The 264033-nt window shown below is 39.2% G+C and overlaps 1 protein-coding gene across 4 annotated transcripts; it reads right to left on the minus strand.

The window, feature by feature from the left end:
* Positions 1-14206: 14206 nt before the first annotated feature.
* On the minus strand, positions 14207-140113 carry LOC128614866 (uncharacterized). Of its 4 annotated transcripts, XM_053636514.1 has the most exons (6): positions 139699-140113; positions 117840-117961; positions 112643-112690; positions 30673-30878; positions 28158-28268; positions 14705-14774 (listed from the first exon to the last, which is right to left on the minus strand). In XM_053636514.1, the coding sequence occupies exons 1-5, from the start codon at positions 139775-139777 to the stop codon at positions 28184-28186; spliced, it is 540 nt and encodes a 179-aa protein (XP_053492489.1). In that variant the 5' UTR covers positions 139778-140113; the 3' UTR covers positions 14705-14774; positions 28158-28183. The 4 variants fall into 4 exon arrangements, with proteins under 4 accessions (XP_053492487.1, XP_053492490.1, XP_053492489.1 ...); XM_053636512.1 differs by lacking the exon at positions 28158-28268 and having other exon boundaries at positions 14207-14774; XM_053636513.1 differs by lacking the exon at positions 14705-14774 and having other exon boundaries at positions 26292-28268.
* Positions 140114-264033: the final 123920 nt, after the last annotated feature.

Raw genomic sequence — 264033 nt, forward strand, 5'->3', positions numbered from 1 at the left:
TCCGCCATGCCCTAGATGTGAAAAACACTGTCAAATGTGTGAAAGAAACTCTCCAAAGATTAATTTGAAGTGCTCACTGAATTGTGATTCCTTTAATTAATTACTGAGTTAACTGCTCTGTTAAAACATTCCTGGTGGATTTGAGCAACTTGCAAGTTTTTTTTTTTTTTTTTCCTGAGAACAAAAGAATTACACATCTCTCCTGACTTTCACACAACTCTAAATTTGCCGGTGTCGGCACACAATTGCTCATGTCAGGTGAAATTTGTCTCACTAGAACACTGTGTTACTTGGAGATGATTTCTGTGTTTGGGCGCGACAACCTGACAGAAAATCGTTGACATTTCTGGAATAGTAATGATGGAAGTGGAATTAAGTGTGCACGTTGAAAGCTACATCATGCTACTAGGAGGTACTTTTAACATATAAATTGCTGTTCGTCCATTCACTCACTTGGAGCAAATCCATCAACGCTGGCTGCAAAATGACACGGGGTTCATGAGGCACCTGAGACACCACTATTTACAATCATCATCTGTTTTTTTTTTTTTTGTTGTTGTTTTTTTTTTTTAAAGAATTCGTCTAGCAGATGCACTTTTCCTACACTGACACTGGCCATGACGGCTTCAGCACTGATATAACAGCACACCTGAAATGTCTTTAGTCGACACGAGTGTAAAAGTGTTTCTTTGCTGGCCTACACCCTCCATGTTTCACTGTCAGTGGGAATTCAGGGAAAGGAGCTGCAGGAACAAAGACACCTCACTTCAGCTAATGTGTTTCGAAAGGTCAGGTGAGGTCCATGCTGGAGAGACATTTAGCTTCAGTCCTTCACACGCACACATTTTTTGTTTTACACCGAAGCTTTTGGTCTTCTTTTGAAAACACAAAAATTATGTTTAAACATGACATCCTTGCTATACTTCACAGGAAATTAGCTGAATAGCATTAGTTGAAATGCTCCTCCTTGAATTCCGAAGCTTAGTGAAAAATCAATATCGACATTGCTTTGCCGTATAAGTAAAAGTTTTACTTTGCATGATGTGTGCATTCTAAAATGGCACCTTTGCTACTGTCTTTATCTTAATCTCTTAGCCATTCTTGGAAATTGAACTTATCCTTACAAAGTCATAATATAGCACTGTTTAATGCTAAAAGCCTTTTTTCTCTGTATACAGTAAATAGGTTCTATTTGTCTGATCACTGTCTCTGTGATAAACCTAATATACATTAGGACAAGTATGGGTTCCCTTCTAATACATGCTGGAGTAGCACGCCAAACAAAAAAAAAACCCATAACATATAGGCTTATATAAAAGGCTAATGCAAAAAAAAAACCAAAAAAAAAAAAACCAAAAAAAAAAAAACCATAAAAAAAACCCAAAACAATAACATATCTGCAATTTACTTGTAACTAGTAGTCAGTAAAATACAACACTGAGAGAATAAAAGAAGACGGTATAATGTTATGGGAAAATAATCAACAGCGGGGTGGTGTGATGTGGCCCGAAGTGAAGTGGAGGTACTGTTACCACCCTGGTAACACATCCTGAAGTGTTTTATTAAACTTCTACCACTGTGACATGTCTGTATTATAAATTCTTTATTCTAATAATTTGAGATACTGGATTTTTGATATCCATGAGCTGTAAGCTGTAACCATCAAGATTAAAACAAAAAAAGTCTTGAAGTATTTCGCTTTATGTGTAATGAATCTAGAATATATGAAAGTTCCAGTTTTTGAATTAAATTATGGACATTTTTTTTTTCCACGATATTCGAATTTTCGGAGATGCACCCGTATACAGCAATTTGCCAGCAATTTTTAAAAACAAGTTTAAATATTTTTTTTATGTTTTAGTTCTGTTTAATGTTGTGTTACATACTAATCAGCCATAACTTTAAAACTACTGACATGTGTAATGAATAACATTTATATCTCATTACAACAGCACCTTCCAAGGGGTGGGATATATTAGGCAGCAGGTGACAATCAGTATTTGAAGTTGATGTGTTGGAAGCAGGAAAAATGGGCAAGCGTAAGGATATGAGCGACTTTGACAAGGGTCAAATTGTGATGGCTAGATAACTGAGTCAGAGCATCTTCAAAATCGCAGGTGTTGTGAATTGTTCCCATTATGCAATGGTTAGTATTTACCAAAAGTGATCCAAGGAAGGACAACCAGTTAACCAGTGACAGGGTACCCAAGCTTCACTGCTGCATGTCGGGAGTGAAGGCTAACCCATCTGGCCTGTCAGAAGAGCTACGGTAGCACAGATTGCTGAAAAGTTTAATGCTGGTTATGATAGAAAGGTGCTTGATGCGTGTTGATGCATACGGGGCTGCGTAGCTGCGTAGCTGCAGACGGTTCAGAGTGCCCATGCTGACCCCTATCCACCACTGAAAGTGCCTATAATGGGAATGTGAGCATCAGGACTGGACCATGAAGCAATGGAAGGAGTGGCCTGATCTGATAAATAATGTTTTCTTTTACATCATGTGGATGGCCAGTTTCTCAATGTTCTGCTGGGAGACCTTGGGTCCTGGCATTCATGTGGATGTTACTCTGACACGTACTACCTACCTAAACATTGTTGTAGACTAAGTATACCCCATATCCCTTCATGGCAGCGGTATTCCCTAATGGCAGTGTCCTCTTTCAGCAGGATAATGTGCCCTGCCTCTCTACAAAAATTGTTCAGGAACGGTTTGAGCAACATGACAAAGTGTTCAAGGTGTTGACTCGGCCTCCTAATTCCCCAGATCTCAGTCCGATCGAGCATCTGTGGGATGTACTGGACAAACAAGTCAGATCCATGGAGGCTCCACCTCGCAACTTACAGGACTTAAAGGATCTTTGGCTAATGTCTTGGTGCCAGATACCACAGCACACCTTCAGAGCTCTTGTGGAGTCCATGTCTCGACGGGTCAGAGCTGTTTTGGTGGCACAAGGGGAACCTACACAGTATTAGGGAGGTGGTTTTAATGTTATGGCTGATCATTGTGTATATAATGTAGTAGGAGCTGTAAACACTCATTCCCTCACCAGTCTATATTCTTTATCTTAAAATGAGACAAAAAATAAATGTAGCTTGTCATATCACCAAGAATATGGGAATCACAATACAAAAAAATTCAGCTGTACCTCTCACTGTTAAAAAGTGAGGAATCTGGAGACTCCTTCTAAAAATACTATATAAATGTCTCCTCACTGAAAACTTACACATTTTTTAAAATCACTTTACATACCGTGTCCACCATACAAGTCCCTGTGCAAGCTGTTACTGTAGAAACAATAACCTATTAGAACAAGTGCATTAATATAAACTTTGCAGTCAGCACTAATGTCAGAGCTGCTGTTACAGAAAGTTAATCAGCAATCAGAACTGAGCACTCAACAGAGCCGTGGTATAATCTGTGGTTAAATGACCCAAGTTGTGTCTCTGGAAGACAAAAAAGGACAGTTAACTACACGAGAAAAAAAAAAAAAAAAAAAGCCACACACCCGCATACTGATACACAGACTGTTTAAAATGGAAGAGAGGACACACATGAGGACAGGCATCTTATTACCAGCTCAGTGCTCTTCCACAGCCCAGCCTTTCTGTCTTGCATGATGTACGTAACACTTTGGTATCTTCTCCCAGCAGAGCTCCGATTGTTCTGATATTTTATGAACATGTCCTCAATCATAAATCATGAGTGGAAGCTCCAGCCGGTTCTCGCTCCACCACGTATCACCACATCAGATTACAGGTGAAAGACGAAGCTGAAGAAGAGGTCACTTACGCATGACTCACACACAAATATGTTACACTTATTTGGCTCTACAAAATGGCTGAATTTGAACTTTCGGCTTTGGATTTTGATCAAACTGGACGATCGAGACATCGAGAGGACAGACAGTGAAGGACTCGGTGCATCATCAGGTCGTCCTGTCCAATCGTCTTAAATGAGCTCTTTATTATTTTACACCTTCCTGTTATGTCTAAGCAAGCACTGTGTTGCTATTACATGATTACTCAGGTAAACTCAAAGCCCAGATCATGCGGATCGCAGCAGCAGGACGGTGTTTCTGTCTCGGCTTTATTTAGCAGCCGGAGTTTGACAGGTGATCAGGTGAGTCGGCCCTTAAGTAGTCCAACATGGTTTTACGTCATGACAAATCAGTACAGCGCGCCAGACTGTCAGCTTGTATCTCAAAGACCTCTGATACTATGCATAATTTCCTAAAATCAAGGTCAGACACATGTCTCTTTCAGTGTAGCAGCAGTGCTGCTGTGTCACTGTGTATCAGGGAGCCTTATACAGGCTAAGCATAATGTATTTAATCAAACCACAGTGGTCTTTACGGCAACATGTTGTTCGGATATTTGCACGTCACCTAGTAACACTCTGTATTTGGCAGGAGAATGGTTACTAATGATCTTTCAGCTTGTTGAACACGAATATATTTGAGCCAGGAGTAAACTGGTATTAATATAATAATATCTGGTGGTACTAAAAAACATAAATGGCATGGGTGATTTTTTTTGCTATTATTTATTGCTGACCATAGCTTGTGTAGCAGACTGAGTGTTCCTAAAAGTTATAACTTGTAAATAAATATATACAGATATATGCTGTCATTTTTTTTTAATCACCCTACCTTTTATTTATTTATTTATTTATTTATTTATTTATTTATTTATTTATTATTTTTTTGGTTTGGTGCACTGCAGTACCTTTTTGTTTGAGCCGCTATGCTAATTAGGTTGAGTTACTGTTAACACCCTGAAGTTCATTATTTTCCCAATAATAGCATGTCCTGAAACATTTTATTCCTGTTATACCAAAATAATTTTGGTATACAATATAACATTCTTTTTACTCATTTAGAGTTAAGTTTAATGCTGTGGTATGTTTAGTTCTTGTTATCACTTATGCTATAACAGCTACACAGCTGTTCCCTCAACAGACTCTTTTTTTTTTTCTCTCTTGAAGTTTTATAAGACAAAAAAAAAAATTGCAGCTTGTCATTTTACAGCAACAGACACTTTGCAGTTTTGGAAAACAAAGTAAAGTTATATTCACACATACAGCGGTTTTATCACTGAAAGACACCAGTCACTGTATTATGAAGCTACCAGTAGGCGCTCCCACTACTGCTTTCCATAGTAACATCTATCAACTAGCATTCCACTTTGGGCAACAAACCAGTTTTTTTGCTGTTAAAATGAAATTTTGGAGGGAGAGTGTTTGTATACAAAATTCACCAGTGTATATATATGCTTCGTATACTACGAGATGAAGGATAAGCACGGTGTGCTTATATGTGTGCCACGAAACAATTCAGACCCGTCGGAAGCATGGATCATGGATCACATGCGCTCTACTGTCTTCACCCCCGTAGGTAGTCGCCGCACCAAGTTGCTCCAAATGTGCATAAACTTAGACTTTTCTCAACTTTGTCATGCCTGTGGACACGCCCACACCTAGTCTCCTGTCGCTTTGCTGCTTTGATGTATGTGTGAACGTACCTTTACAGCTTTGCATCTGGATGTTATTCATGCTGGTGACCCCTTTGAAAAATGCCTAATAAATGTTTCCTCACCAGAAATGTCATCATATTAGTGACTACACACAAAAATCCATCTACGTGGAGTGTCCACCAAGTCCCTGTGTAAGCCATTACTATAGAAATGATAACGTATAAGAGTGCGTGCATTATTTTAAACCTTGCTCCTGGAAGCATTATCAGAGCTGCTGTTATAGGAGGTTAATGAACAGCTTCTGACCAGTCAGATTCGAGAATTCAACAGTGTTGTGGTATAAACCGTATTCAAACACAAGAAATTCCATATGTTCCAAAACTTTTTTACTGGCAAATATAGATTTACAGAAGAGCGTGAACCTCAGTGCACTCATGCCAGTTATCGCTGTTATTGGTTTGGCAAACATTCTCTGATATCATAGAAAACATTTAATAAGAGGTAACCTATGTTCTAAATTAACAAATGATCATGCTCAAGCTAATCGTGCCGATGCATTTTCATGAACAAGTTTTCATATAACACACTTCTGCTTTGGATCAAAACTGCTCCGATGATATTTAAAATGGTAAAGCCAAAATAAACAGCTAGCTCTTTCCCGTGTTTCTGTATTATAATCATCTGTTTTAGTTGGAACTTGAGTTTGGCTATATATAGAGTCTAGACTGATGTCATATTAATACCTGTGGCATTAACAGCATGATGTGAGTTTAATCATTTAGGACACATTGCTCAGAGCAATCTATGTATGCGTAAATGGGCTTCTTTGTAAGGCAAGAAAATATATCTAAATATCTTGCATTTTAGAGGAATTCCATCAAGCATAAATAGAGGATAATAAACATGACTACCATGGCAAAGAAGTCCCTTGTAAGTGCACTTAGTACATAAAACTATACTAATGTGCTTCACAGATTTTTACAGAAATACACTTTTGCCCTTCAACAGATTTTGCTGAACACACTAGTAAGTAGTAACTAATAAGATGAGTCACACAGATGTACTGTGACTAATCACATAATTCATATGGGATCTTTACATGTCATATGCCATGTTTCACATGTAGACATTTGAAATACAGTGCATGTGTTTTTAGTTTTCCATGTGTAACATTTTTTCTTCAATTATATTCACATGTTTAGTTTTCACATTTTTGTCCAAAGTGTCTGTAGTGTATGAACGGGTGTGTGAATGTGTATGTGATTGTGCCCTGCGATGGACTGGCACCCCATCCAGGGTGTCCCTTGCCTTGTGCCCGACGGCTCCCTGAGGTTCCCCACACACCATGAAGGATAAGTGGTATAGAAGCTGAATGGAAGTTTTCACATGTAGGACACGTTAAGTTTTCACATGTAAGTGCTTTTATTGCTCACATATTATTCACATGATGTAGTAACTCGCATTATTTTTTAGTGGCATATTATTATTATGAACTGACTATTATAGTGTAATAGTTTATTATATGTATATAATATATGTAGTATGTATAGTAATATTATTGTGTCATATGATTAACACATTTCCTGTTTCTAATATTGACCTTCATAGTTTCTTAACATTTAACATCAGATCACACATTATACCACATACTGTACATGTCTATATTTCATATTACACCATACTGAAAGCTTTTCTATATTCAGCCTAAATGATGTCAGGGATTAGTTCATCCATGTGCTCAGATCTCACTGCTGAGTTACAGATCAAAAGTCCCCCATGGTACAGAGTACTGGACATTTGGCACGGACGCCTGTACTGCTAGATCTGCTGTAGTGCTTCAAAGCCATGTACTGTTCCACCTGCAGGTAAATCACAGCATGATGCTTTTACCTGGAGAATGAGACATCTGTTTATCTCCTGGGACACCTGAACACTTTACACTGTCCTATTATCACTGTAACATATGAAATGACCTGATATGTTCTCTTTATTTGTCTATAATATTTAAGTATTTACAGCAGGCATTTAACCAAAGAGTATTTATGTTTTTATTGAAGCAAAAAAAGGTTATTCAACCCCATCACCCATGTGAAAAACTAATTGCCCCCTTAAACTAAAAATCTGGTTGTGCCACCTTTAGCAGCAACAACGGCAACCAAGTGCTTCCGATAACTGGAGATCAGGCTTTCACAGTGCTGTGGTGGAATTTTGGCCTAGTCGTCTTTACAGAACTGTTTTAGTTCAGCCACATTGGAGGGTTTTCGAGTATGAACTGTCAAGGTCAAGGTCCTGCCACAGCATCTCGAATTGGTTCAAGTCTGGACTTTGACTACGCCACCACAAAACTTTAAATTAGCTTTTTTTGAGCCATTCTGAGGTGGACTTACTCCTGTGCTTATGATCATTGTCTTGCTGCATAATCCAGTTGTGATTGAGTTTCAACTTACGGACTGAAGACCAGACATTCTCCTTTAGGAGAATTCATGTTTCCCTCAATTATTGCAAGTTGCCCAGGCCCTGAAGCAGCAAAGTATCCTCATGCCATCACACTCCTCCACCATGCTTGACCGTAGGTATGAGGTTCTTTTTGTGGAATTCAGTGTTTGGTTTATGCCAGAAGTAATGGGACCCCTGTCTTCCAAACAGTTCCACTCTCGACTCATCAGTCCACAGAACATTCTCCCAAAAGGTTTGAGGATCATCAAGGTGTGTTTTGGCAAAATTCAGACGAGTCTTAATGTTCTTCTGGGGTAGCAGTGGTTTTCACGTCGCTATGCTTCCATGGATGCCATTTTTGCCCAGTGTCTTTCTGATAGTGGAGTCATGAACTGTGACCTTTATTGATGCAAGAGAGGCCTGTAGATCGTTTTATGCTGTTCTTGGCTCTTTTGTAACTTGCTGGATGAGTAGTTGCTGTTCTCTTGGAGGAGTTTTGGAAGGTCAGCCACTTCTGGGAAGGTTCACTACAGTGCTGAGTTTTTCCATTTGGAGATAATGACTCTCACTGTGGTTCTTTGGAGTCCCAGAGCCTTTGAAATAGCTTTGTAACCCCTTCCCAGAGCTTCCAAGAGCTTAATGTTCAACAGGTAATGTTCCCATCAAACCTCAAAATGGGGGAATAAATGTGATCTCAGTGACTTTGGTGGTATGGATATTGGTGCCAGATGGTGCCAGTCTTTCTCCTTGGATTTGTACACACAACAGTCTCTAAAGTTTACACAGAGTGGTGCAGAAAACAAACAAACAAAAAAACATCCAAATGAATCACAGTACTCCAGGAAGAGATGCCTTGTTGATTAGGGAAGCCAGAATCTTCCTAGCGAGACAGGAAGGCTAAGGAAACTCAAATAACCGCTCTTTACAATCGTGGTGAGCAGAAAAGCAGCTCAGGATGCACAACACGTCAGACCTTAAGAAACATGACCACATTGGATTCCATTCCTATCAGCCAAGAACAGGAGAATGAGGCTACAGTGACAACTGCCTAGTTTCAGTGAATCTGCAGCACTGAAAAACAAAATTGTTAAAAAATAAATAATAATAATAATTACATTTTAAAAAAGCGTTTTCTTCAGATTCGTGCCTTGCTTCTCCTTCACTGAACATTGTGAAACATATATAATATTTCTATAAAATAACTAATAACAAACTAACTAGTGTAATCGAAAACTTTAGATTTCAAATAGAACTTGAAAATATTTTAAATGAAATTGAAATGAAAAAAAAAATATCTAAAATTGACACTGACCAAGAGACTGGCAGAAGTGCGTGAGAGCTTCTAAGTCACACATCATGCATTCTGAGTACTGAGAACACGGCCACGTCTGCTCAATAGTCTACTGATATTCTGTAGAGTTTACTGTAGCTGCAGTTCCCGTTGGCCATGAGTAATGTGACATGAAGAGTGCAAAACTTTGGAGCGAACAGTTCAGCATGAATAAGAGCCTTGTTAAGTTCAAGTTAGGTGTGTCATTAAGTCATACCTGAAGTAAGAGTATAAAAAGGCACTGGAGTTCCTCATCTTACTCCACGAAAGCTAATAGTATTTTAAGTAGTGTGGCATAATGACTTACATCAGTACAGCATAATTAGGTCATATTTGTGGGGGAAAAAAATGGCCAAACCTAGTGTGTTTATTAAAGGTAGAATACCCTGTAAAGGCTCATTCACAATGCAGTGTGATGGTTTTTTTTTTAGTGTCATTATCCATTCCCGTATTTTACTTCGTCTTTCTTTATCACAGTGTACCATTATATCACTGTAATGAGGAAGCATGACACATGCAATGAAATTGAGAGAGAGAGAGTGTGTGTGTGTGTGTGGGGGGGGGGGGGGGGGGGGATTGGAGAGGACAGAAACAAGAGCTGTTCTGTTTCTTGTGAGATTGCCATCTGTGGGTTAACAGCTAGTTATGATGTCTGTGTCGGTCTACGCCAAAGCAGATTACTTATCTGAACTGCCGTTAAGCGATGAGAGCATTTTTGTTTCGTTTCCAGGAAGGAAGTCGAGAGTCTGGTCTTCATGTAAATTGAAAAGCACTTTGGCCACATGATCAGTTTACCTCATCAGTAATGGAGTGGAATGGCAAGGTGGGCCACTCTACAGAGAGAAGACACCTACTTAAAGACAAACAGGTTGAATGATACATGTTCAGCTTTTAATTGTACACTCTGGTATAATGAATTACACCGTTGTTACATGGTTTCTACACACTGTGCTCGTCAAGAAATCCGAGACAAACTGCAAATCGTTTACCACCACCACCTGCCCCTACCTCACCTAGTCCCAGCTGAAATAGCACATGAGAAACACACTTTCCTTCTCTAACAAAACACCCTCAATGAGTCTTTACCCGATCATAGAGATGCCATCCACCTTTCTTTTTTTTTTTACTCTGGAGCCTGGAGGTTGACTTACCTCCTGTTTTCCAAATGGAAATTTAACAAACTTAACTTGGCTTAATATAGTATTCAAATGGCCCTTAGAATAGCAGTGGGGATTCAACCAAGAGCTAATGGTTAAGAGAAGTCAAGGAAGGCATTTTAAAATAGCATTGGAATGCAGCTTTGGTCTTTGCAGCTATATCTGAATGTACTGATTATCTCAAAGTGAACTCACATTCCTGATACTAAATTAAAGACCAAATCTATCCAAATTGATCAAGAAGTCAACTTCAGAAAAAGACCCCACACCACAAGGATGATTCTGCATGACTTGGCACAAGTCTTCTATTAGTGCCGTGGCTGCAGTTCGGGCATGTGACCTTTTTGGGTGGCATTTGTGCCAGCGCCATGTCGGCGGGCATGGACGTCAGCAAGGCCACAGTCTGCTGTGCCATGTGGAGGCCCAGATGTATCAGGCGGAATAATCCACACTCACACACTCATAAAAGTGCCCATCTGGCCCCATGTGCACACACTAAGCCTAAAGAACACACAGTCCATGCTGGCATGGACTCACCAGAGACTCACACTCTATAGCAGGAGACTCTTCCTTTTCCTCTGATGCTCACTGCTGCTGTTTTTGTTGTGGCATTACCCAACCTCAGTGGCCAATTGGCACTTGATCCACACCCACACACACGCACTCACCATGGAAAGACAGTGAGCCACAGTGCAGGATATCATAGAGGTCTGGCACAGGAGGAAGCCCACTGAGACAGGAAGTGCCACTGAGATACCAAATAAAAAGGATCCATTTATATCGCAGCTGCTGTGAGTGCACACAGATAAAGTCAAGGGCTCGCTGACTGCCCTCGGGCCACTCTCCCTGCCCTCTTATCGTTCTGCTGAAGGATGGTATTACTCGAGTCCGAAATGAAACAAAACACAAAGAAATATATCCTCTGCCCTCTTTTAGCCATGTGCCAATTAACCAACTGACTTAGCTTTCTGATATATAAACCTCTCCATGCACGGCCATTTACTTAACAGTGTTTGATAAATAGTTTAACTCAATTTCATGCATGACCATGTTCCAGTTGCTGTGAAGCAGAAAAAAAAGCGCCATGCAATATAAAATAATACTTTATTTCTCAATATCACAGTCAAATGAGAGTGGTATCCCCAACAAATACCGGGTAAGCAATATAAAAGTGAAAACATATGACTTTACAACTTACACCATATATTTTACTGCCAATAGCCGAAAATTGAATTTCCACTGCTGCCAATAACAGAAAATTAAATTTACATGACCGCATTCATGGAGAAGTATAATCACTGTTTTTAAAAGAAAAGCAAAATTTGAAACCGACCCTAAACAGCATGCTGCATATTATTTTACATTAGTTAATGTAGGAATGTAACAAGATATTAAGCGTATGAAGACTGTTTCTCAATAAACAAAAACAGTTCTTTATAAAGTGGCACGGAACTGTGGAATTATTAATATCATAATGAGAAACAACACAACACTTGGTTTACTATCATTCTTAACAAATGTAATTAAGAGTAAAGGTCAAGTCTCACTGAGCGTAGTTCAGAAGCGAATCACATCTGCTGAAAAATAACTGCATATGTCTTGTTGTTTTTTTTTTTTCTTATGCAGAGTCTATTTTTTAAATTGTGCACGTAAGTGATAGATGACTGTATTCCTGTACTATTCCTCTATAGTAGTAGCAGATGCTAATCACACAGTAACTGTGGGACCTGACTGATAAAGTCCTTTTTGGGGCTTGACTGAATGTAAGAGATGTGTGCTAGAACAGGCAGATAGGAGCAAGTGATCGTAGAGGACGCTTAGAAAAAGTAAAAATGCGTTTTTAAAAGATTGTTTGTGTTTTTAAAATTTATTTTATAATTAAAACAAACAAACAAACAAACAAACAAAGAAAAAACCAACAACAACAATGTAATGAGCTGCTTGATGGTGCAGTGGGGAGTGTTGCAGCCTCACAGCTCCAGGGTCCCCGGTTTCAATCCTAAACTCAGGTTACTGTCTGTGCTATGTTTCTGTGCATGTTCTCCCTGGGTCAGCATGGGTTTAGTCCCATAACTCCCCAAAACATGCCAGTCGGTTGACTGTTTAAGGTGAATTGCCCCTGGGTGTGAATGTGTGCGTGTGTACGTTGCCCTGTGATGGACCGGCGTCCCATCCGAGGTGTATTCCTGCCTCATGCTCAGTGCTCCCAGGTTCCACCACAACCCGAATCAGGCTGAAGTGGTTACTGACGGTGAGAAAACTAATGTAATAAAAATATACAAAATGTTTTCTTGCAAAAAGAGACTGAATGTGTTAGCTTGCCAATGTGCCAGTTCAGGGAATGTGGTGTGACCATAGATTACTAGGTCCATGAGATTACACCCCCACCCCCCTTTTTGCAAAGGAATTCAGACTAATTCCTCTGCATGCACAGTTTCCTCGGTTTGTAACCTGCCTGTAATATTTTCTAATGAACACAAACACTATTTCTGAAAACATAAGAACTTTAAACCATAGAGACCTTGAATAAATCATGAATGAATGAACAAATAAAAAATAGAGTAATCAGCAAACCTGTACAAACCAGATTTGTGTTCACTGTTATTTAAAACGTTGCCACTCGTTTTGCCTTAGATAGATATTTGGCTTCTGAATCAACAACCCCTGAATACACAGTACAATAAAATATCTTTTATAATTGTAGTATACTAACCAGTGCTGATAGCTTTTGCACATCTGTCTTTTTTTTTTTTTTTTTTTAAATGTATTTTTCGAACACCAAATCTGCCGCAAATTATTGTTCGCATTTAAAGTAAGGGGGGGTTTAAAGTTAGGTTATTTATTAATTTATTTATTTATTTTTAAAAGTAATGGGGTTTTTACTGAATGATACTGAAACCTTACTATCACTCTTTGTACCACAAACTTCATATCTGAGCACTCACTCCCTCGTGCATGAGAGTAAATAGACTGCAGGATGCCAGTCTATATCAATATCAGTCAATATTACACAATCAGGTCAGTATCCATCCATCCATCCAGTTTCTATACCGCTTATCCTACTGTGTCACGGGGAAACCTGGAGCTTATCCCAGGGAGTATAGGGCACAAGGCGGGGTACACCCTGGACAGGGTGCCAATCCATCGCAGGGCACACTCACATAGACATTCACACACCTATTCATACACTACGGACACTTTGGACACGCCAATCAGTCTACCATGCATGTCTTTGGACTGGGGGAGGAAACCGGAGTACCCGGAGGAAACCCCCGCAGCACGGGGAGAACATGCAAACTCCACTCACACAGGGCTGTGGCGGGAATCGACCCCCCGACCCTGGAGGTGTGAGGCGAACGTGCTAACCGCTAGGCCACTGTGCGCCTCAGGTCATTATCTCTCGAGCAAAAACAAAATCGCAAGAAATGTAAATTAATGTAAAATTTACTGATAATCAAAGATTGCAGAGTTGTCAGAAAAGACAGCTATTGTGTCTTGTCATTAAACTTTAAGGAATTAAAGTGGTCAGTATCATGATCAGTGGGGAACTGGACGAACACCTGCTCATGCCACGCCTTACACTTATGTGACAAGTCTGGACGGAGTTCTCAGTAACTCTTTTAAATGTGACAAGTGCAATCAACAAATACAACATTTGAACCTAACACATGCAACTTTTTATAAACATACATGCTGCCCTCAACTACAAAGGCAAGGAGTGATTCACCACATGCTTCTTACCAGTGAGAATACATCAGACTCGTTTGATCAAGCAATAATAACTCATTAAGAAAGAGCTTGCTAAGCCAAATCAGGTGTGCTTCTGGTTGGAATGAAATTCTGGACCAACACCAGCCATGTTTGGATAGCATCTGACTTTGGCTTTAACCCAATTCAAGTGCAACAAGAGAGGAAATAGGCAAACATCAAAGCCAGAAGCGTCTTATATCCTTCCACACAACAGATATTGAAGCAATGTTAACAACACATATGCTACACTTTGAATGGTTAAAGTCAGCGTAAGGGTCAAGTGAAATTCAACAAAATTGTTCTCAATCATTATTCACATTCCTTTGAATTCCATGTGAGACCGGGTAAGTGATGCCCGGCTGCTTGCGCCAGGTTGCTACTGCTGACAAGCAGCCATCAGGGCAGCAGGCAGACACACCATCCTGTCCAGAAGTTAAATGAATCACTGCGAGTCAATCTGCTTCGCCTTTTCCACCACAAGGCTGCTTTTCCACTGCCAGAGGACATCTGCCTTGTGGTTCTGACCTCTGACCCCAGCCTCCTGCTCCTCCTCTAGGTTCCGAGGTTGAAGATTGAAGGATGCCCGCTGTGCTTTCCGGAAATATTTGGTGACATAGCAGAATAAGAGCCTTAGAAGAGAGAGAGAGAGAGAGAGAGAGAGAGAAAAAACTTAAGTCACAAATAAAGTGGATAGGATGAAAGGAAACTTGTGGGCATGTAAGGGTTTTATTGCAGTGTTCAATACAAGCAAGAAAAAAAATACGTTTCTTTATATAGTTATGCTTTCTTTCTATAAGGCTCCATGTAGAACGCTCTAGAGATTAAATAAGAAATGTATTTCCTCAAACACAGCATGGAGCATTTGATCTCTGGATGGAGATCCGAGCTGGCCAATCTAAGAGCGCTTTTCCTAGATGAGCAGATCCGTTTGAAATATCACACAAACTGTCACCCTGACACATTTAATTGGTTAAATAATTAAGGAAAATGGAAGGTGTTTGAGATAAAAAAAATAAAAAGAAAGGTAGCAAATTGAATGCGAATCTGATTGAAACACTTTTAAGGTGAGGTGTTCATTTATGAGGTGATATTAAAGTGTAAACTTTGAACCTTTTGAACTTTTCCAATGCAAAGGCAAACACATGGAGAAAAAAAATGCTTTGTGGGAAATTAGTGCACGCATACATGGAAGTGTCAATCATACTTAAATCATGTATATATCAAAGATTAAAAAGAAAACAAAAACTTATCTTGTATTTGTATTTTAATTAATTAATTAATTAATTGGGTTTTTTTTGTTGTTTGTTTTTAACGGCCTCTGGGATTACCGCAGATATAATATATGTGATTATCACAAATTGACATATTTCTCTGTACTGGGAAAAGAATGATAATAACTTCACTGTAAAAAAAAAAAAAAAAAAAAAAAAAAAATGCTGTAAATTTTTACTTCAACTTAATTAACCCAAGTATCAATTAATAAGAACCACCCTAAAAGAGGAATCTTCAACTGAAATTTTTAATTATGTAATATCTTCGAGCCAGTTCACTGTCTTACGCTCAGCTGGTCAGTGCACTAGTAAGGTCATGTACAGAATTGCCATGTCATCAGTTATAGTGACACGAGTCACCTTGGTGTCTCATGAGGGCCTCCATATCTAAGTATTTTTCACTGAGAGATTCATTACAACAGTCATTCACTCCGGCAATCAAGAACATCTCGGTTTTGGAGAGCCAGGCCACTACAGGTTGCCAGGCAACCTGAAACAAAGAAACAGAGATGTAGAGATGGAGGGGTGCCATTTGGATGTGATCGTTCTTAGGTTACAGTTCAATCTGAGCACTCTGATGAAGCGTTTACCCCCAGCAGGACAGACACTGATGGGGAAAGAACACCATGGCACCTTATTGAACAATGACTGTCCAGCGGATGTTCTCGGTCATAGAGGTGCAGGGACTTGTGACAATTGATTCTCACTTGATTAAGTAAGAAATTTTCTGATAGTACTGAAGAGTGATTAGCAGGCACATGGTCTCACTGCTATATATAGACATCTAGGGTCAAAAGTATTCTTTCCTGCTTTTGGAATGTGTTTTTCTGTTTATGTTTCTGATAATAAAGGCCCTATAAAAATGCATTAAAGACTTCCTACTGATTCTAGACAATAACAGCAAGACAAAATGACAAACAGCTAATGCCAGAGCAAGAGGGCATTTAATTCGAAATACAAAATCATCTGTCCTTCAGAAGAGGATATCATTAAACAGAACTTTCTCACATTTCTGATCAAAAGTGTTTGCCGAAGTGAACAGACAATATAATTGGAATCACAGACCAAATCAGGCAATGTTCTGAAGTTATTTTTAAGCTGTTATTTGCAGCTATCTGGTCTGATCGTGCAGTTCTGTAATGAAGGTCTGCAGGGACAAAGCAGAACTCCATTTGTGCTGAATTGAAAAACACATTTTGTGTTCTTAACGGTAACCAAGCTGTCAGCAGATAAGGAAGTTCACAGTATCGTCTCGCTGGTAATCCATCTTGCCATCTCACCATCGCTCCCGTTGTATTTTCTTTCCAAACAGCTTGAAAATATGGCTTGGGGCCTTTGCCCAAATGTCACTCCCAATGATTTCTCCAAATGTTTCTGCCATAAAAGAAATGACAACTAAAATGGACACCCGGAACAGTGGGATATGTTGTGTTAAAAGCCAAATTAGGAATGCGTTTGTTGTAAGAAATCCCAAGTAAACCACTGTTCAGGTTTAATCATTTTCATTGGACCACAGTTGTGTTCAATCAGTGTTGAGCTGCCATTGTTCAATGCCTCATGCTGTAAATTTGTATGCAATTCTCTGTGTTTCTCTATACAGTTAATTTACTAGTGTGAAAATATATAGGCAATGTACAGGACAGGATTATTTGAGGTTAAAACGGTGAGGACTCACTGGACGATCAATATGTTTCCAAGCTTAATATGACACAAGCATGTATTTCTTTTGTTTATAAGCATAACTCCTGCAGGCCTGAACTGGATTCGCTTTGACAGAAAACCTTGTGCATGCAGCAATTCTTCTCTAGGGAAGTCGCTCTGGATCTGTTGTGTTGTGACCTCACTCAAGCAAGATGCTTGTTGACTGCTTGTTTTTTTTTTCCCTACGTGTCATACAGATTTGAGTCGTTTACAACGGGTTGCTCAGCCTTCATATCCTGCACTGTTTACACAAACTCAAGTAGCATTATCAAACAGCAACTGAGATGGCACGGTAAACTTGATGTGGCAGATCGTCCAAGATTGGAAAGCATAGAATAAGAGAAGCCTGGCTCCCTGACGAAAGCAGACAGAAAACTGCCACAGGACGTTCATTGTGCATAACCAGCAAGTCCAGTGACATTTGTCAGGGTCGAGCTCTCTTCCCAACTGCCATCATCAGTGTTTCATCGCTCTTTTCATCCCCTCCTCCTTTTTTCCTCACTGTCACAGTGAGTCGAGACTCACAAAGAAGAGCTCTCAAACCCCACACCCACCCACTTTCCCTCCCCTTCCCAACTGAGAAGCATTCCAGTGCACATTGTCATTGCCTAGAGCCTGGAATATCTCATTATGCCGCATGAGATTTATTAAAATAGATTATGGAAATGTTAATTAACTCATTAATTACATTATTTAAGCAGCAGTGACAGATAAGGCGGTGAGCATTATTGGGGGGGGGGGGGGTGTGTAAATGAAACAGGAGGATGGCATTGATGTCGAGTGTGTGCATGCAGTGTGGTCTAGTCTGTATGTTGTTGTAAAAGAGCTGATTGCTGATGAGATGCACTAATAACAGGCCAGTCAAGCTTCTCCATTGGAACCTGGAAGCATGCTGCCCTCTATATGTCTTCATTCTCACACTAGGAAAAAACAGACCCTAAGTATTAACTGATGAAGAGTAAATTTCTGCAAATGGTATTAGCGACAACAACAAAAACTTGAGAAGCAAAAAATTCACACAGTCAGTCTATTCTGGTCATTCCATAAGTGAAAACACTTAAACGGTGGGGTCAGTGAGACTTTTTGTACAATATATATATATGTGTGTGTGTGTGTGTGTGTGTGTGTGTGTGTGTGTGTGTGTGTGTAGAAAACATTTTTTGTATTTGTAGCTGCTACAGGTACTGTAAAAGGGAGATAGACATGAATATTGTGGACCAATCAGTACAGGGTGGCATCTATACTTGCATATTAATCATCTTTATGAATTATGGATTCAATCGGGATTCTTAGCTTCATAACTACGTATCCTCTCTGATAGGGAGACATTTTATAGGGCTCCATAAAGAACCTTTTAAAGGTTCCATCTGTAGTGTGAAGAAGTGGGAGGCAGGATAGGAGTACAAAAACTCAACATGAGCTTTATTTAGGCGAATCGAAGAATCATTGTCAAAAGCAAGAACAAGAGTCACACCACAGGCAAACGGCAACAAACTAAAACGATCCACGATTGTAAGACAAGGGTCAAGATCCAGGATACAGTATGCTATACAGTACATATATATATATATATATATATATATATATATATATATATATATATATATATATATATATATATATATATATATAAACAAAGGCAGTAAGGAATCACAAATTAGACTTTGCAAAAAGACAAAGAAACAGAGAAAAAGAAACACACTAGTCAATGAGCTAACACAAAACAGGTAAAGACAACTGGGTAACACATCAATGACAACACAGGGGCACAGATGGGACTAGAACAGAAACAAAGGCACATTGTAACCAAAAGCACATGACACGAACCCAACACAAAACAAAAAAGCAAACGCAAGAAGGATAATTTGTGACACCATCTTATGGAACAAATTGAAGAACACTTGCTGTGGAAGGCTGAAAGAACATCATTCAACCTAACTGATTTGTCTGGGTTCAGAAAACAGGCCATGGCACATTACAGTTAGTTAGAGGTCAAAATCTTTAATTGCTCTTATCTGTTAGGAACAAGGTGTGTTCTAACAGCAGAGTTTCTAACAGAATGATCACAAGCCCTAAGGAAAGTCTGACTCTTGGTTATTCAGTGATAACAAGACAACAGCGACGCTAAACACAAGTTTAAAGACCAAAACATGTGGCAGTGTTGGAGATAAAGCAGATTTTGCTAGCACATGCACACTATAAAGAAAATAGGGACATCCTACTTGTCAGGAAGGGGAAGAAAAGATACCGGTAGCATTCTACAAACAGTTGGAATGAGTGGAATAACTTTTTAATACACAATTTTAATATCCCCTGCCTGGAGACAAAAGCTGTGCTCTATTGTATTTCCCTCAATTAATAACCTGCTACAACAAATTAATAGGCATCTCTGCTTCCTAAAAGAAACTGAATAAGAATACACAGCATGGAAAGGTCAGGAGGAAGGCTGTTTTCGTGTTTTCTCTTAAATGCTTGTCTGCGAGCACTTTTCCAAAGGTTAAGATGTCATAAGCACGGAAGGATGCTGTGCTAAGGAAGAGGGGTGGTGCGTGTGTGTCACAGTGATTGAGACACACTGTGACAACGGGCAGTAGGACACTGGAATGCTGGCATGGCTTCTACGTGGCACACACACACACACACACACACACACACACACACACACACACAGAGGAGATACTACTGCAAAGACCACATTGCTAACTAGGAAATCCTATTAGGCAGGGAGAATTTTACCATGACTTGGTGAGTAAATGATTAAATGTATTGGCTGAACAAATTTTTTAACCGCAGTTTGCAGAATAGTTTGGATTTATAAGCAACCAACTGACTGTATAAAATTGTTCAGAATGAACACAGAGCATATCTGATCTGCAGTCCAGTCCACATCAGATGTTGCTCATAATAATAAAGTACAGTATATAAGTATTAGGGATATAACCTTGTTCAAATACATTGTTGTTGTTGTTGTTTTTTTGTTTTTTTTTTATAAAAAAAAGCTTGCCATAAAGGCTAATAGCGAATCTGCCTAGAGGTGTGGATCGAGACTAGAATTCCAAAGGATGCAACAAAAACACTGTGCGAGCAGGAGGTTTTTTTACTTTCATGCATTCAATCAGTCAACTTCAGTTGAGACCAATTATGAGTGAGAGTTATGTAGTTGAGATTGAGGAACTGTCAAAGCCAGAATTCATAGAACATGCTGACAGTACTGACATTTCAACCACTGGGTTTCTCAGCGGTTTCCAGTTTTTCTGGGGGATTAATGGTAGGGTTCATATTTAATAATTTAAAAAAAATAACTTCCAGTTTAGGCCACACCCACTTCTATTACTGTCATGAAAAGAACAAATTAAACAATGTGTCTGCCCAAACAGAAATACAGACTAGCTCAGTGTGTGAAAACAGACACTCATGAGGTATATTATATATGCTGAAAGAAAAATTAAATGGTGATACATATCAAATGTATTTATTTTTTATCGACCCACCTGTATATTGACACCAAAATGCAAAACTACTCATCCTTTGTTTTCTACTAGCTCATAATACCCATATTCATGGACTCAAAACATAAAACACACCTAAGTTGCCACAAAGGTAACCATAAATTGTTATTGCTGAGTGAATTTTATTCGCTTTGGTCTGACCGCTGCTTTAACTGAAAAAGCAGAAAAACATATATATATATATAAAAACTTGTAAATGCTATAATTACACCAAAAATTTTGGCACATATGGTCAGAAACCTTTAGGAGGCTTGGGGGTCCCAAAACTTTAGAGGAACAATTTATGACACAAAAACAAAAACTTAGATTAACACTAGCATACCAGCCTAATTATGACCTAATTTGACCTAGGTCTTTCTCAGGCCCCATGCCACATTAGGTTCATTGGTAATCAACCTTGAACTGACTTAGGGGGTTTAGACCCAACCAGAATTACGATTAAACAGAGATCTCTTCACCCGGTGGAGTAAAAGGCAGGTGAATACAGGCTGTAATGGTGTGGTAAGTTAAAGTTGAGTAAAAAGCTAACATTTTGCAGCTAGCTATTTTGTTTTGGGTTTTTTTTTTTTTTTCAGCTGTGAGTGACATTTTCTCCATTTTGTTTTTCTTTTTTTTTCTTTTCCAGAAGGAAAAGACCACATTCTGCTCTCTTGTTTACAATTGGCTCTATTTTCCAAGGTTCCTAAATCCTCATTGTTAAAATTCATCTGAAGGAACCTAAATGAAAAGCTAAATGAACTATTACTTCAAGTAGAGTTTTCACATTCCCATGTCTTTAACCAAGTTTTTTTTTTTTTTTTTAGTCGGGCAAATTAATTTTCATTCAGAGCCAAAACCAGTCACTTTCAAAACAGCACATACATTTGCAGTCACATAGAGACATCAGCTAGTCCCAGTGTTCACATGGGCATGAAGAATAGACGAAAACATACATACATACATATATATATATATATATAAAAACAAAACTTGCATGTAAAAAAACTCCCTTGCTATTAATTAGGAGAGGTGAAATAAGCTTTTCGTACACACTACGATGGCTGTTAATTTGCATCAAGTGTCTCTGGGGAACAATGCATTGGTAGCACTTACTGCACTCCATCAGACAAATACAGCGCAAACAGAACTGTATCCTTCATAGTTGATTCTAATTAGTTGTGCAGCTGAACTGTAATGTTGTACCAGCAACACGGGCGCCGTCCATGGGAGGGTATTGGGTCATTCACCCCCCAGGAAACTAAAGTTGGGTGTTGGCAATCGAAGTAAATAAAAGCTGCACATGGCACAATAATCCAAAAAACATTCAATGTTCAATTAAGTCTTTGAAATAAATTCACTATCATCCCAAATATTTCTATAAAAAAAACAATCTTTTAGCAATCATTTTAAAACATTCCGCAATAATTCTCATTTCTATATCCACACGTATGGTGTTTAAACAGAATAATTAATTAAGAGTGCGAGGGTTCCAGATCTGAGTGAACATAACAGTGTTAGTGAAAGTGCTTGTTAACAGAGAGCTTGAGGTATTGAGAGCGCACGAAGCTATTTGGAAGCGTGAAGCAGTGAATCAGGAGTGCAGAGAAACCTCTGCGTGTGAGTATATGTCCGTTCTGTGTGCTCAGCAACGACACACACTCACACTCTGCCCATGAGTCAAGATCAATTTTGAGACTTTGGGGGAGGAAATAAGACAAATGTTCCCACTGTTTAACCAATCTCCTTTCATCCAAAAACAAACACTGACCTCATTCAGTGTAAACTTCGCAAAATCAGTCTTTATACATGTTGCTTGTTTAATATAATTTAAGGCCTACTCTGCTCCAGTTATATGATGCTTTGTTATTATCATCAACAATCGAATCAACAATTTTGGATCAACAATTTTGGTATTTAATTGATAGTTTAAAGTGTTTTTTTTTTTTTTTTTATAAAAAAAAAATAGTGATCCTGTGGTCCAATATACAGTACTACTGCACCTCGCTTTGATAGCAGCATCTCTTCATTGAACACAATATGTATTGTTAGTGGTAGGCTGTTGAGGCAATGTTTAGCTCAAGTCTGCGTCCATGACCAGAAATAACCCAGCAACAATGCTGTGCCTGATACACTCATACCAGCATCACACACACACACAGTACCATGTCAGTGTAACTGCTGCGCTGGTCAGCAGTGTTCCTACAGTGATCCCTTTTTATTGATGTATAGAGTACGTAGAGTTGGCTGACAAACTGTGCACAGTAACCGACGTCAACACTGTGTCCAGTGAGTGTAGTTATTCTACAATGCCTACCTATAATAACTTCTTCTCAAATATGGTCAATACAGTATCTATTCATAAATCATATGGGAAATACTGTATATAAATCCTCACGACCTTATGATCCATATTTTAAATCACTCCTATATAAAAAGGAACAATATTTTGGTATATTGTAAGATGCATATTTTTTACAGTACATTCTCAAGATAATATACACTACAGTATATTCTAAAAGGAACACTTCAGTTATTTTAGTTTTAGATTTTGCTTCTCTGAAATGTTGTTATGCTTTATCTTTTTCATGATCAACACAACAAATCAAAGGATAGAAGTAATTATATAATAGTCATTAATTATCATAGATTTTTGCATTAGGGATTCCCGAATCACTAATCAATCAGACGCCGGGTGTGGGTTGAAGTTAAGGCATTACAGGAAGTCCTTTAACGCATGAGCATGTCTTCTTTGTAGGAGAGCACATCAAATTAACCAAAATAATATTGTATTAATTTGACTACTCATAATAGTATGAATGGGTGTGTGTGAGTGTGTATGTGAGTGTGCCCGGCGATGGATTGGCACCCTGTCCAGGGTGTACCCCGGTCTTGTGCCCGATGCTCCCTGGGATAGGCTCCAGGTTCCCCGTGATGCTGAAAAGGAGTAAGTGGTAGAAGATGGATGGATGGATGGATGGACTACTCATATTAGTGAAATAATACCGATATTCTACATCCTGCAAACATTATGGATTCGTGACCTTGATTAAACACATTAAGTTGTGTGCACAATAATAAACAATTATTTATTTATTATTAATAATAAATAAATGCAAAATAATAGCATGTGCTGGATCAAGTGCTATTTTAAAACCCCTTTTTTGCAAGGTTTTACTCTTTACAAATCTGGCAACCTCAGGGGCGTGAACTACATAAAGGTTAGTTGAATACTATGAATGAGAAACTTAAGTATCTGTGTAACCCAACTCTGAATACTTTTTGTGCAAGTATCGATTAACTTTTAATTTCAACTTAAGTCATAAATTTTTCAAAATGTCCCAAGGTGATTTCGGACCTACCGTGAGATTTGTTACTGGTTTAGGGTTAAATTTGTCCTAAAAATTTGGGCTAAGAAATAGATACTAATGGGGATCTGGTAATCAGAGCCAACAAACTTACATACATTGTGGCCTGAACACTGCTAAGAGTATATGCTGTTTCAGAATGGACAAAATGTCTTATTTCATTTCCTGTCTGCTTTCTTTCTTTCTTTCTTTTTTTTTTGTCTTATGAATTATTTTAAATAAGCCTAGCGCTATACAGTACTGATGATTCAGAAGGCCTCATTAAAGACACTGGTCTTTGGCTGAAAACCGCAGAGTTAAATCAGACCTCCTTCAGGTCTTCTGCACTAAAACTGCAAAGCATGCTGGACACTTTTTGAGCACATTCTGAACAGCCTTAGTACACTACTTGGCCTGAAAAATATGGTAGACAATTGCAGAATGAAGTCACTTCTAAACTGAGTCTGAATTGTAATGTGCTTTAACACACGCACACATTTTTTTTGCCCCTTGAGGCAGATCTGTATACAGATTTACAAGTCCTCCTTGACCACAGCATTGTGCAAGCATTTCTCTGCAGCTATTTAACATGTTGTTTAAACATAAACCAATTTCCTGCCGTAAAATTACAGCTCACTAATGTGAGCATGATGAGAGCTGGAACAACAGCAGATTAGCAGCGCAGCCATGATATTAATTACCAGCTCATAAGGTACATTCTTTACCCAAAGAAAAAGATTAGGAGCATTTTGCCTTGATTATAAACAGCCCCCGTGTTTGTTTTCTCATAAACAATGAAGCAAGTTGAGAGCAGTGGAGAAAGTTTAAAAAATATATATATATATATATATATATATATATAGTGTACATGTCAAATTTTAATTTCCCCTGTTAGCAGGGAAGGACACCCCGAGGTGATTTCGTATTTGTATCACTGTTTCCGTAAAGATCAGCTTTCACATTGAATTTGCTGAACGGCTAGGGGAAGTCAAGCAACATTCTGTTTCCATCATGAACATGGCGAACAGTTGATCATGTTTACGCTAAGAATTTAATGCATTATTTACAAGTCGGAGGCTAATAAAAGCCGGCTGCTCATTTGCTAATGATGCAGAGCACCCGGAGCGTTATTCCAATTACTTATATTGCAAAAGACTCAAAACTAACAAGAGAGGTAGTGTGTGTGTGTGTGTGTGTGTGTGTGTGTGTACCTAATTTTCGGTTTCATTGAAATGATTCAGAGATTACTTCATTTCTGTACACAGATAAGGGTTTCTGTGGAACACTAAACTGCATAATAGAATCTGTAACTCTGAGTTTGTCATTATACAAGGCCACCCTGAACTTGCACATACGCACTGAAACTAAGAATCAGGAGAAGTCAATTTTCTGCAGGACTATCTACCAACATCTTAATTCAAATCATTATACATAGCGAGAGTAATTTGGTGTTAGAAATGAATGCATTCATGGATCCATTCTCAGAGGAACCAACAGACCAGATAATTTCTTCAGATCAACTGTTGACAGGAAAAATCAACCAATACTGCATATTACACTTCTGCTGCTCACATACTGACTTCTATTAAAAAATACTTTTATTAAAATTATATATATATATATATATATATATATATATATATATATATATATATATATATATATACACGCCACAATTTGGCCCTTGTCAAAATCACCAAGATCCATATGCTTGCCCATTTTTCCTGCTTCCAGCACATCAACTTTGAGAACTGCCTGTTTATACACAATACAGTTTTTATTTATTTATTTTATTGAAGCAAAAAAGTGTGGGAAAAACTAATTGTCACTTTAAACATAAAATCTGATTGTGCCACCTTTAGCAGCAGTAACTGCAACCAAACACTTCCAATAACTGGAGATCACTTTCACCTACTTCTAGGACTATGATTTACTCCTATGCTTTGGATCATTGTCTTGCTGCATAATCCAGTTGCGCTTGAGTTTCAACTTACGGATTGAAGACCGGACATTCTCCTTTAGGATTTTACGGTAGAGAGCAGAATTCATGTTTCCCTCAATTATTGCAAGTTGCCCAGGCCCTGAAGCAGCAAAGCATCCCCACATCATCACACTTCCTCCACCATGCTTGACCGTAGGTACGATGTTCTTTTTGTGGAATTTACACCAGATATATAACGGGACCCCTGTCTTCCAAACAGTTCCACTTTTGACTCATCAATCCACAGAACATTCTCCCAAAAGGTTTGAGGATCATCAAGGTGTGTTTTGGCAAAATTCAGACGAGCCTTAATGTTCTTCTGGGTTAGCAGTGGTTTTCACCTCGCCACTTTTCCACGGATGCCATTTTTGCCCAGTGTCTTTCTGATAGTGGAGTCATGAACAGTGACCTTTATTGATGAAAGAGAGGCCTGTAGGTCCTTTAATGTTGTCCTTGGCTCTTTTGTAACTTTTGTGACTTCCTGGATGACAAGTTGCTGTGCTCTTGGAGGAATGTTGGAAAGTCGGCCACTTCTGGGAGGTTCACTACTGTGCTGAGTTTTTCCATTTGGAGATAACGGCTCTCACTGTGGTTCTTTGGAGTCCCAGAGCCTTTGAAATAGCTTTGTAACCCTTCCCAGACTGATGTATTTCAATCACCTTCTTCCTCATCATTTCTGGAATTTATTTAAACTTTGGCGTAGTGTGTTACTGGGTAAGACCTTTTATCCAACTTCATGCTGTTGAAAAAGTTCTATTTAAGTGTAGATTTGATTGAACAGGGTTTGCAGTAATCAGGCCTGGTTGTGTCTAGTCCAGCTGAACCCCATTATGAACGCAGTTTCATAGATTTGGGTAATTAGTAACTATGGGGGCAAATACATTTTCACACAGGCTTAGTCGGTATTGGATAACTATTTTGCTTCAATAAATAACATCATTTACAAACTGAATTTTTTGTTTACTCACGTTGCCTTTGTTTTTATCTCAGATATTGTTTACATTTTTTAAACAATTTATTATGAGATATACACAAAAACACAAGCAATCAGGATATGGTCAAACACTTTCACAGCACTTGACTGATATTGCTATTGATGAATATTTTGCAATGGTCTATAATACATGATAAATGTTTGCAATCATTCTACAATAGTGCCAGTTCCACTTCAATCTATCTCATTTCTGACTATTAGTGGTAACTCACAACCCAATTTTTGGTGATTCGAGCCCTCTTTCCACCAGAAAGGAAACCTCTGAGCCTTGTATAAGACCTGCCACACTCATGAGAACTTCTATCTTACTCAGAGCATTGAGCCAGTTAACTGCCTAATATGGGAATCTTAATATAGCTCTTGTCCCCTCATTACCTCAGCACAATTCTCATTAAACAGGGTGTCCATGCATGGCCACATGGGAAAAGTATTAGAGGAGACATATTTTACTTTTTTTCCCCCTACAGTGTAATACAATTCCTTGTGCTCTTTAAAACACATCTGTGAAGTGAGCAGATAAACCCACCTTAATTCAACCTTTTACAGTTTGTCGTACACTGTTCTTTCCTGTACTGGTAATACGTTTTTGGAGTGTTGGTTTTGTGTGGTTGAACACCTTTGGGATGAAGTGGACACTAATTATGCACCAGACCTTCTCGCCCAACATCAGTGCCCGACCTCAGTAATGCTCTTGGGGCTGAATGGGCACAAATACCAACATCTAGTGGAAAGCCATCCCAAAGAGTGGAGGTTTAACAGCAAAGTGGGGACTAAATCTGGAATGGGATGTTCTACAAGTACATATGGGTGTGATTAGTCAGGTGTCTATATACTTTTGGCCATAGAGTGTATACAGACTATATCGCATATGTGGTCTAGCAAGAAAACAGCAGTTTCATTTATTATGTTCCCTCTAATTTCCCTCTGGCTGCCTAGTGATTTCAGATGTATATTTGATTATCTGATATCGAGCTCTGCTGGACCTTTGCTCCACACCTCAGACCTCATAATATCCTGTAACCAGCATGCTCGCCTTAATGATGACATCTCAATCATGTAGTATGTTAAATGCCTATTTCAAATGCCACATTATGCTGGGAAATGCAGAAAGAAATTGTTATGCATGAAAATGGTGCCGCAGAATCGCAGGGGTTGAAATAGGGGAAAAAATAAAGGGAGATCAATGCAGCTTTTAATTTTACCCCTCATTGATCATGTCAATAGCGCACATACCTTTCACAAGTGGCAGAAATAGAGACTCATATTTCTGGTGGCGATGTGGCTGTAATGACTTGTCTGTGAGTGTGACGTGTATTCCTGGAAGGAAAATTAATGTCTGTTCCCCTTTGGAGAAAGAAGTATTGCATAAATATGAAGCAAAGACATTTGATGCTTTTGAAATCATAATCATACACACACTCACAGACACCCCCCACCCCAGCTCTCTCTCTCTCTCTCTCTCTCTCTCTCTCTCTCTCACACACACACACACACACACGGTCTGCAGGGTGTGTATTTCAAAGTGCTTTCATTTCCTTGTGGTTGGCTCATTGCTTTGGTGATTACAATGGCGAAAGCAGCTAGGTAAACTGAGCCTTTGAGAGGAGAGGGTGTTTATTGAAATCTAATGAAATTTAGCTCAACTTAATCAAACTCTAGCAAATACTTCACGCAGCAGGGGTCTGTAATGAATACAGCACACAAACACACACACACACACACACACACACACATGGTCAAGAAATTCTGGAAAAACATTTTGTAATACTGTGTAAAAAGCCTAGTCACAGGCGCACGCGCACACACACACACACACACACACACACACACACACACACACAAACACAAGTCATTCTGGAAAAACATTTTGTAATACTGTGTAAAAAGCCTAGTCACATGCACACGTGCACACACACGCGCGTACACACACACACACACACACACACACACACACACACACATACACACACACACAAGACATTCTGGAAAAACATTTTGTAATACTGTGTAAAAAGCCTAGTCACATGCACACGCGCACACAAACACACACACACACACACACACACACACACACACACACAAACACACATAAAATCTTATGCCTTATGTGATATTAATGCTATGCCTACACCAACATCTAACCCTCACCTTAACCTCAGCAAACAAAAGGACACATTTTGGCTCTAATAATATAATTTGGTTTTTGTTTTGTTTTGAAATTAAAATAACAGTTTTGATAAAAAAAAAAAAGCAGTTTTCTTGTCCTTACAAGGTCAAAACTGTCCTCCTGCAGACAACTCTGACAGGCTGACTTACAGGTCAACCAATCACAAACTTGACAATGTGACATCATTACAACAGTTTATCTAACATAAGCTAGCGTCTGGTTATTGGATTTAATTAGACGATCTAGCAATTTACCAAGTTATAACTAGCTAACTAGTGAACTTGGGTAATGGTTTTAATCACGCAATATACAGTAATAATTTATGTCACATTATCTAGCTTGCTACCAAACCTGGCATCTGGTTTTATTTGCACAAAAAGTTATAGGTTTATATTGGTCATTCTGTAAACACTGGTTTAGGGTGTTCGTTATTTGGCTTATTATTTAACCATATATAATTAGGACAAGTGTTAGTTTCTTTATGGCACATTAATGCTGAAGTTTGCCGTTTGTTTGTGTTAACTAATGCATTAAATGTCACTTAGGGCATACTCACACTAGGCCTAGTTGCCTTGTACTGTGCCCAAGCATGATTGCCCCCCAGTTTTGTCATGCAATATTCGGTGCAGAAAAAATAAAAATAAATTCTATGAGCAATTCTATGACTGGTTGCGTGATGAAAGCAGAGCTACATGCAGACGTAGACATCCCAGCTATATAACTCAACCCATACCTCTATATTAATCAGACAAAGCATGGATTCTGATTAGAAGAGCTTATATAAGAGGCTAAATCTCTCTCTCTCTCTCTCTCTCATGGAGCAGTGTGGTGGAGGTTTGTGGGTGGTGTGATTCACATGGTTTATTGTCATCTCCGCAATTAGACAGCCACAGATGTGCATACCTTCTGGCAACCACGAAGCCCCCAACCACCAAATTAATTTTAGCCTCCCCCCTCCCTCTGTCCCAAACAGGTTTAGCGGGGAAGAAGGCTTCTTTCTCACCCTGGGGCGTAACCCCCATTTAGGTGTTTTGCTGTAAGAGAGACACAGTCGGTTTCTTGCTATTAAACAGGCCTCTTTTTTTTGCACATTGTGTAGCTGTCATGTCCCATTTTGCACATTTAGCTTTATGTGTAGGATTCAGTAATGCTCATTAATTAGCTTATAAACAGAACTCTTGCACATTTGTACATTTTGCACTCATATCACACCAACAGGAATGCAGTGAATATTCACAGCTCTAGCTTTGCTTCATGTATATTTTTTATATTTGTTTTGACTGTGAATTGTATTCATGTCTACTCATCGAAATTTTATGCTATATTAAAGTAAAGAACAAACAAACAAAACATTATGCATAGAGGTGTGTACTGTGTATCAGTAAAGTGATGCAATTCAGTTCAACTCAATTCAATTCAACTGGACTTTTTGTAATTAATATATATATATATATATATATATATATTCATCTTGAACAGCATGTCCGGATTTCCTGCTTTCTTTACTCGCCGTTGTTCAGATCTGAGCTCCACAGTGGATCTCGCGATGGCTACAGTCATGTACGAGTCATCGACACTCACCTGAGCAGCAGGATTTCAGAGAGGATGCCAAAGCAGATGGCAGCCATGTTGAAGAGAATATGTGGAGGAGGGTTATCGAAAGCTGTCAGCAGGCGGTACACAGTGTAGGGAATCAGGGCCACCAACACCACCGCTAACACCACCACGGGCCACACACGCCACTGAGACACCGCGGTCTGCCATGGCGCTACTCTCTTCTGCTGGTACTGAGGAAAAGACAGAGTGAGAACAGAGAGGGTTAACACCGAGGGTCTCACTGCACCAAACTTATGTTTTAACATAGACTTGTTTAAACATAAACTGAACTTCTACAGCTCTAATACAGCTCAGAATAACTGGGCTAGTTAACATGGCATGTCTTTCAAAAATAAAACGATATAAATATACGGTTAGATTCTTGAGATTATTTGCTGTTAACAAATGTCTTATTGTGTATTATTTTAGACTTTTATAAGCAAGCACAGCAGCAGCACCAACGATCATAAGAAAAATGTTACGAAGAGGTAAGGCTAGGGCTGATTTCTTTCTAGCCCAGATTGTAGATTAATGCATCCTAGTTGTATCAGGTGATTACATAGAGTGAAACATTCCCTAGATTTAGACATTAACCCTCTTACCCCTAAGTTCCCACAGTATTATGTCCCATAACCCTATATTCCCCAGAGAAACAGCATGCCAACTCTGAGTTCCTGGGCCAAAATCAACAGTTTAATTTGAACATTTTTAGGCCTTGAAACAACTTATAATAATGTATTTGTGTAATATTACTTTGAAAATGAAGCAGTTCAGTGTTTTTACTAAACTTAGAGCACAATTCTTAACTAGAGAAATTACGAAAAAATGCTCGCTAAAATCCTTCTACTCATTTAGAAGTACCATACGAGCATCAGCGTGGCCAATGGCTTTGAATAAATTCAAGTAAATAATAAATAAATAAATAAATAAATGCATTTTAGCGCAAAAGTCAAGTTTCTGGTGATAATCAGACCAGCAGGTAGTGTTTTCACGAATGCACAGAGATGGTCCCGTCATGACTCCAGACCCCTGCAGTGTCAGTCACACTGGTTGATGCTGAAGATGAAGATGGATCAGGGTCTGAATCAGGAGAGTTTGCGTCTCTATCAGTTTCGGTTTCGGTTTCAACATGGCCTGAACTTTCACTGCTGTCACTATCTAGAATCCTCGCTCTCGCCTGTGTGACTGTGTAAGTTTTCTCTTTTTTCACCTGTACCTGTGTTCACTGTAGGTGTAACTTTAGCTGGAACACGATTAGCTTTTCGCTTTGGCATTTTTAGTTCACTTCTACTATTACGCCAATATTCACGCTTGGATCTTCATCGTAATGCCGGCGTAATAACGTAATCACGCCGTGACGTCATCAACCTTCCGGGTCAAAAAATAATAATTAAATAAGTAAGGAATCGTAGCAGAGTAATGCCGGTACACCGGCCTTACGGGGATAACGTTTACACTGTAAAGCCGCTATATCGGCCTTACGGGGATTTGGCATAGACGACCAAGCCGGTATATCGTCCTTACGGGAATAGATCACAGACGGGAAAGCCGGTTTTTCGGCCATACAGGGTAAAAGGGTTAAGGGGCGGCTCTAAATTTTTTTGTATATAGCAGCCACTATGGTTACTTTCCTCTGTACCTGCCATAAAATGCTATAGTAAACAAAGCACACATCACAGATCATTCCAAAGCGTTACACTTAATGTAATGGTAAATGGTATGTCATGTCACAGAGGGGAACACAGATGCAAGTGCAGACTTTTATTTTGAACTGTGCAAAATTAACAGCGGTGAATGAATGAAAAAACAACAAAACAAACAGACTATGGTCAAAAAAATACGGTAGGCAAAACAATGCGCAGACACTACATGAACAACAACAGAAGCTAGACAAAGACATACAGAAAAGTTAGAACATAAATAGTGTTACTAATTAAGGTGAAACAGGACACAGGTGTGCATAAACAATGGGACATGTGATGTAGTCATGTGACATGCAGTGGCTGATGGGTACTGTAGATCGATACCACTTAGGCGCTAATCTGACATGCTAAAGTATATTAAAAAAAAAATTCATTGATATGTTTCACTACAAAATTGCTGTTAATTATTGCAAAACAACAAATAAACAAACAAACAAACAAACAAAACCCCCCATCACATATCAGATTAAAAGTACACATGCATTTATCAGGATGTTTTTAGGACATGGAACGAAACTGGAGAACCTGGAGGAAACCCACATGGACATGGAGAACATGTGAATACAAGATATGAGTAATTGTAAACAATGTAAAGCAAACGTGTATTTATATATATATATATATATATATATATATATATATATATATATATATATATATATATATATATAATGTTTATTTATTAATTTATTTATCTATAATTCAATCATGATTAAACTAACAGACAGACCTTGCACTAGCCGTAGTTAACTCAATATCACAGATGAAACATTGCTTGTTTGTTAGTTCTGATTGGTCGGTGACGGTGAAACGTGTCACTCTATCTGATAAAGGTTTAGTCTTTGGTTATTTTAGGCTTTATATTAGTACTGAAAACCAAAGGCTAGTATTTTGCCATTACCTGGATGGTCTGATTAATGCAAATTCATAAACTTCTATAGATCCCAGCTAGCATGAAATGTTGTCGGTGCTTAACGGTAGGCTGTATGATGTGGTTATCAGTCATAACTTTTCTTATCATTTCATTTATGCAACGTTCAATGAAACTGCTTTCATTTCTTTAACATTCCTATAAATTTTGACTGCAAGATGTTTCGAAAGCCATTAAGTTTTAAGTTGTTCTCTAATAAGAAGTCCTGGACAGAAGCTACATCTCTAACCTGAGTTTCAAATATCGCTTTTTTTCATTCTTAGACCAAGTCATTAGGGCTTTTGTTTGAAAGAAAAAATGAACAAAGGCCCATTTGTGAGGTCCAACAACTCCTCTGATGAGAGCAGCTTCACACCTGTTCTTTTAAACGTCTCTCTCTCTCTCTCTCTCTCTCTCTCTCTCTTTCTCTCTCTCTTCCTCCCTTCAGGCGTAGAGTGCTCTGTTGTTACAACACATACAGGTCTCCACTTAACATCAGCTCTAGCACCAGAGGGGATTATAAAAGCAGGGCAGGTTAGGCAGGTCTGTAGGTGTGTTTGTAGTGTATGTCTGTGTGTGTGTGTGTGTGTGCGCGCGTGCATGAGCACATGTGGGAGGGTGGATGAGGCTGAGTGTGTTCCTAATCAGTCCTCCCCTAAGGTGTTTTGTTTCTGATATATCTGACTGAACTTACAGGTCAACAGTTTATTGCAAAAATAGAAGGAAGAGGTTATTTAAATGTGTAGACAGAAATGTGGCTCAGGTTATATTATGCTTCATGCTTCAGACCTGCAATAAGAGCTACGAGTTAACACAGTGCTTATAGAGATGAGCTGTTTAGTCTGCATTTTTCTTTCTATGCAGGGTGTTAAGACCTGTGGCTGAATAGGAAATAGAAAACGCAGCCTACGAAGTTGTGGCATGATATTTGAACATCTTTTAATTAGCGCCTGGGCTTCATGTACAAATGCACAGTGCATCGCCCTCTTCAGAATCACTATTCATTAATTAGATTCTTTGTGGCGACTGCCATCAAGCCATCCACGATGTTTAAGGTTACATCAAACCGCAGTAAGTGGCTTCCTGATAGCAGACCACATCTGTCTTCATTACTCAGACTGCTGTCAGGCTTTGCTCTTCAGCCAGAGAGAGAGAGAAAGAGAAAAGGGCTGATAGGACCCAACTCAGACACTCTCTAAACTTTTGCCTGCTTTTATTTCCACAATAAAGCTTATTAATTGTCAGAGGCACCTACTTATGGATGATGTTCTTCATTGTACCTTGAAAAAAAAAATCAAAAAAAAAAAAATCATATACATTTCATATCAACCCTAAGTAGGTACAATATTGTCTGTAAAAACCTAGTCAACGACCAGTGCACATGTATACAATGTGCAAAGTATTAATAGCAGCTACACCGACGTTCTTTTGTTTATATTTTGTAAGGAGGATAATTATTTCTTTATAGGTCCCTGGTGGTCCAGTGGCTAAGGATCCCACGGACTGGGTTCGATTCCTGGGCAGGGAACTGACTCAGCTACTGGGTTGCAAGCCTGGATAACCAAGCCTGGATAAAATGGGAGAGTTGCGTCAGGAAGGGCTGTGCCAAATCAAATATGCGGACCAATGATCTGCTGTAGCGACCCCTAACTGGAGCCGCCAAAAGAAGAAGAACAATAATTATTTCTTGAAGTGGTTTAAGATCACCAGGACAACTCACTGGAATACAATGTAAAGGCACTGGATTACTGTATATAAACAAGAGGGATCCAGCTACTTGAGGGATCCTCAAGTAAACGCTTGCCTTAATGGGAACAATGTGGCCACATGTGAAAAATAACTATTGTTGTGAGAAAATCACATCTGAAAAATGGAACATATTGCCCTATATGTATATGAATGATTCACATGTAAAAACGGCACGTGCAAGTAAAAGCACATGGCTTGCATGGGAGAAATGAAATGTGTGAAAGTAAATGAATATGAATGAATAAATTGTGTAAAAATCACATGTGAAAATAAATGAATAATATGTCAAATAAAATAATAATAATAAAAATAATAATAATAATAATAATAACACAGGTGCTACATATGAAATTACCACTACAAAATAACAGGAAGATTCTACAAATAAAATAAATAAATAAATAAATAACTTAATGGCTGCAAAAAAGAATCCCTTCTTGTTCGAAGGCCTTGTCGTTTAAACCTGAAGCTCTTTAGCATTTAGAACACATCTACAACTGACTTGACTTACTACAATTACCAAAAGCCTTCCCACATTGGTGCCACATGTCTTTGAGTGTGTACTCACGAAGGCTTCTGTGTGTCCACACAGCAAGGGGCACACAGTTGTCCTCTACAGCATTTCAGAAATCCACACATCAAAACAGAACAAACATAAGCTGTCAGGATGATCCCTGGTCTCCAGCCCTGTCCTGAAAACCCACTCGTACTTCCTGAATGGTTTTCTCTGTCTCTGATTGGTTCCTTGGCACTATGTTTGTCTACACCAACCCCCATTCCTCATCCAAACAAGCTCCCTTCAACTCAGTGCAGACACTAAATACTCTGTACATCAGGGTTGCCCTCCCACATCCCTTGTGAGATACTTTTGAGGGCCAACATTGGCATTTATTCAGTCAAGCAGCCAGGAGATGGGCTAGTAGATGAGAGTTCACCTAAGAATAGCCTCTCATGAACACGGCACGTCCAGTTTTAAGTGCTGTATAGGTAAAAGGGTTTAGTTTGCAGAGTAAGTGAGATTTAATGACAACCCAAGCCTCTGATTTCAATGGACTCAGTGTTTTGGGTACATTTCAAGAAAATATTTACACACTAGCAATGGGGCCTCTTAAAAGAATATGGGGGCTCTTTGGACCATTACGCTCAGTAATCCCTATTATCTAGAGTTCTGATTTGGGTGATTTTCATCTCCCCACTCTACTGGAATTCTAAAAGCAAGCCCGAATTCAATCCCTCCGTATCACAGTCCATTCCCTAGGCTGGAGTACTTATAGGTTTTCTGCTTGTGTAGACTTGTCTTGATTGGCTTCTTAAATGCATGGTTGTTCAAGACTCTCGGTGAGAGGTTTTTTTTTTTTCTTCATGAGTCGTGCATATTCCTCAGGAATCCTCTCTGAGAGTGCTAGTGGTCCTACGAGGATACTTCTAGCCAAAGAAAACACATTTTAAAAACAGATGGAGCTTGATACTTATCGTGCAGTAATTAGATACACATTGGCCCCTTTTGTCCTCTTTATGGACTCTTATGGACCAGGGGTCAAAGATCACCGACATTAGTATCTTGAAAAGAAAAGAGAAGGAGGTGTGCAAGTGGAGCCCACTGATTTCTTTCCCCATAATGTATCATCAGAGGTTTGAACCGTCAGTAGCAGTAACATATGGGGCCAGCATTAGTGTCATTCATGCCCATGGTATAATATAACTAATGCCGGCCATAGAGTTCAGCATACTCGGAGATAATCAGATATTAAAGAGAACAGATCATAAACGAGATTATTTTTGCTTCAATTTAGCACAACTGGCTGACTTAATGAACGCCTTTCAGTTTGCTTCAGCAACACTGAACTGAATTGCAAATAAATAAATAAATAGCTAGATAAATAAATATATAAATAGAACCGCACAATCGCGAGCGTCTCTGAGCTTATCCGACCAATTTCCGCTGTTGTCTCCTAGCTGAATAGACACAAGCGCAAAAGATATTGCTTTGTTAAAAGTAACATACTTTTCCATCTCACTAGATAATGGCCTCGATTCCCAAGGTAAAAGCTCTGGAGGACAGACGTGTTGTCGAACAATGTCGCTCTGTCTTCTGATGGAAAACGCTAAAGGAGGAGACAAGCAGGGAGAGGAAGATAAGGATGTGAAGAGGAGGTCAGTCTCCAAGTCTTAAATAATCAGGGGAGAGATAACAGGGCTGGTTAAAAGTTTTTTTAATGGCCATGTGCTGAATAGAAGCACTGCTGTTAGCCTTCTCTCCCCAGTCCTTCAACAGGCCCCTGTGTGTCTGCTATATTTATATTTAAAAATGACAGCCCTACAGAGGCCAAGGCGACTCTGCTCGGGTTAAACGCATCACAAAGAGGGTCACCACATATACTCAGGAAATCTAATTATCTTGTTAGACTCAGCTACATTATTGAGACAAGAAGGAGGGTTATTTTTTTTACTTATTTTTCTTGTTCTCTGAAAACGAAAGCAGTCTTGAATGAGCGTTTGGAATATCGAAGACAAAAGTGATTTAATAAATAAGATCCCATAATAGTCTGTTTTCGTCAAGTGAGTCAAAGGTGTTACAGCGAGGAGATTAGTGAAGTGGCTCTGGGTGAACTTGTTTGCTCCCAGGCAGCAAAACAACACGAAAGGCAGCAAGAAAGCTAGGGTTGTGTGGTGGAACAAAACAAAATATGACCAGGGATAACATTACAAAACTCCAAAACCTCCAACGTAAGTATAACACTTAACAGTCAAAGAAGGCAACAGCGAATAATAAGATGCAAAATATACTTTCGGTAATTGAAGGCACCACAGAGTTCCATAGAGAGGTCAGAGAACCCAATTAATCGCTCTGTTTGTGTGATATATGATAAATTCACAACAACTATAAACAGCATTAAATTACCTCTCTTAATGAGCAATGGTTAAACATCAGCTTCAGATGCATGACCCCATTACATTTTTTCACGTTTGTCAAAGTCATATTGTGAATGACTAAAAAAAATAAATAATAATTCCAACAGGAGCCTGTTTACGTTTTTTTTTGTTTTTTTTTTAAAGTCGAACTTGATCAGGAAATATGCATTAAAATCTTGTGATAAGGAACCAGACCAGGAAAACACCACCTAACAACTGCTGCAATATATTAACTAATGGTTAACAGTTGCAGACAGCAATGTGTTTATCACTACCTAATGTTTTATGAATATGACCTTTAGGGGCCTCTCCAATCAATCAGTATGCTGGCAAGAGGTCTGTTGGGATTATTTAAACCCCAAGATCCAAGAAGTAGGACACTGTGTACACCGGTGCAATCATTATTAATGAGCATTTGCATAGCCCAAATACATTTTCTAGTTTTGTTTTTTTGGGGGTTTTTGTGACTATTTTTTTCAGATGTACTTTTCATCTGATGGCTGAGGCACACATGTATTATAAATTCTTTTCCAAATTTATCCCAATGTGTACGCAGAAACGTTCACTGGAGCACACATGCAGTTACACTTTCTTTTATACACACTTAGACTCAAACTGTCCACAAGTAGGCCTTGGATAAGATTAGGAGAGGTGGAGAAATTACAAGAATGTAATGTTTTTCTCTGTGGATCCCACAACTGCTGATTAAATCTACAAGTTTATCTTTAACAAGTGGAGCCTGAATGACATTCATGGGAAACAGGGGGAAAAAGCCACTTGTTAAAAGAGAGTCAAAAGTAAAGGCAAAACTGTCCTGGTGTAGAAGGATGATGTGTTTAGCAAGAAATTTGGAGCTAAAAAAAAAAACGGAATGCGTTTTTTCTCGTTCCTCTGCCCCGTTTTGCATAAATGTGGCTGCGTTGGCGTGGGAGGTCTAAGCAGATGCTGCTGTAAGCATAGCATTAGCATAGTCTGACATGACCAAAGAAAAGGCCTGAAGAATTCATGTCTTTTACAGAGAGAGACATTGGTTAAGGGGGAGGTTTTATCAAGAAAAGGAAGATGAAACCATTAAACGTGAACAAAGAAGCGGTACAGGGTAAATAAATGAATTTGTCCTTTGATAAAGCATATAATCATACAGTCAGGGTGGCAGGGTGATGCATCAGGTAGTGTTGTTGCCTCACAGTTCCAGGCTTCCCGGTTTAACTTGAGCTCGGGTTACGTGTTCTCCCTATGTCCATGTGTGTTTCCTCCAAGTTCTCTGATTTCGTCTCACTTCCCAAACACATACCGGTAGGCAGCCATAGTAAATTTCCTCTATGTGTGAATGTGTGTTTGTTCACACCCAGTGTTCCTGCGATAGGATCCAGATCCCACCCTGAAGATGAATAAATTATATACATATATATATATATATATATATACAGTTTGTAAAGATGCTACTTTTGGGGTAAGTGGGATTGGGTTCAGAGCTACTCCCTTTACTCCATTTCCTGTAGATCTTCTTGTGTTCTTATTTTCCCATGTTTTTGTTTTTTTGGTCGAAAGACAGTTCTGAGCAATTGCCTCCCATAATGAGCCACGGTTCGTTAGTCAACTTAATTTATAATTGAATCGGATGGATGTGGCTCCGTGCAACTCCAAAGTCTCCAAGGGCTGAGGGGGTGTTTGTAGCATTTCATTAACAACCAAGGCCTTCAGAAATACACTACTGCATAGCTTGGGAGCTTTCTGTAAAACACATCTAAAAACTGTGCTCTAAAATAAAACAGCAATAAAATTAATTTAACAGGGCACGCCTTACCACTCCACACACTCCACATTCGCTGACCTCCTCCCTTTTTGTGATGTGAAAAAATGTCCCAGAAATTGCCCATAAAAACTAATTGAGTTAAATATATCCTGAAAGAGTACAATGTTTATTTTAAAAAAGGGAGGTTTTACAGCCCAATTGCTAATCTGAGAGCATTTATTTAGCCTCTGCATTGCTGCTATTTGGAGTGTTTGGTCAGAATGAGACACAGGGGCTCGACTTTTTGTGTTGCGCTGTGTTTGCAGACAGGCAGGCTAAAGTTCCTGTTGCCCGAGAGGAGAGTCCATTAACTAATAGAGATTAAAAGCCTGATGCCTTTCGCCCCCTCCTTCGGATTATGCTTCCAGACTGCGCAGGCTGATTGATGAGAACCAACAGGCTGACTGAAATCTACTCTTTCATTAAGGCCTCCTTCGCTCTGTCTGTTCATCCTTCGTTCCGTCCTCCTTACTCTGGGTCTGTCACAGTAGGGGAGAAGGAGGTAAACACACCGAGAGGTCTGGAGAAGATAAGTGGAGGCACTTTAGCATGAGCCGCACAAGTGGACGCCGTGTGCTTTTGCTTCCTGAAGTTATTTAGACCGGCGCTACCCTTTTAGTATTACATATTCGTGGAAGTTGAATTCTACCAGGTAGCAATTTTATTTCCCTGATAATGGAGGTTGATAAAGCTTCATGTGGCTTCTCTTTAAGAGCGAGCTGCAGGCTAGAGAAGAACTCTGGGAGTATAGAGTTTATGAGGTAGATGCCAGTATAGCGGTCACATTATAATACTTCAGCTTGGGGTGTGATTGTGTGCGTTGGGTCAATCCCAGGTGGATAAGCGCGTCCTGACAAGGCAATCAGGAACAGAGCAATCCAGAGTCCGTGTGGCCTCGGCACTCTCGTCCCTCACTCTGATGAGCTTTTGACAAATGGGGGTGCGACCGAAATTGGTTTTGTATGAGCACGTCCACATCTGCCTCTTAGCAGGATTATTGCCACCTGTCTTCATTGGCTACACAGAGTCCATCTATTCATCTGCCTCTAGCTTCGAGCATGTGCTGCTTCAGGGACTTTCATTCTCTCACTTTCATTTTCAACACACTTCGAACCCAATCCGGGTCAACAGTGCTACCCCAAACAAATCTGCTCAGCACATATCCACCAAATGTCAGCCTGCAGCAGAGACAGGAGGCGAACGGCGTATTGCAAACCCCTCTTCTGTTCCCTGTGCCTTTTAAATTAACGACAGATAGCGCTCGGCAATCGAGTGAACCTCCGTAATCGGATAAGTTACTCAATTCAGATAATGAAAGCTGGGAGACCCTTTGTCCTGGGCATGGCAATATCTCTCGTGATCAATCACAAAGCGGCTAGGCGTCTCGAAAATTCTCTCCTGTCTGTCTGATCATTAATACAGCAATAAAAGAGAAAATGTTAAGCCTGGGAAGCAGGAGATGTGATCAATAGGCAGATTGTTTGAGTGTGTCACATTTACAAAAGGAAATGCTAGGAGTGCTGGGTTTCAGATGGTAATTATACTCTCTAAGTATTATTAGCACTTAGTGGCTGAGTGCAAAAGCAAAGTGCACAGCTGTAAGTAGACACTAAACACAAATTGGTTTGTGATAATCAACTGACCCTAACACTAAACCTCTATAAGTAGAAAAAAAAATGGCAAAAAAAAAATCCTCATGTACTGAACGGGAGGATGCTGCTCTCGCTCAAGGTCGATGTGAAACTCATATCAGTCACAGATGTAAATGTGGGGCTTTTTTAATTAAAAAGGAATGCCCTCGCAACAAATGGCACAGGACAGATCCATCAGATGCAAAATTAATTAATACATGTCAATGAGGGATGTTTGGCACCCACTGAGCTTATCAAGAGTGCAGAGCTGTTACACAACCTTCAGCTGTGGTAAAAAAATAACAGGCTGCTAACAGTGAGATGAGAGGCAAGGAGTGAGTGAGTGTGTGAGTGTCGTAGGCGTAGGTTGCCTTTGGTCAGTGCACCAGCTGCCCACACACAAACTGTTTTATTCAGTCTATTTTCCTGACTGTTCTTCCTGAAACCATCACTCTGTAATTTCTCATGTTAGCCAAGATCTCAGTCGTGAAAATGAATGACATTTACTGTCATTGGATAACAAGTGCTAACAAGTTAGACAAAGATCCATTTACACCTACAACCAGTTGCACCAACTGAAAATCCTATCACAGTCGACGTTGAACCTAATTTGCCGCTACGTTCAAGTTTACAAACTCACTGGTTGCACCAAGTGACCGTCACAATATAGCCATGAGTTACAACTTAAAATCTATACCTATCCCAACTAGTAGTTGCAATGTTTACCAAAAATAAACAATTCGGTTATCCTGTTCAAAGTTAACAATGCTGCCAGAATGGATAAAAAAAAAAAAAAACCCAAAATAACATTTACAACAAGAAATCCATTTAGTTCTCTTTATATTTTGTAGGAGGATTTCTGCATGTGGATATCAAACATGGATATTCATGTGGATGTCATCAAATTGAGATATTGCCAAGGTATTATACAACACAAAATATTTTAAAAGTTGACCACAAATGTAATATTACCCTGTTGTTCATCGTGTTCAAATGCAGATTAGGTTTGCAGACATTAGTTATTTTTCATGATTTATATTTGTTACTTAAATGACTAAATTTGTTGCGTGACACCTCCAACTGCAGAACAGAACAAGCACATATTTGTGTATAAATCACAAATACAAGAAATGGATGTATTGATTCGCTACTTTTTTATTTATTTATTGTAAATCACAATCCTTTTTGATTTTGTTCATTTATCTAGGGTTAAAATATGAAGTCAAAAAGACAGGTATTAACCGCTTCTCACTTGTCTCGACTCATCTCAATCGTGTACGTTGTCTTTTGTGTTTATGTCGGATAGTGTTATCGATTAGTTGCCGATGTGCAAGAAAGTTTTGATCTCTGCACCTGGAATTCTATACCGTACTAGTTTTAAACTAACTAATCTCGACATGTGGTTTAAAACTGATTTTTATACTCTGAGTCGCGTTCAAACATGCCTTCAGCTGGTGAAGCTGGCCCCTGGTCTTTACATGTGCTTTCAATGCATCTTTGCTGATCACTTTGCAATCTCATTTCATGATTAGAAATGGTTGCCAAATATTCTAAAGGCAAGATGATATCACTTCAAACACACTGCGAACATTCTTAGACTAATACCAAATATCAATATCAAATATCAAATTCAATATGAAAATCCAAATGAATCATATTCCGGATTAAACTATTTTGTAAATGAAAGCTTTACATGTACATTTACTGCACAGAATCTAATAGATTTACATGTGCTGTCAATGGTCCAACATTTTCTGTAGCTCTTCCTCAGCTAAACACATTTATGTGGTTTGTTTATTAATCATATAGAGCTTCATCATGTGTGCATGGACTTTGCATGTTCTCCCTGTGCTTCGGGGGTTTCCTCTGGGTACTCTGGTTTCCTCCCCCAGTCCAAACACATGCGTTGTAGGCTGATTGGCATCTCTAAATTGCCCGTAGTGTGTGAAAGGGTGTGTGATTTTGTCTTGTGATGGGTTGGGATCCTGTCCAGGGTGTCCCTTGTCTTGTGCCCAGAGTCCCCTGGGATAGGTGCCAGGTTCCACGTGACCCTGTGTCGGATAAGCGGTACATAAAAAGGATGGATGGATATGGAATGGAAAGGAACCCTCAACCAAAAGAAAGGAAAAGATAGCAATAATGGAAAACGTGAGTTGCAGATACAATTTTATTTACTGTGCAGTGGCCAACAAGGCCATGTTAACCTGTGAGTATTACACAGATATGTCTATGCATATTACTCTTTGCTAAAGAGTGGATATCTTCTATTACTCTACTAAGTGGTTAGTGTTAGATGAACTATGCTAATCGGGTGTAACTAGATATACACTGAAGCTCTTGGTTAGTAATAGACTATGGGGGGATTTGAGATACTCCAAATAGTTGAGTTCAATAACCTGGAGGATTCCGTTAATTGTAGTCAATTAAATTCACTTAGAAAACTCATACCATCCAGTTTTGTCATCATACTGAAAGGCAACAGCACTGCAGAGCTTGGCATTCATTCATTCATGTTCATTAAGCACTTTATCTAGAGTCTATCACGAGAATGCTAGATGCAACATAAATGTACATAAATGTACAGTTGTATAAATGAGATAAATGTTCATTTACATTTATGTAAATGTACATTTAACTCATTTATACAACTGAGCAGTTGAGCATTAAGGGCTTTGCTCAGAGGCCCAGCAGTGGCAGCTTGGCAGTGCTGGGATTTGAACTCATGACTCAAGGTACAGTAGAGACCCACATTGAATGGAATACTTGTCCACCACAGGGCTCTATGTCCACACATTCACACACTCGTTTACACCAAGGGGCAATTTAGAGTAGTTAATCCATTTGCCAGGATGTTTTGAAGAGGTAGAAGGAAGAAACTCCACACAGTCAGTAACCCAAGTACAGTATGATACCAAGGACCATGAAGGCAGCAACACAACCCTCTGCCTTCAGACCTTAGAAGCCTGCATATTTAACCTGATCTAACTGATTGGCTAATAACATAAGGCCTTTAGGGGCTGATTTTGGCATTAGAAGATGGAGATGCAGTTTCTATAGGGCTGTTAGATAAGAAATGTTTTTTTTTCACATGAATTCTGCAACACACAACACCGATATCCAGATTTCACATTATTCTGTATGTTTTTTGGTATTTGGTATATAGATAAATCTGATCGAATGTTACTAAATAATATTGTTATAGCATTACACCAATCATTAATATTAAAAGCCTAATTAGCGCAAATGCATCATAGCCCCCAACCTCCAGTGAAATTTGCAGTGTGCCTTATAATAACAGAAAAACTGCAATAGCATAGTTCCCTATCTCTTATCTAGACATTTAAACAAGTAATTATTAATAGCACAAAGCTAGACAATTCCCTTGTGCATTACTGCAGAGCTACATGTACTGAATATACAGTAAGTCAAATTAATGGCTACACTAACAAGTCTGCTTAAGTGAAGTCTATGCAAATTAACGACAGTGTGGACAGTAGTTACTTCTTTACACAAAATGTATTTTTCCACAAACAGCACAGTTGAGCAATCACATTAATAAATAACAAAGCAAGTAATGTTAAGGGCTACATTATTTTTTATTTCACTAAATTTCCCTAAAGAGCTTCAGCATCCATAATCAGCTCTTTTAAGTGTGAGTTGATTAAAGTAAAAATGAGTTGTGTCCTCAGGGATGTCGTATGATTCAGTCTCAGTCTCTCTGTCTCTCTCTGTCTCTCTCTCTCGCTCTCTCTCTCTCTCTCTCTCTCTCTCTCTCTCTCTCTCACTCACTTCTGCCAAGAAGAGTCATGTACACACCCACAGGTAAATTCATCCAGAAAATTAATAATCATTTTCCAAGACCATAAGACCATGATAAATCATTATGCTTTGGACAATTAATAATGGTGGAAAAGACCAAGCTCTATAATTAAAATACTTATGATGCATATCATCAAAATTTAAATTCTCCATTCCTGTGTTTAATTTAATCCAGGTTGTTGGCCATTAGTGACTCTTCCACTTGACTTGCATGCGTTTCAATCAGCAAAATTATTGCTCACTTCAAAGCATGTAAATCATTTTGTCAAAAATAAGCCAAATGGAAGGAGCTTGTTTTTTATTAATTTTTTTCTCAGACAGTCATGGAGGACATAGGAAAGCTGAGAGGGAGGGAGAAACAACAACAAAAAATCAAAGCTAAAATTTCTACAGGGATTGTTTCTCTGCTGCGCACATTCATGTACCCACTACGAGCCTTAATGACTATACTGATGCTTTTATGTGTGATTATCTATTATAAAGGCCATTCACAAGCAGTTAGTTTATTGTAGATACACTGTCTATGCTAACTTTGCATGGCATTAATTAGAGTTGAGATACCCGATCCCAGATTATGAATGAACTCGGACTCGTCACGCACTCGGGTAGATCTGTACTCGGACTTGACACGGACTCAGACATTTCGGACTAGAAAATTACAGTCGAGTTCGCATCATGTGTAACATGAAAAGAAAGATAAAAAATAAATAACAATATACAATTAAGATAGCAGGAAATTAATTAACGTCTCCGTGCCTGTGTGCACACACTTGAAACGCACGAACAGTAAGCTGCCTCATCGTGCGAGTACTGAAACATCATGTCAAAATGCAGGTCTGGCCCAGTATTCGTACAAACACAGGCGGTTATGTCTTAAGTGAATGTAAACAGTTGGGAAAGAATCGGAGGTGTGTCAGTACAGTATATTGGATGTGTGCAGTAGGTCTTAAAGTGAGAGCAGTCTTATAAACCTGCTGCTGTCCGTGTCGTTAATATTAATCAAACAAAAGACAAAGAGAAAATCACTCACTCACTCATTTGACTGAATAACTTCAGTAAGTTTAATAAGAATCACTGTATGTGTCAAACAGTGAAGTCTATTTTACTTTACATTTAATTGCTTTATTCAGTTTCCATGAATACCGTATATAAACGTATTGTTACCGTGAAATAAGATTGTAGTCGTATCGCCCACCCAAAAACATTAGCATTCGGTGATTCCGCTCTTTAATTTCATGTAAAATGTGAAATGTACTTCTTAATGTAGTAAATATCATAAACCCTGCTGATAGGGATTTTTTTTTTTTCAATTTGAAATTAAATGGAATTAAATGGAATTAAAATGAAAAAAAAAAGTTACAAGAACAGAGCTGTGTTCAGAAATGAGTTTGTTGTGATTCATAGACAGAATAAATGCAGTAATACAGCATGAAGCTTGTTGTTATGACCTGCTGCTAAATATAACTCTACTCTATACTCTCTCTCAGTCTATATAACTGTAGAGGAGACGCATCAAATCATTTAAATGAACTGGAGGACACAATATAGTGTGATACAATAACAAAAAAAAACAGGTCCATTTGTATTTTCATACACTTGTAATATAATAAGTTCTATATATACCTCTAGATCCCTTTTTTTATTGAAACCATTTTTTATAGGAAACTAGTTGAGGTGCTGATGACATGAAATAAAAAAAATATTAAAACATAAAATAAAAAATAAAAAAGATATGGCAATGGAAAGATATAATCATGGTAATTTTTTGTTGCCGTTGGTTAAAATATTAAAATATTAATTTAACAGCTCAGTGTTGAGTTTACAATTGCAATTTCAAATCTTTTTTTTCAGTTTAATTACTTTCTGGACTCGGCCATTAAGGACTCGGACTTGAGTCTGACTCGGCCCCTTTTCAACTCAGATTCGGACTCGATTGGTTAAGGACTTGGTCTTGACTCGAACTCGACGAAGATGGACTCGGACCCAACACTAGCATCAATACAGTATGAGCATGTGAATGGTGAAAACATTGTAACAACATAAGTAACTTCACCAGACAAACTAGATAACAGACTGCAAAAGAGCAATTCTTTTTCCTTGTGATTGTCATATGCCATATATATTAGTTACACAGTCAAGCCCAGAGTTATTAGCACACTTTAATATGCATCTCAAGAGAATGGGAAAAAAAAATGATGACATAAAATCAATAACATGCATCTTGAGTGAGAGTTAAGACTTTATCATGCTTATGCATGCTTTATCACTTTATGCATTTATTTTACCACAAGATTTTACCCCAAATCTTAACCACCTCTTCACATATTATATGTTCTGGGAAGCTGCGGTGTTGTGTGAGCTGTCCATTTCAGCAATCTGAAACATCGTCCCTTAGCACCACTCAACAAATTGATTTCCATCTTTTGATGGAATTTGGTTAATGGCTTCACCCTGTTTTATCCCAAGAATGCATTATCCCCTCCTAAAGTGTCCCTCTGCCCTTCCACATGGCCTTCCTGCCCAAAGCAGCTTGTTCACCTCTCTCGCTCTCTCCCTCTCTCTCTCTCTCTCTCTCTCTCTCTCTCTCTCAATCAAGTCTCTCAGGACAGGATGGGAACAGCACAAGCCAACAGGTCAACAAGGAGAAGGCCTCTGAGATGTTGAGTAATTTCCATAAAGTCGAGAGCAGGCCCTCGCACTGAGTGGCTATCCGTTCACCTCCAAACAGTAGCACAATCACAAGCTTAACAAAACTCATTTTCTCACTGATCATGAGAGCAGCAGAGAAGCTCACCACTCAGGATCACAAGAATCCACTGTGGCCTGATTACATATTGTTCTTCAATCACTCCATCCATTCTGATTGCAGCCTTATACAATTGCTAATACAGCTCTCTTCACCACTTTAAAGCCTCATTGTGAAAGAAAGTTGAAACTGACCTGAGGTTAGAACACCTATTTAGGGTCTAAAGGCTTAGCGGTGCAATTAAAGCAAATATTCCTATAGAGACGATATCCGCTGTGTGGAGTGTAGTTTAGCGATGTCAGAAATGTGTTTTAACTCTACAAGTTAAATAATGGTTCTTCTTTTCTTTACTTAATCTGCTGTGTTTCTAATTACGCACTGAGGCTATAATGCAAAAAAAAATAAATTAAATAAAAATAAATTAAATATTGAACAAAAAGCAGAACATCAAATCAAAAGGATTATTATGGTTATTATGATGGAAGCGCACAACACTTAAGAGACAGCATGTATATCAGGTCCTGCAGCACTGAAAACATCTCACATTGAAGTGGTTGAGAAACATCCTTGAGATCTGGTCCACATAAATTGGCTATTATGCCAATGAGTGGACGGTTTCATTAAAAGCCCATGCACAATGTATTGTAACATTCTCTAAGGAAAAAATGTCTCCGTTCAGTCAAATAGTGAGCCCTCCATTCTCAAAGATCTATATTTCTACTTCGCCTGTGTTTTTTTTTTTTTTCCTGGAAAATATCATGGTGCTATCAAAGTCCTGGACAGGATGACAAGGTAATTTGCTTAATTCTGATGTTCCGAAAATTCCACTAAACACCTTTCTGTCTCTTTTATTCCCGTAAAACCTTGATGCATTCCAAAAGCAGCACCCACTGGCATTCAAAAGCACTATTCATGTGCTGGAAATCAGAGCCTTAAAATTGAGTTTCATCAATGTAAACATCAGTCAGTTGATACAGGCGCAATCTATTAGTCTTTTCAGTCCTCTCCACTGGATGAACAGGTGTTGTGAGCCTAAGTGAAGGATAATGGAGGAAGGTGGACACATCTCTTGTAGCTTTAGCCATCTTAGCAAAGCTAAGACGGTTTTGCTGTTAGTGTCCTGATGTATTTCCTTCTGTTTCTGAAGGTGGAGATAGATTACAGTGAGGAGGGTGTGATCGTGTGTGGGGTGGAGGGGGTGGAAGTCTTTCTTGTGTGCTTTGAGAAGTCTGGCTTGTTTTACAATCACTGAGAGATCATGACAAGTGAAAGCGAAGTTGACGCCAATGATTAAAACAACTTTTCATTAGACCTGCCTTTGCTAGAATTAATCAACACTGGGCCAAGGGCTGAGAACGCCTGTGTTAAAGGCAGGAACATCAAACACAGACGTCGTCCTCATGCCTGCGCCTTTGGGGAACATGTTTACCCTCTCTGAGCCATTCAAAATGTCAAACTTATTTATTCGAACATCAAGAGGGCTCTGCGGCCTTCCCTCTTTTTTTTTATATTCGTCAGCACGGCGAGTCACTGAAGCATTATTCAAAGACAGAGAGGGGAAAAAAAAGAAGGCATTCCAGATAAATCCCCTTTTCTTTCCATTTCTCTGTGGGGAGAAACCACCCTGACCACTTCAGAGGTCGCATAATGCCCTGTAGGAGGAGAGAGCGCTCCTAAAAGGCTCAGAAATACCAGCCCAAACCCTGACCACACAATAGCGCCGTCTGAGTTCCTTCAACACTCAGTCACTAACCATAGCGCACTTCTCGCATGTCCATCTTCTATAGTCTACCTCCTGCTAGAACTTCGCCAACACATTACAGTGGCCATGATTGTGACTTTCTGATTTTCCTCTTTAAACCCTGGCTATAACATAGTGGATGGAGAATGCTGGCTTCATTGGCTCTGGTTCTGAATTCATTCTTCTGTACACATTTTTCCTGATGGTTTTGTCAGATCAAAGAAAAGTTGACAACCAAATCCAGCTCAGATCTAAAAGAAAAAATACCCTTCTCACTTACAGCGCCTTGCAGAAGTATTCACCCTCCTTGAACTTTTCTACATTTTTGTAGTGTTACAACCTGGATTTAAAATAGATTTCTATGTGGATTATGTCATGAATCTATTCAAACCAGAATAATTAAGTGTGTGTGTGTGTGTGTGTTTGTGTGTGTGTGTGTGTGTGTGTGTGAGAGAGAGAGAGAGAGAGAGAGAGAGAGAATGATTATATATTAAAAACATAAATAAATAAATTGGGTCCAATTCCAGGCTGTAAAACCACAAAAAGGGGGCAAATACTTATGCAAGGCATTGTATGTCTGGTGCTAAAGAGAGACTCATAATGTTAGCATCTTGCTAGCAGCACTGACTCCAGGCTTGGCACAAGGAGCAAATGGCAAACACAGGAAAGGGAACATGCTGAACCAAAACAACAGGCCATATGTCTCAACATATGCAGGAGGAGCAGCAGGATGGATGAAGAAGAAGAGGAGGGGGACAAATTGGGTAAGAGAGACAGAGAGTTCCAGAGTAATTGAATAAATTAATGAAAAAGAAAGTGTAGTACATGAAAGGGAAAGGGAAAATAAATGAAGCAAGAGAAAGTGAAAAAGGAGAGAGGTGTAAGTGTGATACACTCTCCCAACCCTGCCACAGGCCCAGGCTTCTAGCCGGCAACTCAACAAACTCTGCATCATGATTTATTCGTCTGCAGAGTGTCGCAAGGCAGTCGGAGTTTGTCACGTTAGGATCCTAATTAAAACTGTTAATCACAGATTCCTGTTTGTTCAGCGCCGCGTGCGAAATGAAAAATGCGAACGAATTATTCACTAATGCTTCCTTTTAGACAGGTAAGCCTGCACACCCTGGAGCGTCAATATGCGCAGCGAGTCTGCAAAGTTTTCTAGCTGAGCTTATGAACACCTTGGGGCTCGGCTTTGGCGCTTTTCTTCCTCGGCTCTTTTACGTGCACATCTGCAGAGCTTAAATGACTTCTAACCAAGAGGCCTAATTTGGTTTCTCATTTCGTATGTCATTAAATGATGAGTCCTGTGTGATATGAGGCTATATTTCTGTTACCCCTACAAAAATGTAATTGTTATATATATATATATATATATATATTTTTAAACAAAGCAAAAGATTATTTGAAGTTTTGGAAATGCCATCTGGAAAATAACCATCCTCTCACAGTTCTCATGAAAAAGCATACGTGTGTGTGTGTGTGTGTGTAAATAAGGGTGGAGAAATCACTATCCTGGGTGTCCAGGACTAGCAGATTTATTGTCTAGGCTATTAGGTTTTTATTTGTAGTTGCCCAATGGACAAGTAGGTTCCAATAAAAAACTTTACTCCCTACTGAGTTTTGCAAAACATTTATTATTTGGGATATAAAGTATGTTTCAGCTTAATGCCCTTCATGGTGCTTCAACTCCATGCTGAAACTATAGCGTATGCTTCTGAATACCACTGCCTGCTGCACTACACGCACTGTATAGCTAATGAACTTATTGTTTGTCCACTCCTAATGCATGTATGTATCTGACAAAAGTCCATCGGCTGTGCTTCTGATACTGTAGAAGTATCTATCTTATTGTCCAAGTACACAGTAGTTACTTCCTAGATTCTTCCATGTATGTATGTAGGTATGTACATAGGTTTTATTTTTTTGGTCAAAAATTGTTCTAGAAAGACAGATCTCACAGCTTGAATATGATTTAACATGAGCAGTCCATTCTGAAACCATATGTGTCCTCAGAATGGTTTTGTGGCTGCTGTAAGCTGAGCCGAAGTCAAAATAGCAAACTGAGACTGTATAAACAAAGTACAGGAATGATGACAAGGAACGAGGCACAAATGCAAAAGATAAAGTTGGTTATGTCTCTGGATAAGTTTGAAAAACAAAAAAGGACAGGAGTTAAAGAAGGAACTATTATGTTTGAGTGTCATCTCAAACAACAGCATGAACCTGTTTGAGTAAATTTATATATATATATATATACACACATCATCCTTCTTTTTTCCTTTTTTTTACAGAATGTTGGAGACAGAAGCAAAAAAAGGAATTGGGCATAAACAGCTGTGTAACAACTGGGTGAATCATAGACAGGGGAGGACTCTGAATAATAGACGTGGAAGTTAGCATGCCACACCATACAAAAAAAATGCTTCGTGAAAAAGTCTGTTAAAAATGTGTTTTGATAAGCAGCCGGTAAACACAAAAGTTTCAATCATGGATCAATTTCTCATTTCAAGTGGCTCTCTAATAGGTCAGGGTGGCATTCTCTGCATCTAGCCAAGTGACACAGAAGAGAAGAGGATGAGAGAGGGAAAGATAGAGAGGCTCTTGGAAAACACAAATGGCTCTACACTTTCCTGCTGTGAGGGAATGAGGGACTCAGCAGGCAGTCGATCGCCACGCTGCTGCATGACCGTTGGATGCAGCTGACCGATAACTCTAAAGGAATATCATAAAGACATTCGACAGGGCAAGCACTTTGAATAGGCAGAGGGGATTTTGATTGGCATTTGGAGTCCCATTATGTTGTTGCCATCCTTCTTTTGTTGAATGCCATTTTGTTACTCTACTGGAAGTCTGCATCTATCAGGCTTATAGAAATCATAACCTTATCTGAGCATCTGTATCATCCACTCCAATTTAGCTTTTCAAATCATTAATGCCAATGGCCTTTATGCTAAAACTTCTATCAAAACTTTACCCCACCCTCTTTACCCCACCATCCTCTCCTTCTGTAATCCACACTCTCAGAGCAGCACACTGATTTCATCCAGTCATATACACTGAGAACACCAAACAGCTGAAGCTTAACAATTTAAACCAGGCCGTCGGGACAGAGTTAAGCCCCCCTCTCCCACATGACTTGCACAATAGGTTACTGGGCCCGTAACATATGCAAGACTCCAGTACAGGAGTGATAAAATCACTTATTCCATTTTTTATTGCCAAAGGCTGCCAGTGAGGAGGGATTATCACTGGTCTGTATTCTGTCATATGGAAGTCTTATACACTGGTACAGAATGACACCACAAAAAACAAACAAACAAACAAACAAACAAACAAAAACATGCATTTTCCATGGATTAAACCATGAAATATGGTAAAAAAAAAAACATCCACATATGTAATAAGTATAAGGTGAATTATGAAGAGAATAAACTTCTGCTTTTTTTTTTTTTAACTTAGACTTAGACTATGAATTACAATTTTAAATTAAACAGTGTTATCCTCAATATGATTGCAAGATTCAAGATTTTTCTTTGTCAAATACACAATTATATACAGCAAATAACTTGCAGAGAAAAGAAAATGAAAATCATGTAAGATGTATAATATTGGGATTATTTCCAAATACACCGGTGAGATCAAGAAAGTGAGTTTTGAAACATGGGCTAATTTATTATTGCTTACAGATGAACCATATAAAAAAAAATGAGAAGATCTACCAATGTTCCTATTAAAATATGATTAAGCCGAGACTCAATATGTCTCGACTGACGTATTTACAGTGTAAAGCATTATCTGTAATTTATGTTTTAAGCAATATTATATACTTTTCATTGCACAGTCTTTTCTCTCATGGTTGTATACTGAATTATTATTTTCATTAGACAGACAGACAGATACAACTGTGAGACATTAAAGGTGGACTCTCTACATAAATGAATTTAAGAAATATGAGAAAAATGATCAAATCTCACATAATGTCTAAATAATGCAGCTATTAATTATTACATTTCTTACCTCTGGGAACGCTATATTTTAACTAGGAATATTGTAGCATTTTTCCTAAACAAAATATTGAAATTGAAATCTTACAAATTTTACAGTAGGTAATGAACATCACAATCTCTAACATTAATTACTATTATTCTTATTCTTCTTTTGTTTTTGTATTTTTTTTTATTGTTGTTTTATTATTGTTTCATTGCTTAGCATACTGTATATCAGCATAAAATACACTGCCTCAGTGTATTACGGAACTAATCATTGCTTATTTAAGCTATCCTGCTATACTAATAGCCTCGCAAAAAATACTCTGGCATATTTTGTATTATAATGCAATTTGTGCAACTTTAGAAAATGAGGGAAACGCGGAGAAAAGGTGGGTGCTGTTGATTTAGGCCTGAAGTGAGCACTCGTGATGAAATAAATGGCAACCACGGCTTTAAAGTCAGAGCAGGTGCAAGTGAGGCCCTGGTATGATTCATTTGTCTGCCTAATTATTTCAAGACTGGTCCTGGAGTTTCACTTACAGCCAGCTCTAATGAGCAACTAATTCCTTCTGGTTAATGTTCGTGACTGCGTCTCTTAAACGAACCCCGTCTTGTCAGCGGGTCAGTAATTGGTGGGGTTACCAGCCCTCTGTAATGGCCGCACTGACCTCGAGCTGTACATGAGGTTGACAGAGCTGCCTTCCTGATGGTTGTCGAGTTCTTTGTTCAGCACTAACGGGAACATACTAATGGAGGAGGATAAATCAAAACACACTTTGTTCAAAGAGATAGCTTTTCAGGAGGCAGGAAGTCAGGGCTTCTGTCTCTGTAAGGACATTTGAAGGTGGACATGTCAACTCAGGTCAGATCAAAAGGTTAAAGTGGCTTCTTGCATTTTTCGCCATTCTTCTAGGGAATCAGAAATAAGATCGTGACTATTTGATTCGGTACATTAATACACGGATTCAGGTGTTACAAACTAGCTGATAAATAGAAAAATCAAATAATCAGAACAGCAAATTTCCTCTCTAATTTCTCCCAGTGAGTCATAGAACATGTTGATGCTCAATAACATATTGATGCTTAATGATTGAGCTGACTGAAAGTTGAGGTACTTAGATTTTGTAAAAAAGAAAAAGAAAGAAAGAAAAGAAACCTCCTGTTTCCTTAGTGCTTTGCATAGAATGATATCTTAAAGAGTCAAACAAACAAACAAACAAACAAACAAACAAACAGTCAGGGTGCTATATTAAACCTTTTTCTTAAGAATGTAGGAGGGATGTTTATTCTTTTGCTTGGAAAGTGGACTTTTCATCAGAATGTATGGATGGGCAAATCATAAATGTATTAGCTAGCCAGGCAAACAAGTAAAAGCTCTACTGTGCTTCCCAGTGCCATGTTTGGTTGTCCAAAAATGGACTAGTGTAAAAAGTAGCTAATGTAATGTAACATATGGCCACCTAGTTAGCTAGTTAAGTGCAGTAATAGTCTAAAGCTGAACACATTAGTATCATCCATCCATCCATCCATCTTCTATACCGCTTATCCTTCCTTCAGGGTCACGGGGAACCTGGAGCCTATCCCAGGAAGCATCGGGCACAAGGCAGGGTACTCCCTGGATGGGGTGCCAATCCATCGCAGGGCACAATCACATACACACTCACACATACACATTCATACACTACGGGCCAAATTCTGCACACACAGGGCCACGGTGGGAATTGAACCCCTGGCCCTGGAGGTGTGAGGCGAACGTGCTAACCACTAAGCCACTGTGCACCCCCATTAGTATCAGTATCTTCTATCAACTATGTTAATGTAGCACTTATTTTTGTCCTAGAGAAAAAGTAAGCAAGTTGTTGGCCAGTGTTTGAGCTAAGAAATTACAGTAGGTGTTCTGTCCTCACACAGACATCCAAGTCTGGCTAGCATCTTTATTTTTTCTTGGCATGTTTAACTGTGAACTGACTGCTACGTACAGTATATTTAGAGAGTTATATGACAGTTTGTGCTGGAATTTATTTTGCTTCCACATACCTACATGTCCCTGATACTGAAAAGTCTGTCTGTAAATGTGTATGTAGGAAAATAATTTTACAGCCAGTCAGATCACGCCTCAGCTGGTGTGTGTAGTGCAACGGGCAGTGGGATACCAAATGAAAACTTTGTTCTGCAAATGTCAATATGGAATACATTTCTCTCTCTTTTATTCTGGTTGGTAAACCTACATGGGTGCCAGGCCACTGATTTATCAGCACCTTTATCAGCACTGGAGAACCTAAATTGAGCTTTTAAAAAATAAATAAATAAATAAATAAATAAAATTGTTCGTGACTTGTTAGCACGGTTAGCATGTTTTCCTCACAAATCCAGGGTTGGGGGTTCAAATCCTGCCTCAGCCCTGTGTGCATGGAGTTTGCATGTTCTCCTTATGCTTCGGGGGTTTCCTCCGGGTACTCCAGTTTCGTCCCCGAGTCCAAAGACATATGTAGTATTGGCATTTCCAAAATTTTCCATAGTGTATAAATGGGTGCGTGAATATGTGTGCGATTATGGGTGGGCACCCCATCCAGGGCATCCCCTGCCTCGTGCCCCGAGGATAAAGCAGTACAGAAAATGGATGGGTGGATGGATGAATGGAAGGTGGGTTCTGGTAGCAGCAACACTGTTGGTTATGCTTCACAAATTCATAAGTCTGTAGTGTGTGGATGTGTGTGCTTGTGCCCCAAGTTCCCTGGGATAGGCTCCAGGCTGCCCTGCGAACATGCCAGGAAAAGGGGTACAGCAAATGGATGGATGGATAAAAGTGTCGCCCTCACCAATCAACAGACTCCATGCTACTTTTATCAAAACTCTGCATTCACAAGGGTCTCTCAGACAACATCTGTTGTTGTATTTAGTTAATTCATTAGGTACATGTGGAGTTGAACAATCCTGAGTCTCACTGCTGACACCAGTTTTAGTTTAGTGTTTAGTTCTGCTTAAGTGCCGTATCAGGCTGGGGATCTTCAGCAGCATGCTCTTTAGAATACTATTCCACACCTCGACAGTTCTCATCAGTGAATTCAGCTGGTATTTGAACAGTATCATGTTTCTAACTTGTTTCTCCCCCCCCCCCCCATTCAATATTTAACATAACCAAATAAAATGCTGTCATACAAACATTTGAAACACGTTTTACAAGATTTTAAGCATTTCTGTAAACCATGGCAATGCTATGGGTGTAATTAACAATTAATTAACATAATAATTTGTGTAACACTATCTGAATCTCCAGAAGCACATTAGTTTGCAAATGTTACATAAATATCTAGGTAGTTAGCACAATTGGGTTATGGGTAATAAAGTTCATTCCTGATGCAACTGATGAAGCTAGCAAGCTATACCACCTGACATGCCGGACAATCAAGCAAGCTGTAGGTAAAATAGGACCATTTATTTTTTAATTTTTTTATATTGACTGTTTAAGATTTTGAAGTTCATGTTTTATTTTCCATTGGTGTCTACAAACAAAGTCTACATTTAGCCACAACAACCTGTGGTGCCTAGACATAAATATCAACACTACCACAGAACATTAATCACCTGATGTGTATCTGCATATGTTGGCAATATTGGGTAGTTATTTTATTTAGTACTTTATTTAATGGAAGGATTATATTATTATTACATAATAAATCATAGGCTAGTGACTATGAGCTTATTGTTTTCCTATAGTAACAGAGTGGAAGAAGACAAACAACAACCACAAGCTGTGTATCTCAATGGGTGATGATAATAAAATAGCTAGTGTAAGATTTGGCAGAGGACATAATTGAACTAAAATATTCACAAGGCCAAATAATAACCTGGAGCTCTAATTTAGGAGCCTGTCTACTTTATGAGGATTGCTCTTGAGTTCAATTACTTTATTCTGATTGGCTTGGAGAAGAGTGGTGTACTTGAGTTTGTGCACGTTTGAGATGTTTAATTTGTTTACAGTTACTATGTTACTGAGTACCTTTTCACTATGGTACACTTGTGTATGTGTCTAATTACAATAAATCTGAATTGGATAGCAGGTGGAAATACAGAATTAAAGATGTTGACTTGGTTTATTAAGTGTTTTTATACATATTATGCTGCATACAATAATCGGATACTTTGTGTTATGTTGTTGAGGTTTGGTTTGAACTTTATTTTAGTGTATAATGAAGAAACCATGTCTCCATGATTACACACTGCATACAGTGGGGGGAATAAGTATTGAACGCGTCAACGTTTTTTTCAGTAAATATATTTCCAATGAGGCTATTCACATGAAATTTTCACCAGACATCAGTATTAACTCAAGAAATCCGTAAGTAGAAAGAAATCCAAACATTAAAGTCCATAAATAAAGTTATGTGTAATGAAGAGGAATGACACAGGAAAAAAGTATTGAACATGCTAACTGAAATTTATTTAATACTTAGTGGAGAAGACTTTGTTTGTAATGACGCTTCAAGACACTTCCTGTATGAAGAAATGAATGTTCGCAGTATTCAGGTGTGATTTTGTCCCATTCTTCTAAACATATTGTCTTTAAATCTTCTTCAATTGGATTCGAGTCAGGTGATTGACTGGGCCATTCGAACACCTTGATTTTTTTTCTCTGAAACCAATTGAGAGTGTCCTTTGCTGTATGCTTTGGATCGTTGTCCTGCTGGAAGCTCCACCCACATCTCATCTTCATCATCCTGGTGGATGGCAGCAGAGTCTTCTCAAGAATCTCCCGGTAAAGGGCTCCATTAATCTCCAAGTTTGCCAGTACCATGTGATGAAAAACAGCCCCACACCATGATGCTTCACCTCCACACTTCACTGTTGGTGTAGTGTTTTAAGGGTGATGTGCAGTGCCATTTCTTCTCCAAACATGATGTGTAGTATGACAGCCAAAAAGTTCAGTTTTGCTCTCGTCTGACCAGACTGCACTCTCCCAGTATTTCATAGGCTTGTCCAAAGGAGTTGTAGGAAACTTTAAACGAGCTTCGCCATGCCTTTTCTTTAGTAATGGAGTCTTGCGGGTGAGTGTGAGCAGTGGAGTGCATTGCCTATTGTTTTCTCTGTGACGATGGTACCTGCTGCCTCCAAGTGTTTCTGGAGCTCTTTCCGAGTGGTCCTTGGCTCTTGGGCTACTCTTCTGACTATTCTTCTGACTCTCTGGTCAGAAATCTTGCGAGGAGCTCCTGTTCGTGCCCGGTTAGTGACGGAGTGATGCTGCTTCCACTTGTGGATAACGGCCCCAGTGGTGCTTACTGGACGATTCAGAAGTTTTGAAATGCGTCTGTATCCGATTCCATCCATATATTTCGCAACAATAAGGTTCCAAAGGTCTTGGGAGAGCTCTTTGCTTTTACCCATTATGAGATGTTTCTTGTGTGACACCTTGGTAACAAAAAGCCTTTTTATAGCCCAGCAATTTACTAACCCAGCTGATATTAATTTGCACAGATAGTAGGTATAATTATTTTCTAACTATTTATGAATTTCAGGTGGTTCCTTGCCTCACCTTGCCTTGGAGAACTGTTTTTTCTTAGTGTGTTCAATACTTTTTTTCACATTACTTTATTTATGGGCTTTAATGTTGTGAGTTCTTTATATTTGCTGATTTCTTGAGTTAATACTGATGTCTGGTGAAAATTTCATATAAACAGCCTCATTGGAAATATATTTACTGAAAAAAATGTTGACTCGTTTAATACTTATTTCCCCCACTTTATATTTGACTGTTGCTACAGGCGGTATTTTATTATATATGTTAAGTCATTATTTATGTCAGTTTATTAAATGAAATGAATAATACTTGACAGGGTATGCTATTATAGGAAAATAATCCATTCTGGGATGGTGTGGTATGGCCCGATGCAAAGCAGAGTTACTGTTGCCATCCCAAAGTGAATTATCTTCCTTTAGCAGCAGTCATTTTATTACTTTTATACCATGTTGGGTTGCTAATGATTACAAATTTTTATTTATTAATGAACAAAAATCATGCTTTTTTAACTGTTTATAGTTACAATTAAAGTTATGGAACATCCACAAGATAAGTTAGTTCCTGTTTATCACTTACATTATACCAGCTATAAACCTTTGTTTCCTCACCAGCTTCTCTTTTTTTCTCTGTTGTGAAGTTAATAGAGGATAAAAAGAAAATGGAGCTCGCCATTCCTACATCTCGAAGACTCACACATGTGCTGACACTGGAGACACCTTCCATAAATGTTAAATACGCATCTAAATAAACACCTATCATCTGCCATATATGTTCCTGTGAATTAGCTGTTACGGTAGAAGCGCTAACATTTTTGAAGGACTAATGCACTAATATAAACCTAGCATTTAAATCACAGCCGGAACTACTGCCAGAACTGCTGTTGTAGGAAATGAATGAGCACTTTTTGACTAATAATATTAAAAAATTCAACAGTGGTGTGATATAAGGTATAATATCATTTTTAGGTCTTTATTTTGAATATTTCATATTAAGTATAAGTATGTTTCATTCCTAAAGAGTGTTAGAATAGCTGTTTATGTTTTTCTTTCCCTGCGCCTTCCTCAAAGTTCTTTGTCTAATCAGCTGTTGCTTGCCTCGCCAGTGCTTAGCTCTGCAAACTGACCTTTAATTCTACTCACACTGTATACAAATGATTTCAGCCTGTTTCACTCACACAGACACACACACGCACACACACACACACACACACACACACACACACACACACACACACGCTGAAAGATACTCAGGCTCGATTGTTGGCCTTCCACACTCCAGCATTATCTCCTCTCCTCCTCTCTAATGACTTCCCGGCGAGCAAGAGAGGCTGCTCCAGAGTTAGCATTAGACACAAGGTTATCTGGGCATTACACTCGCCGTAACATGCAATTAGCTCACCCCCTCCATTCCCATTACACAATTATTCATTAATGTCAATTTAATTTTATGCATTGTTCTACATGACCGAAGGCTGATTACGGGGCCCCTGCACTCCAATATCCCAAGTTAACCGGTGCCAGACTCACTTGCCGCGCCACTAATTGCAATTTAGCCCCAGACAGCAGCTCTGGCCTTAATGGAGGAACTGATTCCCAGACAGGTAACGATTGGCAAGACAAAGTGCCTTCCTAGCTGAATGGAAAACAAATGCCCCGCACCGCTAAGCTGTTTTCTTTGCGATAGCACATGAGGCAGAGCCTTTGTATTCAGACAGGAAGGACAAGTGGTAATACACTCCGTGTTTTTGCTTGTTTGATATCCTATTCGTCTCCCCATTTCCTCCGTCCTCCCTATAATAGGGAGATTGCAATATGACTCAAAATGGGAAAGTCGGCACTGAGTTATTATTGTAATCAGGAAAGGGCATATTGCTGCGTGTCAACTACTTAGAGCCATAAATAAAGCAGTTGGTATTGTATGGAAGTGTCTGCATGTTCCAGAATGATTGTGTGTATCCACTGGTAGCACAGAATGAGAAAATGTAGGATGTAATATTACAAAATCAGATTCTCATATTGTGCCTGGAGCTGAACTATATGGACTTTCTGTATTGGATATCGCCCCTTCAATATACTGGAAACACACCGAGATATGATGCTGATTGGTTAACTTTAGATCCCAATAGAAAAACAGGTCAGATTTGTTCAGCAGTGTGTCTCACAATATTTAGTAGGACATCAATAAAACAAGGCCTAATAAGAGATTTAATGCACTGCATCTATGAGTGTGTAAATGCTAGGATCTCACATCTCATGCATCTACATAATCATATTAAATTCCACCACATAATTAAGCTGAGTGACAAAGTATAATCTCCATTTGGAATGGAACGCAGAAAATATCAGAACATCCCCATGAAGCTTGATGAAAAGTAGATCAAACAGCATGATCCTTTGTGCACCTGTGGTCCGGTGTCGTTGTGACAGTCCCTCTCTGTGTTTCCTTTTTGATTTATCTGACTAATTCAGCCTGCGAGAGAGCTCCAACTGACATAAACAACACTCTCTTTCATACACCAGAGAGAGTTTCACCTGCCATAATGAACTAAAGCAGAGCATATCAAGCGACTGCGGCGTTGCCTTAGGTGTGGCACGCAGATAAAGGTAAATCTTATCAGTTACAGACAGATGCTCTCTTTTTCTCCTGCCTCTCTTTCCCCGCTCTCTGTCTTTCTCGCTCTCTCTTTGAAAAAAAGGGTGTTGTTAACCTTACTCTTCTCTCCAGCTGATGGCAATCAGATGCTCCCATCTTTGTCGTTATTAAAGCATTAAAACAATCATTAACTCCCCTCCCCCTTTTCATCTTTCCACCTCTTCCATGGTTTCACTCATTTCTACACTCGTACATGCACCGGAAGGCGAGAAGGGTGTGTCATGCTGATAATGAAATCTCGTTTCTAGAGCGGGAAATCGTTTCACACCGTTCGGTTGCGCCAAGTTAGGAACCACCTCATGGTGAAACTGATGATCTAAAGGAGGTGTTCCATGCTCCACATTCACACACACACACACACACACACACACCTGGGGGAGATGATGCATGTGTGTAAATATAAACCGTATAAATGTAAAATAAATAAATAAAAAATGAAAAAGCCCAGCCAGACCTGTTTTTCATGAGTTAAGATCTATAACAAAGTAAGACATAAGGGCTGCAGATCAATGTGTTTACAGAAGAGATATACAGCACATATGATTTTGTACAAAAGACAAAACATACATAGCACGTAGTTTTCCTATGTAAGACAAGGATTATACAGCGGGGGAAATGAGTATCGGACACATCAACATTTTTTTCAGTAAATATATTTCCAATGAAGCTATTCACATGAAATTTTCACCAGACATCAGCATTAACTCAGGAAATCCACACATATAAAGAATTCACAACATTAAGGTACATAATTGAAGTTATGTGTAATAAAGTGGAATGACACAGGAAAAAATTATTGAAGACGCTAAGAAAAAGCAGTTCTCCAAGGCAAGGTAAGGCAAGGAACCAGCTGAAATCCGTAAGTAGTTAGAAAGTAATTATACCTCCTATCTGTGCAAATGAATATCAGCTGGGTTAGTAAATTGATGGTCTATAAAAAGGCTTTTTGTTACCAAGGTGTCACACAAGAAACTTCTCATGATGGGTAAAAGCAAAGAGCTCTCCCAAAACCTTTGGAACCTTATTGTTGCGGAATATATTGATGGAATCGGATACAGATGCATTTCAAAACTTCTGAATCGTCCAGTAAGCACCAGTGGGGCCATTATCCGCAAGTGGCAGCAGCATCACTCTGTCACCAACCGGCCACAAACAGGAGCTCCTCACAAGATTTCTGACCAGGGAGTCAGAAGAATAGTCAGAAGAGTAGCCCAAGAGCCAAGGACCACTCGGAAAGAGCTCCAGAAACACTTGGAGGCAGCAGGTGCCATCGTCACAGAGAAAACAATAGGCAATGCACTTCACTGCTCACGCTCACCTCACAAGACTCCATTACTAAAGAAAAGGCATGGCGAAGCTCGTTTAAAGTTTGCTACAACTCCTTTGGACAAGCCTATGAAATACTGGGAGAGTGCAGTCTGGTCAGATGAGAGCAAAAGGAAACTTTTTGGTTGTCATACTACACACCATGTTTGGAGAAGAAATGGCACTGCACATCACCCTTAAAACACTACACCAACAGTGAAGTTTGGAGGTGGAAGCATCATGGTGTGGGGCTGTTTTTCATCACATGGTCCTGTCAGACTTCATATAATTGAAGGAACGATGAATGGAGCCCTTTACCGGGAGATTCTTGAGAAGAATCAGCTGCCATCCACGAAGATCAGGGTGTTTCTGAATTCTAATCAAACTAACATCCTAATTTAAACCACCATGACACTGCGCATGCGGTTACTAACGATGCTGTAAATTCCTCGTACAACTCAGCATTTTCATATCGGCCCCTTTTGTGCATCCACATTACAGTAAAAACATCCCAAGCACAAGGCTTTTTTGATGCGTGCCGTGGGATCTCACCCCCGATGCACACCTCCAGTCTCAACCAGATGCCTTCTGAACCTTTCTGGCAAGCTTTCTAAAAAATATAAAAATAAATGAATAATGGACCTCCCATTTGTACAGTATCTGTATTTGTGTCTGTTTAGAACACATTATCTGTTCATTCGATTACATGCTTACTGTATACCTTCTGTGTCAGACCAGGAATACAGCAGGAATATGTGATTCTTGTGTATGAAACAGAACGGAGCATGTACGATTCCCATGTACAGAGAGACTAATAAGGTTGTAATCCATTTGAGAGATTTCATGTACAAAAGAAGACGTCTGGAAATAGAAAGTGTGATTCATTTGCCCTCTTTTGTTGTTGGGTGAATGAGAATGATTTTTCCCTCTCTGAAACAGACCTTTTGTACGCATTGGGGCAGTAATTTTTGTCCATTTTTTAGCTGAGGGATAATCAAGAAAAACAGATAATAAGTATCAAATATGAAACGTAGCAGAATAGAGAGAAAAGTAGAATCTTAATTTGGAATAAAGGAAGATTTGATTAGCATGACCAAAGGTTTACAACATCTTGTTTGAATATAATAGACTGTAATTACTTTCACATTGAATCAAGTTCACTTCAGAGCAAATTATTTAAATGAGAAGATGAAATGTATCTGGGCTCCAAATGAGTATGGCAGTCATGCTCTTTCAAGTCTTTCTTTTTGTCCTCAAGCTTGACTAAATAAGTCTCATTTGTAGATTGCATGCATTACAATATATCAGCTTTATGCATGCATCTAATCTTAACATAGCAACATTGAAAAGGAGCACTGTGGAAACTATATAATGTATTTTTATTACCAATCAAGATTAGAGCTTTGTTTTTGTTGTATTGAATACTTAAGAAATTCTAGGGATTCTACCCAAAGGAAACCGAAACAGCAAGGATGTGGTTGTCTTTAAAAACAACTGGAAACTTATGATAAACTTGTGTTCTCTGTAGGGAAGCTCTTGGAGCTCAGAGCTTTCCAAATATTTTTACCCATTTAGCTTAGCAAGGGCAAAGTACCCCAAACCACTTAAGCAGGCTGACCCGGATAAAAAAAAAAAAAAGGCTCTGGAGAACAAGCAGTATCTGAAAAGCCTTGTCGAGTAAACGCAGGTTAAATTGACTAAATGGGTGAGAATGAAGGCTGTAATCTCTGGCCCACCTAAGTCTCAAATTTCCATAAATTATCCAATAAAGGTGCAATTATCGATGTCATAATCAGCAGGAATTAATTGACTTGCATCTGGGTCTTATGAATAATAAAATAAGATGATGAAATGATGAATATTCTAATCAGAAAGCTTGTCTACAGATAGGGAGCAGTAGAATAGTGGTGAGCATGTGCATCTCGATATCTGATCAATCCAATTTGAATGATAACCACTGGCCAGCAATTTATATAATGTTTCCTTTATGAGTCTAGCCTGGGCTTAGTTCAATCGGTCTATAAAAAACAGTTGTTACTGATCCATTTCAAGATGCTCTTGATCCATCTTGATTTGTAAAAAAAAATAATTAATAATATTTTGGACCACATTAAGTTTAAATTTGGACAAATTTTGGATCAAAATGAATTGGGAGCAGGAGTACAGCCTGGATGGGATGCCAGCCCATCACAGAGCACCATGCACACAAACAACAATTATTTACACACTCATTCACATCTTGGAGAATATATTTCATTTAGCAAACAATTAAACCAATATGAATATATGAGTAATTCATGCCTCCCTCAGTGGCACAGAGGCCACACCACCTTCACTGGGGTTGACAGACACAGAGGCCACACCTCATTCATTCAGAGAAACATACACATATTCCACACCTCATTCATTCAGAAAGACATACACATAGGCCACACCTCCTTGATTCAGAGAGACAGACACAGAGGCCACACCTCCTTCACTGGGATTGAAAGACACAGGGGCCATACCTCCTTCATTCAGAGAGACATACACAGAGGCCACACCTCCTTGATTCAGAGAGACAGAGAGGCCACACCTCCTTGATACAGAGAGACAGACACAGAGGCCACACCTCCTTGATACAGAGAGAGACACAGAGGCCACACCTCCTTCTCTGGGATTGACAGACAGAGAGGCCACACCTCCTTGATTCAGAGAGACAGACACAGGTAACACCTCCTTCATTCAGAGAGACAGACACAGAGGCCCCACCTCCCTGGGACAGACAGGAGCAGAGGCCACACCTTCCCTGGGACTAACAGACAACGAGACCACAGCTTTTTATTGGAACTGACAGTATAGTAGCATGGCCGGAACCACCTATAACGGCACTAAAGTGTGAACTTTGATGTTTTTTACCTCCCACATACCAACTCGTATTCTATGTGGAGACAGCCACATCCTGATAATTTGGTCGCAGAAGGAAGTCTGCTATGCAGAAAAACTTGTATCCCAAAACCCAATTAGCAGAAATGGCCGGTTCTTGACTGACCTCAGAGCAGCTTTAGGTTTAGACTTACTCGCCATTGTGTTCACCTCTCACATGATACTACACTAACAGATTTTAAATTTTTGTTGAGAGATATGCATCTGACATCGATATGACATACATGTTTTAGCTTATATGGGAAAATATGATGTATGTGAGTTTTTATGAGGGTCATTAGTGTTTGTAAATTGTAAACTACTCAGAACAATGCTAGCTAAATCAGCATGCTAGTTGTGATAACACCAGCTTGTTAGTGTGTGTGTGTGTGTGTGTGTGTGTGTGTGTGTGTGTGTGTGTGTGTGTATTCAGTATCAGTGGGGAAAAGTAAGAAAAAAGAGGACAAGCACAGAGAAAGAGTGAGAGATCAATGCAACATAAAATATTTAACATAATCATATTAAATAGCCTAAATGAAGTCGGAGCAGTTTATGGAATAATAGATAGTATAATATAACAGATATGAAATTAGTACACATTAGGCATTGTGATTATTATAATTAATTATGAACTAGGTTACATTTCTACATGAAACCTCACTAAAATTTTTAAATCCTTGATATAGTCCTGTACACTGACTATAAAAAGAGAAGCACATGTGGTATTTGAGATGTTCTCTCTCATATCCTATCCCATCCTATAATATCATATCATATTATATCATATCATATTATATCATATATTCTTATTTACACTACTGATTCATTCAACGTAGTTTACCTCCTACGTTTTGCCTGATACATGCCAATTCAAAAGGTAATGTTTAATCCTCTACCACAAAACTAGATACAGATAATCAAAGCCACTCTACTCATTCATTTTAGGAGGTCATGGGTATGTGAAAAAGTCAGCATTAACAAAAATCTTTGCTCAAAAGGTTGGTGCCACATTAAATGCCTGCTTCATAATAAGTTCCTCAACAGACACAACACTTTAGAAAGTTTAATGCCATCAGTTGTGTGTTTTCAAAACAACAGTAGCAAAAACATTCAAAAACTTTGAAATGGTGGTTTTGCTGTTGCCAACTAGTGCATGATAAATCAATCACAGCACATGAAAGGGCACCAGTACTGTATGCCCAATGAAGCGGCATGCTTTTTGTCCATTTAAGTATCTCTTAACCCATTGGCAAATTAATCATCAATCAGAAACCTAGAAATGGTCTTCAAATAAAAGGACAATTCTGAATGAAGCCAATCATTGCATTTCAGTTTTAAAAGCTATAATTCAGTCGCTGCTTGTTTAAGATAAACGCCACCACAAGAAATGGCTATTCTTGCAAATATCTTTGCCATATCCAAGTGTTTCAGCACCATGGACTAGCCATCTACAATATCTAAATAGGGTTTGGAAATACCAGGGCAAAAAGGATATATATATATATATATATATATATATATATATATATATATATATATATATATATATATATATATATATATATATCATTGCATTACATCAAAGCTCTAATTGCATTACACAATGGCCTAATGAGAAATAATAAACGAGAAATAATACATAATAATAAGAAATGATGAGATTTCCCATTTGGAGAATGTTTGAGCTACGAGGCTGCAAAATGCCCTGATTGTCAGAAGGATGAAACACTGCAAAGCAAAGAGAACTACCAACTACAACTAAGGTCTTTCCTTTTCTCCTTAGTTTGCCTCACCAGTCATCTCTGATCCTGATTCCAGATGACTTGATTGTACATCATCCACTTACAATGATGTCCTGAAAGTTCAGAATGAAAGAAAATAACGGAGGAATGTGCAGTGCTATGGAAGCATTCTGTGCTTCAGGGTAGACTTGGCTTCTTCTGCACGCAGCGAGCTCCAAATCATCATTAACTCCAACTTTTTTCCCTGCTTGAGGAGATGCCAGGCTGCTTGATGGACCACAGTTAGCTAATCGGTGCGCAGAATGGGCATCCAGTTCCTGCATCAGAGCTGTTGCCTGAGCCATCGCTGGGAGGGTCAAATTAGAGCAACGAAACAATATAGATCTTCTACATCCGTTATGAGACGCAGTGCTCCTTATGAGAGTTGTCATGACCAACTGACAGCTTCATACTGTCTTCAAATCACTGTCCTATCCCCCTACTTTTAATTTCTGTTCTCTGTTTTAATTAAAAGCTAGTTATGTTCACCCACTGGCTGCATGGAGCTGCTGTGCAGTGAAATGAACATAGACTAGCCTAAGGGTAGTATCCAGCACAGAATAATAGGCAAGTAGCTTTGCTAGTCATGAATTTGTGGAGTTTCAGTCTCACATTTCAACAATCCTATACTCTCTTACTACTTGTCTGGACAATCTAGGACAGAGATGTACTTTAAAGTTAATTAAAATGCATTCACTATTGATTTGTATTTTAAGACATAATTTCCATAATTTCTCAATACCTAATATATATTACATTCAAATTTTGGTGATTGTTTCTAAATTTTCATTTATGAAACTTTTTGGCAGATGCCCTTATCCAGAGCAACTTGCATTTATCTTATTCATATAACTGAGCAGTTGAGGGTTAAGGGCCTTGCTCGAGGGCCCAACAGTGGTAGCTTGGCAGTGCTGTGGCTTGAAATCGTGACCTTCTGATCAGCAACCCCTAAAAATGGCAGAAGATCTCTCCGATCACATATTACATTTGTTCAGACTCTGCTAAACTGCTATAACAACATCTAGAAGTCTCAGTCCACTTTTTACAGTATTTATATATATATATATATATATATATATAAAATTCAAAACACATGTAGTACACACAATGCAGTGAGACACCTAACTTGCATAAATTATCATTTTTCAGTGTTTTTGTCATTTGTCCTGGTTGTCCTACTGCCTTCAGGCAGAAATCATTTCTTTTCTTATATTACCAATATTGTTTAAACATCTCATGGACCTGCCAACTCACACACGCACACTCACTCACTCACTCACTCACTCACTCAACCATTCACTCAATTATTCACTCACTCAGTCACTCATTCATTTATTCATTCAATCATAATCAAAATAAATTCACTCACTCCATCACAAGCTCACTCTCACATCTGAGTTGTTGAATCTGGCGTGAACTCACACATTTTTGCACTTACGAATTTCCATAAAACAACAGTTTTTATTTTTAATTTTTTTTTTTTATGGTATTGGAAACGTTGACTTGGTCAGAGTAACTTAAAGTGTTCACCTAGTTCCATACATATCGAATGCAGAACTAAATCACTGTTGAACATCTCTCACAGTTTTATCAAAATGACACTGTTGATTTATTGCATTCATTAACCAAATGCCTACAGGGAGAATAGTTTCGTATATTAGAGATCCAGAGCTGTCAGACATCTATAAACAGAAATATATAACAGCCTCTTTTGTTCTAATTGCTTCACCTTTATTACAACACTGCTGTTAACAGCAAAACTACTTGCGCATTTGCACAAGGACATGCTTTAATTATTGCATCTAGAACTATTCTGGTTAGACACATAATATTCAAACTAGACCTGTGGAGATGGCTGTGGAGATGAGAAGGGGAAAAAAAATCACACCAAAAGGCTCTGTACGAGGGCTGATCCACAAATACACCAGTGATACGTATGTACTGAAATAAAAACAATTCTTGGTAGTTTTATATATTTCCAGTAATAAAGTCTTTCATGAACAACCACAGTCAACTGCCTGGAAAATTAATGTGCTCACTAATGGATGCCATTACAGCAGATGTAGCATGAGTCACATCTTCTGCACTGCTGCACTGTATGTTTGATGAAAGAGATCTCTCGGTGTATGGCAGAAATCTCCAGTATCATCATGAATGAAGGACCCACAGCTTGCACCTGAAATACCTAACCAGAAACTACTGGCCGAGGGACAGTGGGGCACGAAGTTGCGCCACATGATCAGGCATTATAGAGTGTAAAGGGAAGGAACTGGAGAAAGATTACAAGAGTTGCTGTTTTACCACTCACAGATGTGGATACTCTAGCCTATTTTTACGGAACCAGGAGAAATGCTTGAAACATGTTTCTAAGGCTTTATAACTTACAGAAGACCTGTTCTGAGGTTCTTATAGTCAGGGAACTATTTAACTGTAATAACAAAAAAGACCAGCTAAGTATAGATTTATTTTACAGATAAACCATTTAAAAATTAGGCACATTTTTAAATGTGTTCAGTAATATTTTGGCTACTAATTGGAGCCCAAGGGTCTTATATTTCTGAATTGTACACCCATATAATGAATTATATTTAAAATAAAATTGTCATTAGATTCCAGTTGATATTATGTACAGTATCTGCACAATAACTTTGATAATGGTGGTTTGTGGGAGGCATGGTGGCTTAGTGGTTAGCACATTTGCCTCACACCTCTAGTGTTTGGGGGTTCGATTCCTGCCACCACCCTGTGTGTGCGGAGTGTGCAGGTTTTCCCCATGCTTCAGGGGTGTTCCTCTGGGTACTCCGGTTTCCTCCCTCAGTCAGGGGGTAGATTGGCATTTCCAAATTTTCCATAGTGTATAAATAGGTGTGTGAATGGGTGTGTGATTGTCCCCTGTGATGGGTTGGCACCCTGTCCAGGGTGTCCCCTTCCTGGTGCCCCAAGTCCCCTGGGATAGGCTCAAGGCTCCCTGCAACTCTGTGAAGGATAAAGTGGTACAGAAAATGGATGGATGGAAAGTGGGTTGTGGTTCCCACAGCCTGTTGGTAGCCACCCCACTTTAAGAAACATTCATCTAAGATGAATAAAATAGACTTTGATTTTTAACAAAAAGGGTAAACATCATATAATTTATCACTATTCCAAATTAGCCCAAATCTGTTCTGGTCAGCTTATCTGTAGATAAGATTTGGGGCTGTTGGAGCTGTTGCTTGGCACTGAAAATGGAAACATGTGCAAGGGGCACAGACTCTAATTCTTTATGGGTTTTCAGCCAGCCATTCCAAGATGGAGTATATTAAGCATGACTATATTGCTGTAGTCTAGTAGTATATATGAATTTAAATGGATCCTGCCATAACCTATGAAAACTGAGTGGAATAAGTTTTCAGCAAACAGCATAAGTAGAGAAAAAGACCGGACATTTGCGGCTGCAGTAGAGCTAATCAGTAGAGGAGAAAGTAATAGAGTTGTGGCTACTGAACAAGTGCCTGTATGATACAAATCTGATGATCTAATACAACATCGTGGACATGGGAAAATGCTTTTCATGCCTTTCATAGCCTTGAACTTGCACTGGCATCCCATCCTGGATGTATCCCCCAGTGTACCCATGTTAAGCTCTGCATCCACCCTGACTCTGACCAGGACAAACTGGATACTGAAGATGAATGAATGTCTCCTAGTGCATGGAAAGTGATCAATTTTGCCAATAAATGTTACCAGGAATGCCTAATTAAACAGGAAGATGCTGTTTTACTGACTTTGTAAATGACCAACCACAGGCCATTCCCGAATTCTGTCGGCAAATGTGAGATCTCATTTACTCGCCTCCAGCTGCTTCAAACAAAACACTGGAATAATCGGCCATTCCTAGTCGTTAGAGTGTAGTCTCCAGTCATATTGTATGGTTTTGGCATAAAAATCTATGGAAATCATTAAGGAAGTGTGCAATGCCCTGGATTTTCAAAATATTCGGATTTTAAAAGTAATATAGTGAAGCTGAAGATCAAACCTGGCTTGTTTCCATCAGTTTATTGTTCATTATGTGTGAATAAACCGCACTTTAATGTGCATGCATGAAGAGAATCCATGTGTGTTGTTCACTCAACAAATTAGAAACCCTTACAACAATTGCGTTTTGATTATTAAGAGTCAAAATGGTCCATAACACAGACAGCAATGATATTCCTGTCTGAAAAAAAACCCCAAAAAACATAACAGATGGCAAAAAGACTGATGTAGCAAAAAGATTGACAGTCTTCCCAGAGAGAAAACGAGTGATGAGTGATTAAATGGAGCTGTATAAAGCACTTTGAGAGCCTTTTTTTGTTGAACAGCAGGCCTGAACTCCTCCTCTGTGTTTAGGCCCGAGGACGCGCCAATCGTCCACTGAGGCTTGTTTACATTTCTTCAAATGCCCCATTTAGTTTCCTCTGACAAGGTGGAGTAAGTGAGGGAGGCAGAGATGGATGGAAACACCTGCACTAATGGAGGCTCAAACTGTGCCCACTAGTGCACGTTACATTGATAAATTGACAACAGTTGGGACATGCTCTGCAAGCATGGAGAATGAGGCTACTAGGACACACTGGCCTGTTCTCTCTTTCCCCCTCTCTCTCTCTCACTCCATTTTCATCTCTCAGAGTTCCACAGAGCTTTGTTGTACCATGGCACACCAAACCCAACCCTCCGAGGTGCACCATGGGAAATGAGCTGTTGCTCCACAGTTGGCACAATTAATGCATGCCCGATACACATTTCTAGCCATAAAGTAAAGGACACACCAGAACACGGGGCTGAGGGATGGAACAAGGCATGTAAGGTGGACAATTTTGGAGTAAAACAGAGAACATAAGCATCTGTGATGAATTAAGAAAGGGAAATATGTATAGTCAAAACAGTGCTGGATAATTTCCTCTGTTAAAGGGCAACAAGCTGTGAATAATAAGCACTGTAATTTTAGGAACAAATGGAAACAGGAGTCCGTACGGTCACTGATGAGAACACAGGTTAAAGGTCAGGAAACCGCTAAAGCCCAGAGCCGACGTGACAGCGCTTGATAAACACACAGCTAAATGTTCTCTCTGATTAAAATGCTGCAGCGTTGTGTGATACAAGATCCTCAAACCACAACCATGTCTCATTAGGGACTTTATTCTATGCCATTCCATAGAACCACAGCTCCAATTGAAGAACAAAAGCGCGAGAGAGAGTGTGTGTGTGTGTGTGTGTGTGAGTCACATATGCTCAGATTAAAGAGATCTGAAATGAGGGTTTTTTGTGCTGGTACACCGCATATTGTCAAAGCAATCCTTGTTGTGAAGTTCTTACCCAATAAGGCCCATTTTGTTTTTGCTCCCCAGCTGAGACATTGTAGAGCAGTTCCTGGCTCGGCCTCTCTCTCGCTCTCGTCTGGTTTGCCTTAGCGCACTTTGGGTTTCTAAACAATCAGCAACGGTCTAATTAGTTTTGGCACTCGTGCCATTCTCTGAAGGAGAGAAGACCAATTTGAGGACCTTAAAAATGCCTTAGCCTTTTTGAAAGAGCCAATTAGTTAGAATATTCAACCATGTAGCCTGGTATGACTTGGCATCCGTGTCACTTCTCCGCGAAGCAACCAATTATTTACAATTACTGAAAATACCCTCGAACATGCATGGGCTGAATCCAACTGTCTCTCTCTTTTCTTCTCTCTGTCGTTTTTCCTTCCTGATTATATTGATTCTCCCTCCCCTCCAGTCATACACTGTTAAAGCATGACCACAAAAATGGCTCTTAGCCTCTCGGAGATGTGCGTGCGCTCGTGTTAGCGAGCCAAAGGAGGACTATTTCTCGGGGGCAAAGAAAAAAAAGCGAAAAGGTAATTGGAGAGAAAGTAATTGCTGGATCCAAACATGATTAATAAAAAAAGCTTTTTATTTCCTCAGCACCTGTTTCTGCTCTGAGCCTTGAGTCTTCGCCCTCTTCTCCTCATTTAATAAAGCAGTGGATGCTTTTCAGGGCAAATAAATACATAAAACTTTTATAGCATCTTGGGCAAATTATCATTTTTACAGCTAGATACTTACTCGTTGATTTTCCTGAAAAATGTGTTGTCAGGGGTGGGTCAAAACCACACATGCATGAGCAAGATTTCTGGCCTTTCAGCATTTAGGAAGCCTATATAAGTTCAAGATTCAATTGTGGACAGGACAAAAAGTGGGCAAACACAAGTTTGTCACATTTGTTGAAAAGTCATACATACTTCATCACTTCTGCATGAAATCTGCATACTGCACCTTACATACTACACCCAATATAGTACAGCCTACATACCACACCCATTACATATTGCAGCCTAGATACTGCACCTTACATACTACACCCAATATAGTACAGCCTACATACTACACCCATTACATATTGCAGCCTAGATACTGCGCCTTACATACAACACCCAGTTAACCATAGCCTACATACTACAGGTTACATAGTACACCAAATAAACTGCAACTGACATACTTCACCTTACATACTATACCCAGTAACTGCACTTTGCATGTAGACTGGAGTATGTAAGGCACAGTATATTGGGTGTATTATGTAAGGTGCGGTATGTATGTTTCATTATATTGGGTGTAATATATACTATAATGTATTGTTGGTAGGGTGCAATATGTACAGTAAGGTGCGGTATGTAGAATTTTGGGTGGAATATGTAGGTCGCAGTATATTGGGAGTAGTATGTAAGGTGCAGTATGCTGGCTTCAGTGTATTTGGTGCAGGATATATGGTGCAGTATGTAGGCTGCAGTGTATTTGGTGTAGTATATAGGCCATGGTATATTGGGTGTAGTATATTGGATGATACATCATAGAATGAAGCTTATATTACACCCAGTTCATTGTGGCCTACATACTACACCCAACATACTGTGGCTTACATACTACACCTAATATGCTGTGGCAACCTGCCTCTTTGTTATTGCAACTTCCAACTGTAACTGCAACTGTACTTTATACATTGCCGCATACAAAATGCATGTTACATTTGGCACAACTGACTCCTAGTTACAGCACCCTACATACTGCACTATAGTGCAACTTATATTCTGCATCCTACTGTACTTATTACATCATATACTATATCATATTCAATTAAGATGCTGCCTCCGCATATGTCCTCTGTATAAAACAAATACTACAGTATTACTTAACACTACCTTGGCACTGTGCATGCATAACTCAACTCTGAATATGGCCCCGCATGTACTATTTACCTCACTTCGATTTTATTTATATACCACTTAGAAATCTGATCTAGATCCCGAATGAGCAAGCCAGAGTTAACTGTGACAATGAAAAACTCTCTGAGACGACACCAGAAATAAATCTTGAGAGACTCAAAACCAGAATCTAAAGAAACTATTCTGGCTGACACTGAAGAGTGGCATTATAAATCATCATAGTATCCATTTGTAAACATGTACAAGCAAACAATACTAAATGTGCTGAACGGCATGAGCATATTGGGAGTAAGAGTCCTGGGATGAGCACAGCGTAGTCTCTATGATTACAGCAGCAGTTATTAGGGAAGTGCAAACCTTTAGGGTGTCCATGTGAAACTGTCCACATAAGCAGAAGCTGATTCAGAAGTGTAGATATCTCAGAGCAGAAGTAGAGCAGTAGGATGAATGAGGCAGGTTCAGAGGGCGAGAGGAGTATCAAAACGAATGTTCCAGTCTCTACTGATTACTGTTTTTTCTCTATTCAACAACTAGATTCAAGAGGAGGGCTGCAAATTCCTGTAGAACTTCAGAAGAGTGCCCTGGTGGCCTGTAAATACTAATTTAGTGGAAATGACTGAGTAGATTTATGTTTTTTTGGTGGCTGCATGAGTTATATTTTAAATTAATTCAATTAGTATCCAAAATTTTGGGTAATGCCTAGAGTACCATTATTAATAATCACAAATAGATGACTTTTAGGCAAGCGTGGTGTATATAATTCTATCTGGGACGGCAAGCCTAATTTAAAGCAACAGTACATGCTCATTTGTTCTAAGCCTCTGTTAAACAAGGTACATTGAATCTCTAATGAGTTACAATTTATATACTACACCCTACATAATGCACGCTACCATCGTGATTATTATATACAGGAGAAGTGGAAGGCTTTGGTAGTGCTGGACATATTTGTGCAAACTTCAAGTGAATATAGAATTAATACTTGTTTAACAAAATATTAAACAACATGCATTCTAAACTAACACATTTCAATATTTCATCCTTTTAATCTGTTATTCCTATCTTAACGTTTTTATAATAAAAATGCTGCTAGTGTTTCTAGTATACGGTATTTTATGAACAGTGCAAAAACAGAATAAAAAAAAATGTATTAGTTTTAATTTATTTTTAATTGTTAATTTATTTTTACATTTAATTTATTAGGTCTTTACATACAATTGGTTACATATGATCGTATTATATATATATATATATATATATATATATATATATATATATATATATATATATATATATATATATATATATATAGGATTTTTTATGAAGAACAGTAGGCAGTTTAACTACTCAGGACAACCAAGGGACTCATGAAGAACTATCATAACACATAAAAAAAACAGTCGTTAATCATCCAGGTAACAACACACAGTATTAATAATCAAGCATATGCAAACTTTTAAACTGGTTCATTTGGGTAAATTCAGTTATTTTAAAAAAAAGAAAATACATTTGCAGATTCAGCAAGGTGTATGTAAACTTATGACCTCAACTGTATAGAAGTTTGAACTGACTTGGTCTTTTATGTTTAAAATTGAAGTGACCAAAAATAAACACGACCAATGGTTATGACCTCAAACACCTCAAACTTCCGTCCAGGAATTGAAAAAAAAGAACTGAGCACAAAGAGCCCTTTATTGAAAGTCCTTGGTGAAGTTCCTCCTTTAGACTTCCTTATAAAGCTGTCGTGATGCGGAGGCTGTGAGGTCCCTCTGAATTATATTGTTTTGAGAGCGAACTCCTCGCAATTATCTCACATCTGTGATAGTTTACCTGAGTTACTCTGGGGCGATTATGGTAGGTCCTGCGGCCTTATGCTGATCAGATCCAGATGGAACCTCTCGCTCGCAGCCGAGGAGCTACAGCCACGGTTTCAGCACCCACATCTCAGCCATCAACGCCACCTTTATTAGGTGTAATCCACTCCTCTCACCATGATTGATGAGCAAAACAACTAAACTAGCTGGCGCTGCTGCTGGCTGAATCAGTGAAACGTGCTTCTTAAAACTTTCCACACACGGAATCATCGGCGGGTGAATTTTATTTGTGGGATATTTTAACTTCGGAAAATTAGCCTGTCAGTTAGAGGGGGAAAAAACGGGACAGGACTTTTATCAAAGTAGGCTACAGACATCCTCTTAGTGTAGAGGAGATAATTAAACCAATTAAAGTGCGTATTTGATAAGAGCTAATTGTTTAAGGGAGTTCGGTGCTGGAGAGAGAGGGGTGCTGACCCTGACCAAAGGGAGCTCAGGAGCGTGTAGAAGTCAAAGCTAATGGTAAAACTCTCGTCTACTTTTAGAAAGACACATGAAAGTTCACACACAGCTGTGTAATTTAAATCAAGGTCATTAGAAAGAAGCAGTGGAACAATAATCGGAGGAAAATAGGTACCTAGGCCGTGCACGTGTGTTAAATAATGATGCTTTGAGGCAGAGATGCTAAAATGTGTGCATTTTTCCTCCAAGTTATCAAATCAACAATACAGGTACAAAAGTGATTAAATTGTTTCACTTGGCAGGTTCAAGACTAGAGAAAGACTTAAATAAATGCGCATATGTTAGACATGGATGCTACGGGACAGAAATCTGTACCCTATTTGTCATTAAGATTTTTATCCAAGCTAACTTCTCAAACAAACAAATATTATGGCATATTGGATATAGTTGTAATTTAAATGAATTGTTTCATTATGAAGGTTGTAGTAACTTTTGTAAATCTCAGCAAATGCAAAAATTCTAAAGTGCTACAGGATGCTGCGGGATGGAGAGACTGACACGCGTGTGTGTCTTAGATGGAAATGTTATGGCGATGCTAAAATGCATGTGTTAAAGAGTTAAATATCTGCTATAGGACAAAGACACAAAATTGCTGTGTGATATAGTAAACACAAAATACAGTTTTAAATGATAAATGTTATTTATTGAAACAAATAAAATATCCACTACCAACTGGGCCTGTGTGAAAATGTATTTGTCCCTGTAATTCCCAAAATCTATGAAACTGCAATAATAGGGTTTAGATGGACGAGACACAACCAGTCCTGACTACTGCAAACCCTGTTCAATCAAATAAACACTTACATAGAACTTTTTCAACAGCATGAAGTTGGGTAAAAGGTCTTACCCAGTAACACACTACGCCAATTTGAAAGAAATTCCAGAAATGATGAGGAAGCAGGTGACTGAAATGCATCAGTCTGGGAAGGGTTACAAAGCTATTTCAAGGGCTCTGGGACTCAGTAGTGAACCTTCCCAGAAGCCTCCAACCTTCCAAAACTCCTCCAAGAGCGCAGCAATTACTCATCCAGAAAGTCACAAAAGAGCCAAGGACAACATCACAGGACCTACAGGCCTCTCTTACATCAATAAAGGTCACTGTTCATGACTCCACTACCAGACAAAAATGGCATACATGGAAAAGTGGCGAGGTGAAAACCACTGTTAACCCAGAAGAACATTAAGGCTCGTCTGAATTTTGCCAAAACACACCTTGATGATCCTCAAACCTTTTGGGAGAATGTTCTGTGGATTGATGGGTCGAAAGTGGAACTGTTTGGAAGACAGGGATCCCATTATATCTGGTATATACCAAACACCGAATTCCACAACAAGAACATCATACCTACGGTCAAGCATGGTGGTGGCAGTGTGATGGTGTGGGGATGCTTTGCTGCTTCAGGGCCTGGGCAACTTGGAATAATTGAGGGAAACATGAATTCTGCTCTCTACAGGAAAATCCTAAAGGAGAATGTCTGCAAAACTGGATTATGCAGCAAGACATTGATCCAAAGCATAGGAGTACTGTAAGTCCAAGTCCTAGAAGTAAGTGAAAGACTGATCTCCAGTTATCAGAAGCATTTGATTGCAGTTATTGTTGCTAAAGGTGGCACAATTTTAATTTTAAGGGGGCAGTTAGTTTTTCACATGGGTGATAGGTGTTGGATAACCTTCCTTTTTCTTCAATAAAAAATAATAATAAAAACTGTGTTGTGTGTTTACTCGGGTTGCCTTTGTTTTATATTGTATTTTGTTTGAAGATCTAAAACTATTTACTATGAGATACACAAAAACAGAAGAAATCACAGCTACACAAATTACAATACACTTTTTCACCGCACTGTATATATTTTAAATACCACAAGTTAAATATTTGCACTTAAATTTTGTATGTGATTCAGAAACAACCACACTCCCGTTTTCCCAACGTCCATCTAAATCCGATAACAGATACAAATTACTTTACAGATGCAGAGGATTTAAACTGCTCTACGGTGTAGCAAAAAAGGACGGGCAGTTTCTAGTCTCAAAAATAGTCGTCAGTATAAACTGCCCTTTGATCCTAAATAATACACTTTTACCTTTTTCACAGAGCAGGCAATTTATTACACTTTGCAGAAATAGAAAATATCAGTTAACTTGGAAAAGGAAGGCTGCTGATATAATCTGAGATCAATAAGATGCACTCTCTAATACTGAGGCATTAGATTAGAGCTGAATTTCAATGGAGTTGAAATGCATTTTATTCATCGCTAAAACAGAGGAACTGGTGTAAATGAAATAAACACAGGCTTTATTACTAAATATAATCTGTGAACATAGCAATCATTTCCGAAATATCACATTTTCACTTTCTCCCCAAATCTCCATCACTCACAGCATAATTAAAGAAAGATGAAGCCAACAACAAAAAAGAATGAAAGCAAACGCAAGCAGGCGAACGCCTGAAAGGGTTTATATTATTAACAATTTGCCACCTTAGCACAGGAGTATCTTAACATTATGTATATATACATTATATATATATATATATATATATATATATATATATGTGTGTGTGTGTGTGGGGGGGGGTGTATATATATATAGATCCTATTGCAATTACGTCACAGCGTTAGCTGGAGGAAAGACAAAGGGAAAACTGGAGGCAGCCAATACAAACTAGCACAGAGTCGGCTACATAAGGAGCTTGAATTGTCATCTTTTTATGTTGTTGGTTGCCAGAATCAACAGAGTACAAGGTCCAATTTGAAATTTTATCACATTGCTGCTGCCACTGACAGACAAAAAAACCGACGACAGCTGTGGTTAAACGCAGTAAAAGGACAGAACAGAAACGATCATCAGACGATCAACAATCATCAGGACAGAAACGATCATCAAAAATGCTCGCGTTTGCAGCGCACACTTCATATCAGGTAAGGTTAAATAAACTAATTTTTAAGTCTTGTACGTGACCATTCAGCACATAGTTATAGGCATGTAAAGATTTATACGCCCTCAGTTTCTTTTTACTATACATGTTTCTCTATCAGGTAGGAGTAGATGTTAGGCCACTCAACAAGAGGTAATCCAGTCAGATCGTCCATCCATTGAGTGTGCGTGTATGGTTCCCTGTGTTAAAGTCAACTTTTTGAAATAACAACCGTTGTACCGGACAGTGAGTAACCTTACATATTCAGATAAAATCAGATTTTCTCCAGTCATTGTTAAAAAAAACAAGCTAACAAAATCGGCTAGCTAGTGTTAGTGAAGTGGTCAGGGGAAGCGTTCTGCCTCCACCTAAGCTCCGCCCATAAAAAAGTCACAATGTTTACTAACTGAAAAGGGGTCTAATATATATATATATATATATATGTGCGCATACACACACACACTCACACACACACTCACACACACACACACACACACACACACATGCACACACTCTCACACTCTCTCTCTCTCTCTCTCTCTCTCTGCTGGCTGCATTAACCTCCTTGTCTCACCCTCCAGAGTCTCAGCCTGGGGCAGAAACACGTTGTTGAACAGTTTGTTTAGTAGTGAACATGTTATTGGATAACAGAATTGAATCTGTATTCAACTAACATGGATGTGTTTCATTTAAACAAAAACAAGAGGAAATGCTCAGCCACAAGCGAACCTAATTTAACCAAGGCAAAAAAAAAAAAAAAAAAATTGACTGCATTTCAATCAGCTGTTGTGATTATTTCACTCCGATTTGAGGTTGTTGTTTTTTCACCTCTAGCTTTGGCTGTCATCGTTTTTCTAATATATTTATAACAGACCATTTTCAATATTTTGATCATTTAATCCCCCCTCCCCTTGTTAAATATATGATCCATGATGTTTTTATAGATATAAATAAGCTGTTATGACATTAACCATTGTGTGTGCGAGAGTGAATGTGTGAGAAAGAGAGAGTGAGATTTTATATGCAATATACATAATTAATAGACAGTTAGAACAGTCAGTTCAGTATATAGGTATAAGGAGGCACATTTTTGAGCTGTGACCTTTTTTTTTTAGGTGTAGTCTGCCAATCATGTCCATTAGTCAGCCCTGTTAAAGCAGAGAGAGCGAGCTGCAGGCTACTAATAAGCCACAGAGGAATTTCAAGTCATGAGGTCCCTGACAGTAATAATTTGACATGTCAAAGGGAGGCAAGCCTTTTACATGAAGAGTCTTCTTCCCTTTGTTGGTGAGAGACGTTTGAAACTTTTTTTTTCCACAGTGGCTCAAGTTCACGTTCTGAGTGACAACACAGATGAGTTGGGGCTTTTCACTTTCATACTATCAGAACTGAAATGTAAAATTACTAATGAATTCTTCTCACACAGACAGCAACATTATGACCAGCTGGATATGGATCGGCAACATCCTTCTAGACGCAACCAATCAAGCAGAATTAGGACCAATCTTATTATGATTCAGTAAAGCAGCTGAAATTCAGTCCAGCAATAAAGATATATTTACACACAAACAATGTCTGGTTTACATTCCATAAAGCAATTTTCAGCCTGTGACCTGAAATCGATTGGACAGAAGCAATCACACACCCTGTAGTGGTGATATATTGATCATAAATCATAGAAGCAAGCTGTTAATGCAAGAGTTTTGGTCACTCTGTTAATAATGGCATCTAAAAAGAGGCCTAAAAAGCCTGCTGGCATGTACACCAGGCCATCTCTGTAAATGGTATTTGCCAAAAGCTTCTTGATAGATATTGACTGTGAGGTGTGGGCTTCCTGCTGGAAAGTGAAAAAAGCTGTGCTCCATCATCAGAGCTAAAAGCACTCAGCTAAGCTTAGAGTCACACAGCACCAGTTAGGTCCGATAGTAATAAACATGATTGCTTTGACTTGTAGCGATGGTAGCTTAATGGTTAATTCTTTTGCAAGTGACTGGAAGTTTGTGACTCCAAAACCCAAGACTGCCAAAGAGCCACTGTTGGTGGACTCGCTTATAAAAACCAATGAATATAATATTAGGCAGTCATATAGATTTGGTTGTGGATGTCCAGCAGTTAAACGTCCAAGGAACAGAAGGCTGTGAGCTTAAACACAAAAACCATGGTTCAGAATTTACACAACTCCATCACAAAGATGAACTGAAAGACATGTGCTTGTACAGTGCAAACCGGAAATTAACGACTGATTACACATCTGGAGATATTGACCTCTACTGGCAGGGAGGTGTACTGTCATGGACTGTTGTGACACCAGTGTAGGGTCCTCCACATTTCTTCTGTTCAGCTGTATGCCTGGATGGTCACATGTAAGTGAGTGCAAAGTAACAAACTGCATTTACTCTCTTTACCGTACTTGGGTACATGTTTCACTGTAATTAGACTTTTTTTTTTTTTACATTAATTAAATCAGTACTTTTACTTGAGTTTTTTAAAAAAAATGTTCATCTTCAACTATGCTACATTTATTTTTGATCAACTTTAACAGCGTAAAAAGCCAATCAAAATAAAGCAGTTTCCTGCCAAACGTCTACATTTCAGGCAAGAAAAGCTTGAGACGGTGAAGACAGATGAGCATCCCTGACCCATTTTATCAGAGACAGTATCTTCAGTTTAAAACGCTTCAAAGGAAACATTATAATCTGAAAATTATGCAGTGGAGATATCCGAGCTGCAGAAACATGCACGGATAATCTGTTAACTAGTTGACTGAGGTTATTGTCTAGCTAGATCTTTTGATCTTTTACATTGTGAAAGCTCTGTATTAACCTTAAGACGTCACTTTGATGTTTGGTAGTGATTGCATATACTGTAGATAATGCTCAGGATAATGTGTAATGGGCATCTTTGCTAGACACCAAACTATGTAGTTTGAAAACACAAATAATATGAGCTAGCTACATAGCCAAGAAACCCAGCAAGCTACTGAAACCCCAAAAGGCATGTGGCAAAGTTAGATAGCCAGCTAGCATTACCTTTCTCTATATACTGCAGGTAATGGAGGTGGTGTTCACTTCAGCGTAGCTCGCTTGCTTAGTTAACATCATTGTTATAAGATGTATGACCTAGGTGACTGAAAACCATAAAATTAGTATCAGTGTGTATTGCGGCATATCAAATGGATGGTATAGGTTCATTTGACTACACTTACACACACACACACACACACAGATGGGATCATCAAGGAACGACTAATGCCTCCATGTATTTTGAATTCCCTGTTTTTTTTTCCCCCTCTTCATATATAATGGACTTTAATAACACCTTAATTTCCTATCTACATCATTATTATCTTTTGATATGGAGGCGCCATCTGCTCGATGTTCAACTGAAAGGAGATAAGAATACATAATGAGAGCGAGGTTGACTCTCTCTCTTAGTGGTCTGTGCTAACAGTGATAGGATATACTAATTAGCACACAGAGGCCACAGAGTAAAGACTCATTCAATTCACTTCATTCACAGCTTCTCTTATGACATATCTAGAGCTTTGAGTGAAAAGTTTCAACTAGTTTACAGAGCTATGAAATTTCGGGTGTTAAATCTCTCCAACATATCACCTATGTTATTATTTTCAAGCTCGATGATCATTATGTCTGTCAGTGAATCTGCTATGACATTTAAATTTCAGCTTAAGACAAGACACTGCCTGTGAATAGAGTCATATTTCAAAAACAACAGAAATCGCAATCAGTCTTCACCAGTTGATTGCTTATGTTATTTAAAGTAATTTTTGTATTGGAACCCTTTACAAATGTATATTTATTCATGTAAATGAGGCCTCATCTGATTAAACATGCATCAATTTGCATATTTAATAAAACCAAAAATCTAGTCTTTGGGTGGTGTTAGAATTCAAATATTTACTTCGCTCTAAAGAAAGTGAAAGAACTGTGTGTTGGAAAATCATTGCTTTATTGTTTAACCAAGAAAACACCATGGATTGCTATAAAAAAAAAAAAATTTAAAAAAAAGATTTCAAAAGTTGTCATCGTTTTTTCAATATAAAATCGAATGTAATTCCAACCATTTTAAGAATCAGAGATTTTTGGTTCTGAGTATAGGAACATTTTTTTTAAACAATTTTTAAATGGTGTTAGCATTAGTAAGTGTGGTTTATAAGGATTATAAACTGAATGTATATCATAGTGGTGCATACTGTAAATTATATGTCCAGCCTGGAGCCTATCCCAAGAAACTCGGGGCACAAGGCAGAGGACACCCTGGACCGGATGCCAACCCGTCGCAGGGTGCAATCGCACGCACACTCACACACCCATTTACACACTACAAACAATTTAGAAATGCCAATCAGCCTACAATGCATGTGTTTGGACTGGGGGAGGAAACCCCCAAAGCACAGGGAGCACGTGCAAACTCAGCGCACACGGGGCAGAGGTGCGATTTGAACCCCCAACCAATAAGCCAAGTTTTGGGGACATATGGCATTGGTATGATTGGTGTGATTGTGCCAAGTGGGTGGAGCTTAAGCCTTTTTCAAAGTTGCTTCTTCAAAGCTCAAAGGCTGTTAACGATGGGCACCTAGGATCTGAAATCCTTTTTCAGAGCAAGTGTTCTAGAACTATAATTCTCTAATCTTCCAGGCTGGTAATGATGGACAACCTGCAGTTTGCCCTCATCCAGAGGGTTAAAGCAGTCTGGGCTATACCGCACATAGTCTGTTGAACAGATTTTTAATGTAGAGCATCCCTTTTTAGTATTATGTACACTGATGCTTAAACCCAATATATCTGTAGTCAGTAACAGGCTCTAAAAGCTGCAGTTTAATGATGCTCAAATATGTTGTTCATTCTTTCCTAAAATCAACCACTCATTTTTGTCCTAAGATTATTCAAGAAATGGGAATCTTCACAACACACGATTAACGTGTTTAAGACAGGAGTTAGAAGGCTTCACACAACTACACTCATTCAGCTGGTCTAAGAGTTATTTCACCACTGACAGTCATGTATAAATAAATAAAAAAGCAAAAAAGTGACGTGAATCCTCTCGATGTGTGGCTCACTGACAGTTGTAGCTTTTCTCCAGCTCAGCCTGTCACTGGCAGGATGTTCACTGTTATCACAGGAAACACTCATGAGACGGCGACGGCTTTGTGCTTTCATCAACTTCCCTTAATTAAATCTACCCATCTCCAGGCACTTCTGTGATCTTTGCAAATAAAACCCAAAACTGAGCACACCTCATTAAAGAAAGTGACAGTTAAAATGACCACACAGGCGTCAGTCTAAAAACTCTCCCCGATGCGACGACAGAGCCTTTCTTCTCCCACTGTGGAAATTTGAGCCTCTCTCTCATTTTGCTTTGTAGTCAGTTCATGCTAAAATTATGTGTCATTAGCAAATTACACAGGTGCCAGAACAAGTTTATCATCTTGAGTATGGAAATCTAGGCTGTATCCGGAGGTGCTGCTTATAAAAGCTTGCCTATCTCTTAAGCCAAATGAGAATGCCACACTGATAGCAGATTAGCATGCTGCTGCTGCCCTGCAGGCTCGAGGAAGTGAGTTAGTACTCACTCGTTCTCTTAATCTTTATGCAGCTCTAACGAGGAGAGGCACAGAGCTAAACAGGGAGCTGCAGGAACAAGAAAATTGTGTTTAGTCAATGCTGTTGTTATTATGATGACATACTTGACTGTGTAAAGACGTTCAGTTCATGTTCTTTCATTTACCTTCATTCATTTTGCAAACGATTTTCATCCAAAGGGAATTACAAACCAGGGGGAATAAAACCCAAGCGTAGAACCAAGTACATAAACTCACAACCTTCCAGAAGCATACAGAACATTAACCACTGCACTTTAGCCTCTGCTTACAGAACAGATTCTGACCCAACATATCCAGTTTACTTGACAGCTACTTAACTGGCGTTTACCATCATCTCATTTTAAAATGATGTGTGAATAAATACTCTGGACAGATGCACACTCTTTTGTGCTGTCTATCAGGAATTCATTCCGTGACCATCTCTGAATAAAAACTCCACAGCTGTTAATTTTTACATTCATGCGCTTAAAAAAAAAGAGCTAGTTTGTTCCTCTTGAGCAGCATTTACCGGTTCAACCCTACAACAGAGCATTTCATTTTAGAAAATGTTTCATGTAGACCCACTTTAGAACGCTAGAAGCGATAACCATCGAAGAGTACAGCTATAGATTTTATACATTATATACATCAACAATTAGCAAGCTGGCACAGGAGCTGCAAAAGGCAAGACCCCACTCAAAAATCTTTTCAAAAGGCACAAAAGTCAATAAGATCCCAGATGAAGTACCAACAACCCAAGACCCAAAAATTCCACCGCCCACCTGCTGACTGACAACACAAGATCTCAAACATTGAACATACATTAAAATAAGTTCAATCTAGAGCCCTAAAGGTTCCTTGGTTTGTCCCTCTGAAAGAACTTTTGAAGTTTTGAAGTAAACGTTTTATGTTGAACCCAACAACAGCTCCTCTATCAGAACCTGGGGTGCTAAAGGTGCAAGTGGTCAGATATGAAGCTCATGGGCATGAGTAAATGGTCAGATATGAAGGTCGCAGAACAAGGAAAGACCACTTCATTAACATGACTGTGCACGATAATTTATTCATCCTTAGTAACTGTCTGGTCAGGGTCACAGTGCTTTAAATTAGGCTACTACTTTGTTTAGGCCTATATTTTGGGAAATGAGGAAATGTGTGAAAATAATAATAATAATAATAATAATAATAATAATAATAATAATAATAATAATAATAATAATAATAATAACTGCATGAGTGGGATTTATAAAACATTCCTGTTAGAATCTGAAAAAAGAAAATCTGAAAAGAAATAATAAAAAAAAATATTTGGAGCATAAAACGGGTATAGAGCCATCAAGTAGCAAGGCAGGTAGCTTAGCTAGTTACCTATGACCACGTAACATAAAGGTAACTATGGGCAGCTGTGGCTCAGGTGGTAGAGCGGGTCGTCCACTAATCGTAGGGTTGGTGGTTTGATTCCCGGCGCACATGACTCCACATGCCGAAGCGTCCTTGGGCAAGACCCTGAACACCAAGTTGCTCCCGAAGGCAAGCTAGCACCTTGCACGGCTACCATTGGTGTGTGAGTGTGAATGGGTGAATGAGAAATGGTAAAGCGCTTTGGAACTGTTAAGGTTCAAAAAAAGCGCTATATAAGTGCAGATCATTACCATAACATTACCATAACTGTAGCTAAGCACATTTGTGGATACTAGATATCTAAGTAAAAAAAATCAGTGTGGGGACAGCAGCGAGAAAAAAAAAAACACCACACGGCCCTTCGGTACTTTTTGGGCCCTGGTCTGTGATCAATCCCATACAGCATTGTCTAAAGTAGCTCCATGTTTCTTATTCACTACGCCGTCATTGTTCAGATAGCAAGAGTTTTAAAAACAACCACAGCAACAACCTAAAGCAGCGAAAAGTAGCACCAGCATTGACCTTGAAAGCACGCAGAGTAGCGCACGATGCGATTTAAGCCTGCTGTCACATTCTTATGCAAATGGAGTGGCGAGTGTCCCTTTAGCTCCCGTAAACACTCCGATTGCCATTACCCATGTTTATATGCAGAGATAACGCGTTAAGAGCTGGATATCAATACACAATATGAAAGGAGATTATGAGCTGCGTTTAAAAGGACATCAGTCACAAAAGAATGCATTAAGCAAAGGACCTGGTGTAATGGATGTCTACAGACTGCCCTTGTTATAGTGAGAGGATTCTGAGCATTCAGAAAGCCTCTCAGTGACCACTGAGAGCTGGAGAGTGGGATTCATAAATCAAGAAAGGTAAAGAGAATACAAATAGGACTCCACTTGTAAACTTTAACATTGCAAGTGCAGGGATTGAACACAGCTATTACAGTATCCCTGCTTTTCTATTTAAGGCAACAAAACGAGTAGTGCTTCGCTTTTCTCAAGATTGAACAACTCTATGAGAAGCCACACCTCCTGTATACCACCACAGTGAAATGTCAGAAGAAAATACCCATGCTGAGTTTTCTAAAATGCTGATATTAATGCTGAATTCTTGAGCCAAAGGCTGAAATGTAATCCAAGAGCTAGTAACATAAAAAAATTCAAATGTTTGAGGCTTTATATTGTTTTTGAAGACTTGAATCATTTCTGGGTTTAGAAGATACCTCAGTAATCAACGGGAAACTCCTATGGCTATGATGGAATGTCATGGGTTTGCAATATGGCATTAGCTTCTTCAGACTTGATGCAAAATGTAGCTTAGATTGGCGGTTTATGCTGGTTTGTGCTGCAATTCTGACCATGCTGGTTGACCAGCAAAAACTTTGCTGTTAAAACTGCTGCAACTTGCATAGTCTTTTTATTTTATTTTTTTTAATTGCGAAAGATGCATGACATTTGGCAAACTTCACTTACAATTTTCACAATGTTGCTAAAGGGTTTTGAAAAATGGGTTAAATGCTAGTCTCAGGTTCTGTTTGGCATATTTTACACGTGTGTGTATACAGAAGACAGGGAGTGATAATTAGCGAGGTTATTTGATGAGATTGCCAGAACATGGCTAAGGCAAGAGTAGTGCTTGAGAGTTAATGATAAGGGTCCACTCATGTTGAGCTGCTGCAGCCTCAGGGCCTGCTGGGAATTGGGTGGCCCATTAGCTAAAGCCCTGAGGCTAACAGCCTTACACACACACACACACAGACACGCACACACACGCACACAAACTAACTCAGATCCACTTTTTCACTGTTTAGGCTCCCTCCTCCGTGTTAGGGATGGAAAAAAAAAGTGATAAAAGTTTGAGTTAATTAGCACTAATGGTATGGTTTGACCAAAATTAAATTCATATAGTTTTCATCCTTATGCAAAAAGTAGTCAGTCACACATGGTTTGCATCTGGAGTTTACTACTTCGACACTGAAACTAAAAGGTTACCCTTATGGAATAATGACACCCATTTGACATGTCATCATATGTTTTTCACACGGGATAATGTGAATAATATCTGATCCCATGTGAAAAACATGCAAAGGTTCGTTTCATCATGTTATGCTCTGGAATTGTACACATGTACTCTATTTAAGTACTCAACTCAAGTGACATATGAATGATGTGAAAATGTAACTAAATGAATCATATGAAGAAAAAAATCATTCATGAAAATAAAACTGCATGTGAAAAGTCTACTACATGTGTATAATTCACATGTCAGTCATGCTATTATGCAACGTTTGTGCGAATTTTCTAAGAGGGGACATCACCGCAAACAAATGCAACCCAAAACAGGATAATGATCCTAAGCACACGAGCAAATCCACCAAGGAACGGCTCAAAAAGAAGAAATGGAGGGTTATGGAATGGCCTAGTCAAAGCCCGGATTTGAATCCCATTGAAATATTGTGGGTGGATTTGTAACGAGCAGTACATGCAAGAAAAACCTCAAGCATCTCGCAACTGAAAGAATATTGCATGGAATTGTGGTCAAAAATTCGAAAAAAAAAAAAAAAAAACACTTATGCAAAATGCCTACAAGAAGTTATATCTGCTAATGGGGAATGCTAGCTTCTGAGGCCAAGGGTGTACTTACTTTTTCCTCAGAAGAATATAACATCTATTGATATTTGTGTTAAATAAATGATTTTAAAAAATCTCATTTTCCTTGTGGTTTTGTTCAGGTATAACAACTTTATTAATAGGTACTGTTTCAAAGATGATCAAATATTTGCTTGTCCAAATATGTCAAAAAAGGCAACAATTTCCATGGGGTGTACTTATTTTTTCACCAAACATGTCTTGGCTGATTACCTACAGTATATATTGAGATCTAATTCTGTGATTTTAACATAGTTTGGGCCTTTAATCAAGTCAAATCAGATACATTATTTTGTACTTTTAAGCTATTTTGTGTGTGTGTGTGTGTGTGTGAAACTGCTCACATATTCTGTGGCATGAAAAGAAAATATATTTATAAGTCAGGTAGAAAGCAACATAGAACTGTGTAAATCTGATACGTTACTGAGAGAGAACTATTCCTTTAAGCTGTGTTGAAGTGGCTGATTGTGTTTCCTTTTTACTCTGGTGTCAGGCGAGGCCTATCTGTTTGCCATCCTTTTACCCCAAATTACCTGAAACCCAACCAGTAATGGAGGGAAACACACCTTGGTGTTTGAAAAACACACACAATGAAGAGAAGTCATATGTTGACATACAGTAATCCCTTAATTGAAGGCAGATCTGCACGGGTCCTGTGGGGAGAGGAGCACATCTCCCGGAGGACTGAGACACGATACACACTGAAACTCAGGAGCAAAGAGAGGAGAGTCAATAGGATCAACATGTGTAACAGTATCCATGCTAAAGAGAGTCACATCAAATGCCTGGAGTGTTTCCATCAGCTGCTCTCTCATCACTGTCTCTAACGCTGATGTCCCACTGCTCTGGGGCTACACATCCTGTCACATTAGCTGCTTTGTTAACAGCTCACAGATTTACACCTAGATACCTGCAAATGTGACAATCTTGTGATATTTTGCTTCATCTTCGACTCTAAAAGATACAAATGATGAACTGTATAATGGGTAATGCAGATAGTTCTCATAGAAAGGTTATACTGTCAAAATATAAAGCTTGCATTGTGCAAGTGGATATCAGCTCTGTCTTTATGCCACTGGATCAGGTGGAAAAGGCCAGGAGCTCAAGGCCATACTGTCAGGATTGAATCTGTATTCAAAACCACTGAATAAGACGAATCAAAAACAGCCAATAATGCTATAAGTAGTGAGGCAATGTAGCTCACAAAACATGAGAAACATGGTGCTATCGAACTAAAGGAAAGATCAAAGGCCAAAGCGGCTGTAACCCAAAAGTTATATTCTACCTCATTCCTTTCCCTGACACTGAACAAACACTTTTAGTGTGATAAAAAAACACATCATCTTGGTATTCACCGCTTTAAGCTCTAAGCCCCAAGAACCATGTGAAATATTTAACATATTTACATGATTCATTACTTTAAAGGATAATTGTGTCAGGAAAGTGCACGGCGTCTCTGTCAGAAGACTTTACTGATGAAATGGCCTCATTTATTATCTTGACAGCTGGAGATTCAGACTCCTTTTTCATTTTTATTGAACCCAAAAACATTTTAAAGAGATCTGTGGAAGCCAATTAAACTAAACTCTAGATAACGAAATTAACATTCTATTGGTTCTATTGAAGATTAACATTTTGTTTAGGTTTTTTTTTTTTCTTTTTGGCGATTTAAGGCACTAAGGTCATTTATGGATTAAAAAAAAACTCAATTTACTTTGATTTTTTAAAATTATTATTATTATCCAATTCACTTTCAGAACTATAGATATCACAGTCAATTTTTGCCAGTTGATTGCTGACATTCAAGTATTTATCATATTGGAACTTTTTCATATAATTTTTACACTTATTCATGCAAATGATGCACAGTTTATTTGAATATGCATGTGTATTGAATATGAAAACTGTGTAAGAATTAAAAGATTTATTTTCCTATAAAGATATGCTCAGGAGGAAATCCTCTACAGAAAGGTTACTGGAAAATAATTTCTTTATTGTTTAATAAAGAACATGCCATGCTCCATTATAAAACAAAATCCTTTATGCTATTTTCCCCCACTATAAAATATAACCTAAATTCAACAATAAGCAACATTTTGGGAAATTCCTCAGTTTCTAGATGATTTGCATTGATTAAAATAAATAAATAAATAAATAAATAAATAAATAAATAAATAAATAATAATAATAATAATAATAATAATAATAATAATAATAGTTCATTCCTATCCCTAAAATGATTTTTTTTTTTTTTTTTATGAGTGCAAATCATCTAGAAACTGAGATTTTGGCTCTGAATAAAGAATAAAACTGATGTTGAGAGAAACAGTCTCAAATACACAATGTGGTTTGTGTGTCCACTCTAGTTAGTCTGGTTTACAAGGTTTATAATGATAAACTGACATGTATATCATAAAGATGCATCCATTGACATGCATATACATGAGGAACCAAGCTGTACAAGGATATATGACATGATGTGATTGTGCCAAGTAGGCAGAGCTAACTTTCAGATAATGTGGTGGCCAGGACTGGACAAATAAATATAGACAGTGAAATAATACTTTGTCTGCTACATGTCCATGTACTTATTGCTACAGTTTAAGAGAAGACCAAAGTTGTCATTTCTACCTTTAGTATCTTGCCTTAAAATACCAAAGGAAAGATTATTTAAAAAGCGTGACCGCAGAGTCACTTAAAGTGTAGGGGAAAAAGGCTTGCACTCAGATGTTGCTTCAAATATAAATTTCATGTTAGTATAAACCCCTATGATTTACATGTGCTTAAGAGGCATGGAGAATGAGAAGGATTAGGATCCAGTTAAAGAGCTGACATGTTTAAAGCAGCGGTGGTATACACCAACCTGGGGCAAAGAAGGAAGTCATGGCATCAGCTGAGCTTAAAAATGAACCTTGATTATACAATTCCAAAATGTTAAAAATGCCAGAAGACGGTATATCTTTTGACATGGGTCAGAAACACAAGCAGTCGTCTAATCCTTCACCCTTGAGCGTTTGGTTTACATGAGCTACTCCTGTACCGCGCAGGAACATCTCAGTCTGCAGAGGAGGAAGGAAAATATATATCAAAAGGACATTAACCTTTACCGCCCATGCAAATGTGGGACCTCAATTAACAGAAGTAAATAATCCTTGTAATTACCCCTGGCCTAAACTCATCAGGCATAAACCTTAGTAAATGGACCATTACAACATAAAATGGGTATCTAATTGAAAAAAAGTGCAGGGAGGACACTGGGGACTGTCATATAAGCCAATCAGCTCTGGCGCTTCAGCTGTGATTGAGTAAATCATTATCTATCAATATGTGCTGCTCATAACACACTTCACTGCACATCAGCACTGACATTAACCCCCCCACGTTCTATTGCAGTCAGGGTCACCCATATTTGCAGTATTTTTTTTACTATTTATTTTCTGCTCCTACACTCTCAGAAAAATAGTACTGTACCCTTCCTTGTCACTGGGGTAGTACCTTCAATCACATCTTTTGTGCCTTTAATACGTACAGTATCACTCACCTGGTAATGTGGAGCTAGATATGAGCTATAAATGGTCTAGAATTAGTTTTTAGTTTTTACATTAGCACACTATATGTATGTTCCTTTCTAGGTCAATGATGCAAATTAAATATAGAAACCATCCAGCACCCCAGCTACAGGAAAGGTAACGTTTAGTACCCTTTGTGTGAAAGTGTACAGCTGAATGTAACACAAAAATGAGTGTTGTTTTAGGCAGCTATATAGCTATATCTATATGAAGTACTGTATAACATGCAAGCAAAGGACAGGAAATGAACGAACATGTAAACGATAAAGCAGAATTGCAACCTGAGCTTGGAGAGCTACATCCTAATCCTCCATCAGAGTTTCCTTTCTGCTCTTTGAGTCTCACTTGAGGCTGTGAAACATGCATATGACATGCCTGTGGTATGCCTTATGAAACTATTATTTAATCAGACACATAATCACTGACACAGACTGGCCTTGCACACAAACAAACCAGATAGAAAGATGGTGGCGGGGGATTTCTATTCTGAGCTAGACTCCAAATACAAAGCTTATTCAAGCTTTTGCTTCATTCAAACGGAAATCGTTTTAAAGTGGGATTCATGCTGTTTTTGAGAGAATAGATGAGAGGATAAATGTGTTTTTACTGCACCCAGACAGTAATGTGTTCATTTCCCTTCATTATTTGTATGAGTCGATGGCAATATCCTTCTGTAATGAGCATGACATTGGTGGAAAATCGGAGCAGAAAAGAAAGGCTTTAATTTACTTGGCGCCAGAGGGCAGGAGGGTGAGGCACCTAATGGAGACACTGCACTAGCTTCTATCCAGGTAGTCACGCCCCTTGTTTTCCTCAGTGCTGCAGATAGGCACTGTCCTCCATAATCCAAGCCTTCAATGGTAATTTTCAATGACACTGATATAAAAGAAGGCCTATAGATATACACTCCCTCATCAACATGCCACCATTGTTCATTCTCCACATGCGGCATGGCAAAAATATCAAACACTACTGAAAATCCTAGAACATTCACTAACACTGGGAATGTCACAACCGTAAACAGCAACCTCTTTTTTTCCCTCCCCTCAGTAGCATTTTTTTCCAGCTCTGATATTAACATTTCGCTTGTGGCAAGTGCCACTAATTTGGATTGGTATTTTCATTATAAGACAGCCCACAGCCATACTCAGCTGGATCTGTGGCCTCCAAATTGAGCTGTAAATTTTGAGACCATCTGACACCATGCCTCAGGCTTACATCAGAAGGCTAACAAGATGATGACGATATTTCCGTCTGGGTAACGTGAGCCTCGCCACACATCAGGTCAGCCGAGGACGTCGGCCATTCCGGACAAGACACTTCTTAAGTGTCTCGCTAATAATAAGCTAAGCTGTTTTAAAGTGGCTTCACGGCCGTGTTAAAAGCAGATCGCTCTGAATTCAGAATTATTCATAAGATTGTCTTCTCTCTGCTGCTGCTGCTTTGCTGTGAATGGACGTGGTCTGCATAGCTTCTCGTATAAAACTCCCTTGTGTCAACCAAAGTAATGTAGATCTACAAATCTTCATGCATGTATATCAAGCTTGGCATTAATTATAGACAACATTACTGCAATTATCTCAGTTGTGTGAAGGACAATGAAACTTGAAGGAGCGAGATGTGCCAAAGTAAATCATGTACATGTTCTGCAGTGAAGTGTCACCAGCTAATCACACGTACAGTTGCATGTGACAGACTCTGTGCCACCTTCTGCTGCTTTGTGCAAATATTAATGCAGAGCTTTAAAACTATAATCTTACAGGATTAGTTTGGTAAAAAAAAAAAAAAAAAAAAAAAATTCCAAGTACGCTAAACATATTCAGTTAACCAAAGCATGTTCGTTTTCTGACTTTTGTGTTTTTTGTTTGTTGACATTTTACACTAGAGCTGTGAGACTAATGCAGATAATAAGTAATCGAAGCCAAGATCACCTAACATCTCTAACATAAATACAGGAATTGTGGTTGTTCCAGATGGCAGGCCTCATAAATTCATCTACACAGTGAAGTTTTGTTCATATTTTTCTTTGCCAAGTCTGTGTGATATTACTGAAGAAATCGAGAAGTCTTAAGGCCCATGGGTAGGCATATATTTATGGAAAAAAATTTGGGTGAGATTAGCTCCATTAGCTCTAATACTAAACACGCAAATGTCAGACACCAGACATATCTTGACTGATCAAGTATTTTTACATGACAATAAATTTTTTTTTTTTCCACCAAACTGTTCCTTTCAGGCTGATTCTGATCACCATCCTGATCCATGTCATGTCTCAAAATTAGCCATGATCCTGAGTGATGAGGCTGAAAAAGAGCCACCAGACCCAGACACTTTGCCCCAACCCCCACCTAAATGTCAGCAGTGTAAGCTCCAGACATGTCCCAAATCTACTGACAGCATGAGGTCCCTCAGGGTCGATTAAGTTTTGTCTGAGCCCTTGTCTCAATATGAACTTCAAATTGTTTAACTGTAAAATAAAACATCATTATATTTATATAGATCCAAATCCTATTCTGCATCCATCCAAGATTGGAGACAATTCCACCCCAATTGGTAATATGACAATATTTTTTTTACCTGTATTTTGGATGGCGAAACTCTCTGGTTTGAGCTGCATATACAGGATGGGTTAAGAAGCTTCAGCTTTAGCTTTTCATGCGAATTCTTTTGCCAGCCATCTTAAAATGAGGAGTACATGTTCCTGTTCTACATTCAAAGAAATATGCATTTCATTTGGAGACTCGCTGTAACTGTTTACATTGAGCACAGTTGTCTTTCATAGAAACAAAACAGCAAAACAATAAGAAAGGGTTTGGCATATTGTTCCTCCCAGCTATGTGCTAAATAAGGTCTGTTGAGCAGTAGGGGAATGTTAAGATCTTCGTTGGCCTGTACTGGTTTGGATTAATGCTCAGTGACCTCAGCATATGAAGGCTGCGAAGGCCATGACTACACAGACATGTCCACGATGACAAACATTGACTGGTCTCTCACACACGCATACACACACGCATCAGAAAACACAAACGTCCTGCGGGTCCCTGCCTCTGATCTGTCAGGTGTAGTTAGCACATCACAGAAAAGAATTAAGGCAGAAGATACGGGCTTCGGACGGCATACATATGGAGTTCATGAGGTAGGACCAGCACGTCATACATACCAAAAAAAATGTAAAAAAAAAAAGAAAAATAATTCAGGGTGAAATTTTTTACCCTGTAATTTATTTATTTTTTTTTACTAAAGGGGGAACAATACTAAAAATGTAGTTCCCAAGGTATGTAAAATATATTTAATTAACATAACAAATAGTTTTTAACCTATACTACTGTACATATAGTGCATGTGACTAAAAGGATGTCTTTATTTATTTATTCTGATTTATATTATTAAATTCTAATCTAATCTGTTGCAACTTATAAGACACAAAAAATATATGCATAATATATATTTGAATTTAAAGTATTTTACAAAAGCAAATATTTATGTTGCATGGAATTAAGTGCAGATATTGTTGCTGTTTGAGCTTCCGGTGAATTCCTCCATCTGGCCTTGAGGTCAGAGGTCAGTGCCAGCATTTAGTAAGAATGTTTCAGTCGTAAAAGCCTTATCTTGCTCTCACCTGTGCTGTCCTTTCATCCTCAGTTGTCAAAACACACATGGCAATAAAGTCTTGCACAGCTCTGCAGGTTTTCAGTAAACATGTGCAGCACTGGGACATGCCTGAACTGTGTGCACACATGTGTCTGTGTGTGTGTGTGTCTGTGTGTGTGTGTGTGTGTTTAGGATAAAGATCCGCTTCCACAGCTGAACACCTGGCTCTTTGTATTTCTGTATGTGTGTGGACATGTGTGTGTATATGTGTTTCTGCATGACGGAAAGGTGGAGGGTGATGACAGGGGGAATGAGCTGCAGGGCAGCACACACACATTAATCCACACACTACTGGACTGCTAGAGAAAGAGGAAGGAGCTTGAAGAGAGTGTATGCGTGTTTGTATGTGACAGTGCTCTCTATTAACTCCACCATCATCCTGTCTGCAATCAAAAAGGGCCCCAGAATGGTACCTACATCCAATTTCTCGTTTCCAGGGCTACAAACCAGCAAGACAACCAGTTGTGGCTGTTATTAATCCTCCATCAGTTTCAATCTGAATGCCTGAAAGCCAATTAAAGGCGCGTCTGATTGAGTGCACCACAGGACCTTCACAAGGCCAAGCTCAAATGAGCTGAGATGGAGAGAGAGTGGGGTGGTGGGGGGGGGTTTAAGAAATGGAGTTAAATTAGCTTTAGCCAAACGCCAGGCTGCAATTGCCTGATGTAAATTAAAACTGCTGTTTTAACATATTAATTCTGACCAGCTGCTTCATGAAGGCGAGTCTACTGCTGACCCCACATCTCCCTTAAGTTGGACCTGGTCCATACCACTGCGACTGTCCAAGTGTGTTAAGTAGCCCAATAAACTCACTTGCCAATAATAGAGACTGGGGACGTAACCAAATATGAATACATTATTTGGATTGACCAGATATACATGTTCTACGTGGATATAAATAGAGTTATGCAAGCGAGCACTCGGATATGAAGTTTGCGGGACGAGAAAAGATCGGTGCAGCATGATGCGTTTTCAGAATCCTTCGGAATTTCCTGGCCAGGTTTCCATTGATTTAAATTAGGCTACAAGTTTGCTTATATTTTGGGTAATAGAACCAATTAAATTCCTGAGAAAATGTCACAATTTATAAACTTTCCAGTTTATGCCACGCCCACTTCATGTTTAAATCCAAATCCAAATGCAGATATGGATATTTGGAGCACAAAACTAGATACCTAGATATATAGATAAAGACATTGTGTTATGCCCCTAACAAATACATGTGGATAAGAATTTACATGGCTATGTTACTGTATACTCACTTCTGTAGACAGGTCTGGTTCCTAGTCATACATCTGAGACATACTGTATAAAGGAAGTAATGGATGAGGAACAAGAGAAATAAATGTAAACACACAATATAATGATATAAAAGTGCATCAAGGCTAAATCCATTTCAGGCAATATACAAAGAGAACCTGTTTATATGTAATCATCTCCCGCAGTACATCTGAGGGTCGTGAGGAAGACAGACTATCAAACCGACACCCACTTTCAGTGCAGTGGTGAATCTAGTAGCTGCTCTTCCAAATAAACCACCTTTCATTTGGAATCAAGCCATGATTAATATGTTTTATTTCCCAGAGTGCTTGATGGAGAGGAGTAAATACGGGCTTGTACACTTCAAGGAGGCACTTGAGAGATGGGAGGGAGAAACGCTTTGAGAGGGTGTTAGTGGATTAAGAAAAAAGGGAGAAAACCCCTTAAAGTGAAGTTGAAGATTTGTGGTTTGAGTGTCGAGGGTGGATGCCAAACTCCTCTCTAAAGAGACAGCAGTCTGTATGAGGAAGACCTGCTATCTGTATGGAGTGTTATTTTGGTTAATATGACTGCGATTCCTCAAAGAGAGGCCATGTTTTTTTGGTTGGTCCTGTTACTTCAACTAATGACAACTTTACTTAGTCATTGTATAAAAAGGTTACATCAAGATCTATATAATGCATATCCATACACCACACATATCCGAAATAATACAATTTGTGTAACACCGTTGGAAATGAGGAACAGCACAGGAAATGCTACAGGCTGATATGTATGATATGCAGAATCAGATTTCGGTGGAAAAGTTGTTTTCTTAAGATCACATAGGTAGCCTAAGCTCTACTGGCTTAAGGGTAACTATAGCACTAACATAGCTTAGAATAGTTCCAGGGTGAACAAAAATAACCGGTTATCTTATTGGTAAAAAGACAATTACTTAAATTCTGGAACTCACCATGTCTTTTGGCCACATACTGTTCATTATAATTATATTATTATCTCTAGATCATTGGACAGAAAAAAAAAAGTTATCCATGCCCCCTCTGGACTCTAAGGTTTATTAATGTCCATGGGTAACCCTGCCCTGTACATTTTATTGTTTTTAGTGTCAATTCTTTTCTCACCTGCTGCAGGTTAGAAGCACTAAACAAATACATGGTTATGTGACCACAAATCTGATTTTTACTCCTCTCAGCATGCGTTACAAGGGTGGACAAATTATAAATTCATTAGCAAGCCCACCAGGCAAGTAAAATATCCAATATGCAACCCAGTTTAATGTTTTGGTTGCCCAGAAACCTAATTGAAAAACTAAAACGTGTAGCTAATGCAATGTAATAACAAATGCCCAGCATGACAAGCACTGCTTTTATGGTCATGTGGTTTGTTTTGTGTTCTCCATGTGCTTTTCTTTATTATGCACCGTGTGTTTAGGTGTGTTCGACTTCGGCTGGATGTAACCAATCAGCGAGAGTTGCCGCTTGAAGTCGGGGGAGGAGTTGAAAACTGAGCCACAAGTCAGACACTGTCTGCTTCCCGTAGTGACAATCTCACAGTGTTTGCTTTCTTGATCGCAGACGAAGTGGATTAGATTAGTAATATTTCTCATATAAACAGATGTCTGAATTTTACATGTAGCAACCAGAAACACTTTTCCCTGGATAGGTTAAATTAATACAGTGCCTGTATTTACGAGAAGACAGTTCGACATAAGCCTGTAATATTTACAAACCAATAAAGTGGGGTCTATATATATATATATTTTTTTTTTTCAATCAGTTTTATTTTGATAAACATGACACAGTATAACTTTAAGATTATGTGAAAAGTGTTTTACTGTTATAAAAATACGGATTTGTGAGACTTAGCGGAACTGAAGGTGTCAGAATAAACATGAAAAGTACGTCATCATTGTCGTCGGTGAGTCTGGCCAATCGGGAAATAGCTGTGTCGTCATCAGAGCTCGTGCAGCTGCTCTAGAGAAGCTGCACTGGCTGAGGGAGCCAGCTGCTCTCGTATCTCTATCACGGTACTTTGATGCTAGAAGTCACAGTGACGTGACGTCGGCATCGTCTCAAGTTGGACAAAAATTGTATTGCATTGCTTCAGCCGCCGATCGGTCTGCGCAGCGCCGCATGAAGTCGAACACACCTTACGTTTCTCTCCCAGTCCTGTCTCCGCCCCGTCCTCTCATTGGCTTGTTACTTATTGTGTTAATCTGTCCTGTGTTTGATTCATGATTACTTTGCCTTCTTATGTCCTCTGTCTGTTACTGTTCATCAAATGTTCCATATCTTACCAAGCTTTCTAAGTCATTGTCCTCAATATATAAAATATAAAAATGAATCTCTTTTTATAATCATAACAAAAAATATATAAACTAATCTGTGTATTAGTTTACATATTTAGATATGCCTGTAATAAGCCTGTCTGCCTGTAGCTTAACCCCTGCTATGTATTATGAACACGATTCCAGTACCCCCCCCCCCCCCCCCCCCCAATAAAGAGCATATTGATTTTACACACTTGCATCCCAACTCCCTGTACTGTACGTCAGAAAGGGAAATGTATGAATATACAGTATGTTGATTATTCTATTCTAATAAAATGGCTACTGTAGCACATCATGTTTGCGCTGTTGGGAGAAAGTCAGCCACAACCAGATGACACAACCTGCCTTCTCAGAAATCTGGTTGCAGCCATTGATATCTTCCTTTTTCTGCCCCGTTCAGGTTATTTCATGTATTTTCTGCCCCTAGGCAGTTCAGATATTTCATGTGTTCCAGATCAAGCACACCTGGTGCAACCAATGAAGCCCTTGATTAGTTGCATCAGGTGTGCTTGAGACAACACCCGTTTTGCATATGGGCGGGGGTGGGGATGGGGAGCTTGGGTGGTTGAGTCATTTTGAAACTGGAGAAATCATTTTCAGTTGCATTTTCAGTTGAATTTGGGGAAACCACTTGAAGCATGTGTTGTGTTGAACTAATTGCTTTTGTCTGATTTGTTCATTCAAACCTGATTTGTAATGGGGGTTGAATAATTTTGATTGCAACTGTTGGTGTTCTGTCCTCACGTCAATTTATATGTATAACCATGAGCTACTTATAGCAGGAGACTTATGTAAGACCATTGTGCTGGATTTTTCTTTCCCCTTACCTACTGTATGAGTTCCTGATTCTGAAAATATCTTCATCCATGCATGCTAATGAGTCTGACTAGTAAAAAAAAAGACAACAGATCACCAGTGTGTGTAGTGAAGCAGTTGATTCATAATGAGTAGCGTGTTATGCTTAAACATGAATACCATACATTTACAATAAAGGAGTAGGATTTTTTTTTTTTTTTAACAATGAATTAAAAAAACTAATAACTCTGACACAAAATTTGCTTCTCCTAGGAGCCTGAGCTACTGAGTTGTCCACCTGTCACCTGACCTCCTCAGACAGGAAGAGAAACAAAACAGGTTATGAGTAAGAGGCCTGAAACAATGTGAGTACAGGACAGAACTTTGGCTCCCGCGAGCATACATTACCCAGCATTCTTAGGTCACCTCACCCCTTCAGACTGGTAGAGCATCATCTATCACAACAGCACATCCTATCACGAGTCCTTGTGTCCTTTCTCAGCCACTGCTAGTTACGACATAAGGTAACGGCCAGCTTCTGCCCTCCTTTCTCCTCTAATTACACCCCACTGGATTCAGAGAGCAATAGCAAGCCTACTGCTATTTGTGGTAATTAGTGCACAATGTGTGCTGTCGACATGCAAAAAAAAGAGAAACCCTCCCGCCTTTCTGCTCCAGAGGCCAACACAACAACAAGCACCTTGCAGCGGCCACAAGAACGTTAGCTTACCCCTTCTCCGTACCTCTCTCTCTCTCTCTCTCTCTCTCCCTCAGCTACTCGTGTCAAATCTCGGCCCCTCCGAAAAAAATCTTAATAATTAACTGGCAAATTTTTAACATGATTGCTTGTGACACACCTACTCTGGTAATTATTGCTTTGAGGCCATGTGCTGATGAAATTAATGCATTCGTTGCCCTAACAAATTAGCATAACTCATGCAAATGGCCCACATTTTGAAGCCACTTGTTAAGACTAGGGGGAAAAAAAAAAAACAAGGAAAAAATAACAACAGCAGCAAGAAGAAAAATTGGCATTAATAAAATGCACATGCTTTTTTTTTCTCTTGCTAACGCCACAATGGCTGAAGGCTCTTAATTTTAACCACCGGTGAGCAGAGCAGAACGCTGTATTGCTTTATAGCTTAGCACTGCATGATTATCATTATCATCATAACCGTCATAGCTGATCTACAAGTGCATCGTTCTGAGAGTGAATATTAAATGGGCACCATAATGCAGACATTAAAAGGTTATTACGCTGATGCATTAGTTGATGTTGAGTGCTGTTGAAACATCATCAGTTTGATGAGGGCACGAACTGCCTCTCACATGGCTGCTGTGCTGTACATCAGCCTCTGATAAAAACGACTTTCACACTCTGAACGCTTTACTACTTTACCTCGCTCCGAAATGGACATAAATAGAAGGATGCATATATTCATATCTACAGTTACAGTCAGATTCACAGGTCTGATATATATAACTGTATGATTGCATCAGTTATCAGAAATTAATCCCACATTTGACTTGCACAAGAATAATTTATGGAAAACTGAGACAAATGCATTTTTAGCTGCTCCAGAAATCCTTGTAGGAAACTGAAATCTATCTGAATATCCTATTCACGGATTGTTTGCTTCACGTTGGCTGTGTCATTCCTTTTATAATGTCATACAAACCTATGAAAACTGAACAAACAAACATAGCAACAGAAACCAACATGTCTCTATATAACAGGGACATTAATACTACTACGTTCTACACAAAATCCCAACTTAAATACACTCCAATGAATGCCTTACCCTTTGTAACATAACATTTTTATTCTCCTTATTAAATGAAGAAGAACACCTCCGGAGTTGGGGATTCGAATCTTGCCTTTGCCCTGTGTGCATAGAGTTTGCATGTTCTCCCCGTGCTTTGGTGGTTTCCTCCGAGTACTCTGGTTTCCTCCACCAGTTCAAAAACATGCGTTGTGGACTGATTGGCATTTCCAAATTGTCTGTAGCGTATGAGTGTGCCCTGCCTCATGCCCCGAGTTCCCAGGCCCCCCTGCAACCCTGTGTAGGATAAGTGGTGCAGAAAATGGATGGATTTTGGTCATCAACACTAAATATTTTAGACCTAAGTGTTAACAATTTTTGTTTAGAAACAAAATAAATATAAATATAAATCCAACGAATGCCTTAGCTTTTTTTTTTTTTTCTTTTTCTTTCTTAAACACACATTTACATCACACTGCTGCATCACACAGTCCTAAACTACACAATTTTTTTTTTTTTTTAATGTCAAAGAACATTTTTTTTTCTATAATTTTGGTAATTAACATTAACAAACACATTTTAAGTAGTAAAAACATCTAAAGAATCAGTTTAGAAAAAAAAAAAGTCTGCATGAAAGTGTAGACTAGTTCAGAAGTGAAAACAGATGAAGCTGCACAGTAGTCATCGTTTTCATTTCATTTGCTATCGAACATGTTCAACTGACAGGTGTAGCTAGACAGTGATACCGAAGCTTGTAACTTCTAATGTAACTAGAGAAGATTTTTCTGTGGTGGGGTGATTATTACAGCATTTAACACCTTAAAATAACCCTTTTTGGGTTCAACTTTATGCTAAAAGATTACTGTTTCTATTCTTACTCACTCAGACCTCCAATGGTTCTGCAGTACAACTGGAATATTAGGTCAGATGATGTGTTATATGTATTATGAGTTGGAAAGCATTCATGCACAAGCAGAGGTGTACTGTGATTTCTTGGAACTGGGCTGTGTGTGTGTGTGTGTGTGTGTGTGTGTGTGTGTGTGTGTGTGTGAATTCATACAACTTTTTAGCAGCATAGTCAAATTGGGCTTGATTTTATATATTATTTCTTTGGCTGCCAAAGTGGGGTGGCAACTGAGGGTAATGTAGAGGAGGAGGTGGCCAACCTCAGCCACACTGTAGATCCAGCCCTGATGATATGTATGTCTACTAGCGTTTGGTGTGTGTGTGTGTGTGTGTGTGTGTGTGTGTGTGTGTGTCACAGCAGGAGATGAAGCAGTGAAAGCTTCAGGTTGTGGCTTTAACAAGATTTTAAATGTGAACAGAATGGCTTAGCACATGCAACCAGTGGATTCAGGAGCATCTTGCTCATGAAGTCTGACAGGTCACATGTCCCTTTCTAGCAGTACAGCAGAATGGAACTCGACTTACGGCTCTGGTATTCTTTGTTTTTTTCCCGCACACAGTAGTACGCATAGCCTTTTTTTTTTTTTTTTCTTCAGCCTTTCAAAGTGTACTCCATTTGACACGTACACAGGCGGTCAACGCATGCGCATTATGACAGCTTGCACTACACGTCCTGGCCTAGAGTCAGTGCAGAGCAGTAAAGCAGGTCTTTTGGTGTGAAGGACAACAACGAAGAAGAATCACAACAACAGGAAGAACAATGCCTTGACAATCTCTCGCCACAATTAGCACCCATATACAAATCCTTATACACTTTAAGGCTAGAATTATAGAAATGCAAATGCCAGGTACTTTCTAACCTACACTCTTCCATTTATTCTTCGACTATCTTGACAATCAACGACCCTGGGTCACTGTTGCCACCTCGTGGAACAACTAAATAGTGCAAAAGAATTAAATGCGCATGCGCGACCTGTTGCGGTTAGAAAAATTGGGTGGCGCACGTGTGCTGCTGAAGACAAAATTTGCATCACGTGTACTGTACGCTGTTCCTAGCGTAGGCGTAAAAAGTGAAGCATGCTTTCTACTTTATCAGACATTTTCAATCAGTATGAACAAATGAATTATTTTATCACCGGAAGTCTGTTAGAAGATTAGTCAGGACACTGTTGGGTTTCTGTGTGTGGAGTATCATGACTCTGAGTTTAGCTGCTGGTGAGCAGGGCGATGGAAAGGGGGAGGGGTGTGAATCCCCTAGCTGGGCAAACGATTTGCACTTCTCCAACATAAGATTAGTACAGAGATAAAACGGACAGCACAACTAAAGCTGTTTTGAAAGTGAAACACTGTATTTATCTGCAACAATACAATTATAACATTTAAACCTAAAAAAAAAATTTAAAAAATTTTAAAAAATGCTGTAAATTCTTAAAGAACTGAGTGTCTACTTTCATACAAGCCATTAACCACTACTGTGGAGTATGACATCACAAATAAATTCAATGCTGAACACAAGCGCCCCCAAAACAGGTGGAATTCCATTTCTTTTGGCCTCTGGTTAAAAGAGTTAAACTATATGATATAAAAAAATTTTGTGAACCATTGTATCTGGTATTTTAGTGACATCAGCACCCTAGAGAGACTATTTTAAATAAATTTAAAAAATAAATCCAACATAACCATTCATTCATCCTCAGTAACCACTTTATCCTGCTCAGTATCACTGTGGATCCGAAGCCTATCTCAGGAAAACATCTTACATAACCCGCCCATTTCAACTTAATTGACTAGCAATGCTAATGTGATTGAAGGCAACAAGTTGAGAAATCAATTAATTTCAATGTTTACACAGGCTGAAAATGAATGCAGTTAATTTTGTGGGTTGCTGTTGTTAGCTACGACTTCTCACAAAAAATATCTTGTTAACTAACAAGCTCAATAACTGTTATTCTGCTACATGGCTATAAGTTTTCCTGCTGCTATAAACAAACGCGGTTTCTATAAAATGTTTCAGTAGTCAGTTAGACTGTTTACCACTATCAAAATAATAGGATGTGCTGGATCAAGTGCTATTTCATAAGCTGTGGAATAATGAGGGTGGAAGCCATATTGGTAAATTAGACTAAATTTGCAGCAATATTTAGCAATATTACACGAGCCAGAGTGCTGTAATACTGAATATACGTAATTTAGCCATAGCTAATCACAGCTGTGCTGTTATTCAGTATAACTGTACAACTGCGAGTGCGATAGCGCTTTTATATGACAGAGCTATGAACAAGAAATTAACATTGAGTAAATGTCATTTCGGACACAGTATGGATAAATGTTGTATTTATTGTTGCCGCTCTAGCAGACGTAGATCCTGAAGAAGCCACACTCACTTTTATAGCATATCCGCTAGCTGGGTAGCTAGCTCACATTGATTTGTACATTCCCGTTAAAAGAGCTTCCGGTGAAACCGGCATCCTTTCTTCCGTTTCATCTTCAACTGACAAGCTTTCATATTTTCAGTCAAAATTTATATTTATGAAAATGTATTGTTTTCCATGTCTGCTGATGATGTCGCTAACTCTACTGTAGTTTTGAACTAGGAAGTGGAATTTCACATAGTGAGCACACACAAGCCGAGTGATACACACAGTGAAAGACCCAGTGTGGTTATAGTAAATATAAGCACTATTGGCTCAACCAGTCAAATTAGTGGACCGGAACTAACTGTTGTATAAATTGGCAATGTGCTACACTCCATTAGATGTTATTTCATTTAAGATGCTTTACATCTTCTCACTCATATGTCAGCAAATTGGAAGATTTTATTTTTCATTTCAAATTTTTTTCTTGCTTTTATGTTACATCATAACAACAACATTCAGTCTGAATTTTCTATGCTTGTTTATTATTATTATTATTAATTTATTTATTAATAATTTGTTTATTTATTTTTGCTTTATAGGTAAGTGCTTGCTGGTGGCTTAGTGGTTAGTGCCTCGCACCTCTGGGGTTGAGGGTTCAAATCTGTCCTGTGTGCACAGAGTTTGCATGTTCTCCCCGAGCTTCTGGGGTTTCCTCCCCAAGTCCAAAGACGTGTTGTAGGCTGATTGGCATTTCCAAATTGTCGTTGTGTGTGAGTGCTTGTGTGATTGTGCCCTATGATGGGTTGGCAGCCCATTCAGGGTGTCCCCCACCTTGTGCCCCAAGTTCCCTGGGATTGGCTCCAGGCTCCTCACGACCTTGTGTAGGATAAGTGGTACAGAAAATGGATCACGTGATAGACAGGTGCTTGCAAGGCGGTGGTCTACACGCTAATGAAAAACCCTGTCTCGGATGCTTCTACTTAAAAAATAGAATTGGCAACCTTGGAAGTGTAAACTACATGCATAACCTTAATGGGAAGCTCAAGAAAACTGACGTAAGCAGGTTCACAACCTGTTTAAATATTTACGTTATGTTCTGACTTTTGGTCACCAACTCTAAATACAGCCCAAACTGATTATTGTGCTGTGTCGTATGTAGGATAGGATTTTCACAATGCACAATAAAGCTAAATCCGAGCACAACCTGTTGATCCACTGATTACCGAATGGGAGTTTCACGTCACCTAAAATGCGCAGAAATATGATCAGAAGAAACAAAGTGTGTAATCTTAGAGGATGTGAGGGGCATATTTTGGCGACATGGATACAGGAGATGGTGATGGTAGTGAGTGGGGTTGGGGGTGTGTCCCTTCAAAAAAAAAAGTTGCTGTATGATACTACTGATTGAAGTGTGTGTGTGTGTTTGTGTGTGTGTGTGTGTGTGTGTGTGTTCACTCAAGAGTAAGGTGAAGGGAAGAGTGCTGCTCACTTTGCTCGAAATTGTTTTGCACGCTCAGTGTCCCCGGCCTGCCTCGCTCAGCTGCCCCAAAGGCTCGGTGAGGCAACAAAAGCTGAAAATGACTCCCATTTAAAGGGTATTGGGTTGCATTACCCTGGTCAGGTGGGAGAGTCAGCAAGCCATTATGGAGGGTTGTGGAGGCCACTTGGTGCTGCAAGGCGCAAAATAAGACAAAAATGAAAGAAAGAAAAAAAAGAGAGAGAGACAGAGAGGAAGGGCAATAAAGAGAGAGCGAATTTCATGATCTGTCATGCTGGTGATAATACCGTTCTATGGCTCTTGAAATATGAGTAGACATATATCTAAATATTAAGATATCATTTAGTTGAGCCAAGTTTAACACAAAAACAACACAAAAGAAACTAATGCCCCTGGGTTACAGAGCCTAAATGGAGCCATTATTTGTTTTGGCATGATAATCATCAGATGGCAGCTAATGCACACTAACGTTAAGTGGGCACATAATCTATTGCAAAATCTATACTGAAGTGTAGTCAGGCCAGACACGACAGAGAGCCATGGCCTTCTAAATGCTATTTTCTACATAATATACTACTATTACAGTTAGGGTTAGGTCTTCTTCTTCTTCTTTAAAAAAAAAAAAAAAAGAGAGACATGTTAGAAATTGAGTAGTCTCTATGTCACTCAGTAAAGACAAATGCCTGAGGGATGAGAGCTTGTGGAGGACATATGGGCTATAATGAAATAAGTCTTCGTTTTCATATTGTTCCAATAAACGGAGAGTCCAGATGAAGGAGTTAAGAACTGGCAGGTGCATTAAATGTGGAGTGGCCTTTTTCCCCCTCAAATTCATCAGAACTGTGACTTTCATTATAAAATGGGAGCGCTGTTCACGTTTTGGCTGCAGATTCTCACCCGAGCGTTTGCTTTTTTTCTCTCTCTCTTTTTTCCTGTGTTTGTATGTGTTGGCGTTTGTATGTTTGATGTTTTGCTGCCTTTTGTCTGCTGGTTGTTGGTTGTGACAGAGCTCCAGACCCAATCTTGAGCGGCCGGTTTCCCCAGGTCTTGATCCACCATGCACGATGTATGTCTGGACGCTCATTATCGACTACAGCATGCCTGTTGCTCTGGTCGATGGCGGAGAATTTATATGATCATTCTGAGGGGTTTTGGGACTGCTCAGCACTCTGTACTGCAGTGTGTCTGTACTCATTGTGGATCCGTGGCACAGTGTTCTGAGTGTTGTTGCCTGGTAGCATCGCGGCTGTACAGGCTGAGTGGGATTTACCTGTGTAGGCCTTCAGTGCAACCATGAGCAGCTACACCACTGAAATTAGATCCCAGCAGCTTTTGGAGGACTCTGCATGTGTGTCTTTTCTGTGTTTGTTTGTTTGATCATCTTTGTAATTGTAAAGTGAGATTGGGTGTGCGAAAGGCACTTTATTATTATGTTATGATTATTATACATGTGTGATGTTTATGATTTACTATACATGGTACTGTGATGAGATGTTAGCTAAACTGGGTAGGGTATGGCAACCCATTAACTCCAACACCATACTTCTTCACTATACTGCACTATATAACACACAGACAGTATCTAAACATCTGCAGAACTTTTTTGCCTGGTTAAGAGTGTGTGCTGTGGTGCACCAGGCTCTCCAGTCAGTCTTTAAACATGGACCAGGACTTGCTCGAACAAGAGAAGAACAAACTTAACTGACAACAAAGGACAAAGGATCAGAAGAGATTTAATAATAATAATAATAATAATAATAATAATAATAATAATAATAATATCCATTTTCTTCATGGCTTACACAGGGTTACAGGAGAGTTGGAGCCTATCACAGAGAACACACAGAGGACACACTTGACAGGGTGTATATATGGACAATTTGTATTTATGTACGGACAATTTGTATTTTCATAGACAAATTGAGGATCCTGATTAAAAGGGTTTTGACTTGTCATGTCAACGCTGGAATCAGCGTTAAACTCGAACTCCCAGAGTAGAGCACAGCCAGCAAACGCAGCCATTACGGACATGTTCACGAGCATCTGACTACTGATAGCGATTGCACTCACCTGGACTCAATCATGCACATACTACATAAGCACCCTCATTGCCCCTTCACTGTGTGAAGTATAAGCTCTGTGTTCATTGATACCGGACATTACCAAGCCTTTCTATTTTGATTGCCGTTCTGGTTCTTGATCTCATTTCTGGTTTTCTCATCTTGCTCTTGCCTGTCCAATCAAGTCTATGTTTTTTGTTGTGCGCCTGACCATTGCCTTCACCTCGACCTTGATTTTGAATTATGTCGTTGTGTTGTTTGCAACACTTAATAAAGCCGTGTATACCTGCACTTGCATCCATACCTGCAACGATTCACATGCTGTATGACATTTTGAATGAGGTTTTCAGGTGAAGGATTTAATCTGTTTATCAGTTCTCCTGAAGCACCTCAGAATGAGACCTGAAACATCTTTAAACACATTCAAATGAGGTGACATGTCTGAAAACCTTCACAGACAAACTGAGCGCCATGATTCAAAGAGCCTTTGGCTCACATAGTTTTCATGCTTCTAAAGTTTTAAAAAGAAAATGCACAAAAAAAAAAAAATTCCACTTTTCAAATGCAAGGCAAAACATAACAAAACAGTTAACATCCTTGTGCATTTGATCCTCTAGTCGGTTGGCATAAAAGAAAACCTTCTTCCTGTGAAAAAACAATTCATACGCACTCTCTTTGAAATTCTAATGTAGTCACTACTGTTTACTGCCTTACTTAGAGTTCAGCTGGAACGTTAGCATGAATACACACCTAAAATCATAACATGGGCCAACAGGAAAGCATGGCGCTGTGCCCCACACACATGCCGTACCGAAGTGCTGACCTCCCGTGTGTCGCCACATCAACATCTGTCATTTCCCACAAATGAGTTCCTGCAGTGCTCCGTGATAAGGCCTCATGGAATTAGCATCATGGACGTATTGGGGGACTGAGTGCTAAATTTCAGCTCACACACTGAATATGCATTGGGAAATTACATCGCTCACCTCCAGTGCCAAATATTATGATCATTTATTCCTCCCTACACCCCACTCCCCCACTGTGGGTGTCCTGGCACATTATTAGCAAATAATCCTAAGGCATATAAAACGCATAACCAACATGGCTGCTCTTAGACTGGTCCCAACCGGAGTGGTCGAGAGAGTTGATTGCTCATTAGTTCTATTAGTGGGCTGAATCGGCGGGTTTCACTCTGTTTCAGGAGACGATGTCCTATTAATGACTTAAATACTGTACTCTCTGCTGGGAGAGGACAAAACGGCCCCGCTAACACACTGAACATGTACACACTCAAGATTTGTGACGGTGGCCTTGTGCTTCAATCCAACTGGCAGAGTTTATAACGTCTTGGCCCTGGCAAACTATAAACTTAAAGGCAGGCGATTTTTTCTTCTGTATCCGTTTAACTGCACTAAATTTACTGACTGTAAGATTCTCATGAAAGTGCTCCTGCAAGCATGAAAGCAAAGATACTGACAAGTACAGTACCAGCATAAAAAAGGCCCAATACAATCAGATGTGTACGGAGTAAAACATTTCAAGGTGTGCTGTTACAAGAAAGTAGTCAACAATGGAATGATGCATATTTTCCTATAACAGCATATCCTGAACTCTTTTATTCTTCTCATACCAAAGTAATTTGCCACCACTTACAATTTTATTTATCATACTCTTTATCCATTTATAGTTACATTTCATTTTGTTTGTTTGTTTGTTTGTTTGTTTGTATTGTATGTTAGGACCCACTTGAAAATGAGATTTATCATAAAGAATAATCTTGTACTCTATTGTTGTGGAACATCTGGTTATCACTTATGTTATAACAACTAGAAACACCCATTTTTCCACCACTAATCTCTCTGCTCTCCTGCTCTTGAAATGAATACGATAACGAAATATTAAAACAATGTGACTTGTACTTTTCCAAAGACACTGAAAAACTTACTGACTGTTATAAACTGACACCTGAGACTACTTCTCTAAAGTTTAAATAAAGCTTCACAGTATCAACAATTAGATGGTTTTCTTTTGTGTTTTAATCCATTTATTGTTATCCTTAGTGTCCACCAATATTGGGGAGGCTGTGGCTCAGGTGGTAGGGCGGGTTGTCCACTAACTGTAGAGTTGGTGGTTCGATTCCCGGCCCACGTGACTCCACATACCGAAGTGTCCTTGGGCATGACACTGAACCCCAAATTGCTCCCGATGGCAAGTTAGCACCTTTCATGGCAGCCCTGCTACCATTGGTGTGTGTGTGTGTGTGTGTGTGTGTGAGAAAGTGCTATATAAGTACAGGCCATTGACCATTTACCAAACTAATGAATGACTTATTACTATAACAACGATGATGTATCAGAACAAGTGGGTTAATATAAAGTTGTGATTTGAATTATTTTCAGGACCACTGTCAAAGCTGCTGTCATAGAATATTAATCCACATCTTCTGATTAATTCAACAGCACTGTATATACGATGGCCTTACCTCTGCATTACACACGCGACACCTCAGCCGTTCGTTCCTCTTCAACCCCTAAAATGAAAGAACAGATTACAAACCTACAAACAAGTAAACTGACCTAGCACATTTTTAAATGCGTACAGACTCTTTTAAACATTACCTAACTTAACGATTCTTTGATCATGCACCAGCAGAGAGATATGCATAATTTAGAAGAATAATGTATATATATATATATATATATAGAATACTTTATGCACTACATGTAATTTAATTACCTGAATAATTAAGGACCTCATAGTATAAAAGCTACTCATTAGCAATTAGCCAGATTTATCCTTCTAAATGCTGGACGTGGTAATGGAAAGACATGCAGCAAGAGTGGGGGAGAGAGGGAGAGAGATGGCTAAATCTACAGCTTATAGGCCTGACATGCAGGAACTCATTTTGATAGATGTTAATGGCATATAATTATGGAACAGTGCTATTAAGCGATGTGATTTTACAAGGGGCCCGTTGCCCCCTGGCGCACTGGCCTGATTGCTGAGAGTGTTTGGCTAATGAATGGAAATGCATGTGTGTTTGCAATGATGAGTATTATCAAGCCATGAGAGAGTGAGAGAGAAATATGACATCTAAACCGGTCCACTTAGGATTACTCTCAGCACACAGAGTCCACTTAACCGCACGCATTCTTCATACGCCCACAAAGGCACGGCTGCTTCACGAACGACACGCCACACTCACGCCTCGAGCACACGAATACAGTGTTTGCTGTGATCGTAAGAGCTTTTGGTATAAGGAGAGAGGGGGGAAAAAAGATGATTTTTCAACAAATTGATAACATGATGTTCTGAACACTGTAATTAAGCTATGTTAAAATAAACCTCTCCGAAATTTCCATCCTCCGGTTTATTTACAGAACAGAAATAAAAGACTTATACTTCGTGAAGACGAATATATAATATATCAAGTTACGCCAGTATCTCTAAATGCAATCTGCAGAACGCAGGGAGCTTAAGGAACTGTGGTTAAGTCACTTTTACTGAATCCAGCATATAAAACCGTTTTATCCTTGCAAGCAGGTCTTTGAAAAATCCTAAGCATCATTTAGCCAAGGCCGCTTCTCAGAAGCCAGCGCCGAGAGCAGGCTAAATTTAGGCAGTTGTTAGCATTTTACAGACTGCGCTGCATCTGGCCAACCATAATCATATCCACTATTTTTCCCTTGTCATTTGCTCCATAACTCTGAGGTCTATTTCATATGGATTGAATTACATATTTTGAAAAGAGTATTATTTTTCACGTAAGATCACTTCCATTAGCTGCAGCAGACTGAAAACAGATGTCAGCCCTTTCATACAAGAATGGAAAACATATTCATATGTCGGTATATGGAGCGAATGATTGCGGTGGTTTTGACATGAGCTTTATGCTGAGCAGTAATGGATGATATTGTTCTTGTTTTGTGTTATCTCAATCCAGTATCAAACCCCTTTTTTCTTTCAGGGAAGAAAATTACCTGATTTAGCATAAATAGGACAAATTATTATTATTATTATTATTATTATTATTATTATTATTATTATTATTATATCTAATAAACGTGATGAGTCATTTAATAAAAAAAAAAATCCAAAAACATGTTCTTCTTTCTTTCTTCTCATTTATCTATTTATTTATTTTTTTTATTTTTTTATTGTAAATTTGTTTATTTATTCATTCATTTTGGTGTTCTGGGAATTCGACTCATTCTGAATGAAAACCTTATGGTCCTCCGGGGAGGGGGGGCATAAAAATATTTTTAATCTGCCAATCAGTACAGATAGTGTATTTTGTCACAATTGTATTTCTACTCTAAAATTGAAAAGAGATGGCTCAGTGGGATGTCTATTGCTACATCAACTGCCAACACTACAAGCCTGATCCTGATTTCAGTTGTCCTAATGCCTCCTACGTCCTTGTACCCTGTCGAGAGTCTCTCTCTACCAGGAGCGGCTTGCTCCTAATGAGGGTCAAAGGTCATTGAGCTGTGTGCCTAGAGGAGGCAGGATCTCCCAGGCCCACTCAGTCACTGACTCGGGCCCTATATTTAAATCAGGCCTCTGGCGCTTGGCTGCATCTTTTAACTACTTCCTGGTAGTTAATTAGTTTTTGTGTCACGCTATTTGTCTCTCTGAGACCGGGTGGGGTTTGGGGTGGGGGGTGGGGGGGGGTCTGCACTGGCCTAAAAAAAGATGCCAAGTGCATGCATTTTTTTTTTCTCCACCATGACACAGAGACACACAGTATGTTCTTCCAAAGGTACTACAATACAGATCCTGCATCTGATCTGCGTACATAACACAAAAGAAAGCAAATAATGGATTGTGAGGGTTTTTTGGTCTTTGCTGTTTGGATCATGACTAGTGCTTTGTTATTCCTAACCAGTCAGTAAATGTTCTTAGTGAGCTTGGGTAAGGGACATGGACTTTGCTTTATAATCCCATTTTTCTTCACCTAGGCTGCTTTTAAGAGTAGTATCAGTAGGCCTACATGCTCTTATTGGTAGCTTCATGGCACAAAGCACTCACGAGTCAAATGGTTATTGGATTACATGTTCTGGCTTCATAAAATGCGGTTAAGAGGCACTTTAGGTGGACGCGGCTGACCTGCTTTTCAGGGAGATATCTATCAGACGAGAAGTGACAGGTCAATCACTGAGTTCAGCTTTAGTGTCAGAGGCACACAGCTCCTTCTACTTTCCTCTGCTACCTCCTCTTCTCTCCGGTCTCCACTATTCTCATTTTCTCTCCTCTCTTAGTCTGTCCACTGCTCTGTTCTCCTCCCCTTTCCTCGTTTTCCTCTCAAATGATGATCTCTCCTCCTCTCGTATTTTCCTTTTCCTGATTTTTTATTACATAGTAAAACAATATAATTGTGCAGATAAGTCAGCCCTACACTTAAGTTATCTAGCTTTGTCGTTTCCCCTGAAGTTGGTAGTACTTGATATAGGTAATTAAGCAAGCTGTCCATTTAGGCTAACTATTAACTCAATTCATTCATCTTCAGTAAATGCTTTATAAATGCTTTATAAATGCTTTACCAGCATATATCTGGTCAGGGTTATGGTGGATCTAGAATCCCGGGAACATTGGGTGTGAGGAACCCTGGATCAAACGCCGATCCAGCACCATCCACACACACACACACACACACACACACACACACACACACACATCTGCACACCTGTTCACACCTTGTAGCAAATTACCAGCATGTTTTTTGGGGGGTGGGAGGAAACCAGTGAACTTGGAGAAAACTCACAAGGACACGTGGAGAATGTGTGAAACTCAACCCAAGCTGTGCCACCATGCCACCCAACTAACTATTGTATTTTATAATTAAACCCAGTAAGCATCAGTAGACAATAATCAAGTCGGGTTCAAATAGTACACAATCCCATTTTTGTCCAAACATCATCCATCAAATAAAAATCCATATAAATATTTAGTGTATGTACAAAAAAACTAAGTAACTGAGGGAGAAAATGGCTTCCATTCTCTTATCTTCCCCTCCCCTTTTCGTGTTTCTCTTCTCTTCCCTCCCTTCCCTGCTTTTCTTCCCATTCTCTTTTCCTCTTATTGACTCCTTTTTTCTCGGCTCCTTTTTAATTTAGCATTTTAAGAGTATTGTATGGTGCGCTTGTGTGCGTAAACCGCACTGATGCAGAGCAACTATAGGACAGATGACTTCTGTACCATGCCAACACTCATTATTTCTACACACACCCACACACACACACCCCCCCACACACACACACGAGCATTTCAACACTTTCAGCTGCACACATCGAGCGCTACTCTTGGTTTGTCAAATACAGGCAAATGATTTAATTAACACTGGAGTAATTTTACGAAATATGTGGGGCAGACAGATTTTAAACGTCCATAATTGTGTGTGCGTAGTATAAGTGATATATTATTTCTTCATGTACAATAATAAAACCCACTTATTATTTAGCGAGAAGAACAAAACTGAATCTCCCAGCATGAGCTAAGCAGGCTATAAAACAAAGACAAATCCTTTGTCACTTTGGAAAAATGTGTCTTTTGATCATCATAATCTCGCTGCGGATTTGAGTGCTCTATTTTGGAATAGTTTCGGCATGATGAGATCCGCTGGTTTCAATTTCATGTGGAAAACAACAGACGAGTCCTGTGCGTGTATATGTACGCATGTGTGTGTGTGAGATTGTTTTGAAAAAGCATTCTGGGATTTGTGGCGGTCTTCAAATCAGAGAGCCAGTGTTTATGAAACGGCAACTGCATAAACAGGATTTAGAGAGACTTTCATCAAAAGATGCAAAACCCATAAAGCAGTATTAACTGTTGGGACAAGTGATCGCTGTGTTGGCAGATTCCTGTCACAATCTAAACAACCAGGCCCAATCAAAAAGAGCTTTTGCCTTCATTTTATTCATCTTTATACACTTCATACTGGGAGGTCCTGCTAATTACTGCCATTACTTAACCATATTGAAGCTCCTTTTCTCCAGCTCTGGCGCGCACATTCCTTTTTGGATGGAGATGCACGATTTGTGCTTAAGTCACTTTTCTATTGTGGCAATAAAACTGTACCGCTAGGTAGGAAGAACCGCTGCTACATCAATTTTCTGCAATATTTTAGAGAAAGTTTGAGACAACCTCCATTAGTGATGTCTTTCTTCCTTTTTTCAGGGTTGAAATCCAATTGTGTTTGCACTGAGCATGGAGTTTAATTAAACAGAACTAACTACAACACCTATCGGCTGCAGTTAATCACAGCGATGGGCTATTGATGGCCGATGTGCAGCGATGATGAACGACGCTGTGTGTGTATTCATCACTGGTCCTGGGGTGAGAGCAGCTCCCCTACCACCTCCACCTGCAGGACCTAGCACAGCCTTGACTACAAGATAAAAAACACCCAGACATCCCTCCAACCAACACACCCAACCAGCCTTTCAGAAGCCTTAATTAAAAATGAAAAATTGCAAGGGTGCAAAAAATGTGTAAGCTAACTTTCTACTTGGTGTCTTTTACTTCTTGCACATGCTGATTAGACCAAACTGTGCACAAAAAAATGCATGGCTAAGTATCGCACCAAGTCCAGGTGTGCACTTGCCTGGATTTACAGCACATTTGGTCAGCACAGGTGTGCAATATAAAGAAAGTTTGTATGTAAAATAAAGCAAGCGTACCGTTCTGACCCAAGTGAGCAGGCAACCATGATGTGCCATGAGGTTCTTGCAGTCACAAAACCTTTTCACTTGTTCTCCATCCACCAGCTGCACATCTCTACAGATGAAACACTCAGGAGTTTCTGCAAAAAAACAATAAACTGGAACTAAACAAATGCCAAATGCCATAAATGCAAAATAATAATAATAAAAATCAGCACAGAATACCACCACCAACTGTAAGTGACTTTCTCAAATAGAGCCTGTAAAATCATTTTATTGCAATGCATAAAATCATGCCAACTCATAAAGAGCTTCAGTTAATTGTCATATCAAATGTCCAAATGGGAGAAAAATGTGATCTCAGTGATTCTGACCATGGCCTCGATTTCAGTACAAAACTGGCTGAACTGTGTCTTTCAAAAAGTTCTGGTTTCCTGGGATTTTCACACACTACAGTCTATAGAGTTTACACAGAGTGGAGCCAAAAAATAAATAAATAAATAAAAATAAATAAACAACATTACCACCTGAGCCACAGCCCCAGGAAGTGGACAGAGCGGGTTGTCCACTGATTGTAGGGTTGGCAGTTCGACCCCTGGCCCACATGACTCCACATGTATTTGGGCAAGACATCGAACTCCAAGTTGCTCCAGGCTCCCGATATCCATTGGTGTGTAAGTGTGTGTGTGAATGGTCGAATGAGAAAAAGTGTAAAGCACTTTGTAGAACCGTTAAGGTTAAAAGGTGCTATATAAGTGCAGACCATTTAATATTGTAAGCGGCAGTTTTGCAGGCAGAAATGCCTCATTGATAAGAGCTATCAGAGGACAATAGTCAGACTGTTCTGAACTGGCAGAACATCTACAGTAACTCGAATAACCACTCTTTATAACCACGATGAACAGAAACGCATCCCAGAAAACACAACGCACTGAACTCTGAGACCATATCGGGTTCCAGTCCTGTCCTCCAAGAAGAGGAATCTGATGCTGCAGTGAGCATAGGGTATAACAGTAGGGTGTAAAGTCAACATATCTATATAAACATTCAGCTGTCCATCCTATCTGTCAAGAATTTTTATTTTGTATTGTGACTTGTTGATTGCCCGTAGTCAGTGTAGGTACTCACTTTGTTATATTGTTATATATCGTTGTTAAAGAAAGTATAAGTTGTTCGGCTACAGTACGTCTCTGTTACTAAAGGAGACGATGTAATGTTTCATCATTCTGAATCAATCAATTTGTTGTACATGCTCATACCGAATATCCTTTCAACACACTTAATCTACACTCATCCAGAAAAGTTCAGGTTCCCTTTGGAGTCTGGATCCTCTCGAGGTTTCTTCCTCATGTCGTCTCAGACAGTTTTTCTTTGACACCGTCGCCTCTGGCTTGCTCATTAGGGATCTAGGTCTACATTCAGATTTCTGTATAGCTGCTTCGTGACAATGTCTATTGTTAAAAAAAAAATTATAGAAATCATATAGAATTTAATTGAACTGATGGTTTGTAGTTGGATCCTGAAGTTGTGAACAACGAGACCTGCTAATATCAGTATACACTGATTGCAATAACATCTCTAGTTTGAGCCTTGTTTCTTCTTGTCTGAAGCTACAGTCATCCAGTGAGCAGGCTAGACACATAGATTGGCGAGCAAGGCAGAGAAATTCCAAGACACCAGAATGAGGTGACAGTGAGAAGGCAAGTCCCATTAAAGTACTGGATATGTTTGCTAACTACTATTTAGCCAGGCATAGTTTCAGGAATAGGAAGCATGGTGTGGGTGAGAGCTTTGATCATTTTGTACACGATATGCGACTCCTACTTTGAGACTGGGAGTACGCTGACCCAGATGACATGTTGATAAACGCCGTAATTGCAGGAGTGTGGGAAAAGAAAGTACAGGAAAGGTTTTAGATAAGAGTGAAGACCTGCCAGTTGAAGTTTCTCAGCTGTATGAAATGCCATAAAACCAAATCAAAATAGCCAGTGTCAACGATGCAAAAGGCTCTGCAGTGTCTACCTGAATTAGTCAACCACAATGTCAAAGGGTGGAAAACTAGAAATCAGGACACGATGTCAGAAATTGTCTGAACTGTAGGAAATCCTGCTATAGGCTCTCTATGTTGTTATCAAATCACTGAGAGGCTGGTTGCTGCAAGCTTGCAATAAAACACTTGGAAGAAGCACCACCTTCTCTAGATGATGGATATGAATGTGACACAGACAGATGATACGGCAGCTATAGGTGAAATGGAGATAAATGAATAGTGAAAGTCAAAATTCCATCTCAGGATGTGCAGTTCAGAGTAGACACATGAGCAACATACTTATCGTGGACTGCCATGGTGAGTTGAAACACTCAAAGTACTTCATATGCATTCCAATCACGCGTTTCAACCAACGGCCACAGATGGTCTTCCCAGTTAAACAGCAGAGTCTGAAATTGTGAATATATCATGAGAATGTGCTCTACGTATAATTATTAGTTTCCCCTCAATATAACACTGAAAAAGGCAAGATAGACAGTGCTGGCAAGGCCTCATTAGTACAAAATGTTCCAGCTAGGCTGGATGTCTTTTCTGAACTGGCACTGAAATGGAACTTTGCCAGTGCATCCTGTGCATTGACTCCACTCAATGGGGCGGGAATGTATTACATGGGGTGGAGGTGGGAATCAAACCCCCAACCCCGGTGGTGCGAGGAAACTTGCTAACCGCTAAGCCATCATGCATTCCCATATAAACCCACGTGACCTAAATAAAGAGATAATTACCCTATGTGTACCAACAGGGGGAAAAAAACCCATGTCCACCATGCTGGCTGCTTGGTTACTTAAATTGATCCATGATCCATGATCCATATGAGGCATTGTCGCATTAATATGCCAGACGGGAGTTTCGATTTGGTAGCCGTTACCCTTCTGCCTCATAGATATCCTTCAACAATCATCTTAGATGGCAGGATGAAAGGTTTTGTTAGCACTACATGGGTTATGGATGGAGCACCCATAATGGAACAGCATGTTGCAATTCCCTGTAAAAAGCTCTTGCACCAGCTAGCTTATTTTCGACAAGTTTTCTATTTGTCAAACAGCAGTTCCAGATGTGGGATCACTGATGAGCGCTGATAGTCTGACCTCTACTCATGTCCTCCAGTGCTCAAGTTCCTTGATCCAGCAACACTTCTGTGATGCCAGCAGCAGTAGGCTCGGAGCTATGCTTCTACAAGATGGCCAACTCACTAGCCTCTCAAATCATTAACAGATACAGAATCACATTCTGATTAGACTGGGAAGAAAATGCTCTCTATTATTCATGTCTTATATTGTGGACAGTGGTAGCAAGGAGTCCTGGTGTCATAATAAGTGCTATTGTGGCAGCATCATAGTTGCCAACTGGCCTTGGGCTGAACCAATAGACTCGTTACCTGAGAAAGAGATACAACCGCTAACTCTTCCAGAGCCCTTAATCAGGTTGTAACAAGACCAAGTGCCAGTCAAGCTCAGCTTGATAGACAGTACACTATCAGATCGGTCAGATTATAAAACATCCACAGAGAATGAATTTCAGCTGCAATTCTCTCCTTCCAATTTAGTTTAGTTTTTAAGTTCAATAGCTGTTTGGTTAGTTATAAATGCTAACCCATTTAATAGCTATAAAGAAATGTAGGCCTGATAAAAAGATAAAATAAAATAAAAAAAAAACAGCGGTTCTGTGTTTCACATCTATAGACACTGGTGACAGAACGATGAAGACTGATAAGACGAAGAAATGATCATCATTATTTGCAGCTGAACACAGTCTCTAGTGTGTGTCCATTACTAGGTTAATGCAGGCATAATTTGTGCAACATTAACCATGCGCCGGGCAATTATTTGATTAGGGCACGCCGAGAGAGATGTGGGAGTAAATCTTCTACGGCTTGCCTCACACGCGTTGCTTATTACCTTGTCAATTTGTCATTTTGTCACACCTAACAGCGATTGATGTGAATCTGTTTTTGTCAAGTCATTAACAGGCTCATTCACTCGAGGTGCCGCCTCAGATAGGATCTAAACAGAAAATTATACGGGAACCGCCATAAACAGAGAACAAATTAACTATCTGTGGCAAAAAAAAATAAGCAATTACATCAGGCAATGGCTGCCTCTTAATGAACACTCCATCAGCCATGAACACCTAAGTGCTTTCAGGGAAAAAAAATCATTATCTAATTTTAATTTGCTGTGTAAATATTATGGACTATCAGACTAAATAAGTCAGGCATTTTAAGGCTTCTAAGGAAATAGATGCCTTGGACAGCTAAGTGAGCAAAGGGCTAATAACCACAAAATGGTCAAATAAAAAGAATGCATATCCATATGAAGTCAATACTTCTAGGAGACAGAAGTTTCCAATACAGATCCATTTTACATTCTTGATAGTTGCAGTATAAGTGACTTTGCTCTAATTGCACAAGACATGAATGCACCATTAGTCATATTTCTTTGCAAGGGATAAAGAAGAGCTTTATTAGTTAACTCATGTGTTTTCTATTACAAAACTGAAGCCTAAGGGAACAGTGTGAGAGGAGAGAGGAGAGCCGTTCTCATACACACTGCCATGGAGGAGTGTGTGCGAGTGCCTGTTTCTCGTCACCTTGTCAGGCAGGTCTTCAGGCTGTACCCAGACTGCACGGCTACCCAACACGTGTCGCCGTATACATCATATGTGGAGCTTAACGTCCATGAGGAATGCAAAAGAGGCTTTCTTTTAAAAGGGCACGCCATGCATCGGATCCTTAGACTCCTTAATTGCAGTCAGGGACTGCATGGACAACATGGACAGTTCTTTTAGAAAGGAAGCCATTACTAACTTTCCAAATACAATTACCTGAGGGATCATTTAGCTCCTCAAATGTTCAGCTTTGACACAAAGTGCTCCGACAGAGGAGGAAAACGTGTCTGAATGTATGACATCAGTGATGGCCTTATCTTTTAAGAGAATGTCGAGAGCATATGGTTATAATCAAGGCAATCCTAAGAGAGAGATGTAAAGACGAAGCTGATTATTAAGGCCTTATTCTCAGAAGACACTGGCAATTAGAGGAAAAAGGATTGGATAATCTGGAGTCCAGCCTGTGCGTCTCATTAGTGGGAAAACTGTTATGGTGCTCACCTTAACCTCTTGAAAACAAACTTATGCCAGACTGAATTGCTTGCAATATTACAATACTAGATTTTTATATTACACAATATATTGCAATCATTTTGGTTTACTGCTGTCCTCTTTAAAAATATAAAGCTGTAAGCAGATATTATGGAAAACGTCAAACACAATATCACAGTATCTGCGTGCAGCATTACATTTTTAAAGAGGACAACATTAAACAGCATAAAACCCTGCACAAGCAATATGAGGTTGTGTTATTCGATTAGACTGCTGGGCTTGTTAAAAGGACTGCTCTTAGCCTCCAGTAGTTTATCAAAGAAAGAATGTAAGTCCAATTTCTCATTTTTGTCCAGTTTAAATAAAGGCATCTCTACTTTTAAAGATTCACACAAAGCAGTGCATATTAATTCCTTAAAGTCCTCTGGCTAAATATTCAGTTATATCTAACACAATTATTCAGTAACTACGTATAGAGAAATTAAGGTGGAAAGGTACATACAGAACTGTGCAAATGTTTTAGGTACCTAATTGTTTTTAGTACAAATTTTGTTATAGATTTTTATTTTATTTTATGACTTCTACATTATGAAGTCAGTACAAAAACATTTTAAATTCTCAAACATTAGTTTTCTAGCACAGAATTAAATGTTACAGAAAAATGTTTGTATGTCATTAAAGAAAGCAGCATGTTACGTAAGAGACACTTTTCAGATAATAAACACAATGAAGGCTGCTGGGTTTTGTTGCAAAAATAAGAAGCGAGTGCAACAGTCAAAGTCTCCAGAAGAACCGTGACTGGTTCTGCAAGATGCTCAATAAAACTTACAGCTCATTTCCTTATAAAAAATACACCAATTGTACCGGAGACTACTATTTTCATTTTTATTTCTTTGTCACACCAAATATAGACTTTGTTTCATTTACTACTGTTTACTGCTCTTTATGGTTTGTTTGTTTTTTTTGTTTTTGTTTTTTGAATGTAGAAACTTTTAATTTCACTATTTTGAAGGCGTCTTTGCTCTGCAGCATTTCTTTGCATGTGCCTAAAACTTTTGCACAGTACTGTATATGCACATGGTTATGAGAGTTTAAGGGGTTAACAATAAATATACCATCATACTGGTAATCTGCATGTAAATACTCCACTATAATTAATTTGTTTATCTTCAGTAACTGCTTCATCCTGGTCAGGATTGTGGTGGATCCAGAGCCTATCCTGGGAACACAGAAAAGATAGAAAAACACCCTGGACGGGATGCCAGGGCACCATGCATACACACATTCACACCTAGAGGCAATTTAGCATAGGCAGTGGACCTACCGGGACCTACTGGAGATTGGAGGAAACCGGAGAACCCAAAAGAAACCCATACAAACACAGCATGACCAGGCACCACCACTCTGATCCATGCCATGGATCCACAGAGAGCCATCACACACTGGAAGATCAAGGCCAGGGGAAGTCTGCCACTCATTCTTGGCTTTGGATCTCCACCAGAATCAGCAGACAAACTCAACAGCCAAAAGTATTCAAGAAAAATAAAATAGAAGTTGCAAAACAAACATAAAACCTACAAGAACACAACGTTCACAAGGGACTCTAAGCTAGTAACCTGAGCTCAGGATGGATCTGAGGACCAGGTTGCTTTCCTTTGATGCTTCCTGACGAAACAATCACATCATTCAAGCCAAGTCATGTCACAGATGCTCAAACACATTTTGCTAAACAATAATATAAGCGAGTTCGAACTGAGTTCAAGGGGCTGTGTCTTGTAGTGGACACGGGTAAGTCTGATTATCTTAGGGTTGTGACATTTGTTGTTTTGTTGATCATGAGTTTTCTGAAAAATCCCATGTAAGTAATGCTAGTTTACCATACAGCTTAGCATAGTCAATGCACATGTTTGTGTGTGTGCGTGCAAGTGCTTACTGCTGCGAGACAGGAAGTATGTGTGGGTCAAGCTGTGCAGTAATGAGAAGACTCACACACACACACGTCTCATCTTGTGACTGAGAAATGACCCCCTATCTCACTCACTCACTCTCCTCTCTCTCTCTCTCTCTCATCAGATCCTCCCTCTCTCAGAGGTGTTTATTTAATGGTACTGTGACTGAAGCTTTTCATAATTATGTTAAATATTGTCAGCCTTGATCAGACTCCACACCCAGCAATCACAGGTCCTCTTCTTACCCCTATCAGCGAGAGTCTATGCGTGCGCGCACACACACACACTAATGAGCACAGACTCAGAAGTGCTAATGAAGGCACTCAAATAACATGTTAACTGTGCACACACACAAGTGCAGACACATTCACCATCTGACTAAGCCAAATGGCATTTAAAGTAACAATCCTCAGCTGTCGTGTGTGCTGTGTGCAGAAAAAAAAATAGCTCAGTGGCTTTAGCTTGTTCTCCAGATCTGCAAGTGTGATCTCTCTCTCTTCTTCTCTCTTTCTTTCTTTCTCTGCTCTCTGATCTGCTCTTTTCCGATCAGCAGTGCTGTTAGATAAACTGAACCTTTGTTTGTTTAATCCAATCCAATCCAGTGTTACAAGAACACTGGAGAGCGGCTCCAGATGAGAGTGACTATTCAATTTCATACAAACACAAGGAGACCGAACATTAAGGTAATAATTTAGATAAATACTTCAATTGACACACTTAAAATTGTTAAAATAATTTAATTGACAAACTGTTCTGTTTATTTAGGACAAGCAGTCTACCAGCCAAGACTTTGGGAGTTTGGGATCCAAAGCTTCTTCAGGTTTAGACTGGGGAAACGAGGCTACTTTAGCCTGGAAATAAGTAACACTTATAGGCATCATTTTAGCATTGTGCAAACTGCATGCTCAGTAATACCATATTATACATACACTATATGCACACTTTATATATACAGTGGGGGAAACAAGCATCGAACGCGTCAATATTTTTTTCAGTAAATATAGTTCCAGTGAGGCTATTCACATGTAACTTTCACATTAAAGTGAACAAAATCCAAACATTAAAGTCCATAAATTAAGTTATGTTTAATGAAGAGGAATGGCACAGGAAAAAAGTATTGAACACACTAACTGAAATGTATTTAATACTTAGTGGAGAAGCCTTTGTTTGTAATGACAGCTTCAAGACACTTCCTGTATGAAGAAATTAATGTTCGCAGTATTCAGGTGTGATTTTGACCCATTCTTCTAAATATATTGTCTTTAAATCTTCTTCAATTGGATTCAGGTCAGGTGATTGACTGGGCCATTTTAACACCTTGATTTTTTTTTCTCTGAAACCAATTGAGAGTGTCCTTTGCTGTATGCTTTGGATCGTTGTCTGCTGGAAGTTCCACCCACGTCTCATCGTCATCATCCTGGTGGATAGCAGCAGAGTCTTCTCAAGAATCTCCCGGTAAAGGGCTCCATTCATCGTTCCTTCAATGATATGAAGTCTGCCAGTACCATGTGATGAAAAACAGCCCCACACCATGACGCTTCACCTCCAAACCTCACTGTTGGTGTAGTGTTTTAAGGGTGATGTGCAGTGTCATTTACATTTACTGAAAAAAACCCCAAAAACAACAGTTAGTGACATCACCAACAACCTTCACAAGGCAGGGGTGAAGGTATCATAATCCACCATTTGAAGAAGACTTCAAGTGTATAAATATATAGGCCATACAATAAGATGCAAACCTCTCATCAGCAGTAAGAATCAGAAAGCCAGATATGATTTCGCAAAGAAATACAGAGATGAGCCATTAAAGTTCTGGAACCAAAATTAACCTCTACCAAAGTGACGGAGAAAGAAAGGATCTGCTCATGATCTAAAACGTGCATGCTCATCAGTCAAGCATGGTGGAGGTAGTCATGGCTTCTGTTTGCATGGCTGCTTCTGGAATGGGCTCACTAATCTTTATTGATGATGGTAGCAGAAGAATGAGTTCAGAAGTCTAAAACTCTGTCCTCCAATTTACAGAGAAATGCATCCAACCTAATTGGGAGGAACTTCATCATGCAGCAAGAACATACTCAAAACACACTGCCAACACAACAAAGGACATCATCAGGGGGTAAAGGTGGAAGGTTTTAGACTGACCAAGTTGGTCACCAGACCTCAATCCAGTTGAGCAGCATTTCACCTCCTGAAGATGAGACTGAAGAGAGAAACCCCCCTAAAACAAACAAAATCTGCAGTGCAAGCCTGGAAAAGCAACACAATGTGTGTGTGTGTGTGTGTGTGTGGGTGGGTGGGTGGGTGTGTGTGTGAGAGTGTAGCCAATCTACCCACCAGCATGTTTTGGGAAGTAGGAGGAAACTGGAGCACACAGTGGAAACCCACATAGACATGGGGAGAACATGAGAAGCTCCACACGTTGTAACCGGAGATCAGGATGAAACCTGGGATGCTGGAGCTGTGACGTGGCTGTGAGGTGACAATGCTGCCTGCTCACCACCATGTTGCTCCTTTTAAAAAATTAAATATACAAACTGGGAGCTATATACCAATTATAATGTGCAATTCCACGTTCACTTCCTAACAGAGTCTGATGCTTGTGTTGTGTACTGAAGAACAAAGTGATTCTGGCTTTAAGATAGGCGCTAACACAGTGTTTAGCTATACAATGTACTTTCGTCCATTTTTAAGATAGTGTTAGAAACTACATTTACAGCGTTTAGAAAGCATCCTTATCGACTGAGGCTTTTAGAAATGCTTTAGTCTCCATCAAAAAACATTTCTTCATGCTAGTACAAGTAGGTCAGGGGCTAAGAATACATTTAAACTGTTCGAGATGAGTTAGTATGGGGTGAGAAATGAGAAATGAGAGTACAAGTCAAGGTCAGCAACTCTACTTGATAAATTTAACAACTCAACACAGTTTGAGGCAAGTGTGTGATAATTTAGACATGCAGTTTTCTCAACACAAATCTGACAGCTGTATGATTTCCTAACTTGTTGCCACATTTGCATTAAAAAAAAAGAGCAGCAAACTTCAGCAACCAAACATGTCTCGGCTGATACATTTGGGATAAAGGGAAAATTATGAAAATTTCATTTTTGGCTAAAGCATCACTTTTACAAACTATAACTTTCCACTAGCCTGTGTGAATGTGCACTCATGAAACCATGTTGATTTAATCTCATTTTGTGTTCTTACCTCTTGGCAGTATTTGCACTAAAGGGACATTTCCAGATTTGTGTTAATACATTGCCTTATTCAAACCCATGTGTGCGTTTGTTTGGAAAGTCCTTGTTTAGGAAATACTGTAGTTTCCTCTTCTAAACTTGTGCAAGCCCTTGCATGGACTGTGCAGTCCTGATTTACTTCTTCACTACACATATTTTCCACCATCTGCCAGCTTCATTTGCTGTTTAGAAATGAGTGTGAGGGGAAAATGTTTTTCGTATTAGCCCATTAAGCCCAAGTGTCAACTCATTTCAAATAAGATGAGCCTTTGCTAAGTGAGTGAACAAGAATCTTAGCTTTCAGGGGGATTTTATTATAAATAAATAAATAAATAAATAAAGAGAGAGAGAGAGAGAGAGAGAGAGAGAAGAAGAAGAAGAAGAAGAAGAAGAAGCAAAAACAGTTCTCCTCTCATGCTCACTCTCAGAAAGTAGCTCTACAAATAATCACAAATTCTGCTGGGGATGACCTGGACTCAGTTACCCACTGATTTAAGATGTACAGAATTTACAAACGCAATAAAATATAATAAAGTGAGAGACGCACCCCTCTAGGAATGCTAGCTGTGCGTGAGCAAAACCCTTTCTGCTTTTGCCTCGCTGTCTTCCATCATCACTTTAATCCCTAGAATTACCAGCAAAGCCTGCTTTCTGAAAATCAAAATCATTCCCTGTGCTGTAATCACGCAATGTAGGGAAAATGCACAAATGAACGTGGTTAAGCTCTGAGTAAATATTTGAGGCATGTTTTTGGCCATGCTGTAACGAGGAGTGTCACAAGAGAAGATACAGTTTCTAATGGACAGGGCTTTCTGCCATGAGTGTAAAGTTTGTAGATTTTCTATAACAGTGGAGATAAAAGAAGACACCATTCGTAACTTGGCTTTTCACTCTAAAATGATGTGGCAGGGGAAAGCCTCTGTTCCAAACCAAAAACTGCTTTGAATCTAAGTAAAGAGCTGGCAGAAGAGTTAAAACAGAGGAAAGTCACACACATATTCCAGCTTTTAGCTTGACTTGTGCGCTGACAATAAGCAGCCTTGCATGGATGGACATCTAATTCCATAACTGTACTGATCGAAAAAGCTTCACACATGCACGTCTGTTCCACACTCCTGACCCTGTCTGAGGGCTTTATAAAATATAAAGAATAAAATATTCGCACAGATGCTTTTTTATGATTCAGTATGAAAATGTAGTGCTAACTTGCTAGGCTTTTTCACACATGACATCAATACCTTTACTGCTTGGTTCTTTCAATTACCAAAATATAATATATAATGTATTATAAAATCATGTGAAATTTAAACAGAGATGTTGTGTGTAGCAATGACTGAGTAGGTCAACCCTTTGCAAATTTAATGCATTAGCTATTTAGCTGAAATGTTTTTGGGGGTCTTTTTTTTAGCCTCATTTGTTGTTGCGAAACTGAAGCTGCTCAACTTACTGTTAAACTGCCAGGTAAATTAGCCATGGTGCCATGTTTTGTTGTGAAATGGTTGTTTGTTAAATATTATACAGTATGTAGCCATCTAGCTTGCAACTAGTACTATTTCAGAGATCCTCATCAATGAAATAACATTAGCTACTTTGCAGCATTAATGTATGGTGATTAAATGTAGATGATGACCTGTGAAAATACATATTAATTATATACAATGATAATTAAATTTGAATTAATTATAGTTGCTAATAAGGTATGTGGGAAAAGTACACACTTACCAGAACACAATACAGCCTACAAACAAAGCCGCCGCAGACTACAGAATCCAACAACCACAGAGATTGTCACGTTCACCGGCTAATTGATCACGCACACCCGAATCACCACCACACAGTATATAAGGACACCCACAATTCATTGTGAAGTATATGTGCTGTGTTTCTTACCAGTTTATACCAAGCATTTTGATTGTCATTGACTACGTTTACATGCACATCAAATTCTGTTTAAGGTCTATATTCGGGTTGCAGCCATATTCCAAGTATGATGTTTATATGCATACGGGCATCGGAATATTCATGTATGCATGGTTGTTGTAAGTATGCCTGAGCTGCCATTCCTAAATACCTAGCCTATAGCTAAGCACCTGTTAGCACCCACAATTCCTTGTGAACTGAGCATGTGCATATATTTCCTTTCAGTGGATTTTCTGAATAAGGTGTTTACGTGCAACACACGTCCGACGAAAACAGGCATATTCCAGGGGTGGGAACCAGAATAGTGTCTTAATCTGAATCAGGCAATCGGATTGTGGCGTTTACATGACTCAATATTAATTAGAATATTACCAAATTCTGATTGATATCGGAATACTGAAGTGCATGTGAATGTAGTCAGTGTCTATCTGGTTTTCTGATCCTATTCTAATTTAAATTCAATTAAATTCAATTTGCCCTTGCCGTGTCTAGTTCGCGTTGTTTGTTCATCGGCTGATCATTACCTGTTTGCTTTTTTACCATGCTCTTGTCTCGTGCAAGTTTGTTAAATAAAGCCATTGTTTACCTGCACCTGTGTCCATATCTGCCACTTGATAGTACAGTTTTAAAGCAGCTTGTATTGTTTTTTTTTTGTTGCTGTTGTTTTTTTTTTTTTTAAAAAACAGCCCATTCTTGTTTCTAACAACAAAAAAGATATGCGCATACAACTTAACTCTTACACTAAGCACTGGCATAAAGACAGGCACTGACTTGCACAATGAGGACAGAGCCATACACACCTCAAAAACCAAACTCAGAATCTATTTAAGTGGTTAGACATGCTAACTTTTATACTACCCGTAGACAACACTCAGGCACTGAACAGACGTGTATGTTGTGTAAGAGTGTGGGCTGCATCATCTGGCCTAAAGTAATATCCACACAGCAAAAAATAACATTTTAGCAAGTGGAAATACCTTGAATATAGTCAAATTTATGTAGTATTTCCCATTTTAAGATTACAATAAACCAATTATAAGATTATTAAACCTTTTTTTTAATATTTCAAACCATGAGTAATCATTTCAAGTTTGAAATAGTATTGTTATATTGGTAGATAATTTTACTCATTTGAAGCATTTATTGTTAAAAAAAAATATATATTATAGAAATATAAAATAAGAAATTGACAAGCTTGAAATGAGTGATATATCTGAGTAATTATATTTGTTTTATTGTAATCTTATAATAAGAAATACTAGATCAATTTGACTATATTCAAGATATGTTCACTTGCTAAGATGACTTTTGTTTTTGTTTTTTTTGTAGTGCAGCCTTGAATCAAGCCTTTGATTAAGCATGGTGTTATTTCTGTTAATTTGCCCAAAATAGGGTGGCTAAAGCCATTCCATGAATTAGGTATCTTTCTACCTTTTTTTAGTAAGACACAGGAGGTTACCTGTCATTAGAGCTCTCTCATATCCAGCCCTGATACACTGCTGCTTCAGCCCTGCTGTCTCCTATAGTTCTTTTCACAACAAGCTGTGTGTCCTCAAGTAACATACAGGTCATAACATAACATACAGCATCTCAAAAAATTTGAATATCGTGGAAAAGTTCAATTGTTTCTGTAATTTAATTCAAAAAGTGGAACTTTCATATATTTTAGATTCATTACACAAAGTGAAATATTTCAAGACTTTTTTTTTGTTTTAATCATGATGATTACAGCTCACAGCTCACAGCTCACAGCTCACGGAAATCAAAAATCTAGTATCTCAGAATATTCGAATAAAGAATTTATGATACAGAGAAGTCGACTGGAGAAGAGCTCTAATCGGATAATTAGCTCAAAACAACTGATTTCCTGAGCCTTTAATCTCAGTCTGGTTCAGTACACAACCACAATCATGGGGAAGATGGAAGTAAATTTTGCATTTGATTTGGAAATCAAGGCTCCAGAGTCTGGAGGAAGAGTGGAGAGGAACAGAATCCGAGCTGCTTGAAGTGCAGTGTGAAGTTTCCACAGTCAGTGATGATTTGGGTTGCCATGTCATCTGCTGGTGTTGGTCCACTGTGTTTTCTCAAGTCGAGAGTCGATGCAGCGTCTACCAGGAGATTTTAGAGCTCTTCATGCTTCCATCTGCTGATGAGCTTTATGAAGATGCTGATTTCCTTTTCCAGCAGGACTTGGCACCTGCCCACAGTGCCAAAACTACAAGTAAATGGTTTGCTGATCATGGTATTACTGTGCTTGATTGGCCAGCCGACTCGCCAGACCTGAACCCCATAGAGAATCTACGAGAGACACCAGACCCAACAATACAGAATAATTGTTAAAGACCACGCAAACAACACCATCCAGGCCTCATTATATCTGTATGCCCTTGAAACATGATCCAGAGTGATCACAATGCATCCTTTGAGCCTAATTCTGTCAAACCTCAATTGAGTCAGTGTGATAATAGGAATGGTGCATCGCTACTGACCAAACAGGCCATTACTTTTCCCTTGTGCAAGAAAAGTTGCCACAAATTAGCTTTGTACAACTATGTCCATGGAGACACATGAGACAGAGAGACACCAGAGACTTCAGAGGGATTCACGAGAGAAAAACATAAGCTAGACAAACCAGCAAGATATGCTAGGGCCAGTAAAGGGATTCATCAGATAGAGACGCACATTAGAGAAATAAACACTACAATGAAACATATATAGCTGAGAGAGAGAGAGAGAGAGAGAGAGAGAGAGAGAGAGAGAGAGAAATATATCAAATAGATCAAACATCAGAACAGGTATCAGAAAGAGACACATGAAGGAGAGAGACAAGACACATCAGAAAAAAAAACAGCTAAGAGAGACACATTTGGTGTAAAAAAAACAGAGAAAAGCACACAAAGGAGAGATATCAGAGAGACCGGAGAAAAAGATACCAGAGAGAGACAGAACAGGGAAAAAACGTATCTGAGAGAGACAACAGGAAAAAAAGATATTAGAGAGACAACAGAAAAAGCTACAAAAGGGAGACACAAGAGAGAATGAAACATTAAAGAGATACCAGAGAGAGAGACATGTCTGAAAAAAGAGAGGGACACTACAGAAAAAAAAAAGATCCCACAGAGAAATACATCAGTAAAAAGGTACCAGAGAGAAAGAGACAACAAAAAAATGGAGGAAAAAAACAATTAACAAAGAATGTACTGATTATGGTAAGTACACTGCTTGCCAATCATCTTCAAATGCTGTATATTAACCCTTAAACACATTCCTCAGGTCGTTAGCAACCCAGAACATCATCCACTTCCCTTCATTTTTTTTTTTTTATTAGACTGCCTTCTTGGTGTCCCTCGGTCTATTTATATGGCTAGAAAAAAATATTTTAAAAAATTGTTAAATATTATCTGTTTTCTAATTCATCTATTGTAAAATGTTTATAGGGTCGCTAGTGACCCGAGGTATGAAATGGTGTAGATATATATTCTTTCTGTACATGGACTAATAGGCGTGAAGGTGCCCTAACAGGCTTAACAACCTCAAAGTGTACCTTCTTTATTACAGGATAAACCAAAGCCTTAATTTAGCACCTGAGAATGGCCAGTGCTTAAATCAAAGATTCAGGTTTTTGGTGGAACAGCCATTGAATACAGTACGTTTTCTTTATTAACAAAATTGTCTTTTGTTTGGTCTGTGGCACTTAAACAGTGATAAAATACAACCATCATGTTTTCAAAAGCCTTTGACTAACGGTGTATGTTTACGTTTATCCTTTCAGCACTGACTTAGAAGTAAGGAACATGGGTCTTGCTCAAGGGTCCAGCAGTGGCTCTCTGGCAGTTCTGTGATTTGAACAAAACCTTAACTGCTGTGCTGCCACTGCCCAAATATATGAACTAATGATTTGTTTCTAGAAGCCACTAGAGGTTTGTCAGCATGTGGGAGTGAGTCAGAAGAGTCACTGTCCCAGAAGCTTCAGAGTTTTCAAAGTAGTATGTGTCAAGGTGGGATTAATGCCCATTTTTTGATGGCTGTTTTTTTTTTTTCCCCCCTCGCTCTTTTTTTTTTTTTTGGACATACAGAATAAGTGGTTAGGTCTTGCCTCGCTAAGGTACGCCAGAGGTGAACAAGTGTTGTGTGTTACACAGAAACACAATGGTAAATTGTTAATTGCTAAGACTAATTGCAGGCTGTAGAGGCGGGGCAGCAGCTAGGGGTTAAAACCAATGGTAATGGAGTCAAAAAAATGTCAGCCAGGTCAACTCCACCAATTATTTTCTTTCTCACATATGATACTGCTCTCTCTTACTCACTCACTCTCTCTCACTCTCTTATTACCATCATTATGGCAAGCCCTCAGGGCCTTTCTCACATGCAGCAAAATAGACTCATTTCAGCAGCTTCCAAAAACAATAGAATAACACTGGGAAAGGAGAAAAAAAAAAAAAAAACAGTAAGCAAGTGGTGAGTGAAGCACAGCACAGCTGACACACATGTCTACAACGATCCATGGTTCCCATAATTAACTGTCAACCTTTCTCACTCTCTGAATGGGTAGCCTCCTAATACGAGGTTAGCAGTGAACTAACTGCACCAAGTCAGCTTGCAAACATGCTCTGACAGAACAAAACTTCCTGTGGATGTCAGGTGTGCTCCTCTGCTCCCACTGCACTGAGACAGAAGGAGAACAGAGACAGTACTAGCTTCAAACGCACCATTTCGATCTTGTCTCAGACATCTTCAGAGCTCTGCCATAAGAGTTGATATGCATTTTGTCAGAATTACATTGCTTACATCTGTGTCTTTAAGTGACTGTCAATAGCATGTCTTTTAAAAAGCAAATATGCAATCTATGTTTTCATGACAGATAGCTGCATGTTTTTTTTTTCGGGGTACAATCATAAAATCACACAGAATGAAACCTGTCAAGACCTCAACTTCTCTCCCTCTTTACACACACCTACGACACTGAACGTTTCTCTCTTTTAAGGGCTCAGATGCAAATATAATAGGGATGAAACCCAATATGAATCCATTAATGTCTTCTAACAGATACAAATACAGATATTGGTAGGAGCTGGATTATTCTTATTTTTTGTCCTTTTTTTAAAAAAAAAAATAGAAAGATTCACAGGGTGACTGGTTGAGATTTGCGTGGATGCAACAAAAAAGTTGGCTGAGCAGGAGGTTGTTACTTTAATTCAAGGTGCGAGCAAGCGGTCACATATGAAGCTTGCTGGGACAAAGAAAGAATATTTTCATTAGCATGCTTTTTCAGCTGCCTGGTCAGGGTCGTGGGATTTAAATTAGGCTACTGGTGCTTTTATATTTTACAAAATAGACACAAACAGAAATAGAAAAAGTCTTGGACAGGTACTAGCAAAAAAAAAAAAAAAAAAAAAACAACAACTGCACTAGCGAGATTTCAAAAATAAATAAATAAATCAGTCCCGCAAGACCAATTATGAACTTGAGTGACGTAGCTGAGGTTGAGGAAGTGTCAGATCCAGAATTCACAGACCACGTTGACTGTACTGGCATTTCTATCTTTGTTTTTTGTCCCCAGTGTATTCCAGTGTGCCCCGGAGAATAGTGCTAAGGTTCATATTTTAAAAAAAAAAAAAAAAAAAAAAAATTTATAAAACATATAGGATTACACCACATCCACTTCCATTTTAAAGACCTAAACAGATACAGATAGTGGCACTGCATTATACCTCAAAAATATATTTTTAGTATGTATATATAGTAAATATATATAGTTAGTATGTTATACAGCATTTAGTCCAGTTAGGTCTACTAATGTGAGTGGTCGAGCAGTGTTTCATGAGTGCTCACATTTAGTATAACCGCACTAGTTTGTTTCACTGTATGCATCACTTCACTTCTCTGTGTTGCCATGTAAAATTCCACTTCCACTTTAGACTGAAACATTTACTACAGTAGAGTTAACAACATCATCAGACATGGCAAACAATATTTTTCAGGATTTTCAACTTTTGACTTAAAATGTGAAAGCTCATCAGATGAGGATGAAAAGGAAGAAGGGAAGCCAATTTCACCAGAAGCACATTTAAGAGAAATGTACAAATCAATGTGAGATAGCTAGCCAGCTAACAGACATGCTATAAAGCGAGTGTGGCTTCTTCAGGATCTATTTCTGCTAGTGGAGCAAAAATAAACAGAACATTTGGCCGTATAGTGTCTGAAATGTCAGTTACTCAATATTTATTTCCTGTTTATAGAACTATTGTATAAATGCAACGTTGCACTCGCAATCGTGTGGTTATACTGAATATCTGTATAGCTGTGATTTGGCCATAGGTCATCACAGCTATGCTAATATTCAGTATAAATGCACTATTGTGAGTGCAGTAAATGTAATGGATACTGTATTCTGTAAAAGTCCCCATCTATCCATGGATTTTAAGTACCGCTTATCCTACACAGGGGCATAGGGGAGCTTGGAGTCTATCCCAGGGAACTTTGGGCATGAGACAGGGGACACCCAGGACAGGTGGCTAGACCATCGCAGGGCACAATCGCACACATATTCCCACACCCATTCACACACTATGGACAATTTGGACATGCCAATCAGCCTATAGCACATGTCTTTGGACTTGGGGAGGAAACCAGAGTACCCAGAGGAAACCCTCGAGGCATGGGGAGAACATGCAAACTCCATGCACACGGGGGGAGGTGGGATTTGAACCCCCAACCCTGGAGATGCAAGGAAAATATAAAAGTTCTCCAATTACTTTTTAATGAATTTTGTGATTAAGAAACAAAGAGGAATCTGGAGTTTTATAACATGAGTGTAACAAGCCAAGCTAACATCATTGCAGAAAACACAATTCAAAAAAAGAAACGGTGTGGTCAAACCTAAAAGCCCAGATTGGAATTGATGAATAAGTTGCCAGTTCACCACTACAGCTTCCAAATCAGCCTGATCGAAGAGGACTTAAAATTCAATTAGCAGTAATGCTGTTAATGAGCCCATTAAAAGAAGAATAATGGTGAATTAGGCCAATCTGGGTTAGAGATAGCCTGTGTGACAGCCATCTGGCCAAAACAGGAGGCAAAAAATGAAAAAACAAAAACAAAAAAAAAACAGGATTGCACCACGGCCAATGGAACCATCCAAATACATGTTTGGACCTCTGCCATATGGCCTCATCTATCTTGTCTCTTAGAATGTGGCATCTCTGTCAAAACATTGTGAACATCTGGTAGAAACCAAGAAAACAAACTGCTGCTACACCTTAAAAGTGACATGTAGCCATTTTGTTATGCAGCAGCTTACATTAACCTCCGTCTATTCTCTTTAATCTGAGGCAGCAGAGCGAGATGCTTTGGTTTCGTTTGTTCACACCACTGAAAAAGCCTCTGGGGGTCAATACATTAGCAAACATTAGTGCACTTTCAATTTGCAAGGGAAGTATAAATTCACTTTAACTGCACTTGGCTCATGGCTGCACTGAAACGGCCCATTTTGTTAATTTGTTTCAATTTTCCAAGATGTAGCATAATGAATCAGGAGTGTACAGAGTGTGATAGGCATCCGAATGCCGAGGACAAGGTCGATCAGGAGCAGCCTTGAGAGTCAGCAAAGAGAACTTTTCATTTGGGTGTTTTTAGCCCAGAGTGTGTCGTCTCAGGTATACAATTTAAACTTATGTCAAGAGATAACAGCAGCAGCCTGATTTAGTAAGAATGATCTTACAAACTGAGATTAATGTAGCAAATGTATCTGTAAATTAAACACTTTAAAAAAGTCTGCACAGGTAAATGGATATGATTTTATAAGATTATGATCAAGCTACAAACAATAACTACCATGCAATGATATGCATGATTTATAGATATGTGGGTCCAAACCACTTATGGGCAATTTGAGTACTCCTTAAAACATTAGGAATAAACCTATTCTCTTTTCGCCCACTCCAGATAACTGAATTAATGTCAGAAGCCTACAAACAAAAAAAAAAAATAAGAGTACAAATAGGGTAAAAAAAAAATTAGATAAACTCCCAGGACCCCTTGGTGAGTCCTGATTCATTTCTCACTCTTGTACATAACTATAAATGGACTGTAGTGACTGAAGTATTAATGGAAATCTATTATTCATATTTAATTATAATTATTCATAATAAATATTATGCCACAGACACTTGTCCTTTTTCTGATAGTTCAAATCTCATATGATTAGTGGCATCTTGTCTACTTAACATGAGAGAATAACATTTGCTTTTAATTTACAGAACTGTTGAACAACAATGAACATAACATTACATTTATTACATCGACACTCATCACTCTGGAGGCAATTATTATCTTTTTGCACAAAGCTTATTCTGCCTTGGATATTTCTCTTAATTATTACTCTCATTACTATGTTTAGCAGCCATAATGATTGAAAATTTGATTTGATTTGTGATTGATATGTTTTCATTGGGTTTGTGAGAGTAGGCTCAGACAGGCAAATGCAATTACACTAAGCTTATAGCTTTAATGAATATTCATTAATGATGTTCACACTGATTTTCATTTCATTCCATTTCCCACTTCCAAAGCTGTCTAAGCTGTATGAGCTTCTATTAATGAAAACTATTTGAATCAGAACTGAGATGAGATTTAAACCAAGTTCTATGTGGAAAGAGTAAGCATTTTATATTTTGCACCATTATGTCGGTTGGAGAATATTATAGAGAACCTAGAACATTGAAAGAAAGAAAATGGAAAATTTATTTAAGCAGGAAGACATGTAAAATCTTAATACAGTACATTGGTCAGAATTACACCACTAGCACTGGTGGTTAAATTCGGGGGGGGGTTAAATGGTTAGGGATATCGCTACATTTAAATATGTTCTTTCAACAGATGGGCTTTCTTTAAAACCCATTTCAAAAGCAGAAGAAATTTAGTTGACTTGCTAATATAAGATCTTAATTAATGTGAAAAGTGTAATTAAATATTAAGATTATATACTTAAATGCACTGCTTTATTAACTCAAGACATCACAGATTGTATTGGCTATCAATTTATTATTATCGTTGTTGGTGTTGTGATTGTTGTTTAATGGACAATCAACTGACCTTGTCTTAGTATTTTCTTGGCTGTAGTTTCTTGGGTAAAGTTTATTGACAGCAACAATAGTTATGTGATATCCCATAATTTTTGCCATATTGACCAGATTTGGGAAACTGTGGGTTTTTGTTTGCTTGTTTCTTTCTTTCTTTCTTTCTTTGCCATAAGGTTTACAAGAGTTAAGGTCAGGGTTAGATTTAGGAGTAGCATAATTAGCTGCATTACTAATTATGTCAGTGGAAGGTCCTTATAAGGATAATAAGACAAATGTGTGTGTGTGTGTGTGTGTGTGTGTCTTAATAATATGTACAATTCAACTGAATGAGACTGATTACTCTACTGTAGCTCAAGCTGGATACACTGATCCAGAATTTACACAGCCTAGAGTAAACACTTTGTCAAACTTCGACATGGACCAGACCACAAAAAAACAAAAAGAGAAAAAAAACCACTGATTTCATGATTTCACCAAATAATTGCTATGGCTTCATCCCATGTTGATTATAACAACTAAAGCTGTACTGACAGTCATTCATAACTTACCTGCGATGAGAACTTCACAGGTATCTGCACAGCCATCATCCATCATTGCTTTGACATCTTCTTGAACTCTTTCAAGCATGTTTCAGTGCTCTCACTTTACCATTTCCTGTCCTCTATCCCCCTCTCTCTTCTTGTGGGCAGATGTTCTCATAAACAGGTCTAGAACTGATGCAGGATACTGTTCTGTACTGTAGGTTGACAGCTGTACAGCAGACAAACATGCCAAGCACACACACACGCACACACACACACACACATGCAGGGATCTGTTGTTCTTAACTAACAGACTTTTCCAGCATGTATGTCTCACTGTGTTTTGTATTTCAGGAAACAGGCAAACAGGGAACCAATCGGATCTCCTCTTTTTTTTATCTCCGTAGTTCCCACACAGGAAGTGACTGTAGCAAGGACTGAGTCATTCTGTGTGCATGTTGAGAAAAACATCTGCCTACCCAAGTCAGTCTGAAGTCATCAACAGGATGGGGCTTGGCAAGTTTCCAAGCTGGTAAAAGCAGAGCCACAGAATGATGGCAGTAAATTGTTTCACTATCATTTAATAAATGCTGTAATTTTTTAATTACATTGCTCACACAGTTAGATACTGTAATAACATTCTTTAGTTTCCTAGACATTATAGTCTTCCTGTTTGATTAAGCTGAAACTGTATTAACCTAAACACATAAAAAAAAATTCCCTGGGGTAAAAAATCCTGAAATTAAGTAAGATGTTTTACTTAAACCTCTGAACTGTAAGAGGTTTTAATGCACTAGTATCATTTCATATGGTGAGAAGTTTACCAGAGTGTGTATTCAGACCATGTGACCTTCCTCCACATATCAATATTGGTATGAAAACAAAACCTGGTCAGGATATCATTTTTGCTGGTATATGTGCTGCCTAACCTAACTCTGTCAGTGAATTCCCCACAAAAAAGGGGGGGGGGGGCTTTGATGTGACTCAAGGGCACGTGCGCAATTGCGCAAGGGCACGTTTCCTTTCCTTCATGTAACCATGCACTCAAAATCATGATTTTAAATGGCCTACTTTTACTGGATAGCTGAGTCAGATTACAGATTACTCGATTTGGTCCAATTTGTTACATCACTAAATTCACATCCAGAGCTTTTGTCAATACTCCTTTAAAAAATATATATTTGGGGAGCGCTACATACCATAAACACAATTTCAGATCTCATGAAATTGGCTCAATGGCTTTTTGATTCAAAATAGTACAGTAAGAACCTCGGAACGGTAAAGTTTTAGTTACATGACCTGTGGGTTAAGCTAGTTATTTAGCTTATCCATTCACTTTCACCTGATCTTGATCAGGGTAATGTTGAATCCAGAGTCTATCCCAGGAATACTGGGCATACAGCAGGAATTCACACTAGATGTGTTGCTAGGGCATCACAAATATCAACTACTACTACTACAACAACAACAACAACAACTCCATGGGTGTTGATTTGGCTATGGATGGTAGTAACATTTCCCTACCAATTTCAAGAGAGTACATGATTGTACCTACTAATATTTTCAGCAACATACAAACTGCCATATCAGTCAGCTCCATAAAGGGTTACATAAATCTCTAACTCTATTTACAACCCTTAAAAGGCATATTTGATTGTCTTGGTGGCAAGGGCACTACTCAGGCTTACTCTCCTCCACTTACTACAGTAAAAATATTATAGATAGGGAGATAGCTGCCAAAGCAGCTGAATATCAAAGGTAGTTTAGCATATAACAGCAAACTATGGATATCAGGACCTTTTAAGGGCCAACCAATATACATAATTAGGAATGAGGAATTGGCTAAACAACTTTTCCAGTGTGTACAATAGTGCAGAGGGTAGCATTGCTGCCTCACAGCTACAGGGTCCCAAGTTCAATCCTGAGCTTGGATTACTGTGTGTGTACATGCTGTCCTTGTGTCCACATGGGTTTCCTCTAGGTTTTCCAGTTGCCTCTCACCTTCCTAAAACAAGCCAGTAGGTGAATGGGTTATGCTAACTTGCCCCTAGGTGTGAATGTGTGTGTTCATAGTGCCCTGCAATTGTCCCCTCCAGGGTGTTCCTGGGATAGGCTCTGGATCCTGCATGACCCTGACCAGAATAAACAGTTACTGAAAGTGACTGAAAGAGTGATATATTCCAGTGAAGGAATACTGGCAGAAATATTGGTACTTGTTAGCTAGCTAAGCGCTCTCACCTCACATCAAGGGCCCAAGGTTTTCTCCTGTTTTCCAGCTAATATATGTGCAGGATTTTGCATGTTCTCCTACTCTCCTTGTGTAGGTGAATTAGCTACTGGGACAGGAACTGGGCTTGATGTGAACATGACTTGGGAGGTCACCTCGTTGACCTCTAGGAGGAACTCGACTTTATGCTGGGGCTCTGGAGATGAGACCTCGTAGGTCTTGAGCTGGAGCTCTGGAACCGAGGTTGCCACATTGACCTCCGGCTGGAGCTCGGCAGGTGAGACCATCTCATGGGTCTCAGGTTGGAGCTCTGGAGCCGAGGTCGCCACGTTGACTTCTGGCTGTAGCTCTGCAGGTGAGACCATCTCATGGGTCTCAGGTTGGAGCTCTGGAGCCGAGGTCACCACGTTGACCTCCGGCTGGAGCTTGGCAGGTGAGACCACCTTGTAGGTCTCGAGCTGCTCTTGAAATATCCCTGAGAGCAGAAATATGATCCATGGATACAAAGTTTCCTGCATGTGGGACATTGTAGCTGGGCTTCTTTACAGTAGCCCTCAGCCTTGCAAGTCTGTGTCACCACCATCACTGCCCTGTCAGCCGGGGGCTGAAGCTGAGCTGTAGAGACCCTCCTGTCGGCCAGCTCCCTCTCATAATATGAGGTGAAATTCTGAGAGGGTTCATCCTTTAGATTGGGCCTTCCTAACATTTTTTCAAGGTCAGGTTTGTGCCCTGGACATCCGAACACCTGAACTAAAAGTTTAACCAACTGGATTACATGGCTAAGCTCACCGGCCCCCCTAGAATTCAGGAACTCAGCCCAACTGCGAGCTGGGCCAGTGAGTTGAGACAGCATGAATCCCAGCCACTGCTCCTCTCTGGGCTTGGGGTCCTCCGTTGAAAAATAAAACTGGCATTGGAGTATATAACCTTATATATATATATATATATATATATATATATATAAACTTATATACCTCAAAGCCAATGAAGGAAGCTGGTACTTCCAGGGGGTACCACTGGGGAAAACGCACAGAATCGAAGGCTGGCATAGAGATCCCGGTGTGATGCTCACCTGCTTGCATGTTGTAGGCATAAATGAGGCAAAACCAGAATCAAGAACGAGGGTGAGAACGAGATCAAAACAATAACACATGAACCTATAACAAACTTGGTATACGGAAAAACTCACGTAATACTTCACAAAGTCATAGTGTTAGGACAGTCTCTTATAAACTGTGGTTGTGAGTGTGTGTGAGATTGGATACAGGTGTGTGTGATTAGAATGAGTGAGAGTGCTCTGTGTGTGTGAGTGTTCTGGGAATTGCAGTTCATGGCGGCCATGTTTGTAGGCCCCTGTGTAGTATGGGAAATCTAGTCACTGGTTTGCTGTGATATGACAGAGGATCAATGGAGCTACAGGGCCTCTTTGCCTACCTCACAGAGGGCTGAAAGCTTGTGAGTAATGTAATGCTCTGAGGGGCAGTTTACGCATGTCTAACAAAAGGTCTTGTGTATTTTACAGTAGGTTTGACAATTATTGCAGGCTAGCAATGTGCTGAAAATCAATGCCTTAACAAACCTGAAAAAAAAAACAACAATAAAGGATATGTGGACAAATCATAAATTCCTGAAAAAGTCCCTCTGCTCAATCAGTGAGACAAGCTCATTATTTCTACTTACAGTGAAATTCACCTTTGCCTCATTTTGGAGAGCCATTAGGCATGGGCATAGTTGAGGGCTTGTTTATTATTGCTATTAAATAGCACTATTTTTCATGAATTCAATAGTTGCCAAGGTAGTCATGGTAAGAAATTGAACTTTGATGAAGTTGACTTATTTGAGTTACTTGAAGTGTTAAGTGGATGCCCCTTATGACTCTATGAAAGTAGAGTATGAAAGGTATGAAAGTCCGTGCCTCTGCCTGAAAGCATTAATAGTGACTGGGTCATCTTAATTACCTGTCTTTTTGATGCAATTCTAAACATGCAAATCATTTTTTATTAACACTTTACTGCAGTCTTTAATGGGGTTGGCTACTTTTCTCTATTCAAATCATTTTATTGCCTTATATTCAATTCATTACATTACATACGATACATTAACAGCCAGGGGAGTGTAACTGCCCTTAACTCTTGAACTTGATGATTGGAGCGAATTCTTATTATTTTGTATTCTGGGAAACATGTTAATATCTTGTGTAGCTTCTGAAGGGCAGTACTAAATGAAAGAAATAAATGAAATGAAAGAAATGATGAATGAAGAAATAAATAAAGAAATAAATGAAAGAACAAATTACACCAATCATCCTGTTCAAATGTTTACATCCCTCTGACTCTTAATGTAGTGTGTTACCTTCTTGAGCATCAGTGAATGTTTGCACCTTTTTGTACTAGTCGTGTGCGAGTCCCTCAATCGTCCTCAGTGTGAAAAGATGGATCTCAAACGTCATATAGCCGCTGATGGAAAGGGGTCAAATATGCAGAAGATGCTGGAAAAGCAAAGAATGTGCAGGACCTGGAGGATTTTTCTGAAGAACAGTTATTATTGTGTCTTGTGGACTATATGTAAACATCTGTTATGTAAAATATGTTTTTACAATGCCCTCCACTAATATTGGCACCCTTGCTAAATATGAGCAAAGAAGGCTGTGAAAAATTGTCTTAATTGTTTAACCATTTGATCTTTTGTTAATAGTTTTTTTTTTTCATTATTCTCTGCTCTCATGGATATCAAACAATTGCAAACAAAACACAGGTTTATAAAAAAAAAAAATAGGTATGCAACAATTATTGGCCCCTGACCTTCACTGCCACCAATGTAGCAGCGCACCCGACCCCCACATTTCACCCCACGAGTGGTGGGCCCATAGGATGGAGAGGCAGGTGCCACGTTGCTTTTTCGGGCTTTGCCTGGCTGGGCTCCGTGGCAAACCCAGCCACCAGGTGCTCGTAGTCGGGGGCCCCAGGCTTCCTCCGGGCAGGGTAACTCCTCCTCCCTTTGTTTTCTTCATGAGGGTGTCTTTGAACCATTCTTAATCTGGCCCCTCCCCTGAGACCACTTTGCCTTGAGAGACCCGACCAGGAGCACAAGGCTCCAGACAACACAGCCCTCAGGTTTGTAGGGACACACAAACCTCTCCACCACGGTAAGGTGATGGTTCCCGGAGAGTCGGAGCAGCGGGAGCAGTATTGCAATCACTTTACCGCACCATTGTGACGAAAAGAGAGCTGAGCCGGAAGGCAAAGCTCTTGATCTACCGGGCAATCTTCGTTCCTACTGGGTAGTGACCGAAAGACCTAGATCGCGGATACAAGCGGCCGAAATGGGTTTTCTCAGGAGGGTAGCTGGCCTCTCCCTTAGAGATAGGGTGAGAAGCTCGGTTATCCAAGAGGAACTCGGAGTAGAGCCGCTGCTCTTTTGCGTTGGAAGGAGCCAGTTGAGGTGGTTCAGGCACCTGGTAAGGATGCCCCCTGGGCGCCTCCCTAGGGAGGTGTTCCAGGCATGTCCAGCTGGGAGAAGACCTCGGGGAAGACCCAGGACCAGGTGGAGAGATTATATCTCCACACTGGCCTGGGAACACCTTGGGATCCCCCAGTCAGAGCTGGTTAATGTGTTTTGGGAAAGGGAAGTTTGGGTTCCCCTGCTGGAGCTGCTGCCCCCGTGACCCGATAACAGATAAGCGGTTGAGGATGGTTGGATGGAACAATTATTGGCACCCTTTTAGTCAATACTTTGTGCTACCTCCCTTTGCCAAGATAACAGCTGTGAGTCTTCTCCTATAACGCGTGATGAGGTTGGAGAATACATGGCAAGGGATCTGAGACCATTCTCCATACAGAATCTCTCCATATCCTTCAAATTTTGAGGTCCACGCTGGTAGACTCTCCTATTTAGTTCACCCCACAGGTTTTCTATGGATTTTCTATCTAAACCATTTTATCTTGATTTTGATGTATGTTTTGGATCATTGTCCTGCTGGAAGATCCAACCATGGACCATTTTAAGCTTTCTGGCAGAGGCAGTCAGGTTTTCCTTTAATATCTGTTGATATTTTATAGAGTCCATGATGCCATGTATCCTAACAAAATGTCCAGGTCCTCTGGCAGAAAAACAGACTCGAAACATTAAAGAGCCACCACCATATTTAACCGTGGGCATGAGGTACTTTTCCATATGGCTACCTCTCTGTGTGCTCCAAAACCACCTCTGGTGTTAATTGCCAAAAAGCTCTATTTTGGTTTCATCTGACCATAGAACCCGATCCCATTTGAAGTTCCAGTAGTGTCTGGCAAACTGAAGACGCTTGAGTTTGTTTTTGGATGAGAGTAGAGGCTTTTTTCTAGAAACCCTTCCAAACAACCTGTGGTGATGTAGGTGACTTCGGATTGTAGTTTTGGAGACTTTCTTTCTCCAGCTGTGATCCATGGAGACTTTTTGACCACTTGAACCATCCTCTTCACAGTGCATTGAGACAATATAGACACACGGCCAATTCCAGGTTGATTCATAACAGTTGAATGGAACTTTTTAATTATTGCCCTGATGATGGAAATGGGCATTTTCAATGCTTGTGCTATTTTCTTATAGCCACTTCCCATTTTGTGAAGCTCAACACCCACACATCACAGCTATATTCCTTGGTCTTACCCATGACTAAGGCAATTTGGCCTATGTGTTACCTCAATTTCCTTTTCCTAGTCACCCGGGTGTACAAAAAAAAGTAAAATATCAATGGGAATATAATATGGGGTATAATTTGTGAATATATTTTTCTCATATGAATTAATAGGGTTGCCAATAATTGTAGCACACCTATATTTAACAAAGATATTTTTTTTAGATAAACCTGTGTTGTGTTTGCAATTGATTGATATAAATGAGAGCAGAGTATTTTTGTGACTTTTTTTAAATGAAAGATCAAAAGGTTAAAAAAATAAGACAATTTTTCACAGCCTTCTTTGCCAATATTTACCAAGGGTGCCAATATTAGTGGAGGGCACTGTGTGTGTATGTATATATGTATGTATGTATGTGTGTGTGTATATATATATATATATATATATTAAGTAAGTGTGTGTGTGTGTGTGTGTGTGTGTAAACATTAGGATTTGAGTGATGGTGCCTCTCGTCCAATTTCAAGGTTATGTGGCAGATTGCATCTCCCAAAACATGAGCTGAAATTTGATTTAGGTGGACAGGTGTAGAATGAGCAGTCCGCAACTGAGCAATACCCTCTCACCCTATCAGGAAATCATATAGGATATGTATCATACTGTTCTAGTCGGTGGAAATAAGGCATTTTATTTAATCTGCATGTTTATTTGTTTTTAATGGGACTTGACAGAGGATTGTGAAAAGGGGACATTCTTTTCCAGCGAATCTTGAAAATGTAAAATTAGATTAATTTTGTATAAAAGTATTTTTATAACATTTGCATGGTACCTAAAAATCAATCATCCATCCATCTTCTATACCGCTTATCCTACAGGGTCACAGGGAACCTGCAGCCTATCCCGGGAGCATGGGGCACAAGGTGGGGTACACCCTGGATAGGCTGCCAATCCATCACAGGGCACACAATCACATACACAATCACACACCCATTCATACACTACAGACACTTTGGACATGCCAATCAGCCTACCATGCATGTCTTTGGACTGGAGGAGGAAACCGGAGTACCCGGAGGAAACCCCCGCAGCACGGGGAGAACATGCAAACTCCGCACACACAAGGCAGCGGCGGGAATCGAACCCCCAATCCTGGAGGTGTGAGGTGAACGTGCTAACCTCTAAGCCACCGTATGCCCTAAAAACAAACATAATTAATTATTTTTAATAAATTATGTAATGGATATTAATCAGTGAACAGAAAACTAGAATAGGTGAGAGCTTACTCCAGATGAAAGGTGAAACATACTTCCATAAACCATAGCGTAATCCGTCCAACACTGGCATGTTTTGGGGAAGTGGGAGGAAACCAGAAAAGCTGGCGGATGTACACAGGCTTAATGTTGAACTCTACACAGAGAGTAACCTGAGCCCTAGTTCAAACTGCAGACACTGGAGCTGTGAGAGATTTACATTTATGTTTACGGCATTTGGCAGACATTTATCCCGAGTGACTTACAGAATGAAAGGACATTACTTTTTTTTTTTTTTTAAATCTCATTTATACAGCTGAGAAGTTGATTCAAAGTATAAAAGAACTGAAAGTTTACAGTCCCCTGTAATTTCCTTCTCACTCTTTCTCCTGATTTATTTTTCATGTCACCAAATCAGGTATTCTCGATGTTTGCATGAAATCAAGAACACTACCGGTTATTTTTTTACAGCAGAAGATTACATCAAGTAAGTGCACAATAATAGAATCAATATTAATATTTAATATTTTCTTTTCTAAGCTTTTCAAACCTGCCTATTTTGGACGTGACATCCTTATCTGTTTGTCTTTTGACCAAAGCACTGAAACATCACCATGACTACTGGAAATGTCTAACTAATGATATACTTACATCTAACCGCTTCTGGCTCCCAAATGTTACAATACAACAAATTCCATAAGACAGAATTACATGTAACAGTATTTAACAAAACTCCTCCTGGCCTTCAAAAGCTAACAGAAAGCAAGTTGTATGCTTGTTGATTTATTTTTTATTTTTTGGGGAAACTACTTTTCAATGTATGCATGATGGGAGATTATCCTGTCAAACTAAATACTTTTGGCATTTTGGATAGAGAGGTTGCTTATTCCCTCAATTTAAAAGTCGTGCACAGAAACAAGTTAGAGATCAATCAGATGACAGGCAAAAAATGGAGCAACATCTGTATCGTGCCATCCATGGAATGTGTGCAGCCTAGCAACACACCTCACTCCGCTCATGTAATCAGCCGTGATGTAAGAGCAGCCTGTCAGGTTTGAAGCTTTTAAAATGTGAGTGCTGGAACCGGTGCACCTTGTTAGAGTAAAGATAGCATGCGAGCTCTTCCAAAGAAGGAGAGAAGGACAGAGAGCATGTCAGTGGAAAATTCTTCATATCTCCTGCAATATGCTTGATCAAGGAGTAAGTCAGGCCTTCCCCTCGGCTAATTAAATGGCAAGTCTCGCTTCTTTTCATGAAGAGCTCTCTTATGAAAACAAGCATCTCTAGTCATTTCACTAGATAAATGACTCAACACCATGTGCCACAGACCCCATTAAATTGCTTCTTTAGAGATGGATCGCGTCCAAACACACAATCAAAGGATTTGACTGGGATTATCTCTGATTAGAAACACTCAAAGACAAATGAGGAGATGACAGGATATCATACATTGAGAGGATAAATTAGCAGTTACATACCGGCACCAAACTTTGTGATGGTTGTTATTGGAAAAAAAGAAAAAAAAGAGGTACAAAAAGGGAGAGAGATGCCTAGCATTGCAATCTAGTTGCTGAATAGGCTGATGAAACCTGGAGTGTTTAAAACCTGCCCAGAGCTTTTTCCCTCTCTTTCTATTTGTCTGGCAAATTGTAAACAAAGAGTTCATCTGTTCCTGGGGCAAAGGGACCAAGAAAGGCCACGAAGCAAAACAAGACTTAACCTTTCAAAAAGGTCAGCTAGCTTAGCCATTCTCTCTTTAGAGTCATGTGTGTACTGAGGATTTTCTTTAAAGGCAAATGGTGACCATGTAAGCAATAATGAAATAAATGGTAGATAGGTTATCAGCAGGCAGCTTAGGTTTATAATTCTTCATTATAGCACCCTATCATCTCCTTTGAAGTGTCTGGATCTTATCTCAAGCAGAGAATCAGAGATGTGGAAAGGAGTGGAACTCATTAACTTCTGTACAGGCAGACCAACACATCTCTACAGGCTTTCAGCATGCATGCATTATATCATATTGTAGCAATTTGTGTTGTTTTTTTGTTTGTTTGTTTTTTTGCAGTTTAGTTCTAGCTATATTTAGCAGCACTATGTCTTGTACAGTTTGGTTCTAAAAAAACTAGATGCAAACAAAGGGGAAGTTTAAGATAGTGTAGTTAACATTACATATTGATTATTTTTGGACCATTCTATTTATATTCATTATCTACATGGCACATGCGATTGCTTTAAGACCACACAAGAAACCCAGCTTCCCCTAAAATTTCATTAAAATGCGGCAATGAAATGTTTACCAAAGTGTCTATATTATTCATCAGTCTTGGTGGAATGGAATATTTTGGCGAATCAAATGATCTCACTGCAATATCACACTGTTTATTCATTAAACTCAAACTCTTTTCAGCAGACAGCACAATCTCCTTTGAAGCCCCCAACACACAGCTAACAAACACTGACACAAACACAAAAAAGGCTTTTAAAGTATTCTTTTGAGTCCCACCTGGATGCATGGCTTCACTGGGAGTGAATGGAGTAAATAAACTTCCCAATGTTCATTGGACAGTGCGCTTTTCATTTGTTCTGCTTGAATGTACGGTTTCTCCTTATGATGATTGGTAGACCTCTCAAAGTGGCGGAACCTCAAAACAAGCTGCCAATCAATAAATCGGGAATGAATATGACTGACATGTCAAACTTAAACATATCTGTGCTGGTTGTAATCGCCTGGAGCCTGTAGAAAGCTCTGTTTGATTATTTGCATTAATTTCTGAAATTTGTTGTTTGTATGTCTAGCTAGCTAGCTGCCTTTTTCAGCTAGCAGCTTAGCTGCTTTTGGGGACAAAATGGCAGACACTGCTAGTGTTGACCTGATTTGAGAAAAGTGTTTTGATGCTCATAATTATGAGGAGAGACAGAAAATGAAACAAGAGGGCAGACCCAAGATTTTAATACAAAATTCAGGAAGCAAAAAAGGTCTTTTCAGCTGTCTTGACACAGTAAAATCACTTGCCTGTGTTTATCAGTAATCTTAGATTTGAAATCCCTGTGAATGAGCAATAACGTATTAGAATGAGAAAATGAGCACATTAATTGTTCGTGTTACGTTTATGATAGCATTTATAATAGTGTTATATCATTTTTATATAGATAGATAGAGAGAGAGAGAGAGATAAATGCTTTCCCTATTTTAAAAACCACCAGCCACCACTCCTACATGGTAACAACAAACAGCAAAGACACCAAAGCCATCAAATACGCCTATTCAAAAGAAAATGAAAAATTTAACGATTTTTTCAAAGTTGCTCCTTTTGTTTTCCTTTAGAAATACCTTGTTATAAATTGCTGGTCTCACTAACTAAGCGCCTAACCATGAGAGACTTTACATACATTATGGCTCATAATAATGTGCTTTGTAACGGCATTAAATCGAGGCTTTTAGAGATTTAAAGAAGGTCTCATTCTCCTAGAGCATTCTGTGATGAATACTTGACCCATGTGCTCAAGTTCCCAGCTTAGCTCACATCTCTCATGCTGTTTTTATCATAATAGTATCAAGGAGGACTCTGGAGACATGTGTGGACCCAAATGCAGAGTTTTATCAAGTTTTTCATGTAACACTGGCGAAGTCCACAGTCAGAGTCAAGGAACAGACATAGCAAATATAAACCACACACAGGGGTCAAACCAAGGGACACAATACAAAATGGACTAGAACAAGGGTCCATGAAACTTAGCCAGGTGCTTCATGATCTTCTTAATAACTCGAAACAAGTAGTACTATAAAAAATGTCACTTGGACCTACCTAATGTGTTCTGTTTGTGGAAAGTTGAGAGATAAAACGTTCCACGGTTCCAATAAATACCCAAGTAATCATACACAATGTAAATAATCAGCCTAATATTTGGATTTGTAATGTTTAGAAAAGCTATACTGAGGGGGTATGTGAAATTTAATTTACAGGGCTCCAGGTTGCAAAGATTTTAAAATCCTCTGTACAAGAAGATGTGGGTCTTTACGCATTACAGCTTTGAAATTCTAAGAAACAGCTGAGATCACGGGGTGAAAGAAGGAGCTTAAATGAGAACGCTGGAAATGAGTAAATTGTGAAGCCAATTACAGAGAGCATGAGTAGTAAATGAGAATGGTAGATAAAGACCATCTAATAATTAGACTTAGAGGTTCAAAACTTTGTACAGACTTTGGGAAACCAACTGAGTCAGAACTAGGTAGAGTTTGGCAATCAATTATTCATGTATTAATTTGTATTTTTAAGTATTGTAAGTATCTGTAGTTTAAAGTGCTGCCTATGTAACATAAGCATAAGTAAATATTCAGTGGTTATCTTTTTCATAGCAGACATTTTTTTATTCCTATGCGTCACTTTACAGCAGGGTCATCAACTCCAGTCCTGGAAGGACAGCATAATTTGATCATTTCTCCTGCTCTAACATACCTACTAAGCCAGGTAACAAGAACAAGCTCTTTGGCTAAAATAAAATAGTTCAAAATAGTTTCTATTGAAAATACAGAAAATACACAAAACCTAAAGCAGCAAGAGCACTAAAACGTTAATAGTAATTTGGATATACACTATATGGTCAAAAGTATGTGGACACCTGACCATCACACCCACATGTAGGCCTTCCCCAAACTGTTGTCACAAAGTTGGAAGCAAACAGTTGTGCAGAGTATCAATGTATGCTGTAGCTTCAAGACTTCCAACAACTACAACTAAAGGGCCAAAGATGTTCCAGCATGGCATTGCCCCTGTGTACAAATTGAGGTCCATAGCAACATGGTGTGCCAAGGTTGGAGTGGAAGAACTCAAGTGGCCTACACAGGGCCCTGACCTCAACCCCATCAATACCTCACTTCACTAATGCTCTTGGGCCTGAATGAGCACAAATCCCCACAGCCACATTCCAAAATATAGCGATATACTCATACTATTCATAATATTGGCCATATAGTGTATGTAATAAAGGTCCATTTTGGCCATGTATAAAATATATGCTACAATTTTGGACCTTTCAGACAGATTTGACTGTTTCCAGTTATGAGGTGTATCAAGAAGAAGAACATGATGTGATGTCCCTGCCTGATTATCTGGCCACCAAGCAATCTTAAAGATCTTTAAGCAGTCCTAGACTATACAACCTTGGTATTTGATTACCATCCCTAGACAAAGAGTTACATGCTCACTATGCACTAATTGTCGAGATCAGTCCTGCAGTAATTTTTTCAAGACAAGCAGATCAGAGAGGCGAATAAATAGAAGCCATCGCCTTGGCTGAGATCGTGTTGCATAGAATGGCACAAGATAGCTCTGTAGTCTGTAGGTGATGTACTGGGGGCCCATGCAATCAAGATGTTTGCACTAAAAGTTAGGTCCTTGGTGGGGATGTTTTATCAGCTAGGGGATGAAGTCAAGGTTGCTTGTCTGCCATTGAAGTCACCTCAGGATCTTAGAGAAAACTTGAAACCCTTCATTACTGCCTTTGAGAGGCCAATTCCAATTCTACTGGATCACAAAGAATGGTTTGAATATGAAGTATACAGTGTGTCCAAGTTCAAGCTTCCAGGAAACAAGACCATAGTGATCAGCATAAAGTCATCTAGGCCAGCCACCCAATTTGAACCAACCTCCAAAAACACTGACACTCAGGCTAGCAAGTCAGCTAAGCCTAAGAAATACCACATTTTCTGTATTAAGTTAAATTTGACTTTAATCAGAAGTACAACAGGATCAGGGCAGAAAAGTGATACAAGATGTGTGGAAGAGATAATCAAGCAACAGTGCTACTTCAAAGACAAGTACCAGGTATGCTGAAATAGACACCTGTAAATCGTTCACAAGCTTACTGAGAGTTTTAAAGAAAGCAAAAAGAAAAGTCCAGCAGGGACACCAACATTTGCAAAGAAAGTCATCAACCTGTGACTTAGTACCTAGAGTAGCTGTGTTCTCAACATGGTGAAAGTGATAGGATGAAGTGGTCAAAGGCAAACGAGTGAGAAAACCATCGAACAAGATGTTTGAGAAATTAATGTTAACGCTTTATGTGCCCCATTACTCATGTCTCAAGTCTTTTCATATACAGAGTTTTTAATACCTGTGGAAACACATACATCCAGCAAAGACAATAAAGAAAGAATATCATCAAGCTGTAATGATAGCTTTTCCATTCCACTATATGAGCTAAGGCCAGCCTCTCCTGTATATCAATTCCAATTTTCATAATCTGTCTCCTTCACACTGTCTGTTCACTCACATTGGCATATAATCAAATCAACTCCTTTACAATGTGGTTAAGGTCTGGCAGATGGTCATTATACCATGCAAGAATGAAAACCTCATCACCCATTGTATACAACACAGAGATACAGTTTGGTTACTGGAAGAGAAGCCTATATGAGTGGATATAGCTGGGAGTTCAGAGGTACACCTCTATTTTACTCTGTAAGGAGAATCTCCTGCCTCTTCTAGCACCAAAGCATGCAGTGTTGGACCAACTATGTGGAAGAGAGAAACTCTGTGAAGGACCCAAAAGAACAACAACAAGATTTCAGGAGCTGCTGGATGTTAGCTACATCCACCAAATCCACCATGCAGAAACTGAAGGTAGTAGCGAACACTTGACACACATCCAGCATAAAAATCTTAACTTGACCTTTAAAGCCCCCGTGCAATAGTTTTAATGAACATGATCTACTAGGACACCACCTAGGAGCCACCCTGCTTTTAGTACTTTTGGAAGCACCCCCTGGTAATCAGCTTACAGAGGATAAGTTTAATCAGGATTGACTGCTACCCCAAGGCAGAATTGTCCTGTGATTTCTGTGGCGCATATATATATATATATATATATATATATGTGTAGTAATGTAACTCGAAATATATAATTTGAAGCCCTTCTCCTTCTCACTGTCAGGTGTAACAGGCGACTGCTTGACTGCCTCACAATATGATTGACGTCATTCACGGTAATCTGGGGAAGCTTTTGTGAACAGCAAGTGTAATATTTTGTACTCTCTTGCGCCATCTTCACAGTTATCGCCAATAGCGAAAACGGCTTCCGGTGCGGCACCGGATGTAACTGAGCTGGCTGAGACAAAACACTCAAGCGATCGTGTATAGAGTGTATCTAACTTGGTAAACTTGGATATTATATGCATATGGTAGCTAATACTTGGGAGAGAAAAAAACATGAAAAGAACATGGAAACATTTGTACCTCTTGAAAAGCACCTGCCAGTTGTGTAACACCGCAGCTTCCGTTTGGATTAATTGATTGTTTGTCAAATTAAATGAGACGAAGATTATCACAAGGTAAGACTTGGCTGTATCGGTATTGTTTGTTGTTGATTTATATAGCAGCACTTTTCCAGTGAGGGATGAACACACGTCTTCAGATGCCTCACATGTGTATATAATAATGCTGGCTCGGTGTGTTTAGAGATGAATTATTGTGATATTTGCTGCTGCAACACATACTGATAGAGAATAAATGAGTGAGGAATGAATAGTAAAATGTGGTGTTTTATGCTTTCATGTGGGGTAGTAAAGAGAGAACGTAAACAGGAATGCCAAACCAAAATGACTCATGTCTCTGTCTTCAAGTCCAAGTCAAGTCTTGAGTCAGTTGTTCACGAGTCAAGTCAAGTCGTCCTTTTTGTTTTTTGGGGGGTTTTTTTTGCACGACTTATATGTGACTCAAGTCCAAGTCGCAGACTTGAGTTTCCATCTCTTGATATTTGTCTCAGCATGCTCTTTCTGGAAGTTAAATCGGTTTCACTTCATTGTTGTATCCAATCTTATGTCCTCCTTTGTGTATCTGTTTGTGTATGTGCTTTTGTCTCTTTATTCTGTATGAAAGACATATATACAGCTAAACAACCTATAGGCTTACATATCCGAAAGGCGCCCTGTTAAATTTAGCTGTGGCAGTTTCAGATTTGAGGTTAGCATTAACATTTTCATTGAATTGTCCAATTTAGTGCATGCTTATATTACTATTGTTTGATTAATTGAAAATAATTCATTTAAAAGTTCCACAGTGATAGTTATTGAAACCATTCACTCACCCACTCACTCGCTCACTCACTAACTAACTTCAGGTATAACTTCAGTATCCACTTGGCTCCAGAGCCTATCCTGGGAACACTGGACTTAAGGTGGGAATAAACCATGGATGGGTCACAAGTCCATTGCAGGTTACACATACATTCACATACTCCTTCAAATCTAGGGACAATTTAGAGTCACTAGTTTACCTACCATGTTTTTGGGAGTTGGGGAGAAACTACAGAACCCAAAGGAAACCCTTACTTGGGGAGAACATGTGAAACTCTGTACAGACAGTAACCTGAGCTCAAATTGATTAAAAAAAAATCTTCATAAACCAACTCGTATGTAAAGTTACGCATGGTTAGGTGAGGAAGATATTCAACAAAACTGTATTTTGAATTCCAAATCTTGTAACATTATGGCAGTCTCCTTTTCTCCCCTTTCCTCTTTAACAGAAAAGCTATGTGAATTTCTAATGAAGGTGAACGTGTAAAGCCTTATTAGGTATCAGATCCCACTCACACCATCTGAGGTGATGTTTCCCTCCCATGTTTTTCCAGGAATTTTATATATAGCTTGGCTTATGCCACCAACATTAGCATCAAGCTGTCACATACATTCAGTGTCAAGTTTGAGCATTTCAAGTCAACCAAGCCAAGTTTTGGGGGCTTGAATCCAAATGATTCTTCACACCTAGAACATTGGCAAAAAAAAAAAAATGTCTTTGAAATAAACATCCAATTAATGAAATTACTTATGCCTGTTTTTTACCTTTTATTTTTAACATTCATTATTTTATTCATGATTACAGGAATTCTCTTATTTAATGAAAATAAAACTAGTAAAAGATAGTGCTAAACTGGTTACTACACATACTATACTCTCTACTCTAGCCAAACATACTCAAACATATAGTTTACAAAAAGGAAGAGAGGCTAACTGAAAATATCGAAATTATCAAAATGACTTTTATTGTGATTTGTTATTCCTACATTTCCAAAAAGTTGAATATTTGTCAGTCATATTTAATCTATTTATTTGATTTAATCTGTACATTTCTCAAGCGCCAAAAGAGACAATTTTTTTTTCCACTTGACATTTGTAGGGAACATGTTTTCACAAAATTCTAAGAATTTACACAAGCCAATATATAAAGTTTTATATGGCTTAGGTTAAGGGACAACAGTTTCTCAGTATTTAATGTTTTGGGGTAGAGACTATACAGCTGAGGCCAAAAAAATTACATACACCTAGGCTAAAGACGTTCAAACACTTTTTCACAACTTTACACATTTCACATTACCGTACATTTATTGTGTGAAGTCAATTAGTCGATCTATTTTATTTACATAAGAGGTCATTTCAAAAGCGCAGTTAAGTGACAGGTTTGTTTGAGCATTAATTTACTATTTCAGATTTTCCGTTGGTCAAAAGTTTACATAAACTTTTTTTATTATTTGGTGGCCTTTTAATTGCTTTAATTGGATTAAATGCTTGGGGTAGCTTCCTGCAAGCTTCTCACAATACTTTGCTGGAATTTTAAAAGTGTGTCTTTTTTGCCATTGTCTTTAAGCCATTTTATTACTATGAATGTAAGCTTAGTATGAATTGACTTACCAACAATGTTTGGTAACATGAAATATATGGAGTTGTGAAAAAACTGAGATTAAATTTCTTTATTCCAGGTGTACATAAAAATTTGGCCTCAACTGCAAGGTTGTGCATTCAAATCCCGGGTCTTGCAGACAGCCATTTTTGTCCCCTTAAGCAAAGCTATTAACCCTCAAATGATTAGCTGGATGCTTGGATTGTAATTCTGCCATAAATTGATTTTTATAAAAGTGACTGCTGAACAAAATAAAATACAAATATTATTATTCAGTCCTAGCCATTGGAATATTTTACATATAGTAGGTCGCTGGATTGCAGGAGAAAATAAATTTTCACATCCAAAGCAAAGAGCTCAGAGTGTTATGGACAGTCACATTACGGAATTCAGATTGCCTTTTTTACCTATCAAATTAACGTTATGGGGCATGCCACTCTGCATTAGCCTCATTAATGTCCTCACAGTTCTTCTAAAATTAATGTCCTCTATTAAGAAATTAAATATTTAGACTTCAATGGAAGCCATTTTAATCCTCCTCCTAGTGCGGAGTGCTTTCCGTGCGGCAAGCATGCACTCTCAGCTGTCTCTTGCTTACTGAATGTGAATGTTGGCTGTCATAAATCAAGAGAACTTTAGTGCAGATCTCTCTGCCTTTAGCCCACTCTAAATAGTTTACAGTTCTCTCGACATATATTAGAAAGCACCTAATTAATTGGCACATAAAATTCAAACATAAAGCTGCCTTAACAGTAAAACAAGTCTGTTGGCAGAGGGATCAGAGTCATCGGAGGGTCTGGTGAGGCTGGCCTGACGAAGGCCTTTGATCAGCTCCTCTAATGCAGTCCTGACAACTCCTCTACTCCTAAATTTCACCACCTCAGTTACTCAGGTTAGCAAGTGAGCTTTCAGGAAATTAGCCACACACCATGTCCTCATACATCTGATCCATGTACTACAGGCAGCCATCTTGAATTATGTAGAAGTCAGATGACTTGCAGAACCTTGACAGTTTGGCAAGCTTTTGTGCTTTTTTCCATCTTAAACATATCTAATAAGGTGTGAAAGCACTGTTAGGAGCAAAACTCTCCATGTTAGGACATTTTAGTCCTTGTCGACGGTCGCTGGAGAGTGATTTGTGCATGAATTAAATAAAAACAGCATAATGCTGAATGATGAATAGCACTCTGTCGCTTTCTGCTCTGCTGGGCTTTTCTTCTACTTTCATAAATTGGCGCAGAGATACTAATGCACTCTGCCATGTTGAGCTTAACTACATCATCTGACTTCTCTTCCAAATGCATGCTCTCTTATTGACACATCCAGACCTCTTTTGGAAACATGATTACTTCATGATGGAACAAACACAAACAGCAGTTACACAGCTAGATTATACAACACCCATCAAAGAAATCTTACTACTCCTGTTTGTGAGCCAACCGCTATCCATCTCAAAAAATAGGCGAGATCCTTTTATCCTTTTTTATCCTTTTAAGTGAACATCCAGGATGCAACAAAATGTCTGAAACCGCTCGAGCCTGCTAAACATTAGCTAAGAGAATAACTGTGTGTGTGTGTGTGTGTGTGTGTGTGTGTGTGTGTGTGTGTGTGTGCATGTGTGTGTGCAGTCCATAAGTGTAAGGACAGCAGCAATTATGAAAATTGAAACGAGAATAAATGAAAGGAGAAGAAAGCGCCATGGCCGAAACTTCCCAGGGCGTGATTGATTCTGAGCATGGACGCCCACAGCCATGCTACCGGCAGACGCATGTCTGCACCATAATGATAGCTTTATAATTAAGATTAAAGACCAGTGAACACTTGGAAGACACTGTGGAGGGGCAGAGGGCTTCTGCTGTCACATTCTGAATAATTGGGGAAGAGGAGCTGAAATCCAGGTCAAATACACACACAGACACACACCATGCTCTGTGTATGAGAGGACCAAGGACGATGACGCCAATTGATTTATTTGGAATGAAATGTGATACATTGTTATGTAACAAATGAGTGTGAAAACGAATGGACTGAATGCAACAATGCTAGTTTTGTCTGAATCGTAAGCAGAGGAAATAGGACATTACAGTGGGATTTTTTTTTGAAGCCGTAATGAATCATAAGAATGATTCATCGGCTTGAATCATTAGCAGGGTCGTTCACAATGAGCTATTTGGATGGAAAATGAAGGAGAAAGTAACATTTAAGTTACTAGTATAGTCACATTTACATTGCTTAAATATTTCTTTCAGGAAACAAGGTTAAAGTCCAACATGTTGCGCACGCCTATGGAGAAAGATTGCGCCATTAAAAACATGCTGAAGATTTTGTCTATAGATGCATGGTGCTTGAGCTATAGGCTGAAGTAGTACTGGGCTGCTGTTTTCATCAGCTCCTGGAAATCTTTGTTCAGAACTGTCTGAATTCCTCTCCCATTCCTGCGGCGTCCTAATAATCATATCAAAGGTGTCATGTCACTCAGCAGATTTAAGTAAGAAGGGCTTTTAAGTAACAAAGCTGCATTTGCATGTGCCTAGCTGCCTGGGCTAAGAGGCTAATGTCATAAAGCACTGCAAGGATGTGATTTAATGTAATCTGTCATGTCATATGCTAATCTTCAGCCACTTCTGGTCCACTGTAAGCAAAGGAGAGGAAGAAGAAGGAGAGGGTGGAGGGGAGAGAGAAAGCTGTCCTTTTACCTCCCCATGATGTACCCGCTGCGTTTGGTCAGCTCAAATTGGTTCTGGGCAATAAGCAAAGGACTCCAGTCACTTTGATAAGGTCATGTCTGGACATACATCGTTTTTGCTGCTTCGTACATTTTCTTACTCCCCGCCCCTTCACCCCTCGCACCATCCATTTATTTTCTGCAGTATTGAAACAGCTGTTTCTGCCTGGATATTGCATTTCAGATTGAAGCAGGCTCTGTGGAACTCAAACATCCCCCTATCAAAGACAACGCTGGCCCAATAGTCCACGATTTATGGTTATACATAGCTTGTACAAATTGCTAATCCACGTCTCAGGCTCCTAAGTGCCTTTTCCTTTCAGAATTGCATTATTGCACAACACTTTCTCATCAAAAAGTCAAACAGAGAGGCAGGAGATTTATTTCCGAGGCTTACTGAGGGGAAAAGAATCTGTCACCTCTTCACCGTCCACCCTCCCTTTCCACCCTTTCCACCTTTCTCCATAGCTGTGCTGAGCGTTAAACAGACTGCATTAGGACTTGGCTCAACTTGAAAGGACGAGACACTTTATTCAAACCTAGAAAGAGGACAAATTTGTACAGGATGAAGCAGGTGTGAAGTGAGCTTTTGGGTTCCATACAGTATGCTGTATGAAGTTTTACCACCAAGCCTTAGTTTAAGGTTTAATGTTTTATAAATTTAGATAATAGAAGCGGTCTATTGACATAATAGAGTACTGTTTATTGTTATTATTATTATTATTATTATTATTATTATTATTATTATTATTATTATTTTGTTGTTTAAGTTGTTTTTTTGCTTCTTCTTTTTCTTCTTTAGGGACCCATCTGTATTACACTTGCACGCTCCTTGTTTTGGTCTTTTAGGCCGAGCCATGTAGTCACAGAAAGGCTAGTTAATAAAAACAGACATTTATGAACAGTGTTTCATCTGAGAAATGTTTGGCTTGTGTGCCTCGCTTCTCTCCATTGCCTCCGGCCTCTCCTTAATGAGACTGACTGGCTTAATTGTGAAATATGTTTTCACATCTGAGTTGTCCTCACGTCCCCATAAATAAAATGATAAGAGAATGGAAATGAGGCTGGGTGAAAGTGAATGTACAGTGTACAAATACCTCTGATAAAGTTCAGTTCAGGGTCACTTAGGCTTCTATTACTAATACTGAGAACCTTTTATGACCTTATAGTGAACATTATATGGAAGTTTTTCTTAAGTGCAGGAAGAATATCTTTATTCATCATGTCTTTAAACTATTCTTCTTTATTCTGTGTTTCACAGTTTACGTATATTGCCTAGCCAAAAAAAATAAATAAAGTCGCACACTCAGAAATTTCGTTGTACCACCTTTAGCTATGACTACAGCATGCATTCATCTAGGCATTGTTTCGACAACCTTGTGCAACATAACAACATTTATTTTCATCCAGAGTTGCCTTAATTTTTTTCGAACCACTCTGTAAAGTCTTCTCTAGCACATCCCAAAGACTTTCAGTGAGGTTAAGGTCAGGACTCTGTGGTGCCCAATTCATGTGTGAAAGTGATTCCTCATGTCACTTGAACCACTATTTCACAATTTGAGCCCAATGAATCTTGGCATTGCCTGTGCCATCAGTGAAGAAAAAATCAATTGATGGGATAACATGGTCATTCAGTACGTTCAGGTACTCCGTTGACTTATTGCTGAATAATGTTGCAGAGCCTAGACCTGACCAATTGAAGCAACCCCATATCATAACACTGCCTCCAGAGGCTTGTACAGAAGGCACTATGAATGATGAGTGCTTTGGAATAGTGTAAATCTGGACTCATCAGACCACATGACCTTTTTCTATTGCTCCACAGTCCAATCTTTATGCTCCCTAGCAAAGTGAAGTCATTTTATCTGATTAGCCTCAGACTAGGCCACACAGGTGTTTAATCCCAATCCTGTAAGTTCTCATCACATTGAGCATGTGGAAATGCTCTTACTTTCACTATTAAACATAGCCATGAGTTCTACTGTCAATTTTTTATGATATGACTTCGCCAATCTCTGATCCATTCATTTTTCTGACCAGTTGACAGTTCACCACTCTCCTTCCAGATTTTAATTATGCATTGGACAGTTCTTAACTCAATTCCAGGGATTTCAGCAATCATCTTGGTTTTCTTTGCTTGATGCAGGCCAATAATTTGCCCCTTCTGAAACACAGTAAAATTTTTCCACGGCCATGGGATACATCTTCTGAACATGGTTGTTTAAGAAATGGGAAGCTACACACTGCATCAGTGAGGGTTAAAAGAATTGTTGCCAGCTGAAACATATATTAATCACAGCAATAATGATCCAATCATAGGCTCACATAGACTCCAATCATTGCAACCTTTTTTATGGCCAGGCAGTGTATATTCAACTTCTACTCAAGGCCTTTTGTAGTGTAGAATATATTATTCTGTGTCTATATTCAAATATGTAGTGGTTATCAGAAACCACCTGTGGAAATGTGCAAATAAACTAAGTTTAATGCTTAACGAAAATTCTTTGTCCATCAAAAATGGTTCCATAAAGCACCAGTGTACGGCCACAATCCGAGACCCACTCATCCCACCACCAGAGGGAGCTCTCTCCTGAATATTGACTCCACCCCACTACTTCCACAGCCACTTCCTGTGTGTAGGTTTGTAAACCATGTGCTCCGTTAGACACACTGCGTAGTATTACCAGTTTACCTGTCTTACTGAGTGTTTGTCGAACTGATTCAAGTATTGCTTCCTGTTATGACCTTTTGCCTGTGTATTTGGATTTACATTGTTGGAATACCCTTGCCTTGTTTACTTGTTTGACTGATTACCTGTTACTGATCCCTGCTTGTTTTATTGACCACGTTTGAGCCTGCTATTTTGGATTTATTGATTAAACTCTTCTGCAATGCATGGATTCTAACCCATCTTCCAGGGTGACTCAGTTACAGACCTCATTTGATTATTTCTCAAAACAAATTAGAGAAGTGTTGAAATATCCTGGGGGAGGACTGGATGTTTCAGTACAGATATTGCACCTGTGCCAGGGAAAACAATCCGTCACCAAATACCCTGTTCACTTCTGTACACTAGCTGCTAGTGGATGGGATGATCACGTGCTGAAAGTGGTCTTCTGTGAAGGACTAAAAACTTGGAAGCAGAACTAGCATGCCGAGATAAAACTATGACCTTCTCTGAATATATCAATATGGCTGTGAATTTGGACAATTTGATTAGAAACAATCCCAATTTAAACTGTCTCAAGTCTAGTCACCACCCAGTATGTCATTCAATCACTAATTCATTAAGCCCCAGAACCCATGCAAATAGGATACACCAGGGTGTGTTTGGAAGAGTGCCATCAGCATCAATGCAAGGGGCTGTGCTTCTACTGCAGATAATCAGGTCACCAATGGGCTACGTGCCCCCAAAAAACCCCGACTTCTAGCCGAAAAGTGAGTAAGATAATTTCTCCTTTACCATTCAGGCAAAGTTTCCACCTATCCCTAACCATTGATTTTAATAGAAGTTCTAACCATGTTTCCGGGGCAGCTGCAAACATAATCCATCATGACCTCGTCACTGAACTCAATATACCTACCTCACCATGCACCCCATCCATCAACATTACAGCTGTCAACAATGGTCTCATAGGAACAGGCATCTCACAACAAACCATACGACTAACAGTCTGAATTGGCCTTTTCCATACAGAGAAGATCTTACTATGTCATATCTTCACTGAAGAATCCTATCATCCTGGGCTACACCTGATTAACTACACATGATCCAACTATCTCCTGGGCACAAGGTGAACTTCTCCAGTGGTGAAGGTACTTCAGCAAAGATGTTTCCAGTCGACAATCACTCTGCCATGTCTCTCCACAATTCAATTCAATTTTATTTGTATAGCGCTTTTTCCAATGGTCATTGTCTCACCAGCATCAAAAGCCCCAACATTCAAGCTCTAACCCAGATTCCAGAGGAATTTGCGGAGGTGTTCAATAAAGTCAAAGCAACACAACTCCCTGTCCTTGGGATTGTGTTCAATACAGCCCCTCCTAAAAGCAAGGTGTACCCTTTATCACTTCCAGAGAGCCAGCCTATGGAAAAGTATATGAGGAAGCGTTAGCCTCAGTCTTCATACGCCCATCCACATCCCCTGCAGCAGCAGGATTCTTCTTTGTGGAAAAAAATGGCAGCGGCCTCAGACCCTGCATTGACCAATGTGGCCTCAACTCAGTCAATGTCAAGTATAGATTTCCACCATCATTAATCCCCTCAGTCCTGGAACAACTGCGGGAGGCCTGAATTTTTACCAAGCTAGACCTTAGAAGTGCATTAAACCTTATCCAAATCTAAAAAGGAACTGAGTGGAAAATGGCCTCTCAGCGCCAGGGGGCACTATGAATACGAGATAATGCTGTATGGCCTAGCTAATTCACCTGCATTCTATTAGTTCATAAATGACCTCCTAAACCAGTTAATCATCACCCACATAGACATCATCCTTATTTACTCCAAAACCAGAGCACAACACCTTCAGCATGTAAAGACAGTTCTGACTCGACTGCTAGAAAACCACCTGTCTGTAAAAACTGAAGTGAGTTTCACACCACCGGCACCACCTTCCTAGGATCAGTCACCAAGGGGTGGAGATGGATCTGTCAAAAATCAAGGCAATAACAAAATGCACACATCCCACCTCTATAAAAGAACTGCAGAGTTTCCTAGGCTTTGCCAACTTTTACCGACAGTTCATCAGAAACTATAGCGTCACTGTGGCCTCATTGACTTCCCTCCTGAAAGGAGATCCTAAGAAATTATGGCATGAGCTGCATTCGACACGCTCAAGACCAAGTTCATCACAGCCCCCATCCTCAAACATCCTGACCCAAACCTTCCATTTATTATAGAAGTTGATGCCTCAGACTGTAGCATAGGAGCCATGCTCTCACGAAGGCATGGCTCAGTGGGCAAGATGTATCCATGTGCTCTCATTTCTAAGAAATTGAATGCTGCAGAGTGGAACTATGATGTGGGCAACAAAATAACTTCTCTCCATCAAGGCAGCATTAGAAGTGTGGAGACACTGGCTGGAAGAGGTGGCTTACCCATTCCAGGTAATCACAGGCCTTAGAAATCTTGAATGAATTAAGAGTGTGAAACGTTTGAACCCAAGGCAAGCACGATGGTCATTATTCTTCACCAGATTCCAGTTCACAGTTACGTATTGTTCTGGCAGTAAAAACAGCAGAGCCGACATTCTCTCCAGGAGATACAACCCTGCACACGCTCCCAGTCACTCAGATTCTATTCTACCACTGTCGATCATTGTTGCACCCATATGATGGGACATCATGGAGGACCTTCATCGGAAACAACAAACTAATCCTCCCCCACCGATGTATCCTCCTACTAAACAATATGTACCACGTATGCTCAGACAACGCATCACCCAGCGGGTTCGTACTTCTCTCAGCACTGAAAACCCAGGTATACAATGCACCTGGAAACCGTGAAACCCTTGTTTCGCCACGTTTTCCAAATCTACAGAATCCCAGAGAACATTGTGTCTGACAGAGATCCGCAGTTTACTTCTCGAGTATGGCAGGCATTCTCCAAACAGCTAGATATTAACGTCAACCTCACCTCAGGCTATCATCTACAGGCCAATGGACAAGTTGAAAGACTCAATCAGGAGATCGGGCATTATCTGAGATCATACTGTAGCTGGGAACAGGAGAAATGGAACGACTTCCTTCCATGGGCTGAATATGCACAGAATTCCCTCAAGCATTCCTCCACTGAATTCTTCTGGGCTAGCAACCACCCATGTTCCCTTGGTCAGGTGAATGCTCAACAGTGCCAGCAGTGTACAATTGGGTCAGGAGAAGTGAGAGGGTGTGGAACAGTGCACACGTTTGGCTCCAACATGTCCGGGTTCAACACATTCACGACAACCTTAGGAGACATCCCCACCCCGTCTACCAACTGGGTCAGGGAGTCTGGCTGTCTACAAGGGACCTTCATCTGCAGCTACCCTGCAGGAAGCTCAGCCCCAGGTAGGTAGGTCCATTTCATATCCTAAGACAAATAAATCCTGTGACCTACAAACTAGAGCTTCCTGCTAACTACAGCATCTCTCCTTCCTTTCATGTGTCACTGTTAAAACCAGTCCACCCTGCATCTTGCCCTGAAACCATGGAATCTCCACCACTGCTGGAGATCGATGGAGCCACGAGTTCCACTTAATGCACCCCAATTGCCCAGCACCCAGACCGAGGGGACGCCCTCGGAGAAGAACTCCGGGAGGTATGTGTAGAGGGAGGGGTTCTGTAAGGCCACAATCGGAGACCCATTCATTCATGACCTTTTACTTGTGTATTTGGATTTACGTTTGTGGATTACTCTTGTCTTGTTTGCCTGTTGGACTGATTACCCGTTACTGATCCCTGCTAGTTTTATTGACCACGTTTGAGCCTGCTGTTTTGAATTTATTGAATAAACACTTCTGCAACATGGATTCCAACCCATATTCCAGTGTGAGTCTGTTACTATCAGGTGGTTCTAACCTTAAATAGGGGTGTGTGTATATATATGGTATCTCACAAAAGTGAGTACACCCCTCACATTTTTGTAAATATTTGATTATATCTTTTCATGTGACAACACTGAAGAAATGACACTTTGCTACAATGTAAAGTAGTGAGTGTACAGCTTGTTTAACAGTGTAAATTTGCTGTCCCCTCAAAATAACTCAACACACAGCCATTAATGTCTAAACCGCTGGCAACAAAAGTGAGTACACCCCTAAGTGAAAATATCCAAATTGGGCCCAAAGTGTCAGTATTTTGTGTGGCCACCATTATTTTCCAGCACTGCCTTAACCCTCTTGGGCATGGAGTTCACTGGAGTCCTCTTCCACTCCTCCATGATAGCATCACGGCACTGGTGGATGTTAGAGACCTTGTGCTCCTCCACCTTCGGTCTGAGGATGCCCCACAGATGCTTAATAGGGTTTAGTTCTGGAGACATGCTTGGCCAGTCCATGACCTTCACCCTCAGCTTCTTTAGCAAGGCAGTGGTCGTCTTGGAGATGTGTTTGGGGTCATTATCATGCTGGAATACTGCCCTGTGGCCCAGTCTCTGAAGGGAGGGGATCATGCTCTGCTTCAGTATGTCACAGTACATGTTGGCATTCATGGTTCCCTCAGTGAACTGTAGCTCCCCAGTGCCGGCAGCCCCAGACCATGACACTCCCATCACCATGCTTGATTGTAGGCAAGACACACTTGTCTTTGTACTCCTCACCTGGTTGCCGCCACACACGCTTGACACCATCTGAACCAAATAAGTTTATCTTGGTCTCATCAGACCACAGGACATGGTTCCAGTAATCCATGTCCTTAGTCTGCTTGTATTCTGCAAACTGTTTGCGGGCTTTCTTGTGCATCATCTTTAGAAGAGGCTTCCTTCTGGGACGACAGCCATGCAGACCAATTTGATGCAGTGTGCACTGACAGGCTGACCCCCCACCTCTTCAACCTCTGTAGCAATGCTGGCAGCACTCGTACGTCTATTTCCCAAAGACAACCTCTGGATATGACGCTGAGCACGTGCACTCAACTTCTTTGGTCGGCCATGGCGAGGCCTGTTCTGAGTGGAACCTGTCCTGTTAAACCGCTGTATGGTCTTGGCCACCGTGCTGCAGCTCAGTGTCAGGGTCTTGGAAATTTTCTTATAGCCTAGGCCATCTTTATGTAGAGCAACAATTCTTTTTTTCAGATCCTCAGAGAGTTCTTTACCATGAGGTGCCATGTTGAACTTCCAGTGACCAGTATGAGGGAGTGTGAGAGCCATGACACCAAATTTAACACACCTGCTCCCCATTCATACCTGAGACCTTGTAACACTAACAAGTCACATGACACTGGGGAGGGAAAATGGCTAATTGGGCCCAATTTGGACATTTTCACTTAGGGGTGTATTCAATTTTGTTGCCAGCGGTTTACACATTAATGGCTGTGTGTTGAGTTATTTTGAGGGGACAGCAAATTTACACTGTTACACAAGCTGTACACTCACTACTTTACATTGTAGCAAAGTGTCATTTCTTCAGTGTTGTCACATGAAAAGATATCAAATATTTACAAAAATGTGAGGGGTGTACTCACTTCTGTAAGATACTGTACGTATGTGTGTGTGTGTGTATATATATGTATGTATGTATGTATGTATGTGTGTGTGTGTGTGTGTGTGTGTGTGTGTGTGTGTGTATGTATACCAATACCACTACAGGAGTTTCATGTAATGCCAATATTGTTCCAAAATTATATATATATATATATATATATATATATGTATATATATATATATATATATATATATATATATATATATATATATATATATATATATGTGTGTGTGTGTGTGTGTGTGTGTGTGTGTGTGTGTGTGTGATTTTTATTTTTTTTAATTTATTTATTTATACACCTGGTTAGTATTAAGTCAATGACTCTGTAAAGTTTCAGGCATAATTGACTTCTATGTTTAGCACTGCGTGTAATTGAAAAATATAAACCATAGAGAACACTTACTTTTAAAACAGTGATCCTGATGAGAAAGGGTACACAGGAATGCTACTGTAACTATTTTTGTCTTTTATATTACTCTATAAGTTTTACTCCTGTAGTCAAACACACTTTTTTGTCCTCTCTCTCTCTCTCTTCTCTGCGATGGTGTTCCCCTGCATCTTCATTAGACAGTCAGACATGTACAAATGGTTGGAGAGATGAAGGGAAATCTGTCTTGAGCGACCCTGTCACCCAAATACCAGTGAATGAAAAATCCATACGCAGAGGGACGGTTGAAGCTGTGCCGTGCACTTTCAGCTTCTGAAGAGACACAATTATACACACATCCCCGTTGGGCTGAAGGAGGGGGTATTTCACACTGGTGGTCTTCATTGAAAACTCACTGTCAGTGTCTGCAATGTTCTGCTCTTCACCCAAAAACCACAGATGACACTAGGGTGGATACAAGAAAGGAACCAAGTAAGGTGATGCTTAACTTATCTGTCAAACAAAAGTGGAAAGAAAAACGAACGTCACTGTAAAGCATAGTGTATGGATATTTTGTATGCTTTCTTTGTGGTGGTTCTAACAGAAAAGGCATTTCTGAAAAAGATTTATTAAGGAAAAAAGCAACCTCAGAATCAATGCAGTTTTGGTTATTAAATTAAATAAAATCACACTTGCTTCCTAGAAATTTAGCAATTAATATTAATAATTAAGAGAAACTAGAAGCAAATGCAGTCCATTTTTGTTGTTGTTTTTATTGTTGTTTAAAGTAAGACTGGATCTTGCTTTAAACATCATTTGCTGAAATGTCCAGTTGTTTTAGCTTCTTTATTGAATTACGTAGATAGAAGTTTTAAAAAACAACAACAAAAACAATATCTAACATACTTTTAGTCCACCATTTACACATTCCTGAAGGTATAGCATCAGATCTTTCTCCATATCAGGAGCTAGTTCTCACTATTACTTGAGATTGTACTCAAAAGTAAGAGCAGAAGAATGTAAGTTTACATTATACTGTATTGCACACTCAATTATCAACACAAGCCTACTTATTACCCATGCCATACGTAAGGAATAAAACATGAAATGGTGGTGTGACGTTACCACCCCAAAGTTTTTTTTTGTTTGTTTGTTTTTCCCCAAATAACAGAACATCCTGAATTGTTTAATTTGTATTATACCATTATTTTGGCAACAATTATTATATTAATTAAAGAACAAAACCTCATACTTTTTTATTCCTTTAAAGTTATGTGTAATGGTGTGGAATGTCTGTGAAACAAGTTAGCTCCTGTTATCTCTCATGTTATAACCGCTATAAAAATTACTTCATCTTCAGCCTCTTTTCTTTTTTCCTTTCTAATAAAGCTAATAAGACAAAAGAATGCAGCTTGTCATGTTACCAAGAAGCCCCCCATTCTGAAGATTGTGTCAGAAAACAGTTAGTTTTACCGTTTCCAGTGTTACAAAGCAACGACACTGGAGACTCCTTCCAAAAAATGCTAAATAACATTCTTCTCACGTGTTTTTAATCCATTTTTGCATGTGGAACATTCATCATAAAAGCCCAAGTGCAAGCTGCTACTATAGCGCATAATAAAGCATGAATATAAACCAGAGCCAGACTTACTGTCACGACCATGCTGTTACAGAAAATTAATCAACACCTTCTGACCAGTCAGAATTGAGTCCTGTTATATACTTAGAAATCTTACACCTTTACAGCAACTAATGGCAACACACTGTACAGTATTTTCATATTAAGGCAAGAATCTGTGCTTCCATGAACCATAATTATTTAGATTATGAGCCTAGAGTGAGGTTTTCATGTTACACCCCTCATATCTGAATCTGAATGTAAAGTCAGTTCCTCTCGGCATCGGCTAGCAGATGGACGTCATCACTCTATGTGATCACACAGATTCCTGTTTATAAGCCTAATAATACACACAGCTTAATGTTTTTAATTCTCTGATTGAAATAAACATGGTTGAGCTCAACAGAGACGAGGCAGTTCTTATGAGGGTTTAAGAGTGATGACGCTTCAGTCCTCCCCCCTTTCAAACTTTCCTCTCTCGGCTTTCCACCAGATTTATTCTCTATTTTATTTTAATGCACAAATTTAAAGTCATTATAGAATAAATGCGAGTGGATGGGGATTGGAAGCCATTAGCATACATTTCCCCCACATGAGCAGTAGAGATATAAGACTTTGGTGTAGAGGGGTGATCTGTCTCCCATTAGTGACATTGGAAAATTGTGTTAAAGCTATCCCCTCCTTATCATTCATGACTGGCCTTCTCCAACGTCCATGTGTGCTTTCTGGCATATGTCAGATAAACCGCAGCTTGTAACATCCACTTTTCTTATTTATTACCCTGTTTTTGTATATTTACACCCTGCTATTAGATGAATAAATTTGATTAGAGAAGAATATGTCCATGAGAATAATTTCTCTCAGTCATGGGTTCAACATCAAGATATAAGTCTTTTTCTATTATGACATTTACATGTCAAATTATAAATTCATTTTGAAGAGTTTATTTTTTGAGAACACCTGTGCCACTTCAGATCTGATTTTTTTCTATTTTTTTCTTTTTTTTTTTACTGAATAAATTGTGACCTTTTATTTTACCAAGAATGAAAGCCAAGACAAACAGCTCATTTGCATTGGCAAGTGCAATAACAGTTGTACTATTTGCATTTTACTACATATACATGTTATCTATATTGACCTTTTTGTTTCATAACTGTACATGACAATATAAACCGCTGTATGAATCTGTCAGTTCTTCTTTGTAAAGATCCGTAGCTATGTAGGCCACGTTTCTACCTCCATGGCCCATCAGTTATGTTCTGTTCTTATCAGTCAGCTCACGGTGGTAATGAAAAGTGCTGTGTCCTGCTCCGCTCTTGTCCTATCCTGTGTTTGACATGCTGGTTCAGAGCTCAAGCTGTCCAGCCGTCACAGGCAATCGGCAGGCCTCACAGGAAGTCAATCCTAATGTCTCCCAACATGGCCAATGTGCACGTGAGTCATTCAAATGTTCAATCGCGTCCAGCAAATTTTGTGCTCAGGAGCACCATCTCATCCAAATGCGATTTGAGATGATTGAAAGCTTTTTGATTTGGAAGTGTATTCTTTTAAGCTAAGTGCTCCCAGAGACCATCAAGGAAATTTGATTGCTTCATTGAGAGTAGGAGGGGGAAAAAAAGGACGTTTTTCAGCCCAAAATCATATCAGATCTTAATGTCTCAATAGAAACACATGGGATTGGATGCTGCCTAATTTTATTTAGAATGCAATTTTACGATGGCATTTCTGTACTCTGCTGCACAGATGTAGGATAAGACTGATCAACATCAACATTAGATTGATCAAAATCTTAATTTTCAGAAGTGGACATTTGCTTCCTTCTTCATGGATAATGGAGAGCCAGTGGGCGCTCTTGTTCTTAATATGAAATCCGATGTGTAAGCGTCATGACAGTGACGTTTCACGGCAGCAATGGGGTCTTTATCAAAAGTAAGAGAATCAATGAAGAACAGATCCGTTTTCTTGGCTCTGACGTTCCCATGATGGCTACCTCTCAATCTTTTGCCTTTGCCTATTGATGTGAGAATGTTTCCAAGTCAAAAGAGAGGCTGGGAAGATCATGATAAGACACCTTGTGTCGATCAAATACCATTTGGCTGTGGCACACCACACCCAGCAGATGAATGAATGCAATATAATATTGATTTAGTTCTGGCATGGATGGTTGCCCTCCAATCCACTCTGTGTTCATTGGTAGAGTAGATTCCCTGAGCCATAGGTCCAACCAAGAACTCTGTAAGATCTCACACATGCAACAAAAAATTAACTGAATAGATTGTTAAGACATTGTGTCACAGCAATGTAGACCACATATTCGAAATGTCTGCATACTGAGGCTATTCATACAGTACTAGAGAAGATCTATAGAAAATCTTGTTCATTTGCTGTGATGTTGACCTCTGTGCTGTATACCTAACTGCATTCCATATACTCATATACCCCTTATTTCTGAATAAAGGGGCAAAGCATGACCTATCCCTTTATAGAGAAAACGTCCTGTTCTCCGGTGCATTGATATATCTTACTAGCATACTCTTCTTCAAGGTTGCATACATTCTCTTAGAAATGCAATTATATATATATATGTAAAATTTGTGTGTGTGTCCTCCACTAATATTAGTGCCCACATTACTCGCCCACTCCAAAGATTGACAAAGATTTTATTTTGATAAACTTGCTTTGTTTGCAATTGTTTGATATCCAAGAGAGCGGAGTATTTTTTTTTTTTTTTAACAAAAGACCAGAAGGTTAAACAATAAAGACAATTTTCCACAGCTTCCTTTGCTCATATTTACCAAGGGTGCCAATACTAGTGGAGGGCACTGTATATACCTTGTGATTGGCCTATGTTTTTCATTTTATTCAGTATTATGCAAAGCATAACAAGAGAAATATTGAGCACTAATACTGGTTCATTGATGAGCAATCATTATCATCACCAATAGTTAATATTTCTGTTGTCTTTCCTTCAATAGTTCGGTGAAAACAACACAATTCAGAAGCTCACAGCCAATCTCTTCTATTTTCCTTTGAATGTATGGTTTTCAACAACTCAGTGTTTTTTTTTGTTTTTTTTTTAAGCTTAAACATGCATATTTTTAGCTTTACCTAAATTAATTACTTTTTCAATGTTACAGAAAACCTAAGTGCACTTCATTCCTTGAAATGCCTTGATTTATTTAAAACTTTTTTTTTTCCCTCTTGATCCTTTGATGGAATGAATTCAATTAGATAGAGTACACTACAAAGATGAGTAGAGGAATCCAGTCCTTATTATGAAAAAAGCCTTGCAGATAATGATCCACTTAAAGAGGGCTTATTAACATAATTTGATGCAGATTGCTGATTGTAATTTAATTTGGGAGATAGCAAACCCAATTATACAAAGGAAAACTTTGGGAGGAGAGTGAGGGGAAATGTCACGATGGTAAATTGACAAATTTCTGATGCTATTTTACTTGTGTGATTCTGAAACACAACACAGTTGTCTCTTTGCTGGGCCAAGTTGAGAATGAGTGCTTTTTAATCACACCCTGTTAAGACCAAATTAAACTGCCGTGTGAGAATAAAGCCCATTTCTTTGGATTGACAACATTTCACAGAAAGATGGTTATTTGTTTATTGATGACACCAATTAGGTATGATCTATATAAAGAAACGTAGGACCCTAAAAACATGCCTCTTTTCAGAACTATATTACTAGATACTGGAAAACCTTCATTTCTTTTTTCTAACTGAAGCACTTTCATGAGTATCTAATAGAGGTCCATATTGAACTTCACTCGAAAGATGTACTTGAAGCCCTTGGTGCTCTATAAAGGAGCTAAAAAGCACGATGGGCAAGATATTAAGCAATATGATCGGCGCGTAATAACCTTTCTCCGTGTCCTCTTACTGCAGCCACTGCAACACCGAAGGCTAAGTAATAAAATCCTCACCTTACCATGTGACAAATAATATCTAACTTTTATTAAGAAAAGGAAGCCAAGGCCTTTCGCCTCTTATTGATTTTCTACAGGCTTCCCTGTGCACCCTCAGCTAAGCAATCACACAGTGTCGAGGAAAGCTGCAGGCCAAGAGGGACAGCGACTGTAGCAGACTCGAAACATCAATACAGAGAGCAGCACCGACTCCTTCTCAGAAAGGAGCTAGTGTCAGGACATGGACAACACCAACCTGAAGATACATCTGTAGTGGAAGGGAGGGACAAGGCAGAGAGAGAAAGATAGAGGAAGACAGAAAGAGAATGCAAGAAGAAAGAGATACAAAGAGGGGGATGAGATAGCCAGAGGGGAGAATAAGAGGCAGAGTAGGAATGAGAGGGAGCATATGTAAGCCATGGGAAGTTGATGGCGCTCCAGTGAAAATACTATATAAGAAAACTGCAGATTTTATTTGAAAAACCTGAAGGAGCCAAACGGTCTCTTTTTGGTTACTGAGTTTAAAGTTGTGGTTATATTTAGGTTTAGACATAACATTAATAAGCTCCATTAATATTTATGTCAGTGGATGGTCCTCACAAGGATAGCAAAACTGTGTGTGGGGGGGGGGGTTAAGAACAGGCAGAACTAAGCGATGAGGTGGGAGTGCATGGCTATAAGGACATGGCTTCATTAATGTTGCTCTCGTCCAGAGAGGGGAGGGAGGAGAGTGAGGGAAGAGACAGAGCAGGAGACGACAACTCCATGGTCTGGGATGACAGTCTCCACTGGGTGGCAGCTAATAAAATGTATCATCATCTTCATATAGTGACTTGTTTTCTTCTCTTCTCTTAGTCACTCAAAAAAGCTAAAAGACAGTACACCGTCCATGCGTTCATACAAATGTCAGAAAATTAAAAATGAGGCTGGTGCATCCCTTATGTAACACTTATGATGCTTGTTTACATACAAGACCAGAACTAGGCTTGTCTTATATGTGGTAACATACCAGAAATTACAGGACTTTGGCAATAAATCGTATTCACAGAGTCACAGTGGATCAAAAGAGAAGAAAAGAACACTATCAATGTAGCTTCCTGTGTGAATGGAATAATGATTCATTTTCAAAGTGATTCCAGTCCAGTGAAATTCAGACCTACTTATGGAGTACCAGGAAAATATCAGTTCTTTCTTTTTCAGTGTTTATGGCTGTAAGGGCCCTTTAATATTTGTCTCACCACTCCACTTCAAGTGAATCCAACTCTGAGAATGGATAACAAGAGAAGACCCTAGAGTGTCTAATATTGTGTAGTTTTTCTTGTGTCACCAAAACAGCTCTGACCTGTGGGTGTGCTGTGGTATCTGGCACCAAGACATTAGCAGCAGATCCTTTAAGTCCTGTAAATTGTGAGGTGGAGCCTCCATGGATCGGACTTGTTTGTCCAAGATTGAGAGCTGGGGAATTTGGAGGCCAGCTCAACACCTTGAACTCTTTGTCATGTTCCTCAAACCATTCCTGAACAATTTTTGCAGTTTGGCAGGATGCATTATCCTGCTGAAAGAGGACACTGCCATTAGGGAATTCTGTTGCCATGAAGGGGTGTACTTACTCTGCAACCATGTTTACGTAGGTGGTATGTGTCAAAACAACATCCACATTAATGCCAGGACCCAAGGTTTCCCAGAAGAACATCGCTGGCTTGCCTTCTTCCCATAGTGCATCCTGGTGCCATCTCTTCCCCTGATAATTGATGCACAGGCACCCAGCCATCCACATGATGTAAAAGAAAACAGGATTCATCAGACCAAGCCACCTTCTTCCATTGCTCCATGGTCCAGTTCTGATGCTCTTGTGCCCATTGTAGGCACTTTTGGTGGTGGACTGGGGTCAGCATGGGCAATCTGACCGATCACACAGAGCTCTGGTTGCTAATACTAATACTATGTTATATTTAACTAATACTATGTTAAAGCACCTTTTGCTTGTTATAGAACATTCAGTCTTTTTTGGGTAGGAGTCATATTACCCAACATGAACATATTTCAATAGGGCTATACTCTTCCACTCTTCCTTGCAAAAGTGCTCCAGATCTATCAAATTGTGAGGGGATCCCGTGTGTTCAGCCTTCCTAATATATTTTCATCTTGTCCTTTAATAAATTTTGGATGGACGTCCTGTTCTTGGTAATGTCACTATAGCTCTCATTTTTTTCCACTTGTTGATGATGGCCTTTTAAAGTGTTCCATTGTGTTTCTAATATTTTGGAAATTGGAAATTCTCTTGTACCCCTCCCCTGATTGGAACCTTTTGGACAATGAGATCTTGTACATGCTTTGTAAGTTTTTTAGCTTCAGCATAAGCTGCAGTTTGGCATCTAAAAATAATATACTTTGTACAGTATATGACTGTACATGTACATAATTAAAGCATTTGTGTCAGTTCAGAAACGAGAGGTACACAGATCCAATACTGAGGATCGTTGCTGGACAGACATGGGATTAGATTTGATGTATTTTCTTCATTGAATTCACCGATACGTTTCCCATACAGTTCATGAACATGCCATGTTTGATGTTTGATTGTTGGACAATAAAAAAAAGTCTTAAAACATGTAAATATCATTGTTGTGATGTGTCGTAAAACTTGGCAACAGAAGCTTCCTGAGAGATTCCTCAAATACTACAAGGAAGTCAGTATATGATCGGTGTAAGGCATCAGGCTCAGAGTTCTGCTATTGTTATTGTATTTTTTAAAAAAAATAAAAAATGAAATGTAAAACAAGATCAGTGCATTTTTACTAGGAACACAAAAATACTCTGGTGCAGAAGACAGAGAAATTTAGATTATATTCAAAAGTTGATACGAACATACTTTCTATTGAAAATACTGTATAACTCTATACAGTACCTGAAAGCCATATTTTGCACACAATAGCTGTGAAAAAGAGATTACAGTATATCTGCTGGGTGTCTATAAATTAGCAAGAACTTGCATTAGTGCAAATTGCTGAGATGTGGATTGAAATGGACTACGACGAACAGAAATCTGTTCATTAAATGGAGAGAGGTTGCATCCACTCTACCTCAGCCCCTCAATTAAGATAATGCTTTGAGTATGGTCTTAAATAGATTCCGCATTGTACTGCGCTGTCGAGGATATATATTACAGACCCATTAAGTGCCTCTCTGTGACGGAGGACATCCATTTCTTGAGTAAAACCCCTTTGCCGGTAAGTGACTGATGTCAGGGTCACTTTGCAAGAGCTTCGCCAGTCTTTCTCGAGGTCTGGAAATGGATGCTGTCAGTCACATAAGTTAGCAGAAGATTTTGGCAGATGCCCCCTTTTTGCTCAAAGTGCCTCTTCACTAAGTGGTGAGTGAGTGGTTGTGCAGGAAAAAAAGTGTTCAATAGTGGATAAGTACAAGAGAAACATAACGGGTCAGAAAGTGATGTAAAAAAAAACCCAACAACACACATGTCTGTAACCTACTGGAAACCAACAAACTTTTGTATTCCAGCACAATGGATATGAGAATTAACAAAGGCCTTTTAATTCAAGGGTAACCTCATCTTTACATTGCTGTGAAAAAGGATTTTCCTGATTCCTTGTTCCTGATTTCTTCTGTTTTTGTGTAGATCTCATACTAAATTGTTTCAGAAATTAAAACAAAATCTAAGATAAAACAAAGGCAACGTGAGTAAACACAAAATACAGTTTTTAAATGATAATGCTATTTATTGAAGCAAAAAAGTATCCAATACCATCTAGGCCTGTGTGAAAATGTATTTGCCCCCGTTGTTAATTCCCCAAATCTATGAAACTGCATTCATAATGGGGTTCAGCTGGACTAGACGCAACCAGGCCTGATTACTGCAAACCCTGTTCAATCACATCTACACTTAAATAGAACTTTCTCAACAGCATGAAGTTGGGTAAAAGGTCTTACCCAGTAACACACTACGCCAAAGTTGAAAGAAATTCCAGAAATGATGAGGAAGAAGGTGATTGAAATACATCAGTCTGGGAAGGGTTACAAAGCTATTTCAAAGGCTCTGGGACTCCAAAGAACCACAGTGAGAGCCGTTATCTCCAAATGGAAAAACTCAGCACTGTAGTGAACCTCCCAGAAGTGGCCGACATTCCAAAATGAAAGTACCCATATAACTACTACAAAACACACAAACTACTACAAAACACACGTTGGCCTGGGCAACTTGGAATAATTGAGAGAAACGTGAATTCTGCTCTCTACCAGAAAATCCTAAAGGAGAATGTCCGGTCTTCAGTCCGTAAATTGAAACTCAAGCGCAACTGGATTATGCAGCAAGACAATGATCCAAAGTATAGGAGTAAATCCTAGTGATAGAAGTAAGTGAAAGACTGATCTCCAGTTATTGGAAGCGTCTGGTTGCAGTTACTGCTGCTAAAGGTGACACAACCAGATTTTAAGTTTAAGGAGGCAGTTAGTCCCATGGGTGATTTGCTTCAATAAAAAAAAAAATATATAAAAACTTAGTGTGTTTGTTCAGGTTGCCTTTGTTTTATGTTGTATTTTGTTTGAAGATATAAAACTATTTAGTATGAGAGACACTAAAACAGTAGAAATCGGGATGGGGGCACTGTACTTGATGGATCATCTAGGAATCACAACCATTTTGTATATATTTCCTGTTATGTCTAAACATAAGGACTGAAAAACATTGCCAGTCTTAGTAAAGTGAATTCTCATAGGGCTGAAATTTCAGAATAAACTAATCGGATTGAGAGTCAATATCTTACCTGTTTCAAAATCAGCTGCTTGGTATACTGTTAAAAAACCAAGAACGCATTACTAGGGTGATTCCACAACTGGCATGCCACTAATATTACATGTACAAATATGTATGTAAAATAAAAATAAAAGACATTTTCAACAAAGATAAAGTGTCAATAACAACTGTTTACTGTATGTTTCAGACACATAATTAAAAATGTTAATTAAACCTGCAGTATTTAGAAAAAATTTTAGCATTTAGAAAACATCTTTTTTTTGCCTGCCTCAGCCCACTATACGTTTATTTTACCTGGAAATATAATCATAAAAATACTTTAAAAATTTTATTTCATGAACGTGTGAATTCATCTATCATCTCATGAGTAAAATAGCTTTGCCCATGAGTTGGCCCATAGGAGGAGGAGGAAGAAGAAGAGGAAGATGATGATGATGATGATGATGACTGGCAGGGTTACTTTGAAAGTACAACCATGTTACCAAAATTATAGCCTGAAAGCAAGTTAATAGTTTTTAAAAAAAAAAAAAATAGTAAATGATTTGAATTTCCTAATAAAATTGGCATGTATGCTAGTTCACCATGTTTGTACTGTTTACTGTGTACTTGTGTTACTTATTTAACAGCAAAATGAAGCCATTTCTAGTTAAACAAACAAACAAATGAATGAATGAATGAATAAAAAGATAGACAGACAGACAGACAGCCAGCACAGCACAGCACAGCACCCAAATCACTGAATCACTCACTGGAAGATTGTGATCTTGAGGAAATATCTGAACAGCAGGTAAAGAACTCTATCAATAACGAGAGGAACAAACTAGAATAAACTCAGAGGATTTATTACAAGATCCATATAACTTCTTAAACTTACAGTGTTCTAGGACGAATTATTGCGGCCAGATGAGATGATTATTCTGTGCCAGTGGAGTAGTGTAGAGGATCGAAGGAAAAGAGGAGCTGATTATGTTCTAAAGTATACCACCTTATCTGTTAAACATGGCATACTCATTATTGATGATGTGACTGTGTCAGTGATTGTGTCAGCAGGATAAATTGAATAGAAGCATCTTAAAAGAGCATTTCAGTATAAAAGTAGCGTTTAGTATATGATTTGTCATCTTATGTTGCATTCTGTATGCAGTGTTTGAATTGTTCGAATATTTGAGAGAATGTGGAGTTAAAACAATGGGAATGGGAATAAAAAATCTTGCTGCACAGGACAGGACTGTATGGATTAGTTGCTTAGCTAGCCAGCCTGCACATGTAATAACTTACTTAGTGTGATATAGCATCATTAAATCAGTCAACCAAGATTAAAAGGGAATTGAGCTTGTTAATAAATAACAATTCATTCCATACATCCATACTATTTTTACCATTGCAAAAAAACATCTTGTTGTCTTGTTGTATTATTTCACTATGCATGGCTTGTGCGTTGGTGTGCATTTCTGGACTCCCAAGTGGTGCACCGGACAACATTTGCCCTATCGTCACAAGGATGCCACAGCCAGCTGTGCTCAGGAGTCCAAGTGAGCAAAATTGGCCATGCTCTCATGAATGTAAAAACGGACAGTTTATGCTTGCCTCCAAGTGTGCATTTTTACATGGCTAAATCCTCTGGTGCACACATGCTCCAACATGAAGTGCTCCTGATTTTACTAACTCCATCCATGGGTCCATCCATGGTGTATTCCTGCTTCGTGCCCTGTTCCCAAGACCACCACAACCCTGACCAGAACTAAGGAATAACTGAGGATTAATAAATTAACTCTCAATATGTCCAAGGAAATCCCTAGAGCTTGATGCATAATGCAAAAAAATACATTAATTCTGCTAGATATCTTGGTGTGAAACAACTTTTTTTCTTTATTAGAAACCATCTATTCACGTGATGAATGTCTGTGGAGTGCAGCAATCGAGGTGAAATTTTGAAGAGGTAAAAGATAAATTTGTTTAACTGTTTCCATGAAAATAGATATCTAAATCCATGTATTCCGTCTATTTTCCATACCGCTTATCTTACAGAGGGTTACCGGGGGGCCTGAAGCCTATCCCTGGGAACTCGGGGCACAGGATGGGGGACATCCTGAATGGGGTGCCAACCCCACCACTAGCAGGGCACAATGACACACATTCACACACAATTTGGAAATGCCAATCAGCCTACAGCGTGTGTCTTTGGACTGCTGGATAAAATCGGAGTACCCAGAGGAAACCCCCCAAGCACTGGTAGAACATGCAAGCTCCGCGCACTCAGGGTGGAGGCGGGAGTCGAACCCCCAACCCCGGAGGTGTGAGGCAAATTTTTTTTTTGTAGCTGCGGCTAAATGGCTTTCCTCTGCATAATCTACAAATTAACTGAAATCTCTCTCTATGTATAACCTACTGCAGCACCATGTAGTAAAAGGCAATTATATAGTCTTACATTATACCGTTTTGTATATTTACCTGCATGCATACAACAATGATAACCTGAAACATACAGCTTAAAAACGATTATATTTTTCTGGGCCAACGTTCTTCAGAGTGGCCAATGATGTCAATCACCAGCCCCGGTCTCATTTAGCCCAGAAAACAAACAGGATCTGAAAATGGCCCGTATTACAGGCCTCACAGAGGGGATCAGCAGCATCTGGTGATGTTTATGGGTCACAAACTTCAGGCCATCATTAACTAGCAATTAAGAACTAAACACATGACAATTTAACTCAGGATTATCTTAATTTATCCAATTACTTTTGATCTTATGTAATTGGGGCTATATAAAAAAAAAGGCTATATATATACGGTTTACCCAAAAAGATACCCTTAATTAAAAGTTGACATTTTGCTTCAACGTGATTGCCGTTCCTTCATTCCAAATCCAATATACACAATCTGTGCCACTCTCCAATTACTTAAATTGCACCACATCCAAGATTATGTTTCAAATAATAAACCCGATCGCAATTTTAAAGCCATGTGATAAAAATGGTATCACAATTGGGGCTGAAATTAGCGCATTATTTCCTGTATAAGTAATTATGGAAGTGCTCAGAGTTAATTAATCTCATATCCAAGAAGCCATTAAGACTTTATTAAGTTAGCAGACAGACACCACAGTGTTTATTTGCCTGCTGCTAATGAGCTCACATGTCTCCGACACAAAAGGACTTCCAACTTTGGGTGTGATCTACTGCTGTTGCTTCTCAACAGACACACAGAGAAAGATCCAAAACTTTTCCATGTGCTGTCAGTGCATATATACAAAGCCCATCAGTAGTAGTCACATTAAAAAACTCTAAGCCAACAGCAGCGTTTATTATAGAGAGAGTTGCATTAGCTAAATGAATCATCCTTTTTGGCTAATAACATCAATAAACATCAGCCTTCCTTCCCTTGCTTGCTAAATGCAATGGCAGAGAGATCAGAAGGAGTTTTAGGTCTGTGGATTCACCCTGTCCTTAATCTTAATAATATTACTGGCACCCTGAAATGTTTTAATGCATTCATGAGCATGGTGGATATATTTGGAGCCAGCCTGACCACGCATGTCCTAATGCAGGGAAGTGAAATGCACAGGAAGAAGAAAATATCGCCTGCTAGGAGATAATTAGCTCGCCTAGCTTCACAAATGGGATGATACCTATGTGCATGCATGCTTTAGAAAGCCGCACATGGCATCATCTTTAATGGCCTTGATGTGGCATATCTTTTTGTAATACATATAAATATTTATTGCCGCAACTCCTTAACTGAGGCGTGCGATTGCAGCGAATAGTGCACACATGCTAATAGCACCCCGGTGGAAAGAAAGAGCAGTGCTGATGGAAGTTTCAGATTAGCACCGATGTTCCCCGCCCTGGAGCAGCAGGCCTCAGTGCCCTTGCACGACCCCTAAACCCATGGAAAAAAACAAAAACAAAAAGAACAAACAATAAAAAAAGATGTAGGCATTAATTTTGCAATGGTGTGTGTCATTGGCTAACCTCGAGCAGCCATATATTTCACTACTGTGGATGTGTTCAATATCACACAATGTTCAGTTTATTCCCAACCCATTGGATAATGGATAGTCTGTACCTGCTAGCCTGCAGCATATAAAAATTGTGTTTTACACTATTTTGACAAAAATGGTGTTGTGTAATATAACCACTAAATGGTAGAGTCCTAAAATAGTGCACTTCATGCAATGTATGATGGGAGAATTTTGGGCCCCCTTGCAAGACCACGCCTAAATTATATCACATTGTTGGACACATACACAATTAGCTAGCTACTACAAATCATCATTTTCTGTTGGAGTCATTGGCACAATGTATGAAATCAGTGAACCAGCAATAGTTTAGCTATATATACGGTGGCTTAGTGGTTAGCACGTTCGCCTCACACCTCCAGGGTCGGGGGTTTGATTCCTGTCCCTACCCTGTGTGTGCGGAGTTTGCATGTTCTCCCCGTGCTGCGGGGGTTTCCTCCGGGTACTCCGGTTTCCTCCCTCAGTCCAAAGACATGCATGGTAGTCTGATTGGCGTGTCCAAAGTGTCCGTAGTGTATGAATGGGTGTGTGAGTGTGTGTGTGATTGTGCCCTGCGATGGATTGGCACCCCGTCCAGGGTGTACCCCGCCTTGTACCCCATGCTCCCTGAAGGATAAGCAGTATAGAAAATGGATGGATGGATTATATTACGTTGAAAAAATATATCCATCCATCCATCCTCTATACCGCTTATCCTTTTCTTCAGGGTCACGGGGAACCTGGAGCCTATCCTAGGGAGCATCGGGAACAAGGCGGGGTACTCCCTGGACGGGGTGCCAATCCATCACAGGGTGAAACTCTCCCAATTATAACAAAATGTATCATACTGTCATAGAGTGGCCAGAGATAATTGGATGGAAGCTTAACAGGTGTCAGGAAGACATGGTTAAAACCGGCTAATCTGATGTCAAAAACAAAGACAATTGCTCTAAATCAGAAACTAGAAACAAGAGTAGCATTAGAAGTTATAGAAAACTATTTCAATAATAGTTTCAACACTTAAAAACTTAAAAAGATATTTGATTCATTATTTGTTTTTATTTGTTTTGAGGCCCGTGGGATGCTAAACTGGTGTCTAGAAGCTTTTCTTACCTACAATAGACATGTACACAACTAGCACAGCAAATCTTCAATGCCATAATGCTTCGATTGATCAACAACATTTGGAGTAAGGAGAAAATGTGTAAATTGTATTCTTGGCTGAGCTGCACGTTTAACACTGATCATGGGAAATGGGTTACATGGATCTGGACCAGAAACCTAGGAAGCAAAACAGAAGGCAGACTGGAAGGATGTGCGACTTTTACATTACACATATAATCATATTAGACCTGTAGCGCTTTTTAATTTGTAATTATTCCTCCTTAGGCGTGTCTAAGTGCATGAGAGCGGAAACACTATGTGCATAGGGACTTTCCAGCTGAACAGACAATGATGGCAAATAAATACATCTTGCATTGTGTTTTCTTTTAGATCTGAGATTGAATTATTTAATAGACATAATAAGAAACACGAAGGTCTGATACAAATCCTCACTCATGGCCTGTTTGGAATCAAATTGAGAGAGAGAGCGAGAGAGAGAGAGAGAGAGAGAGAGAGAGAGAGAGAATAGATGAGGCTGCAGCCTATCACACTCTGCATCAAGGATAAGTGATTCCATTTAGATGCTTTATAATAATATGGTTTATGGGGATTCTTATCATAAACCACCGTAATCACTCTTTTTCTCCTGTAGCTCAGTGTGTGTTGTGTGTGTGTGTGTGTTTGTGAGGAAAGGAAGGTTGCAAAAGCATCAATATTACAATCTTCAGCCTATCTTTTTTTTTTATTTGATAGTTGATTATGGTCTTGTTTTGAAAGTGAAGCCTCCGCTCCGTAATAGTGGCAGGATTTATCAACACCACAGCTTGTTTCATGTGTCTATAAAAGAGAGAATGCATGATATTGTTTAATTCTCATTCTCAGCTATGCGCTCTACATAATCAGATAAACCTCGGGGCAAGACATTGTCCATGTAAAAAAGAAAAAAAAAAAAAAGTCAAATGTTTTAAAACAGCCTAAAACCACAAACACGAGGCCTAATAAATCTAAAAGGTTAAATGTGTGAGTTACATTGATATTTTTCTTCCTTAATGAAGCACCCAGTTGGAGCTGGTGTGAAGGCTGTCTTAGGTAATAAAGGCAGATCATACTTAAATTAGATTCAATTATCTTTGATCATCCACAAATGAAAAGTAAGAAAAATTACCTTGGATTCATCACCTTGGTTTTTTTTTTTTCAAAGTACAACCAATTAATTAGTCACACTCCTGAAACTCAGAAGTCAAGTCTCATTAAAGTGTGTGTGTGTGTGTGTGTGTGGATGGAAAGAGAGAGAGAGAGGCTTAAATTAATTTAGCTATTTTAAATTACATTTCTGACTATAATCACTTTTACTCAAATGAAACTTTAACAGAATCCAACCTTTCAAGTATGTTTCATTTGTCTCCGGCGATGGCGAGATAGGCTACCTCTGACTCTGCTGTTGCACTCGCGGCCTCTTTTTCTCTCCGCATCACTTGGTCTCATTTATTTAGCTGGCAATAATTCTATTTATAAATGAACATCTTATTAAAAGAAGACAAGAAAAATTAGCTGGTGTGCCTCGGATTGGAGGCGAAGAAGCAGAATGAGCCGTTTAACCCGAAGTGACATTTACAAATTACCTGTTAATTTCAACTGGGGTGAGGGATGACAGAGCTGAGCCACAGTGACAGAAGGAGGACTCGGCGAATGACAGGCATTTGTGACTCCCCAACGCCTGGCCATGCCAAGTCCTCACTCGCCCATCCATGCCAGTGTTTCAGTGCCTGCTGGCTGCTGCCCCACTACCCTGCCCACCGATGCACCAAAGGTATCACATGTTAAACCTTATGCTCTGTTCGGCACAAACTGACCCATTTCAATTTTTTATTTAAAGTGGAGCAATATTAATAGGGATTCATCCAACATGAATCTTTATTTCTTCCAAGGACTGAAAGTAACCAAAATTTTTATCAATTTTATACAAATAACGGGTGTTTCTAAATCTGTCTTTCCTTCCATCTCTTATTTACACTCTTATTTACCTCTATACACACTCTTGCCATTTTGCAAATTAATTTCCATGAATATAATATGTAATATACAGTTGTTCTTAATTGCAAAGTGTTGTTGATTTCATGAATCTGATTGGTTCCTGGCTGTAACTGAAATGACCAGTTTATATTAATGCACTTGTTCCATCCATCTTCTATACCGCTTATCCTTCAGGGTTGCGGGGAACCTGGAGTCTATCCCAGGAAGGTTGCCAAGCCATCGAAGGTACAATCACATACACACTCACACACCCATTCATACACTACGGACACTTTGGACACGCCAATCAGCCTACCATGCATGTCTTTGGACTGGGGGAGGAAACCGGAGTACCCGGAGGAAACCCCCGCAGCACGGGGAGAACATGCAGACTCCGCACACACAGGGTAGCGACGGGGATCAACCCCCAACCCTGGAGGTGTGAGGAGAACATGATAACCTCTAAGCCACCGTGCGCCCTTCACTTGTTCTAATACGTTATTATTTCTATAGCAACAGCTCATTTGAATGAACTTGTATGGCAGATGTTTAACATAAACTATGTCTAATAATAATAACATTTAATAAAAATGTTAACAAATAATTAGTTAGTTAACGAAGAAAAACCTGTACTAATTTATGTGGTGAATTTTTCTGAAAGGAGACCTTTATTTAATATTTATGGAAGGATTCTCCAATGTCAGGGCTCTGTAAAGGTCAGTAGGTTTTCCATCATGGGAAAGTCTTCAGGACAGTGGCGTTTGTGATTTCCACCTTCTCTGTAAGGTTTTTTTTTTTTTTTTTTTTTTTGCATCATTAATTAAAGAGAGAGGAAAAAAAGATGCCGGTGGGGAAACAAATGATTATATACGTTATAACATAAGTCATAACAGGAACTGGAATTAAATGTAAGTATAAACAGTTAAAAAGCATACCATGTTGTTCATTAATACATTTCAAATGGTAATTGTGGCATACGACAAATAAAACACTTCGCTCCAGGATGCATCACAACACACGGTCGTGGATCAATTTCCTGTAAGTGCACACCCCGGTATGTTTCATGTTTTAACGTTTCTTCCTTATATATTTCTGATCTGTGATCAGTTTTCACCTTCACGTCCTTAAACTATTTGTACACACTTGATTAGTAATTGCTGCTGAAGGGCGGATGCTCGACAGCTGACAATTGACTTATTTTCACCTTGTGGGTGAAACAAGGCCTGGCACTGGTGTGTGTTCTCCATGCTACATATCCACAGCTATGTCTGTTCTTGCTCCGCTCCTGTTCCTGTAGTGCTCAGGCAAGATGATGAATAGTAACAATCAGTCTTGTTTTAGCAGCTGGTGCTCCAGAGGATAACAGTCTCTCAACAAGAGAGAGAAAGCAAAAGAGAGTGCTTACAGGAGAACAGCGTCATTCCCAAACCCAAGGTGAGGCTTGCTGCCTCAGCGTGGTGTCACCTTGCATCCATGCCCGCCTGTGCCCCCCTCCGTCTCTATTGATGAATAGCCCACCGCCCTACGCTCGCCCACCGGGCAGGGTCACCCAAACCCATTTCAAATTAGCTATTTAAAAAATGCAGCAGGCGCTGAGACAAAACACACGATCTGAGAGCAGGCCCGCCCCTATACACCCCTCCCCCCCACCCACCCACCTCACGCCAGAGAACACACATTAGGGAACAGCAGCGCATGCAAGGCAGTGTGACATTTGAATCAAATACCTCCGTAATGGATGCCATCTTCGGCTGACCTCCATTTAGCTGCAGGAGACGAAGCTCCTCGGGTCACAGCCGAACGGAGGACATCGCTTAATGACACCCACATTAGCACTCTTTGTTCAGGATAATTTCAATGCCTAGTAGATTTTTTTTTAAAAAAGGGGGCAGGAGGAAATCGGAGAAACTGGAAAGAAGTGGTCACAGCCTCATGTGACCGAGAATCCTTTGATCAATTCCATTTGCTTTTTCTTAATGAAATCCCAATGTGGGCTGTATGTGTGCGTGGGTGGGTGTGTGTGTGTGTGTGTGTGTGTGTGTGTGTCCTTGTCAGTGGTGCTGGTTTGGATGGTCATGGGTCATTTATTGATGCTTGCTGTGATGTGGCTTGTTTCTAGTCAGGCTTTCAGACTCAGAAAGAGAGTGAGAAGTAAGAGGGAGGCCTGGCCTGGTCATTAGGAGCTTTGTGCTGCTCTGGCCTTGGAGGTCACCCTGCTCTGATTCTCTAATGATATGTACGGGATAGCACAGGGACAGTGACGTGCTTGTGATCTGGGCACTCGCTTCCCGAGGCCGTCCTGGACATTTTCCTCTTTCTGACTCTCACTGGTGAAGCTAATGAGAGAGAAAGGCTGGATTCGGGCCCTAATGGAGCTCAGTGTTCTAGCTGCAGGCAACCCTGCTGCAAATGACCGTTTAACCACAGCCGGGGTAATTGAAAAAAATGACGATATACGCAAATGCCGTGCAGAACAAGGCCACAGAGCAGTGCACATTCGCAGGACAAGGCCGCAAATTATTCTGATGATTACTCTGCTTTGATTGCTTTGGTTGTCTCCACCACTGCTTCTCTCTTCATATCTTGCCGCTATAATATCCCATCCACATTAGCATAACAGAGAAAAGGCGCAGAGAAAGCTTCTTCCAATCAAATATACAGTAATAAATAGAAAATAAACAAAACTTCATAAAACGAAGAGAACATTATGCTGCTCTGCATCTTGTTGCATTTTTATTTAAATTTATTAGACTTATCTTTTATTACTAACCCAAGAAACAGAAGATAATAAAACGATTTAGTTTCATCTGGGATTTTTAATCAGACTGCTGGTAAATTGTGCAAGAGGTGAGGACATTTATGCTCTTTTAATAGGCGGCTGTAAGTAGTTTTTTAATAAGTATATCTCCAGTACATGCACTGCTTGTTCTTTTGAGTAATGATGAATATGGAGTTCAATATTACATTTACATTCATTTATCTTCAGCAACCACCTTATTCTGGTCAGGGTGATGGTGGATCCAGGAATACACCCTGAATGGGAGGGTAGTCCAGCACATGGAACCATGCACAGACACACACACACACACATTTACACGTATGGAGCAAGTTAGAGTAGCTAATCCACCTACTGCCTTGTTTTCTTGGGGGTGGAAGAAACCAGAGAACCTGGAGGCATCCTACACAGACATGGGGAAAAAATGCAAAACTCCTACACAGCCAGAAATCTGAGCTCAGGATCAAACCAGCGACACCAGCTTCCCACTGTGCCACCATGTTACCCATTCAAATATATTATTAATATGGATCCTAATATGCAAAGTATTTGTCTGGTATAATATCTCTCGTAAACATTGATTTATTGATTGCATGAATTCATTATTTTGTTTATGATTTATGGTGAACATGTCAGTGTTACACGTGGATTCAACAGCTTTGAAATACCATGTTTTAATGTCTAACGTGACTCACATCTACACAGCTACTCACATCTACAAGTGGTTACACGAATATACTTCCAGATCACTCAGTGTCACTCCTACCTGCCTCTCTCTCTCTCTCTCTCTCTCTCTCTCTTTCTCTCTCTCTCTCTCTCTCTCTCTTGCTCTCTCTTTCAGTCTCTGTAAGTCTGGCTTATGCTATTGTGTTGTTTTCCAGAGGTTTAACTTTGCACACAGCTCCACCTGCCTGTCATATATTGATAGTGACTCCCTCACCACCCACCCAAGTCCATCGCAGTGTCACGTGTTGTTTTTCAGATCAACAGTGGGAAAGTCAAGAGAAATCTGAAGTTGCCAAATGATGATCAGATGTTTATTTATGAGGTTAGTTATAGCACCAAATCTTAGGAGAAAAACAATAAAGCTTTTCAGGGACTGAAAAGATCATAGATGCCCATAAGACTATTGTTAAACTCAGCATTGTGTTTAACGACCCAGTTTCCAGTTGTCTCAGTTTTCCCTCAGGACATTACACAGAAGTCTGTTTAGCAACCCAGTACCCAGTCAGCCGATACTGCAGGGAGACACAACCGTCCTCGATCAAGGACACTGACACAGCAAGTGGAGGAGAAAGGGAAAAGAGGAAAGTCCTACAGTTATCAAAATCATCATGGAGATGACTGGAAAGCTACTGACATGCTTAATGAGGCTTTTATAGTACCACAGGCTCTGTAACTCTAATATAGTGCACTTTCCCTAGGCATGAGGTCATATCCTGACATGCAAGAAGAAAGCGATAACACTCGTGAAGCTGAATTGAACCAAGCATGACCTCAGATTTGAAAATCCTTTGGCTTAGTGTTTTTTCTTTACTGTGGAAACTTTTCTCTCTTTTTTTTTTTTACTCAGCAAGACCATTACACTGGGCATGTAAGGAAACTCAATGCAAGTTTGCATTATAGGAGTGAGTTGTAGGTAAAAGAGCTTGTTAGGACTTTCTCTTTTATTCACACCATCATACTGCTGAACTGCAGCTGGCAAGACAGAATACACTGTGTGCATAATATTAGAAAAGCAATAACCTTAGCAGTTAATGTGCTACCTTCATATTTCACGCTTTGCTCCAAATCCTTCCTTTCAAGGCTCTGCTCTTTTTTTCTCACCCAGCCAAAAACAAAGAGCTCCTGTTCTCTGTGACGAGGCTGCCAGACTGAAAGTTCCGTTTTGAATGAAGCAGGTGTAGTTTGCACATCTTCCTGTTCCCTGTGCGTGTGTGTGTGTGTGTGTGTGTGTGTGTGTGTGTGTGTGTGTGTGTGCGTGTGTGTGTGTGGTGTGTGTGTGTGTGTGCTGTATATTCATTAGTGGGACACAGTGGTTCCCAGCATGCTGAGTGGGCCGTCTAATTTGGGCGTCTGAAACAGAATATGCTCAAATCTGATTTGGCTGGAGCAGGGGAAGAGTGCAGGGCCACTCTCTTAATTTGAAGCAGTCTGCAGATGTGAATTTGAATTAATAATCCAGAAAATTGATACTAGCACCAATATTTCTTCTCCAGGCAGGTTCTCACTTTCCCTCCTCTCTCCCTCTCCCTCTCTCTCTTTCTCCCTCTCTCTCTCTCTCTCTCTGTCTGTCTGTCTCCTTGGCCTCAGTGGGGTCTTCATTACCACAGGATATAGACATAGCTCAGCGAGGCCAGGCTCTAATGAGCTGTAGAGTTCACAGCACCTCCAACACAACTTAAAGCCACCAAATTGTTTTTAATATTCTGAAGAATGCTGAGGACAAGAGTTGCCTGGGAAACCCAAGGTCATGTGAACACATTTAAGTTCAGGGTCTGTCACTGAGCCGGGCACAATGACCGTGATGAAAATGTATTCAAACTGTGTTTTAAACCTTATTATGGGTTTTTGTTTGTTCTTGCATGTTCTTGTATTCAATTGATGTCATCTTTGAAGAACGCAAGTACCAAGGATGGTTAAATCAAGTGTTCTTGCCCCTACCAAAATGTTGAAGATACATTGGTTTCTGACTTTCGAAAGACCAAACTAAACCGTCCATAAATAATTGGGACAACATAATAGTGACTGAATAACCATATTCGTTTATTATTATTTTAAATAAATGGTGTGGTCAAATTTTATTTCAAGATAATTAGGCAAGAAATATTTTGCCAATATTTGTTCATTATGTAGTAACTTGGCAAGAACATTCGTCACATCCATTTTTCGTATTCTTGGTATTGTGAAACCCCCTTCACTGCTCCTTTTCTCCTCCTCCACTGGTTTAATGCAGATGGGCTCTCATTCATAACTGTCAAGAAGCTATTCATCTAGCCTACGGCTTATTTTGCTGAAAATTATACATGTAACACATTTTCATAAACTGAGTTAAGTAGATGAGGTGATAAAGAGAAGACTAGAGGAGGAGTTTAATGTACTAGGGCAATGCTTTCTTGTCTTTTAAAGGAGATTTTTTTTTCAAGATAAAACAGTACTGGTGATTTCTAAGTGACTTTCATGATCGACGAGGAGTAGGCAACGGTGATTTCTCTTTCTGCACTGAGACACCATTTTAGTTTAGTCAGATGCAATGTTATGCAATGCTAGATAGCAGGATTGCATTTCATTCCATACTTACTGGAAAGTTTATCAGGAACACTTGCTTATTCATGCAATTATCCCATCAGCCAATCATCTGGCTGCTTCAGGTAATATTCACATTAAACATCAGAGTGAGGAAAACAGGTGATCTCAGTGACTTTGACCCTGGCATGTCTGTTAGTGCCAGATGGGCTGGTTTGAGTATTTCAGAAACTGCTGGTCTTGTGGGATTTTCATGCACAAAGATGCTGCGAAAAGCCAAAAAAATCAGCAAATCACAGTTCTGTGTTGGAAATGCCTTTGTTGATGTGAGAGGAGACTGGTTTGAGCTGACAGAAAGGCTGCAGACATTTACGGCATTTCACAGACACCCTTATCCATAAACACGTACGTTTATCTCATTTACACAACTGAGCAGTTGAGGATTGAGGGCTTTGTTCAAGGGCCCAGCAGTGGCAGCGCTGGTATTTGAACTCACAGCCTTCTGATCAGTAGTCCAACATCTTAACCACTGAGCTACAGTAACTCAAATAACCCCTCTTTACAACTGTGGTGAGCAGAAATGCATCTCAACGTGCAAAACACATCAAGCCTTGAGTCAGCTAGGCTACAAGAGCAGAAGACCACATAAGGGTCCTGTCAGCCAAGAACAGGAATCTGAGACTACAATGGCCCAGGCTTACATAACCTAAGCAGGTGAAGATTGGAAAAAGACCAGGTGATGTTTATTCCATTCTGACGGCAGCTGCTTTATAGACACATTCTTCAAAGCTACCTGTCTAAATGGACTATATTTTAACCCAACTTGTCATGATTTCTACCTTTTAAGTGCTGCATTAGGGACATTTGTTTATTCAATCTTCTACGTCTTGCTAGTTTTATACATCTTATATGTGATAAAACCCAACCAGACTACTGCTTACTGGACAGTTTGGATAGCTATTTAACAATGGCTTACTAGCAAATGAGTTTTAATGGCTAGCAAATTAGCATCTAACATGTTAGCCTTATGACTACACAACCTTTGAGGTACCATAAGTAGTTCATAACACATTGTAACACAGTGGTTGTAATCACTTAAAGTATAATCTCAAGTCCCTCAATATGTCCAGCATTCCTGTGGCAAGCCAAAGCAACATCATGGGTTTTTTCCTGACAATATTCACAGCGTGTAGATACACACTGATTCATTCAGCATTAATCACCTGAGAGTCTCACAGAAACACACACTCAACAGTTAATTGTCATTCCACAGATATTGCACATGTACATATACAAATAGAACTCTAGCATCTGTACATAGACACAGATCTGTTTTGTTGTCTCTGTTATTTCTATTGTATAGGTTTTTACGGAAATTATTTCCTTCCTTTGATGTAACTCCTCCTACTTGTGCTGTTGTGTCAATTTTAATTTCCCCTATGGGAGATCAATAAAGGTACATCTTATCTTAACTTATTTTATCTTACCATGAATAAGTTATAGCTGCATAAAGTTATGGGGCCTCATTAATAAAACTTTTATGTATTCAAAAGTAAAAGTATGTGTGTGCACACAAAAATAGAAAATGGCATACTTATAATCACATTTATAAAACTGTGTATATGTACTTCTGCATACTGTTTCCTCTATAGTAAATCATTCATGTCAAATAAGTTCCTTAATATCAAAGAGGTAACTCGCTTTGTATAATAGTATTGGAGATTCAAGTACACCCCCAACCTCAGTAATAGCCTTAATATTGGAATATTGGGGAATTAGGTTAAAGTCCGTTTCGAATTTAGCATTTTCTCCTCTGATTTTTCTTCTGTCTATACACACAGTCTATACACACGCAACCTTCACTACTGAGCTTAGGATGTTAGCCGGACTCCTTAGCACACATACAGGGGCGGGAGAGGGTTTCCCTCCCTTTCCCCTGGTATTCTCCACTTCATTCCAACTTCGTTCCAAGGTGAGCCAGGCCACTGGACAATCTGCATTGTTTAATGCCATCACAGCACCACAGTTGACTTGGTTGTATGTAGAGTTGTTGTCCTAATTGCAATTCGAGTGCAGTCAATTACGCTTTTATATTGTTGCAGCACCGAGTAAGGAAACCAGGTGTACTGTCATGTTAATTTAATTACACCATCCAGTACTGCTACCATGACGGACCTTAAGGATGGCTGGGATAGCCTCAATCTGTCAGCTAATTCCCTCTGGAAAGAACTGGTTGTCAGGAATTCAAGCGTCCTTTAAGATCTGCATGTGGACAGGTTTGCAAGGTTAGTCTTCCTAAAACTGTGTCTAGCGCTTGGAGTTTTGTGAGTATGGGTGTTGGATTCTTCTATTGGCATTGGTATTAACAGTGCCAAAAAATGCCATTGCACCATAAACTGTACCTCATTCATTGTAGCCTTTTTTATATATATATATATATATATAGATCTGTGAATATGCACTATTTCACAGCTGAATTTAGTGCAAACAGCCACTAGTTATTTAAACTATTTTCAGCCCATACTATTTCACTAGCAGACTAAACAACTTGGAGGCCTTATTTAGCTATTTTTGAACTATTAATGCACAAAATGCAACATACTAACTGACTTACACAAAAATGTATGAACACTAATAAGTCAACTAAAGTGCCATTTATATGTGTGCTCGTATAACAAACTAGCTCATCATAGTGAAGCTGCATCATTTGAAATTAAGTGGCATTTCTCATTGAGTATTTCGTTATGAATCCCAATGTGCATGGGAAATGATGTATGAACATTTTGCTATTGAGTTTGCGCATATGCAATGAGTCAAATCTGCACAGTAAGCACTCGTGGCACAAAAATCACTAAATGTCTGGGGTATGGGAACTGGGTTTAGGGCTTTATATTTTCCCCACATTCAAGCAAACTGCCACAATGTGTCTGAGTCCATACAAGGTGAGGAGAGAGTCTGTATGTATTCAGTGGGAGGAGGTGAGATTAACACTCCTGCTGGGAAGCTGTCCTGGGGAGGAAGCAGGCACTCAGTAGAGACAAGGAAGAGAAGACCAATGATGTGTCCTGCAAAGCAACACACACACAGACATACTGTATACTCACACATTATTATTGATGTGGAGCGCCTCAGTGTTCCCTCATTTTCCCCTAAGTTGTCAAACACACACGGCTGAAAAAAATCCTTAGGATACCACGGTTACTGGCTCCCTGGAGTCGAACCAATATACAACACCACCATGAGTGTGCTACAGAAACCTCATATCTCCACAAATACAACTTTGCTCAGTGTCCAAATTATATTTGTTACAGTGGTGCTTGAAAGTTTGTGAACCTTTTAGAATTTTCTATATTTGTGCACAAATATGACCTAAAACATCATCAGATTTTCATAGAAGTCCTAAAAGTAGATAAAGAGAACCCAATTAAACAAATGAAACAATACAAGTTATACTTGGCTGTTTATTTATTGAGGATAATGATCCAATTTTACATATCTGTGAGTGGCAAAATTATGTGAACCTTTGCTTTCAGTATCTGGTGTGAGCCCCTTGTGCAGCGAAAACTTTTCTGTAACTGTTGATCAGTCCTGCACATTAGCCTGAAGGAATTTTAGCCCATTCCTCAGTACAGAACAGCTTCAACCCTGGGATGTTGGTGAGTTTCCTCAGTGAACTGCTTGCTTGATCTTTGTTGATCGAACACTCCTGGGAAGGGGAACAGTGGTCTTGAATTTCATCCATATCATTGGCTCAGCATATAACTGTATCGTTGCTGTGTCCAGTAGAGAGATACACCTCCAGGAGCCCTAATGTACCTTGGCTAATGAAGGAGCCTTTAATACATGACGTTTTCTCCTGTTTCATTTCAGAAGCAAGCAGGAGCTGAATGTCCCAATCTCCAGCAATTGCTGATCCTCCGCCATGATTGAGTCATTGGTACACGAAACTGACAGCTGATCTGAAAGTTCCTGCTGAGAGTCAGCCACAACAGTGAAAGAAGGAGAGAGAGAGAGCGAGAGAGCGAGAGAGAGAATGATAAAAACTAAAAAAAAAAAGAGGTAAGAATAAAGACGAGGGGAAATTGATATATGGACTTTACAGTAGTTAACAGTAGTTAAGCCATGTATACACACATTCATGAATTCAACATAAAGTGTATAAATGGCTTTGAATTACAACTAATTGAAACTGTTAAACAGAAATAAACAGAAAGGAGTACACGTGCACTCAGTGTAACCTATATATCTGCCTTCCTGTCTTTAAAAACTGTTGAGAATAATATAACATGTTACAACTGTCGAAAAAAGAAAGTACAATCTAAGAACAGGTAAAAACCAGTCTGCAAAATTATCCATGCCACCATGATGAGAGCAGTCATGTTAAACAGCATAAAAGCATTAGAATTTCACTTTTTGATCAGCTTTCATTTGATTAAAAAATATTCTTCCACACCCCTTTTTTCACTTGGTTGAGTGCTGATGTTTGCCATTCGTCTGCTTTAAAGAATGAGCTACATTTCAGGATGGTAATTATGCAAATAGGTGGCCGGAGGTAGAAGAAACTGATCAAACCCCTTTTGCAAATGAGACAATACATAGAAAATAGGTAATATAATGTCCTGGGGAGAAAATGTGTGAAATTAGCATCTCTATAACAATGGGTCAAATTATGTGCAGGTAGAACCAGATTAAAGCCTTAGCACTGCTGCAGGGTAATAACATTCAAGCTTTAAAACTTACCTGAGTTATAATGTGTGCTTCATGTTAAAGTCCCCATGAAATTGAAATTGAAGTTTTGTGGCTTTTAGTATGAATATGTTAGCCTTAAGGTTATCTATAAACTTGTGCGCTCCAAAACAAATAAAATAAATTCGCATTTAGAAGATAGATGCATTCAAAATATACACTCTCTCTCTCTCTACCACTAATACGGATCAACAGTTTTGTTTACATCATTCTGCACTTCCGCTTCTCTTCAGATTTTCTGTCCAATCAAATGCTCTCTAGAATCTGAAGTGTCCCGCCCCCAAGATTAGACAGAGCCGTGGTACTAACTGTCATGTACGGCTTAGTCTGTGAGGTAAGCTAAAAGTTATTATCTATTTAAAAAGGGGAGGAGCCATTCGATATGCCCCGCCTGTTCCAGTGGAAATTACGTAAACTCATCAAAAAACGCTGTGCATTTCAAGGCACTTCACAGGGACATTAAGGCCAATTTTCAGATACATTCGTGTCTGCGAACACATACACTACATTACCTGGTAGATGATCTCATTTAAAATAAGGACAAATGCTGACAGTCCCTATTTGGTGACAACAGGACAGAGGAATGACTTTTCTGGATTTGAAGGCCAGGTTTGTGAGCACTCCCGTTCTGGCTTCTTTTTTATTTGAAAGATGATGCCAGATGCAGTGGCCTTGGGGAGGTGCAATCACAGAAGGAAGAGGGGAAGGTAAAGCTAATACAATATATTTTGCCAGCCCAGCTTGAACCCAACTAAATAGATTATGTCCAGTTACATTTTTAAGATATTAGAACGTCTGGTCTTAAAATGGGCAGTGACTGAAAAATACTGCAAATACCTGCTAGGCCAAAAATACACTGTCTGGATAGACAACAACTGATTTTGTCACTTAAATATTGTCAAGATATTACTGAGGAGCAATTGTCTGTTTTTGATGACACTGGTTGTTGCCGCAGAGGTAATTCCAATGGTAATGCTGACTCCCTCTCCAGGCTGCATGTTCCCTTGATTCCTCTGTTCCAGCATGTTCTTTCTAGGACAGATATTCCTCTGTCCATAGTGCAGACACTAGGCTTGGATCCAGTTCAAAAGATAATTAAAGCTGTCATCTCTCTCTTACCATATTTTCACCCCAAACTATCAAGGTGCTGACCATGTCACCAGGGGGTTCTTGAAGTGCTGGCAGCAGAAGAAGTCTCTTGTCCAAGCAGAAAAAAATGGAACTTGCATATACCAGATATTTCACCTAAATGGCATTTTCTACCACTTTGTTCAATCTGTTGCTGCTCTTACCAGAATCTATGAAGGAGAAAGTTACATCAAGGCCAGTTCATTAAACAGCTGAGCTTACAGTATAAGACAGGAATTCTATTTGCTTTAAATACAGAGCTTATTGGCTCTGAATGTGGATGTGAGTGCTGCAACATGGCCAAAGAACCCATGCCACATTCCCAAGCACCTATAAGTCATCTCCCTGCATCTCCAGTATACCTTGGAATCATGACTATTAATTTTACCGTATTAGAACCTTCCAAAGACAATTATGAAAATGTTTTGATCCGTGTTGACATGTGTTTTTAAAGTTAAACCGGTAGTTCACCCAAAAAAGAAAATTCTGGCATCTATTACTCACCCTCATGTCGTTTCAAACCCATAAAACTTTCATTCATCTTCAGAACACAAATGAAGACATTTTAATGAAACCTGGGAGATTTCTGTCCCACCATTTACAGTCCAAGTAACCAAAACTTTCAAGCTACAAAAACTTCATAAAGGCATCGTAAAAGTAATCCATAGGACTCCAATGGTTTAGTCCCAATTTTATGAAGCAATACAAATGCTTTGTGTGTGCAAAAAAAAAAAAACTAAAATGAAGTCTTTATTCACAAAATATCTTATGCATAGATCTCCGACACACGTTCAGAAGAGAACCACGACGCATGCATATTGTGCTGATGCGAGAGCGGACAAAAAATGTCCACAAGAGCGGACAAAAAAAATGCAAGTCCTTCTCTATGTCGAAATCTGCAGACATCTTTGTTACAAAGATTGCTCTATGTGACTCAGTTTGTGTCCAGCGTCCCTCTTCCTCTACTGTAAAAAGTGCAGCGCTTCCGAGAACATCCACTCTCGCGAGTACGTCATGGTTCTCTCATGAACGTGGGTGGGAGATCTATGCAGAGGTAAAGATATTTTGTGAATAAAGACTTAATTTTTTTAGTTTTTTCGCACACACAATACATTCGTATTGCTTCATAAAATTGGGTTTAAACCACTGGAGTCACATGGATTACTTTTACGATGCCTTTATGAATTTTCTGGTACTTGCACTATGAATGAAGGAACTGCAATCGCCCAGGTTTCATTAAAAAATGTCTTCATTTGTGTTTCCAAGATGGACAAAAGTCTTACAGGTTTGAGATGACATGAGGGTGAGTAATTGATGATAGAATTTTCATTTTTGGGTGAACGATCCCTTTAACACTGGCAGATAGAAATTTACATAGTAAAAAGATGAGTGAGCCTTTCTGACAGCAAACATCCTGGTCAAAGAATGGCAGTGGTTGTCTGTCTATTCAGTTCCGGGTCAAAACATCAAAAGGGAGCCAAATAATTTCCTTCAATAGCAAAAGTATGCAAGAATGAATGAGCTACCTGGCTACCAGATAAGCTACCAGTCAAGGAAGTCATGACTAGACTGTCACTACAGTGACCCCTTCATTTCAGCTGGTTGTACCATTTCTTTCTATCATTGCAGGGTTTTTATCTTTCTGATGTTTTCTCTTCTGGTGTTGTTCGCCAAACATTTCACAGTAAGCCAACGATTTACTTTTCCATCGTATTGTGTGTAGATCCCTTGGTAGTGAAGTTGAGCTTCACTCACTTTTTTATTGGCCAGCACTGCTACATAAAGAAGCAAACTTTGGACACATAGCATGCTTTGGCTGATTTGGCTAAGCGGAACACTGTGTAACTTTCATTTTTGGCTGAAATACTCCTTTAGTAGCTCAACAACCCTGGCTACTTTGTCATTACAAGACTACAGGCTACTTCTAAAAGTTTCTAAAATTCTCCAGGAAACTGACAGACACTTCAAATAACATCCATATTGTTAAACATAGTCTTTTTTGAAACTGAAATTTGCTTAAGGTTAAATTAAATAAGTCATATTGAAATTGCATTAGTGGAGACACCCTGCCTAACCTCTGAAAGTCTACACTGCCAAAAAGATTCTTTAAAGTAAAGCTCTTTAAAGTTTACTTTTTATTACATCACTTAATACTATGGCATTTAGAGAAGTTATTAGACCTAAACTTTCTTTATACTAATTATAACATATTTAGAATTACTGCTTTACTAAACACATTGAGCGCACACACACACACACACACACACACACACACACACACACAAATAGATAGAAAGAGTACAACATGTTTTCCAGTATGCGCGGTGGCCACATGGTAAAATGTTGACATTTTGTACAATATGAAATCCTAAAAATCATCTATTTTTGACAAAATAACACTGGTGATATTTTATTAAAGATTATAAGTTTATTATGTATTCACTCTGATCATAAGCATCATCCATGTAAATCTCTCTAGTTACTTGGGGTAAATGTCAGCTACTGCATTTAACAAACAGGAGCCTCATCATCATCATCATCATCATCATCATCATCATTATTATTCACTCTTATATTGTAGCTAAAATAATAGCTCCCAAGAAAAGTTCCCTTTTGTGATTAGCATTCAAACATTATAAATACATTACTTATTACATCTCTACAGTATAAGTTTGACAGCTGGTATTTAAACCTTATACAAATTGAATCAATTGGATTCATGTCCGTGCGGTTACATATTGATCACACGACTTGATCAAAGCTTGACTTTTACTGGCTGAGCAAAGCACACTTAGTTAACAAGCTAGCAATTAAAGTATTTTCTTTAGACAGACCTACCATTTTCAGCACTGCATTTGTTAAACTAGCTCCTTATTTATCTACCCTTGGGAAGATAGTATATTCAAGGTGAGAAAGTAAATACAACATTTCTACACTTCTACATACATAATGGCATCCTATGGGTTTTACTAGGCCACCATGTGTATATAAATATCTCATCTTGTTTGCCAGCATGTGTATATCTGTGTATGCGAGTGAACAGGTGTAGGGGTGTGTGTGTGTGTGTGTGTGTTTGTGTGACGGCTATGACTAATTAGTGAACAACTCATGCCTCAGCCACACGAGCAGGCTGAAGTCTAGCTTGGCCCAGCACACGCACTATTGCAAGCACATACACTTCTACACTTTGAGACAGTGCTGTAGATAAATAAATGAAAAATAATAACAATTTAAAGGTGATATTTTCATCTAGTGGAATCGGCACACATATTTGCACTAGTCACAAGTCGAGACAAATGTGGACAAGGCAAGAGAAGCATTCCTCATTAACAGGCGTACAATAGGAGTCTGGTTTCAATTCTTTTCCTCGTATGGCTCCACACCCCCTACCCCCTTGTCCCGCAGGCATATAATCATTTGGAACACGTGCAGGGTTTCCTGCTTCTCTTTAGATCCGGTGTGAACGGTTTTGTTCTTATAATTACCGGGATTTTCTTAAATACTAAAGCCAACCTCTGCAACCTTCTCTGAGGGGATTTTGGGCAGCTGAAGGAAATTATGGGCGCTGCTTTTGCATAAGTTTTGGGTTGTTTTTATTTCATTTTGTAAAAATCGCCTTCCCTGCTTGAGCTGAAGTACTAGATAGCGTGTTTGGCTCTGATAGCCATCTCTTGAGGAAAGAGTTTTAATAGAAGAGGTGTGCCATCCCTCAGCCATCAGACCAGTTCAGATGTGTGCCATAGTATCCCTTAATAATCAAGCACGCACAAAGGGAAGGACTGTCGGCAAAAAACGAGGAAGAATGTGTCTTTGTTTTGGGTTGGGATGGAAGGTAGAGGGGAGGGCAGGAAGATATTGGGTGACTGTCAGAGAATGAGAAAGAGTGAGAGAGTAAGAGAGAGACGCTTTAGTTCTCTATGTGTTGTTGCAGTTTAATGTGGTTTTTTTTTCTCCTCTTTCTCTCTTCGGTTTGATCCATAGGCCAGCCTAAAGTGCTTACCATACCCGAATGCTCTGTTAGCACGCAAGTGGATTTTATGACATTCGTCTGGCTGTCGTTTCATTTCACAGGCCCCTCTCACTCACTCTCAGCCTTTTCCTTTCACACTCCCTCTCTCCTTTTAGCAAAATTCCATTTGCTAAAAGCTTCCTCATTGCTACCTGCCATAACCCTTCATTTCAAAAGGCCACGTTTGATCATAATTAGCCTCAAGCAATTGAATTGTCGTGCAGTACTACTTAAAACATCTCAATGCCCTCACAAACCCCGCCTTTCCCATTCGTGTGGAAAAGAGCAGCTCTTCTTTGTAAATAGAAATCATCATATATTGTCATGATTGCATTACAGTGCTATTAGGGGTGGGTGCGCTCTTGATAAAGGATCAAAGCAGCTGGAAAGCTAAACAACACAAAACAAAATGCAAGGCCAACACTTATAGGGACATATGTGAATCATCACGCTCGCACTCATCACTAATTTCCTAAAGTTTCATTCATTAAGGCTTATTGTGTGTCACCACGGCTAAGCCCTTATTACTGTGCATTTAGGAAATGAGGCAAAGAGTGGAGGAATAAGAGACCAATCAATAGCTCTTTTCATTTTGCCTCTAATGGGTCGCCTCCACTCCTATACCCCCCTCTTCTCCCAAGATGACGAGAGAAAAAAGAAAACACAGTAAGAATCGGTGTAACGGCCATAAAATGTAATTTCTCTACAGAAACACAGACAATAATGCTTTCTACTTCCCTCCAACCTCCCTCCCCAGCCCTGCATATTTTAGTGGCATTTTGCTAAATTGAGTATGGATTTAACATCAAAGGTTTCATGAATTTTTCAAATGAGATATTAAAGTCAATATTTCACCAGACTGATGTTTCAATTCGGGACGCTTACACAATAATGCAGGGAGCGTTTGTACTGAGAAAGAGCAGACAAAGGCACATTAGTGTGGCCCTGTATAATGAATTCAAGGAGAAGTAGAGGGAAAAAAATAAATCTAAAGGTTTTTGTTCCATGACAAATGGCAGCCAATAGATCAGAGCAACTCCTGAAGCAGCTTATAGAAAGAGAAGAATCAGTGTATACACCTCAGAAATGTGTGTGTGTGTGTGTGTGCGTGTGTGTGTGTGTGTGTGTGTGTGTGTGTGTGTGTGGACATCTTTTCTGTGTTCTTAGGAGAATATGATCACCCAGAATTGCTATAAAGTAGCCAGAGCATGGCTCTCCTGAGGTGGGGTTTAGTCTGCCGTTAATTAGAGCATGACAGCACATTAGTTGTGTTTTCCAACTATCAAAGACCTCGTATTTCATTTTACTCTTGGATAAATCCAGCAAACTAAGCTCTGGTCTGACCTTAAAGTGTCATAGAGGTTTGATGTTTGCACTACAAGTGAATTCAGTTTCAGTGTCACTTAAATGTGCTTTATTTATACGATTGATGTACATGCCAAAGTAATTACAAGCTATGAGACTAGCAACAATAACGAAGCATTTATCCCAAATAGTATCTTCTATATAAATAACATTCAATTTTGCTTGCCATGCACACACAAAGGCTGTTTTACATATGCCAAAAACAAACCAGCCAACTAGAATGACATAACCTGAATAAATTTTTCACTATTCCTCTGATTATAAGAATACTGTATGATTTTTTCCGCCTAAAAGAATACTGTACAGCGTGTCCCTCCAACCCTTCTCATGAAAATTTCACATGGAAAGTTATGAATGGTTCAAGCAATAGTTCATCCATAAAAGTAATTTACATACTTTCCTTATTACCATAAATGTCATCCATTAACCAAGACATGTGTGATATGGTAAGTTTGCACTGTAGCTATGAAGCCAATGTAATGTAATGTAACAGGAGCTTAGAATCATGACGCTTAGATCGTCGCACACTTGACTGGAAAGACAATTGCTTGGTCAAGAATCACTGCATAATGTACAGCGCCCTCCACTAATATTGGCACCCTTGGTAAATATGAGCAAAGAAGGCTGTGAAAAATTACCTTTATTGTTTAAACTTTTGATCTTTTGTTTTAAAAAAAAATCACACAAATACTCTGCTCTCATGGGTATCAAACAATTCAAAACACAACACTGGTTTAGCCAAAAAAAATATTTGTTAAATATAGGTGTGCAACAATTATTGGCACCCCTATTAATTCATATGAGAAAAATATATTTGAAGTATATTCCCATTGATATTTAAAAAAATGTTTAGTATACCTGGGTGACAGGAAAATGTTCAACCATGACTTCCTGTTTCACAGGGGAATAAATATGAGGTAACACAGGCCAAATTCCCTTAGTCATTCATAACAATTGGTTAGACCAAGGAATATAGCTGTGATGTGCGGCAAAAGGTTGTGGAGCTTCACACAATGGGGCGTGTCTATAAGAAAATAGCGATAGCATTGAAAACGCCCATTTCCACCATCAGGGTGATAATGAAGAAGTTCCAGTCAACTGGAAATGTTATGAATCGACCTGGAATTGGACGTGTGTCTATATCGTCTCAACGCACTGTGAAGAGGACGGTTCGAGTGGATAAAACATCTCCAAGGATCACAGCTGGAGAACTGCAGAGGTTAGTTGCGTATTGGGGTCAGAAAGTCTCCATAACTACAATCTGAAGTCATCTACATCACCACAAGTTGTTTGGAAGGGGTTCAAGAAAAAAGTCTCTACTCTCATCCAAAAACAAACTCGAGCGTCTTCAGTGTGCCGACACTACTGGAACTTCAAATGGGATCGGGTTCTATGGTCAGATGAAATCAAAATAGAGCTTTTTGGCAATTAACACCAGAGGTGGTTTTGGAGCACACAGAGAGGTAGCCATATGGAAAAGTACCTCATGCCCAGAGGAACTGGACATTTTGTTAGGATACATGGTATGATGGACTCAAATATCAACAGATATTAAATGAAAACCTGACTGCCTCTGCCAGAAAGGTTAAAATGGGTCGTGGTTGGATCTTCCAGCAGGACAATGATCCAAAACATCATCAAAATCAACACAAAAATGGTTTACTGACCACAAAATCAAGGTCCTGCCATGACCATCCCAGTCCCCTGACCTGAACCCCATAGAAAACCTGTGGGGTGAACTGAAGAGGAGAGTCCACCAGCGTGGACCTCGAAATTAGAAAGATCTGGAGAGATTCTGTATGGAGGAACGCTCTCAGATCCCTCGCCATGTATTCTCCAACCTCATCAGGCCTTATAGGAGAAGACTCACAGCTGTTATCTTGGCAAAGGGAGGTAGCACAAAGTATTGACTAAAAGGGTGCCAGTAATTGTTGTACACCTAATTTTAACAAAGATATTTCTTTGGATAAACCTGTGTTGTGTTTGCAATTGTTTGATATCCATGAGAGCAGAGTAGTTTTGTGAATATTTTGAACAAAAGATCAAAAGGTTAAACAATAAAGACAATTTTTCACAGCCTCCTTTTGCTCATATTTACCAAGGGTGCCAATATTAGTGGAGGGCACTGTAATATCAGAAATGGAAAAGAAAAGAAAAAAAAAATGACAGTTCCAAATCAAACTGGAACCATAATATTATTCAACTTCTGACTTCATACTTTGGGAATCACCTCCTAGCCAAGTCTGATTCTTGTACAGAGTGATTGACACTAGTCAAATCCTAAAAACAAAGGTCATTTTGCCTTTAAGAAGTGCATGAAGCCTTAATTTATTTTCTTTCTTCTCCTAGCATGTGGAAATCATCATGAACAGAAACATGGCTGCTGATGACACATGAGCAACTCAGCAAGTGGCTGCAGGTTGATGATTATGATAATAAGTGCTTGATTACTGGCAGTGGATTTTTTTTTTTTTTTTTCCATTATTATTAGGATTGTTTTCCTTCTGTAAAATGGCAGACTGAGACACAGGTTGAGAATACATGTGCAGCTGGTTTAATAAAATACAAGGCAAACACAGTGTAAAACAGGTATCAAAGCCAGTGGGTTATCCAATAACAAATCTAACAACCAAAGCAAGGGTCAAGGTACATCAAGGCAAATACAATGTACATAAAGCATATACAAGGTTAAATTCAATGGACACAAACACGATTGATTGGCAAGACTTCGCGTTGAAACAATGTCCATGAACTGTTTATATGGTGTAGAACCTGGATGTTAAGAGGAAGAGAGAAAGGACAGAAGTCATGCCAGAAATCAGTGCGACCTCTGCTGGAGAGGAGGGTCAATGTCCTGAGTCTTTGTTATACCTTCATTTCCTGCAGAAATTACTATCTTTGCACTGGATACGAAGTCCTAGATCAGGCCCCAGGAATCATCTGAGACATTGTTCTTATTTCTGAAACCCCTTGGCACCAATCTTCATATCATTTAACTTACATATATTACACTTCTTTTAATCAAGATAAGTCCAATAGGTAATTTACTGCTTGAGCGAGCAGTTGGAGCACTCACTCACACACACACACACACACACACACACACACACACGTATATAGTGTTCCTCCTAGAAATAATGACGCAGAAGTTCTGTAAGGAAAGGGGAATAAGAATGTCCAATTAGTGGTGTGAGACTTAGTCATTAGATACATATTCCCTATTTCAGTCATACTCTGCGGCATAGCCAAATATAGTAATGCTGATTTAGCCTGAAAAGTCCTGTCAGTGCCAGAGGATGTAGCCTCGATATTATCTGCGGCAAGAAATCAACCAGTACATCAAAGAGTATTGCTTTTATGGCATTAATAAAGAGTTAGCTTTCTCTCATGCCTCCTCTGAGGCCAGTTACATGGTCACATTATGTACAGTATATATCGCTTGCTCTTCCGATTCCCACATCTGTCTCCCTCTGGGTGTATACGTATACAGCATACAATATGTCTGTCTAGATGTGTTCTAGTTTTCTCTGTTGTTATTCAAATATTTAGCACATTATTTAAATGTGTACACAATTTGATTTTTTGGCTATTTCTTTGAGTCGTCAAGTGGTTCTTCCTGGATTTTCCACTCACAGAGAACATTTTTATAAAACATTGTCTTTGGATGCAAGTTGGCACTAGTTAGAGGCCTACTTGTTTTTGAGTTATTGAGGTTTGGATTAAACTGACCAGTCAAACAGGCTAATAAATTTACAAACGCAGTTAAAAAAAATTGCAGACCCTTTGGCTATGCTTGACCGACCCATGTCAAACTCCACTTTACAGAGGATGGAACTACAGGAATAGGTAAATGTACTTAACAATTTGGGGGTAAATGGGTAAATAGGTCAATTTAGTTGAAAAAACTGAACTCTATATATGTGTGCATCATGGATTCAAATACAAATACTGTACTGTATATTTAAACTATACCAAAGTATACGCGAAATAGTTACATTTTAACATGATGGAGTACACTTAAGGCAATTAAAGCTAATAAAGGTACAATTAAAGAAAATTAAGAACAGAATAGCTTGATTTTAGCAGACTTTAAGTGTATGAATCATGCGTGTGAGTGCACCAAAGTACACAAAAGTGTGCTACAGCCTCTGGCTTGCTCATTAGGGCTATAAATCTACACCCAGTTTTCCGCAAAGCTGCCTTGTGACAATGTCTATGCACTATACAAAAAAAATAATAATAATTAAGTTGAACTATTACTGTAAACTTCAGTTTGTAATATTTTGTCACGTATAGTTTGCTTTTTTTGGCTAATGTTTGTAGCCCTTGCGAACTAACACTGTTCCAATCTTCACAGCTAGATTGTGAGTAAGTGTTTAGTTTTAGCTCTCTCGGTTCCTCCTCGCTTGTATGTCAGCTTCTTTAACAACTTTTTCCTTTGAGGGGATTCTGCCTGGCTTATGATTAGTCAGTTTCGGTGAAAGCATGTGCCCAGTAAATAAACCTGTTCTGAGAATACACAGCAATAGTTCAAGAGTAACCTGTGGAATAATAGCAGTAGCAGTAGTAAGCTATTATACAGTCCTGAAGATGTTTTGCCTATGGCCTTCATCAGTTCAGGATAAATGGTGAAACAAGACAATGTGTGTAAAGATCACTTTAAGCTTTACAAGCCAATTAAGAATAACCTGGGTTACTAAAAAGCCTTATAGACATTGGGTAAAACTTTTCAATGATGTCACTCTGAAAGTTCCAGAATAATCCTGATGAGTTTAGCACAATGAGAAGTTGCCATATTGGCATCTGCATGCCTTGCACTTTCATCAAGGCTGAAACAAGCTAATTAAGGCAGCGGCAAGTGATCACGGTATGATGCAGAGTACCATTGGAAGTTTTTTCCCCTCTCTTTCTCCCTAATCGGCGGGTGGTGCTCTTGAGGGAGCGGGCAGTGGGGTGTCCCGTTCCCTGAAATCTTCTACGCCTCATCTTTCATCGGGCTTGGCTCGTCAGGTCCCATCGCCCAACCGGTTACACCTGAACACTCTGCTGCTGCCAAACACCTGGCTCCATCTCACTCTGTCCAAATGAAAAATAAGCATAATCTGCCTTCCTTGGGATCCAGCAAATGAGGGATTTCATGACAAATAGTGTGGAGGGTGTGGGAGGGGGATTGTATGCAGCAAAATAGAATGGTGCATAGGCTGGCAGAAAAGGGAGAATGAAGAAAAAATGGGGGGGGATGAAGCACACCAGCATAATTGCACTAATGAGAGCATGTTCTGATGGTGCGAGCTAACTCCTGTTAGCACGTCTGGAAGAGCTGCAGTGCCTATGAGAAAACCAACACAGGGAGAATTATTTGCAGAGCTGACATAACTCCAAAGACAGGGAGGGAAAACAAACAAATGAGTTTTGTTTTGTTTGTTTTTTTGTTTTTTTTTCACCAGCTAATTATCTGAGTTTCAGAAGATTCATCATCAGAGGAATCTCTATTGTTTGATTAACACAAAAGGGGTTTATACAAATGCGCTTCTGTTCCTGTTGGATTTTATCACTGTCTTACATGCTTGAGTAATTAAAAAATAATTCATCTCATCTTGAGAAAATGGAACAATGACACTGTGGTCTGTGACTCCAAACACACATTATGAGCTATAGGAGTAAAAGTTCTATTGTGAAAAGTTTCATAATAATCAGGCTCACTTGCTTAATAAGGACAAAGAGTAGTAATTGTGCTGATTATTATGTAGATGTGTTCTCACTGATACCTCTGTGAAAATTGCAGAAAAAGAGATTAAATTAGTCGTTTTCATCCGTACACAGGATGAGAATACCAAATTGATTGCCAATTAGATGGTACAGCTAATTTTTTATTCAGGCTACCTACTGCTAATATCCATGTTTTTAATTGCCACACAGATGCAGTGTACTATAATTAAAATACCCAAAGGTCCTTATTAGCTCATTGGTATCTTTCCAACACTGAGGATTATTAAGATTATTTGTATTGTTTTGCAAAAGTACATAAATTACATTCTACATTTTTTTTTTTTTTTTTTTACCAGGTACTCAAACAAATGGCAATCAAGAGGAGCAATGTGAGATGAAAATATGGGAGATATCTTAAAATAACTGAGGGCTCAACTACCTCAAAATAAAATTTTGTTTTTATTAAACAGTCCTGTTCCTGGATGCTGATTGGCACTTGAATCCTTAAGTGTAAGATTATTTGCAACTGGAATGTTATTTCCATCTTGTCAATGTAAAACAAAACAAATTAGTCACTATGGCTATAATTGTCTGAGATTTCTGGAACCATGAATACACAAAGCAGGAATGTACTGAACAAAAGAGTTTCTGCTTCAAATCACAATTGGTGCATAAAAGTTGCTTTAAAAAACCCCTTTTATACAGGAGCCAAAAACCTTTCAAAACTTTTCTTCTCTTAAAAAATGCAAATATAATGTTAATTAAATTTAATATGTTGACTATAAAATGACAGAAACAATGCAGCAATTGATCATCCGCATATCGGTCCCACATTACTTCCAGTAATGACGACAGCAGAGTCTTTTCCATTTTAAATGGCTCCAGCCAGTGCAAAGAAAAGCTAAAGTCAGAAAGTTAAAAGCACATATGTGTAAGGATGAGATGATTAAGAAAAAACAGATCTTGCATTTAGATACGCACAGGGTTATAGGAACACTTTCAGGGCAGCATGTGGTGCTTTCACAGTGTTTACCGTGTTTGAATCTAACCTTGGTGTGTTTTTGTCCCATCGCTGTGGAAATGCTGGATTCTGGATATCTGGACCAATGAACAAAAAGAAAAATAAATGGTGAGTGCTTACAGAAAATGTGTCAAATTATCCATCCATTTTCTGCACTGCTTATCCTACATGGGGTCGCAGGGAGTCTGGAGCCTTTCCCGGGGAATGAGGCTGGGGCACCCTGGATGAGGGCACAATCACAAACCGATTCACAGACTATGGACAATTTGGAAATGCCAGTCAGCCTACAACGCACGACTGTGGACTGGGGGAGGAAACTCTCGAAGCACGGGCTGAACATACAAGCGCTGCACACGGGAATCGAACCCCCAACGCCGGAGGTGCAAGGCAAGTGTGCTAGCCACTAGGCCACAAAACTAGTTCAAACTAGTTGTTTATATAATTATCTGATTATTTATTGCTAGGGTGAGTTTCGTGATTTCTACATGAAATTGGCAAAGCTTTGTTTATATTTTTTTCTGTTGCCGGATATCTAACCAATCAAAGTTTTTTACAAGTATGTTTTTTTTTTTTTAGCCTTGCACGGCCCTTTTGGCTATTTTTCATTTAATTACGTGCCGTGTGAAACTAACCGAAATAGGAAATAAACTATTGATTTCGCTCCGATTCAGACAAACACTAATAGGTGTGAAATCACATTTGAATCATTGACGGTTTTTACGTGACATAGGTTTCTGGACAACGCATACAGGAGTTGAAGAACATTAAAATATTAAACATTAAAAAGCTTCTTTGAGCTTTTTATAAGAACGCAGTGAAATTTAGGCTTCACACTCTATGACTGTAATTCCGCCACACTAGCTTTGACCCAGTTACCTCATTGGTAATGACCACATGCCTTGAGTCCAAGCTCCTTTCTTAAGACTTTGGAGTATCACTGCTCCTTAATGAAATATCCCACTCTTTCCTGAGACAGATACAGACAAAGACAAGCTCTAGAGGACTTTCCTTCATAATCGTTCACAATGGAGGATTTTTTTTTCTGGAAGCGTGTTTAATAGCATGTGGGGTGAACGTTCTTTCTGAATGCCCATACCAGCTGCAGCCCAGCAGGGGAAGAGATGCGTACGATGGTGATGAGATGGCGCCCGTGCGAATTCCAGCCACTTGGGAAGGGAGCACGGATCCAGGAGGCAATGGCAAATTAACTGCCTCAATAGCTTGATGGATGTGGTTCTTGAAACTTAATTAGACTGAAGTTCACTTGGGATAAGTGGGCGTTCAATAAATGTCTGGCATTTCAATACAAATGAAATATCTGAAAGCTCTTCAAATCTCGGCCAGTCAAAGGCAAGTGACTGTCAAGGAAAGATTATGGTGCTGGAACTGGACTTGGTGACTACTGTCTAGAGACTGAAAGAACAGAAGTGGCTGCTATCCAACAGTATTATTAATATATAAGGTTCTTTTGATGCATGTTTTTCCATATCTGCTGATTATTCATTGTATATTTGCAATTGCTCTTTTTGGATTCAGGTTCAGCAACTTAAGTCTAAAATTTATGTCAATATTCATACAGGGGAATTGTCTTTGCTGTCAAATGTAATAAAATGTTACACAAAAACAAGAGACAATTTAAAAATAAAAAGATTAACACAATCCATTATCACATTAGTCACTGCGTATTTGATTTAATTTAACGACTTTTACACTCATTATTCGTCAGCTTATAAAATAGCACTTGATCTATTATTTTGCATTATATATTTTTATATCTTGCACCTATAGTTGTGCACAAAACTTGATGTCATGAAATACTAAACCGAGGTCATGAAATCATACGGTATGTCCCAATCAATTCTTCACAATTCTGTATTTTATTATCATTTTGAAATGATTTTTGTTCCATTAACAGCAAGTCTTTGTTCATTCGATGTACTCTCCTGTAAAGATAATATGCAGATGGATTAAAGGATAAACTGACCGAGCGCTCATCTGCTATACTTACAGCTCACTTTAAGTTAATCCTGTTTTCAGGATTAGTAATCTTTCCTATTGTGGTGCTCTTCCAATCACCTCTGTAGGGAAAAAAAAATTCTGTTGACTTTAAAAGGACAATACCATTAATGAATTAATAATGTAATATTTATATATTGTATATGTTCCATATTTTTGACAGCATTGCCAATGAATTACAATGAATGACAATATGAAACTCAATGTGACTTATTGTGGTTGCATCAGACTGTCAGCCAGTGGCATTAGACTTAGTAGTGCTCCTTACTCAAGCTGATATTGTGCAAGAAAAATGCACTTAAATGTAAGTTCAGAATTACGCATAACTGAGACATGCCTCTGGTTTTTTGTTGTTGGTGTTTTTTTTGTTTGTTTTTTTTTCCAAACTCCATCCAGTGTGTATAACTCTCAAATAATTTCTGAACAGTGCTTAAGTCTGCAATTATGTCTGAGGTCTGAATACCAATATGAGCAATTTCTGTATTAAATCCTACTGTGTGCAACTCTCAACTCAAATGCAACCTACAATGTGTACACTTTTAAAGGCTGTGTTACTGTAATACTAGTTTGTACGCGTAAAGATTCTCACTTCGTTTATCATTTTTCTTTACTCATTGAGGTTTCGCCTCCCTTTGGTGGACAAAAAAAGAAAAGAAAAAGAAAACAATTTGTAGTGCTAAAGCGACTAAAGTGACTAAGAAAACAAATGATAGCACCTCTGAACCATCCAGCCGGGCCTGAGATTAAGACGACTCTAATGAAGCTAAACAAAGCATCGGTTCCATGGGCTGTGAAGGTTTTATTGAAATGAACAAAACAACAAAAAAAAAAAGAAACAGGAAGCTGAGATAAATAAATATTAATTCAAACAAGACTGCAGATGCAAAACAAATGACCAGGGGAAGAAAGCATTTTTTTTGGTCAAAGAGTGCCGTGCTTTTAAAAGTGCTGACAACCTTAAAGGCATGGGGGGGGGGGGGGGGTTAATTTGCATAGCACATAACTTCCATCTGGGGAACGGGGAGAAAAACGTCCACCGCAGGATCCGTTTAATATTTAATTAATTAGAAACAGTAGCTGCTGCTAATTAGAATTTGCGCATTTACAAATCAGCTCTGATAGCAAAACAAATTATGAAATATAAGGGTGTTTTGCAGCGTGCCAATGGAAAACAGGACGACAGGCACAGCTAATGGGCTATCGCTAACAACAGCGCTGTCAGGACACATCACACAACTAATCGAGTTAGGAGAAGACGGCAATGGGAACCGTTTAAAATATTGATATGCTGCCTTGGTAAAAGCCTTTTCCCCCCTTGTGAGTGCATTTACTTAAACATTTGCTTATTTCTCATGGGTCATTAACCAAGCATTTTGGCCTGCATCTGAAAGAGGTGACTGTGATGAAACAAACAGAGCCTTTCATTCTGTTATACTTCCATCAGAAAGGATAGGGGAGTCTGCCACTCCACTGATTCCATTAGCCACATAAAGCCAGCAGCGTGCAAACTGCCGTTCTCTTTTTTATTGAATTACATCTTGGACTGGCACTCTTTGGTAATAAGAGCAGATTTTTCAGCGCTGATATTCAGATGATCCGAGGAAGAGTGCTTATTAGATGATGAGGGGTGAGATGAGTGCATACTTACTTGCACATTTATGAGGTACTTGTCATGTAGAATCCATGCATGGTGATACTGCAGAGGAAAATACAGTGATTCAGAATTTGATGAGTCTGTCAAAGGAGCCAGAGCCACAGCCACTGAGAGTCTGATTAGCTTTTTATGGCTTCTGACACAATGACAATGCCACTCGTCTTCTGCCGAGTTCTCCCACAAAACACAATTCCCACAATTTTGTTACCTGAAATTGATGATGTGCGTTCATACAATGAGAGCAAGCTGCTGGAGCTAGAGGGTCACAAAGACAGACATTTGGCTGCTCATCTAGCAATTTGACTGACTTGTGCAAGAGCAATAACACACTCCTGCCAAAAGTCATCCACCTCTGCTGCAGTAAATTACACAAAGAGCAACAAAAGGGCTTTGTTGTTCTGAGAGCTTAGGTTATTTTGACATGTGTTACAAAGGCTTGAAAATAGACAATGACCAGAAAGTATATCTGTGCCTCTCTATGATGAGAAGGACCCGCTGCTATCTTCCAGGCTTCTGAGCCGTCATTATCATTTCAATCACACAGACTGAGGTTTGATGCCAAATCTCTGTGCACTGGCAAGTGGCAAGGAAGCTATTGTGGGTTGACTTTGTCATTTTGTTGTCCTTTTGATTGCACAGTTCTAATCAAGGATAATCAAAACTAAGCACTAAACATTCTGATTGAGCGTCTTGAAGTTTGATTAGCCTTTCTGTTTACTTCCCCTATATTATCTCCTCTAAGCACAAACAGCTCAGTCCTAAGAGCCTCCACTAGCTTGCCATCTAAGCACCATGCTCCTCTCTTCCATAACCCTTTTGGATTTGTATGGCATGTCATAATGGAGTCAAAAGATTAAAGCAGACAATGCCACATTGCATTTCTGGTTCAAAGAGCACAATTTAGCCCCCACTGAGGCCAAGACACAAAAGGTCCATGGAGCAGTACTTAATAGAAAAGCAAATATGTCCTTTTAGCTGCAGACTCAAGTCCTAGTGATATTAGTGATGATCGTGTCCCTGTGGAAATATGGCAGGGTGTCCACTCAGAACAGCAGGACAGTAGAGATTCAAAGAGCGAAGAAGGCAGTGTGAGCAGAGCCGCACGGGTGACACTCACTGACAGCACGGCTGAGAGCAAGGCTGTCAGTGTGCTTTATGCTTTTGGAGGCATGTACAAAACTTATATTTACCTTCTTGATGAATGTTGATGTTAATTCTTATTCTGACATACATCTGAACAAAATGTTATTATATACAGTTGTATGTCTTTGCTTGTATTTTTCTCATTTGTAAGTCGCTTTGGATAAAAGCGTCTGCTAAATGAATAAACGTAAATGTAAATGTATGCAAAAATACGTGGCCAAAATGTTTGTGTTTTTTGCTTGTTTGTTTGTTTGTTTGTTTGTTTGTTTGTTTTATTTTGTTTTGTTTCGTTTTTTTTTTTTTTTTTTTACAAAGCTGCAGCAAACTATTTTATAATTTGCAAATGTTAATGCATAGTTTCTTTAAATTTGATTAACCTAAAAATAGAAGAAAAAAAGTAATTGTGGTGTGTGCAAATGTTTGGACACCCATCCAGTTCTAAAGTCTCTTCTTCAAACCTTGTGCTTATATCCAACAACCATGGGGTTCTCTAAGCAGCTGATTGAGGATCAGAAAATGAAGCTAACTGATGCCTACAAAGCAGACGAAGACTGAAAAAGATATCAAAGTGCTTCCAGCTCACAATTTCCGTTGTCTAAAATGTCATTAAGAAAAACAGAATAAGACAGATACAAAAATTCATACAGATATTCAGAAATTGGCAGTTAAAGGGAAATATGGAACTCAAGGCAAGAGCTGGAAGAAATCTTTCAGATAGAACTGTCCTTGCTAGGCAGAAAAGCAAAGCGCAACCCCTATATGACACAACAGGAGTGGTGGTGCACCATTCTACATTGCTTGCAAAAGTACGATCTGTAAGGAAGAGTCATTAGAAGCAAACCTTTCCTTTATCCTCATCGCAAAAGTGGATGTTTGATGTACTGTCTAAAAAAATAAAGCAGATACAGGTAAACAGCTTCAGGTAATGTTCACATTAAACAACAGAACAGGGAAAATGTGACTTTGACCATGGTATGGTTGTTTGTGGTTGGTTTGAATATTTCAGAAACTGCTGATCTCCTGGAATTTTCATGCACAGTAGTCTCTACAATTTGCACAGAATTGTGTGAAAAACAAAACAACATCATGTAAGTGACATTTCTGTGGGCAGAAATGCATTGTTTAAGAACGAGGTTAAAGATCAGGTAAGATAAGATGAGATAATACTTTATTAATCTCCAGATTGAGAAATTAGGGTGTCACAGCAGCAGCAAAAAAAAAAAAAGAAAGAAGAGATAAAAGACATAGTAAGGAGAACTATACAGGGGTATATAAAGAGTATATACAAGATGTATAAATATGTATAGATATAAGCGCAAACTATATATATATATAGAGAGAGAGAGAGAGAGAGAGAGAGAGAGAGAGATACTGTATATCTATCTATCTATCTATCTATCTATATATATATATATATATATATATATATATATATATATATATATACACACACACATGGACGTGTATGTACACACGTATATGTACACACACACACACACACACACATATATATATGAGCAGTATATACAGCAAGCAACAATGTACAGTCCCACTATACAAACAGCCCATGTACATATCGCATATGTAAAAAAAAAAAAAATGGAAATGTATGGAAAAGAAAATGTACTTTTAAGACTTGGTTTAACTGGCCATACTTTTACTCAAGTTTACAGAATCACAGAAATGTACATTCGGTGGCGTTCCTCTGTTACTGTTAAATGTTAATGAATATATGTAGTTTTAATCATTTGTTTATATCACTAATCACGAGTCTCGCGATACGCTGCAGTAAACTGAAGGCGAACGCAACAACCGCTCACTTTTATAGCAGCTCAGTCCTGGAGAGGGTGAAGAAAGTGAGCATGTCGACACACAAACACTCTCTCATACACACTTTCTCTTTTCTTCTGTTCCATAGTCTGTTTGTTTGTTCTCTGTTGACTTGTTTAAATGTAGATGCTGTCAAGTTTGTGTTATAAACATGTTTTTTGGTGTGTGTGTGTGTGTGTGTGTGATTTTGTGTTGAAAATGACAGGTTGTGTGTTATTGTACCCATAACAGGACTGGGACATGCTGCTTCATCTTGAACCCAGGTTTGATCTCATATAAACAGAACAGACAGACTTTCAAGGAAAGGTGTGACTTACTGTTCTCCATGTAGTCTGAGTTTCAGGATCTTCATTTTAATTAGATCCAAAGTAACTAGTAACTTGCTACTTGAATAGTCTTCTCATTGTAGACTTTATTACTCTTACTTTTACTGTTACTTGAGTAATTATTTTTATAAGTAGTTTTACTTGTACTTGAGTAAAATTTTTGGCTACTCTACCCACCTCTGCATGTTTCAGCCAAGAACAGGAATAAATACCAAATGTCAAATTATCTGCAACAAATGTCAATAAAATGTCAATTGTAATTAGCAAACATAAAAAAAATAAAACCTCACTAAATTAATTAGCAAATACTTCCTCAGTGATGTAAGAATGAGCAGTGATCTGTTGATGAACAGACAAAGATGAGGCTCCTGGTTAAATGCCATGACTGATATACTGACATACCTCAGGTGATGAAAATAGAGAGACCAGTGTGGAGGACTCGTATTTCATCGTAAATGGTCATTATTTTTTATAATTTCTTTATTACATGTTAAATAAGATGCTAATTGAATCAATAAATAGTAGTTGCTTTTAGACAAACAGTGTTATTTTTCACTGGAGTTGGAATGGAATCTTTATGTGCAATTTTCTCCCTTTTCATTTTCAGGAGTAACCAGACTTTAAAATCTTATAAACGTATTTCTGTAAAAGAGAAACATATTTCAGAAAAATACATAGCATCTTTCATGCCGTTGATTTTTAACATCAGATAATCATTTCATCTTGATGTGTGAAAACTGAAGACAGGAAAGAATCAAGTGTTAATTCTGAGGACCTCTGATGCCTTGTCTGCTTCTCCAACCCTATATGTGAAATTTCTGTACACAGTCCCATTTATTCGTCTTTTGCATCCAGAGGTCGATTATTGGTGTTGATACTAGAAGCAAAATTGTACGTGTGAGGGTTCATGTCTTCTTAGAAATAGCCAGTACTGGCTCTCAAGTGGCATGACAGAAAAGCATTCGCTCTATTGTCCAGGAGCCTGGGGAGCAAAGTTGGCTCTGCTGTCTGGATGGGAGGTCAATCACAGAGATACTAGCCAGTCTTGGGCCTCTATGAGCTATCTAGGTGGAAGAGGGCAGATAGTGTTTTCCACCAAGAGTGTTTCGAAGTATTTATGCTATATTACAATAACCTCAAGCTGAAATGTGATTCTATGGCTGTCAGTTATCATATTGTGACATTGTGATTGCATTAACTATGTTTCAAAAGTGTGTAAGAGTTAGGGTGGAAAAGGAACACTAAGGAACTGTGAAATGTAAGAGCACAAAGATGAGTACAACAGAACTTCCTACAGCTGAAAAAATGAAGGCTACCCAAGTCTATTCTACCCTGTTAATGTTCATTTTGCTGGAAAAGAAATAATGAGTAAACTGGCAAAAAAGATCATTAAAATATACAGATTCCAAAAATTTTAAGTAATTACAAAGGAGCAGTGAAAGAGGAAAATGGTCTTGTTAATTTCTAAAGACACTGACTGTCAGGATGATGTTGTAGGAAGTGCCACCCACTGCCAAGTAAAGCTCACTGACTCAGACTGAAGCTTTAACAGTAGCCAACATTCACACTCACCACAAAAATGTAGTACAGATTTACTGTACGTTAACCACAAATCCAACGGGTGCATAGTACTGGTGACACTGACATGCAACGGAAAATCCCATGAGGATGAAGGGATGCATAAATGGGAACCCAAGATTGATGGTTATATGAAAGCGCTCTAACACACAGTTTGCGTGTAAGTCATATTATGTTTTGCACTTTCCTGAAATTGACGAGAAAAATCATTATAAAAGGTACACAAGTTCAAATGAAATGAAATTCCCCAAATTGTTTAAACACATAACCCTGACTCATTTCCTTTTGTGCTAATTTTATTACCTCATAAGCCAAGCAGCTTGCACTTCTTAGTGACATTTACATTAGTGCTGTTTTGCGAGCTCTTTCCCCTGGTGAGAAACTGATTAGAATAAAATACTGTAGAAAACGACAGGTCACACATGGAGCAGAGGAAGCAGCTTCAGTTTTACATAGGTTTAGACGAAAGCCCTGGTTAAACAGCCACCTGAACAGAGTGAACTACAGAGAGAGGCAGAAAGAGAGAGATGAATATTGAGATAGTTAGGGCCCTGGGCCTAGTTATTATATGCTGGAAGTGACTTTTATAGCGAGATCAATTTTTATATTTGAGGAAATAATGTTCTTAGTATGTGAATACTGGCATATACAGTATACAGGCAGGAAAAAAGTATCAAGAAGCTGATTTGTAGATCAAAGCATTTATAATCTGCTAAACTGACCTATGATGTTTTGGGGTTTGCTCTCCTGTTGAAGCAGAATGAGTCATTAGTGTGTTACTCCCTGCTCTAAAAAAAAAAAAGATATGTTACAGAGGGGGATGGACACATTTTCTGGGTGAAGTGTATGGGAGTGGAGTGCTTCACAATGTGGCTCCGCCCTCGGATCTCTCACTGCTCAGCCGAAGCGAGATGGGTTTTGGAACCTCAGGACTCTAGGCCAACTGATGTCGAGGTAACCAGCCGTCTCAGATCCTGGGGGTCTCATGTGGATCTGGAGGAGGAACCAGAGATGAGCACTGCTCTATCCTCACTTGCTCTGTCCTCAGATCTGACTCTCCGTTTCTGGGTTTGGGAGCTTGCAAAGTGACTTCTCCCTATGGAGAGTCAACCCACCCTCTCTGACTCCCAGGAGACAGAGGGGGGAGCCAGTGAGATGGAGAGCGCTCCCTCACACCGCAGAAAACTCCCCTTTTTCTCGGAAGTGCACCAGGAAGTATCACGTTTCTGGTGAAAGCCGTATTTATAACCCCGCATCGTGGGGAATAAACAGTACGGTTATTTTGCTATGCCAAAAAGTGGAAAAGGCACTTGCAAGCTACTTCTCTCCATTGTTGACAGCCAAATCAAGTCGGCCAGCTTTGCCATCCAAGGTGTGTAAGACCACCTCGGCATTGGTCAGCAAAGCTTATGCGTCAGAGGGTCTTGCTTGTGGGTACAACAGCAGTGTTGCAGGCCTACCAGGCAGACCTACTGAATTGTGAGGGAGGCAGGAGGGCAGTATCAGGGGATGAGAGGTTGTTAGGTCAGTTAGCAGTATTCCAAGTTTTTCATTTTTTCTGGTCAGCAAGCAGTCATGGCAACGAAAATCTGATGCTTTCCCTCCAGCAAAATGTGGAAAGTTAACTTCAATAAAGACCATCTGGCAGCATGGAAAATGCTGCCAAATGTGTTTCCATGAGTTTTGTCCTCCATAGAAAAGGGTTACCGGGTCCAGTTCATAGTTCATAGAACATGTACCTCTTTCTTTTTTGAGGGAGGGAGGTTTTTGTAGCCATTATTTCCTGGTCAACAGAAAAGACAGGAGTATGTGGGCAATTTTAGATCTGCGTCATCTGAACCGTACTCTTTCGACATACAGGTTCAGGATGTTGATGCTCAAAATTATCATTCAGTTCGAGGAACAGATTCAGTTCGAGGATTGGTTTGTGATGATAGATCTAAAAAAGACGCATATTCTATTGCCTAGTCACAGAAACTTCCCGAGGTTCGCGTTTGGAGTCAGCACATATCAATATCGGTTCGTCTAGCTTTATGCCCTCGCACCTTCACGAAGTGCATGAATGCCATGCTGGCTCCTTTGCAACTCCAGGGCATCCGTGTACTAAGCTGCCTGCATGACTGGTTAATTCTAGCACTGTCCAGGAGGTTGGCGCCTCAACATCGAGATGTTGTTCTCACCCATGTAAGCAGCTTGGGGCTCAGGTTGAACCTCAGGGAAAGTTGCTTCTCCAGTCAGAGGATGACTTTTCTAGGTGTTATATAGGGTTCAAATACGATGAGGGCGTGTCTATCCCCAACATGCATAGGGTCAATCCTGTTAACATTGAGCAAGATAATGTTAGGTCTGGGCATCCCCTCCAGTCCTTCAGGAGATTGTTGGGGCTTATGGTAGCAGCAGTCATACCGTGGTGCCCACTGCACATAAAACCGTTTAGTCATGGCTGAAAGTTGGGGTTTCATCCGAGGACAAAACCCCTGAAAGTAATCAATGCTGACTGTGGTGCCCTCACTCCTCCTGCACCCTCACTCCTCCTGCACCAAAAGAAAAAAGGTTAGGGCTGGATGCCATGGTACATACGTGGCTGAGGTCCTGTCTGTGTGCCTTTCCACCGATCACTCTGCTCCCACAGGCTCTAGCGAGAGTTCGCTAAGACCATGCTACGTCTGCTGCTAGTAGCACCTTATTGGCCAGCTCGAATATGGTTCTCGGAGATAATATCTCTGCTGGACGGCACTCCCTGGGAGATTCCCGTTCACAGGGATCTATTGTCTCAAGCCAGAGGGTTGATTTATCACCCTCGGCCAGAACTATGGAAACTGTGAGTCTGGCTCCTGAGGGGCACCAGCTCATATATTCCGGTCTCTCCACCAAGGTTGTAGAAACCATGTTAACACTAGAGCACCATCCATGACAAATTGTATGAGTTCAAGTGGTAACTTTTTGTATCATGCTGTGAGGAATATCAGTTAGACCCAGTAAACTGTGCAATTGCTATAATCCTGGAGTTCTTACGGGAACGTTTCTATGGGTCTATGTGGCCACCATTTTGGCCAGCCACACCCCTATTGATGGAGCCTCTGTGGGGCAACATCCTCTAACTTCGAGGTTTACGCGTGGTGTCAGATGGCTGAGGCCCTTCTGCACACCACGCATACCTTTCTGGGACCTTTCTGGTCCAGGAAGGTCTGTCAGGCGTCCCATTTTAAGATTCAGAGAGACTTCCGACCCTAAAGGTAGCTCTTTTTGCTGGCCCTGACATTTCTGTTGCCTCTTCCTGCCTTGACTTTGCCCTTGGATTAGCCAAGGCATCCCTATATCCTAGGCCAGATTATTTTCCTAAGTGCCTACATCTTCTGCCCAGCCAGCAGTGTTGCAGGCTTTCTGCCCTCCCGTTCCTTACACCAGAACGAGAAAGATTGGACCTACTGTGTCCAGTAAGGGCTCTTTGTACTTATATTCACTGCTCCGGCCAGGGGCATAAGTCGGATTTCTTCCAAATCATTGTTGTTGTTTTAGTAAAGTTACCCTGCAAAGGCTACGAAAAACACGGAAGTGAGAAAAAGGCCCATTGACTGATTCATTATTGTTATTTTTAGTATGGTTGTAATATTAATGGTAACAATAAATACCTAATATTCTATAATTACACTCCATTACAATGATATGAGCATAGCAGAACAGGAAAGATCTCAAATTGGGTTCAAGCTGAAAACATACACGTCTACCCAACCATAATATATGTAATTTAGGTATTTTAGTTTTTATGCTAGAGTAAAATTACATTGATAGAACAACATCCCCACTTATCATATGATACAACTATCAGCTGGGGAAGGTGAATGCTTTCACATGCTTCCTCTGAGACACATGATGTCACTGTATCCTTGTGAAGTTCTTCTCATGCTGTGTCAAAAGGCAGCATAATATACTCAAAGGAAAGCGCTATCTGCCCTCTTCCACATATATGAGCTCACAGATGGACACGGTTGGCTTTTGTCTCTGATTGACAGGGATTTTGGCTTTTGTGATTGACAGGGAGCAGAGAGTATGTCGTCCCTGCCACCCAGACAGGTCACTCCCTTGGCTCTGGGTTATGGATGGCTATGGCATCATTGGGATTCAAGCACTCAATCTCTCAATATCCTAACAATAAAGTTGTATATCTTTAAGGAAACAATCCATACATCAAGACTACACAGTCAGTTTCTGACATTTCATTTTTAAAACTGTGTCAGTGACTTTGTCTTCGAGCTATTTCCATTTTAGTGAAGAGAAAAGCAAATTATTGGACCACAAGTAAACATTAAACATTTTGAGGCAGCCATAATTTAAGCTGTTTAAGTGCAGCGTTGAGTATCTGAGCTAGTACACAGAGTGCTACAGACCGAGTAGTTGCTACAGACCACTTTCTTTCAAAGGGTCAATATCTGAGTTTTCTGTTGGTTCTCCATCCTCTGAGTATGCACTGATCAGAGGCAGCCCTGTCAAAATACTGCTTCATTTGAGGTTCTGGAATTAATAAGAAACATTTCCATGCTTTCCCACTGATACAGAGGCGTTTCAAAATTAAGAGATAGTTTTTTAGGCTTTGATATCTACCAAAAGGGCAAGTAAAGGGGTAAAAAAAAAAAAAAAAAAAAAAAAAAAATGAAATATTCTGATTGAACATCAAACATTTCAGCAGGGAGTTAAGGCAAGTGCTGGATGGTTTCTTTTAAACTGGGAGGATTTGGAGGGTGGAATCAAATCACATCCATTTACATGACACTGTTATTTGATTAACATCCAGGGAATGGTGAGTCAGAGAAAGCCAGGCATCCCTGATCAAAAGAGGAATGTTGAGGTGTAATTACACCCCAAAAGGTCCCTCTGTCTTGTCTCTTCATTTCTCAGGTGGGAAAGAGAGGCCAAGATGTTAATTAAACACTGGTCCAAACACGTAGTACCACCACTGTGCTGCTCAGAGAATCCTAATTCCCTTTCATTCCCATCGGGGAAGTGTGGTGTTCGAAGGGGTTGACGTCTGATTGTTGATCTCTCTAATACCCACTTTCTGAGACTTGTATACAAGCATTTTGAGTTGTGCATTCTCTGAGCTGTAGCGATGATAACTCTGGCAGTGAGTAGAAGCCAGGCAGAAGAATAAAGGCCTTGTTATCCTGCCTGAAGAGAGAGGAGAAGGATGCAGGTTTATCAGTGTCTGGCAACAGCGGGTTTAATTTGCTGCTCTCCGGCAATGTAAACAATGTAAACAGCAAGCGCCAGTTGAGTAACATGGTGAAGAGCTGACATCAGGTTATCATGTCCATCATCCTACTATCACCGACCAGGCCACAGAGTTCATCTATTATTAATGGAGAGCTTGTGCTCAGCAAATTGCAGAGACAGTGCATGTGTGTGTGTGTGTGTGTGTGTGTGTGTGTGTGTGTGTGTGTGTGTGTGTGTGTGTGTATGTTAACATGTGTGCTCTTGCTTCTGTGAGACCCGTACCATGATTCATTTCACTGACAAATGAAATGCCTCCTCAAATGTCATACAAATTGGACTGATTGGATTGGTGAGGCACTAGTGCTACAAGAAGTTATCTTCACAAGCCTGTGAGGAAGAGTGTTGTGTCCTTCATCTCAATTCAGTCTGGCCCAAGTGGAAACCCGTCAATCAGCTCTAATTGCTGTCCTAGAGGAACAATACTAGCCCACGGAGCTCCAACCGCACAGAGCTCCATTGCAACACCTAATCTGTTAATGAGAGGTGCTCGGCTATTTTCAGACCCAGGACAAAGGGGAGAGCAGCTAATGCTAACGGTGAAAGCAGAGGACAGAAATATAGCATATGCATGGGTGAGGCAAATAGTCATCTAGCAGAGAATACCAATGGTGAAGATGTGTTTAGTGTAGAGGCAGTGACTGAAGCTTTACATTCTCTTTTAAAGGCTAAAAGCGTGTCCATATTTATACATCAATAAACAAATTTTCATCCGAAATAGCTCAAAACCTGCATCATTACCCAATCTGTAACCCTTTAACCTAATCTGCATCCCCCATGTAATTTCCTCAGTGTCATTACTTGACCTGTGTAGCATGTGGGGTTTGCATTTACATTTGCATTCCTCATGTAGTTACCTGATCTGCGTTATTTTATAATACTGTATGCTTGTATGTCCGTGATTGGAAGAAAAAAAAATCACTTACTGCCTGGAATACTTACAGACAACTATAGCATGCACTGAAATGCTGGACATCTCCAACTCAGACCAAAATGAGCTTAAACAACATTCACTGAGAGAATGAGAAGACCTCACAGCTTAATCGGTGAATGTGAGATGAGGAATTTGTGAATAAGTATTTTACAGAACCATGCTAAAATTCATATTTAAAAAAAAAAAATTCAAAGCTAATTAAAATTATAATTAAAATTCATGAACATAGTTTAACAAAAAATAAATAAAACAAAAAAAAAAAATTTTTAAAAATCCAACAGTATGAATCTCATATTTTGTTCAAAAATATTCTTTCCACTGCTTTTTTCAAAACACAAAACATTACACATTCTGTGTACATCCACTGCACCCTCAATTTTACAGTTTTCTTATACAATGAATGGTCATTTGAACATTTATTACTCATCAAATATATAGTACCCTCCACTAATACTGGCACCCTTGGTAAATATGAGCAAAGGAGGCTGTGAAAAATTCTTTATTGTTTAACTTTTTGATCTTGTTTGCCAGACACTACTGGAACTTCAAATGGGATCGGGTTCTATGGTCAGATGAAACCAAAATAGAGCTTTTTGACAATAAACACCAGAGGTGGTTTTGGAGCACACAGAGAGGCAGCCATATGGAAAAGTCCCTCACGCCCACGGTTAAATATGGAGGAGGATCTTTAATGTTTTGGGGCTGTTTTTCTGCTAGAGGACCTGGACATTTTGTTAGGATACATGGCGTCATGGACTCCATCAAATATCAACAGATATTAAATGAAAACCTGACTGCCTCTGACAAAAAGCTTCAAATGGGCCGTGGTTGGATCTTCCAGCAGGACAATGATCCAAAACATCATCAAAATCAACACAAAAATGGATTACTGACCACAAAATCAAGGTCCTGCCATGACCATCCCAGTCCCCTGACCTGAACCCCATAGAAAACCTGTGGGGTGAACTGAAGAGGAGAGACCTTGAAATTTGAAGGATCTGGAGAGATTTTGTATGGAGGAACGGTCTCAGATCCCTTGCCATGTATTCTCCAACCTCATCAGGCGTTATAGGAGAAGACTCAGAGCTGTTATCTTGGCAAAGGGAGGTAGTACAAAGTATAGAGTAAAAGGGTGCCAGTAATTGTTGCACACCTATATTTAACAAATATTTTTTTATATAAGCTTGTTTTGTTTGCAATTGTTTGATATCCATGAGAGCAGAGTATTTTTGTTAATTTTTTTTAACAAAAGATCAAAAGGTTAAACAATAGAAACAAGTTTTCACAGCTTTCTTTGCTCATATTTACCAAGGGTGCCAATATTAGTGGAAGGCACTGTAGTTTAAAAGGGGGGGGGGGGGGGTTCTGTCACATGTACAAACTTTGACACTTTGTTTTGTCTTTAATCCATAAATCATCAACTAATAAACGCAGAACTTGGCTAAATTCTTGGGGCAAAAAGAATACATTTTAACATGAAGCAGGGATTTAAAAAAATAAAAGTCTAACACAACATTAAAAGACAAAAGCTTAAAAGACTCTCAAAGCATGCCCACTTCCCGAGAGGAACAGGACACACACACACAAAGAGGACCAATACAAACAACCCTTAATGGAACAGATACAAGGGGCTTTTTAATTATCTAACTCAATCAGTGAGAGCCCAAGCGATCAATGAATCCCCATTACACTGGCCTGAGGAGTCAAACTGTGTACACCAGTTCAAACAGTTCAGTGACACTTTACTGTTTATGGCTATCAGATTCGGCTACGGTGCTTCAGCTGAACACATCTTTAATTCAGGCACTGGGTCTAGCACAACCGCTCTGAAATATTCATGCTTCATGATGGACATAGTCTCAGCCTCACAGTATCCACCCACGGGATGCAGAGCAGCTGATATTTTTTGTGCACTTTTCTGGCCACAACCTTCAGAAAGTTTGCAATGTGATTGGCTTTCCATACTTCTGTATTTACAGACCTCTGTGCACTTTCTAGCTGGAAGATCACCATACACAATGAGTTATTTAGGAACACTATACTTTATAATCACTGGAGTTAAAAAAGTTGATTCTTAGTACACTTAGTGGTGAGTAAAGACACATTCTTGCATGTTTGACAGTGGGCAATGTCTGAAAATGTCTGTAGTTGGTCATCTGCTATGTCATATAGGCAGTCCTGTAAAAGTAGGCATTTCTTGGCAATGTATATCGAAGAAACGTACCAGGTGCGAGCATTCTGGCTCGCAGGACTACTTTGTACATGACATAATGTGATGCAGGAATTTTGGGGAAGCAAACAGTTCACATTTTTCTTTTGCTGTAAAAGAATCTGTATTGTTATCTGACATTCACAGAAGCATTATGGTCCCATTTTATATGTATTTATTAGGGCTGTCAATCGATTAAAAACTTTTAATTGAATTAAGTACATGATGTGCTGTTAATTCATTGAATTAATCACAATTAATCACACATCAGTTTTGACTGAGAAATTTCCCCAAAAAGATCACTTACAGTTGTTACTGTGTTAGATGAGAAAAACATGAAATAGACATTACAAAAAGTAGCTTTAGAAAGAAATATGTTAGTTTATTTGATTCAACATCGACTTTATTGCACATAAACTTTTAGGTTGTGTCGGAGGATGAATACTAGGAGCATTTTTTTTTTCTTTCTGCTACCCTACATTTTACTACTTCTGTCCCTTGGCTCATTGTGTCATGATGCCATCCAACTCTTGTAGTTTGTTTCATGGCTTGTGTTGTATTTCCTTTATCCCCAGCAATAATAAATATGTGATTATCATTTTTCATGGCTTAGATACGTATGCTTGTCATAATTTCTTGATTCCTACTCATGCAAAACACACGTGCAGCGCTTTATCAATACTGAGTGGCACATATAAATTGTAGGTATATTGTACAGATTCATAATATACATATAACTGCATGTTTCTGCTTTTGGGGAATTTTGTTGCTTTTCAAAATTTTGCAGCATACATTGAGATTTCCGATTTTGAAAAGGTCATCGAAGATCATATCAGACCATTTTACACACTTTAATCAACTTTTTACATTTCAATCTGTTTCTTCCCTCTCGAGAAATTCCTTAAACCGATTAGAACCAGAAAGAGCAACACATTTTAACATTTGATAACTTGTAACACTCTAATATTTAACCTGCAAAATTTCCACAACTTCCCATGCCAGTGCAGCACAGTGGCACAGCTTCAGGATCCCTCACAGCTCCCTCACAGCTCCAGAGTCCCCAATTCGATCCTTAACTCAGATTAATGTCTGTGCTGAGTTTTGCATGCCCTCCTCATATCCTCATAGGTTTCTCTGGGTTCTCCAATTTCCTCTCACCTTCATAAACATGCTGGTAAGTTGTAAATTGTCCCCGATTGTAAATATACACCCATCAGCCATAACATTAAAACCACTGACAGGTGACGTGAATAACATTGATTATCTCATTACAGTGGCATCTGTCACGGGGTGTGATGTATATTAATCAGCAAGTGAACAATTGGTTCTTAAAGTTCATGTGTTGGAAGCAGGAAAAATGGGCAGGCTTAAGGTTATGAGCACTTTTGACAAGGGCCAAATACTAATGGCTAGACGACTGAGCATCAGTCAGAGCATCTCCAAAACAGCAGGTCTTGTGGGGTGTTCCAAGAAAGGACAACCGGTGAACCGGCAACAGAGTCATGGGCGCCCAAGGCTCGTTTATGCGTATGGGGAGTGAAGGCTGGCCCATCTGGTCCGATCCCACAGAAGAGCTATCGTAGCACAGATTGCTGAAAAAGTTACTGCTGGCTATGATAGAAAGGTGTCAGAACATACAGTGCATCACAGCTTGCTGTGTATGGGCTGTGCAGCCACAGACCGATCAGAGTGCCCATGCTGACCCCTGTCCACCACCAACAGCAACTACAATGAGCACATGAGCATCAGAACTGGACCAAGGAGCAATGGAAGAAGCTGGCGTGGTCTGATGAATCACATGTTCTTTTACATCATGTGGATGGCCGGGTGCCTGTGCATTGCTTATCTGGGGAAGAGCTGGCACCAGGATGCACTATGGGAAGAAAGCAATGTTCTGCTGGGAAACCTTGGGTCCTGACATTCATGTGAATGTTACTTTGACACGTTCCACCTGCCTCTTTCAGTAGGATAATGCATCCTGTCACACTGTAAAAATTCTTCAGGAATGGTTTGAGGAGCATGATAAAGAGTTCAAGGTGTTGACTTGGCCTCCAAATTCCCCAGATCTCAGTCTAATCAAGTATCTGTGGGATGTTCAGTCCATGGAGTCCAGTCCATGGAGGCTCCACCTTGCAACTGATGCTAAAATCTTGGTGCCAGATACCACAGCACACCTTCAGAGGTCTTGTGGAGTCCCATGCCTCGACAGGTCAGAGCTGTTTTGGCAGCACAAGGGGAACTTGCACAATATTAGGCAAGTGGTTTTAATGTTATGGTCTCATAGTGTTCTTTGTTGTTGGGTGTATTATCGGTTCACACCCATGTGTTCCCAATTACTGAAAATAAATGACTGAATGGCCACTGTACCTGCAACTTTTGCATTGTGTTAATTTTGTTAATACGCAATGTTCTTCTACCTCTAATGTTGTGCTTTTTATTTAATAGTGTATACATTGTAATATGTTGTAATCTATGTTGTTTATGTATGTACATTATAGTATATGTCATAGGCTACACAGCCTACACTGTGTGGGTATTACCTGTGAACCTTTGTGTTACGCATTTGATATAGACAGCATTATACAATCTAAGAAAAATTCCATATATACCATATTTAACAGATGTACTGGTGAATGAAAGTGATTCTGATTCTGACTTAAACCTAAAATAGCCCATCTGTTTTATTTAATTTGATAAAATCACATGTTTTTGTGGGGTTAAAAATACCCTGAGAAATAAGTCATCTGTAGCGTCCTCACTGCAATTAGAAAAAATGCTGTGAAGCGTGGACAAGCAGCTGTGCCACAGCTTACGTGATATCAGATAACCTCATTTATTGCCATCTACCACACAATATGACAAAGACACTGACATCCACTGACAGCCACTTATAAACCACAGTTTGAGAAGTTTCAGTTCATTTTAAATGAAGGGGGGGGGGGGGGGGGGTTTGTTTCTAAAAAGAGCTTTTGTTCCACTTACAACAATCATCACACCACCTTTGTCTGTACAGGAAGATTTATGGTGAAATATCACAGTCCAGATGTCTCTCGCACATGCTAGAAGAAATTGTCTGGGAAAACTTACAGTACAATCTACACAGTCTGTGACTGCCAACAGCGAACACAAACGTATTTGGAGCACGAGGGACTTTCGACTAATTGACTGCACAATGCTCATTCTGGTGACACACTGGAGCAACTATTGGCCAATTTATGCAGCCTAAAATAATGCACATTTTAAAGAGGTGATTTTTGGACATGGTTCACGAGGAGCCCATTAATTAGACGCATTTGGGCCACATTTTATTCGCGGGCCGTCGTGAAAGAGCCGTGTGTTCGCTTCACACCTTCTCTATAGAAGGCTGTTGTTTAATGGTGGGTAATTTGGCTTCTAGATCATATTTTTCAGCCAGAGAGATTTGTGCTCACTGTGTCGATCAGTGTGTGTGTGTGTGTGTGTGTGTACAACAGACTCGCGTCCCAACACGTCGATCATGTTTGGAGAAGAAAAGAACCTGATGTATTTGCACAGAAATGGTGTAGTTCTTATTAGATATCTCTTTATCTACTTCTCTCTCTCTTTCCCCCCTGTTTGGTAACCCAGGACACTCAGTCAGATTGTGTATGGATTAATAATTGTGCTAAAATTGAGAATTGAGCAGAGAGCCAGCGCACACTGGCACCTTTCACGTCTCATTTCCTCTCTCTGGTGCCTCGAAGAGAAACAGAAGACACTGACAAACCTAAAACAAGAGATAAATTAGATTCAGATGCGGACGGCGTTTTGTTATTATGATGAGCTTGGCCTGTATCGTATTCCCCACTTTTGAAATAAGACAGGCTCAGCGAGCAAACACAACACTCAGGCATAGAAGTCGTCTGTCATCCGTTCGCCAGCACGTAATTATTTTGGGTCGCGTCGATTGAATATCTGATTCGGCTAATGAATTTGGAGGATTAATTTCACCGCAACAATGCATCAGTTGTTTCCAGTAAGGGCCCAGTGAGTGCAGGGAGCCAGCTGAAGGGGGTTTTTTTTTGTTCAGTAAAGTGATCATACACTGTTGTGTACTAATGCTGTTTGGAGAGAGCTTCATTGATCCATGCTGCCTTCGCTTTGTCCTGTCCGGACGATATGTGAGACGACTCTGAGTAAGACAGAGGCACTATTTCTCAAGCACTCTCTATCTCTCTATCTCTCTCTCCTCGGCAGCGATTTATTGTGGGCAGGTAATAATAACTTTGGATTTGCGAAGTGAGGTTTACGAGGCCTTGTTTCCAGAGTGTGCTGCAGGCCTGAAAACTCAGCAGCTTTATCAACTGTGACAGTAAAGACTGAAGAGGGGACATGAAAGACCAGGGCAGGAATTATAAGAGCAAGGCAAATTCAGGCCATGATGCATTGTCATGAAAGAATATGGGAGAATTCCAACAAAAACAGACAAAATTATGCCAAATACTGTTCTGTTCATTATAAGGCAATAGATATCTTATTGACCCAAACCAATAGTACAATCGTAAAATGTATTTTAAACGCCCAATATATTTGTTCCATCCCAATATAAACAAGGGCTGTAGTCAAAATCGCCATTATCAAGTCCAAGACAAAGACTAGCCGAGATCGAGTAAAGATGAACGTGGGTCAAGATTGAGACCAAAAAGGCTAAGTCTTTACTTAAACTTGTTGGCTTCACTCATGTATTGCACCAATGATTAGGCTATGTTTTCTACAAAAAAAGAAATTGCTTCTTGTCGAACTTTGTATATGCAAAGAGAAAAGACACAAATAAACTTCATTTTTACAACATTTTTACGTATTTAAGGAGACCAACGCTCAAGGCCAAGACAAGTCCTAGCAAAAATGCCAGTAAGTTCGAGACAAGTCCAAGTCAATACAGAAAATGTCTTGAGACCAGACTCAATCTCAAGACTAGACAGCCCTATTTAAACCATATTTAAATAATAGTTAGAACCAAACGCCCTTCCCATGTTTGGGTTCCCTTTGGGGCATTTGTGGGAGGATAAAGAGGAGACAGGGGATATGGGTCAACCATAATCACCTTTTTGTTTCAGATTTAGAAGCACCATTAACACCCTAGATATCAGAGGTGCCTCATCATATCCTTTCTGTAATTCAACTGCAATTATTTATAAATTGTGTGAAATCAATGTTTTATGTCATGCTGGCAAATCATTCTTAGTATTGTTGCACTTTTAGTGAAAAATCTAAAGTAATTTTGTCCCAAACCTGAACCTGAACCTAAGGGATTACAAGAGGCGAAGCGATGTGAGACTACAGTGGCATGAAAGCACAGTATAAAAGACGTAATGTGTAAATAATCTACACTATGGTGTTATGACTTAAGGCAGTGTCAGGGCTGTAGAGTGCACAGAGTTTCGAAGAAATTGAGACAAGTTCTTTGGACGTGTACTTATGCACTGTAAATGCTCGTAGCTGACATGGTCACTGGGGAAGCACCAAAGCTGCAGGCCAAAAGCCTCATGCACACACACACACACACACACACACACACACACACACTAATGGGAAGCAGAGTGAAGCCTGTGAGACATCGGGGGGAAAGGGTAGTATTTGGCAAACTGAATCCCACTTTAATATTACTTGGAGTCCAAACTAAATGGGCAAATATCAGGTTTCAGAACTGTACTTGATCTTCCAGAGAGATTAGATCTGCTTTCTGAAGTGATCATAACCAGGCAAAGTTTGCTGCTAATTAATGAACATGTTTTTATAATGAGGAGAACACTGCTACAGGGAAAATCTTTTATAATCCTTTTTCAAACCTCTGCCAGCACTATAATCAGTAGCTCTCTGTATATCTGTTGCTGCTAAATGGACAATGGAAAAGTCAGCTATGACAAGTGTTAAGACAGCTGCTTTTACGGCCAATTTACTCTACTTGACCTCAACTGAACCTAAACAGCAGAGGAGACAGGATAAGACATTATGAGAATACTTAAACACAGACCAGTGCTATATACCCACATGTACATGCCACGTCTTCTGTCTCGTACCCAACCATTCTTTTGGTGTTGAGCGAACTCCACACACAAGACAGGCTGAAGCCGAATTTAAACAGGCCATTAAGTTTAATGACAGTGAAGCGTTGTGCAAACATGCGCCAAACCGTCCTGAAAAGGCAGTCCTTTATTTCACTGCAGGCCCCGAAAAAACAACATGGCTGCCAGAAATTACCAGCCCCATTATATAACCCACTTCTGCACACCCGCTCTGTGTGGAATTTTAGCTTTTCATTGGAAGAGTGGCATGCATCCACACAGCCAACGTCCACTTCTATTTCATTTGACTGCCGGATTTGGACTTTTGCAGAGTTCATAAAATCATATGAGTACATTTTTGGCTCCTTTAGCGGGTTTTGGAAAGGAACAAAGTTTCTGGCTGACAGCAGAGACGAGCGTCCACTTCATATGCACAGGATAGGATCCAGGACCGGTCCTGTTTTCTAAGTCTGGAGAACATCAAAGGAAATTCATGAAAGCTACTTTACATTCATTTTTTTTTTTTTTTTTTTTAAATCCAAAAGGCATGTAGTTGTACAAAATAGGATGAAGTCTTTAGATCAGATTTACAATGCTTAGGACGTCACTGAAAAATAACAAGGGAAAACATGAGAGGATTGCAAGTAGCTTTATTTTTAGGGTTGTGCATTGTTATTTCTACGAAGCTAAAGGAATAGTTTGGCAAAATATAATTTTTTTTTTTTAGAATTTCTTCCTTACTGCAATGTCAGAGGTTTATTGTCTACCTAACGTCACTTGAGTAATAGAATGATACCAGGTTGTGCTAAGGAAAAGAAAGATTCTGAAAGGACTACACAGTGGGGGTTTTTTGTTGGTGGTGGTGTTTTGGGGTTTTTTTGTTTTTTTTTTTCTTAGTTTTATAGTTTACAGTAAGTCATACTGAGTACTAAACCACATCAGTAAGTCTGTTACTTAAGTACTAAGGTAAATATTTGCAGTGTGTGGTAGGGATGCACTTGAAATTAATATTCCTGGCCAAAATGAAATTTGAATCTCACAGCGTACTCACAATGTCTGTGCCTGGTTTTTCCATATAATGTGACCAAATGGTGACTGTATAAAATGTTTTTTTACTTTTCAGCCACTTTTTTTTTTACCTTTACAGTGCCTTCAGCCACTTTCACTTTTGCTTAACAGAGTCTTTCATATTCTGTAGACATCATGCTTCTATAGACTTCTGTGGCTTCTATGGTTTTTATGTTTCATACATTTTCACATGAATTTCTTACAGGTAGTTCATTTATTTGTATTGTACATTTTCACTTGTAGGGCATGCGCTTTTTATTTTTCTACATGTGATGGTTTCAGACGATTAATTTATTTTCATTTTATGTTACATTTTTCACGTGTGATCACATGATGTCACGTTTCATTTCAAGGTATAAAATGGTGAAAAGCACCGTTATATTATATGATCGCATTGAAAGTTGTGTGAGACATCTCTATATGGAATTGCAGAAAAATGAAAAAAAAAATCACCAATGTTTTAGCTGCTATTTTTAATACTCTTTATTATAAAACTGATTTGATATACTTTGTGTATTTCATATTTTTTAAATAGAAACAGGGCAAATTTTTTGATCAAAATGAGCATTTTTTTTTACTTTTTTTTTCTACTAAGTGGTGTATCCTTAATGTATGAGTATATATATATAATGGAAAATATTTTAAGTGTCCCTTTTTTTTTTTTTTTCCAATTGCAATCTAACAAAGAACAATCTCACCCTTCTTGGGAAACAAAAATAAGACAGACACTGAATGAAGTTCATAAATTCTTGTACAGGTTGCATTCTAATACTTTCTGACCAGAGTTCCCTAGTGAGCCTGCGTAATTCTGCCACAGAGTGTCGTCCAGCTTGAGCATGCTGAACCAAATGCCAAAACAAACTGCATTCAGGTTACCGGACAATTGATCTCCAGTCATTAGCCATATGCTTCTGGCGCCAGTGGATGACCAGCGTGGCTCATGAGTAACTCGAGCCGGCCATAATGAGACAGCACCCCGCCACACCACAGACAGTTGAGTCTGGTCAAAAAAGCTTTGTGTCACAGGAAACAGGGGACAGATTCAGGAGTATCAGGCCGACACAAGCTGATAACAGCTCGGGAAGAAGCTTTATCTATTATTCATCCTTCCACCATGACTTTCCTGGAACACAGGGACAAAAAGTGCATTTTTTTTTCTGACAAACTTTGAGCTGGCTAGAATATCCGGCGTGTCTGGTTCTCTAAACTGGAGGTATAATGAGCCTTACATTTTGAACCTAATAGGATAAAAGCCCACTTTTAATGTATCACTACTCTACTGAAGTTCTGAATAAATTAGAGTGTGATTTAATGTATTCCAAGCTCTAAAGTCTACCATACTAGATATTTTCAGATTGAGTATGACTTCAGCCATAATGCAAACCCGAGCATCCCTAAGCCTCCTAATACTCTTCCCAATTAGAGCTCAACCTCAGCCATAACTCTCTGCATGTCACTGACCAGCCCTGTACAGTACACAGGCACACTGTGTCTACTAATAAACCCTGAATGGCAATGAGGGAACAGGAGCCGGGCAAATTTGGGAATCATAAAGTATTCCGTAAATACAAGTTCTGCCTTGTCCTGAGCTTGCCTAATTTATTCCCCTCGCTTCATCAGTAAGAAAAAAAACAGAGTGTGAGGAACTCTTCCACCAGTTCATTTACAGTAGGCATGGAGCGGTACATTACCGTGGGGCAGGAACGGGAGCTTTAATAAACGAGGAGAAAACCGGAGGGCAGGCCGAGCTAGCTGGAATACTGATGACTAAATCTGTTCTGGATCTGGCGAGGAAAACGAGTGCCGGTCGAATTCGGAGCAGGAACACAGTCGTGGAGGAGGCAGAATGAGATAATGATGCACCTGTCCTCCACTATAACACTAATCATGTCTCACCTCCAGGCCAGGTCTTTAGAAGGTCACAATAGATTCACTGTCAAGAAATTAAATTCCTGTATTGTTTTAATGAAGGAGCTTTTCTCAAACAAGTTCAGAGAAGTTCACAAATGCTAAGCAGACTAACCTTCTCCTCAAACTCCCACGTGACCACGTCAAATTTACTCTCATGTCCAAACCCCTTCCGCTGAATCATTTAGCTCTTTCTTGTGTGGCTTTAGCAGTGGATTGAAAGAGTGTAATGAGTGTAAAAGCAGGCAGAGGACTGAAGTAGGTCTTCGCTGGCCACCATGGTGTGAAATTACAACACCTTTCTGCTGTGCAAATTAACTGCAGCCAAAAGCACAAGGCTGCGTGGTTTTTAACAAACATCTGCAACAGCTTGGGTTCTTATGGGAATTCCTCGCAAAGGAGCCATACAGCTATATTTCTGTTTCTTTCCCCGATTACTGCAGATTTAAATAATAAGGTAAAATAAATAGTGTCTATTAAAGCGATCACGTTGTGCTTACTGCAATTGTGTTTATTATGTTAATGGTACATGAAATTAAGAAAAAGGCCTCGACCGGCCCAGTTAATTAATGGACTTCGGAAGATGACACGAGCACGTTATTCATTTTTGAAGCACGCAGCTCTAGTTTCCCATCGCATGGGTCCACACAGGGCTGATTGTGTGGGGTTATTCCTGCAGATGTACTGCTCACAGCAAGTCACCTCCATTAGCAACGAGCAGCTCATTATATAAACCAGCTAATTAAACATAATACAGGCCTGCATAGGCTCATTAATGCACAGCTCCTCTCCCCACACAACCTCATTTGGATGGAGAGAGAGAGAGAGAGAGAGAGAGAGTGAGAGAGAGAGAGAGACCGTAGATGATGATAAGCAGCAAAAACCAACTCCTGATTAAATACAATATTTTGTCGGTTAACAGTAAGGTGTAAATAGAAGAAAGCTGAAAATGTCTAGGATCACTAGATATATTAAAATAAGATACAGTGGAAGCACAATTAGATTTTTAAATGGGGTTGTGGGGGGGGGGGGGTTTCGGACGACACCTGAAAAATATTTTAACTAAAAGGAGGAAGGACCCAGAGAGAAATTGGAATACTGAAAGAGAGATATTGGGGTAAAAAGAGAGACTAATGTAAGTAAGAAATAAAAACAGTGCTAAAATAAAGAGTAAGACAGAGAGAGAGAGCGTGTGCATTCGGAAATGTGTAGAGCTCTCTCTTCAGTGCATGATCCTAATGGCTCAGTTTCAAATCCACATTTGCACTAATGGTTTAATGATTAAAAGGAACCTGAACAATTTCCACTCATGGCTCTTTTCATCCTGCCATTTGAATGTCATCATGTCACTGTTATTTCACAGGTGGACATGTCTGACCTTTACTGCCCTCTGGAAATTAGTCCTGAAGTACAGGGCTGATGTAGAACTGGTAATCAAACATGGGTCATTAGCTGGGTCTCAGATCCCATGAACTATTTTAGATGATTTTTATGAATACATAAATGTCTAAGGTGGCACACCGTCACAGCAGGTAGTATTGCTACCTCACGGTTCTCAGTTTAATCCTGATCTTGGCTTACTGTCTGTATGGAGTTTTGCATGCTCTTTCTGTGGAGGTGTGGGTTTCTTCTGGGTCCTCTGGTTTCCTCCAACCTCCCAAAAATAGGCTCCGGACCCACCCCAACCCTGACCAGGATAAAGTGGTTACTGAAGATTAAGGAATGAACATAAATGTCTCATTTGTTCATACTTAGAAACATAAATACAAATGTTTTACTTCAAATCATATATATATATATATATATATATATATATATATATATATATATATATATATATATACTCAAAGGCCCTGAATCATTCTAGGCAAAACCTTACTACACTACACCAGTAATGTTTTCAAAACTTGTTTTCAAATTAATGTTATCAAAGATAGATGTTTGATAGAGTTGTAGGTGTATCCATGTGGGAAGCTGGAAGAATCATCCAGCATTATAGTGGCATTACTGTTTGCATCGCATGTTATTTTACTAGCATTCTCCATACGTATGAAACACTGTTAGTGTTTGACTTTAACAATACTTTTATTTACATAGCACCTCTAATATACATAGTAAAAATTCTTTTCTAAAACAAGTATTAGCAATTATTAATAGGTCCTAGTATACTTTTTCAGATACAACCCCAATTCCGAAAAAGTTGGGACAGTATGGAAAATGTAAAAAAAAAAAAAATTCACCTTGTACTATTACTTTGTGAATTTTAATGTATTTTTGAAAATACACACTCATTTCAAATCTGATGACTGCAACACACTCCAAGTTACAGTCCCAAAAAAAAGACTGTCCCAAAAGTTGGGATATTCGACTGTTTAACATCGTGTAACATCACCTTTTCTTTTAATAACACTTATTAAGCGCTGAAGACACCAGTTGGTTAAGTTTAGCAAACAGAATTTTCCCCCATTCATCTATTAGGCATTTCTTCAGCTGCACAACTGTACGGTGCCTTCGCTGCCTTATTTTGCGCTTCATAATGCGCCATACGTTCTCAATCGGAGACAGGTCAGGACTATGCAGTTGATTAGGTAAAACATCAAATACCTTGTCTTTATACGTTTTTTTGTATAAATACAAGTCAACGTACATTTACAAATCACTCCTCTTTGATTTTATTAGCATTTTCCATATTGTCCCTAACTTTTTATTAATATCTAAGCAAGAAAGGAAGAAGAAGAAGAAGAAGAAGAAGAAAAAAGCAGAAGAAGAAGAAGAAGAAGAAGAAGAAGAAGAAGAAGAAGACTGGTATAATAAACATGAGTAAATGAGGATCCAGGTCGCCCCAATCAGTCTCAATCAACCATCTTCCCTGCATAACACACACACACACCCCATTCCAATGGTAAGCCTCAATAATTCAGCTCTAATTAAAACTACTCCTGAATACACAACTGCTTGGAGAGGAGAGGAATCATCAATTCTGAGAGCACTCTCAGCTGCTGTAGAACTGAGAGTTGTTTTGTGTGTGTGTGTGTGTGTGTGTGTGTGTGTGTGTGTAGAATGCTAATTCTTTGTTTTCCTCGCTGTTTACTACAGGTGATGATGGACAATGCCGGCCTCAGAGCCTTTGGGTTTGTGTCCTGTTCATCTCAGGAGGTGTATGTTAAATAGCATATTTTAAAAAGTTCAGTTACAGTTACTATGTAGGCCTACTCAAGTACTGTAATGAGAGTACATGTAGTTTGCTACCTTTTACTCCTGGTAATAATTAAGAGGACATATTTAACAGGGGATATAATAATAATAATTAATATTTATAGTTAATAATTATTAAATATTCCATAAATCAAGTTTCTATGCAGAAACTCCAATCCGCATCTCACGTGGGGTTGAGAATCTGTGCATTAAATCGTATGCGTCATCTGCGTGTTTGTTGTTTTTCTTAAAATTGTTTGTATTTAAAATGTCTCCATGGTGATAAATGCATTCCACTGAATTATTTTAAACCAAAACACAGCATTGAGTCTCTGCCTGCTGTGAGGAAGCGCTCCTCCTGGCCAAATTCAGCCTCCTCACGGTAGGAGGAGCTTCAGCCGATCATGTGACTTTACTGCCTCGTTGCTTTTACAGTAAATTATGTTCAAGTTACAGTATTACAGTCTAATGTTTTCTACCTTACCAACGAGCTTGTCTGTTGGTGTGAATTCGCCTAACGCTAGTTGCCGTGCTAGTGAACTTGGCTCCTGGTTTAATTTACACACTAAAATCCTTCACCGAGTTCATTAGCTTGGCTTAAGAACTTTGTTTATTTCCACAATGTAATATTTACCCCCATTAGAAGGTTACTTTTAACAACCCTGGCTACTGGCTTTACATTAAATCATGATTAGCCTAGTGATTAGCCAGCTAGCACGCTAACAAACTGTGCAACAGATGCATGTTATCTACCTGGTGAACTTAGCTAACGATTTCATTTACACAATATTATATTGAGTATAAAGGTAGTTAGCTTGCTGATCTCAGTTAAAGGTTTTAATATCTATAACAGTATAATATTTAAATAGATTTGGGTGACAGACAGCGACATGAGGTTTTAGAGAGTTTAATCATGTCACCTGTACACGCTCACACTCTCCCTCTCTCTCTCTCTCCCTTGCACTTGAAAACATGGCTACCTGTTTTAAGGGCTCAACACAATACAATATTGATCCTAATGTTACTAAGTAATAAACTTGACTATTGGTTTTAAATGTACGATAGAAAATATTCGTTGTATCTGGAGTAGTAATTCCGAGTCACATAAAACAAATTTATTGCAGAGCCTTAGGATGTGCTGAAAGTGTCAGTAGATACTCCCTCTGTCCTCCAGGTATGTGTCAGTTAAAACGTAATATTTTAACTACATTTGAAACCTGTAGGCTGCTTCTGTCTAAGTGTGTGTGTGTGTGTGTGTGTGTGTGTGTTAATGTCGTTGAGCGAAACCTGCAGCTGCTGCTCGATGAACCTCTCCAAGGACCTTCAACTGTCATTCTGGTAACCAAACCTGTCATTCATTTACTAAAGTTGATCACAGAATTATCCAAAGTTGTACTGTTAGTATGAAGGTGCTATGATAAGAAGCACTTATGATCTTATGAGCTGAGCAACGCCTAGTGTAATGTTCAGTTCCTCTCTTCAGACTTCTTCATCTCCCGTTCAGGGGTATTCTACAGTGCTGAAGCTGAGATACAAGCACGCCCTCTTCATTACAAGCACCAATGTTTCATTTTGTTTCTCTGTTTCTAGTCGGTGGATATCAGGAGAGACGGCCTCAGAATGATAAGGGGTCCAGAGAGTCGGCTCTGCTGGTTTGAAACCACAGAGACACACTGCTTGAATCATGAGGTAATCACAGTCTTTATTACTCTGATGAAGAGAATTGACATTAATGATTATTAGATGAATACGTTTGTGAAATTCAGTTGTCGAGTTTCAGCTAATTGTTATTTGCAGGGATTCCCTTATCATACCAACACTGAGGACTGTTTACTGGCTCACAGTTAAGGGATTACTCATTGTGGCTCACAAAATTTTGTTAATTGCAGTGACTTAGTGTGTGTATGTGTGTGTACATACACTGAGAGAGACGGAGAATGAGAGACAGAGATAAAGAGAGAGACTAAACCTGTGGGACTAGTGAGACTAAACCATGTGTTCTCTCAGGATACACTCCCTCCCTAATCACAGCCATTTCACAAGTCTTTTTTCTTCTTTTTTCTTTCTGTTTACACAGCTAACTCACCACTACTGACCAGTGTAGTCTGGAAACCCCATAATTCCGAGCTTATTTCACATGGCTCTAATATACATATATACTTAACCTATGATTCATGGAATTCATTAGTCTGAGCACTCGGCAATAACACAAATAGAGCGGCCCCACCTCTGCGTGCCACGTAATTACATGGGTATGATATACCATGTTCAAATAAATAATCACTTCCCCAGCTCACTTACATGAGGAAGTATCTGCAGCTCATTCTCTTGCAGTGAGTGTACAGCTAAGAGATGTGTTTCGGAGTTTTCACAAATGACCAATTTCCTGCATACACTTGTCCAGACCCTTTTGAACGTCCAGACAGCTGACAGTGGCTTGACATTAAGTCATTATAATTACTGTAATGGCACGTAGACTCATTAAAACATGGTTTACATGTCCCGAGGCCGACTTTGGTCTCTGCAAGTGCATGCCCTCACTGGGTTCAAAAATCTGAGTGCACCTGCAAGAACTGGTTTTATTTAACACTTATCAAAAATTATACACAAAATCACAGTTGCTGCTTATCTTTAGTAACTGCTTTATCCTGGTCAGGGTCACACTGGATCCAGAGCCAATCCTCATAACACTGTGCAGGAATACACCCTGGATGAGATGCCAGTCTATCACCATGCACACCAACCATGTGGACGGGAGGCCTAAATGCAGAGAGAAAAAAAAATGTTGTCAAAAATATTCATATACATCTAGACAAGGCCTTAGTTAGCTAAGTAGCTATGTCATTCATGTTATTCACCACCAGAAGGTTTGGGTTTCACTATGCCCTAAACTGGTTAGGGATAGTGAATAAGTGTCAAATGTGCAGTTATGATGTATGATGATACTGATACTTTTCATTTTTCTTTTCATTGCTGGTTAGGTAGCTAGGTTCATTTTCATTTAATATCCTGTCTAATGAGACAGATACCTTTAAAGGATGGGACAACTAAGAATAGGACACAGCTCTGATACTGACACAATTGATTCTCTCCTCCCTCATCCCTACTGTACTCAGTATATATTTTTTTAATATATTATTTTTTCATAAAACAGTCCTTACAGTGTGCCACAAGAGCAGATATCTGTAACCCACCATATTCTTACTGTAGCAAAGAGCAGAATAGATATGATGAGATTTGTATTACAAAATGCCCAGCACACTGATAAATAAACTGGCTATGCATTGCCCCATGGGTGACGAAAATCTATCAAAGAAGAAAAACACCTAAGAAAATCTAAACCTGAATACATCAGCACAGTGTACCAAAAGTCTCCATACATAAGGGACTATGTATGTCAACTCAACATCAGGGTCTTTGTCAGTGGATGTTCGTAGATAAGTCCGCAACACTTGCAGTATTTTTGAATTTGCTAATAAGTTTAGCAACAGTGTCGTGTGTGATGTGCTCGCCATGATTCCTGTTAAGTTCCACCGCAGCGTTGCGACAGCTTCCCGATCCGGCCATGAGAATGATTTCAGCACGTGCTTCTTTTGTCAAAGGCGTTCTTAAAGGCTATCTGGAATAATGTTTATAAAATACACTGAGTGTGAAACATGTTGGAAGACATTTTGTTAAAAAGTTTTAATTTCCCCTATGTATGGAGACACCCTGCCGTATGATAACACTGTATTGGTGAGGAATTACATGCCAACATTGCCAGGTTCCCTGTCTCCTGGCATGAGGAGTCACACTGCTTGCCCGTCTGCCCCCTACAGCGGCCGTAAAGGGCACCGAATGCACAAAGCACAAAAAAAGCCTCCACATTCCAAACCCAAAATGCCACAGAGTCTGTGCACTGTACTCGTTCACTCACTTCCCTCCCCAGGCTCTCTCAGTGCCAATCAGGGAATAATGTGCTCCATGCTTAGGACATGGTGAGCTAATCAAAAGAGTCAATGACACATTTCTGCAGTCTGAAAAACATATTATGGAGCAACCCCCAATCCAATTTCTCCCCAAGCCTTTGGATTTCACACACTTTTAAGCCCTGAAATGTATGTTTAATTAGGAGTTCGTTAAAACGGATTAACACTATCTGCCACGCCTGACAATATTTAAACTGCTAGTTTATCCACGTGCGAGAAAACGTGGTACGATAAATGGAAATTAGAATGTGTGCTTAGCCTACATCCAATTTTATCCGAGCGTGTTAACTACAAAAGCTTTAATTTTGCTATCATCTCACGGATCTCGCTCCGGTTGGGATTCTTTATTGAGTCCCTTCTGTGTGCAGCTGCCAAAGAAGGCCTTTGAAAAACAAATGCCTACAAAAGAAGAAAAGATTAATTTATCATTAAGGCAGCCCTTAATTGAAGTCAATTCCAAGCAAACTTGAATTCAATTTCTGCTCATTACATTGAGCGTGCGTCGCTCGCTGCTTGAGGGGTTCAGGGTTTATTTGGCCATGAGGTTTGGCACAGGCCAGCCACATAAGAGCAGCTGCATGAGAAACCGAAATGAAAACCGAGCCTTAAAAAAATTCAGCAGAAATGTTAGGCTGGCAATATTTAATTAATAAATTTCTCACAAACAATGGTGGGGCAAATGAAGTAATCTGCAAAAGTTGGGACGTGATTTGCATAATTGACAGCGCATGCCTGTCAGGATCCTCCCTCCAAACACACACACAAACACACACACATGATTGTCTTACTATCCTTTTGAGGACCTTCCACTGACATAATTATTAATGCAGCTAATTAATGCTTTGCAAACCATATCCTTATTGTTAATACCCAATAGAAAACCTTTCGGCTCTTTTAGGTTTTTTTTTTTTTAAATATAATTTTTTTTTGTTGGACCTCATAAGGTCACAACTGAGATATTCCTATCCTTGTAGGGACATTTGGTCTCATCAAGATATAAAAACACAAACAAACACACGCGCGCGCACACACACACACGCACACACACACACCTCCGCCCTCCCTTTTCCACATAAATGAATAATGAAGATAATAAAAGATGTTGCTAAAATTGGGCACAATAACAGCAAAATTTCATCAAGAGCCTCGCGCTCTGATTAATCTGCTCTTGCAAATCAGCGCGTGAGGGGAGCGGCGGAGGCGCGAGGCGGGAAGCGCGTGATTAACAACGTCGGGGACCGCTGTGGCGTTCGGGCGAGCGCGCGTCTATGTGAGCCAGTGCGCATGCGCGGTCCGCACCGGACGGGCGCCCGGAGCAACTTCGCCGACTTCCTGCCGTCACACTGCCGTTAACTCTTCTCACTCCGGACAGAACTGTGTCTCGCCTTAGAGCCTTTTCCTCACGTTACACTCTAGTGTTCCTCCTTCACACAGAGCCTGTGCAATGACACAGAGGACCAGACTGGGATTGGTTGGTTAGGGCAGGGGTTCTCAATTATTTATTTATTTATTATTATTATTTTGTGTGTGTGTGTGTGTGTGTGTGTGTGATCAGGGACCCCTTTAACTCTAGAATACATTTATAAATCCTCACCAAATATATAGCCTACTATATCATATCATATAATCTATTAAAATATTAGTCACGTTATTTAAATAGGCTATTTATAATATTTTTAATATTTATTGCAGCTATAGAGCTTTCTATTCCTGAACTTTCTGCCCACAGACCATATTTGGCATTACTTAGAGGCCTACTTGTTTCAGAGTTATTGAGGTTTGGATTAAACCCATTCAATTAAAGTGAACAGTCAAACAGGCTAATAACTCTATGAACTCAATAACATCATAACTTAATAGTGGGTTGTGATTTCTCAAAATTTCCCTGAGAACCACTGGCACAAATAGTCTACCACACATAATGAATAGGGATGTAACTGAACATGAATACGTTATTTGATACAAATAGAAGGCACACTATTCATTTTTTTTGTTTGTTTGTTTGCTTAAACTTGCCAGAAAGGTTAGTTCTAGCGGTGTTGTGTGCGCAGTATGTTTGTAATTTTATGCGGCTAAAAGTGAGGAGTTATGTATGAAGTTTACAGGACAACGACACTAATCATGAACATGAACATGCATGATGCATTTACAACATTCATTCATTCATTCATCCTTAGTAACTGCCTGATCATGATGATTTAAATTAGACTACTAGTTTGTTAATATTCTGGGAAATAGAATGAACTAAATTTGTTAGAAAGCATCAGCTGAAACAAAAATACACAATCAAGTTGAGATCAATTATGAACTCGGGAGTTGTAGCTGAGTTAGAGGAAGAGTCAGAGCCAGAATATTCACACCATGCTGACAGTGCTGGCATTGCCACCACTGTTGTCTAGCGTTTCCTGGGGCATTGTGGTAGGTTTCATATTTACATTACAGCCCTACACCCTTATAACCAAATATACACTCGATTCGATATTCAAGATAGCATTATTGCACATGTGCAACAAGTGAATCGAGATTCTTACTCATTTCGGCTTATCCTGTTACTATGCAAACACAAGACACGACAAAAAATCAATATCAAAAGACATACAAGTCAAATGTCGAAACACTATGAAAGAACAATATACAATGTAATCAAACATGAAGCAATGTGCAGTATTATTCTGAGAAGCAGTTTAATTACATAAACATGTGTGTGCAATATTAAGCATAGCAGCCAATAAGAATAAGACCAATAATGCGCAGTATTATGTGCAAAATGGAGCTGTATAACCCAACAGTATACATGTGTTGATGTTTAAGTGTTCAATAATGTGCTATTCAAGATGCAGGCTGCCTGAGAGTAAAACCTGCCCTTCAGCCTGCTAGTGTGTGTCTATGTAATGGTTGGAGCTTAATTAAACCTAACCAACATATTCAGGTGAAGTTTCATCAAGGTCACTTTGAATGTCAGGTAGTAGTAGTAGTAGTAGTAAACTGACTTTAAAATATGTTATACTGAAGATGCATTTCCACAGCTCCAGGCACCACTTTTACTCAGGTATATGAAATATAACGATATAAAGACATAAAGGAATAGGAGATCAATTACGAGCTTGTGGATTTTCATGAGCCAACTTGTATACAAACTCAGAACCGGTTAAAGATGGCATATTGCTATAATTCTACTATGCATGTCTATCAGATGGGGGTGGGGGGGGGGGATTCACATTTTTAAAATTCAGTTCCTGGCACATTTCTTCCTTGTGTTTTTAAGAAGTTTTTACTTGCCATACTTACCAAAGGGTCCAGACCAAGACGTCTGTAAAGCTGTTTTGTGACCAAGGAGATCACATTAAATAATCGACAGAAATTCTGTGGGCAGCTATCAAGAAATTAATTCCCTGGACTTCTGCAGGTCAGTTTGGACAAAGGAGGAGGTGATATTACTTTTCTTCTAAATCTTTAAATTTCCATTATCTTTCTTCCCCAGTGTTGATCTAACTCTTTCTTACCATGCTGAATTAGCTCAGTAACAGTAACAGATTAACAGATACATTGTTGAACTAATTAAACATTGTGGGTGTTATAATGGGAAGAGAAGAATTCAAATGTTTGTAAGCAGCTACAGTAGATATCAAACCTGTAAGTTAAAGAAAACATTTTAGACTCACTCCAAGTTGCATCGTAGTCTTTAATACCGTATAAGGGTTTGCAGTTATAAACTTAATGACCACACACAAACACATACTCTCTCTCTCTCTCTCTCTCTCTCTCTCTCGCTCTCTCTTCTTCAAATAGTTTGCTTGCTTAATGTTCTCACATGATCAGATCACATTCATATGATAATCTATCTAATAACCTTCCACAACTTCTGTCTGAAAAGTAAACATAGACTTATTTACTGTGTTACACTACTAATTAGGTTTTTGTGTAATAGTCAATTACGTTTATCATTTGAGAAAAATCTGAGCTAGACGTGGGAGGAAGAGCACAGAGTACATGTCTGTTCCATGGTCTTTCTAAGGCCAGTCAAGCCATAAGGGGCCGGAAGCAAGAGCGTGCCTGCTGGAGTGTGTGAGTGTCCAACACACCACAGTGTTCCAGACCCGCTCTGTTTGCGAGATGGCCACTAGTGCCCTTCTCCTCATTAGGTTTTGGCTCCTTCTGATCTTCCACTAATCGCTTTTGCAATGAAAAAGTTATGTCTTTTTAATCACTCGTCGTTTTATGTTTATTCCGTTTCTATGATTAAGAGCTGAAATCATCATTAGTCATAATTGCAGCAGAAATGAGGCAGAATTATGCATGTGGTACAAGGCGCCTCCCGCCCCCTGCATCTCCATAATCAGAAAGACAACAAATGAAAAAAACAACAGATGGGCGACGAAAACGGGCTCAATGTGTGAGTTCTCAGCTGCCGTTCGCCCAAGTGCGATTCGGTACCATGAGTCACAGTGAAAGAGAGAGAAAGAGAGAGAGCAGACATCAGATTTTTTAAAATTATCTAACTATTTCTCTCTCACTCACACACACACACACACACACACACACACACACACACACACACACACACATCCCTTTTGAACTGAAACCAGTCTGTCTGTTTGATGTGACAAAACAGATAATAATATCTCAACTGCTGAATCCTCGACACCGGTTACACAAGATATTAATAAAGATAGGGCGATATGACAATTACAGCAAACTCCAGATAAAACAAACAGGTACAGCAGGAAATGAACCTCTAAACACCCAATGTCACTCAGCCTTCTCTGTTATCACCTGTGAAATAAAAGACTGCTCCTTACGTTTGTAATTGGGGAAGAAGAACTGTAAGAAAATGTAGATTTTACACCATAAGAGCAGTGATGAAGTCTTACTGAAATGTTTATGTTTTGTAATATAATCAATCATTTATGGATAATTGCTTCTTGGGTAAATTTATTATTCTATAACAGTGAAACTGAAAAATGTACATTTAATTAGGTTTCATTTAATTAGGTTTAGTTACTGTGTATTTAACATACAGTCTGGTGTTTGCATGGGCTTTTGAAAAAATAAGAAAATCTAAATTGCAAAGAAGATCATCTCATTTAGGGAGATGCTTGTGAGTGCTCTGATTAGCGTTGACTGCTTTTGATTATCACTTACATTATTTTTAATATTAATGGATAACTGCTGTATTATGTCGGTTTTTCTGTTTTATCTTATGTGTTATCCGACCCGGTGGTTCTTAAAGTGGGGTTCATGAAACATCGTTGGATTATGTTCAGAAAATAAATCTGTGCTGAGGTGGTCTGTGGTATTTATTTTACAGGTAAAGGGCTCCCTGACTCCCTGAGTAGCTGCAGAGTAAGAGCATCTCTTAAACCTTTGATAATGTAATGCATCCTTTTTGATTTACATCTATTAGATACAGTGTATTTGTTCTACAGTTTACCTCATCAATAAGTTGAAGGTCCACATAAAGGTCACCCAGAGGTTGTCAAGCCTTGGAGGTGAGAATACTCTGGACGCCCTGACTGTGGTCTGTCCTCTTCTCTCCCTGTGGTGTCCATCATCAAATACGACCTCTGATCTGTCCACTGAGGCATTAATGCCTTCCATGTCATTAGCCCCATAATCCCTGCACTCATTAGTGTATTAATCAAGGCTATGAACATCTGCGAGCACTGGAGATCTGTGTTAACACATAGCGCACATGAACGAATGACACTTTCCCTTATTCAATGACAACGGCCTCCCTCGAGCGGCCTGAAGACTAGCCGTGGCTTCTTTTACCCTTTGAGCCAGCGCAACACAAATTAGCGATGCCTCGCATTATCCGGAGACATCATCTGATTTTAACCTCCTCCGTCCAATTAATGAAATGTAGGTTGGGAAATAAATGGCAGACGCCGGGGCAAATTAATTATGTGTCCAGCAAGATGTTAGGCATGCCGAGCTGCCGTTGGAGGCCCGAGCAGACTGTGTGTGCCATATGGCTGGTATGAGAGCGGCCATGATTTTGGGGGTGGAAGATAAAACCCCTCAGATTCTCACAGATACTTCTACTGTACAGTCACTAACTCTGCATAAGCAGGAACCCACTGCAAAATACTGTGACTTACATCAGTAAACATTCTGGGGTCTGTGCAAGGCTGTTGGAAATTATCTCAGAATTTATAATGAAATGCATAGGTGACATGTTTTTACTCAGATTTTTCTTTTTCCATAAATCTTTCTAAAACTCAACAACGAATTAGAGATTAGTGATTTACTGGGCAACTGCACCCTCTATAGGAAAAGAGTGAACATGACTAGATTTCTCAATCCTCGCTATTTCATTTTAGAAATAGAAAATACATTTAGAGTGAACTGTTGCTTAACTATATACAGTATAATATAACAAAATATTATGTGAATACATATAAATGTAGCCTCTGGTGCTTGAGACCTGAAAAGATGCCTTTCACATACAGAGCTCCACAAACCAGGAATAAAATTAAAAAGAGTTCAAAACTGGAGTCTCTAATTACACTGGAATGTTTAAAATATTTAATCATGTTATGTGGTATTGCAATCAGTTTACTTAAGTAATCTCAGACAGACTTCCTGTGTGGTTTTTTGCCTCCGTATAGCACTGCGTTATCCTTAAAAATGTACAAAAGATCTACAAAAAAAAAACACCGAGGTAAAATAAGAAAGAAAAAGACATTATGAAGACAAATAATTTGGTATGTGCATGCATCAAACTCAGGGACTTTTTCGTAGATTTTAGATTTTCAGAAGAAAATATACATTAGTATTGATTTCTGAGGATACTGTATACATTTTTAAATTGCTTCTGTTTAAACTGAAACTAAGGGAAAACTCTTAATTAGACAAAATACATAATTTGAAGTTACTATACATCATTATTTACAGCTGGCACAGAGCTGTATGGAGGATATTACATTCCTAAAGTGATAGCAAGAGCAGCCTTGTAGGTTGTTTTTTTTGTTTTTTCTCCCACTCAGCAGTAAGGGATCGTCTTCAACATATTTCCGAGGACATAAATTAATTAAATGAAGTGTGCAAAATGTTGTAGGTATAGAATGTTAATTAAAAGTTGATGGACATACTTTATGATCTGGATAGAAAGGGCTGTAATAAAATATTTGCATATCTCTGCATGTCTCCTGTTATCTGTGATGTGTTTGTTTGTTTGTTTTTTCTTGGATCCAGACTTGAGATGAGTGGGCATCCGGCAGGTTTATTTTCTGGATGCTTGAGAGATTTATAGAACACTACAGTCCTGATTTTGTGATGTATATGAACAGAAAGTGAGTCTTTATACCTGTAGTCGTCATTACTATAGCTCAGCTTGATTTACTTTTTCTTTCTTTCTAAAAGGATCTCATGAAAGCCAGCGATTGCCAGTGTTTAATAATTCTTTAGATATGTTCTCAGATGTATGCTGTAGCACATAGCCGCAATGGAGCTGCAGTTAAAATGTTTTCCAACACAAGAGGTAACATCTGCTTACAATATTACAGAGATGTCTATCTGGATGGGACTAAAATGAACAGACCACCCTTGAGATTTTTGCGGGGGAAGGAAGTATTTTGGACAAGACTTTTCCAGGGTGGGGAGAAAGGAAAAAAAATATTGACGTTGCTGATTCAGACAGAAATTTAAATACACTGTACCACTAATAAAGGATAGAATTACACCGACACCCCTTGTAAATTAACGCCATCCTAATAGAGCTAACATAATATGTGTGTGTGTGTGTGTGTGTGTGTGTTTAATAAATTACATGAAAAAGGTTTTACTGGGAAAGTCCTTGTAGAGCAGGATTTCATACAGCGGTTGGTCTCCTGTTCACTGAATTGTAACAACAGCGCCTTTCCCCCTAAATATTCAGCGCTGTTTGCCAGTTTAACTTGGCCTTGCGTATGTAAAGTGGCCCAGGTGACGTCTGTATGAACTCGAACTCATGAATGTCTCCGCATCCCAGTTCGCACTGTGACCCATATACTGCTTTATAAACATGACGACTGCCATCTGCTTCAGAAACACAGGCGCGTGTGATGGTGCATATGCACGTATAAGAGAATTTTAAACTTTTTATGACATTTGCGCTTCAGTACTACAGCATGTCCAAATCCAGTGATAAAGATTGTGGGAACATATAAGTGTTACTGATATCTATGTACAGCACTGTTAAATTCTTGAATTTGATTGGTCAGAAGGTGTTGGTGGTCATTTTCTATAACGTTATGGCTTACAGGTTTATAATTAAACCCATTTGGTCTAATAAATAATCCGACTTACATACAGACTGGCAGAAGCTCCAGATAAACAGAAGCAAAATGTGTGTAATTATTGGGGGGGAAAAAAAACTCATTTTCCGTGAACAGACCTTTATTTAGCATTTTTTGGAACGAGTCTCCGGCGCCATTGCTTTTTAACAGTCAAATGTAAAAAACAAACAGTCGAACAAAAACAAACAAATTTTTAAATCAAAGCTGTTCCTTTAAGTTTTCCAACATGGGGTAGTGTTCAGGACAGGGGCTTTGCAATTTGCAATTTCTTGGAAACATTCTGTCAATCTGCATTCTGTCAATCTGACAGAGAGAAGTAGGGCTGATGAGGAAATGACTGTTTATGGCTGTTAAAACAAACTTGTTTCAGGACATCCTACAAGCATTAAAAGTAACTATAAATAGATAAAAGTATGCCGTGGTGTTCTTTAATGAATAAAAAAGTGTTGGCTCTGGTAAATTGTTGTAGTATAAAAGGAATAAAACACGTTAACCCACGTGTAGAGGACAGCCACATCACACCACCTAACTGTTGTTGCGGCACGCCCCATAATGTTCTATTTATTACTAATACCGATAAGACTAAACACACGTAACACGATCACAGACGCTTATGCAAACAAGAAGGTGTATCTCAAATGAATAATGAACAGATGTGCCTCTTACCATTTTGGTAACGAAATAACCTGGCTAAGATTAGTTACACTGCGTTAGTTAATAAGTGAAAAGTTTGGAAGGATGCAAGCTCAGGTAAAACAACACAAAGAACATACAACGTTATTTGGAACAACCCTAAACATGCAGTCTTTACAGAAATATGCGAACCTTTCAATTCAATTCATTTTATTTGTATAGGGCTTTTTACAATCTCAAAGCAGCTTTACAGGAATATATAAACACAGGATAGAGATTTTAAGTGTGTGGATTTATCCCTATTGGGCGAGCCGGTGGTGACGGTGGTGAGGAAAAACTCCCTGAGATGATATGAGGAAGAAACCCTGAGAGGAACCCGACTCAGAAGGGAACCCGTCCTCGTCTGGGTCACGACGGAGAGTGTGAAAGTAAAAGAAAGTTTTAATTTTTTTTACTTCAAGAGAATAAGAAATAAATATGTATCTAAATTGAACAACATCTGCAATGAGAAATAGAGTGTCCACCATAATTGTTGGCAACCTTCATGAGCAATATAAAATATATATTAAAAACAAGATAGATTATATTATTTAAATTATAAAAGCTCTTGCAATTACTACTTGGAAAGGTTAGCACTGGAGAGAATAACAGCATTTATTCTATAATGTTAAAGTAGGTTGGAGGCACTTTGTAGAAGGATGTTGGTTCACTCCTCCATGCAGAATGTTTCATTTTGCTTTATATTCTTTGGTTTGTTCAGCTGGACTTCCCTTTTCAATTCAAACCCCAGGTTTTCAGTACAGTTCAAATACACAGACTGAAATCGTCATAAAATACAACAGTAAGAGCCAAACGCTTCCGTCACCACCTACCCTCTGCTTTTCCCTAATTAATATATTTAGTGCTGGTTGCTGAAACTGTAAGCCCTCTGAACTGATGAAATATATTAACACACATGGCTCTGACAGGTGAACCGGGTCTAGCTTTACCCTTATCCATGAACCTTAGATGTGAGAGAGGACATGTTCTGCTGCAAATGTAATTTGTTGGCTCATTCTGATTAACATGAACATCAGAACCCTGTAGACCAGGCTCTGACACACCTCAGCATTTTAAAACAATGTACTGTTGATTAAACATGAAAAGACACAGACATCAGGATTCTGAATGTGTATAAAAACAGAATACTCTGCAATGGACAATTGCAAATATGCAGTATCAGCAGGGTCTAACATCTGCAGGTGCCCCAGCACCTGCCACTTTGCCCCTGACGTATGCAGCACCTTTTTTAAAGCTTTTTGCTACAAAGGAAAAAAAACAGAAGTTAATCCATCCATCCATTTTCTATACCGCATATATCCTACAAGGTCACGGGAAATTGCAGGCTATCCCAAGGAGCATTGGGTACAAGGCGGGGTACACCCTGGACAGGGTGCCAATCCATCAAAGGGTACACTCACATACACACTCACACACCCATTCGCACATTACGGACACCTTGGACACGCCAATCAGTCTAACATGCATGTCTTTGGACTGGGTGAGGAAACCGGAGTACCCGGATGAAACCCCCGCAGCACGGGGAGAACATGCAAACTCCGCACACACAGGGCAGCGGCGGGAATCGAACCCCCGACCCAGAAGGTGTGAGACCAACATGCTAAAAACGAAGCCACCATGCGCCCTGAATTTATAATAAATTAAGATAATAAAAAGAAATCCTGTGCAGTGGATCATGTGACCTGCCACTGAATTACAGCAATGACCTACTAACAGTTCAGCAGATACACAGTTGAGCAGCAGTGTGAAAATGCTAAGTTTACTCTGCAGTTTAACCGTTTATCTGTACGTTTATTTTACTGCCACAGTATATAGTGATTAAAGTTTGAGTTCTGTTTGAATATCACTTGGTGTATTTCAACATGTTGTGCTGCAGTTGGTGCTTATAAACCCTAACTTTGAACACATGCTCTTTTAAACATCTCTATGGGCCTTGAACGGGGTATTAATTTCCAGCACTCTCTGGCGTTTGAATACTATTGCTTTGGTTTTTGTCTCCCCTTTCTGGTGGAGATGCTGAACTTCATTCACGGACAAATATTACCAGGCAGATAGAAGTTACATATTATATGTTGCTTTTAAAAAAAAAAAGGTGTATTAGTTTTCTAAATAATAGCAAGATGTCAAATGAAACAATAATAGAAAAACAAAACTGTTCTACTACAGTAGGACAGCAATATTAACCTACAATAGGAATAGGAGTCAACGGACAGCATACAGTGACCACCAGATCTCATATGCTCATATATCTTATCTTATCTTTTCAGTCTGCAGACACATTGTCTGCAGTCAGGAATCTGTATACAATGCTTTGACACAACATCCCCATCTGCGCAGCACTAACAGCCTTCTGCCTTGCAGCTGACTAGATGTGACCTACTGCCTTAATAAATGCTTTAAATGAACGGGTTTTAAACATGACCTCATTGCACTGTAGCACCGAAGGGTTCGCTATTTCAGGAATGCTGGGTACAAGCCGGGAATACCCCCTGGGTGGGATGGCAGTCCATCGCAGGGTTTCATGCATACACACATTCACACCATACGGCAATTTAGAGCTACCAATCCACTTATCTGCATGTTTCTGGAAGGTTGGAGGAAACTGGAGAACCCTGAGGAAAACCACAGGGATGAGCTAAGGCTCAGAACTCCACATGGTGAGCTCCGGATCAAAGCATGGAGCTGTGAGGAGGCGATGCTGCCTGCTGCTCCAGTGGGCTGCCCCTCATATTTAATATAAGTACTTTGCAAAAAGCCGTAGCCCTTCTATTTTTGGAAAATACATTTTTTGTCTTATTTGTTTGATTTCTTCTGCATTATTGCATCATTAAGAAAGAGCCATGTTTAGGTCAACATAGATAACATTTGTATGTTAGCATAAAAGAAACATATTAAAAAAAAAACTGTCCATATTTCAGATAAAGAAAAAAGTCAGTTTAAGTCAGTAATGTATACACACTACAGTGGTGCTTGAAAGTTTGTGAACCCTTTAGGAAATTTCTATATATCTGCATGAATATGACCTAAAATATAATTAGTCCTAAAAGTAGACAACAAAAGCCCAATTAAACAAATTAAACAAAAAATATTATATTTGGTCATTTATTTATTGAGGAAATTGATCCAATATTACATCTCTGTGAGTGGTAAACATATGTGAACCTTTAGGATTAGCAGTTTAATTTGAAGGTGAAATTAGAGTCAGGTAAATGGGATGACAATCAGGTGTGAGTGCGCACCCTGTTTTATTTAAAGAACAGGGATCTATCAGAGTCTGATCTTCACAACACGTGTCTGTGGAAGTGAATCATGGCACGAACAAAGGAGGTTTCTGAGGACCTCTGAAAAAGAGTTGTTGATGCACATCACGCTGGAAAAGTTTACAAAACCATCTCTAAAGAGCTGGGACTCAATCCACAATCCACAGTCAGACAGATTGTTAACAAATGGTGGAAATTTAAGACCATTGTTACCCTCCCTGGGAGTGGTCGACCAACAAAGATCACTCCAAGAGCAAGACTTGTAATAGTCTGCCAGGTCACAAAGGAACCCAGGGGAACTTCTAAACAACTAAAGGCCTCGCTCACATCGGCTAATGTTAATGTCCACCATCAGGAGAAGACTGAACAACAACGGTGGGCATGGCAAGGTTGCAAGGAGAACGTCACCGCACTCCAAAATGAACATTGCTGCCCTTCTGCAGTTTGATCACATGGATAAGCCAGAAGGCTATTGGAAAAGTGTTTTGTGAATGGATGAGTCCAAAATAGAATTTTTTGGTTTAAATAAAAAGCATTATGTTTGGAGAAAGGAAAACACTGCATTCCAGCATGAGAGCCTTATCCCATCTGTGAAACATGATGGTGGTAGTACCACTGAATAGTAGTGGTAGGATCATGGTTTGGCCCTGTTCTGCTGCATCTGGGCCAGGATGACTTGCCAAGGAAAATGTCAGGACATCTGTCTGTGAACTGAATCTCAAGAGAAAGTGGGTCACGAAACAAGACAACGACCCAAGCACACAAGTTGTTCTACCAAAGAACGGTTAAAGACGAATAAAGGTAATGTTTTGGAATGGCCAAGTCAAAGTCCTGACCTTAATTCAATAGAAATGTTGTGGATGGTCCTGATGCTAGCAGTTCATGTGAGGAAACCCACCAACATCCCAGAGTTGAACCAGTTCTGTACTGAGGAACGGGATAAAATTCCTCCAAGCCGATGTGCAGGACTGATCAGCAGTTACCGGAAATGTTTAGTTGTGGTTATTGCTGCACAAAGGGGTCACGCCACATACTGAAAGCAAAGGTTCACATACTTTTGCCACTCATAGATATGTAATATTAGATCATTTTCCTCAATAAATAAATGACCAAGTATAATATATTTGTCTCATTTATTTAATTGGGTTCTCTTTATCTAGGTCATATTAATTGAGAAATATAGACATTTCTAAAGGGTTCACAAACTTTCAAGCACCACTGTATATGGCCAACGATTTGTGGATTTGTTTATAACCCCTTTGCTGTTATAATAACGTCCAATCTGGGAAGACTTTCAACTTGATTTTGGAGCGTGGCTGTGTGGTTTTGCCCATTCAGCTACAAGAGCAATAGTGAGGTCAGACACTGATGTCCAGTGAGGAGGCCTGGAGTGCAATCAGCAGACCATGTCTTCATGGAGCTCACTTTGTGTACAGGGGCATTGTCATGCTGGAACAGGCTTGGGCCTCTTAATTTCAGTAAAGGGAAATTGTAAAGCTACAACATACAAAGACATCCTATACAAATGGTTTCAACTTTGTGGTAACAGTTTAGGGAAGGCCCACATATGGGTGTTATGGTCAAGTGTTTACATAAAGGGTTTTTTTTTTTAATCATTATACATATTGCATGATGAAATGAAGTAGGTAAGTTAAGAAAAGAGTAAACCAATCTAAATGATCCAAAAAAATATCAACCTAAACAAAATGGTGGTTAAGTTTTGTAACCATAGTTCACAATCTTGTCTTGGTTGAAATACTGGTGCAGTAGTGTCAATTATGATTCAAGTTAAAGAATAATACCACAAACAGCACTTATAATTCATTAATAATTCATTTATTTCCTGCTTAATTAGTTTTCAGTGTCACTAGTAAACCTGAATATCCTAGCTGAGTGTCAGAGAAACTCTTTTTTTTTTTTTGTAATGTCCATCACCCCGGATAATCATTTTCACTCCGTCTAGTTTCTCCCGCCCATGTTTAAGTCTTTTGTGCCCCTTTCAGTGACTCTATCATTCCTTCTTTTGTTTGCCATGTCCTTATGAAGTCCTACATCTGTTAAAATGGTATGTCTAAACTATGTTATCGCTCCTGTAATATCTCTCTTGTATTACTGTATGTTTGTTTAGTTTCCCCGACTGTGCTTGTGTTCTGACCTTGAACTATGGATTTGCCTTTGTTAATCCTGACTGCCTGTTCTCCAACCCACGCCATCACAATGATTCCTGGAAAAGTCTAAATAAAGACATTTGCACCCTGTCCCCTGGGGTAAGGGATATTTGAGGGGAGGGGGTTGGGCGGGATGTCATCATTATGATTTATGTATTATTGAACAATTTTTTTTTTTGTTTGCCTGTTAAATAGTTTTGTTATTTAGTTTCCTTTTCCGTGGGTTTCTAACTATAAAGTATGTGATTTTGCAGTTGCCCCTTGCTTTGTTGGAGGATCTTTTTTCCCATTCGTACATGGCGATATCCATAGAAACAAGTAATGAAACGGCCACTTTCAGATAAACCCATGGCTACTTGCAAGAATAAAGTGGAATATACCAGTGAAAATGCCAAGACCAAAGCCTGTGGACTGTAATGTCAACATTGGGCCACTGGAGTGCAGTCAGTATACAGTTTTGGAATGGCAATGAATTACAGTTAAACGTGCTGCTGTACAGTACTTCAATCTCATAACAATATGTCTGGAAGATTAGAGGTTAGAGGTGAAATCATGATCCTTATTTACTCTCAGTACTCTCTCTCTCTCTCTCTCTCTCTCTCTCTCTCTCTCTCTCTCTCTCTCATATACATACATAGTATACCTCACAGGTGATTATGGAGCCATTTATCTTTTGTAACTCTTAAAAAGTCAACTTTATTTTCTATAAGTTTTCCCTACATCTAAGAAAACATGTTTTCATCCATTCAAAAAGGAGATAACCCAGGTTTTGATTCTGACATCATTGGCTGCATTGTTTTTCTTAAATATTTCACAGGGGTATGGTTAAGCTTTTTGGTATATAGTTAGCAAATGTGGTTAACTAGCACCAATACTAATAGCAATAATGGCATTCTAATTATTTATATTAAATTGTTTTTGTTTTTATTATTACTCTCAATTACTTTGAGTCTATCATTTAAGTTGGGGTTCTACTTAAAGGGACCTCATCAGTCCATTTGTAGAACACACCTATGTATAAATGGCTTTTTATTTTGCATTTATTTTGCATACGTGGAAACACTTCTGCATCTCCTGCAGTTCTGAGCTGTTTCCTTTGCCTTGTCACTTGCATTTTTCTAGTTTCAAGTTTTCCTAGGTATTGTTCTCCTGATGTTCTGACCTACAGCCTCAAATAAACACACCAAGCTCCTATAATCATGACCTCCCTTTAACTATATTAACATTTACGTCTGAATTTTGCCAAAACACACGTTGATGATCCTCAAACCTTTTGGAGGATGTTCTGTGGATTGATGTGTCCAAAGAGGAACTGTTTGTTAGACACTTACATCTAGCATAAACCAAACTCAGAATTCCACAATATGAACATCATACCTAATGTCCGGTCTTCAGTCTGTAAGTTGAAACTCAAGCGCAACTGGATTATCCAGCAAGACAATGAACCAAAGCATAGGAGTAAATCCTAGTCCTAGAAGTAAGTGAAAGACTGATCTCCAGTTATCAGAAGCATTTGGTTGCAGTTATTGCTGCTAAAGGTGGCACAAGCAGATTTTAAGTTGAAGGGGGCAATTAGTTTTTCACATGGGTGATAGGTAGGCTATTGGATAACTTTTTTTTTATTTATAAAAATAAATAAATGAATAAAAATTATATTGTGTGTTTACTCAGGTTGTCTTTGTTTTATGTCGTATTTCGTTTGAAGATCTAAAACTATTTGGTATGAGATATACACAAAAACACAAGAAATCAGAAATGTTCCTCAAGGGGAACCCTTAAAGGAATCCTTAACTACTCAAAGAAACTCTTTATTCGAGTGTATCTACAGGTGTAAGTGAGTTAAATAAAAGAGATTTTATATAAACCAGTCATAATACAATTTTAGGGTACTTTACACAACAATGATATTACTAATAACAAAGGGGAAATTAGTGATACTGTTAATAAATTATATGTATAAAGACACCTACTACTGAAGTATGATGGCATTGTATCCAAAACAACTGAAAGCCACAAACTTGGTTGTGGTTGATTTTTACCCTTCCCCATGTGTTTTGTATTCACACAAACCGGGCAAAGCTGAGGAGAAAAGGTTTCCACTCTCTACTCAACAAAGTCAGAATCTAAAGATGTAATATAAAGATTTAAGGCCATGAATTCGATTCAGTTATGGTTGAAGGCGCTGATACAATGCACTTAGCACATGTGCAAGAAAGATCTGGGTGTTAACAAAATTATACTTTCTACTTAAGTGCATAAACAAAAGTTACATAAGGACATTTTCAAACCCATGTGCATAAATAATAATATAAGTAAATTAAAAACCAAAGAGTAATAAATTAAAAAAAAAAAAAGGTGAGTCATGCAAAGCAAATGGAGAGAAAGTTAGTGTTACCCTTACTGCCTAAAGAAGGAGAAAGCACAGGCCTGTTCTGAGTGCAGATGAAAGTTTATTCCACCACTGAGGAGCAGGACACTGAAGCAGTAAGATCTTGTGTAACTTACAAACATAAGGGGGAAGACCTCAGTTAGTGTACAGGTGTGTAGTTTTGAAACAGTTAAAGTGGTGCATTATAGTTTTGTGTTAACAGGGAGCCAGTGGAAGTGTCACATGAGAGAACTTCAGGAGGTTATAAACCAGGACAGTAGTAACATTCAGGAGCAAGTTAATCCTTTGTCAGCTAATCAGACTCATCCAGAGTCAGCTAGTTAGAAGAACTGATACTGCAGAGACTACAATAAGTGCACTTTTATTGTGTGTGTGTGTGTGTGTGTGTGTGTGAGAGAGAGAGAGAGAGAGAGAGAGAGAAACAGAGAAACAGAGAGAGAGAGAGAGAGAGAGAGAAACAAAGAGAGCGGGTTAGAGAGAGACAGAGAGAGAGACAGCAAAAGAGAGAGACAGAGAGAAAGAGAGGGAGAGAAAACGAGAGAAGGAGAGAGAGAGAGATAGAGAGAGAGCGAGAGCGATAGAGAGGGGAGTGGTGATACACAGGTCGGGTGTTTCCTCACCACTCAGGTGGAACAGGTAGCTGACAGTTTCGGCTCAACACAGCATGTTGTATCATGCACACACTTATGTCAGCACCATGAAGCCAACTTAAACCTGCTCCCAATGTAACACAGGTGCAACAGGTACACTCATTTTCCCATCACACACTTCACTTTAAAATCTGACTAGGCATATAAGAAAAAAAATCCATTGTAAACCACACATGAACTTTGTTAAGTATTATTATTATTATTGTTATTATTATTATTATTAGATTATTAACCAAAAATTTAAGCTTGTGCATTCAGGCAGGGAAACACACAGCTAAAAAGACTAAGGTTGCATTCCAGCTCTGTTTGCAACATGCCGTTGTTGACCCATGGTTTAGACCTCGCCGTCTTAAGAGCTGCTAAACTGCTTTCTTTGCTCAAGTGAAGTTTGTTCAGTAAACCCTTGGAAGGCTAGGGACTGAACCAATATAACTGCAGACCTCAGAAGCAGATGTTACCCAGAAGCCATTGTGATCTAAAGCGATGGTAAAGAAAGAAATGGTAGCTGAAACTGTTAAATGTATAAATGTAAACAAGGTCGATGATCAACGTAATATTTGTGAGAAAAAAAAAAAATTATTTGCCACATTTAAGTTGTGTTATATGTAGCTGACTACTCCGTCTGCCAATGACAGCTGACATCATAACCTTATTCTGTCAGTTAGATAGCAAACTTCCTAACTAGTCACTTAGCAAACCAGCTAGTTAGCTAGCAACTTAGCAAGCCTTTGTGATTCTGTATATAGTTTCAGTAAAAAAAAAACATTATACAAATTTCAAAGGAAATGAATGCAACTACATTGTTTGGGATGTGAAAGCTGAACACATTAGGATTGCAAACACACTGCTCTTCTTGCCACTGGTCTTGCAAGTGGCCAAATTGAAACCAAATGGAAATAGGCCAATTCTCATTAAGAAGGGTTTTTTTTTTTTTTTCCAGCATGGTGATTTCTCTACTTTTTCAATTCCTAGTCCGTTTCCCTACTCCAATTCAGTGGAATTGATTTGTGTGGTTCTTTCCCTGTTTGGCTTGATTTAGTCTCTTAAGCGGATTTAAGCGGACCAGAAGAACATTGCTGATGGTCATGTATTAAAGGGCAGGACTAAAATGAACTCGCAAAAAGGTCATTCTTTGCGACATCAATCAAAATGCACTAGGGGTGACTTGGAAGTGGACTGAGACAACCTTTCCCACTAAATGATGATCTGTAACCCGTTGTTTTGGTTCTGACCTGGGGCCTAACTATGCTTGGTAACCTTTCAAGAGCAAGCACACTTTGCTCTCTTTGCGCTGATTTTTATTTAGCGTTAACACAGGGAGATCGTTGCCATTTCAATCCTCTGAATAATACACAGACAATACCGTTGTGTGCATTTTTATAACCTATTAGATGAAAGCCACAAAAGATTATCATGTCCGATAGAGCGCCACACGGTCTAACACAGGAAGCCCGATTGTTACCACGGGAAGTTCCTGACCTTTAGTTTCCTTAAGAGCTCATGAGCAGACGACACAACAGTGGCAAGAGTGGTTTTGGATGAGGAATCAATGTCTGGAGAAGTAAAACCACAGATTCTTATTAAATAGAGTTCACTATAGATAAATATCTTTACGGACTGAAAGCAGTAGGGAATATAAAGCATAACACAATGTTATGAGAAAACAGTTGTAAGTGTAAGTATACAGTTGTCACAGTTTGAAGTAAATGCTGTGTATGATGTTACAGCAAGGATACTGAACCAAATATTCAAATGCACTGTTAAATTGTATTATAAATTAAATATAAAGGTGGCATAGAAGAATTTTTTTAGGGTCCTTACAGATCTTTTCAGGCCTTGTTTGCCACAATAATCTGAATAATCTTTTCCTACAACAAACATAATTCCATAGGGATTTTTTTTTTTTAAAAGACTGTGTATATCATGTTTCTCAAACAGCTAATAAATACACAATAATAAGTGTCACGTTCATAAAATATTGCATTCTAGCTAATGAAATTGGATCGTGTTAGACTTTAAATGGTTTCCTTCAGTAAATATGGAAGGAATATGAGCTGGCACCTGCCCACTTACTCTCTGTAGCTTCAGTAGCCTGAATATTAGTTAGGTGAAAGTCAAAAGCATCTGTTAGCAGAAGAGGTCTTAAAGTTCAATCTGTTACAGTATAAAGCCTGCTTTGTGTATAGAAGTGCTGGATTTTCACTAGACTGTGCTTCTCTCCTCAGCTATGGAGTGCAGTGCCACCAGATATCTACTCTACAGCATTAGCTGACATCACTGCTGAAACAGGACATGCAAATAAATCACACACACACCCTGCACTTGTGCTTCTTGCTGCAAATGAAGCTCCTCTTGTTTTACACCCATATAAGGCCTCTTGTTTGACACCAAGACACATTGCTTTAACTGTCGATTGTTTCTTTAGTCTCTTACAGGTACGCAGGATAAACGTGAAGAATTTTACAACCTCAATTGCGAAAAAGTTGGCACAGTATGGAAAATGAAAAAAAAAAGGGTCATTTAAAAATTCAGTTCAAATCCTGTACTATATTGAAAACACATGATTAACACATTATTCAATGTTTTACTTTGTGAATTTATTTATTTATTTTTTTTAAAAATATACACTCATCTCAAATCTGATGACTGCAACACACTACAAAAAAGTTGGGATAGTTGACGGTTTACCACTGTGTAACGTCACCTTTTCTTTTAATAACACTTATTAAGCGTTTGGGGACTGAAGACACCAGTTGGTTAAGTTTAACAAGTGGAATTTCCCCCCTTTCATCTATTAGGCATTTCTTCAGCTGCACAACTGTACGGGGCCTTCGTTGCCTTATTTTGTGTTTCATAATGCGCCATGCATTCTCAATCGGAGACAGGTCAGGGCTGCAGGCAGGTCATGCTAGCCTTTCTGCTTACGCAACCATGCACTTGTAATCCAGGCAGAATGTTGTTTGGCATTGCTCTGGATGGCAGCCTATGTTGCTCTAAAAGGTGTACATATCTTTCTACATTAATGGTGCTCTCACAGATGTGCAAGTTACCCATGCCATGGGCACTGACACGCCCCCATATCATGACAGATGCTGACTTTTGGACCTGACACTGATAACAGCTTGCCTGAGATATATATTGTTTTATATATATATATCCATCCATCTTCCATACCGCTTTATCCTTTTCAGGGTCATGGGGAAACATGGAGCCTATCCCAGGGAGGATTGGGAGGATTGGGCAAGAGGCGGGGTACACCCTGGACAGGGTGCCAATCCATCGCAGGGCACAATCACATGCACATTCACACACCCATTCATACACTACGGACACGCCACTCAGCC

The sequence above is a fragment of the Ictalurus furcatus genome, chromosome 11 (assembly GCF_023375685.1).
Source record: "Ictalurus furcatus strain D&B chromosome 11, Billie_1.0, whole genome shotgun sequence".
NCBI classification, from domain to species: Eukaryota; Metazoa; Chordata; class Actinopteri; order Siluriformes; family Ictaluridae; genus Ictalurus; species Ictalurus furcatus.

Coding starts and splice junctions, on each gene's coding strand:
- LOC128614866 (XM_053636512.1), bottom strand. CDS start 139,777: ATGCTTGAAAGAGTTCAAGAAGATGTCAAAGCAATGATGGATGATGGC. Junction 117,962..139,698: donor CTGTGAAGTTCTCATCGCAG/GTAAGTTATGAA, acceptor GTTTTTTTGCAG/AAACTCCTGAGTGTTTCATC. Junction 14,775..30,672: donor TCTGAAATCCTGCTGCTCAG/GTGAGTGTCGAT, acceptor CTCTCTTCTAAG/GCTCTTATTCTGCTATGTCA.